Raw genomic sequence first — 230,842 nt, 5'->3', positions numbered from 1 at the left:
TGCCCCCCTTTGCCTGGTCTATCAGAAGAAAGTCGGCTGCAAGTGAGGCCCGTGCAGAGCAGGAAGCCCCTGAGCCAAGCAGAGCCTGTGCCCTTGGCCTCCGCCAGGCTTCAGGTGCTCCAGCTTCTGTGGTTGAGATCCCTGGGCTGATGCTGGTGGCCAGCCTTCAACTGAACCCTGTCAGCTCCCTCCCACCCATCTGCTTTGAAGTGAACATTTCAGATCATTTATTTGGTGAGTTTTACCTGTGGCTGCATCTCCTTAGGTTCATGAGGAGCCTTCCCAGTGTGGGAGCATCTCTTTTTAAGACCTGCCTGACTGCTTTTGTACCACTTTGGGGAGTTCCTCTTGGTGGTGTGTGGGCAAAGCTTTCCTCCTAGTCCTATCATCATAACATTCCTGCTGTCCTTCCTAAGGAAACAACAAAACTACAGCACTGCCCTGAGTGCTCTCTGCTCCCACAGAGGAGAGAAAGCCAGCCAGGGACCAGCTGCCCCATGAACAGGCTGGGGGTGCTGGGACCAGACAGGGCTACCCCGACATCTGTGTTTCGGGATCACTGGGCTTGGCTGCAGAGCTCCCAGCACCAGGGTCAGGCAGGAACAGTGGAGTGTCCCTGGTTTTCCAGCTGTGCAGACACATGGGCCCTGCAGGTCTCACAGGCCACTTCCCCTCTCCCTTCCCTGAACCACAGACTCAGGCTGACATGCACAGAAATCTGCCTGGACACGAAAAAAAAAAGGCAGGAGCCAGGGAGCCTGATGCAGGTTTTTTCTGTACATCAGTGTTTTTGACACCACAGCCTGTTGCTGCATATAATAAAACAGAAATCAGAAAGAGCAACCAGAATACACACCCAAAGGCAAAAAAACCCTTGGCTTAAAGAAGGTGCTGCCGGGCCCTCGGAGGGAAGGCTGGCAGCGGGGCTCCAAGGGGGAAAACGCCTGCCCTGGCTGGGGAGAAACACAACACAAAGAAAAAACGAACCAACAAAAAAACTCACCCAAGGCTCCCGCTGCGGAGCGGGAAGAGCCAGAAATCCCCCGATTGTCCCGACCTCAGTCCTGTTAGCACCTGTACAATAAAACTGTACCGGCCCCGAGGCAGAGCAGCCCGCCCGCACCCGCGGCTGCACGGAAAGCCGCTCCCGGGACACCGGCGGGGCGCGGGCCAGGGGGGCGGCTCCTGCCGAGGGGACAGGGCCTGCGGCGGGGCACAAGCTGCCGAAGCGGGGGACGCGCTGGGGGCCGCGGGCTGCGCCTGCCCGGGCGGCACCGCCGGGCACAGGGAGCTGCAGCACGAATGAGATGGAGGAGGAGGCACGGGAGGGGATGGAGCAGTGGGGCCGGCTCCCGGCTGGGGCTGAGCGCTGGCAGCAGGAGCCAGTTACAAGGGCAAGGGAAGGGGCTGTGCCCTGGCTTGTTGGCAGGGAGGGACGGGAACCCCTGGGCTGGAGGGGGGCGGGGGACGGCCTCATCCCACAGCCTGGAGCTCACCATCACAGTGATACAGACTCAGCAAAAACAAAGAAAACATTACAAATTAAATACTAATTAAATAAATACTATGGAAGACATTGGGAGGGGGAGGGCAAACGGAGAGGCGCAGTTCCGTAGGGTCCGGCGGGGAGGGGCGGCGGCTCGCACCCCTCGCTGAGCCCCGCGCTGGGGGTTCCGTCACCCACCGGGGCTGGGTGAGGCGGCGGCGGCAGCGACCGCCACTGCTCGTGGGCGGGGGTCCTTGGGAATGCCTTGGAGGCGAGGGTCCTCCCTCCCCAGCTGGCGGAGACCCTGAGGAGAGGAGGAGCGGCTGCTCTAAGACTCGGGTCCCTGCTGCTGGCGCTGAGAGAGCTGCTTCCCCTTGGTCCTTATTATTGCCTCGTGATGCCGGGAGTGGCCTGTCCCCGTCAGCTGCTCCACGCCTGGTACTCCACCACCGAGCCCAGCAGCTGCAGCAGCTCGGGCTCGTAGTGCACCAGCTCCACAGTCTCTGCCGCGCCCGGCGCCAGCTCGGGGCTTGCTGGCACCTCCTCCTGCGCCAGCACCTGGCTGAGGGACACCTGGCGCTGGAACTCTGCCCGGGGCAGCGTGGCCACCTCGAAGTGTGGGAAGCGCGCCTGGAATATGCGGGAGGACAGCTTCAGCCGCTTGAGCACATCAGAGAACAGGAACCAGTTGCAGGGCCTGCGAGGATGGAAGAGCATGGTGGGTTATAGGAGTGGAGAGGACTGCAGGCACGGTGCCCTCCCCCCGCCTCCTGCCATGCTGGCCCTCCCCTCTGGCCCTGGCACTGTTCTCCATGTGCTGCTTCCCCTCAGGAGCCCACGGACTGGGGTTTGATCACGGCCTCACAGGTCACAGCTTTTTAAAACACTCGCAGCCAGGCAGGGACAGTGATGTGAAAAGCCCTGCCTTCAACAAGGTCCTGGCAGCTTCCCTGCCAGGAATAGGCCACATGGTCAGGAAATGGAGCTTCTGGTGTGGTTTACTGCTGGAGGGCATGCTGCATGTGTCCCTCTGCATGGACAAACACTGGCAGGCACAAAAATTTGTTGCAGAGAAGAGCGGTACTTTGGTTGCTGCCTCTTCCAAGTCACCCTTCTGCCCCAGCAATAGCCACTGTGTCACAGGGGGTGCAGGTGGGAATGGTGTTCCAGTGATGGGACTGATTTAGCCCAGATGGAAAGGAAACAATCTCAGAGCCATAAGTGTGAGCTGCTGCTGAAGGAACACGGGGCTGGAACTAGCAGGATCACAAGGATGAGAGAGGGGAGCTTCCTGACAGGCACAGCACAGAGACACTCAGGGCAGCGGTATGTGCCTGGCCATGGAGGGTGGGGGGAACCCTGATGAGCCTTCCCTACTCCCTGAGAACATTCCAGGCTGTGCCAAGCCAGGCACTGCCTCCCCAACTTCCTCAGTGCCACAGCCACACCTTCCCTCTGCTGTCCAGAGCAGCTGTGGCTGCCCCATCCCTAAAAGTGTCCAAGGCCAGCTTGGATGTGGCTTGGAGCACCCTGGTCTAATGAAAGGTGTCCCTGCCCATGGCAGGGGAGTGGAATGGGATCAGCTGTAAGGCCCTTCCCAACCCAAACCATTCTGGGATTCTGTGATGATTCTATGAAAAAAAAACCCTGAGATACACGAGCAGCTATTAACCCCACTGGAACAACCGAGCTGCTGCTGCCCGGGGCTGCAGCCACGCATGGTCCTGCCCAGGGCTCAGGGAAAGGCACTCACCCCCGCGCCACGGACACCTGGAGGTTGTAGCTGGGAAGCAGCGGCTTGTCTGAGAACTCAAACATGAAGTTATCTGCTTCTTGCTCCTCTTCCTCCTGGTCTGAGCTCCCTGGAGGGTTGAGCAGCAGGTCGCAGCCGATGCTGTCCTTCCCCTCTGCAACAGGACAGAGGTTGGCACTGCTCAGTCACACACCAGGCCCATGCTGGTACCTCCTTACCACTGCCACAACCCCACGGGCACCTTCCCAAAACATTCCTGCAGCCATGTGAGAACTGCACCCCTCCTGCTCCCCTCCAGCCCCTCGTCCCAGAGGAACATGGAGCAAGTGCTGGCTGCTCTGCAGATTGCTCACTGGCCATCCCCAGTCGTGGAAGGAAACTCAGGTGTGCTCTGGTCCCACAGGTGGGACAGTGCACAGTCTGCACCATCAGCCACCCCACTGGTGGACCCCAGACTCTCTCCAAAATGACCTTGACCCCTCTCCCATGCCAGCACAGATATCCTCAGCCTGGAAGAGCCTGGAACAGCAAAGAGGGAGGTGGATGTAGAGAGGCTTTGCATGCACAGGCCCTACCAAGGAAGGCACAGCAAGCACTCTGCTCCTCAAGAGCTTCTCCACCCAAATCCCACCCTCGGAACCTCTGGCAGGTGATCCAGGGCAGCCAGCACCCATCTTAGTGAGGACAGCAAGGCTGTGCCACCAGAGACTAATCCAACCAAGCACCAAGCATGAGGGGAAATTTAAGGTGGATATACAGAAGTTCTTCCCTGTGAGAGTGGTGAGGCCCTGGCACAGGCTGCCCAGAGAAGCTGTGGCTGCCCCTGGATCCCTGGAAGTGTCCAAGGCCAGGCTGGATGGGACTTGGAGCAACCTGGGACAGTGGAAGGTGTCCCTGTTCATGGTAGAAGAGTGGAATAAGATGGTCTTCAAGGTTCTTCCAACTCAAACCAGTGCATGATTCTATGACTTAGAGATTTTGCCTGGGTGTTCCAGGAGGCATCTGAGCTCCAGCAGGATCTGTGTCCAAAGGGGATGGAGAACAGCAGGCTGGATCCAAAACCATTTAAAAACAGGTAATTTTCCTGTTTACCAATCTGAAAAGCTCCTGTTGAAGGGAAGCTTGCTGCCTGGATTTTATTATGAAGAGGTGTGAATAGTCTTAAGTTTGAAGAGTGGTGTTGTCCCACTGAGATAATATAGGAGATCTCCAAAAACTCCCAGATTAGAGAGTTTAGATTCTACAGAGAGCAGCAAGACCCAATGTGTCCCTCAGCAAATAAACCAATCGTGCAAAAGTTCAACCCCACGCACAAGAGAAAAGGCAGAAAAGAAGAAAATCTTCTGGTGTGCCGCACGAGGAAGCTTCACACACCCAGCTGCTCACCCAGCACGAGTAGGATTCCAACTGAGGAAAACAGCAGATGACAGGGGACACTGGCTTAGGCAGGGTCTTGGGGAAAAACAGTTATTTCCTCGTGCTGCCAAGGGAAAAAAAATCCCTAAGAAACAGGGTGCTGAAATCATCCAAACTTGCTATAGAATAGGACAAAAATAAGTGATGTGATTATTGATTCAATGTTGCTGCTGGCAAAGCTCAGATGCCATCCCTGAAAAACCTCAGATATCCTGAGCAACTCAGAAAAAAATAGTTAAATGCATTTAATGTGGCAAAAATAGGGCTCACTCTCTGTCCTGAAAGCTCAGTCCTGTCTGTCTGCCCATGCAAAGGCTGGGCCAAGGACAGGAACATTCTGTACCACTGAGGGAGACAATCAGGCACAACAATGCCTGTCCCAGGTGGCGACAAGCCCCGGACTGGGACTTTGTGTCTGGAGCTCCAGCAGCACCAAGCGCAGGACACTGATGACTTTTCCACACCTCAGAGATCCCACACCCTGGCTTCCTTCATTATCCTTCTGCCCCCAGAGAGTTGCAGACCTCAAGGAAAATGTGGACAGCATTCCTGCCTCAGAATAGGAACAGCTCAAGCAGGGCTTGGGATTTCTCCTGTATCCTGAGGGATATACAGTGCTTCAGCTGCTGGAGCTGATGGAAAGGGAGATTTCAAAGGACTGATCCACGGGAGGAGGAGAGTTGTTTGCTGCCTGTGATGATTGAGAGCAGCTCCCTTATTCCAGAGAAGAACCAGGTACTTCCCTGCCCTGGGCTGTACCTGTTCCAGGTGACCCGAGGTGACTGCTGAGGTACCTGAGCCAGGAAGTGACATTGCAGGACACACAGTAAACAGGCTGCAAAGAAACCAGCCCATGTCTCAGGCCTGGGCATCCTGGTTTTTCTGTGGCTCTGGCAGTGTCCAGCAGCAGTGCCTGGCACAGCACAGGTGATGAGGGGCTGGCACCTCAGCTGCTGCTGCTGTAAACTGATCCCAGGAGGATGGGGAGGAAGGTCCCTTCCTGTGCCTGCTGGAAACAGACCTGGCAGGGTAAGGGATCACTTCCCAGCTCTGTTAGCTCCTGCCTTGCCAGACAGCCTGCCGAAGGCAACACTGGGAATGCCCCATGGATGGGGCAGCAGGAAATCTGTGATGTATCAAAAGGAGTAGTATCTTTTAAAATATTGCAAAGAACAGCTATTTTTCTTTGTAAAGGCTTGTGACAGCTTTGAGAGTGAGAAATTCTGAGGAAGGAGGCTGAGGTTTGAACTGTTCCCTTGGCAGGGCTGAGGTGCAGCAGCCTACAAACAGTGCTCTCAGGAGTGGAGAATTTCTCCTGTTCTGGAATGGAAAGACATCAGAGTCCTCCAAAGACAAGTCCTCTTCCAAGAGCACCCTCCTGAATGTATCAGATTTGTTTTTGTTTCTAGAAGGATGTTGGAATTTATGGAGGTGAACAACTACAATCAACAAGCAGTCTCTCAGCCTGAAGTGTAAATGCTCCAAGTCCTTATGGAGGGCTTGGGAGCACTGAACTTGGAAGAGGCTGGAGGGACTCCACTGTGCCACAGGTCCATGCCAGATCCAGAACATCTTCCATTGTAACCACAGTTTTGAAGAAGTGACAGTAAAGGCAGCAGTCAGCCCTTCACTGGGAAAAATGCCTGGTGTTGTAAGAACAGGACCTCCCCTGGATGAACATCTCGCCTCCAAAGCAGGGGAGAGGGATAGGCAGCTCTGGGAACCTGGAAGTTCAAGACTTCTACACCTTGAAGGAATGAGTATGTCCTTCACCTTCCTTGGTGACCGGTTAGCAGGGGAGCAACAAGGACTGCTACAAGAATGACACGCTTGGGATGGACAACCAGAGACCCTGAGGAATCAGCAGCAGCACCTGCAGCCCAGTCCCGCACTCGAAGGGATGCACATATTCAGCTTCCCAAAGAAGTCCCTCCCAGGAGCCACTCCCAGCATGTGTCACCACAGCAAGGTCTCTACCCAAAGCGTGAGTAGAGATGGATGTGGCCAAACCCGAGGTAATGACATGTTCTCCACAGCCTCACTCCTGCTCTGCTGCCACCAACCCAGCCTGCACTGCACTCACCAAGCACAGAGCTGCTGTAGAAATCCCAGGCTGTCCGAGGGTCTCCGTCGCTGCGGCCCTGCAGATCTGACAGGTAATCTAGAGAGACAAAATCCAGACAGTTAATGGCTTGAAGCATCCTCCTGGTGTGCACATCCACAGATCCAGGGGGAGCTGCTTCACCCCTGCTGCTTCTCCCACTTGGGCATTACAGCAAAAGCTGAACCACAGCTGCAGGAAGGGTGTTGCTGCTCAGGAGTGGGCATTGCCCCCAACCAGGAAATGCGAGCTGAAAAGGGAAAACAACAGACAGTGTGAAGTGGCTTGGAAAGAAGGACTTGTAGAACAGTCCTGAGCTCCAAATCACCATCCCTAAAACCTGTGTGAGTAGCTGACCCTAGAGGCGCTCACACAGCAGTGGGAAAAGAGAGTTTTGTCAACACTGGGGATTTTCTGTCTCGTCTCTGTCTGGGAGCCACCTCTGGCTGTCCCTTCCTTGCTGCTGTGGATAAGCCACAACAGTGCGTGTACACAAATGGCACCAAACGTGACCATAGGGATCCAAAACAGCCCCTGCTGCCAGCAGCAGTATTTGGGCAGGGCTCTTTTGCCATAGAAGGCAGCATTATTTGGCAACAAAAATCTGTTCCCTTAGGTTAAGCAGTGGAACTGGGGACTGTGGAACAGCATCTCCAAGCAGAGCACTGTCTTCAGTCGTGTGACCACAGCGCAGCCATCTCCTTGCATACTGAAAACTGGCTTTTATCTTATACAGGAAACACATACAATTCTATAATTCAAGTTTGGGTGGTAAAAACATGCTTCTGTGACAGGACGGAGCTAAAGACTAAGTCATTTTCTGCTCAGGCCCTTTCACACCCAGATTTGGTCCTGTATGCTGCCAGAGGGGAAGGTCTGGAGCACTGTGACATCAGGCCTGGCACCTACCACAGAGGAAGCTCTTCATCACATCGCTGGTGGCCAACTTCACTGCTGTCTGCCCAGAGTATGTGGCCAGAGTGGGATCAGCACCATAGGAAAGGAGAAGCCACATGGTTTCCAGGTTGTCATTTGCTACTGCGTCATGGATAGGCCTGCAAGGGCAGAAAGGGACCGGGATTTCGCTAAGGAAATGCTCTGGTTTGGGTTAAGATCAATTCAGTGATGACCAACCTGAAGAACCCACTGTGCTCCCTGCCCCACGCTGTGCTGGCTCACCTGGTGCCATCCTGGGCGCTGCAGTTGACGTTGGCGCCGTGCTGGAGCAGGATGTGCAGGATGTCAATCCAGCCGCGGGCACAGGCCTCGTGCAGGGCCGTGTACCCCGCGTTGTCATGGTGGTTCACGTCACTGCTCTTCTTCTGCAGGCAGTACAGCACCACGTCCTGCACAGCAAGAGCAGGCTGTGACAGCCAGCCCGGGCAGGGCAGCGGGGGCACAGGCAGGAGGGCACAGGACTCACCTTGTAGCCCAGGCGAGCTGCTCGCTGCAGCAGCGTCTCCCCTGCGTTCTTGTTCACAATCAGCCGCCGCGCTCCGGGGGGAACATTCTGGGCTGGGGGCAGCTCAGGGGAACTCCCTGGGCTGGCCCGATGGGACTTACAAAGTGTCCACAAGTCCTGGGGCTTCTTCGGAGAGCACATTTTGGGCTGGTTGCAGCAGCCTTTCCCCTAGGAAAGAAAGGAATACAACTTGGCACATGTGGCCATGACTTGTGGGAGTCCCCTTCTCCCCTCACATGTTCCCCTCATCTGTTCAAGCCATACCTTCCCCTCGTCACAGATCCCTGACAGGTGTTTGGTTTTACATTTGCGTTTTCCTGATGGTTTCTCTAGCTCTTCTTGGACAGGAGAGGTGTCGGAGTGCTCCAGGAAAAAGCCATTCCGAAAGTCCGTGTGTCCTTGAGGTTTCCGGGGTGATGGGGACAGCCTGCTCCTCAGCTGCAGCTCTGTGCCTTTGCCCTTCCCAGACTCCTTCTGCTTCCGGTGCCTGCAATCTAAAGGAGAAATGTGAACGGGGGTGCAGCTTCTGTAGGTACCACACTGAAGGTCACCCAGACCTCTGCCACCAGGCAAGACAAACTGCCCATCTCTGAGAGCTGCACAGAAATCAGAGAAGCTGTGGCTGCACCATCCCTGGAAGTGTCTAAGGCCAGGCTGGACATGGCTCAGAGCACCCTGGGATAGTGGAAGGTGTCCCTGCCCATGGCAGGGGTGGAACTGGATGAGCTTTAAGGTCTCTTCCAACCCAAACCTTTCTGGGGTTCCATGATTCTAAATCCAGCCCCAGGGCAGGGACACTGCAAGAAGGAGAAGCAGAGGAAACACACAGATTCTCCCATCTGGGATGAACTCAGCATGTACATGAGACACCCAAGGAAAGATGGGAGCAGGATTCACTGGGATATGTCTTAGAGGGGCAGGACAAGCAGGAGCTGTCTGTGAACACTCAGTGCTTACTGCCTAAACACAACAGGCGTGCTCTGCCCTCTCACATCTTCCCCTGAAGTTAAGGAGCACATTTAAGTTTTCATTAACGTGCATCCCGTTAAGAAGCACCAGGATTTCTCAAGGGAAATCCAGCCTTGTCTTCCCTGAATGGAGGAATCCTGCTCACCCAATCCTGCAGCACGAGACTCACAGGCACTCCATGAAAAGAGTAAGAGATCAGTTAAAAAGAGACAGAGGAAAGGACTTTGCACTGCATAGAGAGAACTTCAGGACTCTACTGCCACTGCAGGTGGCTCAAGGCCACAACTTCTGAATCCAAACTGCAGCAGGTCCAGCCTCTGAGGGAAGCTGGACAGACAGACAGACAGAGACTCATAAGATGTGTGGTAAAGCTGCTGGCAAACCCTCCTGAATGCCACTGCAGAGCTCCTTCCAGGCTCCCGTTCTGAACAGGAGGCATCCCGAGAGTGCCTGGGTTGCCAAGACACCAGGAAGCCAACTCGAAACTTTGTTCCTGGTCTGCCAGAGGCTCCCAGACACCGCAGGATAGTGTAACGCTGTGCTGGAGCAGATACCAGCTGCTGGGAGGACAGCAGCCACCTCTGCTCCCCACAGCATCTCACCAGCACCTGAGGAGTGCCAGTCTGAGCTCCAATGTGGCAGAAGGCAGCAGGGCCATGGCCACTTCATGCCCTCCAAGAGCACAGCCCAAGCATGCAGAAGGCTGGCACAAGTGCTGCCCATGACAGTTTGCCCCCCTGTCACCTGTGTGACTCTGGACTACGAGCCACAGGCAAGCAGCAGCACACACCGAGCACGGCTGGACAGGTGCCACAGCCCCGACTGTCCCTGCACAGGGAGAGGGGACTGCAGAGACTGCTGCCCTCAGGGATGTGCTCACCATGGATTTAGCTTTCACAGAGGGTCTGGCAGTGGCAGGGGAAGGTGCAGGAGCACAGACAGGCACAGTGTGTTCCTCCTCATGCCTACAAACCACAGAGGGGGATCCCCCATCACTGCACCCTTGCTAATCCTCTCGCCCTTGCGCTCCCTGGTGCAAGTTTGCAAGTGACCCTCGTAGATCAAGACAAAGCCAAGAGAAGCCTAGTTGGATCAGGATGGCTCCACATCCCCCTGTGTTAGCACAGATACCTGAGCATGGCTCCCAGGGACCCTGCTTGTCCAGAAATCCACTGTGCTACCTCGCCCCATCCTCATTTTCCCATGCCCTCTATCTTAAGCCAAGGGTAAGATCAGTGTCTAATTAGCCACATCAATTGCTGTTTACTGCTTTGGAATTTACTGTAAATGTTTTTGAAAGACGAGTTGGTCAATTGAAGCAGCCCATGCTACAGCCACCAGGTCATTAAAAGTGAGGAAGTTTCATCATTACAATAAAAATAATGAAAACCAAATCCCCCCAAAAATTCCACACATTAAAAAAAATCTCCTCCTGTGGTCCCCAGTTTAGTACCTGAACCCCCTTCCCAGGTTGTACCTGCTTTGGATTTCCGCCTCCGGTGTGGATATCCCACTTGCTCCTCCTCCCGCTCAGTCAGGTATTCCCCTGTCTGGTATTTCCGACTTTTCTGCCGTCTCCTTTTCTTCCTTTTGATGTGGCCATCCTCCTCCTCCTCCTCCTCCTCCTCATTGGGCTCCCACACCTGCCTGGGTGATTCTGCTCTCCAGGGCAGCTCCCGGGTCCTCCTCGTGTGACAGCTGCTCCTCTCAGACACAGACCTGTCCCTGTCCCTGCGGCTGTGGCAGCGCGATGTCCTGTGGGATTTGCGCAGCTTGCGATGTTTCAACGATGTCTCCTCCTCCTCCTCCTCCTCCTCCTCTTCCTCCTCCTCTTCTTCTTCCTGATCCTCCTCCAGCAATGGCAAAATCTCCGGACCACTCACATCACACTCTCCTGTCACACCAGCAGAAGAGCCAGCATTGCTTCCTGCAAAAAAGTGGCATTTCTAGCTGACAAAAAAGCCACGAGGATCCACAAGGCAAAGCCTCAAAGCAGGACAAAATGCACGGACAAGGTGAAGTGAGAAGGGAATGCAGGACTGTCACCGGGAGCCTGGGCACCCACTCACCCGACTGACTGCGCGTCCGGCTGCTCAGCACCACCGGAATGAAATCCCGGAAGTTGTTCTTGGGCTTCTTCTCCAAGTAGCCTGTGAGGAAAACCAAACCATGAGAAAACAGATCACAGACCTGTCATGTGGGAAGGGCAGTGCAGTGTCACCATAGCAGGGGCTGCTGTGATGGCCCAAGGCTTTAAACCAACAGAGGTTGGTTTAGACTGGACATAGGGAAGTCTCTGAAAATGAGGGTCCTAAAACACCGGCACAGGTTCTCCAGACAGGTGGGGGATGTGCCATCCCTGGAAACATCTAAGGCCAGGCTTGGCCAAGAGCAACTTGATCTAGTGGAAGGTGCCCCTGCCCCTGGCAGCAGGGTGGAAAAAGATGAGCTTTAAGGTTCCTCCCAATCTCCTCCATTCTGGGAGTCTGATCATGCTGCAGCTCTGTTTTGGATCCCAACCCAGCTCCAGAGCCCATTTGGCTTCAGGAGAACAGCAGTCTGGCCCCTAGGGCAGCCTGATGCCACAGGAACCCGCTGCCATTCCCGACAGTACCTTCCTCGTGGCTGTCTCCACGGTGAGCCGGAGATGGGCACTCTGTCTTCGCTGGCCTCCTACGCTTGCGCTTTACCCCGAGGCTGTTGTGATCCGTGATGGAACCCGGGCTGCCCCGGCCTTCCCGGCCTGCCTGCTTGCCAAGCTCATGTGGATTGTCGTGGTGTTTTTGCCACTGTGAAAGGAGGACATGAGCTGAAGCTGGAGCTTCCCATTGGCTGAACTGGAGCAGCACAGAAAGGACAAAAGTCTATCTCCACTGATTATGCTGGCGCCCTCCAGCTTTTTTGACAATCCAGATACATTTCTACCCTGGACAACCTGCAGCACAGGTACTTCCCCCACAGCCAAGCAATGCCCAGGAGCACAGGTAGAAAGCATTGTGCCCTCAACTGTCCCCCCATGAGAGCTCCCTCCTCTCCCCCAGCCCCACCTTTGCCCTGACCCAGCAGTCCCAGCCCACCCTATGCACCTTCCGGCCATGCACGCTCCGGCTTCCCGACTTGCTTGGGGACTCCTCACTGTCCTGGCCTTGGCACTTCAGTCTCTTGTGGCTCTGCCTGGTGTCCCCATCGTGCTGCCGTTTGGCCTTGCAGCGTGTGCCACCCTCCTGCTTGATCTGCCCCGTTCCTTTGAGCTTGGCCTCAGCGAAGGCCTGGGGAGCCGCCCCGGCATGCAGGCAGGTCACCGAGGGAAAGGACACATCACACTCCACTCGTTCCTTCTTGACCCTGCACAGATCCACCTGCTGCACACACGGCAGGGGCTCCGTGGCCGGTGGCTCCTGGGAGCCCTTGCAGCCCAGCTCTTTGCGCTGGCCATCCGTGGGCACCTCTGGCACCATCCGCAGGCCCTGCTGCCCAGCCGCTGGCAGGTCATGTGACAAATACGCCGCTAACACTTGGTTTTTGGGTTTTGCATCTGACTGTTTGAGGCTACAGCTCCCCTGGGGAGCCTCAGTCTGTGCGTTGCTCTCCTGACCGCAGTCAGACTCTGGCTGAGTGCACTCCTGACTCTTTGGAGCGTTGTCCAGCTTCCCCTTCCCCCCTTTCCCATCCAAAGCACTGGTATGGAAAGCTGGACCTGCTTCCGGTGGTGCTGGGTTGGTCGGCTCCTCGCAGGGCTTGGGCAAGGCCTGGCAGCTCTTGCTCTTGGCCGCAGCATCTTGTTCACCCTCCGGCAGGCTCTGGGCGGCCGCACTGGGCTCGGCGGGCTGCACGCTCGGGAATGCCGGCAGCACGCCTGCCCCGGCTGTCTTGCAGGGGCTGCTCTGGTTCAGGGGCAGCTGTCCTGCCGTGGAGATGCCAATGGAAAGCAGCGGGGTTTGATGGTATGGAGACCAGCCCAGAGGCAGAAGTTGAGGATTGGAAGGTTTTCCATTGACGGGGCATCGCGGGTACACGCTTCCCTGGACAGGATTCCAGGTGGCAATGTCCTTGGACTGACACAAAGGAGCTCCTGGAGCAGCTCTACCATGAAGAAGTTTCCTGGCAGGATCCTGCTGTCCTTCCGTGCCAACCTGGTTAGCTTTCTTCCCACAGGGAACGCCGGCACTGCGGGGCTCGCCCTGGTCAATGATGGAGATGGGCTCCTGCTTGGGCAGGTGGCGTGGGTCCCTGCTGAGGCTCACGCCCACATCCTTGCTGAGCAGCAGCGAGGCCGGCACCGGGTTGGCGACACCGACGTAAGTGCCGGGGATGGTGCTGATGAGCGTGGTGTTCTTCACCCAGGAGCCCTGCTCGCCGTTGCGCAGGAACTCAGGAAAGATGACCAAGGGTGGGGTGGTGCCGAGGCACGAGGTGACGCTGCTGCCCGTGGCCTGTGCCGCACGCTGGGACTTGGAGAGGACGGTGGTGAGCAGCGCTTTGCCGCTGGTGTGCACGGGGGTGAGGATGGGCATGGGAGGGGTCTTGCGCTGGCTGGGTGGAGGCAGTTTCTGGCGGTTGGACTTGGAGGAGAGATCAAGAGGCATCTCACTGCACTCCGGGGATGAGACCATCTCACGCTCCAGCTGGGGAGGGGACTTTAGAGGAGACAGGGAAGTGGCAGCCCCGGGCGCATGTGGCTCGGGAGCTGCCGGGGCTCTGGCCTGCACAGCTGAGCCAGAGCAGGGAGCGGCGCTCCCCCCTGTTGCTGGTGCTGGTGCTGGTGCTGCCGGCAGAGCCTGGCTGGAGGGTAGGGCCAGGCCGGTGCTGGACAGGGAAGCGCTCTCAGCAGCAGCCTGGGCACTACTTCCACCCGAAGGTGGGGGACAGCTGAGCTGATTCACTTCCACAGACACCACTTTGGCATCTGAAGCCAAGGGCCTGGTGACAGAGAAGGTGTAGGGGTAGGAACGCAGCTCTGGGGAAGCGATAATACCCGGTAGGCAACGCTCGTGCAGGTAGGAAGGCAGGACGGGGAAGGTGAGCGTGGAGGAGACCCCCAGCGTGGCTGGGAGTGTGGCCACGCTGAGCGGCTGCCCACAGCTGGGAGGGGGGATGTACACCAGTGACTGGCTCGGGCTCAGCACAGCCCCAGCCTGGAAGGACAGAGGCAGTTTTTGCATAGCAGGGGCCTGAGAGGGGGGAAAGCAAACCCTGTTCAATGTGAAGGTGGCGGGGCTGGAGGCAGAGGTGTTGCAGCTGGAGACAACCACAGACAACGTCCCTTCTGCCAGCACGCCTGGCCCTTGTGCCGCAGTGCTCGGGGGGCTTTTCTCGTGCCCAGCAGGTTCACTCTCTGGAGCCACAGAGCAGGCTGGGGCAGCATCAGCCTGCTTGTCGCTGGGAGGATCTGCTGGTGTCCAGGCAGCATCAGCACCGCTGCTCTCCTGCTCCACAGCTCTGGGGGTCGCTGGCTCCTGCCCTCTGCCATCCCCCTGACCTGCCAGAGGGCCCAGGCTGTCGTCAGTCACAGTCTTTCCCACACACTCCAGGTTTGGATTGGGATCGGGTGGCTGCTCCTCCAGTTTGGGTCCAAGCTTTTCCTCCACCTTGCCATCAGCATCCAGCCCCTGGACACTGCTGCCACCACCGCTGACTGCTGTGAGCTCCACCTGCAGCAGGAAGGGAGAAAGTGTTCCTGGGAGCTGTGCAAGTGGCACTCAGGGAAGCAGGAAGGATCTGCCCACCCTGGACCCAGAGGCAAAAGCAGCAAACAGCTTTGCCCAAAGGAGAGAAGGAGAGCACAGCTTTGCCTCACTGCATGTCTCTCAAAAAGGAGCCGATGAATCCATTAGGGAAAATGCTCCTGCTTGGCCTATTCCATCAGGGAATGGCCTTCTTGGACTCAGCTGTGCAGGCAAAGAACTCACCTCGGAAAGGCTGCTGCTGACACAAAACTCTTGAGACCCCAAGTGCTGGGAGCTGCTGGTTTTTGACTCCTCATCAGAAATGGGGGCTCTCCTAGGTGAAGAAGAAGACACAGCATTACAAAACCCCAAAATACCCTTCCGGATTCCCACCCCTCCCTGTGCCCCTGTGGGACAGTGGAGCAGCTGTACACCTTCCTTACCCATGGCCACCCAGCCTCATCATGGGCCAGCCCAGCCTTCCCCAGTGTCACAGCCTGGTGCTGCACACCTGTTCCTGTCCCCTTCATTTTCCATTCTGTCCCACCACACCTTTCCATCCTCCCCTGAGTCTCATCCTGCTTGTCTTTTCCCCAGCAGGCACCTCCTCATTCCCATTCCTTCTATTTCCTCCGTGTCCTAGGACCCCCTGCCCAGCCTAGCTGCCAGTGGGGTTCCCCATCTGGTGCCAAAGCTCTCTGGGCTCAGGAAGGCTGGATAGGAGCAGAGAGCATCCATGGCCATCCCAACATGCCATGTGTTGCTGGCCAGTGTCTGGACCCTTCATCTCTGGAATGTGATTCCTCAGTAGAGAGTCTGGACAGGACAAGGACAAGGACTGTGACCTCTTTGGGACACTCCTTCCCTGATGGTATTCACCGGACAGCCCTTCCCCGCTGATTTGCTTGGGACAAGCTGCTAGTGCAAGTACAAAACAGATCAAGTTTGGATTCTGTTGATGACATAATTTCAGACAGATTTGCTTCCTATGTCCTGGGTTTTCACAGCAATCACAGAACTGTGGGCACACGATTTGTCTTTGGACTCAGTACCCCCAGTGCTGGGGCCCTGTTACGTACCCTTAGCATCAGGACCTCATTCGGGGCTGCCTCAGCCCTGGGACTCTGCTTCATACCCCCAGTGCCAGGAACATTCTCTGTACCCGTGCAGCAGGACCCTGCTCTGTTCCTGCTCCGTATGCTCAGCCCCAGGACGCTGCTCTGTAGCCCTACTGCTGGGACCGTGCCTGGTGCTGTTCCGTGCCATCCCCACCGACCTTCCGCTCAGTGACAGCCCGCTCGGTCCCTCCGGGGCTCCTCCCGGCCGTCAGAGGCCGCGGGGCGGGGATGGCGGCCGGGGCCAAGCCTCCTCAGCCGGCGGCGGGGGTTAAGGGGACGAGAGGCCGGAGGGTCTCGGGGCTGCCGGGGCCGGAGCGAGCGGGGGTCCCGGGCTCGCCGGGGCGGGATCGGGGCCGGAGCGGGGCCGGAGCGGGCGGGGGTGCCGGGGCTGCCGGGGCCGGAGCGGGGCCGGGGCCGAGTGCCAGGGGGAGCCCGAGCGCAGCCGCCCGCGGGGCCCGCCCGGGCACGGCGCTCCCGGCGCTCCCCGGTCCGAAGCTCGCCCGCCGCTGCCCGCAGAGCCGACGGGACCCCCCTGCCCAGCTCCCCTCGGCAGCCCCGGAACAGCCCTGAGGGCGGTGCGTGGTCTCCGCCCGGCCCTGCCGGGGCTGCTCCCGGGGCAGTGCGCGGTGCCGCCCGCACAGACGGGGCCCAAGGGATGAGATGAGGATCGGGGACAAGAGAGCGCCCGGGCGCAGCCCCCCGGCCTGCCCAGCCATCTCAAAATTTGACGCCTATTGTAAGCTCGGAGCAGCGCCCAGAGGCTCGGCGGGTATCGCCATCGGAGCCCTTATCTGCGGGACACAGAGCGCCCGGCGGTGCTGCGGGCGGCAGATCGGCTCTGCCCGAGCCAGACCCGGGGCTCGGCCCTGCCCACTGCTGATGCACCGGCCTCGAGGGACGCCCGCCAAAACCCTCGGCACCCGCGGCCAGCAATGACAGCCACACGCTGCCTCTGTGCACATAAAACTTCCCTGGCTTTGGCAAATGCATGGAACAGACGCAGTGGCCCTGAGGAAGCCACAAACCTGTCGGTTCTGAGAATAAGACCCCGAGCCACGGGAATCAACAGGCGATGCAAAGCGACAGAGCTTGGCTCGATCGATCCTACGTCCCAGCCACTAATTCTCCCTAATCTCCTCTTTGGTGGCAAGTCACAACCCTCCCATCTGATCATCTGGTTGGCACAAACCCTCCTGGGTCACCAAAAGCTTTTTCCCTTCCTTGGCCATCGAGAGCACAGGTAGGGAAGCCAATAGCACATGCAGACAACTTGGTCTTGTCAGCACCAAAGCTGTGGAGGTAATGTAACCACACAGGGGCAACAGATCCTCTGCCGAGACCTCCAGCACACTCCTTGCTGGAGCAGAGGATGTGGAGACCCTCCTGGAATGCCAACAAATCCAATACATCCAACTCCTCCCTGTGGCTCATCTGCACTTTGGACCATTTTAGATCCCAGTAAAAAGGGGTTGAGTCAGCATCAGCTCCCTTCCCAGCCTCTCCAGATCCTTAAGTGGCTTCCTCGTGCCTCCTTTGCCCTGCCCGCCACCCACGCACCTCACCTCTCCTCGTTGAGGCCACACATGCGAATCCGCTCTGTGCTGGTCCAGTTGTGCACCCCGCTGTAGAGAGGTGCTGTAGAGATCATGACAGCTGCTCCTCACCCTCCAGGATCTGCTGGGGCTCCAGGGACCACTCTGCCTGCAAAAGGAAAACAGTGGGAACTCTCCCTAGGCTGATCGATTCAACCGCCCTTTGAGAAAACTCGTCCCCAGCTTTGCTGCCAGGCAGATGGGGAACAACGCCCCGGGATGCCACAGGTCTGGAAGTGGGCTAGGAGGACTTAGCAGTGCCTTTGGACAGAATCCACCATCCACTCACCCTCTCTTAAACAGTGTTATTGCCACTGGCTACCACAAGAATTTCACACAAGTGTCTTCACACACTCACAATCCTTTGAAACATTTCCCCCATTTTTTATCTCCCTCCAGAGGAACCTCCAGCACAAGAAGATGCCAAGCAGAGCTATACAAGGTGATGGTCCTTTACAGCACTGAAACTTCCAGGCTGCACAGGACTCTCCTAAAGCAGCCCATGGCAGGTCCTAGGGGCAAAGCCTCAAACAAGGAGGGTCTCTCCACAACTGAGGGCTCCTGGAGGGAGCAGAGGATTGCCAGCGGTGCTACCAAGGGTTTATCTCCTCCTTCTGTGAGGAAGGTGCTGGTTTTCTTTGGAGTTATGAGTGGAAAACCTGAGGGAATCCAGGGATTCAGGAGCATCCATGAGGCAGTGTCAGCTGGGTGGAGCTTTTCAGGGGAGAGCGTTGCAGCCAATCGTGCAGCGCTGGGTGTTGGAGCATTGAGAAGCTCTGCTGCTCCAGGGAAAAGGCAGAGGAAGAGAGGATCTCCTGTGCTAACAAGTGGACTCGGCCAAACCAAGCAGGACTGACTGCAAAAGGGAGAGAGATGCTGTCAAGGAGGTTCAGGGAATTCCTAAACCCTGAAGGTAAAGCAGGCACAGAGCCACGGCAACGCTCTCAGTGCAGCGGTGGGAGTGGGAATTAGCTGGAAGCAGCACGTGATCCCCAATCCCTGCCGGCTGTCTTTTGCCTGACAAACTCCTGGCGACACCAGCTCTGCACGGGACGAGCAGCGGTCTGTGCCATGAAAGGAGCCCCGCGGGGAGCTGGGCCGGCAGTCAGGGGCCGAGCCGCAGGGCTGAGCGGCTCCCCGAGCGCAGCTGCCGCCCGGTGTCCTCGCCGCAGCCCGAACGTGCCGGCGGGGATCCTCCGAGGAGGAAAAAGGGGCCAGGCACACGGCAGAAACGGGGGCAAGGCAGCTGGTGTGCCAAAGAGAAACCGACGGACCCATCTGCACGTACGAGGGCACAAGTGCACAAACAGCGTACGGAAATCAGAGGTCAGGGGAAGAGGGGAAACCTGCTAAAAACACACACTGTGTGTGAGAAGGGAGAAATCCTCCCGATGGGGGAGACGGGCAGACGCCAAGGCAGAGAGCAGGGTCATACCCAAAGAGACCGAGGTGGCTTGGAGCAGGAAGGGGAGGAGTCTTTCGATGCTTGGAGAGAAATGCAACATAAAGGAAATAGGGGAACAAACAATCTGCGGGGATTTCACCATCTTAGGCTAAACTGAAAGGAGGGGAGGAGGAACGTTCTGCCCCCAAGCACAGCAGCAGGACAGATATCCCAGGAAGAATCAAAAGGGACCTTCTCTGCAACGGGAGAAGGGGATGCGTGCAGCTGCACGACGTGGAGCTGGGGACAAGCAGAGATCAGGCGTGAGCCCGGAATAGGTCTGGCAAGGGAGGAGTGCTAACGGGGTGCCACGAGGAGCTGGAAGAAACGGCACGTTTGGAGTGCTCAAGTAAGAGCTGGTCAAAAGGGCCGGAACGACGGCCACAGGAGGGGAGCTGGGAGGACACAGTGACAGAGATCAACACTGTTTCGTGGATTCTTGGCCTCTATCCTCTACAGACGATATGGGACACATGCCAAAGACAGGCATTTCACAGGGAACGAAGAACAGAAAAGAAAAATAATCCAGAGATGAACTCAGAGAAGGAATAAAACAGGGGCCAAGCACCAGACGTGGGTTCAAACACAAACCAGTGGAGTAACAGCATTCTTAAAAAGGCAGACCAGGAAGTTTATGGGGAAATGCAGGGATGAGCAGCCTCCCCATGCAACACTGAACCACAGAGAGCAAGTGCAGCCTCCCTGGGTCAGAACACTCTTAGTCGAGTCGGCACAAGGAAAGCGAGCAGATCTCCCATCTACACTGGTACAGTTGGAAGCAACATTAAAGGGATGTAATTAAACTCATAGGAAACCCTTGGAGAACACAACTAGGGCATGGCTTCACATGCCTGTCTTCAAGCAGAAGAAGCTGTTGAGAAACTGTTGAAGCCCTTCTCTCCCCTCACCCCTTCAGTCATGTCACTGAAGCCCTGCAGTATCCCCGTAAACCTGACCAGGGAGTTGATCTCTGTTTAAAACACTTTTTCTTTTTTCTTTCTTTTTTTTTTTCCTGGCTGAACTGGTTTTAACCCATACCAGCTCCTAGATCAGCTTCACCAAGACGGAGAGAGGGCAGAGCCTGGCACAGACTCGACTTAATCCACAACGTCTGCCAAAGGAAGTGTATACGAAACCACAGTCTTATTTTGATTTAGCTAAATAGGTGCTCAGCCAATTCTAATTAACGCCAAAGAAAACGAGTTTAGAATGAAGTAAGAACATCGAGGCATTCTGTGTGGGGAAGTTCATATGGTATTAAAGCTCCTTCACCTCCCCAAACAAAGTGTGCCCTAAGAACTGCGAGCAAGGAAGGTGCTGAACACGCTCGCCTCCAACGGCGAACCCTCTGAGAGGTTTGCAATGAAACTACTATGGCGAATTAAAAAAGGGGATTTTGTTCATTAAGGCAATACATCTCACCGTTTCGCAAAAGGAAACGATGCTACTCTGCAAACCCGCCTCTTCCAGGCTCCAGGAAAAGCAAAGTAGATGTTTTCCTTGCAGTGAAAGTGCACTGTTACTCAGGTTAGTGATGACTTGGCTACCCATGGAAGCTCCCTTGGATTAAGTCAAGAAATTACTCTTCTGAAATATTGCTGTACAGTGATGGAAACAAGTTTCCAGAGATTAAGTTCTTCAGGAATGGACATTTTTTAACCATTATCTATTGACAAGTCCTCCTTGCAATGAAAACCCAACAGCGCCAAGACAACCATCATTTCAGGGCAGGCTGAGCAAAGGTTCCAGGACAGGCTCCCCCAGCACTCACCTACCAGCTCCCACTGCTGACAGGAATTAAGCCCATGCCATCTCCACGCTGACCCCTGTTAAACCCTGTCTGTTCCCTGGCTCTTGGGGATCCCAGCTTGAGCTGCCTGAAGTGAGGCTGCCTAATTGTTTCCTGCGGCCCCTCAAAGTCACACCTCCCACCCCAGCGTTAATGCAGCAGAGGGGTCGCAAAGTAGATTCTGAAGCCATCCCGCTGCAAGCCACCCTCTCCTCCCAGTGACAGCAATCCCTTGGCCCAATCAGGTCCCCAGCCTCAGTTTCTCAAGTGCTTGCATTGGCAAACACGCAAAGCAACTTCTCAGGCTGGCACCAACCTGCCAGTCACAGATAGCCGAGGGTTTGCTTCTCGCCGGGGAGTTTGGTGCTGTTGGTGTTTGCCCTCACAGATGTCACAACTATGCTGCCACCTGGTCTAACTCACTTTGATCAGATTACCCAGAGCCATGACCTCCTCCAGCATCCACCTTATGGCACCTGTAGTGCAGCCAGGCCTACCAGGGCGGGAAGGGGGCTTTTCCCTGCTCCTCCCAGAGACAGCCTGTGCCAATCAGTTCTCCATGGTGCAAACACATCCCTCTGCAGGACCATGCTGCCTTGATCTCCCACAAAAGGCTTTCCATGTATTTTCCTGCTCTGTGCATTTCCAAGTACTAAAACCACTTGGATTTCAAGGCACTTACCCTTCCTCTCTGCCATGCCAGCCCCAGCACATGAGCTACACACTGAGAGATGGGCAGTGTCCCGCTGCACCCTGCCTAGGCAGGTGGGAGCTGACAGCTACTGAAACACCAGCAGCCCCCCCAGCACAAGGATTCCCTCTGCCTGCTCTGGACAGGCACATCATCCCCAACACAGGTGCGAGAGCACCAAGCAAAGACCCAACAGGCAGCAACGTGCTCCACTGCTGGCAACAGGAACTCAGACAATGGCACGAGTTCACCCAGGGAGAACATCAGCCTTGCCTTTCCCTCTGCCTGAGTGGCAGCCACAGCACGACCTGACTCCAGGAATCCCAGCATGGGTCGCTTGGTGCAGCTCAGCTGCTCCAGAGCCTTTCTGGACACAGTAAATGCTGCCCAATCGGTGGTGCCTCAGTCCATGCTGGCATTGAGTGGGCCCGTGGCACAGAGGAAGGAAAAGGACTTCCCAGCCCTAGGGTGTGGAACAGAGAAAGGCTACCACATCCCTCGGCAGCAGGAGATGGGGAGGATGCTCTGGTTGCCCTCCCACAGCACCATGTGGCTCCTGTGGCCAGGGGACACTGCGGAAGGCCGGGAGCAATGCACTTTGACCCTGGAAACACACCCGCGGGAGATACCTTTGAAACATTCATTCCCAGAGCAGCAAAACCTGTCAGGAAGGGGGTTTTATCCCCTGGATGGCTACAAAATATAAAATGAGGTCAGCTGCGGGAAACTCGGGTGGGATTCAGCGCTGGGAGCACAGCTGGCCGCCGTGGCAGGAGCGGGAGCAGTGGAATGAGGGGCAATGTGCCCTGCAGCTCTCCCCGGGGTCAGCTGGGCCAGAAGGGAACGGTCTGCACAGACAGGCAGGTCTCCCTCCCTTGCCATAGTTTGTTCACTTTGGCAATTCTTCGTTGCCATTAGTAACGCAGGCAAGGAATTCTATGTGTTTTGATATGGGATGGTCTGGCGTCCATCAGAGGTGCAGAGGGCCGGAGCAAGCACTCATGCCCCCGCCACCTCGGCTCTGAGCACCACTTTGGCAAAGCCAGTGGAGTAAACTGACGGCAAAAAATTAACAATGAAATCAAAAATTAAATCAAAAAACCTATGACGGCCCTATCACAGGACTCGCAGCGGGCACGATATGCAACGAGGGAAAAATTTAAACAAGAAAACTAAATAAAAAGAGAACAGACTATCTTACGTTATATTATCACTCATGCAGAGGTCAGAAACTGTGGGAGAATGAACCAGGAATGACAAGAGTGGCACAAAATGCAGCAAGGACGGGCCAGGCCACCTCTGGGGCTGTCTGGGCAGAGCGGTGCCCGGCGAGGGCAGCCCCGAGCCGGGTTTGGTCCCCGCTGCCTGCACAGCCGCCCCGGCCGCTGCAGAGCTGAGCCAGGCTTTGCCTACACGCATTTGCTTAAGCTGATTTAAAGACACAGTAACACCACACGTAATTATAGATCCTCGGCACGATGAATTGGAAATAAAAAAGAAAAAAATCCATCCCTATTTCAGAAAAAAATAAAAGTTTGCTGCACACTGGGCAGTGCTGCGATAATTGGTCCCAGCTGCTGGACAACTGGTGTCACTAAACCCTGCCTTGTCTGCAGCAACCAGGCTGCCCTCACCAAAGCCCACAAATTTTTAAGGATTGAAAAAGAGCTATTAAGCGATGATAATATTAAAAAATGTCCCTGACAAGGTGCACATCATCCAAAACCCCAAAAGCAGAGCACAGGCTCCCATACCTGGGAGCCAGACTAGTGCTCCAGAGCCCAGAGGTCCCAAGGGCAGCTCTGAAGGCCAAACCCCGCTGGAGCCCGGGCTCTGACACCTGGAATGTGTCTCCACACCCAGGTGACAGCAATGCAGTCGGTGTCCTCGACTGGCGCCACGGAGCCTCCAGCCAGTGCTGGCACTGGGACCACCCAAACCCAAAGGGTGGCCAGGGCAATGGAAGCAGAGCGGAAAGGGAAGGGAAGGAAGGCAAGAGAAGACAGGGAAGGGAAGGCTGCTACAGACAGGGCCAAAAAGATGCAGAGGAGCTGCGAAGGGCACGGGATGCACCGGCCCTGCCCTAGCACTCATCCCCAGACTCCAGGGGATGAGGGTGCCAGAGAGCGGATGCTCTGTGACAGGAGAAACTCACTTCGTCTCTATTTCAGCCTGATGGACCTTCTCCCGGCGCTGCTCTGAACCGGCCTCACCCAGACTGGGATGAGGGGACCGATGTCGCTCGCCGAGGAGGCAGGATCCCTCCCGGTACCGGCACGCTACCGCGGGAGGGCTGGTTTCCTCCCCGGTGAGGGCGGCAGGAAGCGCCGCCTCCCTCGCCCGGTCCTGCCGCTGCCCGGCCATCACCGTGGGCACGGGCGGGGGACCGGCCGCCCCCGCCGCCCCGCCCCGGGCGTCGGGGGGCGTCGGCACGGAGCGGCACCGCCCCGGCCCCGGCCGCAGCCCGCCCCGGGTCCGGGTCCGCGCGGGTTCCCCGGCGAGCCCCCCGCCCGAGGCGCGGCACGTCCCGCTCCGAGCCCCGCGAGGCCACGGCACGGCCCACGGCCCCGCGCCGCCGCCGGGGCCCCGCGGGGCGGGCAGCCCCCCCTGCCCGGGACACGGCGGCCTCGCGGCCGCTCCGGGGGCTTCGCCCCGCACGCCGCAGCCTTGCCGGGGGCTAGGCCCCGCCGTGCTGCCCCGCGCCCGCTCCCGCAGCCCCCGGCTCAACAGTTGCCCCCGGGGCCGCTCCCCGGCGGAGCGTCCCGCAGCCCCGGCAGGCGCGGCCGGGCCCCCGCGCTGCCGCACCGGGGCAGCCCCGGACATGGAGGTGGCGGCGGCCGCGCTGCCCCCGGGGAGGGCTCTTCCGCCACCGCCCGGCACCCGGCCGGCCGGCACCCGCAGCCGAACCGGCCCCGGGCACAGCGGCGGCCGGGGCGGGCTCGGGCCACGCCGCCAAACTCCACGAGCGCCCGGCGCCGCCGTCCCACCGCCGCCCCGGGAGCGCCGCGCTGCGCGGCCGCCCCGCCCCGCCGCGGGACCCCCCGCACCGCCCCGGCAGCGGCAGGTGCCGCCGGTGCCGGAGCCGGAGCAGCCGTGCCGGGCAGGGCAGCGGCTCCGCCGCGCCGTCGCGGGGCGGGGAGCGGAGCCGCCGGCGCCGCCCGCTGCCCCCCGCCCGGCGCTGTCAGTGCCCGCCGCGCCCCCGCCGCTGTCCCGCCGCAGGACGTCGCCGGTCCCCCCAGCCCGCACACCCCCCCCCGCGCCGCCCCACCGCCGCCCCCGGGGGTGTCCCGGGACCGTTTCCATGGAGATCCCGTCCGGACGGCCGGAGGGGGGGTCGGGCCACCCGCTCCCCTCCGCTTGCCCCCGTGTGCCGTGGGTGCGGGGCGGAGCGGGCCCGGGGTGCCCGGGCAGCGGGGGCCGGGGTCCAGCGCGGGGCGGCGCGGGGCGGTGGGTACGCACCTGCTTCCCGAGGCGGGCGGGCGGCGGGGGGCGGCGGGCCGGGGCGGGCCCCTGCCCCAGGCGGCGGGTCGGACCCCGGGCGCTGCGAGCGGCGGTTCGGCGGCAGCGGCGGCGGCGGAGGAGACACTGGCAGCGGCAGCCGGAGTGTGAGGGCGAGAGCGAGCCGCGGCCGCGCGGGCTGCCGGGAGCCGTAGTCCGTCCGCCGGGGCCGGGAGCCGCCGAGCCGCCCCGCGGACTGCGGGTCCCGGCGTGCCGCGCGCCCCGGCCCGCGCGGGGGGGCCGGTCCGGAGAGGGAACGGGCGGGCGCGGGGAGGGAACGAGGGAGGGAGCGCGGGGAGGGAGGGAGGGGGCTCCGCGCCCGGCGCGGCCCCGGGAGGGGCGGGGGTCGGGAGGCCGCCGCGCCCGGGGTTCGGCGCGGCACGGAGCGGAGTGGCTCGGCACGGGGGGAGCCCAACGCACACACGCCCCGCACACACACACGCCCGCCCGACCCCGCGCCGGGGCACCGGCTCCCGCACCGGGGAGCGACGCTCGCTCCGCACCGGGGGGAGGAGAAGGATGGAGGAGGAGGCGGCAGCGGGGGCGGGCGCTCGCTCCACGCCCGGGCAGCGCCGGGCGCCCGACAGCGGGCAGAGCCGGACGGGCAGCGCACGGCGAGCGCGGCGCACGCAGCCCCGTTGCCCGCAGTCTCGATGTCCCCAGCCCTAGAGTCCTCAGTCCCGGTCCCCGACGCCCCGCTGCCCCCCGCCCCGTTACCCTCCGCCCGGTACCCCCTGCCCGGTGCCCACCGCCGGGCGCGGCCGTGGGAGGGTGGGTGTCCCCGGACGCAGCGGGGCCGGCCGGTTGAGAGAACGCGGACCCGCCTGTCCAGCCCAGGTGGGCGTGTGGCCCCCACCCCGGCGGCGCTGCCGCTGGGTGACCCCCCCGGGCCCGCTGCCCCCTCCGGCTCGATACCCCGCGGGGCGCGCAGCGCTGCGGGGCGGGGGTCGAGGCGCCTCCCCCGCGCCATGCGGGACATCGAGCGGCACGGCACGGTGCGGCGGCCGCAAGTTTGTCACCGGTCCCCGCCCGCGGCACTGGGGCCCGCAGGCCCGGAGGCCGCCGCACCCCCCGCGGTGCCCGGCCAGGCCCGCTCCGCACCGTCCCGCACCGCCCCGGCGCTGACAGCCTCGCCCGGCCCGGGGCCGCGCCGCCCCCGGCGCCCGCACGGGCCTCGGAGACCGGCGGCCTCGCAGCGCCCTGGCGCGGCCCCGCCGTGCGGGCACCGGCTGCCCGGCCCGGCCCGGCCCTGCCCGGCCACGCCGCCCCGGGCTGTGTCGGGCCCCGCGCAGCACCGCCCCGTGCCCGCTCCTCTCCCGCGGCCCCTCGCCCCGGCCCCGCCGCCCCCCTCCGCGCGGCCCCGCGTACCGGCAGCCGGGGGGGCCGCGGGGGTCCCCGCTCGGCACGACCCTGAGGGGAGGGCGGGACCCGCCCCCCCCGGGCCGCGGCGCGGGGGCTGCACGGGGACGGGCAGGAGCGCCCGGTCCCGGGGCACGGGCAGCGATGCCGCCACGGCGTCCCCCGTCCCCGTGCGGTGGCACCGCGCTCCGGCATGGAGCGGCCCCGGGGGCGGGCAGGGGCCGGGGGCTCCCGGGGTCGGGCCCCGCAGGGCTGCGTGGGGGGCTCGGAACGGGGCCGTGCTGCGGTGACCGCGGCCGCGATCCCGCGTGGGCGCTGGCGTGGGGGCCGGAGGATGTCACCGTGCTGCTGGGACCCCTGTGGGCTCCGCTGCTGATCTCCGTGGGCTCCGTGCTGCCCTCGCCCATGCAGGACCCGTTTGCTCCGCCGGTTTGGTCCATCCGATGGCGAAGTCTCTCAGTTCAGCGTTGCCACGGCCTGGGCCTCCAGGAGGTGGGCATGGGCTCCAGGGTGTGGCACCCCCAGATGGCACATCTGGGTTGGCAGCCACACCCTGGTGTCACCTGCCGGGGGAGTCCTCTGCAGCCTCAGCCCCAAACCTTTTCAGTGCCTAAGGAGAGGAAAAAACAGCTTACACAGAGATTGAACTCTGTTTTTTGCAGAAAAGGCCACAGCATCCTGGGGCAGGAGACGGCTTCTCCCCCTTTTGTGGCTGTGGCGGCTTGGAGAGCAGTTTGAGGCAGGGGTCTGTGGGCAGAAGAGTGCTGAGCTTGTGGGGCATGAGATTCGGGAAGCGCAGACAGCACTGAGAGGGGTGGCAGGGTGAAACACGGGGCTGCCAGAACCGTGGGAAGGCAGAGAGCCAGGGCTTCACGGAGGAAGGCCATGAGGGAGGAAGCTCTTCCTGCAGAGGGGAATCACTCCACTTCTCCACATTATGTTGAACCTTTTCCCACTGTTGCCTCCAGCTAGACTGTGGGTAAAAGAGGTGCTCCAAGAGGCATTTCAGGCTGGGTGATGGTCAGAAAGAAGGGCTGGCACAGCCTGAGACAGGCACATGACCCCAGGTTCATAAAGACCTGCCTTATTTGCATCCTGGTGCAATTAAAAAGAGACAGTTTGAGTAACAGCCTCATCCTGCAGCTGCCTCACCCCATCCCTGCAGGAATCGCACCCCGAGTTGCACGGTGCTGACTGGGAGAGCTCTGCATCCCACCGTCACATCCGCCAGCATGCCACTGCTCCTGCCCCATTTAATTAGAACCTTTAAATTCTTCAGGATGGGATAATTTGCACCAAAGGACTTTAAAAGGTGGTGGTGAAAAATTCTGTGGCTCTCATGTTCCAGGGAAATGGAAAAGTCTGGGGAATGAGGGGCATTCTCCATTAGGGAGTGGAGCTAATCAGGCACCAGTCATGGACTAACTTGAAGAAAAGCCAATGGGAATGATCTGTCGCAGCGAAAATAAGATAAAGAGCCCTCACTGGTAATTCCTCAAGGGCCTCGTGCTGCAGGGGGAGCTGGGGGCTCCTTTATCTCCCCTCCATCCTGGGGACACATCCCCCAGGACCCCCCAGCTGTGGGCAGCCCCAGCTGCTGCCTCACCTCAGCATTTCCTGCACAGCACCTTCCTGGCAGCAGGACTCGTGCCGAGCTGCACAGGTCCAAGGGCACCCGTGAGCCCTGAGCGCTCAGGGCAGCCCCTGACATGTGTGTGTGTGTCCCCTGGGCCACCAGGGCCTGAGCGCTCAGCTCTGACCTGGCCTGCAGTGCTGTTGCTGCTGCTTTTGTCATTACTGCTCCATTTTGTGTCCTTTTATTTTATTTATTTCTCCTCTCCCCACCGTTTTTGGGACAGACTCCACACCATTGCCCCCTCCCTGAGCAGAGGAGGCTAACACAACCATCTGGGCATGGCACACTCTGCTCCTGCCAGGCTGCTGTGGGGGGACCCTGACCCTGCTGGGAATCACATTAGTGCCAGCCATGGTTGAGCAGCCAGGCTGGCAGGCGTCTCTGGCAGGGTGGTGGCAGCTGGTGGCAGCAAAGGTGGCTTGTAGTTCCTGACACCAGAAGAAGAGGAATGAGGTGATGCCCCATGTGCTCCATGTCACTTCCATGTCCAGGGCTGGTTCTTCCCTGGACACTTCAGCTTCCACTGGGAAGGGGGGGCTGTGACTGCAGAGCCAGGGGATGGATGTCCCATTGGGAGGAACAGCATGTCCATTTCTATGGGGTCTGGAGATTTCTCATGGAGTTTCTTGGGGCTTTTCTGAAGAAGGAACCTCCGTGCTGTACCCTCTGAGGTGGGCAGAGCTCACCTGGGTTTGGCTGGTGCAGTGACACTGTGGCGAGGTGTCACCTCTACCTGCAGCCCTGGTCCTCCCGCATTCCAGGGGCTGTCCCACTCCAACAACAAGCACTGGCAGCATGGGTGGCAGTGCAGATAGAAGGTGACAGTGTCAGAGTGGCTGCCTTGTCCTTCCAGCTGGCAGTCGGGGACAGGGGATGGTGGGCAGGGAGGCCAAGGGCTGGGGTCACACTCCAGGCCAGGCTGCTGCCTGTGTGCAGCCCCTCTTCCCCCCGCTGCCCCGGGGACACGGCGCTCCCGAGGGACAGGGGACAGAGTCCCACCTCCTGCGTGAGAAACTGGATCTGTTATGAGCTCAGAGGCTGACATTCTGAACCCAGCTGCTGGGGCCAAAACAAGGCTGCTCCTGCCTTGGGAAGGGAATTTCATGGATTGAGATTTTGGGTGGCTTCCTCTTGGACCATCCAAGGGAGTTTGGGATTGGCCTCTTCCTCCTGATCCGCTCCAGGCCTCGGTGCTGGCTGAAATGTGTATTGCCCATGGTGAGCAGCACAGACAGGAGTCAGCAGGCACACGCTGTCTCTGCTGCCCTCCTCCTCCTCCTCCACATCCCAGGAGAAGCACTGGGCTGGGAGAGCACCGCTGACGGGTGAGAATGTGGGATCACCAGGATAAGGCAGGGAGGAACCATGTTGTGCCTGGGAGCCAAGGGAATAGCTGGCAGCCAAGGCAAGGCCAAAGTGATGGAGGGGAAGAGAATACAGTGGGTGAACAGAGTTTGGGGTGCCAGGGGAGCCCCAGAAATCAGGTGAGGAGCCCTGCAGAGCTGGCAGGGGTGAGAGGGGTGACTACACAGAGCCCTGGCCCCGCTCCAGCCCTTTTCAATGCAGCACGAGGCTCTGGAGAGTAGCTGGCTGTGGGCAGAATAGGGCCTGCCCCTGCTCCCAGGCTGCCATTCCAGATTCCAGCTCCTTTGGTGTCTGTCCCCCAGCCCTGAGCTTCTCAGGTCCGCCTGGGGGGGCTCCTAATTATAACAGCAGACAAAGAGCTGGGCTCTGACCAAAGTGCTGCATCTGACAGCCTGTGCCTGGGGATGCTGGAAGTGCTGCTGGCAGTCCTGGCAGTGGCCAGGCTGTGTGGGGGCTCAAGGCCCTCCAGGGGTTGGAGGCTGGAATGGCTAGCAGTGCCCAGCCTCAGGCATCATCCCCAGGCTCCTGGCTGCTGCTGCTCTGCCAGCTGAGAAGCCCCCATGGAGGCTCCAGATGGCCTTGGCTTGGGCAGGACAAGGGTGGCCAAGGAAGGTGCAGTTGGGAGCAGAGGTGGAGCAGGAGCATGGAGGGGGCTGAGGCAAGGAAGGACACGGGGGCTGAGCCAGCCCCACATCTCCCACAGGCACAGAGTGGGCAGGAGTGTGTCCCAGTGTGTCCCAGGGTGTCCCAGCATGTCCCAGCGTGTGCCCCAGGGGCATTCCCGTGCTTCTCCTCCATCTCTGCAGCAGGAGCTTGGGCTTTGCCAGAGCTCTGCCGTGTGCAGAACGGAAGGTGCCACCTCTGCGGCAGCTGTGCTCAAACGAAGCTGCTATTATAGCACTGGCCAGGGCACACGTACACACAGCTGCCTGCCAGGAGGACATCTGCCTCTGCTCACCCTTCCACTTGGCCTCAGTCCTGCCCTTTGAGGCCCTTCACGTTCCCCCCGGGAAGTTTTTGGTGCGCTGGCTGTGCTGGAACTCAACCAGGTGTCCCCCAGCTCTGGGATGCTGCTGGTTCGGGTCTGGGTACCTCATCCCCTGGTGCAGGATGCAGCACGGTGCCAGCTTCCCACCTGGTGCCACTGATATCCCACCCTGACGAGTCATTGTGGGAGCTGCGGGGTGGCAGCTGGGACAAAGTCATCGGGGGACACGGGGATTTCCCCTTTTCGTCTCCAGGCAGCTGGGGACAGGCAGGGACCTGCCATCTCTTGGAGACCCTGACAGAATGTGACAATGCAGCCCGAGTGAGTGGGTTCCCGCTCTGGAGGGTGACAAGGCTGGCGACAGCTCCCCCAGGACGTTCACAGCTGCAGGTATTGGTGTCCCAGCGCTGTCACAGAACTGGTGTGAGGAGCGGTGATAACACCACAGGCACCCCCGAGCCACGGAGGGCCCGGGCCGCCCACGTCCCCGGGAATGGCCCCGCTGCGGGGCGAGGGTCCCGACTACAGCATGTCGGCAGAATCTCCGGCTCAGGTTGTGCCGTGCTGGATACGGCATCTCCATGGAAACCCCCGGCTCGGGCGGTGCGGGCTTGGGAGATGCCATCTCCACGGAAACCGCTGCGGCGCCCGGATGCGGCCGGGATGCGCCGGGCACCGGGTACCGCGGCGGGAGGAGCGGGGTTAGCGCGGCCCTGCTGCGGGGCGATGGAGGCTGGGAGACTCGGGGAGCAGGGACCTCTCCTGTACACGGGACGTGTTGGGGAGAGCATTTCTGAGCCTGACGTTCCAACCCCAGACTTGCCTCCCCTGTCCTGTTTGTCCCGCACTATGCCAGGCTGAGCCTCTCGCCTCTGTCCGGTCGGGAGGCGGTGCTCAGACCCTCTCGCACCCGGGCAGTGGAGCTCGGGCCCATGCTGGGGGGTACCATTTCCAGCCCCTGGGGGCTGGAGGTGTTCAGGGACGTGGGCATTCCCTGATCCCAATGGGCAAAGGTACAGGACCCCAGGGATCCAGCCCAGGGATCCAGGGGGGCTCCCTGACGGCCTCGGTGCTCGCATTCACATCCTGAGCTTGGGAAGCCAGAGGGACAAGATTTCAGCTGCAGAAACAGCCCAGACGAAATATTTTACAGGTTATTTATAGCCTGCATTTAAAAAAGATAACAAAAAAGAAACAAAAAACCCCCAACCCCCCAAAAAAACAGCTACCAAAAGCCTTTTGTTTGTTGATTTTAAATCTGCCTTTTACTCCATCCCGCTCCCTCTGGCCTCCCGGGACGCGGGGTGCGGGAGCCCGGCTGCAGCGGCAGCTCCCGGCGCTGGAGCGGCCCTTGCTCTCGGGTGGGTCCCTGCCCCGGGGACCTCGCGGTGGCCGTGCCCGTCCCCAGCCCCGCGGCAGCGCCGCCGGCCCTGCCCGCTGCCCGTGTGCCCGCCAGGCCGGGCGGCCCCGGGCCCGGATTAGCCCCCGCTCCCCGCTGGCACCGGGAGCAGCTCGGCCGCCCTTGCCGCTGCTCCGTAAGCCCGGCTTTGACGTAGCCCGGAAAGTAGGCCAGTAAGAGCAACCGCAGCTCGCGGCTCTCGGGGGACGCGGCGCTCGGGCTGCCGAGGGAGGGCTGCGTGCTCGCACCGCGGCTCCGGGGCTCCCGGGGCCCACGCGGTGGCCGCCGACAACGGGGCTTTGTCCAGGCTCCCCTCCGCTCGCACCCTGTGCGGCAGCCCGCGGCCGGCCCTGCTGTCACGGCGAGAGCGACGATCAGGCAGGGGAAGTCCCCGCAGGGAGCCACCCCAGCCCGCAGCCGTGCCAGGCTCCCCGGCCCCTTTCTGTGCCCTTGCAAAGGGCTCTCGCCCCCTTCCCTGCCGACCTGGGAGGCTGCAAGCGGGCATCCCTGGCATCCCCCTTTCCTGCGGCAGACCTGGCATGGGTTATTAAGTGAAAAACCCCAAGCCGCTGTGCCCAGTAAAACCATTTCTGCAGAGAAGTCAGAGGGCCAAGTGTTGCCTCGATGTGGGGGCTCCAGAGAAGCCTGCGCTGTAGCAGGAGCCTGGAGGGGCGGGGATGACAGCACCAGCGGTCACCCTGCACCAGGGTCCCTCCTGTGCTATCCAGGAGCTCATGCTGATGCTGTCCCCGTTTATTTTTGAAGCATCTCTGGATACTGGAAGCTCCAGTTCAAGCCAGTCCAGTCCAGTGCTGCCGTTCCTCACAGGATGAGGCAGCTCCAGATGTGTGGCTACAGCTGTTCCCTCCCACGCCGAGCATCACCCCCACTGAGGCTGCCAGACCCACCAGCTCTGTGTGACGCGGGGATCCATTCAGGGATCTGCACCTCAGCAGGTCTTGTCGCTGCTCCAGGTGATCCAGCTTGTGACAACTGCAGCCCTGCTTGCTCCAGGTCTGAGCTGGTGTTGCACCTGCTGGCCTCGGTCCTCTGCAGGACCTGAGCACTGCCCTGGTGCCGCCATCTCCCCGGGCCTGGAGGGAGCGTCGCATCGGATCTGGGGAGGTCCCAGTTCAGGCTGGGGCAGGGCCAGACCTTGGGGGCAGTGCTCCCCTTTTCAGGGACTCAGGTGACACCACGCACGGCAGCAGCACCCCTTGCCGTGGGGTGGGCCAGATTCGGGGGCTGAAGGCAGGTGGGGGGTTCCCCCTCCCTGCAGGGAGGCGAACAGCAGGACAGCACCCCGCAGGTCCTGCTGAGCCCGAACCAGCTCTGCTGTAACAGGACCCCCAGACCCTGAACATCCCGGGGCTGGAGCCGAGGAGGCGGGCTGGGCGCTGGAACAGCCCATCGTGTCTAGCCAAACACTGTCCGGGCTGGGGAGGAGGAAGGCAGAGCCATTGGCCAGGGCAGGCGAGGGAGGGCCCCTGCAAGAGGGACAGGGACAGCGGTGCCGCAGAATCTCCTGTCCCGGGGGGCTGGGGGCGGCTCTGGGGGACTGCAGGCCGGTGGAGGCGCTGGCAGGGGACGCTGCCTCCCCCTCTTCAGCACGCTTCACCTTTTATTACAACAAACACGACACCCCCCGGCCTTCGCGACACCTCCGAGGCAAAGGTTTCCCATGGCAGAGGGACGCAGGCTCTGCTGGGGCCACCAGCCTCGCCAGGGGCTCTCGGCGTCACGGCACGAAAATGCTCTGCGCTCCCTTTCCTTTTTTCTCCCCCCGCCAAGCAACACAAGCGTGGCCCCATCACGGGCCAGCGCCCTCTGCCTCCCGGGCCCCGGGTGCTGCAGGGGCCAGAGGCACTCGGGATGGCTCCCCGGCAAAGCTGCCACACCTGCCCCACGTCAGCTCCCAGTGCCCTCCCAGACTAGCAAGGGCCCTGCGGGAGTCTCGGGTACCCGCAGCCAGCACGGAGGGTGCCCGCGCCCCGACCCCACAGCACGATCCTGGTTCCTGCTGTGACCCAGCTGCAGAGAAGGGCGGCCCTGGGTTCAGGCCGTGCCCGGGCCGGGCTGCAGTGCCAAGGTGGGAGGAGGCGTCCTTGGCACCAGGGACGTTTCCTGGGATCGGCAGCAGCTCCAGCTCCTGCGCTGGGGCCGGGAAGCGTTTCTCCAACTGGTGCTGAGCACAGGCCACGTTGTAAGTCGGGGGAGAGGCCTGGAGGGGTCCCTGCCCAGTCCGTAACGCTCTAGCACATCCCTCACGTGTGCTGAATGCACCGACCACCCCGAGAGGCACCTCACTGTCACACTGAGGGCTTGGAGATGGGCAGCAGGAGGGGGGGCTGCCCGTGGACAGAGCCAGCCCCCAGCACGTGCAGAGCAGCAGAAGCTCCTGTCAGAGCCATTGCCAGGTGATCAGCTTTATTAGGGCTGAGCAGGTACTTTGGGAGTGCAGGTGGGATCTGAGAAACACTCCTGAGGCCAGGCTCAGCATGACAAGGTGGGGAGAAAGCCCCTTTGGCCAAGATTTAAAGATCTATATAGGTACAAAAATGGGGATATAAAAGACAAAGGACAGGATGTTGGCAGCTATTCCAGTCCCTCACCATGCTCCTAGATGTGCCCCACTATGAGCTCCTGACCAAGCTCTCACCCTCAACTCAGCCAAAGCACCTGACCCTGCATGGACCCCACGGAGAGAATGGAGGGCCCAACCTAGCCCTGGACATTGCCAAGGCATCCATGCAGACAGTACAGGAAGGGCAGCCCTGGGTTTTATTGCAGAGAAAGAGGTAGAAGAAGGAACTGGACAGAACCAGGAGCTGCTGCTGCTGCTCCTGGTTCCTCCGCTCACTCCAGTTTGAGCCTCCAGGCTGCAGACACAGAGCTACCGTGCTCTGCTGCGCTGGGGCTGTGCCTTCTCCCCAGGTACAGCCTTCCCCTTGGACACAGCCTTCCCCTTGGACACAGCCTTCCCCTTGGACACACCCTTCCCTCTGGACACAGCCTTCTCCCCAGGCACAGCCTTCCCCCTGGACACAGCCTTCCCCCTGGACACAGCCTTCTTCCCGGGCCCAGCCTTCCTCCTGGGCATGGGCTCCCCCTCAGGCCTGGCCTCGCTGCCAGGGGCCGTGTCGGGGACGTCCTCGGCCGAGATGGGCTGGATGATGTGGCCGGTGCGGGTGATGACTCGAGGGGCTGTCAGCTTCTGGAAGGCTCGCTGAGTGTTCCACGTGGGGCCCACGGGCGTCCGCATGCTCTGCTCAAACTGCTGGTGCCGCTCGAAGGGGAAGGGCAGCTCGCTGACCTGTGGGGACACCACAGGGGTTATGGCCCTGAGCCACCCAGCCCAGCTTTTCCAGCCCATGCTGCTCCCAATGCTCACTGCTTCCCCCTTGTCCAGGACCCACTCACACTCTGCTTCCCCTTCCGCTGCCAGCAGAGCCCAAGAGGGCTGGAACAACCACCGCCACCAGGGGAGCAGCCCTGTACATCCCTCCTCCTTCAGTTCTGAGCTGTTTAAGCTGGAGGCTAAGCTTGGGGCAGGGATTACAGGCAGGGATTGTGAACGTTTTGGGAAGGGATCACAGGAACGCCCCGGGCTTGCCCAGGTGCTGGAGCTCTCATGGAGACCAGGCGCGCCCCACCTGATGCGCTGCCGCGTGGATGTTGCGCTTCTCGCTCATGATGACGTGGGGCAGGTGCTGGTCCTTCCGCGGAGGCGCCGGCGGCGGCTTGATCAGGAACCTGCGGGCAAGGCAGGGGTCAGGGCTGGCACGGGGCTGGGCGCAACCCTGAGCTCTCCCCCACTCACTCACCTCTTGACCTTCCTGGCGCTGGGTTTCAGGCCTGTGCCGCCCCACTCGCCCCAGCCCGGCAGCACCAGGTTCACCGGCTGCGGCTTCCCCGCCTCCTCCGCCTTGCGCTTCTCCCGGCGGAAATCAGCGACCACATCATCCCCAGCAAAGGCCTCCGTGATCATCCCGCGCTGCTCGATGCCGCCCTCCTGCACGAGGACAAGACTCAGTGGCTTTAACAGTTCCTGGGGGAATTCGGAGAGACTGGGACAAATTGGAAAGCACTGGGAGAGGGTTTGTGCGTACTGGGGAGAGTGGGAAGGGGGTGCAAGTTACTGGGCATTACTGGGGGGCGTTTGGGGTGTACTATAAGGGGGTTTAGGAGTACTGGGAGTTACTAGTTTGGGTCTTCTAATTACTGGGAGGATGTTTAGAGTAACTGGTTTGGGGTTACTGGGAGTTACTGAAAGGAGGTTTGGGTTACTGGAAGGGAGCTCAGGGTTACCAGGAGAGGGTTTGAGGTTACTAGGACTTAAAGGTTTGGGCATTGCTGGATGGGTGTTTTGGGTGCTGGGGAGCACGGGGAGGCACGTCCCACTCACCTCCTCCTCCAGGACTACAGGCAGGCTGGGGCAGTCCATCTCCTGGGGCTTCCCATCCAGCACAGCCTCCAAGCTGATCATCTTCCTCTTGGCTGGTGCTTTCTTGGTATGTCTGTCCCCAGCTCTGCCTTTCTCCTGCTGCTGTGCTCGCTTCCCTGCTCTCAGGGTTACCAGCTTCTCCGGCTCTTCCACAAGCTCGTCCTTAGCCAGACTCTCCACATCCTCCATGGTCTGCACGCGGCGCAGCTGCTCCGAGAGCAGGAGCTGTTCCTGGGGCTGAGGGGGAGGCTCTGGCCCTGTGCCCACCAGCTCCTCAGCACAGACTGGGGGGACTGGGCTGTCCCCCAGCTCCTCAGCACAGACGGGGGGGACTGGGCTGTCCCCCAGCTCCTCAGCACAGACTGGGGGGACTGCGCTGTCCCCCAGCTCCTCAGCACAGACTGGGGGGACTGGGCTGTCCCTGGGCTGCTCAGCACCAATCTCAGTCTCATCAGCACCTACATGTTGAGGGTAGAAATGGTCACTCCACAGGGCAGAGAGTAAGGACAGATGTGTGAAATCAGCCAAAAACCGTCCCCAGATTCCCCTCCCTTTGTCCAGCTCCCAGCACTCCCAGCCCACCCAGCTCTGGGCCTTGAGCTCCTCACCATGGTCTCTGCCCTGCCCCTTGGGGCTCCCTGCCCGCTCCCGTCGCTTCTGCTCGAAGTCTTGCAGCAGAGCTTCTTCTTCTGACAGCTCCTCTTCCTCCTCCTGCATCTCGTCCTTGCTCTCCACAGCACCAGGCACTCTGTCATCTCTTGGACCCTCCTGTGCCTCAGGCTCTGGGGCCAGGCCACTGGGCTTGCCCAGCATCCAGGGATTAGCCCCACTGGGCATGGGCAAGGCCGTGGTGTCCGTGTCCTCCTCGGGCACCTCACACAGCTCCTCCTCGGGGGGCTCCACCCGCACCTTCTGCATCAGCTCCTTGTTCCTGGCCAGCTGCTCCTGCATGGCCTTGCGGGCCTGGGAGGCACCGAGAGGCTCTAACATAGGACACAGAAAACATTCCCAACCTTCCCTGCCCACCTCAGCCTACCCCCCTTCCCCAAGCAATGCTGAACACCCTCTCATGGCATTCCAATATATAAATGGGATTATAAGAGATAGAGAGACTTTATACCGCGGCTTGGAGGGACAGGACAAGGGGGAATGGCAGCACACTGACAGAAGGCAGGGATAGACAGGATATTGGGAAGAAATTCTTTCCTGTGAGGGTGGGGAAGCCCAGGTAGAGATTGCTCAGAGAAGGTGTGGCTGCCCCATACCCAGAAATGTTCAAGACCAGGTTGCCCAGGGGGTGGAACTGGATGGGCTTTAAGGTCCTTTCTCACCAAACCTTTCTGTGGTTCCACCTTACCTCGAGGTCATACTTGGCCATAATGGCCCTGGATCGGGCCCATTTTCCCTTGTTCTGGTGCTTAAGGCTCATCCGCTCCTGGGGGAAGAGAAGCATCACACAGAGCTCCCCCAGGAGCAGGGCCCTCCTGAGGGGTGAGGCAGAGGTGCCAATGCAGCACCTGCATCCTGAGCTGCTCCAGCTCCTCCAGCCGTGCCAAGGCGGCCGCAGGGTCCGATTTGTGCAGCTGCTCAAACTCCTTCAGGGCCTGGCGCCTCCGGCTCTTCTTGAGCACGCGGTGGTACCTGCAGCACAGGGAGGCTCAGAGCCGGGCAGGACACGGGTGAGGTAGGGCTGCCCTGCCCTCCCAGCGTGCCCAGCCCAGCTCAGAGCCAGGCAGGGCCGCCCTGCCCTCCCAGCGTGCCCAGCCCAGCTCAGAGCCAGGCAGGGCCGCCCTGCCCTCCCAGCGTGCCCAGCTCAGAGCCAGGCAGGGCTGCCCTGCTCTCCCAGCGTGCCCAGCCCAGCTCAGAGCCAGGCAGGGCCGCCCTGCCCTCCCAGCGTGCCCAGCCCAGCTCAGAGCCAGGCAGGGCTGCCCTGCCCTCCCAGCGTGCCCAGCCCAGCTCAGAGCCAGGCAGGGCCGCCCTGCCCTCCCAGCGTGCCCAGCCCAGCTCAGGCACAGCCTCACTTCTTGCTCTTGATCCGCTTTGCTCGCCGAGCCTTGGCCTCGTAGTAGGACTGCACTGCCCGGGCCTTCTGCAGCTCTGCCCGCCGGCGCCGGGCCTGCCAGGGGCATGGGGTGAGGGATGGGGAGCACAGGGTGAGGCATGGGGCCAAGGAAGAGCTCCCCAGAGCCAGGCCCCAACGGGGTGAAGCCTCACCTCCTCCAAGCTCATGGCCTGCACTGAGGCCATCTCCTCAGGTGTCAGCAGCGGGTCTGTGATGGGCTGCTGTGTCTTGTGGAGCAACCCAAAGATCTCCTGCTCCAGCGGAGTTCGGGCCTGTTGGGACATGGCAAGAGGATGAGGAGAACTGCAAGGGCCAGTGCTCCCCTGGATGTCCCCATCCATTCTCACTGCCCCCAAGCTGGTCTGTGGAAGGCCCAGAGAAGTGTCCCCCTGCCTTGGGGGACTGAGTGGTCACAGCCCCACTCGCAGGTCCCACACCACAGCCCTGGGGCACTGTCCCAGCCACATGGCCAGGTGAGAGCAGGCAGAATTCCTCCCACATTAGAAAAATGGCCTCCTAGCAGCCAGGCAGTGCTGACCAGGAGGCACCACACAAGAAGCAAGGAGCAGGAGTTCCAGGCCACACAATGCCATGTCCCTGCAAAACAGAAAGGGACTTTTGGGCAGATCAGTGTGAGTGACAGGTTTGTTGGGAGTTCAGCAGGGGCTGCCCCTCCCTCACCTGGGCATCTGACAACTCCCAGGGATAGCAGTGGATTCCTGCCAGCAGCAAAACCCAACAGGAACTTGCATTCAAACCCAAACACATCCCTCTTTTGTAAGGAGTGTTTCCAGACATGCAGGATTTGGCAAACCAATCCCTCAGTCTCAGCACTTGTGGCCAAGGTATACTTCCATGTGCCTGGCCCTGAGAGGCTACAAGGAGGAGAAAGGACAGAGCAGGCTCCAAACCCTCTCACCTGGCTTGTCCCACATGGAATTTACACACCTGTGAGACGAACACTGACTGCTCTCCCAACCTTCCCAAGCCCAGCCGGCACCTGCCCAGTGTCACCGCTGGGCTGGGCCTGCCACCACAGCCCCCGGCACAGCCAGGGGACATCGACCTGCCCCAGCTGCTCCCCCAAAGCCACCCAGGCTGTGACCCGCAGAGGGCACCTTCCACGCCGAGGTGGCTCTCTCCAGAGGGGTGACGGTGGCGATGTCCTGCCGCAGGGGGAACACCAGCTGCTCCGCGCGCCGGTTCTGCAGCACCACCTGCTGCCACTTGCCCACGTCCTTCGAGGTGGTCACGTAGGCGGCCTCCCTCACCACCTGGGGGGAGCAGGATGGGCAGAGAAAGGTGATGCCGGCATCAGGGAGGAGCACGGCGGTCCTGGGGGCTCAGCTTGGGCTCCCTTGGCTCCCTGAACTCACCCTCTTGGCCTCCTCTTTGCTCAGTGGCAGCTCCACCGCCGCCTTCCGCTTCACTCTGGCCAGCTCCTTCCTCACGCTGCTCAGCGTAGATTTGGGATGAATGGGCTGCAGCAGCTCCGACAGGACCAGCTTTTCCCCCGCACCTACGCACAGGTGTGGCACTGCCAGGTGAGAGAGCTGTCCCAGCCCTCACATCTGGGATGGTCCTCGGTAGGCAGCGCCATCCCAACTCCCCGAGCCCTGCCCAGCTCCCTGCCTCACCTTTGCAGGTGACATTGAACTCAGACACCTGCCCGCTCGCCTCCGAGCGCTCCGCCAGTTTCCGCCTGCGAGAGAGAGACAGAAAACAACCCCAAAGGTTCCTCGTATTCCCCGGCTGCTCTGGAGGGTTTGAGGCCGGTGCCGAGGGCAGGGGCGGGGAATCATCCCCCCTGCCCCCCCTTCCCGTGCAGCCTCCCGGGATGCGGCTGCTGCAGGAGCCCCCGGGCCGAAGCGCGGGGCGCCCGTACCCCCCACTCACCGCTTCCGTCCGGACAAGGCGCTGATGGCCTCCAGGAGCTGCCGGTGCCGCCGCTCGCCATCCTCCTGCCACACAGCACACGCGGTCACACACCCAGCCTGGCAGAGCGCGGGGATGGCCCCAGCGCTCGCTCCCCCGTGCTCCTCGGGGCCCCCACGGCACCGCCCGGCCGGGCCCCGGGCCCGACATCCTCGGCCCGATACCCCCGGCCAGGCCACGCCGTCCTCCGCTGCGCCCATCCCGGCCCGAAGAGCGCGCGGAGCCCCGCAGAGTGCGGCGGAGGCCGCCCGGAGAGCCCGTCGCACTCCCTCCGGCCCCGCTCACCCCCTCCTCGCTCTCGCTGCCGCTCCCCGCCGCCGCCGCCGCCGGGTCCTCCTCCGCCATGGCCCCGCACGCCGGTACTGCCGCAAAGCGCCACCGAGTGTCGCGCCGAGCCCTCGCGGCCTGCCGCAAAGCGCGCCACGATGACGTCCAGGTAGCCATGGCAGCGGGTCCGGCGGGCGGGGTGGGAGAACCGGAGGGGCCCGAGGGGGCCCGGGAGGGAGCGGGGCACGGACAGCGCCGTGCCGGCCTCGGGCGGCGCTCCGGGGGCTCCGGGACGGCTCTGGCGCTCCCGGGACGCCCCCGGCTTGCCGGGCAGCGGGAGGCGGCGGTGCCACCGCGGGCTAGAGCAGCTCTGAGGGTCTTCGCTCCGTCCGTGACCCTCGTCGGTCCCGCCGGCCCCAGGGATTGCCGGATTCGCTGTTTTCCCCTGGGACGCGCCAGTGGGCTCGGGGACGGAGCTGCCGCACCTACGGTTCCTCCCGCCCGGCCGGACCCGGCTCCTGGGAGCATTTTTGGGGTTGATGGGATCCTAAGGATCGTTGGAGCAAATACACGGAGTTCTCAGCCACGAAGCGGTGTCAGTGTCTGTCACTGCGCCCGCAGCATCCGTCCTGCTCGTCCTCTTCGTCGTTCTTCTCCTCCGTCCCGAGCTGGGCGCGCAGGGCGCTCGGGGCAGCAGGGAGAGGGATAACGAGCTGTTCCCGTCTGCTCCCGTCTCCATAGCAACAACCGCGGGAAAAGTTCTGTATTTCCCCTCGGGTTTGACGCTCCGGGCCCTGCCTTTGCTGGCAGCCACGTGCCCAGCGGGAGCGCTGTGTGCGGGATTCCAGAGGGGGCTGCCGGAGGTGGGATGCCAGGGGAGGGATGCCCCGAGGTGGGATTCCGGGATCGATGGGATGCCGGTGGCAGGATGCTGGCGATGGGATCCTGGGGGTCTCCCCGAACCCAGCCCCACGGTCTGGGTGTGGAAAACCGTGGGAAAACTACTGTGCGAAATGTGGGAATGTGCGGACGGGGTGGGAGGGGCGGGGAACCCACGGCGGGAGCATCCCGTGCGTTCCCCGCGGCGCTGGGGCTCGGAAGCCCGGTGCTTGTGGGCATCCGGTGAGAGAAAACGAAAAAGAGGAACGGAGGGCGGCGCCGGTAGTGCCCGCCGGGGGCTGCACCAGGAGGTCTGGCGGGAGACGCGGGGGTGGGCGGGTCGGGCCGGGCCGGGTCGGGGCAAGCCGAACCAAACCGGAGCGCTTTCCTTCCCCCCTTCTCTCCCCACCACCCCCCCGGGCCCGGCCCCACCTGAGCCCCCGGGCCCGGCCCCGCCCCCACCACGTGCCGCGCCCCGCCCTTGCCCCGCCCTCCCTTGTCCGCACCGGGGGCGGGGCCAACCCCGCGGAGTGGCAGCCCGTAAGGCCAATGGGCCGGCGAGAAGCGGCGGGGAGGGACGAGTTCCTGCGAAGTGACAGCGCCGGTGACCAATGGAGTGGCGAGAAGCCGCGCGGTGGGCGGATCTGCGTCGGACTGACAGCGCACGCGCCCAATGGGAAGGCGGAAAGCGGCAGGGCGGGGCGGAGGGCGCGGCGGGACCAATGGCGGCGGCGGCCCCGCCCCGTTCGGGCGCGGGGCGTGGCGGCCCCTCCCGGCGCGGTGGGAGCGACCGGCGCGGCCCGAGCGGCACCGGCACCTGGTGAGCGGCGGCGCGGGCCCCTCCCGTCCTCTTCCCTCCCTTGCCGTCCTCTCCCGTCTCCTCTCTGATCTTCCCTTCCGCTCTCTCCCCGCCGGCTCCCGGCACGCCCGCACAGCCGGGGCTGCCCTGCCCTGTGCGGCCCGGCCCTGCCGCGTCCCCTCCCGCTGCGGAGCCGCCCAGCCGAGGGTCTTCCTGCCGCGCCCCGCGCCCCCTCCCTGGTGGATTCCCGCGGCAACGCCCCTCCCGGGCGCGGGGTTTCCATGGCGACGGCGGCCGCCGCCCCCCGTGCCGGTGCCGCCGCCGCCCTGGTGCTGACCGAGCGCTCTCCCCGTTCCCTCTCCCGCAGCCGCCGGCCCGGCCCAGCCCAGCTCGGCCCCGCGGGGCCCCGATGATGCTGGGCGCGCGGGCGGCGGAGGAGCAGCAGCAGCGCCCGAACGTGCGGCGGCCGCTGCCGCCCCAGTGACGGCCCCGCCATGTCGGTGATGGTGGCGAGGAAGAAGGTGGTTCGGAAATGGGAGAAGCTGCCGGGCAGGAACACCTTCTGCTGCGACGGCCGGATCATGATGGCCCGGCAGAAGGGCATCTTCTACCTGACACTCTTCCTCATCCTCGGCACCTGCGCCCTCTTCTTCGCCTTCGAGTGAGTTCCCCGGGGACCCCACGGGACGGGCATGGGGATGGGCCCGTGTGCCCGGGCCCTTCGGGAGAGGGAGGGGAGCTGGCGCGGCGCAGCCTGGCACGGAGCGTGGCTGTCCCTGTCCACGTCTGCTTCCTCACCCTCAGCAGACTGACCCTGGAGGTGCTGAGGGGAACGGGCCCTGCCGGAGCCCTGCCGGGGGTGACACTGGCCCTGCTTCCCCGTGGGTCACCTTCTGTCTGGGGCTTGGCAGTCCCGAGTGTTCCTGGCTCCAGGATGGCCGGAGTGCAGGGGTACTGCTGCTGCAGCCCTGGGGCACAGCCTGTGTCCCTACCCTCAGCATCAGCCCCCCAGGCAGGTGACCCCAGCTGGAGGATTAACAACGAGTGAGCTTGGGGGTCCTGCCAGTCTGACCCACCCCCAGCCCCAGGCTGCACTGCAGCCAGAGCCATGCTGGTGTTTGGGAAGGATCCGACCCCCCGTACGTCACCTTGGCAGCCTAAAGACCTTCACCCAAAACCTTTGATCCTGATGAAAAAGAGGGATCTGCCCCTCCCCTCAGCTTTCCCTAGGAGCTAGGCTGGGGAGTTGGGCTGGCCTTAGACTAATCCTAAAATAAAATAAAAAAAACCAAGCAAAAAGGGAGAAGCCTATGTTTGTCTGGGCTGATGCTGTGGGAGGGGGCAGGATACCTCTGTTGTCTAGCTGGAGGATGAACCTGGATCAGCTAAACAACTGAAATCTTCCCTTCCTCGGTCTCTGTGGGCATGTTTGTGTTCTGGGGCAGCAGAAGGGCTGAATCAGGGTCGGATGATAAAAAAGGTCACAAAGCTAAGAAGAATGAGTGGAAGGACCTGCTCGCTGGCTAAGCCCTGGCAATTCCTGCAGTTCCAAAAAGCCCTTGGCCCAGGTGCTGTCCTCTTCAGCATCATTCCTAAGCCAGGGAACTTGTTTCCACATTCCCTGGCCCAGCATGTCTCTCCGTAGTTCCCTGCCCAAATTATCCCTGGCTCAGTCTGAAGTACCAAGTGACACCACTCTTGGTTTAATGTTTGGGGTTTTTTCCATCTGAAAAATGGAAAGGCTGAGCCTTCCTGCCTTACAGGAAGAACTAATAAGTGTTGCTGCTCCAGAAACACTCATTGCTGCTCCAGAAACACTGATTTGAGGTTTAATTGCTCTGGCTCCCTGTGGATCCTGTCCGTAGCAGGAGAGTGAACCACATCCCGCTCTGCCGTGGCTGCGCTAAGGCAGAGTGAGCCGGGGCTGTTTTCCAGACCTCGGCTGTGGTTAGTCAGGAACGTGACTGGAAATTCCTTGAGAAGCCCCTTTCCATGCTCTGGCAGGCAGAGGCCTGTGGAGGAGTCGCTTGCACCGAGACATCCAGGCCGTGCCTAGACCTGGAGGGTGGGCTCTGCGGGGGGAATGCTGCTGGGAACAGGATCACCTCTGAATTTTAGTTAAATCATCTGAGGGAGATAAGGAAAAGTTTGGGAAAATCCAAATACCCATTTGATTCTTTCAGTGCAGAACACCTCGGTGTTTATTTGTTTGGAAGAGAGAGGGTTGTTTTGAACTTGTTGGGGGATTTTTGAATTTGGGATAGGGATGAAATGTTGCCTTCCCAGCTGGAAGCACTCCCCAAGGTCTCTGTTTCACTGATCAGGCTGAGATAAGCAGCTTGGCTGCTCAGGAGCCCTGCCTGCCCTGCATGAGTAGGGAGCTCGGGGTGAGGATCTCAGCCTCGATCTTTCACCTCGTTGTCCGTTTCTCTTGGTGTTTGGCAGATTCTTTAGTGTTTGCATGGAAATCCCTGGTTTCCCCTGAAAGTTGCTGTGTGGATTTGGAGCGGCAGCCGGCGTGGGCGGAGGAGCCTTTCCCTGGCTGCCCCTCACTGCGGGCCGCCTGTGCCGTGCTGCCTGCTCCATTCAGCTGAATCACTTGCGCAGTCACACCTTGTCTGAGCACGGCTCGGGGTGCCTGGAGCCAGGATCTGTCTGGCTGCTCGCCCTGCCGGGCTGGGCTCGATCGCGGCGCTCCGGGCTGCGCTGGCTCCGGTTACAGCTGCGGCCGGTGGGACCGGCGCCCACGGCGGCAGAAACGCCGCAGCCCTTCCTTGCCAGCCCCGGAGCGATGGTGGCACTCGCGGGGCTGCTGCTGGTGCTGTTCTCTCCTCCAAGTTTCTGCAGTGCTGCCGGCTGCTCCGCGGTGTCCGCAGGCGAGCGGGCTGAGCGCCTCGGCCTGTGGGTGGGAGTGCTGTGCCTTCATCCCCAAACCGCAGCGCTGCGTTCTGGGACTGGGGAAACCTCTCCGGGCAGCAGCGAACAGGAGCCGGGGGCTGGCAGAGCTCAGAGCTGTACCTGAGATCCGGCTCCTCCCTCGCAGATAAGGCAGGGGACGGAGCGGCGCTTGCTCTCGGGAGGGCTTGGCCCAAGGGCACCTCTGAGGGGAGCTGCTCCGCGGCCTGGGGCTGCTCCAGAGACCCGTGCTTAGCTGGGTCTGCTCCATCACACGTCCCGTAAAATACAGTTTCACATCCTCTTGGCATGATTTCAGACTCCTAATGGTACGTCAGCCCTGTGGTTGGGCACTTAGCTGCTGTCTGCTTGAGGTGTTCCAGCATGAGGAGACCAGATAAAGCATTTGTGAGAAATGCCTTTAGGAACTGGGCGGATGGGATGCAGTGCCTGCTCTCAGGTCTGGGAGTTCCCTTTGCAGTTCCTGTCTCTCCTGGAGTTCCACGCTCAGCTGAAGGGAATGAGATTTCTTTTGTCTCTGGCTTTTCAGCACAAAACTTGACATCTGTAGATGTTAGAGGCATGATAGCACCAGCAACACTGGCTCCTCATGGGAAGGGGCTGCTCTTGGATTTTCCAGTACCCAGGTATATTTGCCACTTTCTTTTTCCTACTTTTTTAGCTTTGTAGAGATGAAAATGTCTTTGTTTTCTGATGAGTTGAAAACACCTACACTGCCCTTCGTGTGACTTTGTTTTTTAGTCTTGATTTCCAAAGCCCAGAGACCCAAGACTCAGAGAGGGGCCTCTGAGCTGGCATTACCTCTGGTTAGATCTGTATCAAGCATGGTCAAATCTTACATTTGAGTTAATTCATGCATTTTAATCACTGTAATTTCTCTCAATAGAAGTGAACTTTTTGGTGTCCAGAGTTCAGCTTGTTTTGTTCATGTTTCTGGGGGAAGTGGCCACTCCTGGGGTTTGGATTGACCTTTTCTTCATATGTGGGCTCCTTCTCAGGAGATGACTTTGCCCTCCCTGCAGCCTCCACATCCTCTGTGGCACCCCCATTCCTGGGTGATTTGTCTGTGCAGAGATTTGAGATTTTAGCTGGGAAAGGAGCAGTGACATTGGCATAACATACCTGTCTCCTGCCTCAGTTGTGTCAGAAACAGATGGTGTGTGCTGACAGTTGATGTGTCACTGCAGGCAGGTAGGGAGAGGTTCCAGGGAGAGCTCCAGCCTTGCCTGGTGCTGCTGGAAAGGGCCTGGACACAGTGGTGTGGTGTGGCCAGGCTTTGGAGCAGCTGCTTCCACACTTACTGCAAACACAGCAGCTGCCAGACACCATCCCTGCCCTAGTGTGAGCACCCAGCACAGCCAGGCTGAAGTGAGGGTCAGGCACTGGGGAAAGACACAGCTCTGCTGGCACCCAGAGCAGGCACACGATGTGGCTGAGCTGTAGCTGAGGAAGGTTAAACAGGTGGTTTGCAGGTGAGATGTGGGTGAGTGATACTGTGGAGCTTGTGCTGAGCCCTGGTGGGGCCTGCCTAGGGGATGTGCTGCCCTGTGGCCGTGGCTGTGCAGTCCCTGTGGCTTTTCCCTTCCTCCAGAGCTTTGCTCAGCGTGCAGAATAACCAGCCAAGCACCATAACTCATGGCACCTCCCAGCTGCTTCTTCCCCTGCTCCCCATTCCAATGATCCCTTTGTTCAGCTTTCCTGCCTCAGCCCACCCCACTGTGATGATGAGTTGTGATAGTGCTGTTATTGTGTGCTTTTTGGTGACAAAATGCTCCAGGGCACAGAAATGGTGCTGGGAATGGGGGAGCAGCATCTTCACAGACCAACAGAGCATCTCTGTGGGCTCTGAGCTCTCCCAAACAAAAGACCTTTAAATGCCTGTTCCTGAGCAGTGAAATCATCTTAGAGACAAGCGTAGACTGAAGATGGCCCAGTGCTAGTGAGTACCTGAGTGCCAAGTCAGGGCCTGCCATGGACGAGTTCCCTGGGAGTCACCTGAAGAGCGAGGCCCCATCGGCCCAGGGAGGCTGGGGGGCAGTGGGGGCTCCGTGCTGGGCTCCATGCTGGGCCTGGCAATGCAGTTTCACCGTGGTGGCAGCTCCTCTGGCTCTCCCTCTGCCCCACCTGCAAGGGGCCACAGATTCCAGCCCAGCTAAGGGAAGCTAAGCTAGGCCCGTGTGGAAGCAGGAGGGCCATGGCTCAGCTTTAACACAGCTCATGGATCCACATTTAAACCCACAATATGTTCATGTTGTCACAGCAGTTCCAAAAGCTGGACAGGGGTCAGGCTGCAGCCCCTTGGGGCAGGGAGTGTCCTGCTCTTGAAGGAATAATCACAGAATTGTTTAGGGTGGAAAAGACCCCCAAGACAATCAAGTCCTGTCACTGGTGACCACCTTGTCAACCAGAGCAGAGCACTGAGTGCCACATCCAATTGTTCCTTGGACACCTCCAGGGATGGGTAGTTCACCACCTCCCTCGGCAGCCCCTTCCGATGCCTGACAGCCCTTTCCATGGAGAACCTTCTCCTGATGTCCAACCTGAACCTCCCCTGGCACAGCTTGAGGCTGTGTCCTCTTGTCCTGTCACTTACTGATTGCCTGGGAGAAGAGGCTGAGCTGCACCTAAATCCATGTTCCATCTTCCTAACCCCATATTTCTTCCCCAAATGGGCTCCAAGGGTTTTGTTTACTTGCTGACTGACTTGCAGCTGTCCCTGGACTTTGCCCTTGCAGAGGGAATGCAAAGTTATCTTAGGCTGCCTGAGGACGATAGGCTCAGCACTCGGGTTCTTGTCTGTGGGCAGGGCTGGGCACAGGGAATTGTTTTGGGGAACAGCAGAGTGTGCAGTGTCTGCAGTGAAGGATGTTGGTTTAAGGCCCAGGCCCTTTGTGTTGCTGTGGGCTTCTGGTGTCGCAGCTGTGACTGAAGTGTGCTGTAATTCAGTGTGCAGGCTTTCTGTCACGGCCACTCGTGGGGGACAGCGCTGGAGTCAGGCAATGGCCCAGGAAATGTTCCTGCAGTGGGCCTGCGGAGCCTGGCGCTGCCAGCTGGAGCTGGAAACTGCATTGTGTGTGGGGAATCTGTGGTGGGAATGCTGTCCAGAATTAAACAGTGCTGTGGAGGTTATGGAAATGGACTTGCTTGGGATGGCAGCCCCCCCCAGGGAAGATAATCCCTGGCCCCTCACCACAGCAGCCTGATGCTCCCATGGAAAGTAACAGTGGAACAGCAGGAGTCTGGGTTGGATCCATCCCTCAGCAGCAGGGATAAAGGGTGGATCCTAGAAAGCCAAGTGCCTGAAAGGCTGGGTGCCCAGCTGCATCAGGAGGCTGGGGAAGGGATATGTGCGAGGGGTGCTGAGACATGACACAAGTGGTGGGATTTAGGTGGGGTTTCCCTTAAACCATAGCAAAGCTCCATAGGAACTTCACCCCAACATCAGTAGGGTTTTCTGAAGGAATCAGGGTAAAATATGGATTTTTTCAGCCCAGTATGTCTCTAAAATGTGACTTCGGCCCAGGCCTCCCACATGGCTAGGGCTGCAGCACCTCTGGGGACATGACTGTGAGTGTCCAGGAGCAGCACGGCCACGGTGAGATGAGTCCCATGCTCCCTTTGCATCCTCTGTCAGCAGGATCAGCACCATAAACTCCTCTTTGGGCCTTGTTGTATTTGTAGAGGAAACAAACCTTGTTCCCTTTTGAGCTGGGGGAGTCTTGAAGCAGGAGCCTTTCTGCTTTATTTGGAGTGTTCTAGTCCGTTTTCTCAGGAAAGCCAAAGGAAGCCAGATGTCTTCTTGCATGGGAATGTTGCACTTCCACAGGAATCCATTCCGAAGTACAGGATCCACTTAATCCCAAAAATGTCTGTGATATGGGAAGCTCCTGCTCTTTAGGGGTTAGCCAGAGATTCCCACTATCCCCACAGGCTTCCATGCCTTCGAGCTCTCCAGGTAGGGGGTCCCTGACCAGGCCTTGGGTGCTGCTCCCAATGGTCTGGCCCATCCCTTGGCAGCAGGAATGTAATGGACAAGGTCTCTCCCGCTGCCTGGTTGTGTTTCTGGCATTGCTTAAAATGGGAGCTGAAAACAGAACAAATGTGGGGAAATATCTGTGCCTGGGTGGTGGAAGACGTGGGGATGCTGTGATGGTGCCTGGTTGTTGGAGCTGCCCCAGGAGTGCTCCCCTGTGGTGGTGGGATCAGAAGGATGTACTGAGCAGCTTCTCTGCTCCAGATCTGAGCAGTGCTGCGGCGTGCCCGGGCTCTGAGGCTGTGCCAGGCGATGGGGCTGTGACTCATCCTCTCGTGCCCCGTGTCCGCAGGTGCCGCTACCTGGCGGTGCAGCTGTCCCCGGCCATCCCCGTGTTTGCAGCTGTGCTCTTCCTGTTCGCCATGGCCACGCTGCTGCGGACGAGCTTCAGCGACCCTGGCGTGATCCCCAGGGCCCTGCCCGATGAGGCAGCCTTCATTGAGATGGAGATTGGTGAGTGTGGAGTGGCCAAGCTGGTGAGGGCTGGAAAAGCCTCCCTATTTATGGTATATTTCTAGGTTACAGGCCCTGCAAGAGCTTATCTTCCTGGCTGGACCTCCAAAAGTGAGGATTGCCCCAATGTGCTGGCTCACCGTACTTGGCCAAGTTTCAATAAGGCAGCACGATGTACCTGCATCCCTCTCTGGGAGCCGTTTCACCTGCTGCTTTCTCTCCCATAGCCATGCACATACAAACTCTGTTTGCTTTTGAGAAGGGGTGCAGAAAGCTTGGAGTGGTCCCTTTGATCCTTCAGGGAGGGAGGAGGTTTGGTGCATGCAGGTGATAACACCCAGCCCACTCTCAACATGCCCATGAAAGCTCTGGCATCCCTTTTCCTGCCTCCAAGCTGCCAGGTTGGCTCTGGCCTGCGTGAGCAGAGCTGCAGCCTCCGGCTCCGGAGCCAGCGGGCTCCGATCCCGCTGGTAGGGAAGGCAGGGAGGCGAGTTGTTGTTTGAGGCCATTGTGTTGTAGCAGCAGGTCCGACCCGTGCCCCGTTCTCTCTGGCAGAGGCCACCAACGGGACCGTGCCGCAGGGTCAGCGCCCGCCCCCGCGCATCAAGAACTTCCAGATCAACAATCAGATTGTGAAGCTCAAGTACTGCTACACGTGTAAGATCTTCCGGCCGCCCCGCGCCTCGCACTGCAGCATCTGCGACAACTGCGTGGGTGAGTGCTGCTGGCCTGGCCCTGCTCCTCACAGAGCCTTGGCACAGGGACAGGACAGCACCCAGGCTCGTGCTGGGCACCTCTGGGCTCGTGCAGTGTCCAGGCTGCCTCGTCTTGTGCTCGAGGAGCTTGAGGTTTGCTCAGAACCTGGAGCCAGGTGCTTCCTCTTTGCCAGGACTTTGGCAATAACTGAGTCCAGCTGTTCTGTGTACATGTGCAGCCCATTTTTGAATCCCACTGGAGTCTGGCCTTGCAGGACTGGAGGGTTCCAGTGGAGAGTTGTGTCTCAGGTGACGACAGCTCCTTCATCAGCACAGAGATTGTGCCATTCCCTGGGGTGCCCTGGTTGTTGTCTTCCTTCTGTGTATGTAACTCTTGTTCAGCTCATGTTCAGCATCACTGCTCCAGGCAGAAATCCTGTCCTTTTGGACCCCTTTCCTCCTCTTCAGATTCCCAGCCTTTGTGTGTTTATGCAGTTTCTTGAACCTTCTCCTGATTATTCCAGGGTAAGAACATGGGAACTCCCAGGCCTTCATCTAACCCATGTGCTGTGGCTGTTGTACTCCAGGGAGAGAAGACACATGGGAGGGTCAAATTCTCTCTTAATGTGCAAAATGACTCATTATAAAACATTTTTGGACTTTTTGACCTCCTGAAAGGAGGCCAGGATATGGGGTCTTGACTGAGCAGATGGCTGAACTTGGCAGTTTTTGTCAGCCTGGGGGATTTTTGAAGTGGGGGCCAGGGGCAAGGATCTAGACGTGGGCAGGCCCATGCCAGGGCAGGGCTAATTTTCATCTTGGCTTCCCCAGAGCGCTTTGACCATCACTGTCCCTGGGTGGGCAACTGCGTGGGAAAGAGGAACTACCGCTACTTCTACCTCTTCATCCTCTCGCTCTCCCTCCTCACCATCTACATCTTCACCTTCAACATCGTCTACGTAGCACTGAGTGAGTCTGCATGGAGAGCAGGGAGGGAGGGAGGGAGGGGGGCTGCAGATGGTGGTGTGAAACCAGAGATAGGGAGTGGGAAAGGGAGCTGGACTCAGTGGGATGTTCCAGGTGAAAAAAATCTCTCTTTCTGTATTGCAGAATCTCTGAAGATTGGGTTTCTGAACACGTTGAAGGAAACCCCAGGGACATATCCTTCCATGGTCCCAAGGGCTTGGCTTCTCCACAACTGGGGGTTAGCGGGAGCTGCATTGTGGAGTGGCTGCTTAGGCCACTCTGAGTCTTTCCAAGCATTTTCCCCTGAATGACAATGTGGGGAGCAATTTCTTGGCTCTTGGGAGGAGAATAAAACAGAAAACAGTGGCTAGGAGAGGAAGAGAAGTTGATGTTTGTGGGGGCAGTAACAGGTGGGCTGGGCCTGCTCTCAGGTTGTTCCCAGTCCTTAACTGTTCTCACTGTACTGGAGGTGCTCATCTGTTTCTTCACGCTGTGGTCGGTGGTGGGGTTAACTGGGTTCCACACCTTCCTGGTGGCACTGAATCAGACAACCAACGAAGACGTAAGTAGAGCCTTCCTCTTCCTCTTCCTCTGAGCTGTTGGTGTTTCTCAGTGTGTCAAGGCTGAGCAGAACACAGGGATCTGGGGGCTGGGGCAGGGTGGCCTTGGAGCAAACCTGAATTTGTGCCCAACTATTTCAGATTAAGGGGTCCTGGACTGGGAAGAACCGTGTGCAGAATCCGTACAGCCACGGCAACATAGTGAAGAACTGCTGCGAGGTGCTGTGCGGGCCCCTGCCCCCCAGGTGAGCTCCTGAGGGGCCTTGACCTTTGTCTTCCAGCAGCACTGGTGCTGGGAAAAGAGGCGGGATGTGGGGAGACGCGGGTCTCTGATGGCGTGCCTGTGTTGTTGCAGTGTCCTGGACAGACGGGGCATCCTGCAGCAGGAGGAGAGCACAGCTCAGGAGGGGTCGTGCCCGCGGGCACCCGGCACGCAGGAGCCCCCGGCCACTCAGGGCCCTGGGCAGGCCCAGGAGGGTGGCACGAAGCAGCAGGATGGCAGCATTCTTCCCCCCAGTGCTGTGAGTGATCCCCTTGGGAGCTGGGGGGGCTCTGGGAGAGTGGAAGAAAGCTGAGAGTGTGGCTTAGGAAGGACAAAACTACATGGGGGGCCATGTGAGAGGCTGCTGCTGAAAAGCTTGTTTGCTCTAACCCTGGAAACCAGTGTCTTGGTTTCCTTGAACTTCCTAAAAGGAGATCACAGCTGGCTGCTGTTTTGGAGATCAGTCCTGCAATGAGAGCGCTCAGGAGCTGTTGCCCATGGAGCTCAGTGGGGCTGGGGAGGGCTGAGAGGTTGCAGACATCTTGTTGTGGTTCTGTGTGTGAGCTGCATGGCTCTCCCTGGGATCTCTGTCCATGGAGAAAGCTGTTGTGGCCCCCAGCAGTTTGCTGTGTGTTTGAAATTATCCTGCATTAAGGACACAGTTTGACAGGAGACCTCCAGAGTGCCCGTCCCACCTAAATTGGTGGGAAATGCCTTGGCTTACTCCTGCTTGGGCATGAGCTGCCCTTCCCTGGTGGACACAGTCCAAGACACCTTCTGCTGGAGAGTCCAGTGCTCCAGTTCTTCCTGAAGCTGCTCTGTTGCCTGTTGGGTGGCCCCTGATTTTGGTTTCTCATTTTCCCAAGCCCACCTGAGCTTGCTGCAAGTGGAGCTGGAGGTGGAAGCGGAGCGGTGGGGCCTGTGTGCTTGGGCTCTGCCCTGGGGTGTCCCTGCAGGTCACTCTGTGCTCTCTCTCCAGGTCCCTGCCCCGTCTGTGAGTGACACCGAGATGCCAGAGGAGAAGCAGCGAACGCCTGGGGAGCTCCCGGTGCCCCCCCTGGACGCTGGGCGAGCGCAGCACTAGCATCTGCTTGGAAGGGAGAACTTTGTTGTTTTGTCTAATCAAAGCTGGAAGTGGTGGAGGAGAGGAGAAGGGCTGGATGGCAGGCACCTGATTCCCCACGGCCATTTTGCTTTAGTCATCACTCGCCGCGGTGCGGGCAGCGCTGGCCTTGGCGGTGGCACCCCCGGTCACCGTGGGGCACAGCCAGCACCAGCTCTGCCTGGGGCCGGGCCTCTGGCTCTGGGGCTGGCCTGGATGCTCCATCCCAGCTCAGGGCTGGGGCTGCCCCTCCGCCCGGGCCCTGCTCTGTCAGGGTGAGGCTGTCAGGGCCAGCCTGCGCCCTCCTGCTGAGGAATCCCCACGGAAGGGGAAAGCAATCGTGGCAGCAATGTCCTCTCTCCCCTCCTCCCTCCTTCCTGTAATCCGTGGCGTTGTTTTGTGGTTGGCGTGGCAAGGCTTGTCAGGAGACGTTTTGGTGCCCCGAGGTCCCAAACAAGTGGGAAGGAGTTCTGCTGGCAGTGGTTTGTAGGTAGCTGTTTTCCTGTGCTCCTTTCTGTGTGATGTAACAAGGCAGCAGCTATGAGGGGACCCTCCTTCCATCCTACCCTGGTGCTCACACCACCCTGGGCTTCGAGGGAGGGAGAAGGCAGCCGAGGTGGGCAGCTGCAGGGAAGGGTTTGCCTGTGTGCCTGTGCCACTGGCTCCTGGCTGGTGCTGGGGCTGCGTTTGTTCCTGGGTGTCTGCACTGAGCCCTCCCCAGCTCTGCAGCACCTCAGCCCCAATCTGTGTTGTGTCATTGCATCCCCATGACCCCCCTTGCCTTGCTCTGCTGTTCTCAGCCATCCTAGACTGGCTTTGGGAGCCTTGGATCTTCCCAGGATTGTACCAGCTGCCCAGGGCTGGGCTTGTGTGTCCTCAACAGAGGACGAGAGGCTGGGGGGATGGTGGGAGAGCTCTGTGCCGTGGCAGGGCTCCCCCACTCCACAGTCCCTGTCCTGCACTGGCAGGACCCTCACACCTCTGGGATCCCTGCAGCCCCTGTGCAGCTCCGTGTCCCTTGTCACAGTGCTGGGCACTCAGTTCCTCCCAGCAGGCGTGTGGTGGCTGTGGGGGGTGTCCTGCCGGGCCAGTCCCGTCTGTGTGTCCGTGATGCTCCTGGCTGGCAGTGAGGGTGTGAACGTGGCCCCGGCACTGCCCCCTCTCCCGCCGTGCAGGGCCTCTTCTCCTGGGTGAGAGGGCAGAGCTGCCACAGCTGCTCCCCGCTGGAATGTGGCTGGGAAGGAGCCCCGGCCGCCCCGCCACGGCCCCCAGCCAGCCCAGCCCCATCCCCATCCCCTTCCATCCTCCGGGGACAGGGCTCTGTGCCCCACCCCGTGGGAGTTGCCCCAACACGCTGCTGACCAAAACTCCAATTCGGTGCAGAAAATTGTGTATTTTGGCTTTGCTGCTCCCTGTTCCATGAGGTGTGTGGAGTTCTGCCTGCCGGGACCTGCCTGCAAGGGTCAGGGTCTCCAGAAGGAAGGAAGGGGGTTGGGTGAGGGCTGGATGTTCTTTATTTTTTTTCTTCTTATTATTTTTTTTTTAATTTTAAAACAATGAAGGAAACTTAATTGGTTTGAAAATGGCTGAGCTGTAGCCGTTGCGTTTCTGTGCTGCCCCAAGCCAGCTGCCTCTTCCCTGTGCATTTCCAGGACTCTCCATCTCACACTTCCAGGGTGTCTTAGCTGTGTTCTTTGCATCTTGCTGTCCCCCACGGCAGGTGGAGGGGGGGTCTCTGTGTGTCCACGCTGAGAAGCGACAGTGTCCTAGGCAGGCTTCAGTTGCCTGCACACACAGCTTCCAGCCCCAGCTCCCTTCCTGAGCCTGCTGGCAAACCTGGGGAAAGCAGCCAATGCCTGCGGTGTCTTGGCGGGGAGTGCAATGCCCCGGCATGCCCAGAGTCCCTGCCTCGGGGCAGTGGTGCCAGGCAGTGCCATGCAAAATGTCCTGAGGCACCTCGTGCCCACCCAGCATCTGGCTCTGGTGCAGGGGCCAGGCCGGGCCCCGAGGTGCCACCACTGGGGCTCCCCCGTCCCCCACCAGCCGCCGTCCCCTCCAATCCAGCCCCCCTGTTAGGGCCGGAGTGGAAAGTGGCGGTGCTGGCGGGCTCAGGGGGATTCTGCCATGGAGAGACCCCCCAGCTGCTCCTCAGGACCCCCCAGCTCGGCCTCCTCCCGGCTGCCATCCAGGGTCTCTGATCCCTCGAAGCAGCCGGAGTCCCGGGGAATGTCCCCTTTGGGCTCTGAGGGTGATGGCAGGGCCTCAGTGCTGTCACCATCCTCTGGCTCACTGGCTGCTGGGAAAGGGACCGTGGTGTCAGTGGTGCTGCTGGGGTGCCCAGTCAGGGTCCCCACCCCTCCCCGGGAGTCTCTTACTGTCGTAGTCCAGGAGGAGCTCGGCAGCCGTCAGCAGCTTGGCGCGGTGCTGGGGGTCCGTGATGTGCAGCTCGTTCAGGTGCGTCTCCCGCAGCTCCTTGAAGTCCTCCAGGGTCTGGTACCCATTCAGCAGGAGGGTGGGGGTGTGTTCCTGGGTGGGGGGTGTGGGTTGGGGTGAGCAGGGCGTGGGTGGCTCCCCCGGCTCCTCCTGGCCCCCAGTGCTGGCCTGCAGCTCCCCCCACAGCGGGTCCACAGTGGGCACTTAGCCCACATTACCAAGAAATGCCCCCTGTGTGCCCTCTGTGCCCCTGGGTGCTTGGTGGAAGGACCCACGAGGTGGGGGATAGTGAAGGGGAGAGGGGTTGGTCGCACTGCTGGTCCCTGGGTGCTGCTGGGTGCTGCTGTCCCCCGCAGCCCCCGGCCCTCACCTGCAGGTTGATGCGCTCCAGCAGCTCATGGAGGGTCTTGGGCTTGAGGCGCTTGTTCCGGCCGGAGCTGCGGCTCCTGCGGGCAGGGACCGTCTCCTCAGGGATCACATCCACGTAGATGAACTTGAAGGAGCCCACCCTGTTGTGGAGCAGCCCGGTCCAGGTGCCCACAGGTGGCTTCTCGATGATGCTGATGATGTCCCCTTTCTAGGCCAAGGGACGTGGGATGGTGGGGGGCACAGGCTTGGGGACAGCCAGGGAACATCCCCAGCTCAGGGGGTCCCCAGCCACCCTCCCTCCCTCCCCAGGGCCACAGTGGCCGTGGCTTACCCGCAGCTTCAGGGAGTCCTTGTCATAGGGGCTGGGGGTGAAGTCGGTGTGGACGCGGGCCCGGCCGCAGAAGGGGCCGGTGTAGGCTGGGACGGTCTCCTCCAGCTGCTGGCTGTCCCTGGGATCGCCAGGGCTGGGAATGTCGCTGCCTGCAGAGAGGAGGGGTCAGGCAGGACATGCCCAGCTGGGGACGTGGGACCAGTGTCCCATCGGGGCTGGCCTCACCGCTGGACATCTGGCGTCCGAGGGCTGGGCGTCCATCCTCCTCCTCCTCCAGCTCCAGGTACGACAGGGGCACCTTGTCACAGCTCTGCTCTTCCACGCTGCTGGCTGGGGACAGCGGGCACGGCCTCTCTGCCTCCGCCTCTCCCTGCTGCGGGTACCGGGCTCAGGCCGAGGGAGGGGGAGCTGTGCCCCGCTCACCTGTCCGTGTCCCCACGGCCCTGCTCACCTTGCCCTCGGCCAGCGCTCTCACGGCCATCCTGCCCATCTTGCGGTTCATGGTGCGGGAGATGACCGCCCGCCACTTCCTGCCCAGCTTGGTGCCGCCGCTCCGCGCGCCCTCCTCGGCGCTGGCACTGCTGGCATCATCCTCGGGGATCTGCCAGAGGGATGGAGAGTGAGGGCAGAGCCCCCCACCCCGGGCAAGCCTCAACAGGGTCACACAGGGACTGCGAGATCCCAAATCCCACCGGTGCTGACACCCTGGGGCTGCTCCATGACACGTAGGCCACTGGTAAGGACAGGAGTTTCGGGAACCCAGCCCTGAAATGGGCTGTTCCCAGGGGAGCAGGATGTGTCAAGGGGTGCTGGGAACTCACATTCTCCTCCAGGTTGAACTCCTCATTTGACACGGGGGAGCTGACCTTGCACTTGTTGAAATCCTTGAAGCTGCTGGAACGCTGTAGGGAAAGCTGGGAGCAGGGGCAGAGGTGTGAGGGGGGAGATGGAATATGGGTTTCCTCCTGCATTCCCTGCCCCAGCTCCTCGCTGCTCTTTGGGCTGCTCTGCCCATCCCAGGGTAATGCCAGTGCTGGGAAGAGTTTTTTGCTCTCTTCCAGGAGCTGCCATGTGTCATCAACCCCCAGAACTGGGATGTGGAGCTCTTGGTGCCTGTGCAGCTGCTTGGCACAGCATTCCCAGGGCAGGGATGCTCTAGTGTGGAGCCTGGCACTGCCATGCCGGGAGCAGCCCGGGGCTGTGCCATGATGCCACCATGGCACATGGGCCAGGACGTGGGGGCACACAGGGCTCTGCATCTCCTCTCAGCACAGGTGGGCAGGCAGTGAAGGGCAGGTAGCACCAGAGCAGCCCTGCTGCTACCCACAGGGTCAGCTCCAGGACTGAAATCCTGGAGGATTCATCACAAATCCATGTTTTCCACCTGTGAGTGTCACCCCTAGCCCCAGCATCACCAGCTGGCTTGGTGCCACCTCCTGACTAAGCCATCAAAGCTGGTTTTGGATCTCAGTCCTGGTACACCTCTCCGTCCCTTGCTCCTTTTAGTCGTTCCTGTGCCCCTGCCTGCCTTTCTCTCCATGGCCCAAGGCGCCTGTCTCACATGGAAGGAACGTCCATGGTGCCAGCACAGCCACATGGCCCCAGGTGTCCCTCATCCCTGGGATGGCAGCACCAGCGTGCTCGCACATGGCACAGTGAGCTCAGCTGCCACTGCCAGCACTCTTGAGGCCCTCGGAGCACACACCACGGGGGCTTGCTCTGCCACCACCACAACCAGGGATTCCTGCTCCCAAGCAGCTCTGCCAGCTCCTGTGGTGGCAGAGGCCTTTCCCAGCCCTGCACAGCCTGGCCCTGTGCTGTTCCCTTTTTATTCTCCTTCTCATCAGCCCCACCGAGCACCCCTGAGCACTTGGTTTTGCCGTTCCTTGCGGAGGGCTGGCTCACGGAGCCACACCCAGCTGCACACCCACTGTGGCTTCATGCCAGCTCCAGGTGCATCTGTGCAGACGGGATGTTGGCTTTTGCCCTGCTCCCACCCCAGTGCTCTGAATCCCCCACGTCCAGGTCCACCGAACCTCCCAGGGCTTCACTGCTGAGATAAAACAGCTCTGAGATAGAAGTGCCCCGGGGCTGGAGGAGCCGTGGCGAGCCTGGCAGTGGGGTGTGAGTCAGGGGGGCCGGGCTGTCCCGGAGCAGAGCAGGAGGGGGAAGTGAGAGTGGCTGTCACTGGGCAGGGGCAGGGGATGCCCACGGGGACTGGCCCGGCTGGATGGGCCAGCCCCGTGCAGGGAGGGGGACTTCACCCAGGTTTCCTGGCGGAGCTTGGCAGCACGGAGGAGCTGCCACGGCAGGATTTGTGCCACCAGGCACTGCCCCTGCTCCCCGCGGTGACTTGCTGATGCCGATGCCAGCCCAGCAAAGCTTGGCAAGAGCTGACGTGCCAGCTGGTGCGAGACCTGGCGGGGGATGAGGAGCCGGTTTCGGCCCCCACTGGTGACTCCAGCCACAGGGTGGCACACAGGGGGCTCTCGGGAGGCCGTGGCACGGGCAGCTGCGCTCCTGCGGCTCGCACCTCGCCGCGGGGCTGCCGGAGGAAGCGCTGCCGCTCGTGACGGAGCTGCAGCCCCGACCGCAGCACCTTGCTGCGCAAGAGCTGCACAGCCGCCACCGCAGCCATGGCCCCCAGGAAATGACAGCGGCCGCCCACGCCCGGGCAGGCCATGGCGGGGCGGGGGGCACAGCCGCCCCCAGCAGAGTCTGGGGTCCCCCCGGCACCTGAGCTGGCACCCGTGTGGGTCCCGGGGGCTGTGCATCCCAGCCACACGTCCCAACAGGATGGAAGGCACAGTGGGAGGCGGACAAGGCCAGGACCACGCACTGGCGAGGCCACGGTGCCTGGTGGCGGCAGAGACGAACTGATGGCAGGGCAGCTGCCGTGCCACCCCAGCCCCGGGCCCTGCCCCAGCCCTCCTGCTCAGCATCCCACGGCAGCCCCGGCTCGGACAGCTCTGGGTGCGCCGGGACACCTGCGGTGCTGAGGGCACCTGGGTGCCGCCAGGACTCACCTTCCTGTGTCCCGGCTCCTTGTCGCCGGCGTTGGAAGGCTTGCGGCGCAGCATGGCCTGGCCGGTGGCGAGGGCTCAGCGTCCGGCAGCGGCGAGCGCAGCCCTTCCGTCCCGTCCCGTCCCGTCCCGTCCCGTCCCGTCCCGTCCGTCCCGCGGCACCGGCACCGAGCCGGGAGCGCACAGGAAGCCGGCGGTCACATGAGAGGCGCTTGCAGCCGTGCTCGGGGTGGCTGGCGAGGCGCGGGCTGGGGCAGGAGGAAGGAAACCCTCCAGCAGCGAGCTGCTGCCCTGCCCGGGGCCCCTGGGTGGGGACGGTGTCTGCGCCCTGACAGCGCTCGGCCGTGCCGCCCCTCGGCGATGCTGCCCTGCCCTGCCTCCCCTCGGCACTGCTGCCGCCCCTTGGCCATCTGCACATGGGCATCGTGAGTCCCCCCATGGAGAAAGTGACAAACCCCAACCCCTCTGCCGTGCCCACCCCCGAGCCTGCTCATCCTGCTGGGATATGGTGCTAAGCCCTCTGCGGGACACTTGGTCCGGGATGTCCCCTGTATCCCGGCTCGGCATCACACCCAGGCGGGATGCGCTCATGGTCACCCTGCTGGGGACATCCGTGGTTGGCTGCCCTGCATCTTCTCACTCCAAATCCTCCAGCTTTTGCCCCAGAATTATAATCTGCCCAAATCCATCTTCTCACTGTCGCCGTTGGCTTGGTCGCCTCAGGGCTGGACAAGGCGGCACAAGCAGGATCTCAGGGGTGGGTTTGGGGCCGGACTCCAGCCCTCACCGGCCGGCGAGGCAGCGCGCAGCACGTCGGGCACAGCAGGGCCCGCCTCGCTCATGTTTAATCACATACGAGCAAATAGAATACACCAAAAAAAAGGAAGTGAGGGCGGGGGAAGACCCGGCCGTGGTGGGGGTGTGGGGGAGCGGGGCCGCGGGTGCGGGATCAGGCCCCCAGCCCGCTGAGCAGCACCGAGAGCAGCGCGGCGAGGCCCAGCGAGCCCGCGGCGGCGCTGCCGGCGCTGCTCACCGCGAAGGGCTCGGTGCTCTCCTGCAGCCACACGTACTCGTCCTCCAGCTGCTGCCGCCGCAGCTCCGGCCCCACGTGTGCCCGGATCCTCTCGTAGTAGGAGTTCAGGTACCGGATCTGCAGCCGGGCACCACGGGGCGCTGCCGGGGCGTGGCCTGGGCGCCGCTCCCGCCTTTGGCCTTCCCCGTCCGGCTGCCCCGCGCTCCGACCGCTGGCCCCGCCTGCAGAGCTCATCGCCCCTCTTCGTCCGTGCACCCATCCTTGCTCTGTCCTCATTTACCCGCTCCAGCCTCATGGCACGGTCCTGGTTTTTCCTGCATCCACCCCCCAAGCCCCTGTGCTGACCCGGCAGCCCTGCTCACCCCGAGCACACGGCCGTACCTGCTCTGGGGACAGGAGGCTGAGGTCGATGAGGTTGCGGTCATAGGGCACCAGGGACACCACCTCGAAGGTCAGAAAAGGCTTCTCCCCGCTCTGGTGCTGCCACAGAGAGGTGTCATTGCACGTCCCCTACCCCCTTGGAGGTGCCTCCCCCCCGGCTCGATGCAGGCCCCCACGGTGTGCCACCCCTGTCACCCCCTCCCCATTGCCCCACCTCAGTCTGTGCCTCCACCACGAGGGCGACGTCCTCGATGCGGATCCCGAAGTCGCCATCCTGGTAATACCCGGGCTCTGGGGGCGGAGAACACGCCTGGTGAGCCCCAGCCCCAGCTGCTCCCCCAGCCCACCCCAGCGGGGCTGATGTGGCCCTGAGGGGCTGAGAGCTGACAGCCCGTCCCTGGCTGGGCTCTGTGCCCGGGGCCGTCCTGCAGAGCCGGGGTGCCAGGACGTACCGATGGAGGTGAACATGCCGGCCTCCAGTGGCACGTTGTTGGACTGGAAACCCACAGGCCCTGCCGGGACATGAGGTGGGTCAGAGCTCTGTGCACGGCAGGCGCTGCAGGGACACCCAGCAAGGACCAAGGTGCCACACCGGAGAGAACCACGGGGCCCAACACAAGGACACCCCAGCAAGGACCACAGAGCCACCAAGGCAAGGACTATGGGGCCACCATGGCAAGGACCACTACAAGGACAAGGATCATCCCAGTAAGGACCTTGGGACCACCTCAGCAAGGATCACAGGGCCACCCTGGCAAAGACCACAAGATGTTGCAAGTGGGGATTTCTCTGCCCGACATAGAGGCTCTGCTGGGAAGCCCCCAGTGAGCTCCTGTCCTCGTCCCTGTCCCCGTAGCTCAGCCCACATGCCCAGCACCAGTGCTGGTGGCACCTACACTCGTGGACTGAGAGAAAGTTGCCAATGCCATGGCCGGTGCCGTGGCCGTAGTTGAGTCCGACATCCCAGAGTGCCCGGCGGGCGAAGGACTCCACCGTTCTCCCTGGGGAATGAAGGGGTGACATGGAGGCCAAGGAGCCTCTGGGGCTCCCCTGTGCCATCCTGCTCCCTGTGCCAGGGGTTCTGTGCAGGGCCAATGCTGGGTTTGGCACCCACCTGCTGTGTTGGATGGGAAGACGAGGCGGGAGAGGTCAATGTTGCCCATCAGCACACGGGTGTAGGCTTCCTGTAGGGCATGGCAGGGGGTGAGTGTGGGGCTACCCAGACACCCCCCCTGCACATCCAGCCCTGGCCAGGACCGTGGTGCTGAGTGCCATAGGGGGTGCTGGGCACCTCAGGGTTGCCCCGGGCAGTGCAGGGGGATGTTGGCTGACATGGGAGGGGCTGGTACCTTCTGGAGAGGGGTGGGCTCGCCCCAGTGCACTGTGCGAGTGATGTCTGTTGTCCCATCCCTGCAAAGGGGCGTCATGAATGGGGCTGGTGCAATCCCCAGCGCTGGCTTTGGGGGGCCCTGGATGTGAGCTGTGGTGGGGGGGTCTCTGTTCAAGGCTACGTACAGATACTGCCCTCCGGTGTCAAAGAGATACATCTCTCTCGCAGACAGTGTCCGGCTGCTCCCGTTCGAGGGGCTGCGAGGGGAGGGGGTTCAGAGCCCTCTCCCAGCCGCCCATTGCCCACCACCCCCTGCCCATTGCCCACTGCCCCCTGCTCAGTGCCCACTGCCCCCTGCCCACTGCCCCCTGCCCACTGCCCACCGCCCCCTGCCCACTGCCCACCGCCCCCTGCCCACTGCCCACCGCCCCCTGCCCACTGCCCACTGCCCCCTGCCCAGTGCCCACCGCTGCTCCAGCCCCACCTGTAGTGAGCCAGCGCTGCGTTGAGCCCGCTGGCTGAGATGGACTCGAAGCTGGGCCCACGGCTGTGCTCCTGGGCCCTGGAAGGCAGCAGGGAGGAAGGCGGGTGCTGAGCGTCCCCGGGTGCCCTTCCCTGGGCAGGGCAGGGCAGGCCCGGGGCAGCACTGACCAGCGAAAAGCATCGATGCGCTGAGCCCCCGAGAACTCGTCCACCTGCCCCTGCGGGACTGTCCTCTCCAGCCACAGCAGGTACTGGATGACGGCCACGGCGTCCCGGACCTGGGGGTGCGCAGTGACAGCGGGGGGGCATCAGCACCCTGCTCCCTCCTCTGTCCCCCCGTTCTGCAGGGGACTGTGGGGACGGGCACAGCCCTTACGTGGGCGGCTCGCAGCATCTCCTGCTCGTGGGCGTTTTTCACAGCTTTGGCCGTCATCACGGGCGAGTAGCTCTCCTGCAGCAGCTTCTCCTGCGAGGGCAGGCGGAAGGTGACACAGCTACCTGTCCCCTCAGGCGCCAGGTGCGGCCTCAAGGCGGTGACGCGGGGCCGTCCCCGAGCCTGCAGGGCCCGCGTGCCCCGTGGCAGGTTCGGTGCCCACCTGGGGGACGATGGCGTAGAGGCCGTAGGTGGTGTACTCGGTGCCCAGCCACACGGTGACGTTGCCCTGGGCGTAGCGGCGCAGGTGGGCGCTCACCTGCCCGTAGTCCTGCAGCTCCACGCACAGCGGCCCCGGGCAGCCCGAGCGCAGGGACTGCCGCGCCTCCTGCGAGAGCCGCGACTGCTCCGCGAACAGGCTGCGGAGGGAGCGCCGCGGGGCGGGCACGCACGGGGCTGTCACCGGCTGCCTTCGGTCCCCCCAGCTCCGGCCACGCCAGCAGAGAGCAGGGACCCGGGGGGCTGTGAGGGGATACTGGGCTGGGAACGGGAGAAGCTCAGGCTGCGAGGAAAGGAAGCGTGCCGTGCCCTGGAGTGGGCTGGGAGCGGGGGGCGCATTGGGAAGGATGTGTGGCTCAGAAGGACGGTCAGCGGGGCTGGGCACGGCAGGATGGAGCCGCTCTGGGGATAAGGGGCCACTCTGGGGCTGAGAGGAGGGTCCCATGGGGGCTGGCTCAGGAAAGAAAGGCTGCAAGGGGGTGCGTGGTGAGCCCCCTCCAAGCCCTGTGCCCACGGGAACGTGCTGCCCACCTTATGGTCGTGTTGGTCAGGAGGGTGTAGGAGTAGAAGACAGGGTTGTAGGGGATGTCATCTCCGCGGAGGTTGAAGAGCCCTGCCGGGAACGAGAGCTCTGCACCAGCGACTGCCACTGCCCTCCCACCCTCAGGTTTGGAGCCCCCGGCCCCCGCCATGCCCCCAGGGCCCCGTGCCTCCTTACAGGCCGTCTCCTCCAGCCCCGACAGCAGCACGGCCGTGGGGCGCCGCGCGTGCTGCTCCATGCGCTGCCGGATCCCGGCCACCTTGTCCTGCCATCTGCTCCCTGCGGGTCGGGCAAGCGGCCGGCTCAGGGCAGGGCCCGCCCCAGGCTGGGGGTGCTGTGGGAGAGCTGCGGGAGGCTGGGTCAGACCTGTGAACTCTGCTGGGAGGCTGTAGATCTCGCTGGAGGAGGGAGGGGGTCTCTGGTCACCCCACGCCTGATCAACAAGGTTGGTCTCGAGGGGGAGCAGGGTCCGGCCGGAGCCGCGCAGAGCCCGGCTGTAGCTGTTCCAGGTGTCTGGGGGGTGAGCAGCCCGCGCGTTTGGGCTCCTGGTAAATTCATACCCAGGGGCTGCCCTCCGTGGGCACGGTGACCCCCAGTGTTAGCCAGCCCTACCGATGGAGAAGAGGAAGGGGTCCAAACTGACGTTCCCCTCCGCGGGAACCTCCTTCAGGATCCACGTCGCGATGGACTCGATGGAGGCTGCAGGAGAGAACTGGGTGGCACCGCGAATTTCCACTGCGTCCCAAGCCACGCTGAGGCCAGAGGAGGCTGTGGCAGGGGCTGGGGGGGTCCCTGGGAGCGGGGATGCTCAGAAGGGCCCCATCGTGCCCCCACTGACTTGTCCTCTGCAGCTCCCAGTTGCAGTCCAGCTCCCGCTCCGCCTGGGTCCAGTAGCGGCTGTCGGTCCACAGGGCAGCCTTGTCCCGCGTCACCACAGCGGTGCCTGGCACGGGGAGGGGGCTCGGGGGTCTTTGTCCGTCCCTGCAGCCGGCAGGGACTCCCAGCGGCTCTCAGGGAGTGGGACCATGCCGTGTGCACGGATCCCCGGGGGTGCCAGCCCGGAGCAGCCCCCCGGGGCTTTGGGGATGCCCTCACCTGCGGAGCCCGTGAAACCGGTGAGCCAGCCCAGGCGGGCGTCCCGCTCGGAGATGTACTCGCTCTGGAGCCGGGATGGAGCCGTGAGAGGTGGCTGTGGGCAGGGAGGGGGTCCCCGGGGCTGCGGGGGACTCCCGCCTTACCATGTGGGCGTCCGTGGAGGGCACGATGTAGGCGTGGGCACCGTGGGTCCGCAGGATGCCCCGCAGCGCGGCCAGGCGCGCCGTGGTGTTGGTGGCCGTCGGTGGCAGGTACTGGTGGCACAGAGAGACGCGCTGGCACTGTGGGGGACCCTGTGCCCGGGGTGCCAGGGACAGGGACGGGGAGCGAGGCGGGGCTCACCGGCGGCTCCGCGGAGCAGTCGCGGATGTCGCTCCTGGTGGAAGGAGCCTGTGGTGCCCGCCCTGCAGCGCAGCCTGTGGGCACGGCGACACCCGGGAACCTCAGGCTGCGGCCTGGGGGCTTGCTGGACCTGCGCTCCCGCCCGGAACTGCAGCAGGCAGCTGTGACCCTCGTCCCCAGCCCCAAACCAGCCAGCCGAGCTTGGGGCTTTTTACAAAACCCAGCGGTTTTAGCCCCAGGAATAGTGGATGAAAAGCAAGGCCATCCCCTGGTTCAAGAGGAGGTAAATCTCCTGGTTCCTGTGGGATCATCACAGAGAGCAGCTGGTGCCCAGCACAGAGCACGGAGGGGCTGGCAGGAGCATCCCACCCTGGGGCTGCAGAAGGAGCTGGCTGATGGTGGGGCCATGTCCAGCTGGACCTGATCTCTGCCCAGGGCTGCTTGGCACGGGGCTCCACCGCCACTCCCTGGGCTCTCCATCACCAGCTGGCACCCGGCCTCTCACTTTGGGCCAAGGGCACACAGCTTGGCTCCGTGGGACAATGCGTGATGGGGTCATCCTCAGCATGAGAGCTCTTGGGTACCGGGTGTCTGCACCCTGGGGGTCTGCTCTTAGCTGTCACCCCCCCGGGCCCATCCCTGCGGCAGCTGGGCAGGGTGAGCCCCGTGACACAGTCTGGCTCCTACCCCGGGGTGCACCCAGCTCTGCCTCACCCGGAGCTGCGGCTGGGACATCCCACGCTCCCCACATCTGGATGCTGGGGGTCTCCAGCTGTGCAGTCCCACCCCAGCGCCCCACCCGCCCTGTGCCGTACCGTGGAGCAGGAGCGCCCAGGCTGCGATCCAGAGCGGGGGGGACATGGCTGCCCTGGCCGGGAGCGACGGGGCACCGAGGGGACACTGAGAGCGACAAGTCCCTCCTCCTGTGCCTTTGCCCCGGGGGCAGAGGGATGCGGGATGGGAGGGACGAGGCGTCAGCAGACACAGGGTGCGGGGAGCAGGGTTGTTGCCCCTTTGAAAAGTGAATTCTGCTGCTAAATAACAGCAAACAGCAAAATCAGCACAAAGTCCAAAGATCCCGCAGGAGCAGAAGTGGGAGCGTGCCAGCTGAGTCTGGCACCGCCTGATGGCCAGGGAGAGGTCAGGGAAAGGCTTTGCTTCCTGAGGAACCCCTGTGTTTTGGGGCTGTGGAGAGCTGACAGGGGATCTCTGGGGTGAGGGCCAGATGCTCCCCGAGCCAACCAGCCCCCGAAGCCATCTCTCCTCCTCCACAGGACACGGAGCCACGCAGGTGGGCACCAGCCCTGAGCAGTGCCCGGGACCAGCAGCTCGGCTGAGGCTGCACAGGGACCTGTGCTCCTCACGAGGATCCTGCTGGGATGTGCCCTTTGTCCCTGCAGGCCCATCAGCTCTGCACTTTCATGCATCTGCCATGCTAAAACCTCATTATCTTCATCATAAGGAGCCTTGACCCCGAGGCTGTCACTTTGATTGCACAGGTACTTCCTTTAATGACTCTGCTTGTGGAGAGAAGGGCTGGGAGAGGGGCAGACCTGCTGCCACGGGCATTGGATGCCAGGGATGGACACAGATCTCCAGGGGTGAATGCACATCCCCACCCAGGACAGGTCATGGAGTCAGATTGGTTGGGTCTGAAAGGACATTAGAGATCCTCTCGTTTTGACCCCCTGCCATGGGCAGGGACAGCTTCCACTATTCCAGGCGGCTCCAAGCCCCTTCCAGCCTGGCCTTGGGCACTGCCAGCGATGGGGCAGCCACAGCTGCTCTGGGCAACCTTTGCCAGGGCCTGCCCACCCTCACAGGGAAGATTTTCCTCCCTCTATCTAATCCACACCAACACTCTTTAACTTAAATCCACCCTGCCTTGATCTGTTGTAATGAGCCCTGCCAAAACATTTGTCCCCACAGATTGATATCCCCACCCTCCCAGAGCACTTCCTACAGGATCACTGCTCATCACAGCCCGTGAGGATCTTTGGGATGTGACCCCCTCTGCCTGGCCTGGGGTCCCTGCACCCCAGCTGCCACAGGCTCAGCTCAGGGCTGGACAAAGCTGGATCTGTGTGGGGACCACGACCCCTCTGAGCTGCTGCCTCTTCCCAGTGGCGCTTCACGGCCTGTTGGGCACACAGTGCTTACCCTGCCCTTGCGGTGACTGTCCAGCTGTGTCACACACTGGCTGTCCAGCTGTGTCACTGAACTGTCCGGCTGTGTCGCCTCACTGTGCAGCGTGTCCACGCCTGCCCGCCCAGCAGTGTCACCATTCCAGCCGCCGTGACACCGCTCCGCCTGTCCAGCTGTGGCACTGGGACCCTGCTCACCACGAGGTGGCACCAGGACTGCGCCGCGGAGCCGCAGAGCGCTGTCCCGTGTCCCACTGTCCTGTCCCGTGTCCCAGTGTCCTGTCCCGTGTCCCACTGTCCTGTTCCCAACCTGCAGCTCCGGGGGGACCCCGGCCATCCGCTCCCTGCGGCTGAGCGCTGAACGCTCATGTCAGAATCTCTCGGGCTGTGTTTGGCATCACCCGCTGGTCCCCGCTCTGTGAGAGGAACCCAGGAAGGGGCAGGGCTGGGTCCCCATCAGGGGCAAGACGGGAGCAGGTGGGAGAGGGACACCAAAGCTGCTGTGATTGTTACGCAGTTTCCCAAGGATGCCCTGGGGACAGTCAGACGGCACTTTGCTGCCATCCTGTTCATTAGCGAGAGGCGCTCATGGGGTTTCGTCCTCCCTGCCTGGTTCCTGCCGGGGCCGGGGGCTGCACCCATCACCCCACAGCTGCATCCCCGGGGGTCCCCAGGGCCAGGCCCCCTCCCCCTTTATTCCTGCCCCTTGAGCCGCACCCTGCGGTACCCTCACACCCGGCGCCATTCCCGGTGCCATCACCCCCTCCCGGCCCAGCCCGGGTGGCACGGGCGGTCCCCGGGGTCCCCAGGGCCGCGTGTCGCTCCGAGCCAGCGTCAACCGGACGAAGCTCCTTGGCCGCCGTGCGTCCGGTGGGGCCCGTCCGTCCCGCGGGAGGTTTCCTCGAAGACGAGCCGGAGGAAGGCTTTGGGGGGGACATCCTCCCTTTGTGGGCTATTGTTGGCCTTCCGTCACCTGCAGGGCCGCGGGTGACTCAGGCCGGGGGACCGCCCGGCAAACAGGACGCGGGGCGGGCGTGCGGCCGCAGGAATGCGGAAGGCGGCGGTGGCACCGGGACCGTGCCCGGATCCCTGAGGTGCCCTGGCAGGCGGGGTGTGCCAGTGACGCCTGCCCGGGGCGGGCTGGGGCTCCTCCCTGCGCCGCCGAGCTCGGCAGCCGCGGATGAGGCCGCAGCTCCCGCTCCCCCGCTTTGGGGGATGCACAGCACTGGAGGGGAGCGCTGGCCCCGCATTGCGGGGCCGCAGGAGAACCTGGCTGGGGCGAGAGGCTGCAGCCAACAGGGCTGGAACAGGTTCAGAGCGTGTGCCCCTCCTGTGGTAGCGCAGACGTGTGGGGCTGTGACACGTTACCCACACACCGGGTACAGCCCCTCCACACATCCCCCTCCTCCTGCAGCCCCTCCCCGAGCGCCCCCTCACAGCCCAGCGCAGTCAGCAGCCCCTCCCGGAGCCCCCCGTACCCCCAGGCCCCACACAGCTCCTCCTGCAGCCCCCCCGTGCCTCCCTTTGCCCCCACACCCTGCCTGGGCCACCCCCCCACCGGCAGGGGCTCCCTCGGGTGCAGTTGTAGTTGTGATCCACCTTTCTGAGGGCTGGTGACCCCCCTTTTGTGGAGGCTCACCCTGGCCAGGTGCCCCCAAAGCTGCTGCATCGCTCCCTCTTCAACTGAGCAGGGAGGGAAAACGCAAGGAAAAGATCGAGCTAAGGACCAGTACATCACCAGATGCAGGCATGGGTAAAATAGACTAAATTTGGGGAAATTAATGGAATTTCATAAAATAATGGAATAATGGAATGGTTTGGGCTGGAAGGGACCTTAAAGCCCATCTTGTTCCAAGCTCCTGCCATGGCAGGGACACCTTCCACTATCCCAGGTTGCTCCAAGCCCCATCCAGCCTGGCCTTGGACACTTCCAGGAATCCAGAGGCAGCCCCAGCTTCTCTGGGCACCCTGTGCCAGGGCCTGCCCACCCTCACAGCCAAGAATTTCTTCCTAATATCTGATCTAAATCTCCCCTTTTATATATTTATCACCAATCAAACCAGAGCAGGGTAATGAGAAAAATCCCCAAACCTTAACCTCTTTTCCCATCTCTCCCTTCCTCCTGGGCTCAAAAAAAGTCATTCCTGATTTCTCTCCCTTCTCCCCTCTGCAATGGTGGCTGTGGCAGTTCACCAGACCCCTCTGCAGACGCTGTCTGCCTGGGGGGGCTGGAGGGGACAGTGGGCAGGCAGGACAGGCCCCTGCCTCCGTGGGTGCTGGGGGAACAGGGGCACTCGAGGGGCTGCATGAGCCGGGATGGTCCCAGAATCTGAGGATCACGTTGGGAGAGGGGTCCCAGGACTAGGGTGGAAGGGGACATGCTGGATCCAGGCTGTGCAGGGGTCCCAAGCCAAGCGGGCTGCAGTGTTAGGGTCTGGGGGCCATTCTGGGTTTGGGGTCCCAGCACCATCCGGGGTAGGGAGTCCTGGACCAGGCTGGGCTGGGAGCGGATCCCGGATTCGGGCTGGGGTGCTCTCAGAGCACTGTGGGCGGGGAATGCCCCGGAGGATGCGCCGGGAGGGGATCGGGCAGCAAACCGGCACCGGGGGAAGCCCGCGGAGGTGTCCCGGCGGCGGGGCGGGGCAGGGCGGGGGCGGACACCTCCCCCCATCCCGGGGCCAGATGACGGGAGGCGGCGGGGCCGGGCCGGGCTCTCACCGCCTACAAATGCGGCTCCCCCGGCGGCCGCCCCCGCCGCCCCCCGCCGCCCCCCGCCATGGCCGCGCCGCGCCGGCTCCTGGCCCCGCTGCTGCTGCTGCTGCTGCTGCTCGGGCTCGTCCTGGCCGCCCCCGGTGAGAGCCGAACGCCCGCGGGGACCCCACGCCGGCAGCGGGGCGTGAAGGGAGGGAGCGAGGAAAGAGAGAACCGAGGGGACCGCGCCGGGGTGGCCGCGGGTCGGGGGGCTCGGGGGAACCGGCACCCCGCCCGCACCGCCGGGATCCGCCGCCGCTGGGCTGGGGAAAGACAAAGCGCTTTCTTTGGAGCCAAAACCCTGCCGGTGCCCGTGCAGAGCGGGAGCGTCCGGAGCCGCGGTGACAGCCCCGGGCATCGCCGGGTCCCGCAGCCGGACCCACGCGGGGCCCCGCCTGCCAAGCGAGCCCGCGGGGCTGCCGGGACAGCAGCCGCGGCCAAAGCGTCCCCGCCAGGCACCCGGGGGAGCGGGACCTGGAAGCGCTCAGGGAGCAAAGCATCCCGGCCAGGGGCTGCAGGGCCCCGAGGGAACGGAACCACTGGAGCACCGGCACCAGGCACGACGGGGATACGGAAGCGGCTCGGGGTGAAGGGCTGGGTGTCTCGGTGGCACAGAGAAGGGGGTGGCTGTGGGGAGGGCTGGGGCCGAAAGCAGAGGCTGAGCAGCCCCATGCCCCGCTGCTGGCCATGTTTGGCACAGGTGGCCGGGCCGTGCCGGCACGGGAAGCGCTTGGCACCGATGGCTCTCGTTGGGGACAATGCAGAAAACGGGCCGGCGCAGGGCCAGGCTGCCCCAGGTACTGCTGTCCCTGTGCTGCGTGCGGGGACACGTGGCTGACGCTGTTGCTCATCTCCTCAGGGCCGCTGGCGAAGGCGCCGGACGGGAAGGGTGCCCAGGGCGGCCTCGCCCGGAGGCTGGTGCGGCCGCGGGGGGCGCGGCGCGGGCCCGGCCCGCGGCCCGGGGGCTGGCGCAGGACCCGGCGGCCCCGGCCCCGGCTCTCCCACAAGGGCCCCATGCCCTTCTGAGCCAGGTGAGGTGCAGGGGGGCACGGGGGCGCGGGGAAACGTGGGACGGTGCCGTGAGGGAACTCATTAACTTGGGCTTGCTCTCGTTGCAGGGCTGCCACCGGCCTTCCACGGACACGGCTTCCATTGCTCGCACCGTGTTCTCGCCTGATCCGCTCATCCTCCGGCCCTGAGCCTGGGGCTCCTCCTGTGAGCCCTGGGCCCACCCCACCTTCTCCTGGGGCTGGCCCTGCGGCCCCGGTGCCATGTCTGCCGCTGTGGGTGCGTTCTGCCCCTCCTCACTGCCTCGAAGGGCCGGCTGGGTCGGGGTTGCCCACAGAGGGGCCAGGGTTGCCACGATGCCCTGTCCCGTTGGGCACGGAACTGGCCGGGGCATTGGCCTGCTGGGACCACAGGCTTTGTGCAAAGCACTTTGTCAGGCAGAGCAGCTTCTCCTCAGGGGTGTGTGATCTCCCCTGGGGTCCTGCCCCAGCCCTATCACCCCCATCCCAGGGTGACAAGCACACAGCTTGTCCTGGGTCTATTTATTCCCATGGTGCTCATCCCACACCCTGGTGAGTTGCCCTCCCTTTCCCGCTGGCAGACTCATCTCGTGGTGGAGTGGGGTGCCCACCCAGGACACACTGTGGGGCCCTGGGCCCCTCTGCTTCATGCCATGGGGCGGTAGGAATGGGGGGCACTGGGGTCTCTGTCAAGCTCTGCCACACACCAAAGGAGGGGCCCTGGCTCTGAGCTGGTCCCTGCTGATTGTCTCTTGTGTCTGTAAAGATTTATTCCATGTAAATACATCTTTATAATAAAGAGTTATGATTATTAACTCAGTAAATGCTGATTTCTGGAAGGGCAGGTAGGGGTTGCTCTCCTGCTGGTGGAGGGATCTCAGGTCCCTCTGCTGCCTCCTGGGGCTGTCTATAGGCACTGGGGGTCATGGCTGGGGCCATGGCAGCCCCTTTCCCAGTTCAGTGATGGCAGAGAAGGTGTGAAGCCATGTGCTGAGCCTGTGGAATTGGCAAGGAGGATGGGAAAACAGAGGTCAGAGGGGCTGGGAGATGGAGGAGGGGATGCTGGAAGGGCACAGGGATGCTGGTCTTCCTGGGCATCCCTGTCCCTTGTGTTCAGTCACTGCTATCCCTGGCATCCCTGTTTCTGGTGTCCCTGTCCCTGGTATCCCTGGCATTCCTCCCCTTCGTGTCCCCACCCCACGGGGCTGGGTGTGAGCAGGACCCATATGGGGGGCACGGAGGTCAAAGGGATGGGGACTGAGGGTCCCAGTAGGACCCTGCAGATGGAGAGGAGGAGCTGAGCCCTGCAAAGGGATGGGACCCCACGGGACAGGGCACCCCCAGCCGTGGCTGGGACGCTGGGAGAGGGGGTGCCCATGCGGGGCCTCCAAAGCCCAGACTGTTTGCAGGGGGCTGCCCACGTCCCGGCACGGGGCTGCGGGTAGGGGTCGGCAGTGCCGGCGGGGAGGGGGTTAAGGGGCTGAGGAGGAGCGGAAGGGCTGCAGCTGCGGGCTGGGGAAGCTCCGGGACCCAGCTGGCCTCCATGAGCTCATCCGCCGGGAGCGGGAGGGATGCGCTGCCCGGCCCCGCGCCAGCCGCCGCGCCCGCCGCACGATCCCCGAGCCCCGCCGGCCGCGGGGCCCTGCGAGCCTCGGCTGCCCCGAGAGACCCTGCCACCCCCACGCGGCTTCACGGCCACCCCACGAGTTACTGCCAGTGCCCCCAGGATGGTCTGGGCGGGTGGGCGAGGGTTGCCTGCCCACTGCCCAGTCCTGTCCTGGGGCAGGACACGGTGCCCCAGGCACAGCCCCCTGCAGCTGCCCCCAGCTCCAGCTCTGGGATGTTGGGGGGTTATTGTTCCTCCATTGCCAGCCTACAGTGCTGCTGCTACTGGTTTGAACTGGGAGGGCTCTCCCCCTGCACTTCAAATTGCCCCTCCGTGCCCGTGCTCTGCCTCCCCAGCTGCAGCAGCAGGTACCTTGCCCAAGAGGTGTGGCGAGGTCCCTGCCTGGGCACGGCCAGGACTGGCAGTGGGGGGCCCAGCAGACCCTTGGAGGAACTGCTGTGGCCATGGCAGCAAGGCAGAGATGTCCCACGTCCCCCAGGCATTGCCCAGCCCCAAGTGCTTGGGCTGCAGCCAGGGGCGGCACAGCTGGGCCCTGACCCCAGCCCTCCTGCACCAGCCTGAAAGGAGGAGGCCAGGGAGCACCTCCTGGCTGGGCTGTGGCCAGCCTGGAAGGAGGAAAAGGCTTCTGGGCCGGGAGACCTAAGGAATCTCTGGCTCTTCCTGGCCTGGCTGGCTGCCCACAGGCAGGTGGGAGCTGCTGAGCTCGGCCGTGCTCCCTGTGCCTCGCGCGCCACGGCACTGCCAGAGCTCCTGTACTGCAACGGGAGGGGGGCAGAGTGGGCAGTGGGCACAGGGGCAGTGCTGGGGACATGGGCAGAGGCACGGGGCAGTCCTGTCCCCCCTGCTGTGCAAGCAGGGTCTGTCCTGGCAGGGCAAAGATGGGCTCTGCCAGGTTGCAGCTCACTGAGTGAGGAAAGAGGGATGCCAGGGGCACAGGGAGAGCGCTGAGCCCTGCGCTCCTTGGGGACCGCTGGATGTCCCCGGGGGGGACAGGAGAGCTCACTGCCCACTTAGGGCTGGCAAGGGATGTTCAGTGTGGCTGTGGGACAGCACCAGCTCCTCCAGCACCACCACCTGGGTACCACCAGCATCCCTCAGTGCCCATGTTCATGGCAGGCTGATGCATGAGTGAGACCCCCGGAGCTGCACCCCAACACCCTCCAGGGTCGCCCACAAGGATCCCTGCACCCTCCTGAGGAGGAGGACGGGCAGGCCCAGGTCTGTCCCATCCCCAGGGAGCATCAGAGCTTCCCTCTCGCTCCGGCATTTCCGCCGGCAGTGGCAGGAATGCGGTGGCCGCGGGAACAATGCCGGCACCTAGCGCTGGTCACCTCGGTGACAGCACGGGAGCAGCTGCCAGGCACAGCCCTGCTCCCAAGGAGCTGGCAGGAAGCAGATGGAGATGACACCGGCCGCCATTTCCTGCAGCAGGACGTGCGGGTTTCTCCAGCACGCTGCCCTGGCTGGCCCAGCAGGGCCTTGGGCACACAGGCATCGCTGCTCCGGGCTGCCAAAGCCCTGTGCCACACACGGGCACCAGCACCCTGCTGCACCCGGCCGGACCCAGCGCCATCTCCACCCTGGAGGGGCACATGCCACCACCCATGTGGGACGGGCACTGCGCTGCAGTGCCAGCACATCAGGGGCGCACCCAGGAGCTCAACCAGCAGGAGCCAGTGGCACGGGACCTTCTGCCACTGTCTCCAGCTGTGCCCAGCACACTCTTAAAGTGGCTGGGGGAGAGCCCAGCCCTCAGCTGTCCCCAGAGTGAGCCTGGAGCTCCAGGCAGGGCTCTATGACAGTGCAGAACTGCATGAGGAAGGGCAGGTGTGCCCTGCACAGCCCCCAGGCCTTGCACAATGAAGGTTTATTTGGAACGAACAGTTTCCCAATAAATTATGTAATTTAAAAATTTTAAGGATAAGAAAAAGGCAAAAGGGAGGGGAGCCTGCAGCAGCTCAGCCAGTGCACGGGGACCACAGGGCCACATGATACCCTGGGCTGAGCCCAGGCACCAGCAGGGGCTCTGTGACCACAACCTCCTCCCCTTGGCTTTGGCCTCCCGCACCTGAGGCCACATGGCCCCACAGGCCTTAGTGTTTCAGTGGGACAGGCCACTCTTGCACCCTCAGTCACCAGCCCCAGGGCTGTCTCCTCAGCCAGCTGTGTGACCCTTGCACAGCAGCTCCCATGCACAGCCCCCCCAGCTGCTTCTCTGGCCCCTGAGGAGCATTTGTGGCTCCTTTCACTCCCCCAAAACCCACACCCTCTGCTAGCACCCCAAGAAGGAGACAACGGACTCCATCTAGAGGCACCTGGTGACCCAGCCTGTCCTACCCCCACACTGTAAGCTGGGCGAGAGGGACAGGGGTCCCATCCTGCTCCAAATGCACAGGACAGCCCAGGGGGAGCAGAGGGCAGCTCATGGCTCTACCTGACCCTGGTCACTGCGAGTCACCCACCATCCTGTGTCCTTGGGGGAAGCTGGGGCAGGGAAGGGAGAGGAAAGTGAGGGCAGAGTGGGGGGTGCAGGGACAGACTTGTGTGCTGAGGCCCTGTGTCCTGGGAGGGAGGGGAGAGGGGAAAGGCCATGCTGAAGGGGAGAGGCCAAACGTCCAAACAACCTTCCTGGGTCAGCACGGTCCATAGCACAGTGATGGCATCGGGGCTGGCACGGCTGTGTGGCAGAGGGTGGCACACGTCCCACAGCAGTCTGGGGTGATGTACACACCAGCACACATACCTGGCACTGGAGCGACGCAGAGTGCCACGGCCTCCAAGAGCACCAGCCATCCCCACCTTCCTCCACAGCAGCTCTTGGGAGATGGAGGTGACACAGAGAGAAGCGTGACCTGGGAACCGGTGATACTGCCACGGGACGATGGGCGCTGGCACAGTGCTCGGGTATCGACAGATCCACCTGGCTCCCAGGGCAAGCCGGAGGCTCCAGAGGTGGATGGCAGTGCAATGAGCGTGCAGGTCCTCTGCAGCGTGGGGCATGGCGTGGCAAGGAGGGGGAACTGTCCCTTCCCACTGTAAACACGGCACTTGGAGAGCTTCGAGCCTTTACCCCTCGCAGCTGTCAGAGGCCCGGCCGGAGCGCGGGCCCGCCTTTGGCACACGGCACGAGTCACTCCTCGTCCCCGCTGAGCAGGAAGCTGTAGAGGAAGTTGATGGCACGCTGGCGGTCCTGCTGGCTCTGCCTGGCCATCAGGTTGGGCGGAGGGCGCAGGAGGAGGCTGGAGAACAGGGCAGCTGTGGAGGCAGGTAAAATCAGTCACCGGTGAGGAACAAAGACCTTGGGAGGCACAGAACAGGCTGGGATGGAGCGAGGGCCGCAGAGAAACCACACTCACCGATCATGGTAGCACTGACGTTGTTGTCCTCCGAGTACTTGAGCAGCTCCCGCAGGAAGGACATCAGGTACCGAAACACGTTGCGGTGGCAGCTCGGCAGCTGAAGGATCACCTGCAAGGAAATGGTGTCAGGAAGCTCTCCCAGCTCCCACTGCTGCAGCCTGCGTATGTGTGGCACTCCAGGTTCCACAGCAACTTACCCACAGCTGCAGCCTAGTACTGATGGCACTTGTGGGCTGTGGCTCCTGGTGACACCGCTTCAAGGAAAGCTGTGTCACCAGGAAAAAGTCCCCAGTGCCCTGTGGCTGCTTCCTGCTTGTTTCCAGTTGGATCTCAGCTCTCACTGCCCCAAAACTTCCCCCTCTGCTCAGGGACATGCTTGACCTGGCCTGCTGCCCCACCAGCTCTTAAGAGCCATGCACAGCCCTCCACGAAGGACAGGAATTGTAGCTCTGAGCAGGTGCTGAAGCCCTCAGGACCAGGAGTGGCTTGGCCCCTCCCCGTTCCCCATGTGCTCAGGGTAAGACAGGGCTCACTTGGGGTCCCTCTGGAAGAGCTGCCCCCTCTCCCAGAGCCACTGTGGGCCCCCAGGCAGGGAGCAGGGCCCCGGCAGGCCCAGAGGCATGGCACAGCCCACGGCAGCAGGAGCTGCCCTGAGCTGGCAGCAGACGCACCTGTCGGCACAGCCGGCTGCTGTGGGACCCCTCCAGGCAGCGCTGGTACAGCTCATAGCAGATCACAGGCTCTGGCAGAGCCTCCAGGAAGATGAGGAGAGCTTCAGCCACAGAGTGATTACTGCCCGCTGGAGGGCTGGGAATCAAGGGTCATGCTGAGCACAGAGATCCCCTCCCTCCCCAGATGCTCATCTCACAGGAGGTCACACAAGTCCCCTGCCTGTCTATCCTCTCCTCCTTCTCCTCCACTGTCCCCCATCCATGAAAAACCCTGCACTGCATTTCCCACCCTCTGGCTGCACAGAAGCCCCCTGCTCCATTAGCTTCTTCTCCAGACCATGCTCTTCAGTACCCCAGCTCCTGCACTTGGCACAGCCCTGCAGAAGCTTCCAGAGCTCCCGGCTGATTTGGCCAGCACAGATTCAACTTTGAGAAAGGTTGTGGGGGGCCCAAGGGGAGCCCATCCCTGCCAGGAACCCTGCCAGGTAAAGGTGACAGACAAGCTCTCCCGAGAGTGAACTGTCCCAGCAGAGCTGAGATCCATCACAGAAGGATACGGATTGTCTCGGGAATGCTGGTGTCCAGGCAGTCAATGATCTGCTCCAGCTCTTCCTGCATGCCTGGAGTCTGGAACAGGTCCTCCTGTCAAAAACAGCACAAGGATGGAGTAAGTCACTTTCCCCACAAAGGCTGAGGCACATGGTGACTCCCAGTGAATGGTGAACCCTGGGACACCCAGCCAGTGCTTTGAGCACAGGGAAAAGCCTTGCCTTGTAAACACCAAACTGGAGCTGATCACCAGGTGTGTGTGAGGAACCAGGCCACCAGGAGAGCTCCAGTGTGGCAGAGGCCCCCTCCCTCTCACCTGGTGGAGGGCATGCTTGAATAGGTGGTCCACCAAGAGCCAGATCTCCTTTGGCACCTGCAGCGGCACCTCACTTGCTTCCTCACTGTCCAGGGAGCCCATCTGCAGGATGGATTTCTCCTGGGGAGAAAGCACACAAGGGCTCAGGGAAACCTCAGCCCCTTCTGCCTCACTCCCTTAGTCACTGGTAGGGAAAGCGGGGACAGGGAAGCAGCACGACCCTGGGGTGCTCCCGCCCTGAATCACTTCCACAGCACCAGCCATTGCCCCACAGGTCCTGGCTCCTCTCCCTTCTGCTGCCCCATGGAACAACCTGCCCGGTCTCTCCAGCAGCCCCAGCCCCCTCAGAGCCCCAGGAGGTGCCCCGGCCCCATCCCAGCTCCCACGCTGCAGCCAGCAGAGGCTGGGACCCAGCCAGTCCCTGTGTGGGGAGCCCAGCCCTGTCCCCACCCAGCCCACGCCTTCCCTGCCCCGGGTGCTCCAGCCACGGCTGCTCCCAGCGCTCTGCAACTGTCCTGACTCCTGAAGCTTCTTCCTCCATTTTCCCAAGGAGAGCTCTCACTGAGAGCAGGCCACCACTCTCACAGTTCCTGCTTACTCCTGTGGAGCAGCTGACGTGCTCCATGGCTCAGATGTCTCCATCGCACCAAGCTTTAACCGGATCCACGTCCTTGGCTTGATTTTACTCTCACTTCATGATCACTCACATTCCTGTGACTTCCAAGGAGGAAGCCATGCCCAGCACTCCCAAAGCACCCAGGAACCAGCACAAGCAGGAACACAACCCCGCCACCAGCAGAGGAGTCCAAAAGCCACACAGAAAGCACCTCACACCAGCTGAGGCAAAACTGCCATGGCTGTCCCTGCAGCACACAGAGCCACTGACAGCAGCCATGGGCGGCTTCCCTGCTATGCCCAGAGACACACCAAGCTGACACAAGCCCAGGTGACACGGGCAGTAGCCCCAGCTGCCACACAGCACAGCTCTGCCCTGCACAGCACCAGCTCTGACCCTGCCAGCAGATGAGGAGTCACGGCTGCACAGCTGCCTCGCTCAGCCACATGCACTGGCATGGTCGGGCAGCAGCATGTCAGGCAAGAGCATTACAGGATTCCTCTAAAAGGGAAGGGGGGAGAGCTGCAGACCTTCTCCCAGGTCTGTGGACACTCTTCCCAGGCTGAGGCTCTTCTACAGAACTCCCCTGTCAGGGCATCACTGGAGCCAAGCGCTGGAGCAGCCCTTTGCATGACTGGGGGAGCTGTGGAGACCCCCCTAGAGGGGATCCCAGGTGTTCAGAGAAGAGGAGAAGGCTCCAGGCGCCTCGGGGCAGACGAGAAGGAAGAGAGGGAGGAGCAGGGGGAGGAGGCGGGCGCGCCTTGGCCGGGCCCCGAGCGCCCTCTCCTGCCGCGTGAGAGCAAGGGAGGCACGCCTCGTCCTTCCCACGGCAAGATGCTCCCAAAAATCAAAACTCCTCCCTTCTCCTCTGCCAGGAGGGAGTATGTGAGCTTCATGAACACCCGAGCTTGATCCCCTCTTGGAGAGGAAACATTCCTTCCCTCTCCTGTTGTGCTCTGCCACTGTGCTGACAGCCCAGAGACGAACAACTCCCCCAGAATGGGAAGCCGGCGCAGAACCAGCTCGAACAAGTTACAAATGTCAGAGCCAGCACAGGGAGAGTTAATGACCATCCCCAGCATCTCCCACTTGCTCTCCCAGGGAAGTTTTCCTTGCTTGGCTCCAGCACCAAGCATGGGTGCCAAGGGAAGCAGTGATCCCGCTCGGGCATTGTGGCCATCAGAGCAGCAGTCCCAGCTCCACTGCTTGGGGAGGCACAGAAACATCCACCTCCTGCACAAGGCCCTCCCTCGGCCTCCACAGGGACACAACCAGATGGAAGGAACAAAAGACCCGAGTTTCCTCCTCCAGCCCTCTTCTCACAGGTCTGAGAGGATGCTGTGGTGAATCCCTCCTCATGGTCAGATGTATGTCAAAGGCTGCCAGTCTTTTTTGGCAATATCCAGCACTGCTGTTAGGATCAAGAAAGTAATTTTTTTCCTCCCAAAGCAAATTTGATGAGCTTCAACATTGCAGTTGGGCTTGGCTCTGGGGTCACTCTATGCTTCTCCATGCCCTCATCCAGCCCACAGCTGTGCTAAGAAGCTTTGCTGGCAGCCGTGTCCCCTCTGTGCTCCCCTCCCCTTCCCTCTGCCACAGAAAACAAGGGAAAAGCTCCCATTCTTTACAAACACACCACTGAGAAGCGGACTGCCAAGCAGCAATTGCTCGTGTTACCTTTTCTAAGAAGCTGTCTTCTTCCTGAGAGCAGCAGCAAAGAGAGGAGAGGAAAAAGTGTGGTTAAGAGGGAGAAAGCACTCTCGGATCAACTCTTGTGATTAAGCAGAAGCCTAATTTGCATTACAAGAACCCACTGAACACCAGGTCCTTCACACATTTTGCTGACACGGCCAAAGTTAAACCTGTGGTGAGAGATTTGCCTGCCAATTAACAACAATCCTGCTCATATGATGCACAGCCTCATCAGGATTTCTGGAAAGCCCTCCAAGGGGCTTAGACAGCACTCTTCACTGGCTGGGCCATGGGCAGGTGAGATGTGTCCACCAAGAAGAAGTTCCCTAGTCACAATCACTGCCCCTACATTATTTCAGCCATCTTCCCTTGTGACCAGGCCAGAGATAAAACGTTCCCTGGGCTAAATCTGTGTTTCTGAGTGTGCGGCAGCTGTGGAGCTCACAGGGCCCCTAAGCAGCTTTCGGTACAGTCAGGGAAATGAGGGTTTGTGCTCAAACCCGGCTGCTGCTGCTGCAGCCTAAGAGCATTAGCATTGCACAGAGAGGAGTGTGCCAAGCCCTCCGGCAGCACAGCCAAGCCCTCAGCATCCCCAAACAGCCATCCCTGTAGAGCCAGGGCCGGCTGGACACTGCTCATAGGTCTGCAGGAGGAAACAGAAGCAGGCTGTCCATGCTGAGTCCTGGCAGATTGACCTTTTGGGGTGGGAACAGCCCCAGCGCATTCCCAGGCTGAGCTGGGAGCAGCTGCAGCTCCCAGGGCACAGGGACACCAGGAGGGAGGAGCATCTCAGGGTCCCCTGTGGCTTCTGCAGCGCCTGCTTCCTCTGGAGCCTGCCTGAATTCTAACAGAGCCACAACAGACTGTCCTCTTCCTGAGAACAGCTTGCTTCCAACAGGAGCTGGCACAGATTTCTCTCCTGAGGCACAGGGGGAGGGACACACTCTCAGGTTTGGGAGGGCAGACAGCCACCTGCACGTTTTGTAACGGGTGAGTCATGTCCACCTCACCCCCCAGCCTGAGCCTGGCTGCTCATCTCTCCACAGAATCACAGAGTGGTTTGGGTTGGGAGGGAGTTAAAGCTCATCTCATTCCACTCTCCTGTCATGGGCAGGGACATCTTCCACTATCCCAGGTTGCTCCAAGCCCCTTCCAACCTGGCAGGGAATTGGGCAGCTCTGGGCAAACAGTGCCAGGGCCTCCCCACGCTTTCAGGGAACAATTTCTCCCTAATGTTGAGCCTTCGGCACGATCTGCTCCACAAGACTCACCTGCCCCTGACAGGGGTTCTTCAAGAGGCTTTTTAAAACCCAAAATAGCATTCCAAGAAATGATCAAGGATGAGACACTAATACTGAAATCCCAAAGGAGAGGTGCTCAAGTGACAGCAGCCATGTCAGCGTCTCCCTCCTTGGAGAACCAGGAAAGCCATTCCCAGACAAACTCCCACCTGCACGGTGCTATCCTGCACCCACCTACCTCAGCCCCTCAGAGACTGGATCTCCAGACCTCTCTCCACTGAAACAGACAGAAAAAGTCTAGCCAGGCTGAGGAAGATGTTTGGTCCAGTGAAGGATGAGCCCATGTAAGTGAAGAAGGTTCTTAATGCACACACACTGCCAGCCTCACAGAGCCTGAGCAGCACTCAGGGAACTGCACCCAAATGCTCCAGCTTGCAGGGCAGGCAGCCCCAGCACCACTGGCCCAGGCAGTAAGTGATCAGCTTGGTCTGATTCCAAGGATTTCTCAGCTCACAGGTAAAATCAGAACTAAAAAACTTAAAATATGCCCCCATGCCCATAAGGAGACCTGTGTCCCTGCTGCAGACACTGGAGCAGGTGCTCCTTGCTGACTGTTTTGCCTGCTTTATTTCTAGATGTTTCACTGAGTAGCAGGAGAAGGAAATCTATAGATGGAAGGAGAAGAAGCCTCAGTGGACTCGTACAAATCTAACAGTGTGTTCTGTGAGGGCAGAGCCAAGAGCCTGGGCCCAAATTCCTCTCTATCAAGCAAGAAGTTGGTGCTGAGCTGGAAAAAGCAGGTAGAAAAGCAAACGAGGCCAGTGAAATGTTCCAGACCCACTTCTAGAACAAGACTGACAATAACCAAATCCTCAGAAATCTGAGGAGCCTGAAGCCTGGATCGGTTGCTTGACCTGAGGAGGCAAACACTTTATCTTGCCACATGCATCCTGCCTAGCCTGATTAGTGTGTTAAAAAGTCAAAATTCTCATATAAAATAGACTCCTCTGTATATTGGACTTGTGAGAAAAGTAGATACCTACAATAAAAGATGGGAACTGGAAGAGGCAGGGAGAGGCACTGGACAACTGCTGAAGGGATAAGAAAATGTGGAAACAACGGGAGTGGAGGCTGGCAAATCTAGGGAGGTGGAAAAGCAGCAGCTTACTGGACAAAAAGGCCCTCATGTAAGGGTGAGACTGTGAGATAGGAGAGGAGAGGAAAGATATCACATGGTAAAGAGCCTCAAACAATGGGGCTGAGCTTTCAGGTGGAAAGAAAGAAAGGACTCTCCTGCCTGAACAAGAATGGGGACATGAACTGGCACACTGAGGAGCTGCTGCACCTCACTGGAACATGGCCAGGTAAGGCAGTAAGGAGAGATGAATGAAACCAGCCTGGAAATCAGAATTACATCCCCAAAATGGGACAACCCCAGAAACAGCTGAGAGTACCCAAAAAACAAGAGGTGACTAGGACACCACTGCACCCTCTCCCATGCACACAATGAGCTGTGGGAGAAGGAAAATTGATGCTGGGGGCTGGCATAGGCTGGGAAGAGGAACAGTTTGCTGCACCACAGAGAGATCTCTCCCTGATGAGCTCTCTCTCACCCCAGGCATTATCTCTCACTGCGGTTGGTGTGGGAGGAAATGGCCAGAGAGGCTGTGACATTGCTCATCTGCTGAGCTGTGTCCTTCAGCACCCCACACCCCACACTTTGGTCCTTCTGCTTGCTCTTCCCCTGAGCAGTGGGAACGTATCCAGAAGGAAAAGGCCTCCAAGGCACTCACCAAAGCAAAAGAAGCCCATATACCTTGGATGAGAGGACCCTAATCACATCTCTTATGACACTGCAGTGCCACCCAGCTGAGCCTGCCAGCACCAGTAACACCAACATGAGGTGCTGGGATCACTTTTTCATCCCATCAAACAATATTCAGATCCCCCTGAGAAAAAGGGGATAAAGTACAGGCTGTCAAAACCCCTGGCTGTGGTAGGCAGGGAGAATAGAAGAGGACCTCAAGCTCTGTGAAGTCACTCATCTCAGAGCCAGCACAGACAACCTGACCTGCAGGTACTGCTCCTGCTTTTGGGAGCAATCAGGAGGGAATCAGGCTTCTCTGGGTTAGAAGAGCCTCAGGAGGGAATCAGGCTTCTCTGATTAGAGGGTTAGAAGAGCCGCTTCAGAACTCACCAGGTCTATGAGTTTGGTGACTGGAACTTCTCGGATGGGTCGCTTCATCCGGCACAAGGCCTCGAGCGAAGTGCCAAAGCAGCTGGGCAGGTAGGTCCCACTGATGGTCAGGAAATAGTCCTTCCCTCGGTCCAGGTGCAGAACAAGAATATCCTCAATTTTATCCTCGCCAGAGTTCAGCAGGGTAACTGAGTCCTTGCTGACGTACACGTCCAGGGAGATCTCTGTGCTCTCATCTGCAACACACTGCAGTGCTCAAGAACACACAGACACTCTCCAAAAGGGATGATGGGGACAAACATACAGTGCAAGGGACAAAGGCCACAACAGAAAAGACAGACAAGACTGATGGCAAGGAAGGTGGGACACAGGAAAGACAGGAAGGACTGAATGGAGATGGGATGGGGGCGTCTACAGCACTACACTCACCTGGCTCTAGGTAACCTTCACAAGGCTCAGCCCGAAGCCATGGCTTGCAGTAGTGGCTGTCATTGAGCTTTGGGATGAAGGAGAAGTGACAGGTGACTTGCCCATTATTGGTAATCTGGAACTTCTGTTTCTGCAGCTGACGGAACTTCACGTTCTCAAACTCGAACTGTAGAGCAAAAAGAAATCAAGTGATATTAGTGGCCAGGATATGGCCCATGGCCAGCCCTCCACAGACTCTGCACTGGCCCCCTGAGGCTGAGAGGAGCCCATCTAATGCAGAATTCCTCACACAAGTCCTGCCAAAGAGCCAAGACAACATCTCCTCACTAACCCAATTCCTGACCATAAGATAAAGGATAGAGCTCAGTTTTCTATAATCCAGTTAATTGAAACAAGGTCTTTGAAAGAAGTTCTGGCACTTTGAAGGTTGCTGTGTTTGGGCAGAGACAGTGATTCCAGTTTCATCCTCACCTCTCTCCTGCTCAGCTCTAGCGAAGGAAGAAAGTCATTCTCCATCCTGTCCATTATACGAACAATGTCTTCAAACAGCTTCCGATACTTCTGCTCATCCACAACCTTCACCTGTGGGACACAAAAAACACTCAACAAAACTTCTGACTGGCCTTCACAGGAACTCTCTTGATCATGAGTGAGCTGCAGAAGTGAATTATTTCTCTAAGCACTCGCTTCTGTAGCTGCAAGGCTGAGAGAGTTCACACACATGTGCGCAGTCCCAAGCTGCATCTAAAACTTTACACAGATTTCACCCTGCAGGTGTCACCAGGGTCTGTCTGGCCACTGGTCACACAACTGAGAGACAACTGGAGGCAACCTCTGTGAGACAACAATGGCATGCTGCAGCACTCCTCGTGATTGTCCAGAGGGAAAGGAGAAAAGCCTTTCTTTAAATAGACTCAGCCTATTCCACTCAGCGCAGGTGAGGCACACCTGAAGTGCTGTGTCTGGTTCTGGGTTCCCCAGTACAGGAGAGACACGGAGCCCCTGGAGTGGGGCCAGCAAAAACTACAGAGATGCTAAAGTGCCTGGAGCATCTCCCTTACAGGGAAAGGCTGAGGGGGCTGGGGCTGTTCACCCTGAAGAGGAGACACAGCTGAGAGGGGCTCTGTCTGTTCCTGACTGCAGGGAGGGCTCAGAGCAGGGCCCAGCCTCTACTCTGTGGGGCCCAGCAATGGCACAAGAGGCATGGGCAGGAACTGATCCCAAGACGTTTCACCTGAATGTGAGGAAGAACAACTTCACTGTGTGGGTGACAGAGCACTGAAATTGATTTCCCAGAGAGGCTGTGAAATCTCCCTCAATGGAGAGAGTCCAGAACTGCCTGGACACAATCCTGTGCCATGTGCTCTACGATGGCCTTGCTGGAGCAGGGAGATGGGACCCAACAACCCACTGTGGTTGCTTCCAACCTGACCCATTCTGTGACCTGAGCCACCCAGGGAGCAGAAGGCAGCAAAAATGGACATGGAGTGTCCTCATTTGCTGTGCCAAAAAACCTGAATTTGCTGTCACCCTCCACTGAAGCCATCCAGGTGTGAACCAGATGACACATCTGATGCAGGTACAGCCAGGTCCAGGCTGCTCCTGTGTCTCCGTGTGGAGGAGGGAACAGCAGGACTCAGGCATTCCCGTGCTGCCAGATGCAGCGCCCCCACAGCGGGCACACCTCAGCTGGGCTCATGTGTCCTCTTGCAACAGCCTGAGCAGAGCTGCCCTGACTCTGTCACCGCCTCCCACAGCAATGCCTGGAATGCCTGGCAGCGCTGGGATCCTGCCCAACAAACACACAAACCCACCCCGATGCGGAACAGGGCGCTGACAGGCTTGTGGTCACTGGTCTTGAGCTCCATGTGGCTGCAGTACCGGAGCTGACTGACGTCCCCTCCTCTCCAAAGGATCCGATCGCACCACGCTGGCACACGACACTTACCACTACAAAGAAACACAGGTTACCAGGGCAATCCAACAATCCTATCAAGCCATCCAAGCTGTTCCTCTTCCCAACAAGGCAGCTCCCTCCACCCGCATCATCACAGCAGTGATGGCATGAACTCCTATCACTTACCCCAACTTGAATTCTGTTACTTCTTCTGCTCTCTCCCCCTTTCCCAATACAGCAGATAAAATTCCCATCCTTTCCAGCACCAGGAAACAAAATAACCCTCAGTCAAGCCCACCACAGCCTGAACCCATGTGTGCTGTGACCCAAGCTACATGACTTTCTTGTGCTGCCAGACCTTTCTGTTGACAATCCAACCCATGGCTTATTGCTTCCACTCCAGAAAGTCTACTCAGTGACTACTATTATGTTGTGAAGCCTGAATCCTGGGTTATCCTTCTTCAGATTAATTACTGTGGTGATTCATAAACATGGCAAGTCAAGTTCAATCATTACATGGTTTGAAAGTCCTTTTTGGGAGTTTCTCCCTTTGGAGCAGCCCCTGCAGCAGATGCAGCCGTGTCTGTGGGAGGCACCAAGCAGGAACCACAGCTGCTATCACAGTGCAGCCACCCTGTGGGTGTGCAAGTCAGGGGACAGGGTGACTCAGAGAGCCTGTTTCCTTAGCTCTTCAATTCTTTTTTTATACTGTTTGCCTGTCCCTGGTAATAGAAAAAGGCCCCAGTGCAGGGTCACCTGAGCTCACACTTCACCTGCCTTCATCCAGCGAGATCAGCAGCTACAGAGGTTTAAGGGATGTGCCTGCTCAATGTACACAGGGGCTGCTTATTGCAGAAAGCAGGAAAGAAAGGAAGGCCAAACATAACACTGACAAGTATGCACAGTTCTAAGAAGCAGGAAATCAAATTTTGCGAGAAAATGTGTTTCATGCCATAGGTAAATACACCCCGTTGCAGCCAATGTACCTGGAGTCCCAGCGATCTGTTTTAGAGTCATATTTATACGTGGGGATGAATTTAATATCTCCCTCCATGAAATCTGCAAATGCTTTCTTCTGAGTGCGCTGAATATTCAGCTAAAGCAGAAAAAAAAGCTTTAAAAAGAAAAAAAAACAAACCAAACCAAACCCAAGAAACCCTCCCTTGCCACAGCAGTGTTAGAGAGCAGATCTACAGGCAGAGCAACCGTGGCCTGTGGCCATTCTGTGGGATTCACAGACAACCCCAAACTGTCTCTCAGACCTCACACCTTTAACACACAAGTGGAAAGTTTCCCAAACAGACCCAGTACAAATGAGCATCATACTGCTCACCAGACCATGCAGGCAGCATCGAGCAGGAGTTAAGGGAAATATTAATTACTAATGCTTTCATCAGTTTTCAGGCTTAGGATTGCCATCATTAATTGCTCCCTACCAATCATTTTAGCATAGAGCCTCCAGGATTGCACTTGCCTGACAACCTGACACCACCCTCCTTTGCTCCTTTCCTCTTCTGGATGTTTTCCTCAGTAAGACCTAAGCTACAGCTATTTCCTGAACAAAGCTCTGTAGTACAGCAAAAATGAGCTAGAGAGGACAACCAACCAAATTTATTGTTAAACTGTGTCAGAGGTGACACTGCACCACTGCTGTTCATGGTTCCCAGGTGAAACCCTTCCCCTGAAAGGGACCTGCCACCACCTTCTGTGTGCTGCAGGGAAGGGCCGAGCAGGGAAGGCGACAGCACAGAATTCAGGTCAAACTGGCTAAGCAGATTTGGGCTCCAAATCAATACCTCTTTCACAACACTGATCACAGCAGCTTTTGTTGCTGTTACAAATGCTTGTGGTCAGCTTGTGGAGGGAACTCCTGCACTAAGACACAGACTCACTTACACAGTGACTGCCTGAGTTACCCAGTTACCCCAGTATGGACAATTTGGTTTTGTTAGGGGGATGTTGCAACCAGCACACCCAGAGCTCTGTCAGGGTCCAGTGTCTATGTCTGTGTCCAGACCCTTATTGCAGTGTGCAATGGAATTATGTAGGTTGGAAAAGCCCTCCAAAACCACTGAGTCGAATGGTTCCTCCAGCACTGTCAAGGCCCCACCTAACCTATGTCCCCACGTGCCACCTCTACATGTCTGTTAAATCCCTCCAGGAATGGGGACATCACTGCCCTGGGCAGTCTGTACCATGGCTGGACAGCATTTTCCATTAAAAAAAATTTTCCTAATATCCAACCTGAACCTCTCCTGGCACAACTTGAGGCCATTTCCTCTTGTCCTCCCAGTTGTTACCTGGGAGAAGAGACCAACCCTGACCTGTCCTCTCAGGGAGCTGTAGAGAGCGAGAAGGTCCCCCTGAGCCTTCTTTTCTCCAGGCTGAGCCCCTGCAGCTGCTCCTCATCAGATCTGTGCTCCAACCCCATCCCCAGCTCCATGTCTGCCAGGTCCTCCCTAGCAGAGGACCTCCCAAACCAAGATGACCTCCCAGGGATGGGGTGAATGTGAGCGAGTTCACTGACCTGGTCATAAGTCAGCAGTTTCTGAAGTTCGTTCTTGCTGATGAGATTCTTCACTTCACTGGCATCCAGCAGACACAGCCTGTAGTTCAGGTCTCCCAGCCAGATAACAACACTGCAAACAAAGATACACAAACAATCATGGAATGGTCTGGTTTGGAAATGAGCTTAAACCTCATCTTGTACCAGCTGGGCAGGGACACCTTCCACTCTCCCAGGTTGCTCCAAGAGAACAGCACTGACTCTAATGAAGCAAGACCACTGTTCACACAAAATCCAGCTGGTGTTGAGGCTCTTCTCATATTAAGAAGAGAGTCATGGTGGAGCTCACTAAGCAAAGTCAGCCTGTCAGCCAGCAGGACAGGTGAGGCATCTGCAGGGTTATCTGCTTTCACCTGTTGGTTTTTCACTGCCTTTCCTTCAACCAGAGCAGGCCACTGCTGCACCACCTACTGAGCCAAGACCGCCTGACACAGAATTAGCAGGAGCAGAATCAGGGTCTTGGAGGTTACAACCTTTTAGACATTGTTTCCCATCCCTGCAATCAGCCACACCTCACCAGCACCTGCCCCCACCCCGCTCCTCTCCAGGCTCCCAAACAGGCCTACAGCCTTCTTGCTATCAGCAGCTACAGAAGGACTCGTGGGATGCACTCTTCACTCCATAAAGGTTTCCTTTAAAGATTAAAATTTAAACCCCTTGCTAGTACCAAAGCTCTTCCTGTTTACAGTCAAACCTCAACATTTCCATTAGTGGATTATCAAGGATAATCTAATATTGTAAGGTTTTTTTCTGTACTAATCCACTCTACATTTTTGGTTTTTAAATGGTTTAAGTATTAATTACAGAAATACCAACCATTTGAATTCTGTTTAGGCCTGCTGAAAAGGAAGTTATACACAAACACAAGGAGAGGGACACTGGGCACAGGTGCATAAGGCACTGCAACAAGGAGGTGACCAGTCTGTCTGCAGGAACTGCAGCACACCACAGCCATAGGATTTCACATTTTTTTATTAAGCCAGAAAACTTATCTGCATGAAACCTCCTGTTGCTGCAGTTCTGACTTGACTGGGGTTACTCAACACCACTGCCAAAGGGTACAACTCACTCGTGCTTCATGATGTTGAGCTCAGACAGGCAGTCTGAGCTGGGGATCAGGAAGCTCATCCGGGCACAGATGTCCTTGTAGTCCTGGTTTCGACGCTCAAAGTCCTCCACGTGGGCAGCCAGGTGCGAGTTGACAACACAGAACGTGGTGTTGTAGAACATGAACCTGATGGCCACACCACCCTTGTTGCCCTAGGGACAGGAGGGACCAGTGGGCAGTGGGTGGCAGGTGAGGGGACTGGGATGGCACAGGTGAACCAGGCCAGACTGTGCCACTTCTTGCATGGACACAGGGAAGCAACAAGCTGGCCTTGGTGACTCACCATCTTTCCCATGACTCCTGTGCCCACAGACTCTGTCACAATCTCTCTGATATTGCTCAGATGATCCTTCTTAGCAAATATGAGCAACATCATCCCAACCAGGCGGACCATTTGCACCTGCAAAAATAAACGGGATCCTGAATTCCCAGAGAGGCAGCGGGAATGCAGTTCTGATCTGCTCTGCCTGATGCTCTGCTGTTCTGGCTCTCCCTGTTCCTCATGTTCTCTACTCAATCCCTAATTGCAACAACAGAACCCAAAGGGTCTCCTGTCCTGAACAGCAAGGTTCTTGGGATCCATCTGTTTCTGCCCAGGAGCTGCCAGCAGTGCTGAGCCCACTGCATTCCCTACTCTGGTCCCTCCCTACAGCAGGGTGGGCAATGAGAAACTGAATAAATGCCCAGCAAGTTTGTGACTCGGGGCTCAGCCCTTGCCGTGCTCTAGCCAGCACAAACAGAGAGCTCCAGCCAGGCCCAGGGCTGGGGCTGTCCTGAGGCTGCAGATGCAGTGGGGGTCAGAGCCCACCTTGGCTTACTGTAGACTCCAGTGCAGAGGGGAATGGACAGAGACGCTCCTATTTCCCTGAAGCAGACGTGCCTGATGTATGGGGTAGCAAAAAGCATCTCTGAGCTGCATAGACTGACTCATTCTCGGGAAATACTTGTTCCCTAAAGCCCAGGGCCTCTCTGGATCTGAGTAGATATCTGCTCCCACAGAGCTCAGCCCACAGAGGCTAACACCGTGCTCATGTGCCCTGTCCCATTGGGGATCTCAGGTCTGCTGCTGATCTTTTACATGTGCTAAGCCAACACTGCCCAGTCTGTTACCTTCCTGCACCTCCAAAACAGTGGTACCATCCCTGTGAAACAGTGGCATCACCACTCTGAAACAATGACAAGGCCTCACCTGCTTGAGCACAGTCTGCATGCTCACCTCTATGCACAGAAACATTCACATGTGTTGGGATTAAGTCTATGGAGTGAGGAACGAAGCTGAGAGCAGAGAATTTGGCTGCAGGGGGCCAGCACCCGGTGTGCTCTGCAGGAGCAGAATTTGCAGGTGACCACAAGCCTTATCTACAGCTTCAGCCACTTCCCCCTCCTGCAGCCCTATCCTGCACTCTCCCTTTCACTACAGTGGGAGAAATTCACCCAAAACTAAAGTGAAGCAAAGGGGGGAGAGGGAGCAGGAACCTCTGCAGTTCAGACCCTGACTCCTGGCTCCCCTTGATAGGTCTCAGCTCAGTAAGATACTCTATTCCCTGTTTCATTTCCTGTAACATCTGCTCACAGCAAGCAGGATGGGGTGTGACAGCAAACACACAGGCTAAGGAAGAAAGAAAGAGAAACCCATTCATGTATTCAGGACTGGTCCCTGCAGCAGAAAGGTTTGTCATAGCAGAGATAAAAGATAGAGTGTCTTGCTCTAAACCAGCCAGAACAAAGTCCTGCTGCCACAGCTGAAGCAATTCTGACTCAAGGCAGCAGCATCCAGAAGATTTCACTTCATAAATCATCCCATTCCTTCAGAGAAAATATATTCACTTAATTTACCAGCACAGGACACACCTGGCTTCTATAGTACAGGATGAGAAGGTAATATAGGTAGAGAATTTGAACCTGCTGCTTCTCTTACACCTATCTCCTATTTGATAAAGGTATTGTGGTCCCCACCTTTACAAATTTCTACTTCAAAGGACAATGCTTCTTACAGCTGTGGTGCAGAAACAGACTCTCCAGATTTAATCTGACACATCTGACAGATGCCCAGGCATGCACATGCCCAGTATCACACTTGGTTTCTCCAAGCCTTGCTCCTCGGACAGGGAGGAAAAGGGAGGCTCTTTTCCTTTTTCCTTCCTTCCCATCATGCCAGCTCCATGACAAGCCCCCATGCCACTGAGCACAACTCACTTTCTTGTATTTGGCCTTAGGGTGCAGGGATCTCTCCACAGCAGACAGCCACTCCTGTTCCTTCGTAGAATCAAGGTAGAAAAAAGCCTCTGTGCTGAGGTCCAGCTCCTGGAACCTGGAAACCCAAGAGCTTAGCACCTCCAGCCTTCCTGCACATCCTCCTCTTCCTACAGAAATGTGAAACCTCCAACAACAGCCCTTGGAGGAACAGCTCTTTATGGCCACCTGCTAAATAAAGCAGTAGAATTTCCCCATGTGCCTTTGAGATCTACCCCAAGCCCCCAGCAACCCCTTCCCTGAGAAACACCACTTTAGGCAGAGGACAAGGAGCGAGCTCTGCAGATACCTCCAGGAAAATCTATTGTCATGCTAGCTTTGTTCAGCCTGATCCTCTGCCTCATCCAATGGCTTTCTGCCCTCAGACAGACCCCGTGTGACACAGCTCAGCTCTGTGCAGCCTCTGAGAGCATGACAGGAACCTAAATCCAACCCAGCCCTCCTGGATCCCCCCAGCTGCTCACCCGATGCAGTAGAAGTCTGGAGGCTCCATGTCATACACCAGCCATGGGCTCAAGAAGCTGTCAGGAGACTGCCCATTCACATTCCATGTACCCACAAAGAACCTGCAACACAAACACAGCTGAGCTGTTAAAAACACAATGCAAACCACAGCAGCACAGCAGTGTTCTGGCTGGAAGCATGCACCATGAGCTGTCCCTGCATGGAGCAATGACTGCCACGGGGGAACTGAAAGTCACAGAATCACTGAGCCTGGAAAAGACCTCCAGGATCATTGAGTCCAAGCTGTGTCCAGTCCCCACCTTGTCACCCAGCCCAGAGCTCTGAGTGCCATGTCCAGGCATTCCCTGCACACCTCCAGAGATGGGGACTCCAGACCTCCCTGGGCAGCCCCTGCCAATGCCTGACCACCCTTCCCGTGAAGAAATTCCTTCTGGAGTCCAACCTGAACCTTTCCTGGTGCAGTCTGAGGCCATTTCCTCTTGTACTCTCCCTTGCTCCCTGGGAGCAGAGCCCGACCCCCCTGGCTGCCCCCTCCTGTCAGGGAGTTGGGGAGAGCCAGAAAGTCACCCTGAGCCTCCTCTTCTCGAGGCTGAGGCTTCCCTGCTCCCTCAGCTGCTCCTCAAAGATTCTCCCAGGCTTGGCTCCCTCCCAGTGACACTGCTCTCAGAGTGGAGTAGGGCATTCCACCAGCAAACATCTGGCTCTTTTAACATCACATCACGAGGGGCAACACCACGACACTATGGTGGGACATCTGTCTTCACTCTTTCTGCCCATCTGCTCCAGCCTTACCAAGGCTCAGGAGATCTGACATACACAGAGATAACACAAAAGCAGCAGCTGCTCCATGGACACAAGACTTTTGGTTGTACCATCCTCACTGGCCACCTGAGCTGCAACCCATCACCAGCTGCCAGGGTCCAATCTGGGTGAGATCCCACAGCTCTGTCCTGCCCTCCCAGCTCTCACCTGAAGTTGTGCAGGTTGATGTAGGCCTTCTCCCTCTTGGCCAGCACATGTTTGATGAGTCCCTCTCTCTGCCCCGACTGTGTGCTGGGCAAAAACATCTTGCGCATCGTGTTTGTCACCTTGGGCTGGTCTCTGGATGCGCCTTCTCTCTCTCTGTGAAATCTAGGAAGGAAGCAAGAGCAGCACTAGAACTAGTTCTGCTGTCTAGGAAGAAAAGTAAAAAAGGGAACAGATCCCCTACATTACTTACTGCTTACTGTGAGGGACAGGAGGAGGTGGGGGTTCCCGTCGAGATCCCGTCTGGTGGTTCTGCATGTTCCTTTTCTCTTCTAGGCTCAGCGTGCTGAAGTCATCCTCAAACCCCAGAGCTCCTGTAATGAAAAATCCAAGAAAAACACCCTGAGAAACAACCTGAAAGAGCTCAGATCAAGAAGGGAAAAAATGTAACTTCACAGAAAGCAAAAAACCAAATGACAGTAGGAATACATCAACTGTGTGACCCTGGAAATGGGAGAAAGGGGCACTAACCACAAGGCAAGGCAGGAAGGAGCTTAACATGCACAAACCAAGGGTGAAAATAGCACTCAGGAAGGAATTAACAGACAAGGAAGCGTGGCCAGACCCAGCTCCTACCCTGGGCACCCCAGCACTGCACAGGCCCCAGAGCAAAGCCAACTGTACCTGGAGACAGACCTGTGAGGCTCTTCTCCACCTGGTGCCAAATGGCTGAGTCCTTAGGTTCAGGAAGAGATGCTTTCAGGTGGGCTGGAAAAAAACCCATCCCTGTCAGAAACTGCTGGCAGAGGATTTCACACGCACAGGGGCAACTCTGCTCACCTTCCTGTATGCTCTGCACTTCTGACAGGAACCCCAAGCAGCGCTCCTCGTCAGGGATCTCGAAGAGCCGCTCTGGTGCTGCCTCACCCTGGATCCTGACCTTGCAGCCTGCTTCAAACACACTCACTGAGTCAGCCCAGGCTGCCTCAGAGCCCCCAGGCTTCCCACCCAGCTTCCAGATGCTGTTTGTGATGGAAACCTGCACCTAAGTTACCCTCCCTGCGCTTCTGAGGTCCCCCCACCCTGCTTGGGGTATCCCCAGCACATTCTCCTGGCTTTAGGAATCCTCCCTACTGCAATTTTGCAAAGAGCTCTAAAAGCACAAAGAAAAATTTGAGACATTTTGACCATCTGCATTTCAAACCTTGTCTGTCATGGCAATGTCCTGTCCCATGTGTCATGAATGTCATGACACAGGCAGATGATAATATCAGAGGGAAAACCATCCTGTTTGAGCAGAGGACAAACACAGAGCCTGGGGGAAGACTGGAAGGCAAAACAAGCACCAGTGGCTGTTCCCTGACAGGATCTTTAGCTACACCACTGCCCTTATGAAACTTACTGTTTGTAGCTATATCAATCAGCAGAGTCTCTTCTGCCTCTAGAAAAGAGAAAGGCGGGATCAGTAGAGTTGACGCTGGATGCTGCAGTAATTGAGGACTCATCTAATTACACTACCAGCCATGAGAGAGTCCTGACAGGAACAGAGAGCTCTCATTTACATCTGTACATTCCTAACGGTTCTGGCAGAGAGAACCTGGACAGTCACCTCCCAACAAGTGTCCCAGGGAGATTCCCACCACACAGTTCTCATACACCTGGATGGCTTTTCCCCATCCGTGCAGCTACTTTGGGAAAGACCAACTTGACAAGGAACTTCAGAGCTTCTCTACAGAGCAAGACCTGGGACAGAACATCCCTGAGCTGCACACAAGGGAATGAGCAAATACAGAAAAAAGGACTTTTACTCCTCACAAGGATTTGCCCCAGGGTCACTTGTTGCTATTTAAGTTCTTCCAAGACAAGGCCTAAAACCCTTCCTCATCCAACAGGTGGGATGCTGAGAGCTTGCTAGACCGTAGGAAGTTTAGATGTAAACATGCAGGAAAAGGCAACAGCTCCCCACTCTTGGCTTAGCAGAGACTTTGAGAGACAGACACCAAATTCCAGACCCTGAAACCAGGTTCTGCATGTGTTGGCTCTGTGTGATGCCAAGCCCAACACGCACTGGAGCCAGCCAAGTTCCTCACAAGTGCATGCTGACATGGAATGACAACTTGCTTGGATGAGGAACAAGGGGATGCCATAAAATGTGACTTGCTGTTTCACAAGGAAAGGATTCAATCTGCTGTGCCTCAGGAGACAGGTCAGGAAACACCATTAGATTGAAGGTTTGAGGATGAACAGCAGGGGATTCTCAACCTTCCCCCCAGCAGTCAATACCTTGCACACATTTAAAACGGCTATTGATGGGAATATAATCCGGATCAGAGTTTTCTTTCTCCTGGGAGCGAATAACGACCCTGTAGACAGAAGGAAGGCTTATAAAAACCCGGCAGCCACGCACACAAACGGAAGCTGCGTGTACAGAGACACTGCTTGATTTTTATCGTTAAACTTCTGGGGCAGGAGAAGGAAAAAGGCAACGAAGGTGAGACCGTGCAGGACGCGGATACCCCGGGGAAGAAGTAAGAGCTGCTGAACTCTCCGTGCCACGGGGCAGGGCCAACACCGGGATGGAGCGGCTCTGGCTGCCGGAGGAGCACCGGGCGGTCGGGAAGGCACCTCCGCAGCGCCGGTGCCCCGGGTCCGAGCCCGCAGGGTGAGGGGAGCCCGCCGGGGGAGCACGCAGGGATCCCGAGAGTCACGACGGCTGCGGCCGCTCGGCGAAGAACCGAGCCGTGCACGGTACCGCCGCGGCGGTACCGACCGAGGTGAGCCGGGCCCCGCCACGCTCGCACTCACCCGTAGCGGCCGGCCCGCCGCTCCAGGCCGAGCACGCACGGCTCCCGCCGCCCGGCCAGCACCTCCGTGCCAGCAACGCTCTGCGCCGCAGTTAAGGAAACCTCCGGTCACCGGCCTGCCCCGCCCCACCGCACCCCCGCCCGCCCGGCCCCTCGCGCCCGCTGGATACGAGCAGGCCGCAGCCCGCGGCGCGCGCCTCCATGGCGGCGCTCGGTCTCCCAGCGACTCCGCGCTGGGCACGGGCGCGGAGCAAAGCAGCGCCCGCCGCCGCGGCCGCGCCCCCTGCTGGCGGGAGGACCCCACCGCCCGTGCCCGTGACGTGCGCCGATTGCGCGGCAGGAACCGGGAGCGCACCGGGGGCGGGGGACCTGTGGATCTGCCGGGTTCCCCTGGATGTCCCGCAGCTCACTTCCCACCGCGCGGCGGGAAATGGAGCAGCCGGGACCGGCGCTCGTCCGGGTATTGCCCCAAACCGGGAGCAGCGCTCGACCCCGCCCATTTCCTCCCGTCCCCGGCGTTGATTGGCTGCAGGCGCTGCTGATTTACATGTGGCGCGGTGCAGGTCGGGAAGGGCCGGGTTCGAAGCGCAGGGCGGCAGCGCTGGCAGCATGGCCGCTCCTGGGCTGGGAGAGGCGGCGGTGGCGGAAGAGGAGCGGTACCGGGGGTGAGCGGGGACGGGGCTGAGCGGCCGAGGAGGCTGGGGAGGGCTGCGGCCGGGCCGGGCCGGGCCGGGCCGGGGGTGGCGGTGGTGGGTTGGTGGTCCAGGGTGTAGCCCGGGCCTGGCCACCCGGTGCTCACGGTGACTCCCACAGGCTCGTGACCAGCGCGAAGGCGGCGGCGGCCGATGGGGACCTGGAAGAGGCGCTGCGGCTGTTCCGGCTGGCGGCCGCCATCCGCCCCAGCGAGAAGCTGCGGGGCCGCATGCAGCGGGTGCAGGAGGCACTGGCGGCGGCCGAGCAGGAGCAGCAGCAGCAGCAGCAGGAGGAGGAGGATGAGGGCTTCGTGGACGTGTGCGGCAGCGGCCTGCTGATCTACGGGGAGATGCACCGGAAGCTGTTCCAGCACCAGCGGGAAGGTGTTGCGTTCCTGTACCGCCTGCACCGGGAGGGCAAGCCTGGTGGCATCCTGGCAGATGACATGGGCCTGGGCAAGACCATCCAGGTGATTGCCTTCCTCTCAGGTATGTTTGATGCTGAGCTCATCCAGCACGTTCTGCTCATCATGCCCACCACCCTTGTCAGCAGCTGGCTGGCTGAGTTCGCTCGCTGGACCCCCGGCCTACGTGTCAAGGAATTCCATGGCACCAGCAAGACAGAGCGCACCAGGAACCTGGAGAGGGTCCAGAGGAAGAATGGCATCATCATCACGAGCTACCAGATGCTCATTAACAATTGGAAGCAGCTGGCCAGCCGCCATGAGCAGGAGTTTGTCTGGGACTACATCATTCTCGACGAAGCACATAAGATCAAGTGCCCGTCAAACAAGACAACCAAGTGTGTCTATGCAATCCCAGCCCAGTACCGCATCCTGCTTACAGGCACCCCTGTGCAGAACAACCTGCGGGAAATGTGGTCCTTGTTTGACTTTGCCTGTCAAGGCTCCCTCCTGGGTACTGCCAAAACTTTTAAAATAGAATATGAGAATCCGATTACCAGGGCAAGGGAGAAGGATGCAACTCCAGGTGAGAAAGCACTGGGGCTAAAGATATCAGAGAATCTCATGGCAATTATAAAGCCCTATTTCCTCAGAAGGACCAAGGAAGACATCAAAAGCTATCATGCTGATAAAGCTGATGCTCCTCTTCCTGAGGATCCAAGTGAGAACAAGGCTCCTGTCATGCCATCTCTCACTAGGAAAAATGACTTTGTTGTGTGGGTGTACCTGTCACCGGTGCAGGAAGAAATCTACAGGAACTTTCTCTGCCTGGATCATGTGAAGGAAGTACTGATGACGACCCGATCACCTTTGGCTGAGCTGACAGTCCTGAAGAAAATCTGTGACCACCCCAGGCTTCTGTCTGCGAGAGCCTGTATCCAGCTGGGCTTGGAAGAGCAGGTGGGCTCCGAGCAGGATTACATGATGGAAGCAGGTATGTTTTCAGGCATGAACAAAATAGATCATCTCTCTGATGAGACCGTGATCCAGGAGTCTGGGAAGATGCAGTTCCTTGTGGGACTGCTGGAACGGCTGAGAGAAGAGGGACACCGAACCCTGGTGTTCTCACAGTCGAGGAAGATGCTGGATATCATAGAGCTCGTCCTGTCTCGCCGACAGTTCCAGATCCTGCGCATTGACGGCACGGTGACCCACCTGACGGAGCGGGAGCGGCGCATCAACGCCTTCCAGAGCAGCACTGACTGCTCTGTCTTCCTGCTCACCACACAGGTTGGGGGCGTCGGCATAACCTTGACAGCAGCCAGCCGAGTGGTGATCTTTGATCCCAGCTGGAATCCAGCAACTGATGCTCAGGCTGTGGACAGAGCTTACAGAATTGGGCAAAAAGAGAATGTAGTGATTTACAGACTGATCACCTGTGGCACCGTGGAAGAGAAGATATACAGGCGGCAGGTATTCAAGGACTCGTTAATCAGACAGACCACCGGTGACAAAAAGAACCCGTTCCGTTATTTCTCCAAACAGGAGCTAAGGGAGCTCTTCACGTTGGAAGATACTCAGACGTCTGCAACTCAGATCCAGCTGCAGTCCCTGCATGCCATGCAAAGGAAGTCTGACCTGCAGCTGGATGAGCACCTTGCTTACCTGCATTCTCTGGCAATGTTTGGCATTTCTGACCACGATCTGATGTACACAAGGGAGATGGCTCACGAGGAGCAGGTGGAGAGCGAGGAAGCCCATCAGTACATCCAGCGGAGGGTGCAGAAAGCCCACGAGCTGGTGCAGCTGGAGTCCCAGCTCAGTGATCAGAGGATGGAGGGGATCAGAAATGCTTGTGAAGAGAAGTGGCAAAGACCATCGGGATCAGTTTCCAGGCCAAAGAAGTCGTCTCCAGGGTTGAATGACAAAAATCACTTTGTTTCACCGCCAGTAGCTGATGCACTTGAAAAAGACAAAGTTGTTGATCTTACAGAGGATGAAGAGGCCCAAGTGCTCGATGTCAGCTCCAGAATGACAACTCTGACTGTTGGTGACTTGGATGAAGAACAATTGGCACAAGATGTGTCCAGTATGGAGATGGAAGTGCTCAATCCCAGCAAGACAGCAGAACAATCTGACATACAAGAATCTGAGCAAAATCCTGATTCCAGCATTACACCATCCCCTGCACTTGAGAAAGAGAGTCAGAGCCTTCAAGAGAAACAGCATTCACAGGTACATTCAGACAGCTTGGCCAAGACAAGGAATGACCTGTCTTGGCATTGTCACAATTCCTCTGAGTCTGGCATGGCTGATGATCCTAGAAGTGAGGCAGAATTGTCAGTTCAGGTACTTGACCCACACACTGCCCTGGGGACAGAGCAGAACAATGTTCCTGAGCCGGCTTCTGCAGTGCTGAGTTTATCAAATGCTATGCCAGAAATCAATGCTGAGCTCTACAAGTCTCACGTGTTAGAAGACAGCTTGGAGGGTGCATCTGCTCCTTCCTTCCAGGATCAAGTTGACTTCAATCTGGTTTTGGAAGAGTCTGAAGAGAAATGGCAGGATGCCTCAGATAGAGGAGGATCAGTGGAAGGATCTCCTGAGAAGGAGAGCTCACAGCTCCAGGCAGAAAGCCTGTGTAAATCTCCAGACAAAGAATCTCCAAACAAAACTTGGCCAAGTGAGACCAGTAGCCATGGCAAACCCTGTCCCACAGCTGAGGAGGAGCCAAATGCCTCCCTGCAAGGGAGTAAATCATTGGAGGAAAGCAGTGGTCTCTTTACTTTTGGTAGGAAGAAACATTTAAACAGAATTGCTTCAGATAGTGAGAGTGAAGAGCAGCCTGAACAAGTGCCCTCCTCTCCCTTGGACAGCACTCGGCACGGACTTCTGGAAGGACTGGAAGGAATCAGTGCTTCCACCCCTAAATACAACACAACAAGAGCTAAAGCCATCTTTTCTCCCCAACTAAATAACAGTGGGAACAGGTCTAATGCTTCCAGGCGCTCATTCATCAGCAGGTTGGTAGATGAGGTGGAGGATATTGGGGAAATCATGGGAACCGCTGATGAAGAAGATAAAGATGATGGTGATGAGGAGCAAGATGGGCTTGTGGAAGACGAAGCTGAGGAGTGCACTGGGGAATCTGCTGAGCCTGAAGAAGAACCTAGTGGAGAAACACTTGATACAGGTGAAGAGCCCTCCCACACAGACAGCATGGAATCTGAGCAGTCCGAGGCAGAGGAAATGGAGTCATCTCAGGAGGAATCCACAGGTGACAATGAGCTCCAGTCAGGTGAGCAGATTGAGTATTTTACCCAAGAAAGCAGCTCTGGAAAGGACATTGGGCAGAGTTCCTCTCCTGCTGCCGATTATGACACTTTGGTACACAGTGGGAAGAAACTTCAGAATGATGGAAAACTCCAGGAGGCTTTGGACTGCTTCCTGCAAGCTCTTGACATAAAAAGTGGAGATCCTGAAGTTATGCTTCTGACTTTGAACTTGTACAGACAGCTGGCCCAGAAGTGACATCTATGTGGCTCTGAGAAGATAATCTGGCTGTTCCTTGTTACCATGTGTCTGCACCACGGCCCTGGGATCCCTGAGCCAGCTCCAGGCTGGTGCCTGCCATATCCTCGTGTGACTGAGCAAATTCAGCACCTCCTGCTTGAGGAAACAGTCCAAACATCCAGGTGTTGGATGCTGGGGAGGGAGCTTCACTGGGAAGTCAACTCACAAAGGTGAAAATGGTTCATGTTCCTGTCTGATTATTCACTAAAAGAATGGTATTGTTGATGTCTAAGCCCGTCTCCATCAGTTTCTTGAAGGTGGGATGGAAGGCACTTGAGGAGGTAGTTAATGTTTGCACTCAGGTGTTTATTATTTCTTATCAGTGAAACAGCCTCACAACCATGAGGTCTGCAGCCTTTTATTAGCAAGGCACAAAAATGGCTATCTCTTGTTACAAGGTTTCTTAGGACTAAACAATCCAATGACACCTAGATTATTTTCCCTTTTAACCCAGTAACTGATCTCTCAAAGCCTGCAATGTGGACTTTTCTGTTCAATTACAAAACATCACCCAAACCCATGAAGAAAAGGAAGAAGAAGGAAGGAGAAGGTAAAGAAGAACAATCTGCCTTAGCCCTAAAATCTCCATCTTGGTTCATATTTATTTCTATATTCTAAGACCCCAAACTCTCAAGTTTTCCACCCTGTGACATTACATACTTCTAACCAACTACACACCCATAATCCCAGTGCTATCAATCAGTTTTGGAAGTCTTCTCCACAGCCTCAGGTAAATTGCAGTATTCTCTTGTGGCTCTCTGCCTTTAAGCACAGAAAGTTTAAAATTCTCAGCATCTAGGATTCCAACACCTCTCCATGCTGGCAGCCCTGGATTCACCTTTCTACCCTCCAGGTTTTGCTGCTCCTCTCCTCTGAGAAGATGGGGACAGTACAGTCCCATGGTCACTGTACAGCCCAGCTCTGTGGTGCTGTGGTTCCTCCCTCCTTTGGGTTTTGAATAAGCCAATTTGGGTGCCTGAAGGTCACCCAACATTTGGGTGCCTTACAGACCTTCCAGTTCCAACCCCTGCCACAAGCAAGGACTCCTGCCACTAGATCAGGCTGCTCCAAGCCTGACCTTGAAACACTTCTATGGATGGGGCAGCCACAGCTTCTCTGGGCAACCTGTGCCAGTGTTTTATCACTCTCACAAGAAATAATTTCTTTCCAATATCCCTTCTGTCCTCTTGTCAGCCTGAATCCATTACTCTGTATCCTGTCATTCCAGTTCTGGATAGAATCCCTCTCTGGCTCCCTTGTAGGCCCTTTCAGATACTGAAATGTGCTCTGAGGTGTCCATACAACCTTCCCCAGGCTAAACAGCCTGAAAAGCCCCAACTCTCTCAGCCTTTCTTCACAGGGGAGATGCTCCAGTCCTCTTATCAACTTCATGGCCTCTTCTGGACTTGCTCCAACAGTTCCATGTCCTTCTTATGCTGTGTGAACTGTGTGCAGGATTCTAGGCAGGATCTTGGGAGCAGGGGAGAATCCCCTCCCTCACCTGCTGCCCATGTTCCTTTGGGTGCAGCCCAGGACATAGTGGGTTTCTGGGCTGGGAATGCTCACTGCTGGCTCATAGGTTTTCATGAGTTTTTTGTTAGCCATCACCCCAAGCCCTTCTCCCAGGACTGCTCTCAATCCCTTCTCTGCCCCTTCTTCAGCTGTGCCTGAGAATGTTCTAACCCAGGTGTAGAACCTTGTGCTTTTCACATGGTCTCACCTCTCCAGCCTGTCCAGGTCCCTCTGGATCCATCCTTTCCAGTGTGTGAGCACACCACACAGCTCAGTGTTGTCAGCAAACTGGCTGAGAGTGCCTCAATCTTACAAACCAGCAGCTCAAAAGTTCCTGGTTCTGGCTTTGAGTGACTCTGCCCTCACCAACACAGCCTCAGTCTGGTGTGCTCATCCTGCCAGTCTCACCTGGTAACAGCCCAGCAGCAGACAGGGATGTTTCCTTGTGCCATGGCATTGCCTTCTGCAATACCACACCGTAGCACAGGACCCCACACCTGGCTGAGCTGTGCAGTTTGGGATTGGAGCTCTCTGTATTTGGAACCGCAGCAAACACAGCAGATTTGCTGGTGCAGTTGTGTCAATGTGTTTTTGCCAAAAGAAAGAACACGGCTCTGGTAGCCTGGAAATAAGTGGTTTATTAACAGAGCACCTTTACATGGGGCAGTGTCTGCTCTGGGCAGCCTGTCTGCTCTCCACTGCAAGCTATTCGTTGGCTTCTCTGAGCATTCCATACTCAGCAAAACCAACACCCTGAAAAGGGAGGGAAGAGAAGGACCTTTTCTTCTTTGATGTTTCCTCCTCATCTCTGAGCTCTGTGCATGGTGTTCACCTGTAAACAAAGCTGCTGCCTGTTGCTGGAGCTGTGGCTGGTTTGGAGGCTCTGTGGGTAGCAAGGGGATCATGGCTCTGGGCTGGGTTCCTGAGATAGCAGGAATCTTGCTGGGCTGCTTCCCTTGCACAGCCCACAGAACAGGGGAACGCAGGAAGCGGCACACAAGTGTTTAGTGGCTTTTTTCCTTATCCAAACCTGAATTATCCAGTCTCTTCCCCCAGCTCTGAGTGGGCAAGGTGGAGCTGTAGGAAGAGAGCAGTCTGTGCTCAGGAGAGCTCATCCTCCCCTCCTACCCCCAGGTCCCTTCCCTGCGTGGCCTGACCCAGCTCCAGTGTTACCCACCCTCCACTGAAGGGACTGTCCTGAAGCTCTGGAGCACAGGAGCCGACTTCATCCTCTTGGGGAGGATGGAGACCAAGCCCTGTGGCCCCTCTGTCCTTTTCTGCATCATTTCTGTTTGCAGATAAAAACCTGGGCACCTCATTCCACTGACAGGCCATTATCTCCACAGATAATGTGGAGAAGGAAGAGGCTGGCCTGCCAGGCAACAGAGACATCAACATCTATAAAAGGCTCTTGTTTCACCCTTCCCAGGGACACTTTACCTCTTCAGGCAGGGCCCTGCTCTGCTAGCACAGTGGCAGGGACAGCCAGCCTGCCTCCAGGCATGTTGCTGGTTGTGCCCAACTTGCTCCAAGGCCAAGGTGTCTGGGACTCAGGATTCAAGCAGTCAACAAGGTCATCGTGGTCATTCACATTTTATTTTCTGCCTTCCACCATGATAATGTGGTATCCGAACTTGGTCTTGACGGGAGGGTCCGTGTACACGGGCTTGTCCATGCTGCTCACAGGCAGGGCAAATGCTGCCTCCTGGAATGGTCCCACCATGGAGCCTCTGGTCATCCAGCCCAGGTCTCCCTGCAGCAAGGGACCGTGGGGGTTAAGCTCTGAGACTCGGAGCAGGGAGGGTGGGTGATGTGGCCGTGGGACAGGTCCTGCTGGTGACGAGCAGGACCCAGGCCCCCGCAGCCGCTGCCCGGCCCCACCGCCCTGTCTGGTGCAGCACTCACTCACCCCTTGCCTGGCCTTGTCCTCGCTGTACTGTGCCGCCACCTCGCTAAAGCGCTGTCCGGACTTCAGCTTCTCCATGGCCTCCATGGCCCGGCCGTGCTTTTCACACAGGATGTGCCGAACCTGGAGGGGCGGGCAGCGCGGCTGTGGCGAGCGGGGCCGGCGGGCGGGACGAGCCTGCAGGTGCTGGGGCAGAGAGCCCGCAGCCCGCCTGGTCCCCGACGCCCCCCGCGCTCACCTTGACGGCGCTGCCGCCTCCCTTCGGGCCCTGTGCTTTGCTCTCGCTGCTGCTGCCGCTGTCGCCGCCTGTGAACCGATCACCCTGACACCGGCCCGGTCCCCGCCGGCCCTGCCGGCCTCTGAGACTGGCTCGGCCCCCACCGCCCCCGGGCCCCAGCCCGGCCGGTCCCGCCCCAGCACCCCCTCCCGGCCAGTGCCGGCCCACAACCCCAGCCCGGCCGGTGCCGGTGCCGGTGCCGCCCAGCCCCGCTCACCCTTCCCGGCTTTGCCGCCGCCTTTCCCTTTGGGCGCCATCTTGCTGCCGTAAGGCCCCCACGCCGCACTCCGCGCCGGGCGGGGCCGCCCCTGCCCCGCCCCGCCCCGAGGCCCCGGCTGCCCGCGCGGTGCCGGCATGGAGCTGTGCCCGCCCGGACGGGGCTGTAGCCGCCCGGCACACGGGGCTGCGTTCGGCATCCACGGCCGTACCCAGCGCCGGCCCCAACACCGTCCCCTCATCCATCCCACCGGCCCCAGGATTCCAATTCCCGGTCCACCCCTCCCCACTTCCAGTCCTCCCCCCGGGCTGTGCCCAGGGTCCAGCGCTGTCCCCAGCTCCCTCCCAGCACGAGGGCTGACCCCAGCAGTCCCCCCGGACTGTTCTGTCCCTCTCATCCATCCCACCTTCCCCCCGGACGCCAAGTCCGTCCGCAGCCCCTCACACCATCCCCGGGCCCCGCTCCGGCCTCTCCCCAGCGCCCCTGGGCCGCCCCTGACGCCTCACGGTGTGCCTGCGCCGCCCCGCCCCAGAGCCATGGGGACACCGGAGTGCGCGGCAAACGCCGTGAAAAGCCCCAGCAAAGAGGGCCGGTTCTTCTCCCAGGGCAGTCAAGGGGTGCCCACCTCCCCAGCCCCGGTCCCTCAGCAGCCCAAAGAAGAACAGGCACAGGCAGGCAGCAGGGAGCACTTTACCAAGCTGGCGAGATAAAAAGTACAACATTCCATAGTTGGCACCTTGGCGGCCCGCACGCCGGGGCAGGGCTGTCCTGCCAGCCGGACTCGTCCCGGGAACCCACTGCCTTCCCAGTGGAGTAGCTGCAGCCAGGGGGAGCAGGGAGAGAGCGGCCAGAGACGAGCGCTCAGCCAGGAAGAGCCCAGCAAGAGCACGCTCCTCCGGCCAGGGAAATTAGGATCTCCATCTCATGGCCAACCTCTGTCCCACAGCTGACCTCTGGTCCACTTGGATATTTCACCCCAGCAGCATCGGCCACTCCAGATGCCAGTGGTGCTGGGGGTGTTGCAGGGGGGGTCCCTGCCCTGTGCTTGCCCCCAGCCCCCTTTACCGACTCTGTCCCTGGTTTCCTGAGCAGTCATGTGCAAAATGTACCTGTCCCCAGAGCTTCCCAAGCTGTGCCCTGGCCCCATCCCACGCCAGCACCCTGCCACTAGCTGAGGCCATGGGATGAGGGTGAAATGTGGACATTCATTGGAGCTTTTTTTGTGATTTTTTTTTTTCCTGAGTTTCTCAGCCTGGCTCTTAATTACAGGCTTAAATCTGCAGCCCTGGGAGAGGAAAGAGAGAGATGGGTGAGTACCAGGAGGGAGGGGAACCCACTGGAGCCTCAGTGGGATCAGATCCAGGGTGGTGGCAAGGATGGGGAAGTGTTTGCCTGGGTTGTGCTCCCCAGAGCTCCTGGTGGGGCAGAGACCCCCCAGAGCAGCCCAGGCCCCTCAGACGGGCAGCTGAAGCAGTGCTGTGGTGCCCTGCTGCTGCCTGGACCCACTGCACGGCTCCCCCTGCAGCACAGGAAGGCTGGAGTGTGTGGAAATACATCAAGAAATCAAGCATAAATTTCCCTAAACACTCTGTTTCCTTGTCAGCCGTGGCTGGCCCTTCCTGTTTCTCTGGGCGTGTGGCCATGCTCCTGCTCAGAGCTCGTGTTTCCTCCCTGCCCTGCCCTGAGCCCACACCACAGCCTCTGTTACTGGCTGCTGGGCCCCCATGCTGGAGCCCGGCCAGGAAGAGGCAGCTGGGAGTGAGGGGGACAAATCCCACCTGGGGACGTGCAAACCCTCTTCCATGGCCCCGTGCACATGCCCTGATGGCACGTGTCCCACTCGACCTTGCTCAGCTGCCTGGTGGCCAGTGGGCACAGGTGAGTGGTGGGCAATCCTGGGGGGACCCCGGAGCCACCAGGGAGGTGGCTCAGGTGAAGTCCATCTGGATTCCAGCCACCATCTTGGTAGCATCTCAGGACCTCTGGTGGCCAGGGCAGCAGGAGAAGTTGTCGCAGGGTCTGTTGTGGAGATGCAGGAGGCAGAGCTGGGGATGAGCTTCCTTCCTGTGGCACAGCACCCTCATTGGCCCAGCTGGCAGCTGGGTGCAGGACCCCTGGCGTGGGAGTGGGGTGGCTGCCAGACCCCCTGTGCAGTGAGGCCAGGGGGACTGGTAGTGGAGAAGACCCCAAGGTTTGTTTTTGGACTGAGCTGAGGAGCTCCAAAATGCAGCATTTTGGGGGCTTTCAAGGGGTGGGGGTTTGGCTTGAGGTGGTGGCGCTGGCTGTGGACGCTGGCTGCCAGTTCCCTGTGTGACAGGGAGGATGTTCAGGGCAATGACAGGGAACCTCCTGTGACTCTTCAAAAGCAACCAGCTGAACCCCTGGCGTCTTCCCAAAGTGCATCTGTGTGTCCAGCTGAATTCAACCAGGGAGTCTCTGCATGGGAAACTCAAGGTACAATGTCAAAGGGAAGAGAATCAAACATCACCACCACTGTGCATTAGAAAATCTGTTTAAAGTACCACATGCCGAAGGGACCAGAGAGTCTCAAGCTGCTTTGCACCAGGCATCAGGCAACACCAGGGGCTGTGATCCTGTTCTGCTTCCTGGGCAGGTGCCTTCAATCCCAGGAGCTGGCTCAGCCAGGGCCAGTTCTAGCAACTTCTCCCATGGGAAGGGCCCAGAGTCATGAGAGCTTGGGCTTCAGCCACTGCCTCTCTGCCAGCAGCTCTCCAGGTAAGGAACAAAAGCAGAAGAACCCCCCAGCAGGATACAGGGGCTCCCCAGCAGCCAGGACAGCCCTTTGCAGCAGCGCTCTCTCTGCAGCGCTCTCTCCTCTCGGCTGGAGGAGCCCCTGTGTGGTCAGGGCTGGCTTTTGGGGCTGTTTGCACCGTCCAGCTCAGGGGCAAACTCTGTGATGACCCTCCGGGCCAGCGGGTTTGTGGTCTTGAGCAGTTCGGCGGCAGATGGCCGAGTACCAGGGCTTGTTTTGCTGCTCTTCTTCTGGAGCAGGGCTTTAAAATCCTCATTCCTGCTGGAAGACTTCCCACTGTTGCCTGCTGCTGCCAGAGACTCTCCAGCTGGGGAGCTTGAAGTCTTTACAGGTGAGTGGGAGGTGGGTCGGCTGCTGAAGGTGTCACCAGGCTCTTTCCGCCCCAAGACCTTCCTCTTTGACCTAGGCACCAAAGGGACACGGGTGGGAGCGGTCTGGGGCTGGGGTGAGGTGCCAGAGCTAGGGGCGTGGTAGTGCCCAGCCTGCTCCGCTGGGGCAAGGTGATAACATGGGCATGGCAGGTGATGCTCCTGGCAGGTAGGACTAATCTGGACTCTCCCTGCTGGTTGCACTCTGCTCAAGGTAGCAGCGACTGGGCCGTCCCCAAGGATGAACATTGGCCCCAGTATGGAGAATGGAGCTGTCATGGTGGAGAGACACTACACCCAGAGCTGTGACAGGAGGTGCAGGGGCTGTCCCCTCCGGTGCATGCACCAGCCTTACCTGTGGATCACTGTGAAGAGATCCTCTGTAGTGCGGGACGTCGTGAACACCTCATCGTCCTCCTCCACGATGGACTCAGCTGTCTTGTCACTGGCAAAGCTCTTCTCCTCCATGCCGGCTTCTGCTGAGCTGCCTGTGGGCAGGGAGAAGACAGCAGTGAATCCCCTGTGCAGCACGGAGCACCATTATCCCTGGGGTGATCCCACCACAGTGGTGGAGAGACCCTCACCTTGCTCTGAGGCAGGCTCGCTGGCAGGCGTGGTGCCCACGGCCTTGGGGGATGGCGGCTCCTCAGCGTCAGGGTCGCAGCAGGTGGGCTCAGTGTCCAGGGTGATGATGGGGCTGGGGGTGGGTGGCAGGTCCCCCGCACCAGCTCCCAGCTGTGCTGGGGCTGGGATGAGTGGCAGGTACAGCACGCTGGGCTTTTTGGGCACTGGCGGGGGTACCTTGGCCTTCCTGCGCTCCCCCTCGGCACTGCTCCGCTCTGGCCGCAGCTCGTCCAGGCTGCCCTGGGAGAGCCGCCGGGGCCCCGCTGGGGTCAGGGACAAGTGGGACTCCCCCAGAGCTGAGCTCCTCCTCAGCTCCCCTCTCCGCCGCACCACAAAGGCATCCTGTGCCAGCCCCTTCTCCTTGGCGGTAGTGCCTGGTGGGGATTTGGGGGACAGGGGACCCTCCTCCCGCAGAACTGGGGGCTTGGGCAGGATGCACGGGGGGCGCCTGGCCAGGGGTGGCTTCTCTGCCACAGGTGGCTTCACTTTTCTCTCCGGCCCAGGGCAGGGGATGTGTGCTGGCTCCTCTGTGTGCTCTAGGCCATCAGCGCTGTCCTCTGGCTCTGAGCGGCTGATGGAGCGGAGGCGGACAGAGCGCAGGTCGGACTGTGTCACCACGGGCATGATGGGTGTGATGGGACTGGTCTTCTGGGCCAGCTTGGTGCCAAAGGTGGAGTCAGAGTGGTGCCGGCTGACCTTAGTCTTCCCCTTCAGGGAGATCTTCAGCCCTGAGAGGTCAAGGTGGGCGGGTGGAGTCAGTGGGAGGTCGAAGGACAGCCTGCCCTTGGGGCTCCTCTCCATGGGGGATGTGGGGGGCAGAGAGGATTTCCTCTCGGGGACCAGTGGCCTCACGCGCACCTGGTGCGGGGAGTGCCCGAGGATGGTGGAGGTGGGTACGGTGGGGGTTGGGGTCTCTGACTGGCTGGAGTACCCGCTGGATGGGGACATCAGCCCTGTGGGCCTGCCTGGCGAGGAGGTCTTGAGGTCTGCCTCGGCAGAGAGCTGGGAGGGCGTCGTGGCCCTGGAGACTGAAGGAGACACGAGGGACTCAGAGCTGCCCCGTGTCTTGGCACACTCAACAGCAGTGGTCCCTGTGGTTGTGCTTGAGCCAGACAGGGACTGGTAGGGATCACTGCCAGCCCTCCAGTCTGTGAGATGCCACTGGTGGGGGGCGGTTGTGCTGTTGGGCTCCCTGCCTGCACTCCCCTGAGGGTCGGCGTGCACCAGCCGGTGACCCTGGAGCTCTGGTGGGATGCACAGGCTCTTGGGCCGCTGGTCCTTGGGCAGTGCCGCGCTGAGCCCCTCATCACCATCCGGCCCCTCTTTGATGAGTGAGACGCTGCGCGTGGGTGGCGAGGGCTTCTTCTTGGCCTTCTTCAGGGAGATGCTCTTGGAGCGCCGCCGCCGCTGCCCCTCGGGCTCCAGCCCCAGGGAGATGTTGTCGGTGCTGGTGCTGCCCTCGGAGCTGGCGCTGGGGTAGCCCAGGGCGTAGTTGGCGCTGCCCCGCCGGGTCTCAGCATACGTGATGTCCACAGAGCAGAGGGACCCCGAGTCAGTGGGCACCGACAGCGACCGCTCACGGAACCGGCACCCTGCCCGCTCCACCTCCAGCTGCGCTGGCCCTGCCGCTGGCTCCAGCTCCTCTTGGCTTCCTGGCAAGAAATTCCCCTTGGCTCCCTGGATGCACCTGGAGCTGGGTGGGGAAGCAGGCACTGGGCCAGAGAAAAAGCTGGGCCCATTGCTGCCCATGCGCTCTTCTGTGGCGATGAAGAAGGAGGTGGAGGCGGCGGGTGAACCTGGGCTGGGCGATGGAATGAAGCTGCCCGGCGAGGTGCAGGTGGGCCCCTTGCCTGGGCCAGTGGTAAGGCTGGGGGGGCTCCCATAACCCACGGGGGTCCAGGGCGGAGAAAAAGGGGTGCCCTGTGTCCCATTGCAGGCACTGGCACAGGGGTTGGCTGCCCCATCCATGGCAGCAGGTGGCTGGCAGCGAAGGGCCCCGAGGTCACTGAAGGTCTTCCTCAGTGGGGCTGAGAGGGGCGGACGAGCGCTGATCTCCTGGGGCGCAGTGCCCCTGCTCGTGGTCTCAGGCACAAAGCTGCAGGACAGGGACTCATCGATGGGCGCGTGTGTGCTGGAGGTGGGGCCGTTGGCACTGCCTGCGGGGAGAGACACAGCCTGGTGAGCACCATCCCGCCTCCCTCGCAGGGACAGGGCCCTCCTCTGCATGCTGTCCCAGCCTGTGGCCAGTCTGGAGGCTGCACCTCTGCCCAGGCATAAAATGAGGGTCTGATGGCACGCTGGAATGTGCCAGGGGCAAATAAGCAGCCACAGCAGGAGGCTCTACCCATGGGGACATCAGTCCCATGGCAACCAAAGTGTTGCCCTGGTGCTGCTCCATGGTGGGGAGTCAGATGGGGTTCAGGAGGAGCCAGGTCAGGCATTGCCAGCTGGGACAGAGAGGGACGTGGTGGCTCACAGTGCCACCCCATCACAGGAGCCAGCAACCCCACTCTGAACACCCCCAGCAGACAGGGATGCTCAAGGCTGTGGTGGGCTGAGGTCTGACTGACTCCAAGGAGGAGCCGTGACCATCCTATTGATGGTCTGACCACTGTCATGGGAAGAAACCTTCCTCCTACCCTGGAAAACTGCCTTGGAGCAGCTGGTGTCATGGCTTCTCTCCCTGTCTCTACCTCCCTTCAGAGAGAGGCTGGCTCTGATTTCTCTGCACCTTCCATAGGGGACAGCAGGACAGAGCCCCTGAGCCACAGTGGCTGCTGTTCCCAGGGGTCCAGTGCCAGCCTGGAAGCACTCCAGCCACTCTCACATGGCATGGCCAGCTTGCCAGCCCCAGCAAAGACCTGGCCAGGTGTGTGCCCCACAGCCATGGCAGCCTGAGACAGGGTCTGCCCATGGGGAAATGGGCACAGGGAGCCCTCCTACTTGGAGCCAAGGCTGGGTGACTCCTGCCTCAGAATCCTGACTCAGGATGAAGGGGCTGTCCCTGATGCCATGCCCAGGCCAGCCCAGAGTCACCAGTGAGCCCAGCACCTCAGTGCCTTGGGAGGGCGCAGAGTCAGTGTGGTGCCTGCACCTCCCCATGGTCTGGGTGTCCCCGGAGCCCAGGGGTCTGTGCCTGGGCTGGCTGCCAGCCTCGGGATGCTGTGCCACCATCAGGGCAGCTCTGGGGGTTGCCAGCCCTGCCCGGGAGCAGCCTGCGCGGTTCTTGCCGTCACCTTGGTCTCGCAGGGACAGGTTAGGGAATCCAATAATGGTCCGTCTACGCCGCAGGGTGGACTTTGGGTTCATCGCAGTCTCTGTGTTAAACAGGGAGTGACGAGCACTCGCAAGCCTAGCAAAGTGCTGCCCTGTAGCCAAAACAAACAGCGAACGGGCGGTGCCGGAGCCGCTGCTGGGCCGGGAGCTCGGCCCCTCCATCACCCGTGTTCTCTGTGTGTCCCCAGCCTGGCATGGTGACACAGGTGGGAGAGTGGGACGCAGATCGATGGTGTGAGCCGTGTGAGGTGAGCACGGGGGAAATGGAGGCACGGTGGGAATGCTGCAGATGGAAGTGGGATGGATGGAAAGCCACAGAGACCAGCCCTGCACTGCGTGACAGGCACCAGTCTGGGCTGGTGAGGCTGGGCCCTACACCACTGAGCTGAGCCAGACCGGGGATGGGTACATGAGGCATGGAGAGGGAAAGGGACCAATGTGGCCCTGGCACAGCTCTCCATGGTGGAGGGAAAGTGCAGAGAGACACCTTTGCCCTTCAGAAGGGGCACCTCACCCAGTCACTAGCCCCTGACTCTGACCTGGGACACAGCATGGCACCTGTGTCTGCAAGGACTGGGCAGGACTGTGCTGCTGGGAGCTGCGGCCCTGAGAGGATGAGCAGAGGGACAGACAGGAGAGACAGGTGAGTCAGGCAGGGTGCACAGTATGTGGTGAGAGCCCAGGTAACAACAGACCTGACTGGCTGGACATTACATCAGGGATGTGAGACCCGCCAGCAGCATGGCCAGCGGACCGGACGCACAAAGTTGCAGATGGCATGAGAGATGGCTGGGAGTGATGCATGCCCGCATGGCCCTGCTGTCCCCTCTCTGCCCTGGTGCCCACCTAACCCACAGGAACACAGCTTGCAGCCACAGCCCCCTCCCACCACCCGTCCCCTGCCCCAGATGGCTGCTGGGGTGCATCTCTGCCTGCACCCCGTGTCCCCCCACCTTGCCATGGGGTGCTGCCCTACCGGAGACATTGATGGGGACAATGTTGGTCTGGATGGAGCTGGGCTGGTGCCACTGCTTCTCCTCCTCAGGGGGCAAGGGGAAGGCGCTGGGCCAGGGTTGCTGCTTGTCTGGACTGGTGGGGAGGCTCAGGGAGGTGTCAGGAGGCCGAGCACTGAGCACAGTGCTGCTGGTGGTCTCCTCTTCGGCCGCTCGCTGGCTCGGGGGCTACGGGGAGAAAGGCACGTCAGCCACTAAAGGGACAAGGGTGGAACACAAACAGGCACTTGCTGCCCGCCCTGCCACCTCAGAACTCACCATAAGCACGAACTCAAGGCGCTTGGCAGGTGGGGGTCGAGGTGATGGTTCAGGGGAGGTGTCGGAGGGCGGGTGACCAGCAGCGCGGAACGTCTGCCCAGTGACCCTGCTCTCGGTGTACTGCTCCTCATACTCCTCTGCAAGAAAAACAGCACCTGGGACCCTGCTCCTGCTGCCAGGTCCTGGAGCAGGGGGCATGTGAAGGGATGGTGACTGTCCCCTCTGGCTGTCCCCAGCCTAGCTGGCCATCCCTGCTCAGGACAGGCAGCTCAGAAGGTGAAGAAGGGAGATCCCAAGGAGGGGAACTGAAGAAGTGCAAAGATGCCAGCAGCTTGCCCCACTCCTCCCGGGGTGCAGTCAAGTGATGCGGTGAATCCCACTGAGACACAGCCCCACTGGGGACAGCCAGAACTCAGTGCATCCCCATCCTGTAATTGTTGAGCTAATTAATGCTGGTGGCTATGGACTGGCAGAAAGCAGGGCTGCTCAGGCTGACTTAATGAGATTACAAGCCGGGGGATGGCTGGGCTGCTGATCTCATCTGATGCCTGAGGAGCATCTGAGCCAGGGCCGCGTGACAGCCTGGGCCAGAGACTGGAAGGAAACAAAACCACTGGCCACGTTGATCAAGTTAGGCAGATCAGTGGCAGGTCCCTTAGGCCCTCGTGAGAACTGTGCTGTGCAGGGCCTCGTGGGTGCCCTGGTGGCCCCACTAGCATCAGTGGCCCTAGCAGGCAAACGTGGTCCCAGTTGCTTTGGCACCTGCAGCTGTGACTTGGGAGCAGAGATCAGTGAGGGAGGCTGGGACCCCCAGGACCCAACTCCTGCAGCTTGGTGGGGTCCACGGAATGGCTTGGACATGCGTGTGGGAGATGAGCTCAGTCTCATGGTGGTCACCTAGCCCGGGGAGCACCCACCCACCACCCTCCCCCAGCCCACTACTCCAGCCCCTCTCCTTGCTACCTTGCAGCAAGCTCTGGAGGTTGAGCTGGGCCTCCTGGTGCAGCTGCTCCATGCCCGGCGGGCGCCCAGCTGCCAGGAAGACGTTCACAGGCTGCTGCCATGGCAGCTTGGCGGGGGCGGCTTTCTTGCTCTCGAGGTCCAGGTTAGAGGTGGCTGCAGGCAGAGGAGAGTGGGATCAGAGCAGGTGGGGGACGGCTTTCCTGCGGGTGCTGCCGTGGGATAGTACGGTGCCAGCACAATGCTCATCCCACCCCAGCTCTCCAGGAATGCCGGGATGTGGCTGCATCCCACCCTGGCAGGCTGCTGCCTGCTGGGACCAGCCCTCAATGCTGCCACCACTTTGGGGACTGGACAGTCCCTGAGGGCTGCCAAGAAGGGAGCTGGCTGAAATTGGGGAAGGAAACCAGCCCTGCCACCCGTGCCTAACCGCGCCCGGGCGCAGGAAACGCTGCACGCTCTGGTGGAGCAACGTCCTGGCTGTAGAGGAGCAGAAGTTGCAACTGAAAGGCAGGAGCCAGGGACCCACCCCTTCCATTGCACTGCAGCTTGGGGCCCACATGCCCTTCCCTGGCATGGACACCCCCAAAGCTCTCCAGGGAAGGAAACCTCTGTGAGGATTGCTCAGACCCTCTGAAACACCCTGATGGGTGGAAAAGTCCCTGGGAGCAGGATCTGGGCTGTGCAGTGAACTGGCTCTGTGGGGAGCTGAGCGCTGCTCCCACAAACATGCTTTGCCATGGGAACACTGCAGCCCTGGCTGCGCTGCTCTGAGTGGATGTGGGTTTGTACCAAGCATGGATTCAAAGGAGTGCCACCACTGGCACACTGCCTCCAAGGGGACCCACACCCTGTCCGGCACAGAGTGGGTCTCTGTGAGCTTTACACAGGGATATGGATGCCCAGGGTCTCATCCCTGGAGATTTAGGGCTCATCCTCCGCTGCATGGTCTTGTCCCCATCCCCATCAGCTGAGACGCTCTGACTACCAGTGTGTGACAAACACTTTCCCTCTAGCACCTGCAGCACAGTGCCCGGCCCCAGGAACACACCATGCCCTGCTGCCAAAGCCTGCTCCGTGCCAGGCCCCAGCTGAGGCAGCAGAAGCAATCCCAGATACCTGGGAAGGGGAATGGCCCCAAAACTTGTGTGGGACCCCCAGCACAAGCCACATTTCCCTTGGCTCCCATTGGTCAGGCAGCTGTGGTCCAGCTCATCTGCACTTCATCATAAGCATCCCCCCTGCTGCTCGTGCCATCCTGTCCCCATGTGCCTTCCTGCCCCCAGATGCCCTCCCGCTTACAACACCTGTGCCCCTGGGTGCCCTCATGCCCACCCTTCCCCCAGCTGATGGAGCCTGCACAACGCCCAGCACCCAAAGCAAGGTGCCGTGTCCCCACCCTAGTTACTTTTATGATTTGTTTCCATAACGACGGGCCTTCACACTGGGAACACTGGGTTTTTTTCCTTTTTTTTTTTTTTTCATTCCTCCTCCTCTAAATAATTTGACTTGTTTCCATACCAACCAAGAGGTGTTGGGGCGCATGTGTGCATGTGTGTGCCATGCACAGGGTAAGGTTGGACATCTCCCCAAAAACCGGACGCCCAGTGCCAGGGGCAGAGACCACACTTTCCCCTCTGCAGACTCCTGACCCCACAACCAGACTCCGGACCCTGCTGGTTTTGGCGAGGTGGGGGATCCAGTGCTGCCCTGTCATTTCTGAGAACAGCCCAATGGTGCACCCCAAATCCTGGCTTGCTGCACCCTCTGCCTGGCTCACGCAGCCCCAGCCTTTGGCCTCAGCACAGGTGATGCTCCTCACCTTCTGCCCACATATCCCCCTGCAGCCGCCCCCCACCGAGGGCTCAGGGACATCCTGAGCAGCCCCTGCAGCTCTCCAAGCCCCTGATGCCGTGCCCCGAATACGAGAGCTCACCTCCGCTCCTCGCCCCTGCTGCCGAGTCACCCCTGCCATCACCTCGGGCGCCGACCACGTGGGGAAACCACAGCACCAAAGCCGGGGCCGCCCTGGGCGCGGCGGAAACGGGGCAGCACCCACGCCCAGCACCCTGCCCTGCCTGGGGGCAGCTTCGGCCAGAAGGGGAACACGCAGTGCCGGGGTCCTCCCCTGTGGAGCCTTCCCCTGTTTGCTGACACACGCTTATTTGGGACTGTGAGTGGCACAGCGCGGTCCTGAGCCGGTGTGGGCTGCGGTGCAGGCACTGCTGGGCTGCTGGCATCGCCAAGGTGCTGGCATCACCGAGGCATAGGCATCGTGGGCTCCATCTCCCCAGCAGGGGAGAAGGGGTGGGGGCAAGAACCCATGAGCTGAGCACTCTCCTGGCGCCCAGATGGCCCAAACGTGCACTGCAAGGACAGCACTGTGCCAGAGCGAGCAGCACCCTGAGGCTTTGGCTCCCTGGGAGCAGCCACTCCGAGGGTGCTTCGTGAGCAGTGGCTCTGAGGGTGTTTTGGGAGCAGCACGCCAAGCCCAGCACCGCACGGCAGCTCGGCGATGGATGTAAGGAGCCAGCAGTCCTGACTCACTGCCATGGTGCTCCCGAGGGACAGGCAGTGTTTGGGAGCAGCCTGATGCAGGCTCACTACAAGGGCAGGCTGTGAGTGTCCAAGGAAGCCCAGGTGCCACAGCCATCTGTGGGCACGGGATGCCCCAGCCAAGCAGGAGTGTCCGGCAAGAGGAGACAGCGGCCGGCTGGGGCAGTGGAGCTGAGCTTTGCCAATGCCCTTGGCAGTGACCCTCCCACCACGCTTATCAGCGACAGGCTCAGAGCACAAAATACCTCTGAGGGGCTCCAACCCTGTGGCAAATGCCTGCAGGAGATAAAGGCATCCTGGCACAGCAGAGCCAGAGGGACAGCTCCATCCCACCAACCCCAGCAGTCTAGACCTGAGCCTGGCCAGCCTTGCTGCTGAGGGAAACTGAGGCATATCTGGTTGGGGGTTCACCAGACTCCCTGCTGGCACCAGTGCCCTCCTGGCCCCAGGGCATGCAGAGAGGAGCAGGCAGCATCCCCTACCCTGCCTGCCAATGGACATCTGCCTGGAATGTTCCCAGACTCAGCACCACCAGCTGCAGCAGATGCAGTCCTGCTGAGCTTGAGCCAGTGTCCAGGCTCAGTGTTGTGGCCATGGCAGGTACACAAGGACTGAAGCTGAATTCCAGGGCAGTTCGCTTGAAGGGCAGCTGAGCTCTACTCTCCTGCAGGAACGGCATCCCTGCAAGATCCCCAGCCCCTCAGTATCTCCTGAGTCACCCCTGCTCCATGCCAGCATCCCTACTCACCCACAGCCCAGGCATCCCGAATCCACAAGGAGATATTTGACAGAGCCATCAGAGCTGTTTCAATCCAGGCTGAAGCTCCTGTGAAACGATGCCTCTCGCTTGAATTCACTGCCAAACTTCTGCCTCTCAGGCTCGCTCCCCACGTGCAGGAGGTGCCGGGGGCACGTCTGGAGCCGCTCGGCCCCTGTGCCAGCGCGGAGCACGGTCAGGAGTGATGTAACGGCGGCAGCAGGCGGTGCGCCATCGGCAGAGCAGCCATGGCAACGGGCACCGGCACAGCGGCAGCTGCCGCCGCGGGTCCGGAGCACCGAGCACCACGGAGGGCGAGGGCAGCGAACCCGGGGCCGAGGCCGGTCCTGAGAGCGCCCCGAGCCCCCGGGCGGAGCCGTGTGCCGCAGTGCCCGCGCCGAGCGCCGCCGGCTTCAAGCGAGGGCCCGGCCTGCCCTCGGTGCTGGGCGGCGTGGGGACATTGCCGTGGTGCGAGCCAGGCTCACGCTGCTCCACGGCGAGCGGAGAGGAAGCGAAACGCGCACACACAGGGAGCTGGCAGCGGCCGCAGAAACGCCTCCTGTCCCAAGCTCACCCCCTGCCGAACCGGACCTGCCGGAGCAGCTCCCTGCGGGACGGGGGGCGCGTCTGCGCACGGATGCCCACCCAAGGTTGAATGAAATCCTGAAATGACCCCCTGCTGACAGCCCCAGGCCCAATGCCACAAGGCAGCGGCGCTCCCTGAGCAGACCTGCCCCGTGTGCCCCTTGCACACGCTGTGCCTGGGATGAGCCCTCACTGGGCAAGCCAAGAGACTATGCCCTCTCCAAATCTGATCCTCTCCGGGACACTTCCCACTGCCACATGTCTGGTGGCACAGCTTCAATCCCCCAGCGAGGCAGGGCCGCCTGCACAGGTGTGTCTGACTTGCTGGTGGTTGAGGCCAGAGGGGCAGGAAGCCTTTCAGGGGTGCCTTGGCCATAGCCCAGCCTGGCCATGCCAGGACACTGTACAGCACGTCCCCGTGCTCCCAGGCAGGTGCCCAGCAGGAGCAGAGGCACTGAGAAACAGCACTGTCTCGACACACCGCATCCGCCTGAGGTTTTCAGCTCCTCCAAGCTCCTTGTCTAACAAGGAATCAGTTGTTTTTGTACTGATGGCAGATAAGGGCGCTGCAGAAGCTGCTGGTGGCAGGGCAGATTTGACAGCTGTGGGGGTCCCTCAGCTCATGGGGAGAAGGCTGGATTATGTGAGGTTTCTATGAAAACCACTAATCAGCAAACCAGTCAATAACGTCCCTGTCCATTGGTGGGACTCAGAGCTGCAGCAAGGACATTCAGTCCCAGCAGTGTGATGGGCCCTGGTCAGGGTAGGAGGGGAGGTGTGTGTGCTGCAGGATTTGGCCAGAGAGCCTGGCTCAGGAGGAGCCCACTGTGCCATTCGCCCATGCCGTGGGGATGGGAACCGCCCGCAGCTGCGCTGGCAGCAGGGCTTGGCCCGGGACCATGCCAGCCAAGGGGCCTCAGGCTGCTCCCTGACAAGGGGCTGAGATCCACTGCTCCCAGGGCCACAGCAGCTGCACTGGGGCAGGCACTGGAGCCCCAGAGTCTGGCTGGAGCGAGATTCCTGCACCAAGCTCTCCACCATGGGCAGTAGCACCAGTATCCAGAGCCCTCTCCCAGCCCTGCTGTGGCTCCCTGGGAGCCTGGCAGCCTCCTCATACTGCAGCCCTCACTCTCCCATGCTTCCCAGCAAAACTCCAGCCACAAATCTTGCCTGAGAGCCTCAGGAAGCCTGGCATGGCAACCTGTCAGACCCAGCCAGTTCTGGCAGCCCAGCATCGCTGCATCATGGCCAAAGGAACCACTGGGCACAGGGTGGCTGTGGCTGGTTACCCACCAGCCTTCCCACGGTGATGTCCCAGGCTGTTGGGTGGCACATGGAAGCCCAGGCAGTGCTCAGCACTCTGCCCAGTGTGGGCTGCCTGTGCCAGAGGCTGCTTCCACAGGCTGCTTCCAGGAAAGCATGGCTTCCCCTGTGCCCAGCTGGTTTTGCACTCGGCGGGGCCGGGACAATGCGAGGAAGTCGCCTGAGAGGGGAATGTGGCCAGAGGTCCTGGGACAAAGGGGCCTGAGACCTGAAATCAGCTACAGCAGGACTGAGAGCAGTGACAAGAGCGAGGGTCCTGGGTGCCTGTGATGTTTGTGTCGACCCACGGTCCACGGTCCCGTGGTCCATCCATGGGCCTCCCTCCTGCTGTCAGCGGCACGTGGAAGCTGCCAGGAGGGCACAGAACCACCGGGACAGGCAGGACCTGTCCCCACAGGACTGATGAGTGGTCAGTGGGACACGTGGGCTGGGAGTCTCAGTCTTTCTCTTGCTTTGTCAGAGGAAGGACACCCCCAGAGAAAGGCTGGGGTATGGCAGAAGGATTTAAAAGGGACAGGGACACTCCGCAGCTCAAGTCAGTCCGGGGAAGGTGGCACAAGACTGGTACTGCTGGACAGCCCTGACCCCAGGGGCTATTGCATGGCCTCCAGAGGGTCTGTGCCCAAGAGCTGCCCCCAGCCCGGGGTCCTGCCCTGCAGAGTGAGCAGTGCCTGCAGATCCCACCACCCCCACTGCCCGCCTCAGCCCTGCCCTGCTGCCTGCCTTACCTGCCCGCTGCCAGGGTGCCAGGAGCCACTCCACCTTGGCCATGGCTGTGAGTGCCGGGGGAGCCCGCTCGCTCTGGCCACCCAGGAGCTCCTGCCTCAAACCAAGCCGAGAGCACCGAGCTTCCCCCGTCCTCGCTGCCTGCAGCTCCAGCGGGGAGAGGAAGCGACCAGGAACTGACTGTTTGAGTCAGCGGCACAGCCCATTGTCCCGGCCCCGGCCCCTCTTCCTTCCCCGGGGAAGGACGGTGGAGGGACCGTGACTCTGCACAGCCCATCCCACACCCACCCGCCCTCACAGCGGGGCTCCCGGGAATGCACATCCCTCTGTGCACATCCCTGCGGCAGCACCTGGACAGGGATGCTAGAGCCAGGACAGGAAGGACTCTCTGAGCTGGACAGGGTCGTGGAACCAAAATATCCCCTGGCTGTGGCTGGAGCACCATCTGAGAGTGGTGGGTGACCTGGAGACACAGCACGTGGGGCCCTGTCCTCTCAGCAGAGCCTGTTCTACATGGAGCAACCACAAGAGTCCTTGTGGGGAAAGCAGCACCTGGAGCCTGTGGCTGTCCCTGGCCCTGCTGAACCGCTGCCCACCAGCTCCTCCAGTCCTTACAGCTACCAAAACCAGGGGCCCTTCTAAACCCCCTGGCTCTGGCCTGGGCGCTGCCAGAGCTCCCAGAGCTTCAGCTCACTTCAGCTCCTTCCAAAGCCTGGAGCAAAGGCTCCTTGGGGACCACTTTCCCAGTGCCCCAGGGCTTTGTAAAGCTGAGCTGGCTTCTCCCAGAGGACGGAGGCTCCTGGGAGCCAGGGCCGCAGGAGAGACAAGAATACTGCCCCAAGCACAGCCTTCATTCAGGAATATCCCACACCAGCAGCAACCCACACCCACCACAGGGCTGCTCCTTATGGAGCCTCAGCTCCCTCCCCTTAGCAGATAAGCTCCAGCCTGGATCTGCTGCCACCTCTCTGCATGGAAGCTTGTGTGCAACTACTGAGGAATGCCCCAGGCACTGAGGTCCCAGCAGCCCTATGAGTCTCCAAGTATTTGCTCAAGCTTTACACCCAAGACAAGTTTTGAGCCATGCAGGGCCAAACGCCACCCTTCCCTGACCCCAGCAGCCAGTTGCAGGTCTCTCCAGGGAGACCAGGCACCTGAGGGAGATCTGCTGGAGATCTCCAGGCTGGCAGGGAACCGTGACCTGAGGACAGACAAGAACCAGCTCTGGCCAGGGCCTGACCCCACAGTCCCCCTTGGGCCCTTCCCACAGCTCCAAGAATTCCTTTGACAATCCAGAAGTGTGATTGCTCCTGTGCTCCAGGCACTGCCTCCCAGTAGGGGACAGGATGCCATGATCCCTGTGAGTCCCACAGCCCAATCCCTGTCCGCTTCCCATGCCCCCAAGAGGGGAGAAGGACGATGGGATGGATTCCGACCAGCCCCATCCCTCTCACCCCCTCTGACCCACAGCTCAGCCTCTCTCCTGGTCGCCTCCTGTGCAGCCCCAAGTTCTTGTGCCCCATTTCGGTGCTTTGCTCCCACTGCTACAGCAGCGGTTGCAAAATTAGACAGCGTCAGGTTGTGCTGCCACCCTCTCTGCCCACTGATTATTAAGCTGTGACAGTCATTTGGGCTGTGACAAGCAGTCCCCATTCTCCTGCAGTTTCTAAGCAATCTTCCCGAGGTCTCTCCCAGGGCTGTCAGTTCCCTGCTGCTGCCCACACTGCTGTGTCCCGCTCCCAACCAGCAGGCAGGGCAAGGGCAGCAGGAGCTGGGGCCAGCAGAGCCCAGCACGCTGCACTCTGGGACTCCAGGAGTCTGACGGGCCTGGTGCCAGGGGCTGCGGCAGACCCCAGCTCCCGGCTCCTCTGGCATTCCCAGGAGCTGGTCTGGAAGAAGAGCTGGAGTACAGGGGAGGGTTGCTGAACTGCCTGGACCAGCTACATGGGGACAAAGGAGTGACCAGACAGGTCCTGCTTCTCTGACCCCGCTTCCTCAGCGTGCACTGCCCTCACTGCCCGCTCCCAGCTCCAAGTGAGTCCTCTGCTCCCTCTGCTCCCCCTCAGAGAGCTCCCTGCAGAGCTGCAGGGCTGTCCGCCTCCCCGAGATTGTTTGTGGAACAGGAGCCCCCAGACACCCACCACCACTGCGCTGTGTGGGAGAAGGGAGCTGGGCTGTGGGGGCTGCACAGGCACTGGGCTCCCTGCCTGGGGGGCCCAGCTCCGGGCACAGCAACTGCAGGGGCTCCCCACACCCTGGGGCTGCATCCCATCCCCAGGACTGGCTCCCCACACCCTGGGGCTGCATCCCATGCCCGGGGCTGGCTCCCCACACCCTGGGGCTGCATCCCATGCCCGGGGCTGGCTCCCCACAGCCGGGGCTGCAGCCCCATGCCCAGGGCTGGATCCTCACTGCCCAGGACTGGCTTCCCACAGCTCAGGACTGGATCCCCATGCCCAGGGCTGGATCCCCACTGCCCAGGACTGGCTTCCCACAGCTCGGGGCTGGATTCCCGTGCCCAGGGCTGGTTCCCCACTGCCCAGGCTGGTTCCCCACACCTTGGGACTGGATTCCCATGCCCAGGGCTGGTTCCCCACTGCATGGTGCTGGCTCCCTGTAACCCGGGGCTGGATCCCCGCAGCTCGGACAGCCAGCACCTGTCCCACACGCTGGGGGACCGCGGTGGCCCCACCGCCAGCCCCATCCTGCGCCGTCCCCGTCAGGAGGCCAAGCCTCGGCCGGGGTGACCTCTGCCCGTGTCCTCCAAGCGACCCACGGGGACCGGGGACCGGGGAGCGCCGAGCCGCAGCCCGAGCGAGCCCGAGCCGCCCCCTGCCCGCCGCCGCAGCCGGGGGTCGCGGGGGTGGCGGCGCTCCGGGGGCGGCGGGGGCGCGGGTTCGGTCCCGCCCCGCCTGGCCGGTACCTGTTGCCGAGCGCATCCTGCCCCGCCGCTGGCTGCGCGGCCCCTTCCGCTGCGCGTTGCCCATCCTCCGCCGCCGCCCAGCCCGGGCTCCGCGCGCCGCCGCCCCCGGGCCGCCCCCCGCCGGGCCCGCCGCGCCGCGCGGGGAGGAGCCGCGGGGCCGGGCCGGGCCGGGCCGGGCCGCATCGCTCCGCTCCGCGCCGCTGCGAGCCCCGGCGAGCCGAGCCGAGCCGAGCCGAGCCGAGCCGAGCCGAGCCGAGCCGAGCCGAGCCGCGCCGCGCCGCGCCGGGCGGCACCGGCACCGGCCCCCGCCCCGCCGCCCCCTCGGAGCCGAACGGGCGCCCAATGGCGGCGGCTGCGGGGGCCGGGCGGGGGCGGCGCGGGACTCGGGAACACCGGGGTGATGGGGATGGGGTGGGGGGATTGGGGCTGGGGAGTGCTGCGGTGATGGGGATGGCGGTACCGGGGCTGCGCACCCCCGAGGAGACAGCGATTATGGGGTATCAGGGTGATTGTGGGGCGGTGCCGGAGCCGGGCACCCTGAGAGCACGAGTGTGGGGGTACCAGGGCTGGAGAGCCCCCAGGGCGATAGGATTGGGCTGGGGGCCCTCGGGCTGGGTAACCCCTGGGGAGTTGTTTGGTTTAGGGATGAGTGGAGGAGGTCCTAGGGCTGGACAGCCCCTGGGGTGGTGGGGATGAGGTGGTGCCAGGGCTGGGCACCCCTGAGGCAATGGGGCTGCGTGTGAGGTCCTGGGGCTGGGCACATCAGGGGTGTTGGGGCCGGTGCTGGCCCTGTGGAGTGGGTGGCTGATCAGGGGATGGATGGAAGCAAGGGGTCGGGGACACCTGACAGGAGGCGGAGGTCAGCTCCAAGAGCAGCCGGAGTCATGCACAGAGGGAAACAGGAGGTGTGGGAAGAGCTTTGGGACTGGGTTCAGTCAGGAAACCTGTGTGAGAGCTGCAAGACATTGCAAAGGCCAGGCCTGGGGGCGATGTCATCTCAGGTAGGAGAAACAGGGTCGTCTCTGTCTGCCAGTGCCTCCCAGGTCCCCATGCCTAGTACTGAGAGTTTCGGGCGGTGCCATGACTGCACAAAGCTCAGCTGCATGCAGGGACCCCCAGCAGTCTTGGACAGCTGCTGCCCTTGGGTTTCTCCCCCTGGCTCAAACCTCACCATATCTCTCTCATGGGGAAAAAAGCCCTTCCGGAGTGGGGAAACCTCTCCAGCACGCCAAGACACCCACGTACAGAGTGCTTCACCCCTGGGAGCCAAGAGGCATTGCGATGGCTCAGCCCACCGCTGTGTCCCAGGACCGAGCATCCCCGACACATCGGATCTTGGCATCCATATAGCAACAGAAAGGACCAGAAAGCGCTGGGAGGTTGTTATGGAAACAGCCACAAATTGGATCAGTACTTGGTGCAAGGAGCAGTTTGTGTGACTGATGTGGGAGCAGGTGGGTGTGACAGCCGCAGCGGTGCGGGGGTCCCGCGGTGGCACCCCTCTGCCCAAGCTGTGTCCCTGTTCTGGGGCTGGGCTGTGGCACTGCCTCAGCTCCCAGGGACCCGGGCATGGGGCTGTAGGTACTCAGCCTCTGCACTCCCCAGGGAGGTAAAGGACTGGGACGAGTTGGGGGTGGTTCACAGAAATTCCAACAAGAAAATACTTTCTGCCGCTTCCCCAAGCTCCAGCCGAGCCCAACACAAGGTGTCAGGCAGGGGGGCAGCGGCCTCTGCACGAACAGCCCCACTGTGACTCACGGCGCTGCGATCCGGCAGCGTGGCCATTGTTGTGCTCCCAGTTGGGGCAGCCACGCCGGGTGCCGATCACTCCGAGCCCCTTGTCACCCCGTGCGGGGCAGCCCCAGCCCCTGCATCCTCCTGGAGCCCCGTGGGCACACACGGCTGCCTGCACTGTCCCGGCCGCACGGCTCCCGGGAGCCCGGACAGATCCGGGGGGCTCAGACAGGACCCCGGGCCGGGCGCACGGAGGGTGCAGGTGGCGCTGCCGGTGCCACGGCTCAGCCCGGCCCGGGCCCCGTGCGGCTCCGCTCTGTGCTCCCCGAGCAGACCCTCTCCTGGCAGAGAACCCAGCTATGAAGAAGCCATAAGCGTTTGCTAAGTGGCCGAGCTGGTTATTTTCGGGCCAAGAGGCCGTGTTAACGCTCACAGTCAGCGAGGCAGATGAGCTCATTGGAGAACAACGGCTTGGGGCCGGGCCAGAGCCGAGGAGCAGGGCCAGGGCTCGCAGCCCCTGCCGGCACCGTGGCGAGTGGCTCCCAGGGCTGTACTGGACCCTCAAAGGTGCCACGTTCCCCGGAGCCACCGGCAGGGTTCCCGCCAAGCTGGAGGGCAGAGCTGGGACACCGAGCCCCACAGCACCTTCTGTCGCTGAAGGTGACCCCCCAGCTGCCCCCGGGCCTGGCAGGGCATCTACGTGCAGGGCTGGAGCTGCCGTGACACCTTCGTGCCACCTCGAGTCCCCTCCAGGCTCTGCATTCCTGGGATTCCTTCAGTGCACCAAACACATTTGGTCGCTCTGTGTCCTGGTAGCTGCACTGGGGCCTGACCGTCCTGCCCAGGACTGGCACTGTCAGGGCTGCCCTCCCTGCTCGCGGTGTGCCAGGGGTGTGCCAGGGCTGCAGGATGCACTCACCTGGCTCTGCTGCACCCCTGGAGCGAGAGCTCGGCATGAAGCGGTGTGTGGGGTCAGGCAGAGGGGACAGGGGTGCCCCAGCCCGGATCACCCCACAAGCTGCACCCACACGCCCAGGGCTTCCTCTGAGTGCCCCCCTAAACAGCTGTGCCAGAGCGCAGCGCGCAGCCAGGCTGCCACCACGTGCCGTGGCACCGTCACCGGTACCTGTCATTTGTGAGCCTCTTACGGGAGACGTGGGGTGCCAGGGGTGGCATTGGCACCTCCCCCGCACTGCCTCTGCATCCCCCAGCCCCTCTGCAGGGGCACGCCGTGCACCTTCCTCCCGGCGGGGTCTCTGGGGAGCCTTCCTGTCCCAGCCCGAGTGGGTGAGGAGGAAGAGGAGGGACACATCCAGTCCTCGGGCTGGGCACGGGCACTGCCAGGGAGCAGAGGGCACCGCACCCTGCCGGGGCTCTGCCCGCCGCCCCCATCGATGTGTCCTGCCTGCGAGCCCTCCCGTGATGGGCACTGGGTGCCCAGCTGGCCCCGTCCCACCGTCCCCATCCCTGGGTGCGCACGGGCGGGAGCGAGGAGCCGAGCCCGCGGCTGTGCCAGCCCCGGGGCTGCTGCTGCCAGCACCCACCTGCAGTGACAGCCACCATGCCGCGCACCCACCGCTCCCTGCCCCTGTCCTGCGGCGCTGCCAGGCCCTCCCGGGGCGGGGCAGGGAGCCCCACAGGCAGGAAAGCACAAAACTCTTACTTACCCAACTCTGCCTCCTCCTCTTCCTCTCCCCAGCGGGCGCCAGGCCGGGGGCACGGCAGCTGCCCCGCAGCTCAGGGCACGCCCCGAGCCCCCAGGGCCGGCATGGGCGGGCGGCTGCCCCGGCCGGGAGCGGGAGGCAGCCACAGCGCCAGCTCTGGCAGTCGCTTGCTCGCACTAAATCGAACCAGGTTTCTGGAGAAAGGCTGGATGGAAACGCTTCTCCCACCCCAGCCCAGGCCCTTCTTAAAGACATAGCTACACAGCCCTGCTGCGGGTGCTGGAGCCGCGGAGATCGAGCGGGGATGGAGCATCCTGCCAGCCGTCGTCCTCCCGTGGGTCTGAGAACCACAGCAAGGGATGAGGTTGGTGGAGAGCAGATGGCATCCACTACCTCTGCTGTTAGCCGTGCCAGCCTGCGTGGGTGCTGTGGGCAGTGCCAGCTGACCCTCCCGTAATTAACAGGGGTCAAGCAGCCCGGTGAAGGTTTCCTGCGGCTGGCAGCACCCTGTGCCTCTCAGGGAGGGGGCTGTCCATTCCCCCCTGCCCTTGGCTGGGGTCCCAGTGCCGCTGGAACGGAGCTGCTCCCACACAGGCAGCGCTTGCAGGTGGCCTCGGCAGCCCACGCCGTGCCTGACAGCCAGGACCACCCGGGAGGCTGCAGCTGTGGGGAGGGAACGACGGGGATGGCCGCCCCACGCTGGGTGTGCAGCGGGGATCTGCTCTCCCTGCCCACCGCCCCACGCTGGGTGTGCAGGGCAGGATCTGCTCTCCCTGCTCAAAGCCCCACGCTGGGTGTGCAGTGCACGATCTGCTCTCCCTGCTCACCGCCCCGCGCTGGGTGTGCAGGGCAGGATCTGCTCTAAGCCCCACGCTGGGTGTGCAGTGCAGGATCTGCTCTCCCTGCCCACCGCCCCACGCTGGGTGTGCAGTGCAGGATCTGCTCTCCCTGCTCACCGCCCCACGCTGGGTGTGCAGGGCAGGATCTGCTCTCCCTGCCCACCGCCCCACGCTGGGTGTGCAGTGCAGGATCTGCTCTCCCTGCTCACCGCCCCACGCTGGGTGTGCAGGGCAGGATCTGCTCTCCCTGCTCTAAGCCCCACGCTGGGTGTGCAGGGCAGGATCTGCTCTCCCTGCTCTAAGCCCCACGCTGGGTGTGCAGGGAGGATCTGCTCACCGCCCCTCGCTGGGTGTGCAGGGCAGGATCTGCTCTCCCTGCTCACCGCCCCACGCTGGGTGTGCAGTGCACGATCTGCTCTCCCTGCTCACCGCCCCACGCTGGGTGTGCAGTGCAGGATCTGCTCTCCCTGCTCACCGCCCCACGCTGGGTGTGCAGTGCAGGATCTGCTCTCCCTGCTCACCGCCCCACGCTGGGTGTGCAGTGCAGGATCTGCTCTCCCTGCTCAAAGCCCCACGCTGGGTGTGCAGTGCAGGATCTGCTCTCCCTGCTCACCGCCCCGCGCTGGGTGTGCAGTGCAGGATCTGCTCTCCCTGCTCACAGGACACAGCTATGGCACAGGCCCTGGGCACGGCTGTGACTGCACGGAGCTCTCCCTGTCCAGTGGAGAGGGGTGGGCAGTGGGCAGCCATGGCCACAGCAGCCAGCGGGGAGGGATGGGAGAGCACTGGGGCACAATCCTGACACGAGGGGAAGGGATCTCAGGGCTGACTCCACAGTCCCCCCATTTGCACGGAGCACACGACAGCTCAGGAGCGTCCTTCCAGAGGCAGTGACAGCACAGATCCTGGCACCTCAGCATGCCAGGAGCCCCCATCTCTGCAACACACGCACGTGTGCACACTCAGACGTGTACAGAATCACAGACACACGTGTGCACACTCAGACATGTACTACAGAATCACAGACACACACGTGTGCACACTCAGACCTGTATTACAGAATCACACACACGTGTGCACACTCAGACATGTACTACAGAATCACAGACACACACATGTACACACTCAGACATGTACTACAGAATCACAGACACACGTGTGCACACTCAGACACATACAGAATCACAGACACACGTGTGCACACTCAGACATGTATCACAGAATCACAGACACACGTGTGCACACTCAGACATGTATTACAGAATCACAGATACACATGTGCACACTCAGACACGTACAGAACCACAGATACACATGTGCACACTCAGACATGTATTACAGAATCACAGACACGTGTGCACACTCAGACATGTACAGAATCACAGACACGTGTGCACACTCAGACATGTACAGAATCACAGACACACGTGTGCACACTCAGATGTATTACAGAATCACAGACACGTGTGCACACTCAGACATGTATTACAGAATCACACACACACGTGTGCACACTCAGACATGTGTTACAGAATCACAGACATGTGTGCATACTCAGACATGGACAGAACCACACACACACGTGTGCACACTCAGACACGTACAGAATCACAGACAGGTCTGCACACTCAGACGTGTATTACAGAATCACAGACACACGTGTGCACACTCAGACATGTATTACAGAATCACACACACACGTGTGCACACTCAGACACGTACAGAATCACACACACACGTGTGCACACTCAGACACATACAGAACCACACACACACGTGTGCACACTCAGACATGTGTTACAGAATCACACACACACGTGTGCACACTCAGACACGTACAGAACCACACACACACGTGTGCACACTCAGACATGTGTTACAGAATCACACACACACGTGTGCACACTCAGACACGTACAGAACCACACACACACGTGTGCACACTCAGACATGTGTTACAGAATCACACACACACGTGTGCACACTCAGACATGTGTTACAGAATCACACACACGTGTGCACACTCAGACACGTACAGAATCACAGACACATGTGCACACTCAGACACGTATAGAATCACATATGCACGTGTGCACACTCAGACATGTACTACAGAATCACACACACACGTGTGCACACTCAGACATGTATTACAGAATCACACACACACGTGTGCACACTCAGACACGTACAGAATCCCACACACACGTGTGCACACTCAGACACGTACAGAACCACAGACACACGTCTGCACACTCAGACATGTGTTACAGAATCACACACACACGTGTGCACACTCAGACATGTACAGAATCACACACACACGTGTGCACACTCAGACACATAAAGAACCACAGACACGTGTGCACACTCAGACATGTATTACAGAAGCACACACACACATGTGCACACTCAGACACGTACAGAACCACACACACACGTGTGCACACTCAGACATGTGTTACAGAACCACACACACACGTGTGCACACTCAGACACGGACAGAATCACAGACACACGTGTGCACACTCAGACATGTATTACAGAATCACAGATACACGTGTGCACACTCAGACACATACAGAATCACAGACACGTGTGCACACTCAGACATGGACAGAATCACAGACACACATGTGCACACTCAGACACGTACAGAACCACAGACACACATGTGCACACTCAGACATGTACAGAATCACAGACACGTGTGCACACTCAGACATGTATTACAGAATCACAGACACGTGTGCACACTCAGACATGTGTTACAGAATCACAGACACACGTGTGCACACTCAGACACATACAGAATCACAGACACATGTGTGCACACTCAGATACGTGTTACAGAATCACAGACACGTGTGCATACTCAGACATGGACAGAATCACACACACACGTGTGCACACAGACATGTATTACAGAATCACAGACACACGTGTGCACACTCAGACACATACAGAACCACAGACACACGTGTGCACACTCAGACATGTACAGAACCACAGACACACGTGTGCACACTCAGACACATACAGAACCACAGACACACGTGTGCACACTCAGACATGTACAGAACCACAGACACACGTGTGCACACTCAGACACATACAGAATCACAGACACACACATGTGCACACTCAGACACATACAGAACCACACACACGTGTGCACACTCAGACACATACAGAATCACAGACACAGGTGTGCACACTCAGACACGTACAGAATCACACACACACGTGTGCACACTCAGACACGTACAGAACCACAGACACACGTGTGCCAGGGGGGTTTGCTCGGTGCTGGGGGTGTTTGGTGTACTGCTGTCCCCTTCCTCCTGCCTGGCCGTGGGGACGCTGGGTCAGGATCCCAGCTGACAGTGGGGCCGTGCTGCTCCATGCGGATGCAGCCGGGCGCTCAGGGTGCCGGAAGGGAGGAATTGGCCTCTCCCAGCCCCTTTCTGGGTAACAGGCACAATCACCTTTTCCCTGTCTGCTTCGATGTGCTGCCATTAGTTACCTCAAGGAGCAGTGATCCTCCCCTGATCCCTGCCCTGCCCACCACGCTCAGTCTCCCCATGCCACATTGGCTCCTGGAGCCGTGCCCAGCTGCCAGACACTGTGCTGTGCCAGGCTGGCATCAGTGAGGGGTCAGGCCCCAGCAGACAGAGGGGACAGTCACCCTCTGTGCTGGTGGGTGCTCCCACAGAGCCACACGCCTGCCACTGCCCGAGGTGCCAGCCCTATTCCCTGCCGGGCATCCCGGTGCCAAGGTGGGCACCCAGCGGGAGAGCAGGAGGAGGATGGCAGAGCCCGCTGGCATGGCCAAGGAGAAGATTCTCCTTGCCAGCATCCTTGGCCTGTTGGGCACTGCGCCAGCTCGTGCTCAATCCAGACTTTGTGCTTGCAGGCAGTGGCTCCTGCGCACACACGAGGGCTGGAGTGTGGCCAGCCCCGTGCCAGCACCTGCAGGGCTGGTGACCCTGCAGCCAGCCGTGCCATCCTCTGCCAGTGGGCATGGCATGGGGTACCCAGGGAGTGCAGACCAGGCTGGGAGCTGGAAACGCATCCCCAAGGGACTGCTGGGCTCCTGAGCAGCCAGGAGGGTTCCTGTGGGTTCCCCAAGGGTCATCTGCTCTCCAAAGCACGGCCCCGCAGCCACTGGTGCCTCACTGCATGGATAACTGGCACAGGTGCCATGGGGAGCCATCCTGCACTCCCAGCTCTGCCTCCATGGAGCACCATGGAGCTCCTTACAGCTGCAGAACCATCCTGCACTCCCAGCTCTGCCTCCATGGAGCACCACGGAGCTCCTTACAGCTGCAGAACCATCCTGCACTCCCAGCTGTGCCTCCATGGAGCACCACAGAGCTCCTTACAGCTGCAGAACCATCCTGCACTCCCAGCTCTGCCTCCATGGAGCACCACGGAGCTCCTTACAGCTGGAGAACCATCCTGCACTCCCAGCTCTGCCTCCATGGAGCACCACGGAGCTCCCTGCAGCTGCAGAACCATCCTGCACTCCCAGCTGTGCCTCCATGGAGCACCATGGAGCTCCCTGCAGCTGCAGAACCATCCTGCACTCCCAGCTCTGCCTCCATGGAGCACCACGGAGCTCCTTACAGCTGGAGAACCATCCTGCACTCCCAGCTGTGTCTCCATGGAGCACCATGGAGCTCCTTACAGCTGGAGAACCATCCTGCACTCCCAGCTGTGCCTCCATGGAGCACCATGGAGCTCCCTGCAGCTGCAGAACCGGCTGCCAAGGCACGCTCCAGCGCTTGCTTGCTCACGGAGGTGAACGCATCCCACGTGCTGACTTAGGATGACGCAAACTCCAAGGAGACACGTAGCTGAAGCCAATCCATGTTCCTGGTAAGTGCTGCCATGTTCCCAGCCAAAGTGGGGCTGTAAGTGCTTCCTAAGAAGAACCAGGAGCACCGGTGCTCATGGAGTTCCTTCTAAGCTTGCTCTGCAGAGATGGGCCCAGGCAGGAGGAACCAGAAACACCAGGGGTGTCCAAGGCTGCGAGGAGCAGCAGTGGCTGTACTCCCTCATGTTTTCATGCAGTTCCTACTGGGTGTTGGGAGTCCCGAGGAGCTGCTCTCCCCAGGTCACCCACTGCCCCTGAGAGCTCCTGAGCAAGGGCCACCAGCTCAGCTCTCACACGAATCCTTCCAAAACACCACCCAAGGGTGAAAACACTTCTTTTGGAATGAACGTTTAGATCCATCTAAGCAGGGATTTCAGCCCTGAAGAAAACTCAGCAGGGTGGAAGAGAGGCTGCAGCAATGAGCTGGAGATGCTACCCTCAACATCAGCTCTAAGGATGTCCCCCGTGTCCCCCCCAGCATGGTCAGGCTCTGCAGGAACCCCACACTCACAGGCAGGGCAGCCAGGGGAAACTGTGGAGGTTGGAAAAGCCCAGACAGGGCTGCCCTGTCATTGCAGGAACATCAGCAGGGTATCTGCCCCTCACGTTTCCTGCAGCACACATTTTGGGAGTGGCCATCAGCCCACTGCCGAAGATGGCTTTCATCCAGAGCAGGGCCATGGGAGCCGTGTGTTATCCATCCATCCATCCATCCATCCATCCATCCATCCATCCATCCATCCATCCATCCATCCCTCCATCATCCATCCATCATCCATCCATCCCCCTCTTGCTGAGCCCTAGACGGTTCCTGTTAAGAGGAGGGTGTGGCTCCTCTCCCCCTCCTCTGGCAGCCCAGCCAACTATCCAGCCTTGGTCAGCATCCCATTTCCCACCCACACCAGCAGCCTGGGGAGATGTGCTGGCCCCTCTGGCTCTGCAGTCACCACTGGCTCAGGGAAATGCCGGCAGAGAAAATGTCTTGGAGATCTGGAAGGGTTTTGGGAGCTGCTCTTCCCTGCAGAGGAGGCTGCAGTGGGTCGTGGCTGGGATGAGCAGTGCTGGGCTCCTGAGGGGGAGGCCCCCACAAGCCTCTTCAGCACTACTGTGAGGCTTTGGCCCTTCTGTGGGCTGAGCAACCCTCACCCCACACTGTCCACAGCCTGTCCTGGTGGCTAAGAAGGCTCCAAGAGCCATTTCACAGTGGTGGTTGTGGCCACAGCAGGCCAGGGCTTCTTGGGAAGAGAACATCAGGGTGAGCTGAGACCACATCTCACTCCAAACCGACACCTCTTGTCCCCTGAATTTGGGACATCTCCTTCCCATGGTCCTGCAGTGAGAGCCCTGCACCATTCCTGGCACTTGGTTCTAACTTGAAGGGCACTGACCCCATGGACAGGTGCTGACAAGGGCAGCTGTGGGATCAAAGGAGGGCTCAAGTAGGTTCACAGGGGTGAGCCTTGGGACTGCAGTTACAGCTTCAGCCTCCGTCCCCTGTCCCAGGGACTGAAGGACAGACAGCCACTTCAGCCCAGCAGGAAACTCCAGCATATCAGAAGGGTTTTTTTCTTTCTTTCATTCCTTTTTAAAAAATCCAGTCTCAGAACATGGGGGGAAACGTGTGCTAGCTCAGCCAGGGAGGAGCTGAGCAGAGGGTGTGGGGAGCAGCAGCCCTGGCTGGCAGACAGCTCTCTCTATCTCCATGGCTGGATTCAGAGAAGGCTGGGAGGTCAGAGGATGGGAACGCTGCACATTTCAGCAGGAGCAGTAAACAGCTGCTCCTGCCAGCACAGCCTGGGGCTCCTTCCAGAGAACCGTCCTGCAGCTCTTCAGGGACGGCACCTGGAGCAGCTCTCAGTGCTGGCCCCATCCTCTGCTCCGCTGAGATTTGTTTCTGGAGCTGCAGGGTTCTGAAGAGGAGATTGAGCCATACTGGCATGTGTCACCCTCCAGGACGTGGCAGTGCCAGTGGGACAGGGGGCCTGACCCTGCTCTGCTCTGGCAGTGGGACCCTGCAGCCAGCCGTGGCATCCTTGGCTGGCTGCACCAAGGGATGAGGGATGCTCCCCCCTCCCGGTGCCAGGTGTGAGCCCTCCCCGTTCCTGTGCCAGGTGTGAGCCCTCCCCGGTGCCAGCACAGCCGGGGAACAGGAGCAGAGGAATGCTGCATCCCTTGGCTGCTGTCTCCTGCTGGAAACAGCCACACTGCCTCGTCGGACAAGTGTTTCCCCAGCCCTTTGCTGTGCGATTCCTTCATCTGGAAGCAACACTGCTCCACTAGCATTTCCCCTTCCTGAGGAGGATGAGGAGCTCGCTCAGCCCACAGCCTCTGGAAACACCAGTGGCCGTGTCCTTCTGCACAGCGGTGACCTGACCTCCCCAGCCATGGCGTGAGGAGGCCCATGGCTTTTGAATCTTTCTAACCTGGCTGGCAGGAACCCAAACCAGGCAAAGGCTTGTGACCCAGCTGAGGATGCCCAACTCTGGGAGCTGGCCAAGGACCATGCTTGGGCAGGACAAACCACCACAGGCCCATGGAGCTGGAGTCAGGTCATCTGTGAGGGCTGGACAGCCACCCCATGCCCTGTCTGCCCTGCAGCTGGGCTTTGGTCATGCCTGGAGCGTTTCTCCTGCCTGAGAACTGTCTGGTCCCCATCTTGTGTGCTCAGAGGAGCTGAAGGATGGAACTACTCCAGCCCAGGATGATCTTGGGTCTGCAGCAAGGACGTGCTGTGGCTGGTGCTGGGCTGATGTCTCCAGCCCTGCCTGGATCTCCAGCCTGATCCGTCCCTGTCCTTACGAGCTGGCCAGACAGGCTGTGGCATGTCACCTGGACTCACACTGGCTAAGTGGAGGCTGTGCCAGGGCACAACTGGTCCTGGGTGAGCTCCCCTGAAGCATCTTCCATGGGCTTCCATTCAATTTTAAGAGGGGAATTGTTATTTTTGCCATTGGATCCTCTTCAAGAAATGAAAACAGAGGAGAAAATAAGCCCCAAACCCAGTGCACTCCTGGGTATCTGCTGTGCTGCAACTCAGTGGGAAGTGTCCTCTCAAGCCCTGGGCAACCATCACTCTCCTGCAGGGCTGGGGCCTCACAAGCAGCTCCGTCCCCCCAAGACAGGATCTGATCCCCCACCATGGGCTGATACTGGAGCACTCAGCAAAGCAAACTGCCACTGAAGTACCAGTCAGAATTTGATTCTTTACCCAAGTAAGTTCAGTCCCACTGGAAGCTCTGGCATCCCGCTGGCTGGTGGTGAATGGATGTGGAGCAGGTGGGGGTGAATGGGCTGTACTCCCTTAGGATGCAGGAAGAAATGAACCTCCTAAGCCTCCATGCCACTGAGCAGCAATGAAGGAGAGCTTGGCTCTGTTCACACTGCCCCAGCCCTTCCCACAAGATAAATCACAGCATTTTTATCACTGCACACCTCTGACCCCAGCTCTGAGCCAGCCCAGCACATGCTCACATGCATATTCGCGGCTCTGATGAGGAATTGTGGCACAGGAGGAGAATTTGCTGCTGCCTCACACACACACCTGCAGCTACTGGCGGTGCTGCTCGCCAGGTGCACGGGCTTAGCTGAACACACCAGGTGGGCCTGCACACCTCACCTGCCACAGCAGCTCCTGCAGGGTCCCCTGACAGTCCCCCACACCATGCCACCGCTGACCCCGCCCCTACACCATCTCCCCCAGGGTGTCCTCTCTGTCCCCCCACACGAACGCCCTGCCACCACAGTGCACACACACACACACAGCACTCCTGTGGCCGCCTGGAGCAGCCCGGCCTGCTGGCCAGACACAGGCAGGGAGGGACCATCTGGCCACGGGCACTCAGCTCCTCCTGCAGCAGAGCCCGTTCCAGCACGTTTGGAGATGCTGCTGCCAGGTTTGGCACACGCTGGTGCGCTGCGGGGTCAGCTTGGGTGACGGTGACACCTCGCTGTCCTGTCACTCGTCCCGGGCCGTGCACAGGACACTGGGAGCCTCCTCCCAGTCTAATGACGGGTCCGCAGCGCTGTCAGCAGCTCCACTCTGAGCCTGGGTGCTCCGCTCTCTCCCGGCCCCTGTGAGGATCTGGTGGTCATTTCCCATGGCTCCAGGCAGATGGAGCAGCAGGGGAGCTCTTGCAGGGGATTTGCCGACAGCAGAGGCACACGCTCTGCCGAGGGCCTGGGAAACGCGCGGTGCTTGAGGGGAACGTGCTGGAGCAGCGCTGCCCTCCCCGCCCCACAAAGCCTTTAAAATAAACTTCTATAAACAACTCCAAAATGAGCTTATTTTAAGATCCTCTGTAACGGCGCTGCCTGTTCCTGACCCAGCACAGCAGCCTGTGCCAGACCGAAATACTTGGAATGGGAAGTGGAAGCAGTCCAAGGCAACCCAAACCCTGCGGCTGCCAGGAGAGGGGATGAGCTGACACGATGCCTGGATGACAACCCAACATTTTTCCAGATACACAGCACCCCGAGTGAAAACTGCCCCTTGCTGGGCAGGACAGCCCCCCTGGTCCCCTGCCCCAAGATGGGGTGAACACCTGGGCAAGGACAGTGTGGGGGTGGCAGGGACCAGCCCTGGCAGCCCAGCGTCCCTGCTTTCTCTAAACAGCCCCCAGTAACTGCAGACACAGTGTGAGGTGTGCTTGGCTGGCAGCCTGGAAAATGCCCACTGTGAGCAGGGAAACAAAGTCTGGGCAGAAGGAAAGGGTGCAGGGTTGTCCTGGCCTCACCCCAGTGCCCTGGGCACCAGCATCCCAATGGCACCTCACCCCGGTGCCCAGCACGGTTCCCTGGCCACCGGCACCACGGGCCTTGACGAGGCATTGCCACCCCCAGCCCGCTCCCGCAGCCCTCCCTGCCCATGGAGCAGGGATGATGGGCCCCAAAAGCCGGAGCTGGCACGGGTCACCCGCCGGGGGAGGGGACACGGGGTGACAACGTCGGGGCAGCAGCAGCGCAGCCCCCGGCACTGGGGCAGGGAGCGGAAGCCCTGGGAGCGGGAGGCGGCCCCAGCAGTGGGGATGGGCCCCGCAGTTGGCCCGGTCCCACCGCGGTGTCCCCTTACCTGCGGCGGCGGCGCGGAGCGGGCGGCCCCGCAGCAGCGACTGCAGGCGGGCGGCGCGGCGGTGCAGGCGGGCGGCGCGACGGGCCAGCGCCCGCAGGTGGCCCTCGATGTCCCCCAGGAGAGCGACCGAGTGGCCGCAGAGCTCGGCCAGCTGCCGCAGCAGGGCGAGGGCCGCCAGGCTGCAGGTGTCCCGCAGGTCGGTCAGCGGCCCCGCCGGCCGGACCCGCACCGCCACGCTCCGTCGGTAGAACGGCATGGGGCGGATCGGCTCGGGCCGGATCGGCTCTGTTTCCCCCGGTCCGGTTGCCCCCGGCCCGGTTCGGTTCAGCCCAGGCAGGCACCGTTCCCCCCGTCGAGCCCCGCTGCTGCGAGGGCTGTGGTCCGGCCGCAGCGCCGGGGCTCGGAGCCGGTCTGTGGAAAGGGGAGGAGGAGGAGGAGGAGGAGGAGGAGGAAGGGGAGGGAGGGCCGGCCCCGCTCGGGGATGCTCGGGTCGGCGGCAGGAGCTGCGGGGACGCTGCCGGCCGGAGCTCGGGGCGGGCTCGGGCTGGGGCTCGGGCACCCCGGCCATGCCGGCTGCTCCCTCCCGGTGCCTTGCCCGGGGCACGGGCACTCTTCGGTGTGGGCGATCCCCGCTGCGGGCTCCTCCAGCGCTGTCCCCAGCTGCAGCCGCCCCTCCTGCGCTGGGACCGAGGAGCCCCCGGGTCCTGCCCCGGCCTCCTCGGGCTCCAGGGTTCCCCGGGGCGGGCAGCGCCCAGCAGCCGCCGCAGGACACACACTTCATCCCGCTTTCCCCGAATCTCCCGTGGATGCTCCTGCTCCAGCAGCTGCTCCCTCCCCGTCTTCCCTGCTCCAGCTCCCGCTAGAGCCAATATTTGTGTGGCTCCGGGGGGGCACCAGGGTTGCAGTGGGGATGCCCTGGCTGCCCAGCCCCGGGGAGATCTGGGCTCCGTGGCTCCTGGCTGCAGTGAGGGCAGCAGCAAAAGCTGAGAAAAGAGTGGCTGTGGTGGATGTAACCTCCAATCCAGATGGCCTCTCCAGCACCCCATCCCCAGCAGCTCCAGTTGCCTGGGACAGAGCAGGACTAGAATTCCTGCTGGGAATTTCTTGTGATACCCTTTCTCCATGCATGGTGAACCTTGCTGGACTCCTGAGCTATTCCTGCTCTGCTTGGGTTTGTGTAAATGTTTGTGCATCCAAACCCAGCTCCATGGGGCTGCTACCACTGAGAACTATCTTTTCCCTTTCCCTTTCCCTTTCCCTTTCCCTTTCCCTTTCCCTTTCCCTTTCCCTTTCCCATTCCCATTCCTTCTCCCCTCTCCCATTCCTTCTCCCCTTTCCCCTTTCAGCTTTGTGAGGTGCCCTGAGCTCCTCTCTGTGCAGAGAGCTGAACAACGCCTCTCACAGGAGCCTTGGAGCTCTCCCGTGTTGTCGTTCCCTGGGCTGATGGACTGCAGTGGCTGCCACCTGCCTGGATGGAACTGAGGCAGAAGGAGCTGAGCAGTGCTGGTGCCTTGGCTCTGTTCCTAGCACAGATGGGGAAACTGAGGCACAGTGTCACACCCTGCTAGGACGCGGGGAGGGTGAAGTCAGCCCGATTCTCTTGGCTTGGGCAGCCTCAATCATGAATCATCGTCCGGGTGAGGGGAGCATCTGGAGCCCATCAGGGCTCTGCTCACTCCCCATTCCCAGCCCAGCTGCCCTTCCCAGCACTGACCTCTCCTCCTGCCGGCCGAGAAGGAACACATGGACACGGTCCCTGTTTCTGTGGTTTTTTCAACACAGATCTTGAAATTCAAATGTGTCTTGAAATTCAAGCACGAGGCCTCAACTGTCTTCCTTAACACCCACCCAAACAATGTCCTGCTGGTCAGGGCAAGAGCAAACAACCCTGCTGAAATGGGAATTTATTGAATTTTTTGTTTGGTTTTCTCTTGTTCTGCCTCATGATGCAGGTTTGTTGTGGCAGCAGTGCCCAGGTCTCGAGGCTGGCTCAGCGAGGAGGATTTTAAGCCAGGTAAGTGCCAAGGGCTTTCCTTTTTGCTTTCTGTGTGCCTTGGACTCGTTTCCAAACCTTTTTCTGTAGCTGGAGAGGTGAGAACACCTTGCCACTGAGTGTGAGCCAAGATCCAGACTCCGGGAGCCAAGGGATTCATAAAACCATCGTGCAGTGCAACAACCTCAATAAATGGTAAAAGTCTGGTCACTCAGCAACTTAAACTGGCTTTTTTTTTTTTTTTTTTTTTTTTTTTTTTTTTTTTTTTTTTTAATGGATTGTGTTTTCTTGAAATCTTCTGTCAAAGATTTAGCGTGAGAAAATGACAAGGGCCCTTTCCATGTGAAGTAAAGTGCCCCATGAAGTCACCACATTATTGTGATGGTCAGGAGCGGGGCTGGCCAGGGTGGGAGGGCTGGAAATGAGGAGCCACAGCCCCGCGATGGCCCTGGAGCTGCGGACAGGCCCAGGGAGCAGCGGTGCCAGAGCAGCGGTGCCAGAGCAGCGGTGCCAGCGGTGCCAGGGCGCTGTTGTGGCTCTCGGCGGCACCGGCACAGCGGGGTCCCGGGGCTGCTCGGGGCGCAGTCGCTGCTCCGGACGTGCGGGGAGCGGCGGGCTCGGCATCCCGTGGGAAACAGCCCCGCTGGCCCCGGCCGGGCGGGAGCGGGGCCAGTTCTGCAAGCACTGATTACAACCAGATGTCGCAGGGATTGCCTTCCCTCCTCCGCTCCGCTCCGCCCCGCGGAGAGCATCCATCCCTCCGAGGAAGGGCGGCGTGCCCGGGGGGACACTCGGGTGGGCTCTGTGGGGCTGTGGCTGGGTCTCACTGCGGGGAGGGGGTCAGGGGATGGCGGTGCCCTGGACGGAGTCCTCAGGCGGTCCTGACTCCTCCCCAGTTTGTCCTGAGGACTCCCACTGCCTCTGCCTTGTGTCTTCTCACCAAACATCTGGTGACTGAGTGAGGATCATCGGCTCTCCACACGACTGCCCGTCCCACGTTGCATCCCTGGGTGCTGGTAAATCCAGAGCAGTGTCACTGGTTGGGCCAGCCCCAAGACGTTCAGCGTCCAACAGCCAAATTCTCTACTTTTGCAGAACTGCTTCTCACTGCTCCAAGACCTCTGGCGCCAGGGCAGCGCTCAGCCGGAGCCCGCAGCCGGGTGAGCCGAGCGTGGCTCCTCGGGGACAGCTTCTCATGGGAGCAGCTCCAGCAGCCTCGGCACCGCTCACCAGGGCTCTCATCATCCCGCTGCAGGGATGCTGGAACCCCCGTGCCCAGCGCGGGGACCCTCTTGCCCTCCCGGTGCCCGCTGGAGGGTGCTCTCCGCCAAGATTTGCACCGCGGATGCCTCTACGCAGCTCTTGAGACAGAGTCGAGGGACGGGTTGGAGCGGTTCTGGCGGCATCTGCGAGAGGATCCCAGCGCTGGACGCTGCCGGGCACCGCGCGGGGTCCTCACGCAGCCGCATGTGCCAGCCCCGTGTCCTGCCCCGTGTGCTGCCCGCCTTGGGCTTGTCCCCGCAGGCTCTGCTCGGGGCAGCGGCTCTGTGCCCTCTGTGCTCCAGCCCTCCTGCCCTGCAGCCTGGGAGCCTGGGCCTGCCCGGCCACCCTTGGGTGCCTCTGGGAACTCCCTTTTCTGCCCCAGAGCCCGACAGCTCCTGCAGCCCCCCGCTCTCCCTGTGTCTCCTGCAGCCACCCTGTGCAATGGTGCCAAGGACACCCAGCGTGCACTCACAGGCTGCTGGGTGTGCTCACACATGATCCCGTGCCCCAGGACACTGAGGCAGGACAGGGAACAGCACCTGGGATCAAGATTTTCTCCCACACCATGCTCTTTATTTCCCAAGCTACACACAGGTTTTTTGGAATTTCATCTGAGGAGTGTGAAATGTCCCCAGCCAGGCCCATGGATCCAGCTCCCACCACCTCCCCATCCCTGTCCTCCTGCTAAAAATTAATTGGCACAGCCATTACTCCAAGGGTGTCCTACAGCCAGGTCTGGTCACTGATGCCATTTGCTACCAAAATGTGCTACAGCATCCACTGTTCTTGGCTCACACATGGTCCTAATCATTATAGCAGCTCCTTTTCCCCCCAAATTCATTCCCTCCCACCCTGGCAGTCACCACCGTGCACTCCAGGGGCTGGGCTTTGTGCTCCTGAATAACTTGTTCATTGAAGAGAATGTTCAGCACAAATTTGTCCTCCACCTCCCTGGCTTGGCTCTTTGGAGGTGCAATGGACTTTCTGATTTCATTTAACTTCCCTCTGTGTCATCTGTGGACTGGGCTGCACTACCCAGCCCTTCGTCCCTTCCAGATTGTTGTGGAAAACATTAGTGTGCACAGCAGTGAAATCCATGGTGAAAAATTTAATATCAAGTCCCTCAGTTCTCTGTTCAAGTAATTTTTTCCATACAGGCACCATTCCCCTGGCTCTTACCTGTCTGTAGTCCTGCAGCCTCTGGCTGCCCCAACCATCCACACCTCCTGCTGGGAGCAGGAGCAGGACCAAGGATGTTTTGGAGACACTGACACGTTTTCCATCACGGAATCCATGTCATCCCATCTGTGCTCCATTAGCCTATTTTTAATCACAATTTAAAGCCATTTTCCAGGAACAAACACAGACTCACTGGCCTGTAACTCCTTCAGCCCCGGTGATGTTTTGGTTCCAGGTATGTGAATTGCTGCCAGGTAGAGTAGGGGCTGCACTAGCAGGATGAATGTTCATAGAATCATGGAATAGCTTGGGTTGGAAGGAACATTAAAGATCCTCTCATTCCATCCCCTGCCATGGGCAGGGGCACCTTCCACGATCCCAGGCTGCTCCAAGCCCCATCCAAACTGGCATGGGCCGCTTCCAGGGATCCAGGGGCAGCCACAGCTTCTTTGGGCACCCCGTGCCAGGGTCCCATCTCCCACGCAGGGAAGAATTTTGAGAGCAGATCAGCAATTAACAACTCCCTTGTTGTATAATCACATTATTACACGCACTGAGTCACTGTTGCACCAAATTGGTTTTTATTCCCTACAAACCTCAGCTCCTGCAACCCAAGATGCTGAATTCCTCTGATACCCAGGTGTATGTGCAGGCTCCTGGCACCACAGCCCTCTTGGGGAGGGAATGTCAGGATGAAACTCTGCACTTCAGTGAGGAAGTGATGTGGATTTCACAGGTTTCAGGTATTTTTTGAGTTTACTCCCTCCAGATTTCCTTCCATGCTTGGACAGCAGGTGCTGTGCTTGCTTTGTGGTGAGCCCCCCCAAGCCCCGTGTTGCAGAACAGCACAAACAGGAGTGGGAGGGGGCCAAGGTTGGTCCCTTGGGGGCTTCCCCCCATGGGAGAGGCCATTCCCTCATACTGCCATGGAAAGTGCCCCATACTGGAGGCAAGCCTGTGCAGTGCTGCCCATGGCTGGTCCCCGTGGGATCCCTCTCCAACCACTGCAGGGGAAACAAGGGAACCAGGGGAGGGAGACAGTGGCAGTGTGCTTCTGAGAGTCTCGGAGTATGGAGAGAGTCCCTGTAAGATCTATGTGTGGGTCCTAGTTTCTCCAAACAAGCTACAGCTGCGAAGTCCTTAGTTGGGCAGCAGCTGTAGCTCGTGAAGGTAACTGGAATAAAAAGGGGTGGGTTGAGAGGTTGAGAGCCCAGGAGGAGTTCTTGAGAAGACACATGAAGAACTGGGCTGCAGAGAAGAACAGCTTGGTACCGTATGGGACTTGAGAAATATGAATACAACAAGAATACAACATCGGAGGGGGCACTGAACTGGGGGTATTGCTCCTACACCACGAGATCCTCCAGGTGGGAAAACACCCCAGCAAGCACTGTCAAACAGAGCATGTGGGGCAGGAGGAGCCCGAGTAGGAGAGGGGACCTGAGGGTCATCGCAGAGGGGCAGGACCTCTGTCCATCAGCACTCACCCCTGTGGCCCAGCTGGGCTCACACCAGCGCAGGGAGCAGTCACAGACACGCTCACGGACTTTGGGGGGCTTAGAGCAAAGCACGTCTCTGACAAAATGGGACTTTACATTTTGGGCTTCACACTGTGGCCCTTCCTAATCCAAACTTTTAATGTCTGATGGGGCTGTGAATGGCTGAACTGAGCTGTGTGTGATGCAGCCCAGATCCAAACAATAGGGGCTGCTTTCCATGCAACCTATACCTCAAAGGCACCTACATCACCAATGTATTTTTCCCTGGCTTCATGGAAATATTTCTAGGGCCCGGAGTGGCAGGGAGGTGGTGTCAGTGCATGAAAATAAATAGTGTCACTTTTTTCCAGAACAGAAACGAGTTATTTCAGGTGTGCACATCCAGCACCAACGCAGACCACGGAAAGGAGCATTTGACGCCGTGCTCACCCCTGGGTGGCTCTGAAGAGCTCCTCTGTGAGGATGTCCCTGTCCTCTCCCTCGGGGTGTCCCTGTCCGCTCCCTGCCGGCGCTGGCACGGCGCCTGGGTGTGATGGGGACAGCTCGGGGCCTCTCCTGTGGGTGTCACTGTGCAATCTCTCTAGAGCTGCCGAGCAGCGCAGCCTGGGAGGGGATTTGGCCCAGCAGAGGGAAGGAAAATATTCCTCATGGCCTGACATGCTGCCAGTGTTGCTGACGGCCAAGAGCTCTGGATTCGGTGCCGGTCCTCATTGGCCTGTCCTTTTCCAGTTGCTCTCCCCCTCCTGCTAAAATCCTGGACGTCACTCTGGTTCTCTCCTCCTGCCTCTGGCTCAGGCTGCTGCTCCTCCTGGGCAGCTGGTGGGGCTCTGAAGGGCTCTGGTAACTCCTGAAAGTCCAGAGCTTGTGGGAAGCAGACATGGAGGAGAGGACCTGCCATGGGTACAGGTTTACAGGGAAAGCACACACCAGCGTTAGCACACAGCCAAAAATGAAATAAAAGGCCCTTTTATCCCTGCTCTCATGCATTCAGCTGTTTTGAGCCTCCCACACCTTCAAGAGCCACTTGTTCCAGTTTCTCTTCAGGTAAAACTTAACTTTTGGGTTAAAAAGCTCTTTTTGGAGGAAGAACTCGATCCACCTTAAACTGCTCACTGCTCAGGACCCTTCTTCCTGCCTCAAGACACAACCAGCAGACGCCAAATGCGGGGCGCAGCCTCTGCCCAGGCGGGGTGAGAGGGGCAGAGGATGCTCCCGGAGCTGGGCGGCAGCCCCGGGGGGAACGCAGGAAGGAAAGGAAAGCGATGGCAGCGAATGGGCGGAGCTGTGATTCCTTTCGTGGGGAAATCAATGAATCAGCGGGTCTGGCACTTCCCTGGCATCTCATCCCACTCAGACACCCAGGCGGGAAGCAGCGCGGGGAGCCGGGGGCTCGGAATCCAGTAAATACCTAAAAATAGCAACCAGCTGATCCCTGACCCCGTTAGTCATGTCCCTCCCCAGAAGTACAGATGAGACCGGCCTGGGCTCCAGCTGAAGCCCTGCTCCTTGCCCGAGGGAGCTTTACCCCAGTGCCATGTGTCCGCAGCAGCCCAGCGGCGTCATTCCATCGCTGGTGCTGAAGGTGGGGTGGGATGTGGGCTGGAAACGCCTCTATTTCCTTTTACAAGCAGATCCACCCGAGACAGAAGTTGATGGTTTTGATTTCTCCTTTTATCTCGCAGCATTTATGTCCCAGCACTTCCGGCCATTTCAAACTCAGCATTCCTGGTGAAATCAGCCAGAGGCACTTGATGGTTTAACTTGTGACAGTTTAATTCCCCGTCCCCTGTTAGCATCAGCTGGTCTCCGTTTCAGAATTAGCAATGGTAATTGACACCTGAGCACGGGCTAACTGCTCCTGGGCTGTGCTCCAGTCAGCCCCAGTGACAGCTCTGTCAGTCACCAGGTGATTTATGCAGGCTCAGGGCCTCACAGGGATGGGTTCTGGTGCTCCTGATGCAAACTGCTTTTATTTTTTCCTCACCGCCTCTCATGCTCACTCACGAGTTGATGCTCATCGTTATGATGGTTTATTTGTCTGAGCACAGAACAGGGTGAGCATGGCATTTGTTACACAGACACAGGGGTGGGCACACCCTGCACCTGCAGGAGTGAGTCCGCAGCCCAAGGCTCCTGTGCATGCCAGGCACAGCTCTGTGATGTGCCAGCTGCGGGCACCTCGCAGAGCTGTGCCCCTGCAAGGCTGGGCAGGGGGGTCAGCATCCTGCCCAGGGGCTCTTGATTGGGTGGAACATGTTTGGATGGGGGGCTGGTGAGCACCTCAGCACAGGGACAGTGCCCATCTCTGACGGGGAGCGGAGCTGCACTCTGGAGCTTGTCTGGCACCACTGCAGGGCCCTCAGGAGCCAGCGTGGGTGTCTGGCAGTGCCTGCAGGCGCCTGGTGCTGCCAGCAGAGCTCCCTCCCCGGTCCTTGTGGGCTGGAGGGAGGCGCTGTGTGCTGTGGAGCTGTGCCCGGACAGGCGCGGTGCTGCCCGGAGGGATGGGGCCAGCAGCGGCTGCACCCCACGGGGCAGTCTCCTGTCCCAAGCACACCGTGTGCACCTGCGGCCGCTGCTGTCCCAGCTCCGTCTGGGACACGGGGAGGCAGACGCTGCCCCGGAGCCCGGGATGGCTCAGCAAGGAGCAGGGAGGCGCAGGGAAAGCACACACCAGCGTTAGCACACAGCCAAAACCGAAATAAAAGGCCCTTTGTCCTCCTTCTCATTAGTCTGTGTCTCCCCATGCAGGGGAAGTAATTATGCATTTCTTCACGCCGTTGTGTGTTCTTCACGCTGCCTGGGGTGCGTGCCCAAACACCTTGTCTGCAGAGTGAATTGATGCTTCTCACTCCCCCATTTCCTGAAAGGGCTCTGTGTTCCCTGTGGTTGGGCTTTGTCTGCCTTTGTTTTGCCTTTTTTTTTTTTCCTCCCCGGTGCCCCGGTGCCCACTTAATTAACCAAATAGGGGCAATTTTGCCTTTAGGGTGGGATCATTTCCCTCATGGGAGAAGCAGCTCCAGCTCTCCAGGCTGTGGCACAGGGACACTCACCAGAGCTGAACCAGTGTGGGAGCTCAGGGCTCCAGGATACCTCTCTACCCATGGGATGTGGCCACCTCTTCAGGAAAAGCAGATTCAAGGTTATGAAAGTAAAATCTCTGCTGTCTCCCACCAGATGTTACCCAAGGGAGTCTGAACTGCTGTAACCCAAAGAGCAGGAGGTGATTTTCTGGGACAGCATCTCATGGTGGCTGAGGAAGGAATAACTCTGGCTGTGCCAGGTTTAATTCAGATGGCGAATTGTGTGCTCAGCTCCTGGGCAGTGTGTGAACTGCCTCAGCGTGTGTGTCCCACACGGGGTGTCCCTGGGTGGCATGGAATGTCCTGAGAGAGATGGGATTCCTGCACACTGCTTTGACAGCCCTGAAGGTTTTCCATTTCAGCCTTGAGCACTTAAAACTCCCCTCCTGTCTCCTGCTTATGATTAACTGGGAAGATGTTGTTGAATTAAGACTATTGATGTCCCCTCCTGAAGATCGGGCTAGTAATAAAGTCATGTGATAGTGTTTATGCTCATACTAAATTAATTACCTGCCATTTTCCTGCCTGTTAATGATTTATTAGTGATGCTCTTCATTGTTGTAATGGGGGACCAGTGACTGATGGACCTCTCTTCTTTATGAGTGCAATTTAAAAGGCAGCAATTAGGGCATTTATGCAGAAATAACAGCTGGGATCCATACCCTGGGTAGGGTGTGTGATCTACACTGTCTGTTAAATGTCACAGTCACAGTTAGGGGCTCCTGCCTGCCTTTACATCAGGCTGCTGCAGTGGGATGCGAGCTTTGATAAATCCATGAGTGTTTTCCTCATAGCATCTTGGTTTCTCCTGTCCAAAGGGATGGCTTTAAAACTGGCATTTCACAGCTGAGACGTGGAGGTGAGGTTTACTGTAGAACAAAGATCAATCACAGCCTTGTGATGAGGCTGTTCCCATTGGAGCTGGGAACATGCAGGGCTGCATCCCTGCCTTGCTGGTTTGGGATCTCTGCAAAGTCAGGTGTGGAGCTGCTCCAGCCCTGGGTGGGGCTGCGAGTCACTGAGCTGAGCTCAGCCACATTCCAGCTGGGGCAGGAAGCACTGCTGTTGGTGTGGACATTTCACAGAGCCATGGAAAATCCCTCCTCCCTCCAGGTTCATCGATTACAGCTGTCCCCCAGCACTGCCAAGGCCACAACTAACCATGTCCCCAAGTGCCACATCCACACATCTTAAATTCCACATGTTTGGGGCTGTCCCTCTTGGCTCTGTCCAGTGCCCTCTGGGGCCAGCTCACAGTGGGGTGTGTGGGGCTGCTCTGAACTTCCTGTTCTTGTGGAGCATCTCCAGAGCTCCCCGATGTCACACACAACTCTGTCTATCTTGCAGGAAACAAAAGATCAGAACAGGCTTCAGAAGAACGGCTTCTCAGCAGATTGGCTCTGAAAATGGAAACGGGTCCTCACAGAACTGAAGTTTCTGACCCTGTTATAACCACTTCTCAATATTCTAAAAATATTTAAGGCATTTTCTGAACATTACACTGGGGAGTTACTTTGGGTCTCTGTCATTGAGACCAGCACGGATCTGTGACTTCTCCCGGGGACAAGCTTGTCACCTATCTCTAGTTTCAGCAGAAGATGTGACCCATCCCCTCACAGCCCTGCTGTGCAGAGCAAAGCCAGGAAGCACCAGCACTTGTCACATGGCCTTCACAGCGCAGGATTGTCACTCCTGCACTTCACCTGTTTTTCTGCCACTGGCAGCCACAACTGTCCCTGATTTAGTGGGGCTGCAGTCAGGGCCAGGGCAGAGAGGGAGCTGGGTGCCCTTCACCCTGCCAGGGACAATGTGCCATTGGAGCAGATGGGCAGGGGCCATGCCGTGGGGGTCACCTACTTCCCTGCATTTTCAGCCAGCACTTATGCAGGGAGGGAAAATATTCCCTGTGTCTGGTGAGTATCAAACATTCCCCAAGCCACGAGGGTGCACCAGCATATGGCAGAGCTGCCTCAGCACTGGCCACTGAGAGGGGCATTCATTAGTAAGACATTTTTATGCATGAAAAGAAAAACATTCTGATCGCTGTGGCTGGCAGCAGGCTGGTGTTTTACAGTTCTGGGAGGAATAGAAGGATCTGCTTGTTGGCACACTGCCCTGAAATGTTTATCAGCAAACATTTGTCCTTGTTTTCTTAAATAAAAAAATTGCATATTGCATGTTGGAGTAACAGTCTGCTGGAAACAGGCCCTTTGGAAGGGAATGGGCAGTGGAATCTCTGCTGCAGAGATGCACTTCTTTCAATCAGAAATACACACATGGTTTGGGGGAGAGTTCAGCTGGGAAGAGGAGTGGGGGGATGGAGGAGGTTGGTAGCAGAGCCATTGGGAACACTGGGAAGCAGAAACGGAGATGCAGGGATATGGAAGCACCAGGAGCAGCTGGGGATGGGGAATTAGATGGAACAGTGGACACAGGTGGAACAGTGTTCCATCTAATCTCAGGCTTGGGCTGGACCCAGAGGCCAATGTATCCAGACCACATCACACACTTGATCAGAAGGAGCCTCTGCTCCGGTAGTGGGAAAGTGGCACCCAGGGACAGCATCACACAGGGATTTCTCTTCCAGAGGGCAAATGGTGCATGAAGGTGCCCAAAACCAAAGGGCAAAACACTGAGCAGTGATGGCATCTGAGCACTGAGTCAGCAAATGTGGTCCCCAGAGAGAAAATCTCCCCAGTAAATGCTTGACTTCTGAAATGGATAAGAGGTGCTGCCCTGAGCTGCAGGTGTTGCAGTGTGATTTCAGGGTTTACCTCAGAACCCCGGGTCCCTCCCCTGAAGATTCCCTCCCAGGTGTGTCAGTCACCTCTCCTTTCCCCACCCTGACCCTTCCCAGCACTGTCTGTCAATCCTGACATTCCAGAACGCCTCGAGTGATTGGCAGATTCAAAGGATGCCCTCTACCCCTGGGGGACATTGGGCCATCCAGGTGTCCTTTGTCCCTTTGTCCCTCCCCTCCTGTCCCTGCTTGGTGGCTCCCTGCCCCTTCCCTGCCCCTCTCCTCAGGTAAAGGAACAACAACTCAGGGAGTTCTGCTGGAGCTGGTGCTGCATTCAGAGGCCTGTGGGCCAGAATAAAGCTCTGGATCCAAATCCTCCATCAGAACCGACTTCTTTCCTTCACCATCTCCTTAAAGCTTCTCTGCCACAGGGAAACCTGGGGAGCAGAGATCCTGTTATGGGGGGAAGCTCCATCCCAGCACCACCAGAGCTCCTGCAGGCCTGGACTTGTCCCACGGGCCCAGCTGCAGCACCCAGGCAGCCCAAAGTGTCTGTGGGGTGAAACACCACACACCCAGCCAGCCCAAAGTGTCTGTGGGGTGAAACACCACACACCCACCAGCCAAAAGTGTCTGTGGGGTGAAACACCACACACCCACAGCCCAAAGTGTCTGTGGGGTGAAACACCACACACCCACCAGCCAAAAGTGTCTGTGGGGTGAAACACCACACACCCAGCCAGCCCAAAGTGTCTGTGGGGTGAAACACCACACACCCACCAGCCAAAAGTGTCTGTGGGGTGAAATACCACACACCCAGCCAGCCCAAAGTGTCTGTGGGGTGAAACACCACACACCCAGCCAGCCAAAAGTGTCTGTGGGGTGAAACACCACACACCCACCAGCCCAAAGTGTCTGTGGGGTGAAACACCACACACCCAGCCGGCCCAAAGTGTCTGTGGGGTGAAACACCACACACCCAGCCAGCCAAAAGTGTCTGTGGGGTGAAACACCACACAGCCAGCCAGCCAAAGTGTCTGTGGGGTGAAACACCACACACCCACCAGCCAAAAGTGTCTGTGGGTGAAACACCACAGTGCCACTGTTTGGTTCAGCAGTGAGGGCCAGACAAGATCAGGCACGTCCTGTCTGGCTGTATTGGTAAATATCAATGTGCAGGGGCAGTGGAAACAGCAGCACATGCTCCCCCAGGATGGAGACCCTGAGGTCACCTCTCGAGGCCCTCCTGCAGTTCCCAGGCATTCCCAGGACCAGCTCCTTTGGTGACACCACTCACCAAGGCCTTGCACTACTGGCTGCAGGGAGAAAATTGTGTCAAACCGCAGGCAGGGTCAGCTCACCTTGGCCTCTCCATGGGCTTGGGGTGCAGCACAGAAAACTTTCTTTTGATTGTTTCCTGAATCGCTCCATCTCCTTTAAGGCACTGATGTCCCATTGTGGGTCAGGAAAAGGAGTGATTCGCGTGGGCACAGGGCTCGCATAGTAACGCACGGTGGGTGGAGCAGGTCAGCCTCAGACACTCCCCCAGAAACCTCCCCAGCAGAGGCCCTGAGGGAGATGCACTGTAGCCGTGGCCTTGTTGGAACACTGGGACTGGGGCCCAGCTTTGGAGGCATCCTGGAGAGACCAGCAGCTTTTGTCCCCAGCCCGTGGCCACAGGGCAAACTCTGCCTGTGCCGATGGCACTGCAGACGCTTCCCCTCCCTCTGCAGCCCGAATGGATTGGCTCTCAAGGTCCATGTGCAAGGATTTATCTTCCCTTGCTTCCCCTTTGTGGAATCAGTGGAGGCAAATTAGGTCATGTGGAGCTAAATTGAGCATTAACTGTGCTCCCTTCAGAACTGCATCTGCAGCCTCTCTGGGGAAATCAAAATCATTTCAAAATGTGACTGGGATCAGATCCTTTCCTTTCCAGTGCTGGAGAACTCTGGGCTTTTCAGAGGGGCCTCTGAGAGAAAGCTCCTCAGGAAGAGCAGGGCTTTGTGGAGGCATGGGGATGCAGGTTGGCTGGGAAGGGGCTGGGGTGTCCCACCTGCCTTGGTGGCTCCCCCTCCTCAGCTCTGCTCCCATATCTCACGGTGCTGCTGTGCCTTCCCCTGCTTTCTCCACACCCATGATGCTCCCTGTGCAGAGTCAGCAGCTCGGGGTGGTGGGATCAGTCCCTGCAGGATCCCTCACAACCCAACCCTCCCACTGCTGCTGCAGGACCTGGGAAAGCTGCTGGGAGTCTGGAGGGAGAGCTCCAGAGACTGTCCCACCCCCGTGGAACTTTGTGTGGGTTTGACCTGTGCTGGAGCCCCATCCCTGCCCACTGCACTGCTCACAGCTCAGCTTCCTCCTACAGGAATCCCTGGCAGCAAGGACAGCATGGGTTCCCTGAGTCCTGGGGAGCCAGGCCCTCCCTTTGGGCACTCCTGTGCCACGGGAAGATCTGTGGCTGGAGCTGCTCTCTGTTACCCTGTGACCAGGAGCTGTTTTCTATCACTGCTTTCACGTATTTCTTCCAGATTAGCAAGCTCCAAAGGCAGCCTGATGGTGACCCACCACCAGCACGTGGAGTAGTGAGGGACATTCCTCCTCAGTCTGAAGGCACCTGGACTAGGACAGCTCCTGCCTCTCCTGGAGCAGCTCAGCCCACCTGGCCAAGCCTGAGAACCCTGGGATCAGTATTTCATAGGCACAATTTGGCCAGTGTTGGTGGGAAGGTGCAGGGAACTCCTACTTGGCACCTCATGGCTTCTGTGGCACAAGGTGAGAAATCCTGTCTGGAATGGTGCCTGCAGGAATAATGGGGTAAAACCTGAGAAAAGCTGAGTGCAGAGAATGGCTCCAGTAGTGAGGCTGGACTGGGTGGGAGGGAGCCTCTGGCTACACATACCAGAGTCACTCTGGGGCTCTTTCCCCCTTCCCACTCTTTTCCCAAGCTGCCCTCTCCAAAAAGGCTTGTCCTCACAGGCTGGTTCCATGGATAAATTCCAGGTAAGTTAATGAGGCCTGAGAGGTGCTCATGGCTGCCTCAGTGCCAGTGAAATGGTGCTCTCCAGTGCGTGAGGTGGTGGAAAATCCAGCAGGAGCACCACACCTGGTGTGGGCTGTCCATCTGTCCTGCTCCCAGTGCCAGCACCAGCAAGGGGGGATGGCAGCACGATGAGCCCAGAGGCTTTGATTGCAGGGTGAAAGCTGCACTTGGGGCCTGCTGAGGGTGCCAGAGCAGAAGGCTGGATCCACAGAAGCTGCTGACACAGGAGAGCAGCGTGGGGCTGGCTGGGCTTCCCTCGGGATGCATGCACCTGATGGAGGCTCTTCTTGCTGCCTGAGGTGAGCAGCTAAGTCAGGCTGTGTATCTCAGGAATGTGCACGTGCTCAGGGGCTGCAGGAGCTTCACCAGCCCTTTGGGAACTCTGAGTGACTCCTGGAGAATCCTTGCATGTGTGGAAAACCCTCCTGCACTCACCAGCTATTCACCAGCAGACCTCTGCCAGCTAAAACCAGAGAACTTGAGTGCTGCACAGAGGAGGAGAAAACCCTGAGAGAGTGGTCTGGTACCTCAAGAAACATCTGATACCCTCTGGAAACAGACTGTGTCTCTTCCTCATGCCCCTGACGTGACCCTCCCTCCCTGCCCTGTGGTTGCTGCTCTCAGGCACTGTTGGGCTCCAGGAGCAGCAGCTCCCAGGTGCTCCTCTTGCTCATTTGGTGGGAATTGAGAAGGAGCTGTAAGTGGCCGGGTAAGGTTTGGAAGGAACCTTTAAGATCATCTAGTTCCAACCCCCTGCCATGGGTGGGGGTGCAAGGATGCCTGAGGGATTTTCCTGGGATGCCCAGTAGCCTGTTGTAAATACCCTGGGGGTATTGCAGAACACTCATGGCCTTTGGAAAAACACCCACATTCCCTAACATAGTTTCCCAGCCAAAGCTGAGATGTTATTTAATGAGCCTTGAGTTTGGATAAGGCTGGTTTAAGCAGATCCTTGGGTTTTCTCAGCTATACAGGGCTCTGAATGAGCAAAAATCCAAGTTTCTGCCGGGAACAAATGTGTGTTTGCACAGATGGGAGGGTTACCTGGTTCTCTCCATATGAGATGGGTTATTTACCATAAACATGTTTGCACTGGAGTTGTGAAATGAAGGCATGCTGATTGAAAACCTTGGAGCAGCTGTTGTCTCGGCATCCCCCAGGAAACTGTCACTGCCAGCTTTTCTTCCCATGGAAGTGACACTGCAGATCAGTCTAGGGAATGAGTGTTGTGTTGAGGAGGGGTTTCTGTCATGCTGCCAGGGGAATAGCAAATTCCTGTTTGATGCATTAAGCAGCGTGTAAAAATTTAATCAAAACCGCATTTATTATACATGATAGTGGGGGAAAAAAAAAACTGGTAAGGGCTTCTACTCTTCATTAACTGCCTTTAAATGACTCAAGAGGAGAGGAAAAGTGCTTCAGCTTAGCAGAAAAGCTTGAAAATAAGAGTGTTGCCATTAGTATTGTTGAGGTGACCCAAAAAGTGTTTGGAGCAGATAAACTGGATCAAGTGCAGGCCTGAGCCAGGGGTTCGGAGCAGCCCAAGGGATTGTGGTGCCCTGGGCTCCCCATCCCCTGGGGTCCCTCCTGAGTGGCACTGACTGGGGCTGGCACTGGAGCAGGACAGGCTCTGTCCCTGGCTTTTTCTATGCTGGATGCAGTGGCACGGGCACAGCCATGGGTGATGACTCTTGGGTGACTTTTCCTTCTCCTCCAGGAGGGACAGCGGTGTCCCCAAGGTGCATCGGGTGTGGGCAGGTCTCCCTGGTTTCAGGGTGACCTCAGGTGTGTGGGGGGCTGCTTCTGCTGCTCACAGTGCCCTGGATGCTCCCCCAGCAGACAACAGCTCTCGTCCCCCTTGTCTGGCAGTGGGTAGACTTGGCTGCTCCTCTGCTCTGTTTAAGCAGAGGTTTGGTGAGCTCGGTGACTGGGCAAACAACATCAGCTTAGGAAGGTAAAGATCTGTTATTTCCAAGGTTACAGCTGAGTGGAGGCATGACAGCATCCTTCGCTGGTGGAAGGGAAAACCAACAAGGGAGAGGTTCTTGGATGAACTCAGAGCAGAACGAAAGGAAGGAGTCAGAGCCTGGTGAGGATGAGGGAATGGAAATCTGGGAGGTCTCCTTGGTGGCATTCCTTGTGCTCAGTTTGTCACATTCTCCTTTTCTCCCTAGAGCTGCGGGCACCAAGCACGGTCCCCTGGAGGGGAGAACTCATGCCCAGCCCCATGCAGGCACGGCCTCACTCGGGTGAGGAGCAGAACCTCATGGGGCTCCTGGGAAACCTCCTGGGCCAGTGTCCATCGTGCCGGGACAGCGGGAGCACAGCTACAGCTCCCTGCAGGGCAGGGCATGGGCAGGAGAGCGTGGAACACGGGAACTCACTTCTGCTGTTCTGAGGGTGTGAGGGGCTGAGAAAACGTGGGCAGGTTTCTATGGAAAGGGTAAAAGCCTCACATGCAGACTGGAATTCCTGATGGACGCCTCCCTGAGCCTCTCTCCTCATGGTATGCAGCAGCACTGCCAGGGCTGAGAGGTGGGCCGTGCCTGTCTGAGCATGGCTGAGACGGCTGGAAGGGTCTGGAAGGCTCAGCCTGCAGGAGGGCTTGGGGCAGCTGCTCCTGCATCCCAGCACCAGAGCTGCCAGATCCCCTCCATGGGGTGGGAAAGTGCCCCTTCCTCTTAAATAAATAACCCCCTTTGCCTTCCCTCCTCCGCCTCCTCTGTGTGCCTGCGGCGCTGGGGCAGCAAGGGAAAGGCTGGGGTTGGCACGGCTGAGAAATCTGATAAATCGGGAGAAGAAAACTTTTATTTTTTTCCCCAGCAGTTAAAGAAAATAAAAAAAAAAAAAGAAAGAAATGAAAGGGGAAAAGCTGGTGAGAGGAAAATTAATCTGGAAATCAGGTCTCCAGGAGCCAGGGGGAAATTGTTTTCAGAGAGAAAATTATTGCAAAATACTGCATGAATAGGATTTTACCCTGTCAGACAAAAAATGCAGCTGAGGGAAGGCTGGGCTGGTGGCAGTGGTAATTGGTTCTGACTGTAATTTAAACAAGGCAGAAGCTGCTGGAGCAGGGCCTGGCAAAGGCAGAATTCTCCTGCTTGTCAGAGGAACTGGGTGGCCTATTGCTGGAAAACAACTCTGCTGAAATGTTTAATTTTGTGCTTTTTTTTAAAAGGAAAACAAACTTATTTCACTTTCCAAACTGATGTTCTTAAATGCAATATGGGGATTTTTTCAGATTAAAATGAAACAAACTCCATCCCAATGAAATAGTTCAATAAGAAAATGGTAATACTTCTATTTTGGAGAAATCCAGAGTGGTTTTATTTGTTTTCTTGCTTTAATACTGGGCTGAAAAAGAAATACTTTGCCCTGATCTGGTGTGTGTTTGTGGGGGTGGAGGGGTTAGTTGTGCCAGCTGCAGAGTCTGGGAGCCCTTTTTGTACTGAGGGGAGAAAATGTTGAAATGTAGAAAACACATGTCAGGAACATGATGAGGGGTTAGGAGGTTATTTGGCTCTGGCTGTATTGTTGGGTTTTCATTGGAAAATCAATAATAATCTTGTCCCCGTGTGCCAGCAGCAGCCACTCAGTCTCTTGCAGATCCATGGGGATGAGCTGGTCAGTCAAGTCATCTAGATCCAAACCCTTGGAAGGTACTTGGAAAAGGGAAGACTCATTTAAGGCAAACACGATGTTAAAATGTGGGGTTTTTTTCTGCCAAGACTCCCTGCCAAGGGATCCCTGTCATCCCTTTCACTCCATCCCTGGCCCCCCTTGCCTGGAGCTCCCAGCCAGCACTGGGCAGACACGGGAGCTCAGGAGGGCCCAAGCAAGGCCCCTGACCAGCACCAAGCCTTCACTCCAGGCCAGCAGCACCACAGGGCTCCCACTTCAGTCCATTTCACACACTGGACACTCCCAGGGGCTTGGAAATCTGTGGATGTGTCCATACCTGTGGTGGCAGCTGGAGTTGTCACCAGCCTGGGAATACAAGAGAGAAAATTTTTATTTAATAGCAGCTGTTGCCATAAAAGATGGAAATATGGAGTGAATGTCTCAGAACTTCATCACTATCCATGGATTTTACTGAGGGAAGTTACTGCCGTGGCTCATATGCAAAAACTGTCTCCTGATGATTCCTGGGCAGAAGCAGTGCTTCCCAATTTGTGCTTTTTTGGTTTAATCTGATGTCTCAGCACAATGCCATCAGAAGGAGCCAGAGCTGTTAAATCCATCCAAGCCATGCTTCCCAAAACAGCTCCTGAATTTCCTTTCTCTCTCTGTGCTATTTATATTCCTTGTGCTTATGGTGAGAACTCAGCTCCAACACTGCCTTTTCTGCAAGTAAATAAACCCTCTATTCTACTTTTGCATTCCTTTTTTTTTCCCCCAGTAGGGCTGAAACAGCCACTCAGGCAGCAGCAGGAGGGTGCAGGGGGCTGGGAGCTGGGGCTGCAGGGATGAGCTCCCTCTCTGTCCAAAGGGACGACGTGAGAGGTGTGCTGCAGACCCCCAGGCTGGGAAGGATGCTGGAGAAGGGAAGCCCAGCACCCCGCTGGAGCCCATCAGCCCAGGCCAGCCCCTCTCCACACCACAGCCACGTTTCAGCCATCTCTTTCATGGGCAGACCCCCTGGAAGCCCCCGATTAAGCTTTGCCTCTTTTTTTTTAATTTAAAATCCAGCTGCCTGCAGATGCATGTGCAGCTTCAGTGACTCCTCGGTGCAAAAAGCTGCTGAGTGGATAAATGGCTTGAAATGGTTGATGCAGAAACTGGGTCTTGTCATTTCCAGGAGGAGGAGCTCCCATGTCTTTTCATTTTACAAAGTGCTTGGAAATGAGTTAAAAGATCAGCTGAAATGGAATGGAAATTGTTTGAAGTTCTCTAAATATGTGTATATGGGTACACACACAGGGGAAAAAAGGGAGAAAGGGGGAATTCTGGTTTCAGCTATTTTCTTTTTGCCTTAGGTATACTAATTTTATTTAAGCTTTTCATTAGGTTTTGTAAAAAACTTCTTGCTTTTTATTTTTAATTTTCTTGAAGAAGTTTCTGGGATCAAGATACAGCATCAGCAGCCTGGGTAATAGGGAAGGAGACTGGCACAAAACCTTGATATGTCCTAAGTGATGGAAAGTACCTGTGCTAGGGGTTAGGGAAGAAAGGAAAACCTTTGTGCAATATGAGTGTATCTCTACTAAAGGGTTACACAGCATCCAGACTAAAGGGTTACATGACAGAGGTGTGATTATGTGGCTCATGCAATTATCACCATCAGGAAGGTGATTTCCAGCACAGGGCTGAGGAATTCCAGTGCTGATGCAATTTGCTTCCTCTCTAATTCCTCAAGCCATTAATCTGAACAGACTTTTATCATCCCCTTGCTGCCTTCCTGTGCATGCAGGATGATAAATGATCCCCGGGCCACTCTGGGTTGTTGTGTTGTGATTTACTGCCCAGCGTTGGCTCTGGGGCTGGGCTGGGCTGTCAGAGCCTGGCAGGGCAAGGAACCAACACCCAACACTGCGCTGGGGGACTGCAGGGGCACTTGATTCTTTTTCCAGATAGCAGTTTCTGCTTAATTTTCAGAACTTGGGTCAACAAAAATATCTTTGGAAGTAATGTAACAGCATCCTGCAGTGATGGCAGATCTGACCGCAGAGGCACTAAGCTTGGGATGTTGTGCAGGGAAAAAGGCAGCTGCTCCTGCTCATCCTCTCCATGGCTCCTCTGTGTCACCAACACTCTGTGTGCACCACGTGGCTGATGCCTCCCTGTCCTGGGGGATGCTGTGGGGATGGCACAGGGATGCCTCCCCTGCCTGTCACCATTGCTCCCATGTCACACCATTACTTGCTTAGGTCGAGCACCTTTGGTGATGGAGGGGATTTAAGCACCACATTTGATGCTGAGCTAAAGGTGGGAATGTGCACTACTTTTTCCCCCCCAAAATCCCACTGTGGTGGTTTGTCTTTGTTTAAATCACATTTCTTCCCTGGCAGCCAGCATGGCATGCTGCAACCTCATAGAGGGTTTGGGAATGGGGAAGGATAACAACACAAAGAGGACATCTCCCTGGATCCTCCATAGTGTAGTCCTGTTATATTTACCAGCCCAATGCTGTGCTGAACTATTTTACCATCGTCTGTTCTCTTCCACAGTATTTCATTGGAATTCCCAGCCCCGATGTTGTGGATGTGTTGGACATTGGTGAAGCTCTCGCTGCCTCTGAGAGCCCTCCTGTCCCTCACTCCTGTGCTCATCCTCCCTGCTTTGATCCCTTCGAGCCCTCTTGTGCTCACTCCTGTCCCTCACTCCTGTGCTCATCCTCCCTGCTTCCATCACATATTCCAAATGCCTCATTCCTCTCCTGGCCTCATTTTCCAGCACGGAACGTTCCCTCTCCGGCATGGATGCTGCATACCATGGATGCTGCATACCAAACATGCTGCAGAGCCTCTGACGTGTTCAGTTCAAGGTTTTTTCTCTAATGGCCTCAGGTTTATCTTCTCAAAATCATTCCAAAGATCTTGCTGGTGACTTAGGAGGAGCAAGGCATGTGCTTGGTGGTGTCATTGTGGGTGTGAATCTTAATGGCAGCCTGCAAGGTGGGTCAGACTGAGGGAGAGGTAACACCCCCCTCTGCACCACTGTGTACCATTAGTCCCACATGCACTTGGGGATTAAAGAGACCAGTCTAATTAAAACACTACAAATCCGGATTTCCTGAAGTTGGACAGGTTAATATTGTGTCATGCTGCAGCAACCTGGAGCTGTGAATTAGCCTGGCTGTGCCTGGCCCCAGCAGGCTGCATGGCCAGGGCTGCCAGCACCGGGCTCTGAATCACATCTGCTCGAGGTCTCCAGCAGACTAGAAAGGCTTAATTCCATGGGTTCAATAAATAATGTGTCTGTTTTAAACACAGACAGTAATTCATGGCCTCTGTGTAACAGTAGCTCAGAGATCTTAATTTAAAAGGTCTTTATAAGGATGATGCTCTCATGTGCTGGGGATGGTTATGGAGTCTCTCATTTTCAAATTACTGGGTAGAACTGAGCCCTGTTTTAATCTGGCCATTAATTAGAGGGAGTAATTGTTGCCCAGTGTCTCTCCAGGCGCTCTAATGTGAACAGGAGCAGTCATTTAGCACGGTGCTGGTGGACGGACGCCTGCGGCACTGAGCTCTAATTGGGTCCCAGCCCTGGAGAGGATGGGACTGAGCAGAGCTGGAGGCTCCAGACTGCCTCGTTCATCCCTTTGGTTGTGATGAGTTCACTGTCTGACTCGGGTGACCCACGGGAACGAGGCAATCAGCGCTAACGAGAGCGGGGTTTGCCTGGGGTCCATGAGCTCTGCTGGCATGGAGCAGCGGGCAGGGATGGGGTCCTGTCCCCTGGGAATGGGCTCTGCAGAGCCCTTGCACCTGCAGCCAGCTGTGAAACTGGCACAGGCGTGCCCAGGCAGTGTCTGACACACTGCACGCCTCTGGGCTGTCCCAGCTTTGGGACGCGGCAAGGGACACTCGGCTCCGTGCAGGAGCTGCAGGGAAGGGGAATGGAGAGGGAGATGGAGCCGAGGGGCAGCTCCTGGGTAAAGGATGCTCGAGCCGTGGGGAGCAAGGAGAGAACCAGGAACAGGGAGTCAGTGAGGGTTTGAGAGCTGATGGGGGGACTGAGAGGGACAGGGCCAGAGAGAGCACTGAGAACAGGCAGAGGAACGGGGAGCAGAGACCTAGCGAGGGTACAAGAGGGGATGGAAAGGAGGGAGAAGAGCTGGGTGCAGGGAGAAGGACTGGGAGCAGGATGCAAGGGAGGATATGAAAGGTGATGGAGAGGAGCTGGGAGCAGGAAGTGGAGGAGCATACAAGAAGCAATGGAGAAGAGCCCATCCCATGGAGCAATAGGATCAAGGATGGTTCTGAACACCCGAATCACCATTTGCCTTCCCTTGCCCTGTGTCCTGGAGGTGATTTGTTAGAGCAGGGGCTCCCTGGGTCCTGAGCCTGGTGCCCAAGCCCAGTTAGGGTTCTCCCAAAGGAAACATCCCAGATGAGAATGCCAAATCCAGACTGTGTGCTCCCATCTCCCTCTCCAGTGGTGTTTTTGTCTGATTCCCGTGCCTCACTCCACCCTGGAGAGCTGCAGTGAGCTCCACTGAGCTCCACAGATTAAGCTCCCAGGATTTACTTGGGGGAGGGGATGAGCAGAAAAGGTGACTTTAGGAGGCATTTTTCTTCTGCAGCCAAGGTTTCAGAGCTGTGGCTCTTGGCTCCCACATCGTCCCAGCACAGAGAGGGGGCAGTGGGACAGAAGGAAGCCTTTGCTCTGGGAAATGGCTGTGGTGGGGCAGATATTTATTGAACCCATTTTCACCAGTGGATGTAAAAATCATTTTCATCCTGATCAGGCTGCAGTTTCCTCCCTCTCCTGTCACATGCTCCTGCTGCCACTCACCCAGTGAGCGCTGCAGCTCAGAGACGGGGTTCTTTGGAGCGCCCAAATTTCTATGGGTGCCTCTGGTAGAGATGGATGGGGGTTGATGGGGGCAGTTTTCTGGGATTTGGGGCTGCAGCTGCTGAATGGAGCAGTTTGGGCAGGGACCAGCATCGCTGTCAGCACTTGCACCCCAAAAGTGTCTGAAAGTGAAACGGGGCCATTTCCCAGCAGAGGGGAGAGGCACTGCCTGGGATGGATCCTGTGGACGTGGCACTTGGGGACATGGATGGTGGTGGGCTTGGCACTGCTGGGAGCACAGTTGGGATTGATGGCCTCAGAGCACTTTTTCAATCAAAATGATTTCATGTTCCTGTGTGCTGCAGGCTTGCAGGGAGAGAAGCAGGCTTGGAATTAAGGATAATCTCCACATGCTGAAAAAATAGCCCAAAATCAAAGATAGAAAATTCAATAATAACAAGTGCAAAGCACTGCACTTAGGCAGCAGAAAAAAGAAAAAAGAAAAAAAGCACACAAGAAGATGAAAGGAGGAATAATTGGCTCTGCAGTGGACTCCCTATTTTTTTATTTATTTACTTCTCATTTTTATAAAAGCAACTTCCCAGGCCTGGGGCAGCAGGGCCAGAGACAGGTTTTCACACTTGTGGGAAGCCCAGAGAGTGGGCAGAGGGGCTGGGATATTCTCTGGGCGTCCCTTCCTCCAAGCACCTTGACCCAATGCCAGGCTCTGCTCTCCCTCAGATGAATTATTTCACAGCCTGAATGTGACTACAGGCAGCCCCCACCCTTCAGAGAAAGCTCAAATGTTTGGGATAAAATGATGTCCAGGCTGAGAGGGACCCTGGCATCATCCCAAATGGGCCCATGGCAGGATAGAGCCAGCCTGGGGCTGCAGCCCCACGTCATCCCTCAGCACTGGAGTGACTGCTGGACTGGGAGCTCCAGGCTGCAGAGACAGAGGCACTGGAGTTAATGGATGGGGAGCAGGATTCGATGTGCTTTAGTGTCTGTTTGAAGAGTCATGGAACACTTGGGGCCATTTAATTGAAAGTAACTGTGCAAAACCCAGAATTAATTCTTATTAAACATCTGCAGTGACATTTTCTTAAGTGGAAATTAAACAGGGATTAAGGTGAAGCCTCCTAAGACTCTCCCTGTTGTGACCAGGAATATTTTAAGGCACTGGAGTATGTTAAATTTGAAGAAATGAGCTGATCTGGATGCACTCGTGTTTTTCCCTCTCTCTGTGGCTGCTCAGGCAAGCAGGGGGAGCTGGAAGTAGAGCCATAGCAAATGCAATCATGGAATGGTTTGGGTTGGAAGGGACCTTAAAAAACATCCAGTTCCAACCCTTAGCCATGGACAGGGACACCTTCCACTATCCCAGGGTGCTCTAAGCCATGTCCAGCCTGGCCTTGGACACTTCCAGGGATGGGGCAGCCACAGCTGATCTGAGCATCCTATTCCAACAGAAACCTCATGCGAGCTGCTGGTGTGTTTGAGGGAGGAAGAAGCACAGACAAGGAGGAGGCAAGGGAGGGCTGGGAAGAGTGGCCAGGAGAGATGCAGTGCCAGGGAAAGGGGCACCTTGAAGGCTCCATCCCTCTCTGGGGCTGAGCCCTGGTCACTGGAGCAGCAGCCACGTGGCTCACACTGTTCCACTGACGAGAACCGTGACTGGCTGAGAAGATAAAAATTTGGCTGGACATCAGGGCAGGAGAGCTCCTGTGTTTTTTGTATGATTAGGTTCCCAACAGAGGCTGTGTGACACCGTGCCCAGAGCTGGAAGGAGGAGGCTGCTGCCCACCAGCTCTGCTCAGCACAAGGCTCCCAGCTTCCAGGCCTGGCCATCTCCTCATCCAATGTGCTATTCAATTAATTAAATATTCTCTCTTCCAGATTGCTGGCTGAGGGTGACACATGCTTAATGAACAGCTGCAGGTCCCTAATCACATTGGCAATTAGGAATGTAATTAGAGCACTTGCAAATGGTTTTCATGCTGATAAAACATGACAGAATGGAGCATTTTCACTCACTGTCAGCTGCCAGACAATCTGTTACCCATCTAATGGCAATTTAATTACAAATTCCTCCACTCCCCTGGTTTCCGGTCACTCGGGTCCATGGATAATTGGGCATCTCTTGGGTTCTGCTGAGGTGTCACCTGGCAGCCCTGGCCTGGAGCTGGGCATGGAGCAGAGGGAGCTCTGGAGAGGAGGTCCAGGAAGGGCTTCCCTCCCACCTGCCTGCTGCTGAGCCTGTCCCACCTGCGGGAAGGGCTGGAGCTGTGCCAGGGAGGGTTAGGATGGAGATCAGGAAAGGATCTGCCCCAGAGGGTGCTGGCACTGCCCAGGCTGCCCAGGGAATGGGCACGGCCCCGAGGCTGCCAGAGCTGCAGGAGCCTTTGGACAGCGCTCCAGGGATGGACACGGTGGGGTTGCTGGGGGTCTGTGCAGGGACAAGAATTGGACTTGATCCTGATGGGTTCCTTCCAGCTTAGGATATTCTCTGATTCTCTGATTCTAAGAGGATTGAGGGGAAATCCAGGTTAAATACAGTGCAGGGACAGGCCCAGATGCACGGGAAGGGCACAGGGGGCAGATCCCAGAGGGCACAGGGGGCAGATCCCAGAGGGCACAGGGGGCAGATCCCAGCTCCCATGGAACCATGCATGGTATGGTTACCTTGGATTGGTTACCTTGACCAATCCAGGGGAAAATCCCACTTGGCTGAGGAGCCTTGAGAACACAGGTGTTCCATACATGGTGTCTGGTGTACCCATGCCATCAGGGATAAAGGGCTCCCACGCCATTAACCAGCCCCAGAGTGCCCAGCACTGCCTGCCCTGGGCACGTGAGGGACACAGAGGGAGCATCCCCATGTGGCCACTTCCCCCCTTGCCCACCTTCCCAGGCCATGGGGGGCTTTGGCCGTTCCATGCTGGCCACCTTGGGCCCCCGTGGTGGGGACTGGGTTGGGAAGTGCCTGAAGATGTAGCTGGGGCAGTGTGGGCTGTGCAGGGGACAGGGCTCAGGCTCCATTGTGGCACAAGGATGAAGGTGCTCAGTGGGCCCAGAGGATGCTGCTGTGTATTTGTGCAGTGAGTGAAATAAAATAACACTGTAATTTTGTCATCAGCAGCACTTCTCTCCATCCTCCAGGTGCTGTGTGAATGTTGAGAGAGTGTTTACTTCATTATCAGGTGGAGCAGGATTAAAAAGCCCATTTTACAAATGAAGATACCACTCAAGAGAAGTTATTCACATCAGGGTGACACACTGGGAACCAAACAGATGGATTTTAATGAAAAATGAAGGGCAAAGGTCTGCCAAATGATGGACATATATTTTGGTACATGAAAGCTCAGAGGCCAGGCATCAATTAAATCATCAAAGCAGCTGAAGGTGGTGATGTTTCCTCGTGACCATCAGTAACCACGGCAGCCAAATCTGTGGCTCTCATGGGCCTTGAGGAAACTCTGCAGGTAATTTCCTCATTGTTCTGGTGTTTGCCTTCCTTGAATCATGGAATGGTTTGGGTTGGAAGGGACCTTAAAAATTACCCAGTTCCATCCTCCAGTTCCATCCAGTTCCTCCTGCTCGGCCCTGCAGTCCCCTCAAACCACTTCCCCCATGGCTGCTGCCCTGCCAGCTCAGCGCTGGCCCATCACTCAGGTAGTTACTGACAGGCTGTGGGGCAGAGCCCTGTGCTCTGGCAGGGGCACGGTGGAGTCTCTGAGCACAGAGCAAAGGCAGAGGCTGCAGCACAGAGCCAGGCTCCACCCGAGCGCCTGGCTGATCAAAGGAGCCCAGCACAGCTCCTGGCAGCAAGGAGCTGTAATGAGGGTTTTCACACAGACAGCCTCTGCACAGAGAATCCCCGTGATGGATGTCAGCCTGCCTGCCTGTGTAAATAAACAGGGACAAATTAGAGCCAGGGAGGCAGGAGGGCAAGGGCCATGTGGAGAGAAGGAACTTGGCGCAAAGCGATGGGGAATAGGGGGCAGGGAGGCTGTGGCTGAGGGAGTTTGTGAGGCTCAGTTGCTCACTGTAGCTGTGGAGGTCTGTGTGTGCCTTGGGGACCAGCAGCCCCTGCTCTGTGCAGCCCTGGATCCACTGTCCTGTGCAGAAGTACCCACGGGAGCCTTCCTGTCCCTCCTCCCTGGGCAGGACTGGGACCCCACTGCTCTCTGACATGTGGGGAGGGGGCTCCACTGCAGCTCTGGGGGTCCCAGGTCCCCCTGTCCCCCCCGGCTCCTTGGGCCTCAGTTTCTGCTGGTGTTTACTTTTAAAACTCCTGGGAGCGCTTGGCGCCTCGCAGCCTGCACTGACCCAGTTCTTGCTGGTTGCCATGGAGAACTGGACCCAATTCCATTAACAGTCCCTGTGATCCTCCTGACTCCGGAGCCTGGAGGATGCCGTGGTGAGCCTGGATGGGATGTTCTCAGGAGAGGGGCCAGGTGGCATTTGCAAGGGCTGATGAAGGGCTGGAGTCTCAAACTGCCTGCTCCAGGTGGGTCAGGACAGTCCCTGCAACTCAGGACAGGCTCCAGGAGCTCAGGGTGGTTCCTGAAACTCAAGATGGGTTCCTGAAGCTCAGGAGAATTCCTGAGGCTCCCCCTGCAGCCATTTTTAGTCTGAGACACAAGCACTGATGTCCTCACCACCTCCCTCCCTCCCTTTCACATGTCCTAAACCCCAGAATTATTCAATAAAGGTTTCTGATCTCATTCCAGGCATTGTCCATCACTCCATAGCCAGACCAAGAATATTAAGTGATGCTCAGTCTAATGATCAAGAACACTTGATTAGTTTTAGGGGGTGGTTATTCAGATGAGTATTTAAAGTCTCAAGTTCCATTAAGGGTTAATTTGGGCCAACTCTGTTCACCCTGCACAGTCTATGAGCAAGTCAGGGTGTGATTTTCTTTTCCACCCATTTATTTAACTATTGTTTTTTTTCCCCCCAGCCTGGAGTGAAATCACCAGTTAAAGGGATTTTCATTCCTGGATGGGAGAGCTGTAGCATGTATTCCCAGTGAGGATTATCCCACCCCAATGCAAGCCAATGCTGCTGCAGATGGGACAGATGAGATATCTTGATGTCACTCACCATATAAACCCAGTGATTTCTCTTATCTCTTCACTTTGCAGCTTCCCAGAGCAGGGGAGAAGCCCCAGGGCTCCCAGGCAGTGTGTTTTTAAACTTTCTCAAGGGAGGGATTTTTAAAATTTCCTATTTTGTGAACTACAGAAGAAATGAAAAGTAAAAAAAGAAATGAAAAGCCAACACCAACCTTCCACTCAGTCCCCCAAAACCTGCCATTAGCCTTCCCAAGCCCATGCCACACTCTGCTTTTTCCCCTCCCGGCTGACTTGTGGAATGCATTTCTGGTTTGACTTTCAGTATTTGTGACACTGAAACCTCTTGTGTTTAAAGCATATTCCTTGAAAGCAGCAGCAAAGCTCATTCCATCATCTCAGAGCAGCCTTTTCCTTTCCATGAAACAACCTGCCACGTGAGTGACGGTTTAAATTGGCTTTCACAACGAGGGATGCAGTTTCCTAGAAACCCGAGGCTGACAGGGGAAGGCACCAGACAAAGCAGGAGGAGAAAGGGCAGAGCTCCTTCCCGGGCTCGCGCTGACACCGGCTGTGCCACTGGCTGTTTTGGGCAGAGGTGACAGGGTGACATCCTTCGAGCAGCTTCCCCTGGCTCCAGGAGCTGTGCCAGAGAGCCCTGGGCCATCCCCAGCCCTGGCGAGGCCGGAGCAGGGCTTGGCACTGGCTGGAGGGAATGTGGGAGCAGTCCCACGGTGGGGATGGCTCCACAGCCAGAGGACACACAGGTGACACTGCCACATTTCTTCCCTGTCACCACCTCAGTACAGGCTGATCCTTTGCCATTTGCTCTTCCTTTGCCCAGCACCCCCCTGTCATGCCCATTCCTCAGGCTGGCACCAAGTGGGCTCCGAGCCAAGCCAGCCTGAGCAGCCCCAGCAGGAACTGGGCCTTGCCTCGGGCTGTGGTTGGTCCTGGAGATGGGTTTCTGGTTAATGAAGCCCATGAGTTTCAGGGATAATGAAGTGCTCCTATGGAAAGCCTCGAGGAAAACGCATCCTCCCCTCCCAGGGCTCATTTCCCCACCTAACAGCGTCGTTCTAGGGACCATGGAGCAATCTCTGCAGCTTCCTCCTGCTCCATCGGGGGGGAGGGAAGAGGGATGGGCGAGTGTGAGTGTCGGCACCCCCGGGACCCAGCTTTGCCAAGGTGTGCCCTCCCCAGCCCCTGCCAGCCCCGCCAGCTCTCCAGGCACTGGGCTGGCATCCATCCTGGTGATCCACAGCAGCGCCCACGGCCAGCCTGAGCCACCGAGACAGGAATGCTGCCAGCAGCACGGGGGAGCAGCGTGTCAGACACATCCACGCAGAGAATGCCTGCCTTTCTGCAAGCTGGGGATGCCCTGAGCAGATGGTCCATGCTGTTGAGCGGCTGTGACAGCCGGGACGAGCCCCAGGTGAAGCCCCGCAGGGTCCGGACGCTCGGCCGGGCTGCACGGGGGCGTCCTCAGGGCAGCTCGGCCTGGGCTGGCAGCAGAGCCAGGCAGTGCCTCACCTCCCCAGAACCCAGGCCCTGCCCTTCAAGGGCCCATTTGTGAAATGTTTCTCCTTTGGAAGGTTTTGTTTTTCACTTTAAAAGGAAAGAAGGTTCCCGCGCTGTGTCAATCCCATGGAGGGGGGAGCAGGTTCTCTCCCAGGGAAGACTGTCCCATGGTGAAAGGAGAGGATCTGTGTCTCCTTATATCTGGGAATAGCCAGATTTTTGCTCCTGTTGTGTCCTTGCTGCTTGCTGGGCGCTCACTGGGCTCCGGGCTGGGTGGCAGGGCTCTGGGTCTCTCCTGCCATGGGGGCTGCTCACCAGGGTTGGGGCACCTCTGGCTTTTGGCAACCAAAAAGGATCAGGATCTGTTTGACTAGTGGCCAGAGCTCAGGAGCACCTGCAGATACCTGCCAGACCCAACACACTTGTCCTAGGGCATGCAGCAAACCAGGCTGGAGCAGAGGGATGGGATGGGATGGGATGGGATGGGATGGGATGGGATGGGATGGGATGGGATGGGATGGGATGGGATGGGATGGGGTTGGGACAGCCCCCTGGCAAGCTGTGGTGCTCGGGGGCTACCCTGCCAGTCCCTGGACCAGGGAATAAAAAGTCTGGAAATGGAGGCTGTGGGCCCTGGGCACTTGCAGGGCTCTGGGCAGTGGGGTCTTTGTGGCAGAAGCAGGAGCACCAGCACCAGACCCAGCCCATCACTGCTGCGTGGCACTGACAACCCACAGCAAGGGCAGAGCTCTGACCCACACAAATGCCACAGGTTTGTTCCTAGCAGAACCAGCAACTCATCCTCCAGGCAGGTTCCATGTGCTGGTGGTTTATCTTTAACAGGAGAAGCCTGGAGCAAAGGCATAAAGTAAGAAATATTTAATTCCCCAGTGCTGGTTTGCACTGCATGTTTTCCACTTAATAAATATTTTAGGCACATGTGCTCCAAAAATGGGCTCTGTCTCCTGCAGGTTTGTGTGCCTGTGCTCCCGCACGTGAGGCTGCCCCCAGTGCCCCCTCTCCAGCAGCTTCTGCCCGGTGGCACCGTCCCAGCACGGGCTGTGCCCACTGCCCGGGCCACTCCTGCCTGCTGGGGCCCCTGGGAGAGCGCAGGGATGTGCTGGGAGAGGGGAACTGCCGAGCTCCTCCCTGCTGGCCGAGCTCTCGGTCCTTGTGCCTGGCAGGGCCCTGTGCAGGGGGGCTCTCACAGCCACATCCCAGCCCCAGCACCAGCCTGGCCCCAGCTGGCACTCAGAGCTGTCCAGAACGCCTGTGGCCATCCAGGACTGGGAAAAGGGCAGACTGGCACACGCAGTGTCCTGGGTAATGGAACATTATGCAGAGGCTGGCAGCAGGGTGGTCGATATTTACGTGTACGGATGTTTTTGGATGGAGCTTTAGCACCCCCTGTGCCTGGCCACCCCACAGGCTCTCCAGGCTGGGCTGAGCCCAGCACAAGGAAAGTGCTGCTGGGTGGTACCACAAATCCCCTCTGCTGTGTGCATGCATGGCCATATGTTTTGCTAGATTTGGAGAACACTGTGATGGCCAGCAAGAAGATCCCAGGGCTGTCCTCACCTCATGGCCTCCCCCACACACAGACATACCCAGCAATGTATATATATATTATATTATATTTTTATATTTATATTTATATTTTTTATATATATATATATGTACATGTTAACAAAGAAGTTGCAAAAAAACCAACAAAAAGGGAAAAACCCAACAGGAAGAACAGCCCTCCCCCAAGTAAAATGGAAGCAGGAATGTTACACGTGGAAGGGGAGGCTGAGGGGAGCCAGGAGTCCACACATCCCGAGCTTGAACGTGGGTGTCCCCAGGAGCAGAGGAACGAGCAGCAGCACTCTGCCCTCCCTCCATGTCCTCAGCAGGGCCCAGGATGGGGCTGTGCTCCCCAAATCACGGTGACAATCGGGTGGGCTCTGCTTTCAGTACCACAAGAGGACAATGTGGGTGACTGGGAAAGGCCCCCAGCCCCTGCTCGGGGTGTGGGGCTCCCCCAGTCCCCATCGGGCCGGGTGTGAGACGTGTGTGTGGGGGCCAGGGGGTCCCACAATTAGTGCAATTTCATCAGGTGCAAATGTCACATTAAGGGCTCATGTTCTCTGGGCTGAGGATGCTCCCCAAGCCCATCCCAGCAGTGCCAGCACCGTCCTTGGCACTGCCAGGGCCGCCATCCCCCTGCAGGGCCTGGCATCCCCCTGGGGTGGCACAGGCCGAGCTGCCCCACGGCACCGGCACAAGCAGAAGGGACTTCCATGAGACCTTCCCATGAAAAACATCCGACTTAAAAGGGTGATCCAACCTCCCAGAGTGAAAGGGGGCATGAGCCAGGCTGTGGGGAAGGCAGGCCCGCCCCTGCTGCACCCTCCCTGAGCTCCTGCACTCCGGGGCTGGCAGAAGCAAATGGAGCTGCTCCTCTGCCAGGAGGAGCCAAGAAGGAGGGGTGCAGCCCCTGTGCCTGCCCTGCCAGGCACCATGGGGAGCAGCCTGCATCAGAGGGAAAGCCCTCTCAGCTTGGCAGGGCCGGCAGCAGATCCTTCCCCGAGGCGCTGCCCACCTCCCTCTTCCAAAAACCACAGTCCAGACACACAGAGATGGCATGCTGGGGAACACTCTCCTCCTGGGCAAAGCTGTCACCACCAGACTCACCAACACGCATCCTCTTGGGAGGGGTCACCAGATGAATTCTGAACTGGCTCCAGATGAATTCAAGCTGTCTCTGGCACAGCCCCCATGGGATGAGCCCCAAGAGCCCTGTCCAAGCCAGGCACTCACTCCCCGAGCCTGGGCTTTACAATCACAGGACAGGCTGAGTTTGAAGGGGCCCATCAGAATCACTGAGTTGAACTCCTGTCCCCGCACAGGACACCCCAACAATCCCACCCTGTGTTTGGGAGCATTGTTCAAGTGCCCCTTGACCTCTGGCAGCCCTGGGGCCATGACCATTCCCTGGGGAGACTGTGCAGTGCCTCACCACCCCCTGAGAGAAAAACCTTTTCCTGACATCCAGCCTAATCCTCCCCTGATCAGCTCCAGCCGTTTCCTTCAGTCCTGTCACTGGTCACAAGAATGAAGAGATGGGTACCTGCCCTCCCACTCCCCCTTGGGAGCAGTTCAAGATGACAAAGAGGCCTCCCCTCTCTTCTTCTCCATCTGAACAAACCAAGTGACCTCAGCCACTCCTCACAAGACCCCTCCAGACCCTTCTCCATCCTCACAGCCCTTCTTTGCTCACTCTCTAATATCTTCATGCCTTTTTTATATTGTGGTGCACAAAACTCCCCTCAGGGCTCAAGGTGAGGCTGCCTCAGCCCTGAGCAGACCGTGACAATCCCCTCCCTGCTCCAGCTGGCCTGATGCCCCCAGAACAGGGATTTCCCTCCTGGCTGACTGAGATCCAACTGGACCAGGTACCCCAGGGCCCTTCCCAGCTGCTCCACAGCCTCTCAGTTCATAAACACAATCAGGGTGGCCCCATCCCAGGCACAGAATTTATCACCTTCCCTTGTTAAACTTCACATGGTTGGTGATTCCCCATCTGTCTGATTTTCTGGGTCTCTCTGCAGGGCCTCTCTGCCCTTCAGAGAGCTGACAGCTCCTCCCAGCTTAGTGCTGCCAGCAAATTGACCTGGCATCCCTTCCAGTCCTGCATCCAGGTTGTTAATGAAAATGCTGAAGAGCACAGGGCCGAGGATGGAGCCCTTCAGAACTCCAGAAGTGACCAGTGCCAGCCCAATGCCCCCCTTTGTGCCTGACCCATGAGCCAGCTACTCAGCCACCCCACGATGTGCTTATCCAGCTGTGGGCTGGACATTTTGTCCAGAAGGATCCTGTCAGAGACTGCTAAAACCTGCTGAAGTCCAAACAAATTGCATCTCATGGCTACCCTGGATCAATCAGGTGGGTTACCCTGTTGTAGAAGAAAACACAAGCAGGGGCAGTTCCCCATCACAAGGCTGGCAGAGCTGGGTGGTCTCAGCTCAGTGGTTCCTACTGCCACCAAGGCACCACATCTAGAGGAGGAAAAGGGGCTTCAAATGTCACAGAGCAAAGCCCAAGCACCAGCTGCCTCGGGCCACCATAATGCCTGAAATCCCTGCCCCACAATGTCCCAGACACTCACATGCCCACTGGCCCCAAACTGTGCCACAGACCCCCATGGTGGCAACAGGGATTGTGTGCCAGCCCAGCTCCTCTTGGCCTCTGAAATAAATCTGGAGACTGGAGCTTGCCCAGGGGACTTGGTGCTTGTGGTTACTGGGAATACTGGAGACAGCCCAAGAGCTCCCAGTAACCAGGGTCTCTGAGCCTCTGGGATAGACTCAGTTCCTCTGCCATGGAATAAACGGGATGGCTCGACACTCACACCACCACAGAATCATGGAATAGTTTGGGCTGGAAGGGATCTTTAAAATGCACCCAGTCCAATCCCCTGGCATGGTTGAGAACAAACCAGAAGTCAAGATTCAGTGTAATTAATTGAGATTTTGGGTCACAGAGCATAGAGAGGTAGTCTTTGAGCAGGACTCTACTGTGGGCTTAGAGTAGGAAGATGAGTTTTTGCTGCTGGGACACCAGACAGGGCACTAATGGAGACCTATGTGGAGCAGGGCACTGCTGGCCAGACACTGTGTCGGGAAGGAGCAGCTGCCAAACCTCTGTGCCAAGGGCCAAAGCTTCTCAAGGATGCCGGCCTCCCTGGATACTGGGAAGCTCTCAAAGGAGGAGATGGTGGGCTGGGGGTCCCTGGCTCTCCGCTGCAGGACCCCGAAAATTATCAGGAGCATGCCATCTGCAGCACAGCCAGCCCCAGGAACACCCTCAGTGCCATCTTCACTGCCACAGAGCACCACCCTCCCTCCACAGGGCCACCATCCACGCCACAGCCACTGCCAGCACTCACCGAGCGCTCCAAGCCTTATCCATCCCACCAGGGAAGACACCGAGCCTCAGCCACATGCAAAGTCCTCCCTGGCAAGTGCTGCTCAGTGCTCTGGGTCCCTACCCCAGCTGTCAGCGCCCCCAGAGCCCATCCCTCCTGTCCCCATCTGTGCCTCGTGGTACGCATGAGCCATTCCCTGACCACCACGGCACCTCAGGTCACCCTGAAACCTGCCCTGGCCTTTCCAGCCCCCCAAGGGAAGACAGAACCATCCAGGTGACAATCTTCTTGGGGAGACATGGGAGCAGCCGCCAAGAGCTGCTCCAGCCACTCTTGCACACCCAGGAGCTCACCAACAGCAGTTCATTTCCAGCTGTGGTTCGAGGTTCCTCCACTTTTTCCATTAAATAAGATGGAGCTGGGTGTGGATGGTGCTCGACTGCTCGGGCGCCTCGGTGGCTCTCTGGCACGGCTGCCAGGGGGCAGCTCTGGCCACCTGCACCCACCGGCATGGCCAGTGCTGCCACGGGGCACGGGCAGGCCTGGGCAGCCTAGTGACAGGCTTTCATTCCTGACACGTATGGGGACTCCTGGGGCCGGCAGTTACACTCCTGCTGCTCGGGGTAATCGATGAAATCTGGGGCAGGTAGCCCCGAGAGGATCATCAGGGATTTGTTCCAGATGGTGAAGGTGGGACACACAGGCAGGATGAATGAGACTTCGAAGGTGTGGAGGTGGAGAGAGTTGGCCGGGTCGTAGAAGGAGAGGGCATTGTTGTCGTAGTCCAGGAGGACACCGAGGCGCTTCATCTGCGGGTGCACCTCCAGCAGCATCTCCTTGTTGTTGTGCCGCACCACAAAGTTGTTGTTGCAGCGGGAGAAGACCCAAGAAGAGGAGTTCTTCCCAATCCACTCGTTTTTGGGGGCTGACTTGTAAGCCACGCCGATGGCATACCTGCAGGAGAGGAGAAGCTGTGCTCAGCTTCCTCCAGCCTCGGCCCAGCCCTGGTGGCTACAGCACCCTGTGCTCTCAGAGCCCATCTGCTGTAAAAGGGCACAGGGTGGGCATCTCTGGCAAAGGCTGGAGCGGGAAAGCATCCCCCCTCACACAGGTGGTGCCTTACCAGGTGGAGGATCCCACCACCACCTCCCAGTAGTGGCAGCCACTGTCGATGAAGATGTTGCCGGCCGCGCCGTAGCAGCCTGTCCCGCTGAACCGCTCTGGCGTGTGGCTCTTCTTCAAGGAGCTCTCGTCCTTCTCCATCTGCAGCCCATCATTGGAGATCTTCAGCTTCTTGTGAGCCATCTTGGGGTCCAGCTTGAATGGCTGACCTGTGGGGAGGAGACACAAGGATTAGGATTTGTGTTATTGGCATCATGGTGCAGGAATGGGGCTTCTTCACACCCCGTGTTCTCAGCTTTGCATATTTAATGGTGGTTTGCTTGGGTGTTTTCCCCAAAACCAGACCAGATCTGGGTGATGTCCCAGAGCTTCAACCAGACTCCTTTTTTGTTCATGATTTCCCTCTGAAAGTCCTCAGTCTATCCCTGGATTTGCAAACAAAACCCCAAGATGCTACAAAGAAGTAAATTGAGTTCAGATGGGTTTTGCTGCTATGGTTTCATGTGAGATGCAGTAAAGTGCACACAGGCACCAGAAAGCATTTCCATAGGGATTCACCTGCTTCAGGACAAAGCAAGTGACAGGTGCATAGAACACCCCCAAGTTCTACCAATATCTTCAGCCTCATGTTTTGGTACCCAGCTCAGGGCATGACTAGCTGTGTCCTCCTTCACACTCTCATTTTTGGCTGCAGGCACAGAGACCCAGCAAGAAGGTACAATGACACCACCACGTCAATGGGGTCCTGAGCCTGGGCTGGGGACCCCTAGAACAGCCTGAAAACCCTGGAAAGCCAGGAAACACACAAGGAGAACCACAGGACACCTGAGAATGTCTGCAAAGAGCTGCAAAATCAGCGACCATTGCAGCTGCAGAGCGGAGCTCATCTGTGCCGTGCTCTGTAACCTGATGGTAGCTCGTGCTGGTTTTCCTTGGAGCCCAATTTGCTGAATAATTGAGTTGAGAAGCCTGAAAGTAAAACTGCAAATTGGGAGTGACCTGCCCCCTCCTTCTTCTGGCTGCTCTGATCTTTCTGCTGTATCTTTTCCTGGCAGTAATGCAAAGAGACAAGCTCTGAGGAAGTGAGGTATAAAAATACTTGGCTCCATCAGGACAGAGACACTCACAGCTCTGTTTCCGAAGGCAACCTCTTGCTAAGGTCAGTGTGAAGAAGTGGAGCCCAGCCCTTATCACTGGTTTGTGCTAGCATGTCCTGGAGCAAGTGCTTGAGCTGCACGCACTGGCAGAGAGCGTGATGGGCAGTGTTGGAGGGGTCGGAGGGTATTTCAGAGAACACAGCCAGGCACCTGCTACCCTTCCCAAAATATCACTCTGGCATTGGGAAAAAATACAGACTTCACAGAGGTCATAACAGCCCCAGCCTCAACTGCCCAGCATGGGAGCTGCCAAAGGAAGGGGGGTTCTGACTGCAGCCTTCACTCCCTGCTCCCCCAGCACCAGCAGCCTCTGGGCCTCCCAGTCACTGCTCCCCAGCCCTGCCCTGCAGAGAGCCGAGCCTTGCAATGATTCCTCTCATCACTGATGTTTCCTCTCATCACTAACATGTAGCTCCTGGGCCGGTCGCTCAGATTACCTTTATCCCACAAATTCAGCTGGCTGGGATATTCCTGATAGCCTTTTGCTGTCATCCCTGCATGAGGCTCGGGAGCTGTGGGGAAGCAGCTGCCTTCAGGGCTGGACACGGCCGGCTGCACCCCTGGAGCATTTATCAGCTGGATTAGCCCTCGCTTCCCAGCAGAGCCAGAGTGAGCAGAGCAGAGGAAATCCTGTCTGGCACTGGGTGTGAGGGAGCAAAGAGGAGGCAGCCAGGAACATGGTCAAGGTCAGTGGAATGTGGGGATGGAGCCAGGCAGAGGGAGGTGTGTGCTGGAGCTCCATCCCCACCCTGCAGGACCCCAGACCTGCTCCCTCCCAGGGCTCCTGCAGCCATCACAGTGAGCTTGGGACGCTCCTGTCACCCACCCAGAGGCACAGCGAGGACAGGCTGCCTGCTGCTTTACATAACAGCTACAGAAATAACTGGAATGAGATCCCCAGGAGCAGGAGACACCATCCAACACGCAGCCAAATCCAGGCCCAGCAGCCCAGCCCATGGGGGGGTCAGTGCAGGGGTGCCACTGGTGCCCTGCAGCACAGCAGCCCCTCTGTGCCCCACTGCTCTGGCTGCAGAGAGGGTGGACAGCTGGTGACAGCGTTTGGCTGAAAACGTGTGTCGTGGGTTGACAGCCTTTATCCCAATATCGTGTGTTGTGGAGAGAGAGGAGGGATGGATATGAACTCTGCACCCAAGGATGCTGCAGGCACCCACCACGTTCTGCCCAGAGGGCAAAGGAAGCAGCAGGGACACAGGAACACAAAGGCAGCTCTTCCTGCATTCTGTGCCTCCTCTCTGCCTGCAGTGGCAGTGTCCCTACACCCACCAGCCATCTAAGATGTCACATGTGGGGCACAGGACACCCACAGGGCACAGGACACCCACAGTGCACAGCTGCCAGCACCATCCTATCCTCCCTGAAGACATCACCTTCAGCAAAGAAAGAAACAAAAGATGCTGAGTCATCAAGTCATAGGAAAGCCATAAATACATCTAAATTTTAAGATTCCCTGCTGGGAAGTTTTTGCACGGATCATCCTGTCCTTAAAAACACCTGCACTACCATGATTCAGTCAGTAATAGTGACCTCGCAGCCCATTGCCCAGGCATCAAACCCACTCCTGATGTCTCATATGGGATGTGGATGGAGCCATCCCGTAGCACATTAAGGTCTTGCCAAGATATGCAGAAATCAGGAAAAGCCAGAATTGTGAGGGAAAATAAGGCCAGGATGCAGTGGCCAAGGCAAAGGCTGTAAAACCCATTTCCCTGCACTTTATTCATGGCCTGAGCTGGGCCTGTCCTGGCATTCCAGCACTTTCAGCTACTTTTGGCCACTTGCTCCTAAATAAGTCCTGCTCAGGCCCAGCCTCAGCAGAAGATGGTCTCTCTGACACCACACCAAACCTGTCCTCCCAAGCTGCTCTGTTCAGGGATGCAGATTTAGTGCCAGCACTGACAGCGCTGATGCTGTGGAAATCGATGTGTCCTGACACTGACCTTCTGGCCATGGAGAGATCTCTCCAGACATCCCTTCAGGAACAGAACAGGCTGTGAAATATGTTAATGGGCCGTTTCTGTGTTGAGCTGCTGACACTTCCACCGAGGTTACAGTGGGAAAGCATGGGTGTGATATCCTCTGGACATTGTCCACTGCAAAAGGAGAAGCCCTGGTCCCAAATACCAGCAGGAGGAAAAGCCAGGGGAGCATGCTGGGGCTGCAGCACAGGGCAGCAGCACCACCAGACACCCAAAGGAGCCCTTGTCACCTGAGGATGGCCACAGAAGGAGAAAAGTCAATATATATGACTAAATCAAACTTTCAGGAATTCAGAAGTTTCCACAAACACAGATGGCAAAGGAACACCAAACTGGTGGCAGAGAGGGATGTGCCCATCAATGCCACATGCCTCTCCTGCCCAACAGCTGAATGGGAAGTGAGGTCCTTGTGGAAGGGGCTTTAGCACCCCCACAACCACACATAACCTGTGCACTGTCTCAGGTGGGGCTGCTCCAGGTTTCAAGCATGCAGAAGCTGCTGCAGACACATCCCTGCAGCAAGGGGGGCTCAGCAGCTGGCAGGACTCTGATTGAAGCCAGTCCATCCCCAAGCAGGAGCCCTCAGAGCTGTGCTGGCAGCTCGGTGGCTGGCACTGGGCTAGATCCCAGAGAGCAGAGCCTGTGCTGGGGGAGCTGCCACCACGGGCACCCACCCCTGCTCCCAGCTTCCCAGGCCGCCCAGCCCTCACTCCCAGAGCCAGGGAAGCACTGAGAAACAGCAGCTGCAGGAGGGATAAATTTTTAATGAACAGGCAGATTGGGTTGGAGTTTGCTCTTCAGCAGCTCCCTCAGCTCCACTGCCTCAATGTTGTTTTATTCAGTTTAATGCCGCGCAAAGAAAAGGAGGAGGTAGAGGTGATAAATCATCATGAAAGCCTTGCTCAGGCAGAAGCAACTGTTGGGAGAGGGACAGATGGGAGGGCTGTGCTCACCAGGACCACAAAGAGACATGCAAGCACTGGGAAGGCACGAGCACAGGGCAGGCAGCCTGGGGAGACAACTTATTCCTCTCCCAACATCTCACACTGCCCCTCCCGTGTCACCCTTCAGGCCATGGGTGCCACTGCTTCTGCTGTCTTTGCTGTCTTTCAGTGGAAAAAGGTTTCCTACCACAAACCCTGCAGCTCTGTCTGTGCCAGCACAGACAGGTACAGCTCCACTGCTGTCAGAGCTCAGCCCTCCCTAAACACATTTAACCTTCCTTGGCATCCCCAGGGCACTGGAAAAAAAAATCTTCTGCTTTGTGTGTGGCTGCAAAGTCTCCATCCACCACCATGGACACACTTTTCAATCTTATGACTTTCCAAACCACAACCCTCTGCAGGCTAAGCCACACACAAGAACACAGTTGCTCTGTGACCCCTTGCATCAGCCCCAAAAAGCCCAGGGATGTAAAGCCACCAGAAGAATGGACCATTATGACCTAAGGCCCCAGGGATGGGTGCTGACCTGAGCAGAGGGCTGATGGGAGCCCCTGGCACCACATGGGCTATCAGGAGACCATCCCTGAGGTAGGGAAGGAACAGAAGCACCAAGGGAGATGGGCACTCCAGTGATTTAACAACAGTGTTTCCATCCCACTGCCAGCCACTGCCTGCTCACCAGGAGCCCCCAGCCATAGCCCAGGCACCCCCGTGCCCTGGAAACTCTCCTCCCCACGTGGCACGGCCAGCTGAGTGCCTGGCACCTACTGTTGGTCTTGAGGCGGGCAGGCTCGCTGTTCCTGCTGCCTGCCTGGTTGATGGCCTTCACCAGGAAGATGTAGCGGGTGCCACTCTGCAGCCCGTGCACTGTGTAGTGGTTCTGCTTGATGTTGGGGACGATCATCCAGCTGTCCATGGAGTTGTAGAGACCTGCAGTGCAGGAGAGGGGCACAGATTTATTCCCAGGGAAGGACAGAATACAAAGCTTTTGTGCTGCTAATGCAGAGCTCATGACCACGTGTCCCTCGGAAGGATTTACCACCTGCCTGGGAGTTCAGAGTGGCAGGGAAATTTCCAGAGGTGATAAATCCCAGCAACACAGAATCTCTTCCATTATCACACAAAGGCAGGAGCAGGGCTGCAGCGCTGGCATCTTGGGATGCTGCCATGGGAAGTGATGGGGAAAGGGTGCAGACAAAGGGAAATGCAGCCAGCAGCACCTTCCAGCCAGGGCAGCTGGCAGACGAAGCTGTTGGTGCCTGGGAGGGGGTGATGGCCACCATCCTCCCACCACCACCCCACCATCACTGTGTCCCACAGGACACCTCCCTCCTGCTCAGTATGCAATTCCAGCAGCAGAAAGGGATGCATTTGCACCCAAATCAATGTGTTTGCAACTGAATCTTCCTCCTGCCCAGTCCGCAGTGCTCCAGCGTGGGAAGTAATAATCCATGGCTAAGGGAGGCTGATGCTTGGCTCCCTGAATAGACTGATCTGCAGAGTGGTTCAAAGAAAATGAACTCCCAGTGAAGGGATCCAGACACTTGGAAGCCATTCAGCAGGCTGAACTCTTTCTGGAAATGGGAAGGAATGAAGAATCCAAGACCATGGAGGTGCCAAACTGACTGCTACAGTGATTTGCAGGGTCAGAGCTACAGGGCCTGGCATGTGTGGAAATGTAGTGCTGTCCCTCAGCTGGGGTGGCACAGTGCTCCAGGAAAGGGGAAAGGCCTTACACAGTGCTACAGGTTGCTCCTGCCATGGGCATCACTGGGATGAAGATCACCTGCAGCTGGCACGAGCACCCGAGTAGCTGAACTGGGGGACAAAAATGCTCTGGGGCTCAGGGGAAACCAGGAGAGCTATCACAGCACAGGCTTTGAGCCAAAAGGAATAAGGAAGCGTGGAAGAAGTAGCTGGAGGCTTCCTAGATCTGGTGAGAGGTGAGAAGTGCACTGTGAATTTGGGGTGACTGGAGAGGGGGTATCAACACATGCAGGGCTGGGAGGCAGGAGCTGGGAATGCTCCACACCGTTTTTGCAACAGCTTCCAATTCATTTATCTTCAGTGCTTGGCTCAGCCGCAGGACAAGGGCAGGCTGCAGTCCCTGTCATCTCATCCTGAATTTGGTTTGGGATACACATGGGAATGGCCGAGGGGCACAGAGGAGTGTGATGTAAGTAGAAAATAAAGCAGATGTGATCCTGATTGCAGCCTGCACGCGGAGCTGCTCCCGTTGGAGCACAGCTTCCAGCCCGGCCCGGTCAGTGCCACCTTCCTGCAGCAAGGGCCAGCTGGTGATGCTCCATCAGGAAGAACAAGGTGGCTAAGATATGACAACGAGAAGGACTTGACCTTCCAAGCAGGTTTCTTTTGCAAAACAACCTCAAAGAGCTTGGCCTTGAAGACTAACCTCTTCGCTCCTACCCTCGCCAAAGCTTTAAAAAAATCCCTTTTATTGTAGCATTCATCCTCCACAAAAATGTCTGGCTCTTGCCAAACTCTTGGCTTTGATGGAAGTGTGAAGGGGATGGATTCCACAGGCCAACTCTGTACACCTTGGAAAGGTATTTCCTCTCCTGGTCAGGGTCCCAGGCCCTGTTCAGCATTCCAGTGTTCCAGCTGAACTCTTTTCACATGAGTTCAGCCAGGGCTCACACAGTCCCATGACCCAAACTGTGCTATTGCAAGGGACAGTAAGTTATTAATTTTCTTCTCAGGGATTTAACTCATGTTTTCTTCACTCGTCCTACAAAGAGCAACTGGAGGTTGCTGGCTGGCCAAGGAGGACACTTCAGACATGCGACCCTCTGGGCTCTACTCCAGCACTGCCCTCACTGTTCCTCACCCTCATGGTCTCCACAGCTCCTTTCCCAATGCCTGTGCCCCACCTGCCAGAGGTGGGCAGGTGACTCATTCCCATGTCCCTTGGTGCATGGCACTCCAAGCCACATGTGTCCAAAGTGGCATGTGGGAAAAGGTGAGAGTGGGTCCTTCCCTGGCATCATCCCAGGCAAGGGCACAAGCTGCAGCAGGGGAAATCCTGAGAGGAAAAGGGCAAAATCCTCCTAGCTGAGGGTGAGGAAGCACTGGATGCTCCATCCCTGAACAGTCCTTCTTCCTCAAGGAGCAACCCTGAGCAACCTGTCAGCCCAAACTGCACAGAGCTAGCACAGGGACCTTCAGACATCCCTCCCTACCAAAACCACAGGGTGACACCAGCCAGTCCCCATCCTGTCCACAGCTGGAAGTGCAGGGGACATGGAGCTGGTGGACATTCAAGAGCAGAGCCAGAGAGGTGGCTGAGCTCTCCAGGCTTCCAGAGGACCAAGTGCTGGAGACAACGTGCTCTAGCTGGGAAGGAGAGGAGAGCCAAGCAGGGCGGGACTGGCTGTGGCAGCACCGGCACCCAACAGCCACCATGGAAGGGAAATGCATCATCTTGTTTTCCAAAACAAGGACAAAGGCTGGGCCAGGGCTGGGGAGGTGAGATCCAGCTTGGAAAGTCACAGGGAGCTTTCTCTGTCAGCTTCCTGCACAGTTCAGAGTGCACTGCACAGCCTTCCGTGACACCGCGCTGCCGGTGCCAACGTCCTCCAGCCAGGGGGACAGACTGACAGCAGCCCAAACAGCCACTCTGAGGGCCCTGGACAGCACTTCTGACAACGGCAAGTGCTGCTAGGAAAACCCAGAATAAAACTTCCTCACAGACCATCAGTGATTCTGTCCTCAGCCCTCAAATCAAATCCCATTCCCGTGAGACAAATCTGTGGTGCTTTGGAAAAAACAACGAGGCATGGCAGTAATTTTAATGAAAAATTACCTGGAAATATGGCTCAGAGCCGTTCCAGAGGGTTTATAAACCACCAGAGTTATCAGCCATGGAGCAGCCAGCGCTGCCCTGCGTATGATCCCAGGTATCCATGGATCTGGGAGCTGTGAGATGGACAGGAGCCTCCAATGTTCCTGATGCTTCACCAAGTTGGGGCTGATGACACCAAGTGCAGACCAGAGCACCTCAGGGATGGCCCCCCCAACATGAGGAGGCGTCTATTGCTCTGATCCACTAGGCCTTGGTAGATCCTTTGCTGCTGTTTCCTCCATCAATACCCAGCCTTTAAAACCACTGATGAAACTGAGAACCTTTTCCTTACAGAATCCCAGAACGCTCTGGGTTGGAAGGGACCTAAAAGCTCATCCAGTGACACCCCCTGCCATGGGCAGGGACACCCTCAACTATCCTGGGCTGCTCCAGCCTGGCCTTGGACACCTCCAGGGATGGAGCAGCTGGAGATTGTGTGGGCAGCATGGCACTCCTTGCTGCAGGGAAGTGAGGTGACTTACTGATGAAGTTGGCCTGGCCGGTGAAGATGGTGTACTGGAGCTCGTAGGAGCTGACGCTGAACTCATCCTCTGACATCCAGTGCACGGTGATGGTGTCGTGGGAGGCTGTGCAGAGCTCCTCGCGGACCGACGGCGGGTTCGGCGCTGTGGGATGGCACACACCACAGACTTTGGTCAGTCTGGGCTTTCCTTCCTTAAAAACCCAGGCCTTTTCCACTCGTGCTAGGACTGAGATGGGCTTGTGGCAGTAGTACTCTCAACACCAAAACCTCTCTCATTTAATCTGTCGTTGTGTTTCCCACTGAACTGAACCTTTCAGTTTAACAAGGCATCCAGAGGTCAGAGCACAGGGTTTTCACTGCTGCTCCATCAGGTCTGACACCCCCACCCTGAAACAGGCTGAGAACCCACTTCCAAATCCACTTATTTCCCTGCCCTGGTTGTGGAGTAAGTATTTCATCCCATAACTGATCTGGACATGCTTGTGCTAATCTTTCACTGAAAGCCGATCTGCCTCACGATGATAAAATCGGATTTGGGTGAGTGAAGATGTCCTTGCCCCTCTCATCCCTCCAGTGCTGCAGCACAGGCTGATCCAGCAGCTGTTGCTGCTCCCAGACCCCCGAGGGCAGCCATCAGTCTGTGCTGGGGCATCAGGGCAGCCCTGAGGAGCCCACTGAGGTCCCACCCAGAAGGGTTCATAATTTAGAAGCAAGTGACCCAGAAAAAGGGCAGAAAAACGGAAATGTTAAAGCACAGAGTGCCATAGAAGTATAATAATTAGTTAATTCATCATTCCTCCCCTGTAATCCTTATGAACCCTCATATAATCCTTATCCTTCTTGCATCCTTATGGACATCAGCCTCCCCCACCAGGTCATGGAGACCATAATTTTTAAGCTTTCTGGTCTTTTCCATGGGTCCTCCAGGAACAGCAGGGTGAAACAGGAGGATGGGGACCTATCACTGTCCTGGGGACAGCACAGGCCCTGCTCTGCCACAGATGACCTGGTGCTTGTTACTGGTTAAGTCCTTAAACAGGTCTGCCAGCCCTTGGTGGAGCACAGGGCAGGGGACTGAGGGGAAGACACAGAGTGGAGCACACCTGAGCACTCACCTGTGAGATAATCCAGCCCTTCCAGCAGCTTCTTCTCTCTGGAAAAATCTAAAGCAAAGTTTTCAAAGGCATCATTAAAATTGATATCTGGTATCAGGACTTGCGAGGATGCAGTTGCCATGGCGACCCTGGAAGGAAAGAAGGGACCATCAGTATGCAACAGGGTGCATGAGGGAGGCACAGGGATGGGGACAGCCTCACTGTGCCTCCCCTGCTGCCAGGAAAACAGCTTGCACCTACAGACCACTGCCCCTGGGGACGGGTTCCCTGAGAGTGGGAGGGCTCCACCCCTGGGGTTTACAGCTTTGACTGCCCCTGAACTCCCTTTGGACTGGCATTTCCACCACTTTCCTGCCCCAGGGAAGGGGACATGCTTCCACAGAACTGTTAGGACCTGCCATGCAGCCCAGTCCTGTGAGGGCAGCAGGGATGGCAGGGGATCTCCAGGGAAGTGACTGCAGGGGACTTGGGTCACCTCTGGGCAGGGACCCACAACAGGGCCAGCTCCAGCAGCAGGTCCCGAGCCCAGCCCACCTCTCGGCCACGTTCCTGGCCGTCTGCAGGAAGCGGGCGTGGTCGTTCTCCTTCAGGATGTGCTCGGCCTGGTTGATGAGCACCGTGGAGCGCTCCAGGCACTGTCGGCAGTTGGCGACCTGCTGGGCCAGCTTGCGCAGCTTCATCACCTGGGGGCAGAGGGACAGGGGCTCAGGAGCCTGGGAGGCACAGAGGGAGCCCTGAGCCAGCAGCTGCTCACGGCGAGCAAGGAGCACTGGAAGGGCACGGGCATGTCCCAATGGCTCTGGGCAGGGAGCTCAGCAAAGCACTTTCCATGTTGGATTCTGCTGTGGGTGGCAAAGCCCAGGGCACAGCCTGTGCTTGCTCTGAGGGTCCCACATGTGCTGGACCCTGGAGAACAACACATCCTCCTCCACTCCTGCCATGCAAACACAGCATGCCCCCGTGCCAGCCCAGGAGAGCAGGCTGCCATGAGACCCCTGCCAGTCACTCAGCACGAGGCAAGGGAACCTCAGGAACAGGGGAAGTGTCCACAGAGCTGATGGAAGAGATCACATTCACAAGTGCTGAAATGAACTGCCGGGTGACCAAGGTAAGAGGGAATCTGCATGTTCTCCCCTCCCTTCTCCCAGGCTCCATACACGTGTTGGGCCATTTGTCAGGCAAAGCAGGGCAGAACAAATGGAAAACCAAATGGCAATCCATCAGGAAAGCAGAATTCCTCGCTCCTCAACTGGAGGAATTCTGAACCAGCCACAGCCTCTAGAGGTTACTCCTTTCTCCACTGCTTCTGTGGAGGGTTTGGGCACTAATCTGTGCCCTTCACCTCTACCCAGCTGCCAATTGTAGGAAAACAACATCGTGGAGCTTCCAGGTCTTTCTAAGCATGGCTGGAACTGGACAGCAGAGTCTGGAAGAGTCAAGGAAGAGGGTGGGAAGAGCAAGCAGACAGACAGATGGGCCGGCAGACGGCACCGTTACATGAAATATGTTCCCTGGAGTGCTTGGGGTAGAAGCAGGATTTCAAAGCTCCCTCTGCTGCCAGCATGTCCTGGAGCTGTGCCGGGGGCTCTGCTGCCTACACACGTGGTGGAACCTGCTCCCAGCTGCCTGGCAGCATCTGGATTTGGGGCTTGGCCATGGGTACCGTGGTGGGACCCCAGTGCACACCCAAGCTCAGTGAGAACAGCAGTGGGGTCATGCAAGCTCTCCTGGGCACCCTCAGAGTTATGGCCCTCCACCCCTCTTGCTGCTGCACGTGGAGAGCCCAGAAGGTAAGGCTGATGTCTCAAACACCAACAGCTGTACAGCTGCAGAGCCAGCTGAGGGTTGTTGGGACTCGAGAAAGGGCCCCAGGGAGGTAGGGCAGCACTGTCCTGGGACAAACATCCTTGCTGTGGCTCCTGGCAATAAGCACAACACAGCACAGGAGTAAGATGAAGCAGTGGCATGGACTGTAGAGGAATCAAGACCACAAAAGACCCCTGAAGTCTCTGACCCATTTCCAGAAACGTCTGGAAGAATGGACTGTGCATGAGAACTGATTTGCAGAGAAGGTGAGAACTCCCAGGGAAGGCAAAACTTACCTATAAAAAGGTCCCCCCCACAAGCACAGGCAGTGCCCCCAGGACCCTGACCCATTTGTCATTCCTTTCAACCATGAACATCTCTGAGTCTTGGGTCCCTTCCCCTGTGGAGTGGGATGCTACAGATAGAAACCACTGGGAAACACCTGGAGCCACTGGAGGAAAGGTCCAACACTCCCACAAAGATGAGGGTGAGAAGCAGCTCCCCCTCAGCTGTGCTGCAATGCAGAGCATGCAGCCTCTGCTCTCACTGCAGCACTGGACTATGGTCCTTCAATATTAATTCCACATTATTCTATTCAAACCACAGTGGTGAAGAGCCCTGAGGAAGCTGTCTGGAGTGATCCAAGCCTCTGCACCAACTTGTCACGCTAACCAACACGCAGGCCTGTTCCTCCTCCAGGCAGCACATGCTTTGTCCTTGGCAGAGGAGCCCTGGGGCAGCAGCAGTGACAGACACCTGGAGATGGGGTGGCGTGGAGGGCAGCACCAGGGGACAGCTGGAGCTTGGACAAGGAGATGCACGGGTGCTGCTCAAAGCAAACCCCTCATGGCAATGCACCACGCGCTGCTGCAGCCCCTCTGCCCGAGGCTGGCACGTCCCAGCGCCACTGCCTGCGGGATGCTGCTCCCAGACAGGAGGAGCAGACCCTGTGCCCCCACAGGAGGGGACCTGTGACCAGGGACAATGAGCTGGGACCCCTCACCTTCGTCTCCTTGATCTTGACGGCGATGACCTGCTTGCGCTGGCGGATGATCTCCATCAGCTCATCACACTCCTCCATCAGCTTGGCCTCGTGCATGGCTGTGTTCACCTGGCCAGGAACAGCAGCACACAGGTGTTGGGAGGGACACACAGCACACAGGCGTTGGGAGGGACACACAGGTGTTGGCAGGGACACACAGATGTTGGGAGGGACACACAGCCATTGGGAGGGACACACAGGCGTTGGGAGGGACACACAGCACACAGGCGTTGGGAGGGACACACAGATGTTGGGAGGGACACACAGATGTTGGGAGGGACACACAGGCATTGGGAGGGACACACAGATGTTGGGAGGGACACACAGGTGTTGGGAGGGACACACAGATGTTGGGAGGGACGTACAGGTGTTGGGAGGGACACACAGGCGTTGGGAGGGACACACAGGCATTGGGAGGGACACACAGATGTTGGGAGGGACACACAGGTGTTGGGAGGGACACACAGATGTTGGGAGGGACACACAGCACACAGGTGTTGGGAGGGACACACAGGTGTTGGGAGGGACACACAGCATGCTCTCATGTGTGTGCTCACAGCGGTGCACACACACACAGTGCAGTGGGGGCACAAGCAGAGGTTCCAGTTCTCTGCCTCCAGGGAAGAGCAGTATCCATGGAAGGATGGACAGGACAAGACAAGGGGGAATGCACTTCATGGAAGAGGAATCTAGCCCTAGCACTGCATTAAAGCACACTACAGGACAGAAATCAGTTTTCCTCATTTCATACTCCCAAATCCCTCTGAAACAAGGCAGCCTAGAGTGAACCACATTTTTGCTACAGGATCTTTTTTTAAACCTGGCCAGCAGATTATGCAACACTGGAGTGGGAGACAGCTGATGGTCTGCAAAGAGAGCTCCACTGAGGAAAAACAGTGGAAAATCTTCCCAATCTGCTGCATGTGGAGGGGGGTGGGGAACAGCCCCAGGGTTTGGAGCCTGCAGCAAGCTGCTGTGGCATTGCTGCCGTGGCAGAGCTGCCGTGGCAGAGCTGGCAGCACCCTGGTCCCTCAAAGCTGTGTGCCCACAGGGATGGCTGTCACCCCAACTTCCCAGGAGCACAAACCTGGAGCTCCTCTTTCAGCTTCTGGGACACATGAGAGTGAGGGAATTTGAGGCTGAAGGCTGTGCACAGCAAGGGGCCAGAAAGAAATGCTAGGCCAAGGGACAGGAGGGGAGATTGGGGCACCTCAGCTTGGCCCTGGGTCCATCCCTCCAACCAGCTGCTGTCCAGCAGTCCAGCTCAGGCCTGGAGTGCTCCCCTTCCAGGATGGCTACAGGGCAATGTAAATCTGCAGCCATCCACAGCCTGCCCAGGGCAAGAAATCTCCCCTCAGTTATGCTGATGTTTAGGGGGGCTGAAGGCAGGTGAAGTTTCAAAGGACATCACAGTCCCTTTCCCAGTTGCCTTCTACCAAAACAGGAGCACTTTCGAGGCTGGGTTCCCTCAAAGGGCCAGCAGAGCATGGAGGGGGTTCTGCAGACCAGGACTGCTCCACTGGCAAAGCCCTGGCTCAAAAACACCTGGACAGTGGCCACAGCACTCTGCATGGATGAACCAGCTCCCAGGTGAATGCTGGGGTTGGGGTGAAAACTCAGCAGGTGCTATGGCTGCAGGAAAGCTGGGCAGCTTTTAGTTGTGAAAAGGGAGAGAAAAAATATTTCACCCACCCAAGTGCTGGGGGAAAATGTGCTAGGGACAACAGTCGTGGAATAAACCAGCTCTGTCCTGCACCTCCTGGAAATGAGAAGCAGCATCTCAGCCCACAGCCTGACTCACAGGCAGGCAAGCCTCCTCCTGGCAGCTCCACAGGACCCATCCCACCTCCAGAGCCCTCAAGAGGATTTTGGCTGGGCAGCAGCTGTGCCCTGGGGACACCAGGAGCTCCCACTGAGGCTGCTGTGACACAGTCCCACAGCACACCTGCAGCTTCTGCTCTCCCCACAGTGGGACATTGGGCTGGTACTATCCCTGTTTTACAAACTCAGCTTCTCTGGAGGGTTATCTGCCCTCCTTGGTCCACATTTCCATCACTGCCAGAGGATTTGGCCATTTCAACCTCTCTCAGTACAGCCCCCCATGCACCAGAGTCACTCTGAGGGGCAGCACAGGCTCAGGGGACACTTGCAGTGCCCTTCTCTGGGGTTCTTCTCTCTGCCCTTCTCAGCCCTGTCCCTCAAGGTGTTGGTGGCACCATTCTCTGGACATGCCATGAGGTTTACACTGGATATTACACTGGATATTTCTGGGGGACAGAGTACATGGGAATTGCATGTGCCTGCCTGTGTGCCATGTCTGCAAATATCTCAGAAGCAAAATTCCCTGGAATCAGATTGATGGAGAGCACAGATATTTTCTGCTTCACAGCTTACTGTGCTCTCTGCGAAGGGGCCTCCAAGGGCCTGGCTGTGCATTCAACAGAGCTGAGAAATGTTATTTCAACTGTTATTTTAAGCAGAGCGTCTGACAAAGCTGAAAACTCACAAACTCTGACAAAAATGACAGCTTAGAGGTCTCAGACTCTGAGGATCAGACAGAAATACCAAATATCTTTCAATTTCTCCTATGTCAGGTCATTAAGACATTGGAGCTGGATTCAAAGGAATCCAGGACATCCAGCCACATCCCTGCCCCATCTCTGGTGGGTTCTCAGAGCCAAGGCATGGCCCATCAGAGCAGCAAGGGCTGCTGACTGCCACCAGAGCTCTGCAAGGGCATCCTGGCTCCTTCTCTCTCTGCCAAACATCCCTGCCATCTGTATTCCCAGATCAGCCCAAGCCCGCTGAGCCCTGGGGAAGAGGAAGCCCAGGAGAGACCATTCCAACAAAGCCATTCCCACTGCAGAGTGATGCACAGGCAGGGAAAGCAGGACAACATCAGTGACACAGAAGGCAAGCAGTGCTGCAGAGCCAAGTGGGATTTTTCTGCTCCTTAATTTGGCTGGAAGTTCAGAGCATCTCAGCCCCCTCCTCCTTCTCTCTGCACGTTGTGTCAGCGGCTGCCAGCTGCTGGCGGCACACTGGGCCCTGCTGGCACTCACAAAAAGGGCTCCTGCACTCACTTCCTCTTGCCAGATCATCAGGACATTATTGAGGGAGTGAAGAACAAAGTGCTGATGCTGCCTGCAGAAACCACAGGGCCTGAAGCACCTTCAGGGCCCCAAACCCCAGCTGCTCTGAGGTTCAGGGGGTGAAGGACAAGCTGCAGCTCCCTAGGCAAAGGCATCATCGATGCTCTGCTGTGGGCACACGGCTCCACCCTGCACAGGAGGATCCCTTGTCCTGCTGCAGCATCCCTGCATCCTGCCACAGCACCCTGAGGCAACATCCCCACATCCCACCAGGGCATCCCTGCATCCTGCTGGGCCCATGCGGTGGCCTGGGGGAGTGCAGGGGAGGCACAGGACTTGCACACCCTGCAAGGCCTGGGCTGCTCTGGGTGAAGTAAACAATTGCTGTGTTCTCTCAGGCACTGCAAACTCCCCCTGAATCCATGGCTGGGGTCCTGGCAGCAGCCTGGGGTTCAGTCCTGAGGGAAGCTGTGGTTCAAGGAATTGCTGCATGCTCGGTGTCACCCAGCTGAGACCTCTTTGCAGGGTCAGTGTCACCCAGCTGATGAGCCTTGTTACAAGCTCAGTGTCACCTGGCTGAGCCCTGTTTTCACACTCAGTTTCACTCAGTCTTCCACCAAAAGCAGCTGCTCCCCCAGCACAGAGCAGCAGGCAGGTCCTGCTGCCTGGAGCCAGCTCAGCAGCCCATGTCTCTCCTCAGTGGCTCCCAATCATGACAACTCCTTCAGACCCCTGGGAACCATCCCTGTGTGCTCCACTGCTTGGGACTACCCCCACACTCATCTCTGCTTCCAGGGAAGTCCCAGGAAAGGACCCTGGTGTGATCCATGCACTGCTCCCCTAGAACTGGGAGCTGCCCCGGGCACCTCCCCAGCCCCCCTGGTCTCACCCACCTCCACTTGCTGGCAGATCTGTATCAGCTTGGCCATCTGGTTTTCCAGCTCGCTGTTGCGTTTAACCAGGTTCGTGAGATTTGTCTCCAGGGTTTGCTGCAGGTCCAGAAATGGGAGAAAGAGGAAAAACAGAGATCAGCAAAGCTGGAGTGTCCCCAGTCCCCTGCCAGCAGCTGAGACCCTCTGCCACCAAGTACACTGCTTGAGAGAGGGACACTGGAACCACCTTGGGCAAAGGCTCTGGGGGTCCTGGGCAGCCCCTGCCCGTGCCAGGGGCTGTGCCACACGGGAGACACTGAGCCCAGCACTGCGGTGACCCTGGGCTGCCACCAGCTGGACAGGACAGCATGGGTGCCTGCCCTTTGCCACTCCTTTGGAGAGCAAATTTTGACTATTTTCATCGTCAATTTTGTTCTGCACAGGGTGAGGGAGATGAACAAAAGCCTGATGAGCCATGGGAGAGGGATGTCTTCTCTGCCAACCACTTCAGCTGGAGCTGGCACGGGCAGGGAGAGCTCAGCTGCACTGCGCTGGCTTTCATTCCCCAGCCACGCCGCCCTTTGCTCAGCAGAGCAGACCTCAGCCAGCAGATCACTGCCACTGGATCTGGGCCAGAAGATTACGAGCAGTGGATCACGGCTGGTGGATCCCAGCCGGCAGCTCTTGACCAGGCAGTCATGACCAGTGGCCCATGGGCAGCAGATCTCTGCCAGCAGATCATGACCTGAGAGGACGGGGATGCAGGGCCTGCTCTGGGGCCCACTGCTCTGGGAGAAGGAGGGGATCCAGTGAAGCACCCATGAAGACCCCATTTGAGGGGATATTGATACCTGTGGCCATGGGGGGGAAGACAGTTTCTGGGTGTTAACAATTCCAGAGACACAGCATTGCCAGTTCCACGTGCTCTGCTAACGGGAATGCTTTACAACAAAGCGCTCGCTACTTGTTGCAGCGCTTGTCAGGAAATGATATCCTATTAATATTTTAAACTCCAGGGCTGGAAGAGGGTCCCTGAGGTGGTTCATTCATCTGCAGGTAGGAACTGCAGTCTGAGGCTTTCATCTGACTCCAGCAGGCCCATAGACACAGCCCCTCTCTGTACACATGGGTAACTGGGGGCTACCGAGCCAGGAGAACTTGAATTACAGGCACAGAGCACAGGCAGAGCACTCATTCCTGGAAAACCACTGGCTCCTAAAATATCCCAAGCTCATTTGCAACCCTGAAAATTGCTGGCCAAGGGCAAGCAAGGCAGAATGCAGGAACAGGCTGGAGAAGTGGAATAAAACCCAGAGAGCCTTGGCTATGCTAGAAGGGTTTGCAGAGAGTGGGGCTGTATGGATAATGGAAAAGCCAGCTGCTCCCACCCCCTCTCCTCATAACCCAATATTATAAACATCATTTCACTACAGCAACGAACATTTCACTTGCTAATTACCTCCCTCATCACCAGTGTGGCTGCACTGAGGTTGCAGCTTTGAACTCGCACCGATCTGCTTTAATCTTCCAGGCTGTGATGGAGGGCAGGGCGGGGGGCTGGCGTACAGCTTTGAAGCACGCGTGCCCACACCCCATTTGCAGCATCCCAAGTTTTCTAGGGGATGGCATCACTCCTCTCATCCACAAACACACACAAAGCCTGTCCCTGAGCACCAAGCCCTTCATCACACATCCTCTGTGCAATGCTGAGGCAATCAGAGGTGCCGTACTGGTGTCAGCCATGGTTCCACAGCCCTTTGCTGCTCCCCTGCCCCTCAGTGCACCCACAGACCCTCGCTGCCAACCCCTCTGCATCCCAGGAAAACATAGATGGAATGTTTCCATCTGTTTGATGTGCTGAAATTAATAAAATGGGCTTGAAGCCTGGATCACACCAGCTGGTTATTTTGTAGGTGTATATAAATTGCAGCAATTACAGGGGTTGGGTTTTAATTGCTTTATAAAATGCCCGTCATTTCCACCAACCTCCACCTTCTCTCCTGAAATACAAATAGGTGATTTCTCTACAAATGGGGAGACAAGTGAGAAAAAGTGATAACAAGGCCTTGAGCAGGAGTCACTGGTGCTGAGCGGGGAGGAGGGCCTGGGTGACCCAGGGACAGCAGCACCAGAGAGGGAAGTGCCCAGGCACCCTGGGACAGGGCTGAGCCTCCCCCACGCCGAGCGTCAGGGACTCACAGGATCAAAGCCTGCCACAACTCCAGCAGAGCAGCTCAGCACCTGCACCCCTCACCTGCCAGTCACCAGACACACAATAAATGCTTATTTACACTGTCCACCAGAGGAGAGTGATCACACAGCACTGACCTGCAAGTACCAATGCTCACGTTTCCTCAGTTATGGGCACAATGGGACACAACTCTTTTTTCCTCCAAATACCAAACAAGCAGTTGAACTAAACTAAAGACTTATTTCTCTGTTTGAAGAATCCATCAAGGTTGCGGGCTCAAGACCACTTCAGGAAGTATAAATACGTGGTGTCCTCCTGGTCCCTGTGCAAACACAACCTTGCCTGTGCCTGGCCACAGCTGCCCTCCATGGCCGGTCCCCAGCCCACGCAGCAGTCTGGCAGCTGGGTCACTCTGAGAAATGCTGTCAGCCTCGTGGCTTTGACCAGCTGAGAGATGGAACAGAGCAGGCTCTGAGCCCCAAACAGGTGGCCAAAGAACAGGCTCCCCACATGCCACACAGACCTGAGGGGAGTCCAAGCCCCCAGGGGTTTGGGCCATGCAAGCCTCAGATCTCCTCCAGTGGCATGAACTTGTGGGTGTGGGATGGGAGGAACTGGAGAACCCTGCAGCTGGGGAAAGCCCTAGGAATGCAGGGGTGGTGGCTATCTGCTCCATCCCTCAGCACTGCTCTGAGGGGTGAGAGATTCAGCCTGGCACGATGGCAGGAAGGGTGTCCTTTGGCTCTGCCTTACCCCAGAGAGGTTCCTGCATTTATCTTCATGGGGAGGCAGCCAAAACTGGAGAGTGATACTCGCAGTGATTTACTCAGGGCTTTTCTCATTGCCCCTGTTCATCTATAATCACTTCCAGTAATGGAGGCGAATCCCTGCCCCGATCCTCCTGCGCACCGCAAACACATATCACGTGTGCATCCACAAACCCATGTGCAGGCACACAGGCACCAAGGCAAACCCACCTCAAAATGCATGCCAAAGTGTCAGGAAAACCAGTTCCTGGAAGGCACCAGCATTCCCCAGCCTCACCTGGACAGGGCAGGGAATGATCCCGTCGGGATTGCTGCCATGCTCAGGATGCACAGTCAAGCCCTCAGGGCTGAGGATGTGCTGCCAGGTCCCAGCACGGGGCACGGTTCCTGCTGGCTGTCCTCTGACTTGTTTTGGAGCAGCACAGGGAAGCCAGATGTCACCAGGACATTGCCCAGGGCATCAGGAGTCTGCCATGGAGCTCCGGAGGCAGTTGCTCATTTTTTAAAACCACAACGTTGTTGATAGCATGAGACAGCTGTAATCACACTGGAGCTGTGGGAACCTCCACCCATGTCCCTGTTCCTGGCCAAAACACTGCTCTGCACTGACCTGCTGCCCCAGGCACCCACTGTGGGGACGATGGAACTGATGTGGTTTGTCTCGGGAATGCTGGCACAGCTTTCTGGGAAGCAGCAGCTGGACAGGGTGATCTGCAGGTAGCTCCCACCACGGTCATTCCAACCCCATCTGCTCTGGGGGGGTTCTGGAACAGGACAGTGACAGTGGGGCTGTCGCTCTCACTCCACTGGCAGCTGCCTCTACGCTGCCAAACTAAAATCACAGAAGCTTGGAAGGGACCATAAAGCTCATATTATAGAACCCCTTGCCATGAGCAGGGACATCTTCCACTATCCCAGAGTGCTCCAAGCTCTGTCCAGCCTGGCCTTAGACACTTGCAAGGCATTGAGAGCACTGCACAGATCAGGCTCCTCTCAGTGGCCCCAGCAGGCCCAGAGCCTGACACTGCTCCTGTGCCAGGGGATGCTCCCACTCCCACTGCCACGGCTGCACAGAGGGCTCACCACGGCACTGCTCGCTGCCAGCCCTGGCAGCAGCACATCCAGGCGAGTCAAACTGCAACAGGGGGCATTTAGGTTACATATATGGAAGACATTGTTCCCTGGGAGGGTGGTGAGGCCCTGGCACAGGGTGCCCAGAGAAGCTGTGGCTGCCCCTGGATCTCTGGTACTGTTCAAGGCCAGGCTGGACAGGGCTTGGAGCAACCTGGGACAGTGGAAGGTGTCCCTGCTCAGGAAAAGGGGTATGACAAGATGAGCTTAAGGTCTCCTTTAAGCCAAGCCATTCTGTGACTCCACAAATCTATGTTTAGCTAAATTCCCACCACCAAGAAAATAAAAAACTTTGGGGAAAAATATACAAAGCCAGCTACCAGGCTTTACTCAGAGAATGTCCCTAGACAACGGCACAAGTGACAAAGGGACAGCACTGGGCTGCCATGTGTGACATTAATGCATTTTAAGTAACTTTGGAGCCAAACAGACAGAGTAAGAGCTGAAACTTCTGCGAGCATTTGGGGCTGCTGTCAGCCACTGGCAGAGCTGACCCAGAAACCGAGTGGCTCTGCAGAGCATAGGGCTGGGAGGGGGCTCTGGTGGTGCTGAAGAGTCAAGAGGCAGAGCCTGAGCCAGGCAAAGGGGCCCTGGCAGTGACCCTGGCATGGAGAGGACGGGGACCAGGGGGATGCACCTGACCAACACACACACCTGAGGGTGGGGAGACAAGCCCCATGTCCCCTGATCAGTGTGAGCAATCGAAAAGCAGCTCCAAATCCATTAATCAGGTTTAATCCCTGATGATCTATTAGGCTTAAACCCTGACTGCTCTTTCTACGCTCACCTTCAGCTGGGAAGCAGCTCTGGAGGGAGGCTCCCTGTGGGGAGCAGGGCTGGGGATGCAGGTGGCACAGGGGTAGGTTTGGCACAGCCAGGGCTCCCAGCCGCATCCACCATGAGCCCTGTGGCAGGAGTCACCCATGCTACGCGGGCACACAGTGCTCCAGCCATGTCCCCGGTGCCCAGCTGGGGTGGCCCCAGCCTCTCCACCTCACAGAAAGCACGGGGTAATCCCAGCCTGGCACGACCTAAGGCTGCATCCTGCCCACAGTGGGGTAAATCCACCACTTCAGTGGCCACGCTCCAATTTGTAAACGGGATGAAAGAAAGGAAGGAACTGCAAGAGCCCACAGGGGCAGCTGTGCTGGGCTGGGCAGGGACTGGGGGGGCAGGCAGGCAGGTGGGATCCAGCTCCTCCACACAGCATTCCTGCGGGGGCTGCATCAGTACAAACCGTGTCTTGTGTTTCCTTGGGAATTTAAACTGAGAGGAAAACTCGAGCAAGCAGGGTGAGCTGAGTATGGGATTTGGAGGCGCTGCACGTGCTGCTGACGAATCAGCACAGCCTGGATTTGTGTCTTGGCGGCTCTTCCGCAGCATCTTCCCTTGGGCTGAGCCAACCAGCATCGCCCAAACCTGCCTGCTTTTGGGGAGCAATCCTGTTGCTTGTGCCACCATGTGAGCTAAAAAGCACACTTTGAATCTGTCACGCAGCTGCCTCACCTATGGGGAGGTGTCACTCATACCCACACTCCCATGGGACACCATTACCAGCGCACACATCCGTGGCAGCTCCAGCATTTAATTATGCCTGCAGAGCTCCTCCCTTTCTAGGGTACATCTCAGCTGAGAAATGAGAGGGACAGAAACAGCTGCAGGTAAAACTTGCTCCATCACCTGCTGGTGGAATGACCTAGGGTCCCACTCACCTCCTCCCAGTGCCTCACTCTTTGGCCTCTGTTACCCAGGAACGTGACCAAATGTTCCTGCTCCTATGACAACCTGAGGGCCGGGGAGTGCTGCTAGTTCTGCTGTAAATCAAAGTATCCTGGGGAAAAGTCACAAGGGGGAAAAGTCACACAAATTACTTTAATGGTGTTGTTTCTCCAAAGACGCTGATTAGTTACAGACTTGGTCTGAGCATTGTCTTGGCAAGGTTTGTGTCTGGCTGCCTGGTGCAGCTCCAGGGTGCACATTCCCTGTTCCTTGTTTACCCCTGTCCCTGTGCTACTTAACAGCAGCAGGGGATTTGGTTCCAAAAATATTCCTTCAGGCAAAATACTGTAAGAGTCCAAACACCTGGAAGTCCTTGGCACAGCTGTCCTCCTCAAGGCAGGGACAAGAGAAATGGCTGTGGTGGGAGAGAATCCCTGCTGCCAGAGCTCGGCCACGCACGCACGTCTGCCATGGAACCAGCTGCTCCTCACGTCTGCCATGGAACGAACTGCTCCTCGTGTCTCCCATGGAACCAGCTGCTCCTCATGTCTCCTATGGAACCAGCTGCTCCTCACGTCTGCCATGGAAGGAGCTGCTCCTCATGTCTGCCATGGAAGGAGCTGCTCCTCATGTCTCCTATGGAAGGAGCTGCTCCTCATGTCTCCTATGGAACCAGCTGCTCCTCATGTCTGCCATGGAAGGAGCTGCTCCTCATGTCTGCCATGGAACCAGCTGCTCCTCATGTCTCCTATGGAAGGAGCTGCTCCTCGTGTCTCCCATGGAACCAGCTGCTCCTCATGTCTGCCATGGAAGGAGCTGCTCCTCGTGTCTCCCATGGAACCAGCTGCTCCTCATGTCTCCTATGGAAGGAGCTGCTCCTCGTGTCTCCCATGGAACCAGCTGCTCCTCATGTCTGCCATGGAAGGAGCTGCTCCTCATGTCTGCCATGGAACCAGCTGCTCCTCATGTGTCCCATGGAAGGAGCTGCTCCTCAGCACCCACACGGGGCTCAGGTAGCAATCAGCACACACAGGTAACCAGGGGACACCAAGCCACAGTGGAAATTCCAGGAGTAGATGCATTTCCTTACCTCACTGCTGGGCAGCACAGACACACGGGGACGCTGCTCCTGTAGGCTCAGCTCATCCCAGCAGGCCGGGCTGCGTGCCCCAGTGTATCAGAGGGCTTTGTGCACACGCAGTTTATCACAAGGCTGTGTTTTTATGGTCTCCCTGTCTCCCAGAAGGAGGCTCCAGCATGTCTGTCGAAGTGTGTTACCCCTACACAGGAATTCTACTTCTCAAAACAGGCAGAGGATGAACAACACTTGGCATAATAAATGAGTTTTCCCACACCGATGCTCTTAGCATTCCCAGCTGCAAGGCCACTGAGCAAAAGTATTCCTCCTCACTAAATCTTCCAGTTTTAACCCCTTCCTCCCAACAGCTGTTTTCCTGGCTATGAGAAAAAGGATGGGAATAAGGCAGCTGACACCCTCCCTGTTAGGGGATGACCGGACCTTCTCCTCCATCCTAAGTGTGCGGCTCCACCCCAAAGTCAGCACAAGGCAGAAGCCTGGCAAAGCACAGCACATTTCTGCAGTTCCTGGAAGAGAAAACCAGGAGCTGCCCAAAGACAAGTTCAGCTTCCACACTTCCACCAAATACCCTTCCAGCAAAGGCTGGTTCCTTTCATTCCTGTGACAGGGCACAGCACAGCAACTTTTGGGTGTTCCCTCTCCTGCATCCTTCCTTATCAACCAAGACATTTTGGGACAGATCTTGGCACCCACCTCCAGGCCACGGAGAGGCAGGATGTGTGGCAGGGCAGCCCCTGGGCCCCAGCAGTCAGAGGGCCCATGTGAGGCCCACGGCTGCTGGAGCACCAGGCATCCCCACCTGTGAACAAGCAGGGTGGCAGCAGCTCTCACAGGACACCCAACAGACTGAAGGGGACATTTTAATGGCACCCTGCACTGCCTGCTGCCTCGATGGGTGTGATGGGGCCAGCAGCACCCAAGGCAGCTGTTTGCATCTGGACGGCTCCCCCAGTTCCCCAAGCATTCACCAGAATCAGGGAATCCTAGAATGGTTTGTGTTGGGAGAGACCTTAAAGCTGATCCAGTTCCACCTCCTGCCATGGGCAGGGACACCTTCCACTATCCCAGGCTGGTCTAAGCCCCTGGCCTTGGACACTTCCAGGGATGGGGCAGCCTCTGGGCATCACAGAGGTTCATCCTGGCAGAAATGTGTATGGCTGATTTAGCTCCTTCAGTCTTTACATCCTTCAGTCTCTCCAAAGCCATTCTTCTCCGCTTGCATATTATCCTGGTTTTCTGCACCATTACAGAAGTATTGAAAATGGTTTAAATATTTTATTAACTTCGTCCTCACTGTGACAAGCCAGTTTTTTTCCTGAAGTCATCTAAGCATGATCTGCTTGTCGGAGCTGTCCTAGTTAAACACCAAGATTTTTCTTCCCAGTTCAGGCCGTGTGTTTTTCAGCTTAAAAGAATGTGATTTTCAGACATCTTATTAAATGTGCTACATTTGCTATAAAAAAATTCCCAAACTACAGTGAGCCTGGAGCATATTTGTGCATTTCCCACTATTTTTATTTATTCCTTTAAAAAGACAGAGTAGAAGGAAAAGATTTCCAGTGCTCCAAGCAATGCCTTTTTCCAGGAATTTTTCTCCAGTGAGTAATTCCTGGTTCCTTCCAAACCAGGAGTTATAGAGGGGTCATTTTCTGATGCTCTGCTGTAGGAACCACCACAGCTGCACAGCCCGAGGGTAGAAGGGGAACAGCTCCCCATTTCCCCTCTCTGAGTTCACTGCAGGATGGGTGATGGTGAGCAAAAGAAGCCAGTGCTGGCAGCAGCCCCAGAGCTCCCCAGAGCCATGGTTCCCCCAGCCGGCCCCAGAAAACCCCAGAGCTCATTCTGGTAGGAGCCCAGGAAGCAGCTCTGCTGTCCCCAATGGAGCTGAATGTCACTGGATTTCCTGCTTCCCTGAAAAACCCCTTCTGTCAGAAAAGTAAGCCATTAACAATGATCCTACTTTATTCTCCACAAAAATAGAGGAAAGAGAGAAAAAACCTGAAAGGAGACACTGCAGATGTCCACCTGCTCCTTCAGTCTCAACCACCCAGCCTTCCATCCTCTCAGGTTTCTGTCTCTCCTGTGCAGCAAAAGGGACTCATCTGTCACCCCCACGGGTCACTGTGGCCCTGGGGATGATGCCCAAAGCCCTCCCTGCGCAGGAGGATCGCTCTGTGGAGGCTGCAAGGGAGCAAGTTCCTTCTACCTCTTGGGTTCCTGCTGCTGGAGCTGTAGGATCCAAGGGCTGGCGGCAGCGCAGATCCTTCCCAAGATCCTCACAGTCCTAAGGACAGCCAGGTGAGCAAATCCCTGTTGCACATCCTGCCAGATGTGGGGACTGCCAGACCCCGAGGGCGGACGGCTCACAGGGCCCCACTGCCAGGGAGAGCAGCCCAGCAGGCCCCAGAGCGAGGAAAGGCAGGAGCCCCCCACAACCCTGGGAGGGCAGAGATTCCCAAGGACAGGCACAACCCACAGCCCGCAACACAGAGCAACAGTGTCAGGCGTGGGGAAGGATGAGCAGCCAGAACACACCACGGGCCTGGAGGGGCTGTCAGAAGGCAGAGGGACAACCAGAGGACAAACCAACAACAACACAGCTCAAGGAGAGATCAGACCATGAGGCACCTTGAGAGCCCCACATCTGAGGACTGACTGTCAGGCATAAGCCAGCACCCTGGCACTGCTGGCTCTGAAGCCAAAGTGAACAAAACCCTTTCAAAGTATAAGAGACAGAAAATGCTTCGTTCCATAAATATGTATATCCTCTTGGAAGAGCCAATTGGTGGAAAGAAGATGCATCTTTTGAATGAGTTCAATGAATACATGGTAGGCAAAGAGCACCATCACAGTTTTCCTCAAAAGAGAGGAGTGGAGAGAAAGGAGAGGAGGGGAGGGAAGAGGAGGGCAGGTAAAAGGAAGGAAGGGCAGGGCAGGGAAAGGCAGGGGAGGGCAAGACACTGACTCCAGTGAACAGCAGTCTCCAGGGGTGCTCCAAGGACACTGCAATCACGTTAACTGATCTTGCTGCAGGTAACTGTCTGGCTGGGAAGAGCCCTTTGGAATTCTCTCAGGGTGTGTGAGAACTCAGAGATGGAATTTCCAGGGAAAAAGCCTGACACATACTGCTGTGAGGTACACAGGTGTGTCTGAATAGCAGGAGATTTCAGTGTCACCAACAATTACTAAAGGCAGAAGAGGATAAACTGCCTGAAAGAGCATCACTTTTTCCATTAAAATTTCCTCCTCATCCTCAGGGGCTCCCTGTGTGATTCACAACCAGGAGAGCTCCATTAGGCAAAGCCCTGTGACAGGGACGTGTTCTCAGGAGCCATGGGACCATCCCGTGGGCACCTGTGACACCTGGCTGAGAGCACGGCTGGGGCTCCACAGGCTCCAGCAGCCTTTCCCAGCAGCTACATCATCTCAGGGGCACAAACACCCATCTGAGGCTGCTAAAGGAAATCTGGGATTCGGCACGTCATTTATCCCGCACTTAATAAACAACCAAGCTTCTGTGGCAGAAATTAAGAGATGCAATTCAAAGGGAATACACTGAGCAGGGAGTTTAGTGCTAGAGAGAAACTCATGGAAGATTCATACATTCCCAAAGAACATCTGGTTCCATTCAACATCAAAAAAGCTACTTTGCGATTTTCACCAGATAATGGGCTTATCAAAGATGTACTAATCACTTCATTCAATTCCTATCTCACCTCCCAAACTAAATTAGCAAAATTTAAGCAAAAAGTAAGGAAGAATTCTGAAGAAGATACCTGTTCCCCACCCCCTCGCAATCTGGGCTGCACATCAAGACTGAGATCGGCTGCTCCCAAACTGAACGGGAAACACATAAAGTGGCTGAATTCACGCCTAATTCACACCTAAACACCAGGAAGAAATGGTTTGAATTACAAATACAAAATTAGCCGAGTGTGAAGCTAAAGCTCCTGCGTTTTAAATTATGGCAGGAGTCACAGGAGATCGTTCTGCAGAGATCAGCCAGACCTGGCACCAGAGGTCGGTGACAAGTGGCAGGGGTGACACCAAGCCTTGTGCTGCGAGCATGACACAGGACTCAGCTTCACTGAGCCAAAATACTGCAGAACACAGTTCTAATCTAAAATGTTACACTGCAGAACAAGCTTTAATCTAAAATATTAATTGGCAATAAATGCATAAATTATGCCTGCGAATGGTTCAGGCTCCAGCCTGCCTGTTTGTCCCAGCCTGAGGTTTGTTTGGTGTCTCGTCCTCCTCATGCTCCTACTGCCCTCATCAGCACCTCACTGCTACCTGCCATGGCACTGGCACCCAGCTCCTGTCCCTATGCATTAATTCTCAGTTCCTCCACCTGGGAGCTGGGTACAGGCAGAGTCTGAAAGCCCAGACAATCCATGCTGGAAGGGATGAGAGCTGGAAGTGGACAGGGAGTGAGGGCTACGGAGGAGGAGGAAGACGAAGAGGTTGTGCTGGGTGATAATGTCCAAGGATGGCGGGGGGGACCATCTAATAGGAAAATCTCAGTCAGAAACCCAAAGGGAAGGAAACCACCCTGCCTACATTCATCTCCGGGGCTGTGACACCCATCTCTGGGCTACAACAGCCACCTCTGGGCTGTGACAGCATTTCCAGGGCTGAAACACACCGTCTGGAAGATGTGACACCCATCTCTGGGCTGAAACACCATCTCCAGGGCTGTGATAGCCATCCCACCCCTGGGGTGCATCCCACGCGCAGGAACTGAGTTGGGCAGGCAGAAGTACCAGAACCACCTGGCCCAGGGAGCCCCTCCCAACATGACACAGGGCAAGTGGGTCACTGCCAGGACTCCTGAATATTGCCTCCTCAGCCCCCCTTTTCCACAGCCTCCCCCATCAGGGGCTTGTGCTGAAAAGGGGCCCTCAGCTGGCTGCCAGCGCCTGAGAACAGAGCACAGAGCCCCACTCGGGATCCCTCCCTCTCCCAGCATGCCCTGAACATTCATCTCCCAGCCCTGACGATCAAACAAGCTGATCAGATGCTCCAGCAGCTGGGTTTGAATTCCCCGTTGCTGCAGCTCCTGCGCGCTCTCAGGAGCCTTTCCCGTTCCTTCCCCACCTCTGCAGCAGCAGGACAGTGCCAGCAATCACACACATCTCCTCACCTGCCCCGTATCAAAGGATTCCTCTCAGCTTTAAAACGTTTTCCAGGCAAAACACCAGAGAAGCTCCTGCAGATGCCAGAGCAAAGATCTACTTGCGTATTTTAGGGGGCAGGATCTTCCAAGGATTCCCTCCCTTCTGAGGAAGACTCTGATGGACAGGAAACCCCCCAAATGGGGAAGATTTCCCAGAGAAACATCCCTTGCATTTGGTGGCGTCACTCTCAAAAGCTCGGGCACGTGGGGACAGTTTGCTAATGAGGATTGCAGTGATTAGGAGCATCAAATTATCTTCTGCAGCACACAACAAACAATGCTAATGGTGGGATAATGTCAGGCGGAATCACAGTGGATTGGAACAGCACTGATAGCACTTGTTAAGCAGACATATAATTACCACTGTGGCGCCTCGATAATATTAATAACGCTGCTAATTAGACCGATATAAATAGCAAGATTAATTGTCACAAAACTTCAGTGTCAGGGGTGAAAGGCAGCTGCAAACCTTGCTCTGGTGTGAGCACTCAGGCACTGGGGCCATAAGAGGCAGCACCCAGCACTGATGGTACCAGGGTTTCCTGGTGGCACCTGGCAGCAGCGACCCCGATGCAGGGAGCTGGCACGAGGCGGGCAGCAGCAGCAGGAAGGCACAGCACTGAGCAATACAATGCCCTCCCCATCCCAAAGATGCCTGAACACTCCAAGGACAGCCAGGATGATCCTGGAGCACGTCCCTACGCAGCCCTGGCTACCTTATTTTTTCTGGATTGACAAGGGAACAGCCTGGGTGAAGGAAACAACCTGCTGCTTTCCCTTAATACCTTGAAGACAAAGGGGAATAGCATTGGGAGCCATTGATGAGTGTTCTTCCACTGGGGCCTTGCTATGTTACTGCCCAAGTGAGCACAAAGACCCCCCCCAATGATGGTTTAGAAACCCACATCCCGCTGCTGGGAAAGGCAGGGCAGGAGTAAATGAGGACAATTAAGCCCAGTAAGCCCCTTGGCAGACCTCCCCTCTCACCCACAGTTATGTCTGATGTGAGAGGCTGGCATGGAGCAGCATCAGGCATGGGCTGGAGGGTGACACCACAACCTTGGTGTCTCCCTTCCTTGCCTCCCCTGGCAGAAGAACAAATTTGGATGGAAAAAGTGGAGGAGCTGGCCAGAAGGGGTGGGTCCCTTCCAACTCAGGATATTCTGTGATCCTATGAAGCACAAACCCCGTGGAGACTGCTGCATAAATAACCTCCTCCCAAGCTGTTGCTCTGGGTGGGACGTGCCGGCACTGAACCAACTTTTCCACCTTCTCAGCAGCAGCCCAGTGTGAGAGCTGCCAGGGGCACCTTCCCCCCCACGCTCACCCCACATTTCCCGGGGAACCTGCCCCGGGTTTCTCCCTGGCTGGCTCGGAGCCACGCCAGGGGAGTGGGAGCTGCCGGGCTGGGCGAGCTGTGCCCCAGGCTCCTGCCCCAGCACCTGGCTGCGGGGGCAGCAGGCAGCCAGGATCCTGGGAACGCGGGCAGCTGGCACCGGCAGCGCTCCCGCTCCTGGCCCAGCCCTGCCCGGGCGGGCACGGCTCCGTGTGGGCGCTGCCAAAGCACGCAGGAGGGTGCAAACCCCCGGCTTCCTCTGAGAAGCAGAAACAACGCACCGACAACTGCCTGGGATGGGGCTTATTTTGGCTGATTTGTTGCTTATGTAAAGCCACGGTGAGACTGTTCAAACCAGCGCTGGAGATGCTGAGATAGATGTACTCGGTACAAACTGAGCCTCAGGGTGAATGTGCCAACGCTGGAGAAGGCTTTAACCCCTTGTGCACACGCAAGCAGAGAGTCCCAGTCCTTCTGCCTTTATCCCTATGCTCTTTTACTTCTGGAAAAGTAAACAAAACCTACCAAAAAGTCACCAAAACCATCACCAAGCAGTGGCACACACAATTTTTGGAGTTTCCTCTGTAGCCAGAGCCTTAGTGCTGCCTGGGGACTCCTTTTGCCTCTGCAATGCACGGGGTGCCAGAGGGGACTTGGCAGAGATGTGGAAGGGACACTGAATTTCCAAAGCCTTTGTATCCCAGAGTCCCACGAGACCAAGTGGCTGCCACAGAGATGCTGGGCCAGCAAAGCCTGTGCCCTTCCCCTGCACGGCCAGGGCACCACTGGTGACCCCGATGGGCTGAGGCCACGCCAGCCCGGGGGTCCCAGCCCACGGCCTCCTCCAGCACATCCCAACACGCTCCCGGGCTGCCAGTGAGTGCCAGCTTATCCAGCACATCTTGGGCACCAGCCCCATGGATTACTCAAGCACAATGCCTTACGGCAATGGGCACGAGAGAAAACGCCTGAACAGGTTTTCCCTCCTGGAGCACACGGCCTGCTGCCATGGCTGCCCTGGGGCTGGGCTGCCTTGGGGCGCTGCTGGCGGGTGCCCCAGGGCAGCGGCTCTGGGCACGCAGAGCCAGCCCGTGTGCCCAGCCTGCCCTCAGCCAGCCCTGCTGCCCTCCTCGCCCCCCAAACCGTGGGCACACACCAGCCAGGGGCACCCCAGAAGCTCCCCACCCTGCGCCAAGGTGCTGCCCAAGCCTCTCTACAGAGCACCTTCGGGAACCAGACCGGGAACCATCCAAGGCAGGCTTTGCCAAGAGTTACAACATCTGGGAAGCGCGGAGGGGAGGGACCACTGGAGCCTTCGTGCTGAGCACAGGGTAAGTGCTCATGCCAAAACCTGCTCCAGCTGCTTCAAACTTGGCTAAAGCTGCACCCAAGTGAAGTGCAAAACTCCCATCAGCCCTTGCTCACCATTCCAGAAAAAGCCCATCAATTTCTGATAAAAGGAAAAGTCTCCTTCCCTCCTCTGCACCAGAAAGGAAACAGATCTGCTCTATGAGACAGCCAGTAAAGGGGAGCCTCAAGCATTGTAGGCAGGACCCAGGGCCACCCATGGACCCTCAGGGGCATTGATAAGGGGCAGCATCGCTGTCACCCCCTCCTCACAACAGCAACCATCTCCACATGCACAAGGTTTCCCAGGGTGGACCAAGAGTACCCAGCTGTTTCCCTGAGAGAGACCTGGCTCAGGCTGGAGCCACCATCACGGGCATGCAGCAGTAAGACAAGGGCTCTGGAGGGGGAAGCAGCAGCCCCTGCCCCTGGGTCCCCTGCCCACCAACCCTGGCTGCCCAGCACAGGCCTTCCATTCCATCCCAGTGAGTCACACAGAGCCTGAGGGAGTCATGAGGCTGGCTGGAAAATCCCGAGAGCTTCAGAAAATAAACAAACACCTTGTGGGTTTGCTTTGTTTTTTTTTTTTTTTTCTTTTTTTTTTTTTTTTTTTTTTTTTTTCCAAGCCTTTGGAGTGGATTTGAGTCAATGTTTGAGCTTCTCTCCAAAGTCTCAGCATAACACACACACCGGCCCTGGGATGCTTGATTTGACATAATTCTGATTTCACGTCCCCTCTCTTCCCAAAGGAGGGGCTTCCCAAATCCCCTGGGAGAGCTGGGATGGAGCTTGATCCAGAGGCACCCCTCAGCCCAGTAAGTCCCACTGGGGCCTGGCTTGGTGGGCAGCAGACCAGCAGAACCAGCACAGGGAGCTGCACAGAGCACCCCAGCTCCTCGGGGTCTGGGCCTGACTCCCAGCTCCCAACGGGACAGAGAGTCTGGGAACCCCAAAGGCCTCTGCAGCAGCTCCCCATCAAGTTCAGCAGTGGAGCAACACCTCAGGAAGACTATGCACATGGAAGGAACAACAGGAATTCCCACATCCAGGAAAATCGGAGCCTCACCTCTTTGTCTCCTCTGTCACCACATCAGGAGCTCAGCTGCATCAGCCAAAACACTTGGGCCATTCTCTGCAGCAGATCCTGAGTTATTATAATGAAAGGCTGACACAGGAATCCTGCTCCCAAGCCCTTCCCTGCCCACTCCTGGCCCCACCTGGCTCCAGCAGCCCCTTCCTGCTCATCCACCAATGGGTCTAAAGACTATTTCAGCACTGAACAGTGTCAAGGCACAAGAGTAACCCTCCCACACTGATCTCCCTGGCAGACCCCAACCCTGAGGGTCACCCACCGAACCTTGATCTAATTTGCTTTTTCTCCCTTTCTTCCCTCCATTAGTCCCCTCATCTTTCTTTAGAGACGATCTTTGCCAATGGGAACTTTTTGTTCCCTCTGACGCCACAGATTTATATGCTGGCAGGGCTGCTGTGAGCAGCAGCTTCCATGAGAGGCCTCAGCCTGGGCTCTGGAACAGCCCCATTAGAACTGAATTTCTATTTTTTGTTCACGGTGTTTTACAACAGATAAAAAGTAGCTTTTGAGCACTAAATAACTCACCACAGATCATACTAGAGGTGTGCAGGATCCCTTCACTAACCCAAAGTTACATGGAGCTCAGCCGTGGGCAGTTTGAACAATAAACTCCCTGGCTGGGCATGACTTGGATTTAAATTATTCCCAAACCGTCACGTTCATTACTCTCCATTCTCCCCCATTCTCCCCGCTCTCCCCGTGCCTCAGCCCAGCAGTGAAAGGGGCTCAGTGCCAGGGCTGCCTCCGTTCTGCTCTGCTCACACCCAGCTTGGATGAAGGGACAGGAACCCCCGGGCTGGCCCTGCAGCCCACCCAGGGCAGGTGGGGCTGGGGATGCGCCCCTGCCGCCCTCCTGCTGCCCGGAACGGGAAGGTGTGTTACCCCATCGGCTCCCCAGGCCTCCTTCTCAAGGCTCTGGTCCCACACAGAAGGGGCTTTGTCCCTGCTGCTGGGTTAGAACCATGGAATGGTCTGGCAGGGCGTGGGTTAGTGATGAACAAGCTGATGGTGCTGACGGTTGGGCTGGATCTCAAAGGTCTTTTCCAAGGTTAAGGACTCCACGTTTCAGTGTCTCAAACCCCCACTCAGAGTTTTGACCCAAAGCCCTGCTCACCCCACGCCCCTCAGAGCGGAGCTGTCACCCAGGAGCTGCCCATGCACTGCATTAATTAATCCTGAGGAGAATATAAAATAACTCAGCATCAGTCTGAGGCACAACCCCCATCTGGCACGGCCTCCGACCAGAACCCAGAAACAAAGCAAGAGAGAAACGAATAAAAAAGGGAAGAGAAAAAGTGGGAAGAAAATCGATTAAACTCCAGAGTTCAGGGAGTGACATGTTTAATTGCTAATGTGGCTTTGGGATTATTCTTTTTTAAGACTTTTTTACCAGCCCAGCTGGTGTCATTCTCTAATACCCAGCAAGCAGCAAACAGATTGTGGGAGATGCGTTGTGCTCTCGCTGCGCTTTCTGCTAATAAATAAATAAATAAATAAATAAATAAATAAATGCAGATCAAAGAAGTGAAACAAACCCCTTCTGGTAATTTTTTTCCCTTCTGTTTCCCAACTGGTCCCAAACATATTTCCTGCTGGGACTGACAAGGAACACTGTGAAATTCAGAATCACAGCTTTAAGAACCGAGTGGCATCAGATGAAACAGAAATGCTGGATTTAAACAAGAGATGAAGGGGTTGGGCAAACACAGTCTCGGGCAGAGGCCTGGCCTTCCCAAGGCAGGGGCATTGCAAAGGGTGAAGGGGATCCCTGCTATGGATGGAGGCCTCGGGCTCCTGGGACCAGCCCCAGGCTGTCCCACCCTCCTTCACCCTCTTCCCAGTCCTAAACTTTAATGTAGATTTTTTTCCAGTTGCCACACTATCACTGTGTGGGAAGGGAAACAAGAAATTTCCCTCTCATTTCATCAGGAAAACAGATAAAAATGAGCTCAAGACAATAATTTCTCTTCTTCAGAGCATAACAACTACGCTACACCTGAGGTAGACTGCAGGGATTAGAGATGGTGATGAGGAGAAGGAGGAACAGAGATGCCCAAACTGCGTCTCTGCCACCTCCAAAACCACTGGCTTCCATGGGGATGAACTGCTGGGAATGCTGCCTGCAGGGTGGCTTCCCCTGAGGGGTGCTTGGGAGATGTGTCCAAGGGAAGCCCAAACATAGAGAAGACCAAGAAACAAACAACCAGCACTTGGTCTCCAGTGGAAGCATCAGCCCAAGGACCATCACCAGATTCCTCTTTGAGCACTGCTCTGGTCCCCAGCAAGTGGCACTCAGCAAGCCCAGCAGGGCCTGTGGGCATGCTCCTAGGGAAGGGAGAGGGCATTCCCAAGGGCAGTGTTCTGGCCCCTGGGTGAGAGGCATTCCCAAGGGCAGTGCTCTGGCCCCTGGGTGAGAGGGCATTCCCAAGGACAGTGCTCTGGCCCCTGGGTGAGAGGGCATTCCCAAGGGCAGTGCTCTGGCCCCTGGGTGAGAGGGCATTCCCAAGGGCAGTGCTCTGATCCCTGGGTGAGAGGGCATTCCCAAGGGCAGTGCTCTGGCCCCTGGGTGAGAGGGCATTCCCAAGGGCAGTGCTCTGATCCCTGGGTGAGAGGGCATTCCCAAGGGCAGTGCTCTGATCCCTGGGTGAGAGGGCATTCCCAAGGGCAGTGCTCTGGCCCCTGGGTGAGAGGGCATTCCCAAGGACAGTGCTCTGGCCCCTGGGTGAGAGGCTATTTCCAAGGGCAGTGTTCTGGCCCCTGGGTGAGAGGGCATTCCCAAGGACAGTGCTCTGGCCCCTGGGTGAGAGGGCATTCCCAAGGACAGTGCTCTGGCCCCTGGGTGGCCAAGCTGGCACATTGAAGCTCACACATGGGACTGGGCAAACTATGCTCAGTGGGAGACTTCAGCCTTGCACACATCACCTGCAGCCTGGCTCTGCTAAAAATTCACTCTTTTATCTCGTGACTTGTAAGACTAAAGCAAAACCCCAGGACTCCTCCAGCAGCTGTGGAACAGCACCAGCCCCCTCTGAGCCTGTGGCACTGCAAAGTGACCCCAGCAGCTGTGCATGTCCCCTGCAGCTGCTGCACTGCTCAGAGCTGGCACTCCAAAGGCACAGAAGCCCAGCAGCACCCCAGGAGCAATCTGCCCCTGGGATGGCATCAAAGCAGCGGCTTGCCAAGGCCCACAGCAGCGTGATGCCATGTGGAAGCCACAGTGCAGATACACACAGGCTGTGGGAGTGGGCAGAGCCTGACCTTGTCTGGTGAGAGGACACTGCATGCCATGCCCTGCTCCATGGACCCTGGAGAGGGGCTGAGTCCTTGGTTTATTCAGTTTGCCTGTTTCCCACCACTTCCAGAGCCTCCTGAGCTGGAGGGTAGGAATTGCAACCCCCTAGCTTTTGCCAGTAGATTGATGCTTGCTTCCCCAAGGGGCTGGGGAAGAGATGCCACTGCATCCTTTTCTCCAGCCCTGCCACTGGAGGACAATACCTCATGGTGCCTGTGCTGGTGCCTGAGAGTCTCTGGGAGGAGACTGCAATGAAAGCCTCAACACATGTCTCACCTCCATCTCTGCAACGCATAAACAACCTGCTCTGTCCTCACCTGGCACATTCCAAACAAAACCAGTGAGTTTATGTTGCAAACAGCATTCCTAAAACACACTCCTAACCCCCCCCTGCTCCAGCTGCTTTCTCCATAACACCCTCTCTAAGCATCCTTCCATTTCTCAGCCTTGTGCGGCTTCCTGCTGGATCTGACTGCCAGGAGTCTGCTAACAAAGCCATGGCTGTTGGAAGCCGATGTAAACTCAGACTCTCCTGCCTTTAACCCAGTCATTAGTCCCCTAGAACATCAGCGTTCCTGACTGCACCACAGGCTCACAGCTTCCCAACATCCTGGCCCAGCTTTATGCCTGCAGATGCCATCAGGGAATAGCCAGCTTTCAACTTCTGCACCCAATAAACTCACAATCCTCCATCCAGTGTTAATAAAAAATGGTTCTGTGCACCAGTTATCCAGGAAAAACACCATTTTGAGAAGTATGGAAATACTCAGGGTGAGTTATTTTGAGATGAAACTTTACAAACACACTTCAGAAAGAGGTATGGGTTTTGTCAGGCATCATGCTGCAGCCCCATTACCCCTGAACCACTTGGAAACCTCTCCTTCTCCATAGTACAGGGAGAGCTTCAGGCAGGACACGGCTCCTTCCTTGGCAGGCCAAAGAATGGACTTGTTTTTTTCACGTTTTCCATTATAGGCTGGATTTTTATGGATCACTACCACAAGCATCCGACTCTAGCCAGGACACAAAGCTGCAGTGAGCACATCCATCAGGCTCTCTTGTCTCTCGACCTTTAGTTTCCAATAACCATCATCACAAAAATAAACAAACAAAGCCAAGGAACTCATGCTGAAAGACAACCCGTGCGTGTTTTCTTTTGGATACCGGATGTCTGGTTCCCAAAAGCCCTTTGGAGAAGCATGGGAGGAATCTGGATTTATCATTTTGGCACATCCTGCTTGACACACACCTTATTGCACATTATTTGCTGAGCTTATCCCATAAACCAGAGATGTGCACAAGAGCACAAAGGGGTTCAGCTGGCTCACAAGTATTTGGCTGCATATCGTGATGATTTTGAACACTAAAATGCCCAAATCCCAGCCTTTTACAAGCAGATGTGAATGCTTGGAAAAGCTGGAGTGCTCAGAATGGGCTCGAAAAGGGCTCTGCTCAGAGGAGATGGCAGGGTGCACGGGATAGCTGTTGGATAAATCTCCATCCTGCTTTCTCAGGAGGAAAAGGTGTTTCCTGCTGGGACATCCCACCCAATTCCCTGGCTGCCTGCACCTCTGGCCATGGGGCAGGAGCCCATCCTGCCCTCGGCTGCCCATCCTGGAGCACATTTGATGAAGCCTCACATGCACAGAGCTGACGGGGGCAGAGCCAAGGGGAGCTCACACCGGTGGTGGTGTTTGATATCCCTCCCAAGAACACTGCTGGACGTGTTCCCATCACAGCAAAATACTCTCCCAAGCCAGCCAAATGAAGGGAAGGCAAGCAGCAAGACCAGGAGATGCCTAATCCATGCCATAGAGACTAAGATAATTGGAAATATCCCTGCTCCTCATACCTGAGACTCTGCATCAGGGCCAAGGACGTTGATCTATGCCTCAAAGGGCCTGGCTCCCACAGACACTGTGAACCCCCAAAGCAGCCCCAGTCCTGCTGGGCACGGCCAGAGCCCAGCACAGGGCACAGGCAGCTCAGGGGCACTGAGAGCCTCCTCAGAGGAAGAAGCCAGCAGGAGCTCACACGGTGCCACTGCAGCGCTGCCACCCAGCCTGGCTGCACAGCCTCCACCTCCTGCCACAAAGCTCCACCTCACACGTACAGACTTTACAAGCTCCCATTGCACATCACACAGCACGGCAGGGACACAACACCCTGCCAGAACAGGGCTCCCCAGCTGCTCCAGACCTGCCCTCCTACGACCACCCAGCCAGGAGCGCAGGAGCAGTCCCAGAGGTGCAGGAACTTGTTCATCTGGAAGCCAGCTCAGAAAATTTTGGGGACACACCTCTCTGCTTTCCTCATCACAGACCTGCCTGTTTGTTGACAGAGATCAAACCCAGGTGGGCTGATCTGCTGCTGCTCACAGAATCCCTTGGGGTGGAAAAGACCTTTGAGGTCAAATGAAAGGACACAGCTCCCATGGGGAGCAGAATCTGTCAGCTCTGGGGGACGTGCCCAGCTCCGCAGTAGCCAACAAGCACTTTCCAGCAAGAGGATGGTTTCCCTGGAGATGCTGAAAGCACAAAGCAGGAGCTGGGACACTCGGAAGAACCAGCCTACAGCTCATAAGGTAACCCACCTCCTCCTTCTCAAGGTCCCTGAGATCCATCTCCACTCCTGACACAGGAGGATTTATCAGCAGATGTGCTGCTACTGCATATTGATTTCTACAAAAAGGAACATCAAACTACTTCAATTGGATATTCCAAGCTGGTTTTTTTTTTTAAAAAACAACACATCAGCTGTCAAGGTAAAATCACTTAATTACACCTGTCAGGTGTTTCACAGGCTAATGTGATAATAATAGCAATATTCAGTATCAGAGAGCAAGGTTTTGAGCCTTCTGAGAAATTCATCTGACACTCAACTGCACGTAGCCAACTTTCCAAATTACTCAAAGCCACTGAATGTTGCTGGGACCCATTTTTCAGGGACACACAAGTCAGGAATCACCAAACAGAGCCTGAGAAGAGCCAGCATCATCCCCAGCGCTCAGCCAGCAGCATCAGCTGAGCTCTGCTCATTCCCACTCTTGAATATTCATTGTGCCCAAATGCAATATATCCTGAATATTAAACAAGAGCTACTCAGGGCAGGAATATCAATCCCTCAGCAAAGCTGCTGGTTGTTTGGGGAATGGAGGGCTGCCAGCTGTGGGGAGAGGGACAGCATGGCTGCTCCTCCATCTCCCAGGGAGGTGCTGCAGGGCAAGGAGCGCTGGTGGCCTCACAGCAGCCACGGTGCACAGAGCACAGGAGGGGCAAGGGCACACAGCCCCGGGCACAGGAGGGGCAAGGGCACACAGCTCTGGGCACAGGAGAGGCAAGGGCACACAGCTCTGGGCACAGGAGAGGCAAGGGCACACAGCCCTGGGCACAGCCCAGGAGGGGCATGGGCACACAGCCCTGGGCACACAGCCCCGAGCACAGCCCAGGAGGGGCACGGGCACACAGCCCTGGGCACAGGAGGGGCAAGGGCACACAGCTCTGGGCACAGGAGAGGCAAGGGCACACAGCTCTGGGCACAGGAGAGGCAAGGGCACACAGCCCCGGGCACAGCCCAGGAGGGGCATGGGCACACAGCCCTGGGCACAGGAGGGGCAAGGGCACACAGCCCCGGGCACAGGAGGGGCACGGGCACACAGCCCCGGGCACAGCCCAGGAGGGGCAAGGGCACACAGCCCCCTGACCCAACCCTGCAGCCCAGTGCTACTCCCCGGCCAGCACTGCTGCCCAGCCTTCAAGTAGGGCTACACTCTCCGAAACTGCTGGCCATGCCTTTTTTAAAAGCAAAAATACACTTTGTTTCCCCCAAATCAGGTGTTCGCAGGGTGGCACCTTCCAACACAAGCAGCTTGTGACCCCCTGGCCCCAGCACAGTCCGCCTTCAGGCAGGGCCTGTCACTGACATGGCTGAAGGGCCCGGAGCAGAAAGAGGGAAAAAACCCAAATAAAATATAAAATGCAGCAGCTGTAAGCTCTCCAGAAATACAGCCACTGGAGGGGAAGGATGGAGACTCACAACCTGCACAGCCCCTCTGTGCAAGAGGGTCACCTGAAAGAGAGGCCTTTCTGCACAGCTCAACAACCTGCAGAAGGGAAAAGCAGACAGGCAACCACACCCTGCTGCAGAAACACAAGGGCTTTGATCAAAGAAAGTAACACCTGTTATTTAAAAAGAACCTCATCTACAAACCATCTTTCTCCCTCCAGAGAGCTTGGACTCCAGTTCTGGGCTGCCATCTCCCAGGATACAAAGGCTAAAGATGAATCCTCCAGCCCCATCCCAAACATACAGTCACCAAGGCATTTTCACACAGTTTTATGCTTTCATTTTCCAGCTCAAACTGCTCTTGAGATAGCAACATTGAAATAATCTTGGATGTGAATGTAGGTTTGGAAAAAGTGAGAGATTAATCTAATCAAAGCAGTTTGCAGCTCTGCTAACTTAATATCCATAATAGCTTAGTTATTAATAAGGTAGAAGAGGAAAACTCTCCCTAAAAAGAAGATTTCTGGGAAGCAAAGCAAATTATCAAAGATCCCAGCCCTCAGCGCTGGTTCCTGGCCCCTGTGACCTCCAAGCAATCAATATTTGAGCAGGGATGAGGATGATCTGGGTGCTCAGTGTCAGCTGAGCACTTGCTGCTCGCCACTGAGGGCAGCGATGGGGACGAGAACGCTGTGGTGGGAGCCTGGTGTGTGCACAGTGCCCCTGCTCAGGGAGGTCACTGGATAACAGAGAGGCTCTGAGATAACACTGGAAACACCCAGAGATGGTGGGAAGCTGATGGCTGAGCGGGGGCTGCACAGCTGAGGCTGTGGCACCTGAGGGGACACGGGCTCCCTCCTCAGGTCCCCACAGCATTAGGGCTCCAGCCTCCACCAGCACTGACCTGAAGTGAGCTTTGGCTGGGGCTGCATCCCCTTCTCTCCCCTTCTGGAAACAAAGCAGCCAAAGCATCCCTGGTTCAGGGCTCAGGTGCCAACAGCTCCGACACCACCAGAACTCTGTTCCTGCTGGGAACTGCCCCCATCTGTTCTGTGGGAGTCTCAGCAGTCACAACTGCAGCCCTTGTCCTCAGCTGACTCTTCTTGGTGTGAAGAAATAGAAATATACACACCAAAATTCCTCTGAGCACCACGGCAGTGCAGTAAATTATAAATCAAGCAGCAATCTGTGACTCACCCGGAACTAGTGGGAACACACTCGCAGCTCCCAGGTGAACAAGTCCCATGGGGAAGCGTGATGGAGAGTTTTCCTCAATTTTCTACCCTACCACTCTCCTAAAAGCCTTGGAATGACTACCAGCTCTCTGCACAATTTGTCAGCACAGGGAGGCTTTGTTAATCCTGGTCTCACTCCTGCAGCCCCACGGGAGGCAGTGCTGCTGACAGGTAACACAGGATGGGTTTTCCACCTGGCTCATGGCTCTTTCTCCAGCAGAGAGCAGATGTGTTACAAAACACCACACTTCTCTTTCTTTTGCATATTTCCAGCCTGTCAATCTACAGAAGACACAGCACCAGCAAAGGAAAAGCCTCCTCAGAGCTGGCCCTTCTCTGGCTCTTCAAAGGGAGCAGAGCTCATGGTAAAGCCACCGACAGTGGCCAGTAATTAAGGCAAAATCCTTTCTTCAAATACTCCTTCCACCAGGAATCGTGGATGGGGGAGCCAGCTGGAGCTCTGCACACAGAGCTGCTCTTGCTGTATCCCCCAGTGCAGCCCTGCCCCAGCCTCAGCGTGGCAGCAGCACGGGCAGGACCCAGGCAGGCACTGCAGAGAGGATGCCAATTACAAATTTCTAGCAATCTGAATTCATAATTGGCTGAGATTTCACTCGGCAGATAATGCACTGCTGTCCTGGGCACTCGCTGTATCTAGGTCAGGCCATTAGTTTTGCTCTTAATCTACACACAGCTTTAATTTCATCTTTAATGTTGACTTCCAGCCAGTGCTCAGCATCTCGAGCCATCCCACACCCACAGAGAGGGAAAACCAGCAGCACCATCCTGCTGGAGGCTCCCAGCCATGCTCACACAGCAGCAGTGCTGGTGCTGCCTGCACTGGGCAATCAGAGAACCATGGAGTGGCATCTGCAGCTGATAACCCTTGGCGTGAACCTTGCCAGGGAAAGAAAATGCCACCGCATCCATCCCTGGCACCCCAGCTTCAGAAAGCTCCTGGACGTGATTCAGCACTCCATCCTCTGCCCCATCCTGCCTGGCATCCCCATGGCCCCTGCTTAAATCCAGAAAACTGCTCACACTGGCTGGAATTGTAATTTACAACATTAACAAATGGAGTTGAAGATGCACAAAATAAACCCATCACATGCATTAAAGGGATTAACGATGGTTCCTAAAACATCTGAAGGTGTATAACACAGTATGGATGGATCATTGCAGAGCATCCACAGGGAAGTCAGGCTGCTGGCATGTGCTGGAGACTTTAGATGTAAAACCAGCTTGGAAGAAAGGGGAGCACTGGGAGAAGGTTTCTCATTTACGCACACTAGTCCAGTTTCAGGCACTCAGCTCTTCTAAAGAGACAAAAAAAATTCCCCACCAAAGATAACTGTGGAAAGCACAGCCCTTCTGACAACAGGAAGTTACTCACTTCAAAAACCCAATTTTTCATCAAAAAAATCTAACTTGAAAGGCGTTCCCAGCTCACTCAGGATGCGGGATCAAAGCCAGGGATTAAGTGCATCTGCTCACTGCTGGCTGCCTGAGAACACTGCAGAGCTCTGGGAGCAGCCCCCAGCTCAGCAGCGCCGTGCTGAGGAGGGGACAGAGGGGCAGAGCCCCCCGTGGGCAGGGACAGGGGCACAGCCAGCGAGGCGGCAGCTGCTCCACTGGCCACAGGTTCCCGGGCAGCAGCATCCTGTCAGCGAACATTTAAGGATTTCAAGTATTTCAGGTACTTGCAAGGATTTTCATTGCTGCCAAGGAGCACACAGTGGTCAGAGCTTGGGCTGAGGCCATGTAAGAGATGGCACAAGATGCCAAAACAAATACTGGCTCTGTTGGTGAAGCCTGGCATCAATCCTGAGCACTTTCTGCAGTGGAGGAAGAGTGTCAGGACAGGAGTCACCCAAAACCAGCCCCACCAAGGCACAGCCAGAGGCAGGGATGTGCTGGAGGATGAACCAGAAGAAGGACACACATTGAGGTCCTCTCCAGGCAGCTGTGGCCACCCTGAGCCCTGCTCCTCCAGCAGCTCCAGCCCTGCAGAGACTGAGGAGCTGGGCAGGATGAACGGCACAGGAAGAATGCTTTCAGCAGAAGAGAGCTTCCATCCATGGCCAGAATCACTTAAGACTTATTTAAAAGGGAAAAGTGTTCTGGCAACCTGCTAGGCTTCCTCAAAAGGATTTGCCTGGCTGGCACAGGCTGGATCAGGGAGGAATATTCCAGGGTTTTAATTTCTCTGCCCAGGTTTTATTGCATGCAAACATACATGGTCACTGCTTTTGAAGGTTTCCAATTTGCTAATTGAGACGTTTCCTCATGGAAAAAGAATGTCCTGGACTACGGACACGGCTGCTGGCGCAGCTCTGCACACCGGGGAAGCTTAGGTGAGGATGATGAGATGGGAGACAGGCAGGCAAAGCAAGCCTCCCCAGGCCCCATCTGGCACCAGCCCAAAGCCAAACCTGGTGGCTGGAATAGGAAGAAGAAACACCCAGGACATCCCATCCCATTCCTCATGCCATCAGGGGTGTTTAGTCACAGCACTGGGCACCTTGCAGCAAGTTCAGGAGAGTTGGGAGATGGGGAGGTGGGAAACCAGCCCAAGAAACTGGACATCTAGGAAGATTTCTTTCTAGGCACCAGTTTGTTTAAAAACAAGGAGGAAAAAATAATCTGGTCTGCACAAAAAAAACCCCAAGTGTTCTGTGTTTTTGCTGGAGCATTGAAGTATTCCTTCTGCCCTCAAAATACACGAGAGTGGAGAGAGTGGTTTTGTTCTGAACATGAACAGGTCAAAGATCCCAGAAAAGCACTTTTGGGGCAGAATGAGCCTGGAACATGAAGGGAGAAAGGCCAGAGGTAGCACAGCTGAGAAAGACATGAGCAGGGTTCTAATGGGAACATGACTGCTGCCACAGTCACGCCTCACCAGCATGACCTCAGATGGGACTTGCTGTAATTTTTTTTTTCATTTAAAAAAAAAGGAATGAAAAGTGTTTTGCAGGCTTATTCAGAATGCACGGGGGATGGAGAGGGAATTCAAACTTCATACAGGTCAAATATCATCCATGCAGGTTCACATCACGTTCGCTGCAACCGCCGCTCCCGCTCAGAGACAGCTTCAGAGCGCTCTGGAGGAATCCTGCGTCCTTACCTTGAGCTTCTCGAAGCGATCGCTGAGCGACGCCACTTGGTGGTCCCGGTGGCGGCCCACCAGTTTGCATAAGGCACAGATGAGCTGGTCATCAGCGACACAGTACATGTTCACCTTCTCGTTCTCGTGCTCCAGGCACGTCAGTCCGCGGAAGTGCGCGTCGGGCACGGGCTCCACCAGCCGGTGGCTGGTGAAGGGCTTCTTGTTGGGGTGGGTGGCGCGCAGGCAGCGGTCGCAGTAGGACACCTCGCAGGTGATGCAGGTCTTGACGGCGTCGCGGGGCGGGTCCTGCTCGCAGAACTGGCAGGCGATCCTCTCGCCGGCCACGGACATGGTAGGGCTGTTGCGGTAGGTCCTCTCGCGGCGGCTCTCGCTGGGGGAGTTGGGGCCGCTCAGGGACGCCTTCTGGAAGCGGTCGATGATGTTCTGCAGGGTCACATTCCTCTTGAGGCCCTCCAGGCCCCGGTGGTTGAGGGAGATGACATAGCGGCAGGTGGGGCACTGGAAGGCGGTGATGGGCTCGATGGACTCGCTGGAGGAGCAGCTGGACACCAGAATGCGGTGGGCACAGCTGAAGCACAGGCTGTGGGCACAGGGCAGCAGGAGGGGGTCCTCAAATAACTCCAGACAGATTGGGCAGGTCAATTCTGACTCCAGTGTTTCCATCTTTAGTTAACACAATCCTGATTCAGCATCAAAAACCGGGGAAGGTGGTCAGGAACCTGCAAGGAAGGAGAGCAGAGATGTGAGACTACAGCTGTGCTCCTGGGCTGCTCCACTCCTCCAGCAGCAGGTGCCTGGGGGGTTGGACACATCACTCATGCAACACCTTGACACCCTTTGCATTGTGATGCTGTCAACTCCAGCCCTGCCAGGCCCCTGCAAGCACAGGCTGGAGCTGTCTCATCCCACATGGAGCAGAGCCTGGAGTCGCAGTGGGACAGGAGCCGCATGCAGGGGATGGGAGAGGAGGAGAAGCAGCTCCTCTCACACCTTCCAGCCCAGCCAGGGCAGGACCTGGACCACAAGGCTGGAGACAAAACCAGGAGAAACCACATGATTTCATGTTTGTGTTGGTGTGTGCTGCCAAGACCAGGGCGTGGCCGTGCTGGCATTCCACGCTGCTCTGAATGGCACAGAAAAACCTCTTAACATCCCCTCCAGCAGCTCCAAGCCTGCTTCTCGTGAAGGAGAAAAGGCAAATCATGTCGTGGAAACTCTGAGCAGAGCAGGTTGGGAGCTCTCAACATCCCATCCTGCTCCCTGCTTTTCCTGGCCATTGCTTTTTGGAGCAGGGTGGGGAGGGCATAGCAGTGAAATTACACTTGGCAAAGTTCCACTACTGGCTGTCCTCTGCTGCACTCCACAACAGCCAGGGATACCTAAATCAACTCCAGCTGGAGGCAAACAAGCTGTATTTTTAGCTCCCTTCCATTGCACGAGGCTGGAAAACAGCTCCCAGCAGGCAACTCAACCTGCTGCTCCCAACTCTCGTGGGCAGAGCACCAGGAGCTGCATCCCAAGTGCTACCCAGCCTCTGCCAGCACCCCAGCATGCTCCCAAACAGTCGTGCAGTGACATGGAACCGGATCCTGCCTCTCCTCTCTCACCCACCACCCCGTGCACAAGCGGTACCTCCTGGTTTCCTCAGCCACAGCAAGGCAGGCTCCGAGTGATGCCCACTGTGGTGTCCCTCCCTCAGTGTGGATGCGAGGAGAGCCCTCTTCAGTGACAGCCACAGGGAGCCCTCACCCTGGCACTGCTGCAGGAACTGACCCTGTGGGAAGCAACACGGCTGCTTCCAACCTAGCCTTGTTTTCATCCCTGGAACACCCTGGTGTGGTGCACAGGCTCTGCTTGGGGAGAAGATGAAAAACCCTTCCCTGTGAGGGTGGGGAGGCCCTGGTACAGGTTGCCCAGAGAAGCTGTGGCTGTCCCTAGGTCCCTGGAAATGTTCTAGGCCAAGTTGGAGGGCGCCTGAAGCAACCTGACACAGTGGAAGGTGCCCCTGCCCATGGCAAGGGATTGGAATTGGATGAGCTTTAGGGTCCTTCCAACCCAAACCAGCCTGGAATTCTGTGAAAAAGGGCTGTAACCAAAGCATAGGGGGATAACCCAGCAGCAGGAGAGGGTCTGGCTGCTGGAAGCCCCAGGCTGCTGCTAGCACCTGCAAACGGCAAACTGCACAGGTGCCACACTGGGCCATGCCCACTCCCATCCCACTGAACATATCCGTTCCATCACCCCCACCCCACTGCACCATCTCTTCCCCATTGTCTGAAATAGGATGTGCAAGTGCCTGGAGGAAACCCTGAGCTCTTCCCTGCACCGGCTCAAGGGGCTTATAAAATAAATCCCTTGGATATTTTCATACGTTCATGCTGAAGCAGCTCTTGCTGGCCAAATGCAGCCTTGCACACACATTACACACACTTAAAGCTATTTTTCTTTTCCCCAAGAGTGACAGTGGAGAAGCTGCTGGATCCAAACAAGCAGAGGAGCACGAGGGCTCCCAGCAGCTTCCTCTGCACAGCCCACAGAGGTTTCTGAAGCCTGGGAGCTGCTGCAGCCATGGGAAAGCAGCGGGGAGGAAACTGCTGCTGGCCCTGAGCCTGCTGCCTGCTTGGGCTGCCCTGCATCCAGGGGGCTCCCCGTGCTGCAGGCCTGGGGATGAGGGGTCCCCATACACCCCCAGTGCTCTGGGCACCTCCCATGCCGGCCTCTCCCTGTGCCAGAGCTGCAGCCTGGCACCAAGAGCCCCAGGGCAAGAGGCCCTGTGCCACCCTGGCACCAAGAGTCCCTGTGCCAGCCCAGCTGGGGGCACAGCCCCTCCTGCCTCCCATCACTCACGGGTTCTCCCCGGTCAGCAAACACAAAGATGAAAAAGAAGAAAGGACAAGAACAGGATTTGTTTCATAGCCTAAGACTGGGAAAAAAATTTAAAAGTCAGGATTGGTGTGAGAGGCTCCCCAACACCTTGCCAGAGCCAGATGTCCCACAGAGCAGCATCTCACACTCCCATATCCAACTTCAGGCTTCACATGCAGCTCCATTGCTATCCAAGGGAAAACAATGCAGGAAGTTTAAACAGCCTTTCATTTTGTTACTGAGGGACACTTGTACATCAATCTTGTTTTCCTTGCTGGGACATGACCTGTGACGGATCCAAGAGGAGCCTCAGGCTGGGACAGAAACCGGAGCCCTCTCGGAGGAGTGGAGGAGGCACAGGAGGCTGCTCACAGGCAGTGGGGCAGCAGCACAGGAGGCTGCTCACAGGCAGTGGGGCAGCAGGCACAGGAGGCTGCTCACAGGCAGTGGGGCAGCAGCACAGGAGCCTGCCTGGAGCTGCAGGAGCCCCCTCCGAGGAGGAAGGGGAGCCCTGCTCCAAGATGCTACACCTGGCAAAGCAGCCATGCTGCCAGCAGAGCCTTTCATGCCTCTCACTTTGATGTTCTCTTTGATGTCCAGGACTGACACAGCTCATGGAATAGTTGATTAGATTAAAATGTGTTTTCTTTAGAGTCATTAACTCCCTAAATATAAAAGTTGTAAAATACTACCACTGTTTATAGACAGCCCTGTGTCCTTTGTGCCCAAGAGTCAGTGGCCCTGTCCATGCTGGCCTGCAATGACAATGTGCAGCAGCAGCAGGTTAACAGCATGTGACATCCAACCAAACATTTTTCTGTGTTGATCGGAGCTTTGCCCAAAACTGAGGGAAAAGGGGGAGGGGGTGGGAAATCAATGACTAACAGAAAAGATGGGGAAGGGCAGCAAACCCAGGGGGGCAGAGCTGAGGATGATGCAGGGCCAGTGCAGGGCCAGTGCCACGTCCTCTGGGGCACAGTGACCGTCGCTTTTACTTCCAGCCCAGGTGGTCTCCAAACACTGTGTGCCAGCCTGGGGCAGCAGGAGCGTGGTGAGGGTGCATGGGTCACCCTTGGCCAGTTACACCAAGGGTTCCTGGATACAAGGGTTCCCCCACCTCTTCTCCCAGATAATTATTTTCACAATATCAAAGCTCTTCATCACTGCCTCAAGCTCACGGGTTTGCCAGGAGAGATGCAGAGGTTTGGCACCAAGGGAAGAAGGAAGGAGAGACATGGAAGGAGGGATGCTGCCCACATCACCCCGTCCATACCTGGGAGGGAGACATCCTGGGGTACATCACCTGAGGCCACAGGCATCCAATCCAAAATTCATGCTTTCCTCTCGAGCAGCATCCAGGCCTCATTTTTACCCATGTTTTCCAAGTCCACATAAAATTCTCTCTGGTCTTCCCCAGCATCAACCCAGGGCAGAATTTGGCCAGCCTTCAGAGTCCCACATCAGGATATCCAGATGTGTTCAGACAAATGTTAATTCTGCAGGTTGGTATTTTCTGCACCAAATATGATTATTTATTTCCCCTTCCCCTTTTTATCCCTCTTTTTTTTTTTTTAACTTCCCCTCCCCCTCAAAAAAGCTCCAGCCGAGATTGCTCAGCTCCTTCCAAGAATGAGGCTTTAGAAGAGCTATGCTGCTCCACCCGTGCACTAACGAAAAAAGTAATAAAATATGGCAACCCTTTCCTTAATTGGCGCAGTGACAGCAGGATACAAAATCTGGGCAGCAGTTGTCTCCATCCTTTTTGTTGTCCTTGGGAAAACGAGTTCAAACCCGGATCAGTGTTGAGGGGAGGACAGAACAGCCCGTGCAGCAGCCACATCCCGTGTATCTCATTCCAGGGACCCATCCTGCAGCCCAAGGGGAAGGGGGAAGAGGTCCCCCCTCCATTTCCCCAGCTCTGCCAATGGCCCTGCGCTCCTGCCAGCTCAGCCTTCCCAGCCAACCGGCCTGGATCTGCCCTTGGGATGGGCCTGTCCAGGAGAAACAGGGTCCTAGGAGGAACACAGCCCCAGCTGCGTCATCAGCAACAGCTTCTGACCCAAGGAAGGCACCCCAGCGAGAGGGGAGGCCTCCAGGCTCCCCCAGCCAATTCACATCCACCGTTTCTCATTCCTTCTGTGCTTTATTTCCATCAGCTGTGCATATGTAACACCAAATTTGAAGCTCAAAGCTGCAGCCAGCACAGAGCACCCCTTGGCCACATCATCGCCTCTACTCCTCCCTCCCAGAACACCTGAACACATCAAACAGAACACTCCCACTGTAAGAACTCTAGATTTGTCTGAGGCTTTCTGAAAATCCCAATGATCTGTCTCCCAGCTGCCCTCCCCAATCACTTTACTGCCATACTAGAAAAAGAACATCACCTGCTGCAGTTAAACTGAATTCCCCCTATAAAAGCCTGTGTTGCTGCCCCTAATCCATCAAATTGAACCAGCATTTCCATACCAGCTTTAATTATTTTCCAAGCCAATTTGCTTAGTGCTAAAGCAAGGTTGCTCCACATAATTTCCACTGCTCTCTGTGCATCTCTTAAATGAAGGACAGAGCCAGGAGGCTTGGTTCCCATGCAGCAGTTCACTTCAATGAGAGACCCCTGTGTGCTGGCAGTTCAGTTGCTTCATTCTTGAACACTCCAGAAGAGCCACCAGAGCCCAGCAGGCACTGGCCATTTGTGCTCTTTAACTCCTCCATTTGCACTGCACCTTATTCCCTCTGGGAATTTCACCCGCATCACTGCCTTCACTGATGGGATGAGACAATTTTGCTCCATCACAAAATCCCTTTACTCCTGAATGTCTCCTGTCAGGCTCCAAGGTGGGGAAGGGCTATCTTGGGCATTCTGCACGGGACAAGGATGCTCCAGCTAAAGCCTACAAGGTCTCCACCTCCTTCACCTCCATGATGTCAGAGAGGCAAGCACCAAGAAAAGATCCTTTTTTCATCTCTAGTGATATTCTGGCACAAGGGAAAATTTTGCCTCTTTTCTACAAATAGCGCCCGGGAAGGTGACAGCTCCTGGAGTGCTCCCACAGGACCCCAGCACAGCTTGGGTCCACATGGGGCTCCCCGGGGATGCAGCATTTTGGAGCCCTTGAGCTGCAGGGTGGATCAGGAAGGGATTGCCCGCAGTTTGCTCCCTGGCTCCTGCAGCCATACAGCAGGAATCATGCCACGTGGATTCCCCATCAGCTGGAGGGGTCTGAAGACACCCCAGGCAGCCATGGCACACACTGCTGCTCTCCGGGACATTGCAGGAACCTTCCCCGCCATCTCCATCAGTGGCCTGGGGGCTGACAGGACACAACAGGCTCAGGACACCTCTCCAGTCCCCGCCCTGTGGCAGAGCCCTGGAGCACAGCACAGCTGCTTCCAGCTCCTGGGGAACACAGCAGCTCCCCGAGGTCCCCAGCACTTAGCCTCCCTAATCCGTGGGGCTGCAGCAGCCAGTCTCAGGCTCTGGCAGGTCACAGACCACGGCAACCCTCTTTCCCACACGCTGCATACGTCTGTCTGTCTGTCCGTCCGTCCGTCCATCCCCCCTGCAATGAAACCCACAGTCCCTGCCTCTCTGCCAGCAGCTGCCCCACAGCTCAGGGGCTGAAGCCAGGGGGTCACAGGGGGTCTGAGGGCGGGGAGGGGGCCGTGGCACTGACAGGGACAGCTGCAGGCACAAGGCTTTGGCAGGAGCAGACCCACCAGGCCATTGCAGAGGGGAGTGACCCCCTTCCAGCCTGGCCCTTGGGAAAAGCAGCTGGTGGGCAGGCACGCCACCAAAGTGGCACGTCCAGCATTCACACAGCCCCGGCAGCCCTGCCACCACACCCCCCACCCCCCGCAAATTGTCCCTCCGCTCCTGCCGCAGAACCCACCGTTCCAGGCCTCACCACCCTCCTCTCCCTCACCGCTCCTGCAGCTCTGTGCTCTCCTGCCACCCTGCTCTGCCAACCTCTGCAGCTGATGCTGTGCAGCAGGCGAGCAGAGCCAGCAGCTCCTGAAAACAGCCCCGCTCCCAGCTGGCTCCTGCCAGAGTACACATGGCAGCAGCCTTTGATCTGAGCCTTTCTCTAGGCGCACCCCGTGGCTCTGCATCCTTCCCCTCTTCCTCAGCCACCGCCTGCAATGCAGCTCCAGCCCAGCCTCGTCCCTACCACAGCCACCAGTCCCCGGCCCAGCAAGGATGAGGGAGGGCATTTGGTGCTCTGCAATAACCTCTGGGCTCCAGAGCAAGTCACGGCTCGTATCCCCCAGATGGAGGCTGCAGAGCTCACACAGCTCAGCACAGAGGTCTGCCTTGCTGAGGAGGAGGGCACTGCAAGGCAAAGCCCTGGGTCTCCCCAGAGGCTGGAGCAGCAGCAGCCAGCCCCTGTGCTCACAGCCCCAGTGCTGTACTAGGGGACCAGCATCCTTCAGGGTCTGCACCCCACGGGGCACACCAGGTTTACCCCCACTCCAGTGCTTCCTAGAGGACACCCAGCGCAGGACACTGGCACAACTCACCCACAGAGGAGGGGAGTTCAAAGAGGTGCAGAGACATGACCACAGTGAAGGCAGGGCTGAGCTCGTGGCAAAGCCCACCACGGGAAACAGCCAGGAAACCAGCCCCAGACTTGGGAAGGCAGCAGTGCTGCTGTCACATGAGCGTGACCACAGTGAGGGGCCAGTGCACCCCAGCGAGGAGCTGGCCCCGCACCAGCGCTCCCCAGGACCCCTCGTGCTGTGCAAAAGGCAAAGCTCCGCTGCAGGGATGTTTTCTGGGGGTTAGAATAACAACAGATCCTCAACCAAAGAACGGGGGCTCCCCCTGCGCAGCACAGTCTCAGCCCAGCAAAGGCACAGAGCCCAAGAGGGGCATCCCACCATGGTACCCCCAACCTGCTCTGGGCATTGCCCCTCTGCACCACCCGACTCCTGCTGGGAAGGGAGAAAACTGAACGGGGCCAGGGGAGCCAGAAGGGCTCAGAGGGGACGGGAGCTGCTGCCTGAACCAAGGCTGTGTCACATCCCTGCTGGCCCGGGGCTGCCGAGCGTGCTGATGGAGCTCCGAGGAGCACCCGCAACCCCGGCACCAGGCCAGCCCAGCCCGGGGGACACACGCTGCCCATGCCACCGGCTCAGTCCCATTTTGCCGCTCGGTGCAGCAGCAAAAGCAGCAGTTCCGACCCCCTGGCAGCTCCCGGCCCCACCGCACGGAGGCTGTGCAGCCAGCCCGGGGCCTGGCCGCCGTCCCGGCCCCTCCGGCCTCCCCGGCCCACAGCGAGATCGGCCGCGCTTCCCAGAGACACTGCGGGGCCGGGCAGTTAAGGGCCATTGTGCTGCTCGGCGCAAGGTTAAATATATCCGCACAGCTCCTCGGGCTGCATTCCTGGGAGGCCGAAAGGATAAACAACACTTCCTGCAGGAACTGGACACAATAGGGGGATAATTAGCGCTAATGCCCAGTGCAGGAACAAAGCAGGTAGCAGATATTTTGGACTTCCACCCTCCTTCTTCCCTCTGCATCCCCATCCCACCCTGCAATGCTCAGGAAGAGGCACTCAGACTGGCATAACTGGGCTCCCGGGCCACCTGAAAGAGATTAATGATTTAAAAGGAGGAAAGCTGCCTCTTTCCAAAGGGGCTTCACCATCCCAGGCACACGAGCACAGGTCTCGCAGACACGCTTCTCTCAGAGCCGGCCCGGCTCAAGCGGGGCCATGCCCGGAGGGTCCCGGCAGAGGAGGTGGAGATGGAGCTCCCGGCAGGGCACAGCCAGCCATGCCAGCGCTGCCCAAAGCGCAGCGACAGCGAGCTCCCATCGCTGCGGGAAGGGACCCACGGCCCCACGGCTCCCTCCGCAGCCAGCCAGATCTGCTCCTCAGAGTCACCTCCTCTCCATCACAGCCAAGGCCCAACTAGGCCTTGTTTTCAATCTACAGCAACTTTTAATCCTTTTTCCTACCCCAGTCCCTTAGGAGCGCTCCAGAGACCAGCCACATTTCCCAGTCCCCCTCCTGGTGCTGCGGAATGACAGAGCGACCCAGCGCTCCCTGGACACTTTTCCAGCGCATTACACAGGTCATTTAAAGCCTTTCAAGACAAAATGCTCCCACGCCCTGAGGTGACTCAAAGCCATTAGCATCTCTTTGGGGAGGCCTCTCCACTGCTGCATAGGAGCACTTTTGCCCATCATCTCAAAATAAAAAAGATTTATAAACAAAAAAGCACCAATTCCCCTTGGCTCAGCTTCCCGCTGCAATATCCCCGGTCAAGGGGCTGGATCTCTAGAAAGGAGGAGGAGGAGGAGGCTCCAGCACACAGAACGGACAGGTATGGCAGAGCCACTGGCTGTCCCCATGTCCCATGGTCTGCTCTGAATGTCACCGACCCCCACAGTGCTGCCATTCACACGTTATGAAGCACACCGAAGGATGCTCCACCAGCAATACCACTGCATCCTCTGGGACCAGCCCCAGGCTCACTCCCCCAGCCACCCAGGAGCGGCTTCCTGAGCCAAGGGCACCAGCACAGCCGTGCCCCTGCAGGACATGGATTCCACTCATGGATCGCTCATGCCAGAGCGGGGACTAACTGCTGAAGGCAGGCACGGAGCTCCCAGAGCGAGGGGAGAACCACGCAGCTCACCCCATCACCCCATGGCTCAGCCTGTGGCAATGGACCAGCAACAGCCCAAACCCGGCACAGGCTGCATCCCGGAGCACACTAAACAAGTCCACCATCCCCACCCAGCTGGGTGGAGAACTTGGACCATGCTGGTGCCTCCATCACCCCTGTCCCCAGCCAGCTTGCCTCCACCACACTGCATCCCTCCAAAGCTCTCTTCCCTGCTCTGAGGGGCAGCCAGGGTAATTTTGGCAGCATGCAGGAGCTCTGGATCTGCCTGCCATCCCTTTCAGCTCTGCTCAGCTGCAATTCAGGACATGAAGCAGGTAACTGCAAAGGCAATTTCCTCCTGCCATCCCTGCTCCCTCCCTGTGGGCTGCCTGAGGGAGGCAGAGGCTTCTGGCTGGCGACAAGAGGCAGGGCACAGACAATACCTGCTCTCACACACTGGTAAGTTCTTTAATGATCTGAAAGGAGCCCAAAACGCTCCAAATTTTGCATCTGTCATGATCACAGACGATTCCAGAGCCTCCCTGGGGGGTCTGACCCACCAAGGTGCCTCCAAGAGCACCTGACACTCCTGATTCTCCATGGGAAACGACTGCGGCTCCACAGACAGGCAAAGCACACACCTGCTGAGGAATGACAAGTGGACACAAATTCCTGCAGCGCTGGAGGGAGCACAGCACTCTGCAGGGTCACTCCAGGACTGACCACAATGGTGGCCAGAGGCTTGGGAAAGTACTGACAGGAGCAAAAGAGTTTTAAAAAATTCCACCTCAAAAAACTGATAGTGTTATGTGTATAGATATATACTCAGTGTGGCAGGCCTGTGGTCTGCCTCATGCAGGTGCTAGAGCACTGAGCAGCACCGCAGCCAGCAGAGCCAGCACAGCAGCGTCACGACAGTGCTGGGGGCAGCCTGAGCCAGCGCAGCACCCAGTCCCAACCCCAGCCTCCTCAGGGAAGTGTTGAGCCAGGTCACCATGCAGTTCAAACCCCCGCCCATCGCTCCCCTGAGGAGGCCCAGGGGGCAGTGAAGGAGAGCAGCCGCTCACAGCCCCACCCCTGAGCTCAAAGGCCAGCGCTACTGCCCCAGCCCACCCCTGCTCTGGGTCACTGACCGTCCCTGAGACCACCCTGCCCTGCCTCGCTGCATTCAGTCCTGTTACACAACCAGGTTTGTGGGGTTCTCTGAGGATCATCCACAAAATGCATTTAAGCTGCTCTGTGTCTCTTTGAAAAAGGAAGCTAATTTATTCCTCAGTATTGCTGCTGTGGTGTCAGAGGATGCTGCAGGCTCCACCTGTGACAGCTGGCACACTGTCACCTCCCCTGTGCCCCCACAAACCCCACTCCAGCCAGGCCTCTGCCTCCTGCCTGAATGCAATTTTCCCCCTTCAGTCAACCAATTCAAGATTGGGTTTGTGTAGCAGTCAATTTCCTGCATCTGCAAAGCGAGAAATAGACTGAGCAATTCATTTCTCTCTGAGACACAAATCTGAGTTATAAACACAATAATGACATTCTGCAAAGGCAAGGAGCCCTTTCATTTGGAATCCCATGGAAAGTGTGTGAAGCTGGGGGATCCCTGACACAGCTGGCACACAGACCAGCTGTGTGTGTTCCTGCATGGATGCAGCACGAGTCCCTTGGATCTGCCCTCAGACTCTCAGTGATGCAGCAAGTTTCCACTTATTTCTCACACTGGCTTTTCACAAGCCTGTGGGTGTGGGTTTTCCTTCTCTAGCAGTCACCGGATAGTGAGATCTATAAAATACAGTTTTGAGACCTGAGAGCTTGTAGCATCCAACTGCAACATCTGTAAAAAAATCCCAGAAAAAATAAAAAACTCCAACTCCTCCAAACAAACAAAAAACTCCCACAACTCTCCCCTCCTCTCCCTCTCCCCCATTTCCCTTCATTCTACTGAGAGTAAGTAACTTGTTTAACCCACACAGTGGCAGCAGCATCCCCCATTCATTCACAGGCTGCTCTGGCTGAGATTCCATTCCAGCCAGATCCCACCTCCACCCTTTTCCTGTCCAAGGGCGGAAATCTCACGGGAAATGCCCAAAAGGAAGCAAACCAGATGCCACCACCCAGTCGGGAAGACCTGGCGGCAGCGTTGGGCTCCTGCAGCAGCAGCAGCCCCTCCCTGGCACCTCCCAGGCAGCCTCCCCTTCAATAACAAACAGTTTCCATCAGAATCACCACAAGCCTTTTCCACTTTAAGGGACTCCCCGGATTCAGCACAGTCCAAAATGCTCCTGGACCTTGGCAAGGCAGCGCTGGCTGAGGTGGGAGCAGACACAGAACACATCAGGCTTTCCCACACAGCTGGGCAATGGGGGCCTGAGGCACTGCAGTGGGGCAGTGTCCCCTCCCCAGTGCTGGGCTCTGGGAGCAGTCACTGGTGCAGCGCTGGGAGCATTTGGGACAGCCCACATCCCCTGTGAGCAAACAGGCATAGGAGGAAGGGACATCATTCAGGGGGAGGGAAAGGGGGACAGGGACGTGATATTTAGGCTGGACATCAGGAAATGTTTTTTCACCCAGCAGGTGACTGGAAACTGGGACAGTCCCCCCCCAGGGAAGCTGTGATGACCCCAAGGCTGTCAGAGCTCATAAAGCACTTGGACAGCACTTTCAGGCAGATGATGAGATTCTTGGGGTGTCTGTGCAGGGCCAGGAATTGGACTTACTGATCCTGATGGGTCCCTTCCAACTTAGCCTACTCTATGATTCCATGACAGGGATGACAGCAGCGCTGAAACACAGGGAACTCCCCAGCAGAGAAACATCCCCTGCCCTCCTGGCACCCAGGGCACTCCAGGTTTGTTTGCTGGGGGAGGAAGGCAAGCCCACAGTGACAAGGGGATCAGTGAGCTGCACGGAGGCTGACTGGCACGACAGAGCTGAGACTGCAAGAAAAGAAGATAAAAAGTGGTCCAGCCTGACCCCCTCACCAGCATCCCAGATTTTTGTCACTGGAGCAGGCCTGGGGGCCAGCAACCCACTCCCGTCCTTGCTGTGTTAAAAGGCATTACTGGGGGCTGGGGGCCGCCTTCCCCATGGCAGTGAGCTGGCAGCCCCAGAAAACAAGGGCACGGGTGTCCCCATCCTGGTCACAGGGCAGGGGGCTGGACTGCCAGCGAGCACAGTGGCTGTTTCCTGAGCAAGCGCAGGGCATCCAGAGGCACAGAAAGGGCAGCTCTGCCACCGGCCATGCTCCCTGCGCCAGGGGCTGGGACAAAGACAGCAAAGGGCAGAAGATGATGCCCCCACATCCTGCCAGCACGGGCAGGGCCCCACCAGTGGCACCCCAAGGGCCAGGGCTGCGGCACGCCTCGCTCTGTCCTGCATTCTCCAAAGGATGACACAGCCACAAGCTCTGGGCTCAGCACCGTGCCCCTCCCTGCACCAAGGGTGAGAGGCACGTCCAGGGCCGCTGGCACAAGGTCCAACCCAGTGTTTCCAGCACTGTGTAGGAGCACACGCAGGCGCCCAGGATGCCAGGGGTGCGATGTTCCCTGCACGCCACTGCAGCCCCCCGCCCTGGCACAGCACAAGGCGCCTTTCAGAGCCACACAGACACAGCATTCTCCTGCTGGTGACCTCCCTGCCCTGGCATTTCTGGGAGCCAGGCTCCACAGCAGCGAGTGGTGGCGTTGGAGGCAGCAGCCCGAGACTGGTCAGCAGCATCCCCACGAGGGTGCTCGCTGCTCAGAGGGGCTGCCAGGGCTGCCTCATTAGGCTGCAACACACACTGGCTTTCCAGGCAAACAACACCAAAAACAAGGGAAGGCAGCAACACAGGCTCCAGCCTCCCCAAGGCTTTGTCCCCCTCCAGAAGGGAGCTCAGGGGAGCAGCCACAGACCCCCTCACCCCAATGTGGGGAGCACCAGGCTCAGAGGGGTTCCCAGCAGGCTAAGGTGGGTTTGCAATTGGCAGCGGCAACTCCTTACAGAGGAACAAAATAATCACACTGCTCATCAGCTTCCTTTAATGAACCAGCTGTGCAGCCTGCAGAGACAGTTCTGGTTCCAGCATCTCTGATGGAACAGCCTCGGTCTCTCCAGTGACCAGCCTTTGGGATGCACCAACCCCCTAAAGCCAGGGGCTGACCCAGGAGCTGAAAGGCTTAAGGCGCCCCTCCCCAGTACAGAAGCCCCAAGTGACAGTTCAGAAGCCCACAGAAAGCCCAGGGGAGTAGCAGCGTGGGTTTGGAAACACCTATCCATCCATGGAGGGGATGGAGCAGGAGACAACATAATCCTGGCTTTAAAACTAAGTCATTTATCCATCTCACATGGTCCCAGGGCCAATCCCACTCTGCTCACAAACTGGCACACACACTGACACACAGCCCTGAGCCGTGCCTGGACCTTGGGGGCCAGCACAGCTCACCCGGTGCATGCTTTGCAAGGCAGGCATTTATCACCCACTGCAGCTCCATCTCTTTTGCAAAGCAGCACTTCCAAGCCAGGCAGGACGTGGGCTGTGCACAGGCACGGCCTCCCAGCCGCCATGGGAGGCTGCACAGGGCACAGACCCAGCTCGGATCGCAGCAGCCAGCACATCCAGGGCTCTGCAGCCACCTGCCTGAACCCAGACAGCTGCTGCTGTCGTTGGCATCGATTCATCCTTCCTCCTTGTAGTGCTATTGCCCTTACTGTCTTTTCTCAGGAGCACCCTCAGGGAACAGCCTCTCGGTGCGAGGGTATTCCAGCACTGCTGCCTGGGCCAGCCTCCCTCCTTCCCTCCCTCTGTTCTGTGGCCAGTTTTACTACCCCTCGGTCAGGGGCACCAGCCAAGCCTCGAGTCTGCTCTTTGACGGTGAAATGCAGCACAGACCACCTCAGCACG

At 58.1% G+C, this 230,842-nt stretch overlaps 11 protein-coding genes across 26 annotated transcripts in view; 2 read left to right on the top strand and 9 right to left on the bottom strand.

The window, feature by feature from the left end:
• Nucleotides 1-764: 764 nt before the first annotated feature.
• BCORL1 (BCL6 corepressor like 1) lies at nt 765-24,988 on the bottom strand. Its single transcript, XM_063170230.1, has 14 exons — nt 24,947-24,988; nt 17,534-17,672; nt 15,097-15,187; nt 12,274-14,838; nt 11,802-11,976; nt 11,257-11,337; nt 10,665-11,114; nt 8,483-8,712; nt 8,180-8,386; nt 7,936-8,102; nt 7,666-7,811; nt 6,739-6,816; nt 3,240-3,393; nt 765-2,183 (listed from the first exon to the last, which is right to left on the bottom strand). Exons 2-14 carry the CDS (start codon nt 17,617-17,619, stop codon nt 1,907-1,909), a joined length of 4,707 nt encoding a protein of 1,568 aa, XP_063026300.1. The 5' UTR covers nt 17,620-17,672; nt 24,947-24,988; the 3' UTR covers nt 765-1,906.
• On the bottom strand, nt 23,639-25,955 carry LOC134425874 (collagen alpha-1(I) chain-like). Its single transcript, XM_063170891.1, has 2 exons — nt 24,947-25,955; nt 23,639-24,843 (listed from the first exon to the last, which is right to left on the bottom strand). The coding sequence occupies exons 1-2, from the start codon at nt 25,953-25,955 to the stop codon at nt 23,639-23,641; spliced, it is 2,214 nt and encodes a 737-aa protein (XP_063026961.1).
• An 8,539-nt stretch (nt 25,956-34,494) lies between these two features.
• UTP14A (UTP14A small subunit processome component) lies at nt 34,495-40,617 on the bottom strand. The gene is made up of 14 exons (XM_063170231.1): nt 40,459-40,617; nt 40,135-40,199; nt 39,876-39,940; nt 39,615-39,757; nt 39,357-39,512; nt 38,391-38,510; nt 38,198-38,292; nt 37,694-37,817; nt 37,534-37,611; nt 36,785-37,139; nt 36,138-36,634; nt 35,557-35,744; nt 35,386-35,485; nt 34,495-35,045 (listed from the first exon to the last, which is right to left on the bottom strand). Exons 1-14 carry the CDS (start codon nt 40,615-40,617, stop codon nt 34,626-34,628), a joined length of 2,565 nt encoding a protein of 854 aa, XP_063026301.1. The 3' UTR covers nt 34,495-34,625.
• Nucleotides 40,618-42,531: 1,914 nt separating this feature from the next.
• On the top strand, nt 42,532-54,690 carry ZDHHC9 (zinc finger DHHC-type palmitoyltransferase 9). Its single transcript, XM_063170232.1, has 9 exons — nt 42,532-42,779; nt 49,360-49,520; nt 50,076-50,234; nt 51,047-51,184; nt 51,326-51,374; nt 51,641-51,743; nt 51,883-51,986; nt 52,097-52,262; nt 52,983-54,690. Exons 1-9 carry the CDS (start codon nt 42,613-42,615, stop codon nt 53,085-53,087), a joined length of 1,152 nt encoding a protein of 383 aa, XP_063026302.1. The 5' UTR covers nt 42,532-42,612; the 3' UTR covers nt 53,088-54,690.
• On the bottom strand, nt 54,602-59,368 carry SASH3 (SAM and SH3 domain containing 3). 2 transcript variants are annotated; one of them, XM_063170233.1, is made up of 8 exons: nt 59,265-59,368; nt 57,060-57,152; nt 56,690-56,839; nt 56,464-56,611; nt 56,239-56,387; nt 55,909-56,115; nt 55,481-55,631; nt 54,602-55,401 (listed from the first exon to the last, which is right to left on the bottom strand). In XM_063170233.1, the coding sequence occupies exons 1-8, from the start codon at nt 59,316-59,318 to the stop codon at nt 55,214-55,216; spliced, it is 1,140 nt and encodes a 379-aa protein (XP_063026303.1). In that variant the 5' UTR covers nt 59,319-59,368; the 3' UTR covers nt 54,602-55,213. The 2 variants fall into 2 exon arrangements, with proteins under 2 accessions (XP_063026303.1, XP_063026304.1); XM_063170234.1 differs by having other exon boundaries at nt 54,602-55,398.
• An 842-nt stretch (nt 59,369-60,210) lies between these two features.
• On the bottom strand, nt 60,211-66,212 carry XPNPEP2 (X-prolyl aminopeptidase 2). Its single transcript, XM_063170913.1, has 21 exons — nt 65,934-66,212; nt 65,119-65,192; nt 64,920-65,030; nt 64,777-64,840; nt 64,520-64,624; nt 64,294-64,380; nt 64,048-64,194; nt 63,859-63,960; nt 63,672-63,753; nt 63,085-63,280; nt 62,865-62,954; nt 62,657-62,766; nt 62,490-62,567; nt 62,191-62,262; nt 62,025-62,085; nt 61,790-61,859; nt 61,572-61,676; nt 61,128-61,187; nt 60,890-60,966; nt 60,676-60,774; nt 60,211-60,411 (listed from the first exon to the last, which is right to left on the bottom strand). The coding sequence occupies exons 1-21, from the start codon at nt 65,977-65,979 to the stop codon at nt 60,211-60,213; spliced, it is 2,037 nt and encodes a 678-aa protein (XP_063026983.1). The 5' UTR covers nt 65,980-66,212.
• Nucleotides 66,213-74,520: 8,308 nt separating this feature from the next.
• Nucleotides 74,521-96,006, bottom strand: OCRL (OCRL inositol polyphosphate-5-phosphatase). 8 transcript variants are annotated; one of them, XM_063170220.1, is made up of 24 exons: nt 95,968-96,006; nt 95,799-95,878; nt 95,277-95,356; nt 94,396-94,434; nt 93,834-93,944; nt 93,678-93,761; nt 93,247-93,367; nt 92,997-93,158; nt 92,027-92,128; nt 91,506-91,620; nt 89,593-89,709; nt 89,271-89,461; nt 88,163-88,274; nt 86,622-86,731; nt 85,553-85,688; nt 84,210-84,320; nt 83,739-83,904; nt 83,310-83,545; nt 79,857-79,880; nt 77,564-77,683; nt 77,256-77,340; nt 76,699-76,826; nt 76,025-76,136; nt 74,521-75,923 (listed from the first exon to the last, which is right to left on the bottom strand). In XM_063170220.1, the coding sequence occupies exons 1-24, from the start codon at nt 95,998-96,000 to the stop codon at nt 75,799-75,801; spliced, it is 2,700 nt and encodes an 899-aa protein (XP_063026290.1). In that variant the 5' UTR covers nt 96,001-96,006; the 3' UTR covers nt 74,521-75,798. The 8 variants fall into 8 exon arrangements, with proteins under 8 accessions (XP_063026290.1, XP_063026292.1, XP_063026291.1 ...); XM_063170222.1 differs by having other exon boundaries at nt 93,690-93,761; XM_063170221.1 differs by having other exon boundaries at nt 93,834-93,941.
• An 887-nt stretch (nt 96,007-96,893) lies between these two features.
• ERCC6L (ERCC excision repair 6 like, spindle assembly checkpoint helicase) lies at nt 96,894-100,652 on the top strand. The gene has a single exon (XM_063170911.1). The coding sequence runs from the start codon at nt 96,936-96,938 to the stop codon at nt 100,422-100,424; it is 3,489 nt and encodes a 1,162-aa protein (XP_063026981.1). The 5' UTR covers nt 96,894-96,935; the 3' UTR covers nt 100,425-100,652.
• A 2,903-nt stretch (nt 100,653-103,555) lies between these two features.
• Nucleotides 103,556-104,462, bottom strand: PIN4 (peptidylprolyl cis/trans isomerase, NIMA-interacting 4). The gene is made up of 4 exons (XM_063170219.1): nt 104,379-104,462; nt 104,123-104,190; nt 103,888-104,007; nt 103,556-103,731 (listed from the first exon to the last, which is right to left on the bottom strand). Exons 1-4 carry the CDS (start codon nt 104,416-104,418, stop codon nt 103,573-103,575), a joined length of 387 nt encoding a protein of 128 aa, XP_063026289.1. The 5' UTR covers nt 104,419-104,462; the 3' UTR covers nt 103,556-103,572.
• Nucleotides 104,463-106,872: 2,410 nt separating this feature from the next.
• On the bottom strand, nt 106,873-122,600 carry NHSL2 (NHS like 2). Of its 6 annotated transcripts, none has more exons than XM_063170210.1 (8): nt 122,521-122,600; nt 113,654-113,806; nt 112,691-112,827; nt 112,396-112,600; nt 111,380-111,511; nt 108,104-110,299; nt 107,875-108,007; nt 106,873-107,553 (listed from the first exon to the last, which is right to left on the bottom strand). In XM_063170210.1, the coding sequence occupies exons 1-8, from the start codon at nt 122,582-122,584 to the stop codon at nt 107,241-107,243; spliced, it is 3,333 nt and encodes a 1,110-aa protein (XP_063026280.1). In that variant the 5' UTR covers nt 122,585-122,600; the 3' UTR covers nt 106,873-107,240. The 6 variants fall into 6 exon arrangements, with proteins under 6 accessions (XP_063026280.1, XP_063026282.1, XP_063026281.1 ...); XM_063170212.1 differs by lacking the exon at nt 122,521-122,600 and adding an exon at nt 119,600-119,782; XM_063170211.1 differs by lacking the exon at nt 122,521-122,600 and adding an exon at nt 116,955-117,171.
• A 45,576-nt stretch (nt 122,601-168,176) lies between these two features.
• Nucleotides 168,177-230,842, bottom strand: part of MID2 (midline 2) — a 64,299-nt gene continuing 1,633 nt past the window's right edge. For all 3 annotated transcript variants that reach the window (XM_063170213.1, XM_063170215.1, XM_063170214.1), the window contains exons 2-10: nt 216,481-217,202; nt 188,984-189,079; nt 184,960-185,067; nt 182,685-182,833; nt 182,151-182,278; nt 181,034-181,177; nt 177,458-177,619; nt 172,593-172,800; nt 168,177-172,423 (exon numbers count right to left, since the gene is read on the bottom strand). In XM_063170213.1, coding sequence (XP_063026283.1) covers nt 172,021-172,423; nt 172,593-172,800; nt 177,458-177,619; nt 181,034-181,177; nt 182,151-182,278; nt 182,685-182,833; nt 184,960-185,067; nt 188,984-189,079; nt 216,481-217,146 — 2,064 coding nt within the window. In that variant the 5' untranslated portion in view covers nt 217,147-217,202 and the 3' untranslated portion in view covers nt 168,177-172,020. The remainder of the gene's footprint in view (nt 172,424-172,592; nt 172,801-177,457; nt 177,620-181,033; nt 181,178-182,150; nt 182,279-182,684; nt 182,834-184,959; nt 185,068-188,983; nt 189,080-216,480; nt 217,203-230,842) is intronic.

This window comes from Melospiza melodia, chromosome 16 (assembly GCF_035770615.1).
Source record: "Melospiza melodia melodia isolate bMelMel2 chromosome 16, bMelMel2.pri, whole genome shotgun sequence".
Taxonomy (NCBI): domain Eukaryota; kingdom Metazoa; phylum Chordata; class Aves; order Passeriformes; family Passerellidae; genus Melospiza; species Melospiza melodia.
This window is presented reverse-complemented; position numbering and strand designations above follow the sequence as displayed.

Bases quoted from the DNA above. Each gene is read 5' to 3' on its own strand.
- PIN4 (XM_063170219.1), bottom strand. From the start codon at position 104,418: ATGGCGCCCAAAGGGAAAGGCGGCGGCAAAGCCGGGAAGG. The intron at 104,191-104,378 runs GTGAGCGGGGCT...ATCGGTTCACAG, and splicing joins CGGCGGCAAAGCCGGGAAGG to GCGGCGACAGCGGCAGCAGC. The intron at 103,732-103,887 runs GTGAGTGAGTGC...CCCTTGCTGCAG, and splicing joins AGGACAAGGCCAGGCAAGGG to GGAGACCTGGGCTGGATGAC.
- NHSL2 (XM_063170207.1), bottom strand. From the start codon at position 115,890: ATGCCAGCAGCCCAGCAGTGCCTGCACCGCAGCCCACACCGGCTCAGG. The intron at 113,807-115,586 runs GTGAGCTCTCGT...CTCTGCCTGCAG, and splicing joins AGCAGGGGCGAGGAGCGGAG to CCACCTCTAACCTGGACCTC. The intron at 108,008-108,103 runs GTGAGGGTCTCT...CCCTGCCCACAG, and splicing joins CGAGCCTGCCTCAGAGCAAG to GCAGCTCAGCAGAAGCCGGC.
- UTP14A (XM_063170231.1), bottom strand. From the start codon at position 40,617: ATGGCTACCTGGACGTCATCGTGGCGCGCTTTGCGGCAGGCCGCGAGG. The intron at 39,758-39,875 runs GTGAGGCAGGGA...ACCTGTGCGTAG, and splicing joins GTTCAATGTCACCTGCAAAG to GTGCGGGGGAAAAGCTGGTC. The intron at 37,818-38,197 runs GTGAGGCTGTGC...CCTGTGCTGCAG, and splicing joins AAGCGGATCAAGAGCAAGAA to GTACCACCGCGTGCTCAAGA.
- LOC134425874 (XM_063170891.1), bottom strand. From the start codon at position 25,955: ATGGCGCGGGGGAGGCGCCTCGACCCCCGCCCCGCAGCGCTGCGCGCC. The intron at 24,844-24,946 runs GTGCGTACCCAC...CACGGGGGCAAG, and splicing joins CCGCCCGCCTCGGGAAGCAG to CGGAGGGGAGCGGGTGGCCC.
- ZDHHC9 (XM_063170232.1), top strand. From the start codon at position 42,613: ATGTCGGTGATGGTGGCGAGGAAGAAGGTGGTTCGGAAATGGGAGAAG. The intron at 49,521-50,075 runs GTGAGTGTGGAG...TCTCTCTGGCAG, and splicing joins CTTCATTGAGATGGAGATTG to AGGCCACCAACGGGACCGTG. The intron at 51,744-51,882 runs GTAAGTAGAGCC...CAACTATTTCAG, and splicing joins ATCAGACAACCAACGAAGAC to ATTAAGGGGTCCTGGACTGG.
- OCRL (XM_063170220.1), bottom strand. From the start codon at position 96,000: ATGGAGGCGCGCGCCGCGGGCTGCGGCCTGCTC. The intron at 86,732-88,162 runs GTCAGTGAACTC...TTTCTGCTTTAG, and splicing joins AACTGCTGACTTATGACCAG to CTGAATATTCAGCGCACTCA. The intron at 83,546-83,738 runs GTGAGTGTAGTG...AGTGTGTTGCAG, and splicing joins TGAAGGTTACCTAGAGCCAG to ATGAGAGCACAGAGATCTCC.
- XPNPEP2 (XM_063170913.1), bottom strand. From the start codon at position 65,979: ATGTCCCCCCCGCTCTGGATCGCAGCCTGGGCGCTCCTGCTCCACG. The intron at 63,754-63,858 runs GTAAGGAGGCAC...CGTTCCCGGCAG, and splicing joins GGGGCTGGAGGAGACGGCCT to GGCTCTTCAACCTCCGCGGA. The intron at 63,281-63,671 runs GTGGGCAGCACG...CTCCCTCCGCAG, and splicing joins CTGACCAACACGACCATAAG to CCTGTTCGCGGAGCAGTCGC.
- SASH3 (XM_063170233.1), bottom strand. From the start codon at position 59,318: ATGCTGCGCCGCAAGCCTTCCAACGCCGGCGACAAGGAGCCGGGACAC. The intron at 57,153-59,264 runs GTGAGTCCTGGC...CCCTGCTCCCAG, and splicing joins AGGAGCCGGGACACAGGAAG to CTTTCCCTACAGCGTTCCAG. The intron at 56,612-56,689 runs GTGAGCAGGGCC...CGGTACCCGCAG, and splicing joins GAGCGCTGGCCGAGGGCAAG to CAGGGAGAGGCGGAGGCAGA.
- BCORL1 (XM_063170230.1), bottom strand. From the start codon at position 17,619: ATGATCTCTACAGCACCTCTCTACAGCGGGGTGCACAACTGGACCAGC. The intron at 6,817-7,665 runs GTAGGTGCCAGG...TTGTCTCTCTAG, and splicing joins GATGAAGAGCTTCCTCTGTG to ATTACCTGTCAGATCTGCAG. The intron at 2,184-3,239 runs GTGAGTGCCTTT...CCATCCTCGCAG, and splicing joins CAGGTGTCCGTGGCGCGGGG to GCCCTGCAACTGGTTCCTGT.
- ERCC6L (XM_063170911.1), top strand. From the start codon at position 96,936: ATGGGCCTGGGCAAGACCATCCAGGTGATTGCCTTCCTCTCAGGTATG.